The 288,358-nt window shown below is 42.9% G+C and overlaps 3 protein-coding genes across 7 annotated transcripts; 2 read left to right on the top strand and 1 right to left on the bottom strand.

The window, feature by feature from the left end:
- Positions 1-26,741: 26,741 nt before the first annotated feature.
- arl3b (ADP ribosylation factor like GTPase 3b) lies at positions 26,742-52,845 on the bottom strand. 2 transcript variants are annotated; one of them, XM_060842246.1, is made up of 7 exons: positions 52,784-52,845; positions 42,732-42,875; positions 38,835-38,951; positions 35,743-35,793; positions 34,516-34,701; positions 33,185-33,238; positions 26,742-30,880 (listed from the first exon to the last, which is right to left on the bottom strand). In XM_060842246.1, exons 1-6 carry the CDS (start codon positions 52,784-52,786, stop codon positions 33,203-33,205), a joined length of 537 nt encoding a protein of 178 aa, XP_060698229.1. In that variant the 5' UTR covers positions 52,787-52,845; the 3' UTR covers positions 26,742-30,880; positions 33,185-33,202. The 2 variants fall into 2 exon arrangements, with proteins under 2 accessions (XP_060698229.1, XP_060698228.1); XM_060842245.1 differs by lacking the exon at positions 33,185-33,238.
- A 232-nt stretch (positions 52,846-53,077) lies between these two features.
- On the top strand, positions 53,078-135,981 carry sfxn2 (sideroflexin 2). 2 transcript variants are annotated; one of them, XM_060842510.1, is made up of 12 exons: positions 53,078-53,172; positions 65,716-65,901; positions 69,144-69,314; positions 81,057-81,155; positions 85,837-85,912; positions 89,447-89,532; positions 93,036-93,096; positions 100,467-100,533; positions 117,300-117,349; positions 122,822-122,871; positions 134,312-134,359; positions 135,473-135,981. In XM_060842510.1, exons 2-12 carry the CDS (start codon positions 65,732-65,734, stop codon positions 135,570-135,572), a joined length of 978 nt encoding a protein of 325 aa, XP_060698493.1. In that variant the 5' UTR covers positions 53,078-53,172; positions 65,716-65,731; the 3' UTR covers positions 135,573-135,981. The 2 variants fall into 2 exon arrangements, with proteins under 2 accessions (XP_060698493.1, XP_060698494.1); XM_060842511.1 differs by having other exon boundaries at positions 122,815-122,871; positions 135,473-135,572.
- Positions 135,982-163,914: 27,933 nt separating this feature from the next.
- On the top strand, positions 163,915-282,420 carry wbp1la (WW domain binding protein 1-like a). Of its 3 annotated transcripts, none has more exons than XM_060842242.1 (4): positions 163,915-164,074; positions 257,102-257,210; positions 271,343-271,504; positions 278,324-282,420. In XM_060842242.1, exons 1-4 carry the CDS (start codon positions 163,997-163,999, stop codon positions 279,094-279,096), a joined length of 1,122 nt encoding a protein of 373 aa, XP_060698225.1. In that variant the 5' UTR covers positions 163,915-163,996; the 3' UTR covers positions 279,097-282,420. The 3 variants fall into 3 exon arrangements, with proteins under 3 accessions (XP_060698225.1, XP_060698226.1, XP_060698227.1); XM_060842243.1 differs by lacking the exon at positions 163,915-164,074 and adding an exon at positions 231,468-231,516; XM_060842244.1 differs by lacking the exon at positions 163,915-164,074 and adding an exon at positions 240,376-240,408.
- Positions 282,421-288,358: the final 5,938 nt, after the last annotated feature.

The following is a 288,358-nucleotide window of genomic DNA, read 5'->3' as shown; positions in this document are numbered from 1 at the left end:
GCTGCAGTGCAACATAGACCGGATGCAGAGCTGGGCTGAGAAATGGCAGATGGAACCTGGATAAATGCGAAGTTTTGCATTTTGGAAGGTCGAACTCGAATGCTGAATATAGGATTAAAGACAGGATTCTTGGCAGTGTGGAGGAACAGAGGGATCTGGGTATGCAAGTACATAGATCCCTCAAAGTTGCCACCCAAGTGGATAGGATTGTTAAGAAAGCATATGGTGTTTTGGCTTTCATCAACAGGGGGATAGAGTTTAAGAGCTGCGATGTCTTGCTACAGCTCTACAAGTCCCTGTTGAGACCACACTTGGAATATTGTGTCCAGTTCTGGTCACTCTACTATAGGAAAAATACAGAGGCTTTGGAGAGGGTGCAAAGAAGGTTTACCAGGATGCTGCCTGGGCTGGAGGGCTTGCCTTATGAAGAAAGATTGAATAAGCTCGGACTTTTCTCTCTAGAGAGAAGGAGGAAGAGAGGAGACCTGATTGAGGTATACAAAATAATGAGTGGAATAGATAGTTAATAGCCAGAGACTTTCCCCAGGGCAGGATTGACAGGTATGAGGGGTCATAGTTTGGAGGAGATGTCAGAGGTAGGTTCTTTACACAGAGAGTTGTGAATGCATGGAATGAGATGCCAGCTGTGGTGGTGGAAGCAGAGTCATTGGGGACATTTAAGTGACTGCTGGACATGCACGTGGATAGCAGTGAGTTGAGGGGTGTGTAGGTTAAGTTATTATATTTTACATTAGGATTAAACCTTGGCACAACATCGTGGGCCAAAGGGCCTGTTCTGTGCTGTACTTTTCTATGTTCTAGAGAAAGCAAGGGTTCAATGAGTTGAATGGCCTCCTCTTGCCCAATGTGATACTGAGGTTCAATGATGAAAGTGCTTTGGCTGATCTCTCTCTGTAAATAAATCACTTTCATGTTTTTTTGGATTTGCCTTTTGTATCTAGACCTCCAAATCTTTTCCCTCCTGCTCAGTATCGTATCAGCCTCTCAATTCCACTATGTGTTGATGTTCCTTTCTTTGTTATCTGTATGAGCCATACTCCAACATAGCTTTCACACTACCACTGGCCTTCGAACCCATTCTTTCTTGTGCATATCTAATATCCATTGAATGCATTTATACAATTCATCCCCAGTACTCCTGATGGTGGTGAGTTCCGCAGCCATTTGGTTTCTATGCAAAGATATTTGTCTCAAATTCCTTTTAAAGTTACCAGTGGCTACCTCGTACTCATGACCTCATATTCTGGTCTACCGCACAAATGGAAACTCATTTCCTCATGTCTACCTGATCAAAACCTTTCAGAATTGTAAAGGTTTCTGACAGGCCACCTTTCAACCTCTTTTCTAGAACAAAGAGCCCCCAGTCTGATCTATCTCTCCTGATTGCTACTGCATCTCACTTCTGGTATCTTTCAAATCAGAATAAACACCCACAGTGCCACATGGACTTCCATCTATCCAAGCTGTTCTGAGCTTAACTCTTCTGCCAAATCCTAACTCCCACACAAATCCTTTCCACAACGCAGCAAGGTTTTCTGAGGCTTCAACATGCCACGGTCAGTACTTCAACCGATGTATCAAGTGACTGGTTCAATCCTCAACTCCTTTGCCCAACAACAGGAAGAAGGGGTGGCACCATGGCACAGTGGCTCAGTGCTTAGCACTGGCTTTGATTCCAGCCTCGGGTGACTGTCTGTGTGGAGTTTGTACATTCTCCCCCTGTTTGTGTGGATTCCCTCTGCGTGCTCCGGTTTCCTCCCACACTCCAAAGATGTGCCAGTTAGATGAACTGGCTATGCTAAATTGCCCATAGTATTCAGGGATGTGTAAGTTAGGTGAATAATATAGAGGAATGAGTCTGGGTGGGTTGCTCTTCGGAGAGTCAGTGTGAACTTGTTGGGCCTGTTTCCACAGTGTAAGATTCTATGAAATCTATGATTTCATGAAATCCTATGGCCCAAGATTCATCAATTGGGATGAAAAGGGAAAAAGATACAGTATACGTTTTCTGGTAATCACGAGTAATTACTCACACTTAGGAGATGTGAACGTAAGGATATTATTGGTTAATGTAATCATGTGCATTATTTTGAATATGATTGGATAATATAGCCATGTGCATCAGCCTGAAATGTAGATGATATATCACTGTTGAACAGAGATATGGATGAGTAAACGTGTAACCTTCAGCTTGGAAATTATTATTTGTAGAAATAGCAGTTTGGAACCTTGTTATCAGTAGAAAATAGCTGTCTTAATAAAATAGCTGTCTTTGCAATATGGTTTGAGTTTGCATCATCGTTTGATGTGTACATCTCCTATGTAGGCATTAATAAATGTTTAACCATAGAAATCTGAATCTCATTCATTCAGACAAATGAATAGTGAGGTATTAAATTGTATAAACATTAACTTAATTGTTGGAAGAAACATGGATGGAACTAGGGGAGGCAAGAGTAAATTGAAAGGACACTGGTTATTCAGTCCCAATATACCCAGTGAGATGATGTAAGTTGATTGCTTAGGTTCATAGTGAATTTTTTTTGAGGGGAGATTAATTTCTTTTTCTATCTGTGTCTGCTGACATCTTCCACATTCGACAACAACTTTTATTTATATAGCCCCTCAAATGTAAATGCTTCAAGGAACCTTACAAAACAAAATATGATACCCCGAGGAAGATCGTATGAGGAAAGGCTGAGGCACTTGGGGCTGTTCTCATTGGAGAAAAGAAGGTTTAGGGGAGATTTGATAGAGGTGTACAAGATGATTAGGGGTTTAGATAGGGTTGACAGTGAGAACCTTTTTCCGCTAATGGAGTCAGCTGTTACTAGGGGACACAGCTTTAAATTAAGGGGTGGTAGGTATAGGACAGATGTTAGGGGTAGATTCTTTACTCAGCAGGTTGTGAGTTCATGGAATGCCCTGCCAGTAGCAGTGGTGGACTCTCCCTCTTTATGGTCATTTAAGCGGGCATTGGAGAAGCATATGGAGGTTATTGGGCTAGTGTAGGTTAGGTAGGCTTCGGTCGGCGCAACATCGAGGGCCGAAGGGCCTGTACTGCGCTGTATTTTTCTATGTTCTATGTTCTATGTTCTATGTTCTATGATCTATGTTCTATGTTCTATGTTCTATGATCTATGTTCTAAGTGCTGAGTCAAAGATGGAGCTTGAAGAAGGAGAAAGCGAGTTAGAGAGACAGAGAGATGTCAGGAGGTGTCTTGATACCAGTGGTGGAGTGGTTATATTCAAAGTACTCAAGGAGGAGCTCAGAGATCTCGGAGGGCCGGGAGCTGGGGAGATTACAGAGATATAAATACAAGCTTCACTTTTAAACATTGGGTTTATTGATGCTTTGTTCAATTTGTTCCAGGAACATGTAATATTTTGTACAGGTTAAAAGCAGGAAAGAAAGGTTCTTTAAATCAAGGTATAATTACAAAGACCATCATTAAACAGGCAAAGCAGAGACTACATATTCAATCATACACTGAATTGTTGAAACAAGCTAACAGTTGGATCACACTTAATTATTAGCAAGACATTTTCCCTCATCACAACAAAAGTCAGTTCTCTCGAGTTTAAGCAGCATGTAGTTAATCCACACTGACTAATTATTTATTAATTCATAATATGGGCACTGCTGGTTAGACCAGCATTTATTGCCCATTTGTAATTATCTTTAAGAAGGCTTTGGGAGAGCTATGAAGAGAGAGAATTACCTGTTGATTGTTGAAGACTGTGTATTGAGTGCAGTTATACCTTTACCTGTAATGGTTTGATTTACAATAGAGTGGCTAATTTAGTCTTGACACAGGGCAGTTAAAGATTAACCAGATTGCTGTTGCTCTGGAGTCACAGGTAGGGCAGGATCAGGTGGAAACAACAAATCTCCTTCCATGAAGAACGTCAGTGAACAATGCTGGTGACACCTTCTATCCCTGAATTTCTTCATTCACTGTATATAGTTGCTGCCATGGTGGGATGTGAACCCATGTCTCTGAATATTAGACCCAGGTTTGTGAGTTACTTGGCCAATTCTCTTTCACTCACATTTTCCTCCTCATTCTTGTTGCGATTGGTTCTCAAAATGTTGGAATCCTTCCCTCTGTCTGGCACAGTCTCAAGTGATGGTCGTTGGCTTATCCTTGATGCATTTCTTCGGTCCTCCTCTGGTGCCTCAGCCCTGACTGAGCTAGGAGAAGACAAATGGCCTTGACTGAAACAAAGAATACACAACCAGACATCCCACGTGGCAATAATGGGACATAAATGGATCTAGGCAAAAATGAGAACTGCAGATGCTGGAAACCAGAGTTTAGATCAGCGTGGTGCTGGAAAAGCACAGCAGGTCAGGCAGCATCTGAGGAGCAGGAAAATCGACGTTTTGGGCAAAGAATTCATACTCTCAACAAACAGTATTTCAATACCATCTCAAACATTAAAAATTGTAAGTACAACAAACTTTTATGCACCCACCTCCATAACCAGCACTCCTCAAACATTCCAGAAGATTCCCCAAGCCTCTGGAACTGCTCAGACGCCATTAGCCATGTGGCTGGTACAGCTATCAGCCCCACGGTGATCGATTACATCACTTTCACCCCTCACAATTCCTCATGCACCACATGTGACATCACTTCCGCCCCCCCACGTCATCGCTGATGTCACACGCTCAGTGACTTCTGCCCCCTCTACTGCTGTGTTCACCACCACTTCCGCCCCCACCAATGCCACTCACCTGCATTCTGCTGACACGCCCCCTCACTCCACCCCACCCCCACAGATTCCACTGTCACCATCCCTGCCCCCCAGAACCCTGAGGGGAACATCACCCCTGCTCATGACGCCACCTCCATTCCCACTACCACCACACCCACTCCAGTTACAGGCTCCGCCCCCAATCCCAGCTCCACACCTACACCAGACCCCAGCTCCCAGCCCTGCTGAGTTTTCACCATCCCCCCAGACCTCCCCCTCACTGAGACGAACGATCAGTCCTCTGCAAAGGACTCAGCTTTATCCCCCTTCGTCCAAGCATCAATGAATTTAATACACGCTGTGACGTCGAACACTTCGTCCGCCGCCTCCGAGCTTACTTTCACAATCAGGACTCCTGTCCACCTTCCGAGGACCCCTTCGCCCGCCTCCAACACACTCCATCCACCTGGACACCCCGCGCTGGCCTCTTACCCGCTCTCAACCTCTTCATTTCCACCTGCTGCTGGGACATTAACCGCCTCAACCTGTCTACACCCCTCCCCCACACTAACCTCTCATCCTCACAATGCACTGCTCCAATCCCAACCTCAACATCAAACAAGTAGATAAAGGGGGTGCAGTGGTAGTTTGGCGCACTGACCTCTACACCACTGAATCCAGATGCCAACTCGAAGACACCTCCTACCGCCCCCTCCACCATGACCCCACCCCCCCATCACCAAACCATCATCTCCCAGACCATTCAGAACCTCAGCACCTCAGGAGATCTCCCACCCACAGTTTCCAACCTCATAGTCCGGGAACCCTGCACTGCCCGGTTCTACCTCCTTCCCAAGATTCACAAGCCTGACCAATCCGGCCAACCCATTGTCTCAGCATGCTCCTGCCCCACCAAACTCATCTCCACCTACCTCGATACTGTCCTATCCCCCCTAGTCCAGGAAAGGTTCCTGAGGAAGGGCTTTTGCCCGAAACGTTGATTTTCCTGCCATAAATGGATCTGTTGATCCTAGATCAACTTTGTTAGCAGTCTTTGGATTCATGGAGGACTAGGAGTAGCTAATCATAATAATTAGTTAGCCAGCAGCAAAATCAACCTGATCCCAGTCAGAAGAAATAGCCAAAGTGTAATTCCACAATGTCTGATCGGAGCTATTGCATTCAAAAGGAGGAATAACTTATTTCAATGGCACTGGGTCACAATTGGCCAGGAATCCCCATTCTTAAGTGTAATTGAAGGAAGAGAATGTGTGAAAATTTGAGGTGAGAACAATAGCTGGGCCATACTCTACCACGTGAGCGATGGTCATGTGACTGAGGCACTGGGAAGCAACTTGCAAATGAGGCACGGTATCATGGTGAGACACAGGGGAGAAGGTTAAAAAAGAGACAATGAATGGGAGAAGCTTGGGGCTCAGCCTTGCCAGTCTGGGAGTGGTGGAGAACTCCATCAGCATACGTGGAGACCTAGCCGTGTTTGGCCTAAGTCCTGGTTTCTGTTGCTGCACAGGTGAGAAGCCACCGGTCTGAGTGCAGCAGGTCAATAATCAGACTGCTCTCCAGCAAGCTCGAGTGTGCTCCCATTGTCTGTGGATTGTTGCGGAGTTGGAGGCATTGTACTGTCAGCACATTGACCAGAATGCCAACTGAAGTATGGTCTTTTAATAGTAGGAATGCTGAGGCAGTGGGATATTTCATGGTGCCATGAACCTCAGGGTTCACCGACAACATTACCATGTGTCAAGGGCATCATGGAAAACCCTCAAATCCTCATGAATACATCTCCTGCTTCTCTCTTGAAAGAAAGAATGGGATGCATTCGGCTCTTTTGGAAAACAGAAGCTCAGTGCCATCCCTTATTCATTAGTGGATGGAAGGCTGGGGTTACTGCTCAAACAGGGTGCACCAATATCACCTGCACCCTGCTCTGAGGCTGGCGTCATGGCTGCAATAAGTGACAGAGATCAGTGAGGATGGCCTTCCTGAAACGCAGGTAGAGTTGATTTCTTATCACACTTAGTGGACTGAGTGATACTCATTCTTCTTCATCCTCCTCACTCTTCCAGCAGCTTGTCCCTGTTCTGTGCTGCCTTTGCCCATGTTGCCCTGATGAAGGGCTCTGGCCCGAAACGTCGAATTTCCTGTTCCTTGGATGCTGCCTAACCTGCTGTGCTTTAACCAGCAACACATTTTCAGCTTTGCCCATTTTATCCTATCGTGCTGTAGTCCATGGGGGATGCACCAACAACTGGGAGCAAGCAATTTGTGCAGGATTCTTGAACTGAGTAAAATATGATCTTCAGTCTGTGTTGCAACCCCCCCACTTTATGCAATTTTGAAGAACTCTAGAAGCTACAAAACACTTTAACAATTGTTGCCTGTAGAAAAGAATCAGGAACCTGAAAGTCTTTGATGAGCCGTTTAAATAAGAATGGTGGCGAGGCTGGGCAGGGGGAGTATCCTCACGCTGCTGAATATACGTTGAGCTCAGGTTGGTTTCTTTGGTGTGGAGAAGGTTGAGGGGGTGACCTGACGGAGGCATATAAAATTATAAGGGGCTTGGACAGGATGATTAAAACGCAGCCGTTCCCATTAGCTGAAGCATGGGGACATAATTTGAAAGACAGCAGATTGAGAGGGAATTTTAAGGAAAATCCTTTTCACTCAGGCCGTGGGCCAACCAGAATGCATTGCCTGGGAGGGGAGTTGAGGCTGGAAAGTGAGATGAGTGAAGGTATATTTTTGGGCAGTATAGACGGGTCGAAGGGCCTCTTCTGTATTTTATCATAGTTAAAAATCACACCACATCAGGTTATAATCAACTTGGAGAACGTGAGGACTGCAGATGCTGGAGAGTCAGAGTTGAGAATGTGGTGCTGGAAAAGTGCAGCAGGACAGGCAGCATCCGAGGAGCAGGAGAATTGACATAACAGGCATAAGCCCTTTCCTGGCGAAAGGTTTTTGCCCGAAACATCGATTCTCCTGCTCCTCAGATGCTGCGTTACCTGCTATGCTTTTCCAGCACCACACTCTCGACACCAGATTATAGTCCAACAGGTTTATTTGGTTCAAGATCACGCAGCATCAGGTTATAGTCCAATAGGTTTATTTGGAAGCACTAGCTTTCAGAGCACTGCTCTTCATCATAGTAGTGAACCACCTGATGAAGGAGTATCCCTTTGAAAGCTAGTGCTTCCAAATAAACTTGATGGACTATAAGCTGGTGCTGCGTGATTTTTAACTTTGTCCACCCCACCCCAACACAGGCACCTCCACATCAGTACTTTATCATGATACAATTCTCTGCTTGTTCAGGATAAATCAGTGCCACATACTGCTAATATTGCGTTCTGTTTATGCTGCATTCTTCTGATCATGTTCCCTGTGCTAACGTCCTCAGTAAAATGGTGCCTGGTGAGGCTTGCACAGGTCTGCTCATGTGCCACTTTGTGGGCACAAAGGCACTTAGAGCACTGAGAGACACTATGTGAGGGGCCAACTACTCCCAGCCAAAGAGCCTAGAACAAAGAACAAAGAAAGAAAAGTTACAGCCCAGGAACAGGCCCTTCGGCCCTCCAAGCCTGAGCCAGTCCAAATCTACTGTGTAAACCTGTCTCCCAATTCCTAAGCATCTGTATCCCTCTGCTCCCCACCTACCAATGCATCTGTCTAGATGCATCTTAAATTAATCTACCGTGCCTGCCTCTCCCACCTCTGCTGGCAACATGTTCCAGTCACCCACCACCCTCTGCGTAAAGTACTTGCTGTGTGTATCACCCGTAAACTTTCCACCTTTCAGCTTGAAAATGTGACCTCTCGTTATTGGATCCTTCATCTTGGGAAAAAGCTTATCTCTATCCACCCTGTCTAAATCCTTCATGATTTTGTAAACCTCAATCAGGTCCCCCCTCAAACTCCTTTTCCTGATGAAAACAATCCTAACCTACTCAACCTCTCTTCATAGCGAGCACCTTCCACACCAGGCAACATCCTCGTTAACCTTCTCTGCCCAAGCCGTGTCTAAGGTCTCCCTGTCTCACTAACACCTGACAAAGGAGCAGTGCTCTGAAAGCTAGTGTTTCCAAATAAACTGGTGTTGGACTATAATCTGGTGTTGGACTATAACCTGGTGTTGGACTATAACTGGGTGTTGGACTATAACCTGGTGTTGGACTGTAGCCTGGTGTTGGACTATAATCTGGTGTTGGACTATAATCTGGTGTTGGACTATAGCCTGGTGTTGGACTATAACCTAGTGTTGGACTATAACCTGGTGTTGGACTATAACCTAGTGTTGGACTATAACCTAGTGTTGGACTATAGCCTGGTGTTGGACTATAACCTGGTGTTGGACTATAACCTGGTGTTGGACTGTAGCCTGGTGTTCGACTATAATCTGGTGTTGGACTATAACCTGGTTTTGGACTGTAGCCTGGTGTTGGACTATAACCTGGTGTTGGACTGTAGCCTGGTGTTGGACTATAACCTGGTGTTGGACTGTAGCCTGGTGTTGGACTGTAGCCTGGTGTTGGACTATAATCTGGTGTTGGACTATAATCTGGTGTTGGACTATAATCTGGTGTGATGTGATTTTGGATTTATGGCATAGAAAGAGGTCATTCAGCCCAGCACAGCTCTGTGTTGGACAGAAACACCCAATCCTAGCTCTTAATTCCTTCCCTCCGGACCCCTGTACATCTTTTTGCTTTTCAAGTCTGTATCCAATTCCCTTCGGGAAGATAATTCTGAGTCTGCTTTTCTTTCAAGCAGTGCATTCCATTCTGTAGAGACGTCATCCGAGTGTTAAACAGAACTAACCTGTTTACGTTTGGAACCTGTCCATATTTCCATAAATTAAACATCAACACTTGGAATAGGGACAGAGTGGGGGGGGGGGGGGGGGATTTGCATTGGCATTGATCTGGGGGGAGTGGGGGAAAGGCACCTGCACAGACAGGATATGGTAAATATTTAAAACAGGCTGGCTTTACACCGACAGTGGTGGTACAGCTGTGCATAATCGCTGCAGACAGCTGAATGCATAAGTCAGAATGCAGGCCTTGAGTGATTTTTCCATAGTGTCATAATATGGAAAGGCTTGATATTGAGACAGATGCAAGAAGCATTCAAAACAAACAATCTCCCTCAGCTGTGGACTAGTTGACATCTTCACTTTTCAATCTTTACTAAGTACAGGGGTACACCAGCTCTTTCACTGATTTGGAAAGTGTCGGAATGAGACAAAACCAGAGTACCCTGCACATCATCTGCACACCTTCGATTTAATTGACAGATTGGTGTGAAGTCTGGACAGTCACTGCTCACAGCTGTAAGCTTTAAACAAACCCACACCTCCCTTGTTCACGGTGTCCGAGTCATAGGCAATCTTTGTCATCCCTTCAACTTCACTTACATCTCTTTCCCTCAAGGCAAAGTAAAATTCCGTTTTCTTTTTTTGTGTGTGTTTTTTTTTAAAAGAGTTTGATTTAAATATTGTTAAATGGCATAATGACAGCGTTCAGCTGGGGGCAGTGGGTAGGTATCTCGTGAATTTGAATCCATTAAGAGCACAAAAGGACAGGGCCCAGAGATTATGGCAATGACAAGATCGGAACTTTCCCTCAGTTTTCTGTAGCTTTCAACAAAGATTGTTAAAACAAAGACCGTGTGGAGTGAGTTTCACAGGCAGGAGAGACCATACATAAGTCAAATCTGGAGATGGTTAGACACGGAATTGATCTTGTTGATCTTGTTTATCTGAGGCATAACAATACACATAGCTTCATTTCCTAAGGGATTGATTGAGTCATCTGTCTTGTCTGGCTAGGGCAGTGAATGCTTCTCCGAGCCCACACACAGCCCATCCCCCCACTTTGGGTATTTTTGTTTCCACATAATTACCACAGCGTCAATTCTCATGGATTCTTGAATTAGCTTTGCTTTTGGTAACAAGAAATCCAAAGTCATGTCTCATAACCAGCAGTGGGCTAGTCTCCACTTCACTCAGGACAGTGCAGCATTACCCTTGGCGTTCTCTTGCCAGTTAATTGTTGCTGAAACCAATTGCAGATGGGAACTCTACGAGAATCCAAACAGAACCAAAAAGGTTGAGTAAAGAGAAATACAAAAAACATTTCTGGCATAAACTGGCAGTTGCAACAAATAATATTGGCTCATTACAGTTAAAAAAGTAAAAACAATGACTGCAGATGCTGGAAACCAGATTCTGGATCAGTGGTGCTGGAAGAGCACAGCAGTTCAGGCAGCATCCAACGAGCAGCGAAATCGACCTTTCAGGCAAAAGCCCTCTGAACGTCGATTTCGCTGCTCCTTGGATGCTGCCTGAACTGCTGTGCTCTTCCAGCACCACTAACCCAGAATCATTACAGTTAATGTCCTTTTGCCCTTTCCTGTAAGTTACCTTGAGGGTCAGTTATTTAGATGTATGTACCTAGCAGCAACTGATAACAAAGCACCTCATTTCTCAGTGGGACTCTATGATAGACCAAATCCTGTCCAATAGCCACCTGCAATTTACTGGACAGTGTTCAGGAGCTGGAAATCTTGCCACAGTTTCATAGTAGGAGACAGTAAGTATGGCAGATGCTGGAGATCAGAGTCAAGAGGTAGTGCTGGAAAAGCAAAGCAGTTCAGGCAGCATCCGAGGAGCAGGAGAATCGATGTTTCGGACATAAGCCCTTCATCAGGAATCTGTTGAAGGGCTTATGCCTGAAATGTCAATTCTCCTGCTCCTCAGATGCTGCCTGACCTGCTGTGTTTTTCCAGCACCACACTCTCGACAGTTTCATAGAATCCCTGCAGTATGGGAATAGGCCATTCAGCCCAACAGGTCCACACTGACATTCCAAAGAGCATCCCAGACTCACCCTCTGTCCTACCCCTGTAACCCTGCATTTCCCAAGGTTAACCCACCCTAACCTTCACATCCCTGGACACCATGGGAAATTTAACATGGCTAACCCACCCTAACTTTCACATCCCTGGACACCATGGGAAATTTAACATGGCTAACCCACCCTGACCTGCACACCTTTGGACTTTAACATGCCCCTGATGAAACGCAGTTGCTGAACATGCAAAATTTTAAAGACTACATTGGAACTTGGCCATTCATTTTCAAACATCTCATATCTCCAGTCGCTGACACCTTTCAATTCTCAGCCTATCACTGCAAAGAAAACAGTTTGTACTTTAAAGACTACAATATCCAAGTGGCCACTGATGACTGATGAGGTGATAGCGAAAGCGATGGGCTGGTCCACTATCAGGATTTCACAGCTCAGCCTAATGCTGACCTCAGGCAGTGCCCGCAACTAAACTGCACAGGACACAGCAGCAATGTTAGCTGTCGTTTCCTGAGTCAGGAACACAGTGGATTGTGAACTAGCAGGTGCTGTGGGAGTTCACACCCGCTGACCTGAACAAACAGCATCAGACTTTCAGCATGGCTAATCCCATATGGGATCATGTTTAGTCATTCTAACAGATGCTGGAAATTTTAGTTTAAGAAAGAAGAAAAATATGAACATTTTGGACCACTAGGAATATCTTTTACTTTTCCCACTGTGCACACGAGCAAACAGTGTCACAGAGAAAGTTAACTCCTCCCTCTGGCTGTTTTAAATTTCATGGTCACCATTCCTTTCGACACAAATTCCTCTCAGCTGTCATGAGCAAGTCATACCTGAGCAGACACCATTATCTTTAACACTACAAATGTTGGCTTTTCAGCTTCAGTTTCTGGGTGATGCCAAAGCGAACAATTTCCATTTATATGTCCTGGCTTCCTAATAGTGGAAGCACTCAGGGATATTTTCCACCTGTCTCCCATCCAGTTCCCTCCTGTGAAAGACAGGGTCGAGAGTGTGGTGCTGGAAAAGCACAACAGGTCAGGCAGCATCCAAGGTGCAGGAGAATCGACATTTCAGTCATAAGTTCTTCATTAGGAGGGCTTATGCTCGAAACATTGACTCTCCTGCTCCTTGGATGTTGCTTGGCCTGCTGTACTTTTCCAGCACCACACTCTCGACTCTGATCTCCAGCATCTGCAGTCCTCACTTTTTACAGGGACAGTTCCACTCTCTCTTGCTGGCCTCTCTTTTCTCACTAAGGGATTTATCTCATCCTGGGCTTTCCCTGGTTTCTGACTGTTCCCAGACCTCAGCTTCCCTGTGTTTATGGCTTTTAACACCCAGTTGGCAGTTAGATCTCTGTGATTCTCTGAATTGGAAAGAGTGTGGAGTATTTGAACTCCTTAAGGAGAGTTACTTCACAAAGGTTTTTGTCATGGCTTCAATTCAGAATATCCACCAGGCATGACTGAGCTCCTTAAGTTGTTCAAATTCCATGTATGTCTTGTCAGACTGTCTCTTGAGGCCATGGAATTGTTGCTTCTGTACCTCTTGGACCAGCTGGTACTCACTTAAAACACTCTCCTCTGGTAAGAAGTAATAAACTTCCCTACAAAAAGAGCAAAGACCTTTGGATGTTGGAACAGAAATTGCTGGAGAAACTCAGGAGGTCTGGCAGCATCTGTGGAGAGAGAAAGCAGAGTTAACGTTTCAGTCCAGAACTGAAGAAAGGTCACTGGAATTCCTTGGCAGCATGGTGGTTCAGTAGTTCTCACTGCTGCCTCGTGGCGCCAAGGACCCAAGTTCAATTCCAACCTCAGGGCTCTGTTTGTGTGGAGTCTGCATATTGTCTGTGTTGGTTTCCCCCAGATGCTCTGATTTCCTTGTACACTCCAAGGATATGCAGGTTAGGTGGATTGGCCATGCTAAATAGTCCATAGTGTCCAGAGATTTGCAGGTGGATTAGCCAGGGGAAATGCAGGGTTACAGGGATACAGTGGATCTGGGTGGAATGCAGTTTGGAGAGTAAGTGTAGACTTGATGGGCTGAATAGCCTGTTTCCACACTGTAGGGATTCTATGACCTGAAACATTTACTCTACTTTCTTAGTTTTTGCTTGTGGTCGTGGGAGGGGAAGGGAAAGGGAAAGCAACAGGGAGTATGGAGTCACATAGAAAGATAGAGGGTGGCACGGTGGCACAGTGGTTAGCACTGCTGCCTCACAGCGCCTGTAGACCCGGGTTCAATTCCCGACTCAGGCGACTGACTGTGTGGAGTTTGCACGTTCTCCCCGTGTCTGCGTGGGTTTCCTCCGGGTGCTCCGTTTTCCTCCCACAGTCACAAAGATGTGCGGGTTAGGTGAATTGGCCATGCTAAATTGCCCGTAGTGTTAGGTAAGGGGTAAATGTAGGGGTATGGGTGGGTTGCGCTTCGGCGGGTCGGTGTGGACTTGTTGGGCCGAAGGGCCTGTTTCCACACTGTAAGTCTAATCTAATCTAATCTAATAAGCAGCAGGTTAGCATGTATGCAGGGTTTAAGTTTGAGGCACACTAGGAATGAAGCAAAAAGGAAAGATAACTTAGGACATTTTACTCGAGGCGATGGAAATCGTGAGGGTAAGAAAATTAGCATTAAGGTGCTTTACATGAATGCTCATAGTGTTTGTAACAAAGCAGATGAATTAACAGCACAAATCATCGTGAATGATTATGATGTGGTTGGCATCACAGAGACGGGGTTGCAGGGGGTTCAGGACTGTCAGTTAAACATCCAAGGATTTACAACTTGTCGAAAAGACAGCGAGGTGGGCAGAGGGGGTGGGGGTTGCCTTGTTAGTTAAGAATGAAATTAAATCTATGGCACTGAATGACATAGCGTCAGATGATGTGGAGTCTGTGTGGGTGGAGTTGAGGAACCACAAAGGCAAAAAAAACGTAATGGGAGTTATGTACAGACCTCCCAGCAGTGGTCAGGATCAGGCACAAGATATACCAGGGAATAGACAGGGCATGTCAGAAAGGCAAGGTCACAATGATCACAGGGGGACTTCAATATGCAAGTAGACTGGGTAAATAATGTTGCTGGTGGATCCAAAGAAAGGGAATTCATGGAATGCTTACAGGATGGCTTTTTGGAACAGCTTGTGATGGAGCCCACAAGGGAGCAGGTATTCTGGACTTAGTGCGATGTAATGAGCCAGATTTTACAAAAGATCTTAAAGTAAGAGAACACTTAGGAGGCAGCGATCATAATAGGGTAGAGTTCAGACTGCAGTTTGAAAGAGAGAAGGCAAAATTGTATGTATTAGTGTTACAGTTAAATAAAGGTAACTACAGAGGCATGAGAGAGGAACTGACAAAAGTCAACTGGAAGCAGAGCCTAATGGGGAAGACAGTAGAGCAACAATAGCAGGAGTTTCTGGGTGTAATTGAGGACACAGTACAGAGGTATATCCCAAAGGACATAAAGATTGTCGGCAGCCGGGAGACATTTCTTCAGCCAGAAAGTGGTGGGCTGTGGGATGTATTGCCACATAACGCAGTGGAAGCCGGGATGTTAAATGTCTTCAAGGCAGAGATTGATAAATTCTTGATCTTGCAAGGAATTAAGAGCTATGGAGAGAGTGCGGGTAAGTGCCATTGAACTGCCCACCAGCCATGATTAAATGACGGAGTGGACTCGATGGGCCGAATGACCTTAATTCCACTGCTATATCTTATGGTCTAAATATCCTTGATAGCCTGCCCTGTAACAGTGTCCATTAAAGGCCTGGATACTCTAATTGCTGTGTTGACCTTTCAAAGAGATAAAGAAGATTTCCACTTCTTCCTCATCAAATTTAAGGATTAAATAGACAAAGATTAGAATGTAATTATGTACAAAATTGTCCCAAAAACATTCAATGAACTCATTTTCTAGGCTATCTTTGTCAATCCAATGTTCCCAATTTACATCTAGATTAAAGTCGCCCATGATGATTGCAGTTTGATTCGTATTTATTTCTTGCTATATCTCTGTTCTACAGTATAACTACTGTTAGAGAGCCATTAAAAAAAATTGACAAGTATCCTCTTACCTTCCCTACTTCTTATCTCTATCCAATCAAACTGATTCTACAGAGGTGTGCAGCATGGAAACAGACTCTTCAGTCCAACTTATCCAGGCCAACCAGGTATCCTAACCTAATCTAGTCCCATTTGCCAATATCCCTCTAAACCCTTCTTATTCATGTACCTATCCAGATGCCTTTTAAATGTAATTGTACCAGCCTTCACCACTTCCTCTGGCAGCTCATTCCATACACGTAGCACCCTCTGTTTGAAAAAGCTGCCCTTAGGTCTCTTTTATATCTTTCCCCTCTCACCCTAAACCTATGCCCTCTAGTTCTGGACTCCCTCACCCCAGGAAAAAGACCTTGTCTCTTTACCCTATCCATGCCATTTTGTAAACCTCTATAAGGTCACCTCTCAGTCTCCGACACTCCAGGGAAAACAACCCCAGCCTATTCAGCCTCTCCCTATAGCTCAAATCCTCCAACCCTGGCAACATCGTTTTCTGAACCCTTTCAAGTCTTGATCTATTGGACTATAACCTAGTGTTGTGTGATTTTTAATTTTCAAGTTAAAACCATTTTGCAGGATGGAACTAATATCATTCTGGTATGTCAAATACTCTCCACCTTCAGGTCCCAATCTTGGCAACCTTCCAACCATGTCTCTGTAATGTCAGGTCATATATTTTTTCATTTTTTAAGCATTGTGGGTCAACCTATACAATTGGACCAGAGTGACTCCACTTTCCCAAGGGAAAACAGGGATGAGCAATAAACAATGGCTAAGCCAGCAAAAACCCCATCTGATGAGTTAGTAAAATAAAAAAAAACCTCCATCTGAACTAAAAATTCACTCCTTTTGTTACAAATAATGCATTCAGAAACTGGATCACCATCTTTTAATTTGGTGCCTGTTTGTTAACAACTTCTGGCCTTATCTGTTGATGCACACGTATGTTGGCATGTTCTGACCTTTCCTGGAATATTCTGGTCTTTCTTCTGCTGAGGCAGTCCCTGAATTGTCTTCCACTGGATCCTGAGGTGCCTGAACAGTTCAATGCTGGGTCCACACAGTCTGCTGGGTGCTGCTTGAAGAGATTAGGCGGGACGCTCAGGTTTACACAAACCCCTTTCACGGTTTGTGCTTGACATGTTGGAGATGTGCTTGAGTCACAGAAGCTTCCTCTCCAATTGGGGTGTTCTTGGGCAAGAGATTCCCGACGTTGCTGGAGATAAAGCATTTTGTCAGAGAAGATTTGTGAGCATTCTTGAAGCATTTTCTCCAATGTCCTGGTAACCATTTGCCATGGTAGAGCTCGGAGTAGAGAGCTTGCTTCAGATATCGTGTTAGGCACGTGAACAATGGGGCTCACCCAACACAGCTGACTGACAGGAAGCAGTGCCTCCATCCTGTGGATGTTGTTTCACACTGTTTATCAAATTTGCTGCTTGCTCTCACTTAATTGCTTCCCTCCACTTTGAAATATATCTGCTCATGTGACTCCATCCCCCCAGTATGAGGTTTAAAGCCTTCTCTACAGTCCCAGTTATATGATCCACTGGAACCCTGGTCCCAGTAGGGATCGGGTGTAGAATCTTCTAACCGTACAGCTCCCACTTACCCCAACACTTGTGCCTGAGCTCCAGCAGCTAAATCCTGCTTTCACTGAAAAATCTTAGAGCTACACATTCATCATTCAAAACTTATTTACCTTTTGTTTATTTTGTTTGTGGCTCAGGTGAGGTTCTCTTTTTAAATTTAGTCCCTGGATGCTTGTACTCTTCTTAGCAGAACATCTTTCCTAATACGACCCATGTTCCTGGTCCCTCTGTGGACTATGGCCACATTAGAACCCTACTAGCCCTTTGCATGTACATCTCCAGAGCAGAGAAGGGACTCCCAGACTCTGATGCTGGGGAGGCAAGAGGGCCATTTAGACTCACTTTTTGGCTGCAGAGAACCAGGTTGTGCTGTCCTCCACTATGATTACGTACCGATTTTGTCCCCCGGGTTTGCGTGGCTTCCTGTGCCATAGTCAGTTAGCCCACCCACCTGCATCCATACAGGTTGCAGGAACTTCAAGCATATTGAACAGGTGGCAAAGTCTAGGACTTCCCCATCTCCTGGGTCCCTCCCTAACCCACAGTCACAACCTCCAATTGCTAACTACTGACCAAATCAGAAGACCCTGATCCTAAGGAGTATGACCGCATCCTGCACAGTTTGTCCAGGTAAATGTCCCCTTTCCTGATATATCGCAGAGCCTGAGTTCATCCTCCACCTCATTAGTTCTAAGCTGACGCTGATTGACCTGCAGATGTGCTTGCCCTGGCTCATACTGAAGTTCAGAAGATCCCACATCCTGTAGTCTCAAGATATTAACTTTCTAGCATTCGTTTGAGCCCTCATTCATTTTTAATCAATTAATTCATAAATCTAACCGCCCCCAATAACTTTACTTCCTCCAGTAAACTTTACTAATACTAATAATTCATAATTAATAATCAAATTCCTGGACTTGAAAAAGTGTAGCAAAACATTTGCCAATCACTTACTATTTCCCTGTGATGTTATTTTCATCATTAACAATTACTCACTAATGTATAAGATTGTCCAGTGAGGAAATTCCGTGTCACTGCTCCTGGGTTCTGTGGGTCTTTGTTTGGCTGATGAACTAAATTCTCGAGCTACAACTCCAAACACAGAGTCTGGGAAATGCCTCCAGGATGTGGAAGTGGTCCTTGCTCTTCAAATCACTGGCATTCCTTTCTCCAGTTCCTTTTCCATACTTCCTCTAGCTGCTGGGTTGCCTTATATTTTCTCCCAATCCAGTTTGGGAGGCAGAGGAGTTTGTGGAACTGAATCCCCGCTGGTCCTCTCTCCCCCTCATGCAGTTCTTCAAATCCCATTCTTCTGGAGGATGACAAAGTTATAAAAGGAGAAAGGAGCACCTCCCTTCCAAAACCCTAGGCTCACGCTGCCATAAGCTGTACTCTCTGACCTGGACTAGGGGGAAAATGGCCGAGAAGCTCATGACTGATAGTCAACCAATGAACTGGAAAATGTGTGTGAGGATGTTGGACAAGACCACAACTGGACTTGCGTTGCCTTTGCAGCAGATATAATGGCTTGTACATCCATGAATAACCACTCAAATCAGGAAATGATTCATACAATCCCTACAGTGTGGAGTAGGCTATTCAGCCCATCAAGCCAACACTCCAAAGGGCATCTCACCCTGATAGATTTTTCATCAAGGGAGTCAAGGACTATTGGGCTGACATTAAAATTGAGTTCAGGCTGCAATCAGATCAGCCTTGATTTTATTGAATGGGCAAGTGGTTGATTCTACTACTTGAGACCGAACTCTCAAGACAGAATAGGGAAACATTAAGAACACCACCTAATGAGATCCTTAAACCATTATTTGGCACCTTTATACTGTACTGAATCCCCCCCCTCCCTCCCCTTGACATTGCTCGTTAGTAACCTAGGACCTGTGCAGCATGGCACATCAGAGGGAGGGTAGAGAGAGATTTGGAGGCAGAATTCTGGAATGGGTGTGCCTCAAGAGAAACAAGGCTCAAGTTCAGAAAGAGTCAGATTGCACTTGAAACACTATCTCACTTTCTATCTCCAGGTGCTGCCAGACCTGCTGAGTTGCTCCAGCATTCTGTGTTTGTTTCAGATTTCCAGTATCCTCAATATTTTGCCCTTGCTCGTTATCCTTTCATTGCAAGTTCCTATTCACCTTGGCAATAAAAATCTTCTTCCCACAATTTTCATTAGAACCATCATCCAGATTTCTGCAAAAGGTGTCTAACTTGATTTAGGTGAAGCACTGTCTTCTAATACGTTTTACTAAAGGGTGACGTGGAGGTGCTGGTGTTGGACTGGGGTTGACAAAGTTAAAAATCACACAACACCAGGCCAGAGTCCAACAGGTTCATTTGGAAGTAGTAGCTTTCAGAGCACTGCTTCTTAATAAGGTAGCTGTGCAGCAGGATCATAAGAGACAGAATTTATAGCAAAAGATTATAGTGTCATGCATGCAACTGATACGAGACATTGCACAAACCTAGATTGCTGTTCAGTCTTTCATCTCTTAGAATGGGTTGCAGGATTCGGTTCATTAATATGTAAACCCCAGAACTTCCAAATAAACCTTTGGACTGCAACCTAGTGTTGTATGCTTTTTAACTTACTAAAGGCACTAGGGATGCAGTGCACCAATAAACACAGAGCCTGTGGCATGTCCAGAAGCAATGGGTAAGAGTACCTACACTTATTTTACAAGTGCCCCTTTTATAAATTTTGACAAGACGGTCCAGTGCCAGATGAGTCCAGTGCAGAATATTAAACTGCGTAGCACATGTCCTATTACAGATTGAAATCTTTTGAGTATTCTCCCATATATTCTCCTACGTTTCCGAAGAGATCTCCACTCTTAGCTCTTGCTCCCAGGCCTCTCATAACCGGTTAATATCCTGCCAGGCCCCGCCACCCAGCAGGTGATAGAGGGCACTAACCAAGAGGGTGCTTGTGGAACGAGTGAGAAGCGTAGTCTTCTTCTGGATGAAATCCCTAACCTGAAAAAACAGGAAACATCTCTGCTAGACAACCTGTACTTGCGGCTCAGTTGCTCAAAAGACATCATAACCTCCCCCTCAAACAAGTCTCCCAAACTAGAAACTCCTCTCGCTGCCCATAGTTTGAACCCTGAGTCTATCATCCCTGGTTGGAACCCTGGCATAGCAACTATGGCAGTGAGTGGCAAAGCAACCCTCACTCTGACGCATCGTCCTCCATGCCTTTACCGTACTAATAAAAATAGGGTTCCAGCAGTGGTCCATAACTGTCCTCATCTTATCCATGAACAACAGGTTAATAAGAGGGCACTTTGACTGAAAGGCCTCGATATCCAGCCATATTGAGCCCAGATCATTACCTGCCCAATCACACACAAAGGACAGCAGGGAACTCAATTGATACCTCCTGATGTCTGGGAAATCAACTCCTCCCCCTCCATGAGGCAACTGCATTTTAGTAAGTTTGATGAGGGGACTGCCCACGATGCCAGACAAAGGAACTAACCAAACTCATAAGTTTCCGCAACCTTGACCTGGGAAATATTACAGGGGGTATACGCATGGGATAAAGCAAATGAGAAAGGACATTCATCTTAATAAGAGCTATTCAGCACAGCCATGAAATTGGAAGAGCCTCCCATCTCTGGAGATCCCGCCTAATGTTGTCGAGCAGGTGAACAAAGCTAGTCCAAAATAACCAATCAAACATGGGGGTAATAAAAACATCTAGGTATTGGAAACCCACCCGTGACCACTTCAAAGGGAATCTAGAGCCATATTCAACCTCTAGTATTTCCTTAAGGTCCCCCAAAGGCACAGCCTCCGACTTTGCGAAGTTGATCTTGTACCCTGAAATAGCCCCAAAAGAATTAATACATTGTATCAGATCGGGTATGGAGGTCATCAGGTCCGATAAAAACAGAAGGACATCATCTGTCCACGGTGTAATCTTATGTACCCTCGGTCCGGTTTTGTGGACATTCTGACGAATGGCCTCTACCAGCAGCTCTATCACCAACATAAACAACAATGGTGAGAGAGGGCAGCCTTAACGACTACCCCTACCAATCCTATAGTTCCCAGAATTCACTCCGTTGGTGATGACCACCCTCCACCCACCTAGCAAGGACCCCACCCAACCCAAACCACTCTAAGACACAAAAGAAATACAGTCAATCCACACTGTCAAATGCTTTCTCTGCATCTAAGGAAATCACTAACCCCTGAACTGATTAGACTAAATTAGAGATTAGATTACTGACAGTGTGGAAACAGGCCCTTCGGCCCAACAAGTCCACACCGACCCTCCAAAAAGCAACCCACCCAGACCCATTCCCCTACATTTACCCCTTCACCTAACACTACGGGCAATTTAGCATGGCCAATTCACCTAACCTGCACATTTTTGGACTGTGGGAGAAAACTGGAGCACCCAGCGGAAACCTACGCAGACACGGGAAGAATGTGCAAACTCCACACAGACAGTTGCCCAAGGTGGGAATTGAACCCAGGTCTCTGGCGCTGTGAGGCAACAGTGCTAACCACTGTGCCACCGTGTCACCCACTGACATACTTGGACCATATTCAGCAACATACTAACATTATTAGATGATCTATGGCCCCTTATAAAACCTGGCTGGTTCTCTTTGACAATATGGGGCAATACCTTCTCCAATCTCAGCTCCAAGATCTTAGACAGAAACTTGAAATCTGAATTTAATAGAGAGATGGGCCTGTATGAGGCACAATCCTCAGGAACCTTCCCCTTCTTAAGAATGAGGGAAATATTAGCTTCTCTCAAAGATAGTGGTAGGCATTCATGCATATAAGAGCGATTGTACATTTCCAGCATTGGCCCTGACAGAATCTCTATAAACTCCTTGTAAAACTCACCTGGGAGACCATCAGGGACAGACGCTTCCTCACTCTGAAGTTGCCTAGCTATTTCCTGAATGGGCAAAGGGGCATTAAGGAGAGAGGCCTGTTCCAAGGTTACCCTTGAGAGGTCCAGGTTCTTAAAAAAGGCCTCCATTTTAGCCTTCCTCTCCTTTAGACCGATACAATTCAGAGTAAAAACCCTGAAAAGCCTCATTAATCATTTTGGCATCGTATGTAAAGATCCCGGCGGTGTCTCTAATTGCAGTAATAGGTTGGAGAGCACGTCTTTTCTTAATCAGGTACGCTAAATACTTCCCTGGCCTATCCACATACTCGAACAACCTTTGTCTAGCAAAAGCAAGTTTTTTCTTTCGGTTTGTGTAAGTACTGAATTCAAGGCAGCCAGGAGGGCTGTGATCCACTGTAGCTCAATCACCGAAGGACATGCAAAATGTGTCACCTTGGCGGCTTTCAACCGCATCTCAAATAGACACTGCTGTTCCTCCTTCTGTTGTTTCTGGCTAGCCTAATAGGAAATAGCTAATCCCCTAGCAAAGGCCTCAGTGGCCTCCCACACCATAGATGGACTACTAGCTGTGCCTGAGTTGATAGTCCAGAACTCCTGAAACTCCTTCAAAAAGTATTCCACAAATTTGGAATTCTTAAGGAAAAAAGGATCCAGACACCAGAGCCACAAACCTAGCCCCTCATTCTTGGCCTTAACCTCCAAATATACCACCGCGTGATCAGAGATAGCTATATTTCCAATTTTACACCTCATAATCAAATACAGAAGGATCAAGGGAGCCAGAAAGAGATCAATCCTCGTGTGACACTTATGTGGCTTTGAAAAAAAGGTGAAGTCTCTGGCAGTAAGGTGAAGACATCTCCAAATATCCACCAGCCCCAACTCCTCGCATAAGTCAGCCACCTGCTTAGTCTGCAAAGAGATAGTTGGGGTCCCACAAGACATCCTGTCCACTGTCAGATTCAAAAAGCAATTTAAATCCTCCCCTATAATAAAGTGCCATGGTCCAAAAGCACTCAACTCAGAAAAGGTACTAAACAAAAATTTGAGGGGATGCACTGGAGGACAGTGGACATTTAAAATACCATATTCCTCCCCATGTATCAGGGCCTTAAGTATCACAAATAGCCCTTGCTCATCTTTCACCTGCTCGAATAATGTGAACAGATTTTTCTGGATACGTACCGCCACTCCCTTACTTTTATTTGTAAAGGATGAAAAGAATACACGGTCATAACCCCCCTGTCGTCGCTTCAGATGTTCCCCATCATCAAGGTGGGTTTCCTGCAACAGAGCAATATCAACCCTTTCCCTCTTAAGGCTAGAAGGCATTTTTTTCCCCTTTTAACAGACGAATGACTTCCCTTGATGTTCCAGGTGCACTATTTAACAAGACACTTAGCCATATCCACTTCCAGAGACGCTAGAAGCCCCGGGAGGAAGAACCCTGCTTAAAATGCACCAAGCACAAGTAAATAAAGACTCAGAGTCACAGAATTGCATATACAAAAACTACTCTAATGTAACTACAACCAACTATTACTACCAAAAAACTACAAAGAAAACCAACTATAAAACCATGAACAGGAGACTCTTCCCCTGGCCCATAGGGGGCACTCACCCTACCCATTCCCCCTCTTCACAGCTCCTTAAAGCTTGGACTATGCCACAGTCTTAAGCAAACAAAGTACTAAACAAGGAGATGATCCTTAAGTCAACTAAAAAAAAAGTCAGAATAAGCATTCCACCCATTCCCAGATCCATGTCACCCCTACTTGTGACTAAATGAGAGAGCAAAAAAAGGAGAGACAAAGGACACCCACAAAATTTCCCACAATAAAATCCAGTTATAAAAATATAATAGGAACAACATACTCCAAGTTGGAATTTTAAAAATCAACTAGGGAAAGAGAAAGGAGAAAAAAAAGGGGGTGACATACAGGAAAACACAGGTAAAGAAGGAAAAGAGGACAAACGTTAACCATATTCTCCAGATCAGTCAGTCTACTTTAAAGTGTCTACAATGTTCTTGGTTTATACGTTTGACTCGGTGAATAAAGTGGAGTCCTTGTGGCTGGAACGGAGTACTGTGGGGTACCTCATGGAGGACTGGATACACAGATTCCTCAGCCTCTTTTTAACTTCAACAAAGGACTTTCTCTTTTAAATTACTGCTGCTGAAAAGTCCTGGAAAAACACGATTTTTGACCACTTGTGCAGCAGGGCCTGTGGGTTTTTTCCCCAGTGATCTGGAGGCTTCTATCACTTTTTGCTTGCCCCTGTTGTGTGGAAGTGCATTAGGACCAGGCAGGGGTGTGGTACCAGCTCTGCCCTGTGCACTTCAACCCGATAGGCCCTTTCAATATGTAGCCAGCTAGGCTCAATTTGAAGGCCCTGAAATTGCGGCAGCCAGTTTTCAAAGAAGCTGACTGGTTGCCTATCTTCTTCGTCCTCCGGAAGCCAGACGACCTGCAGATTTGTCCTCCAACCTCGATTTTTGAGGTCATCAACCTGGTCTCGTAAGGACCTCACCTGGATCTGACCGGATGAGGACTCTAGCACTGATTCAGAGGCCGTGATTCAACCCTCCAACTCCTCTGTGCACTCCCCGAGGAGTTCCCATTCATGCTTCTGCAGCATGGACGTGATGGGTTGGACCTGGACATGGATCTCCTCAATTGCAGCCTCCCCTTCAAGTCTCTCCATTGTCACTGCCAATTCCGAGTCTGTCAGGTCCCCAGGGGGTGGGGAGGATTGCTGTAGTCTGTGGTGTGCCTGGTGCTGCAGGGGAGTGTCCTTCCTGCTGCTGTTTGCTTGCTCTTTTTCCTTTTGGCACCCTTCCTACTCCAAATTATCAACAAATGTGTTCTTTAAGTTTTTAAACTAATAATTCCTTCACATAAGTTGGCCAGGGATGGCAAAAAGCACCAAAATGCCTTGGCTGTTAGGCAGAGCCGTCCACGGCGGTTCCACAAAGTCGTCACCATCTTGCCGAATCGCCGTGACTGGTATTTTAAGATATTTAAAAAACTATCCAGGAATAGTTATCCATTGGTACCATGCAGTATTGGCAAGAAATAAAAATTGATTAACTACTTAGAAAATCAATGACTGGTAATAGAGAATACTCCACTTCCCATTTCTAACCCACCTAGTCCAGTTTGAACAGAAAGTGGTAGCTTAAATCCAATTTATGTACAAGCTTAACAATAATAATGGCACATTCTACCTGTTGTCAAGAACAGTGAGATTGGTGGATTCCAGGACACTACACACCAGTTTGCCTCAATTGTATTGTCTTTATCTGTCAAGTCAAAGATTATGATTCCTGTCTCTGAGGACACAGCCATTGCTTATATTTGAAAACAGTACTGTGCAAAAATTGGAGGTTCCAATGGCAGATGAGTTGATGAAACGAGACCTGGACCGTCAGCCTGCACTGGTGCGGCCAGATAAAATAGATAAAATCTCAATGTGTTGAGCAAGGCAGACATTTGGATTCCTACGTCAATGTCTGTCACACAATTAAAATATTTAACTCCTCATTTATCTCACAGGTCATTAATCTGACCCAGTGGCGTTTAAACCAGTTGCTGAACTTATCTATGGAAGCGCAAATCAAAAATAACTCATCATCCAGAGAGCACGTGACAAGATACAACAATGTAACTATTTTTATTTAATGGAGCTAGGGAAATGAAGCAAGTTTCTTTTTACATTATGTGGAAAATATTCAACTGGAAAAGAACGGAGGAAGATGTTACGCTGAGATGCAGTGAGAAATACTAGGATGATCTCAAATGCAAGAGGCTACTGCAGTTAAATAACATTGTGAATAATGCAGTTATAATAACATATTGATTAAAAATACTGGGTATTGACAACAAGGAAGATGGTAGCTGAATATTTCAACCTATTTAATTTTTTCTTTGTTCATAATGAAAGATTTAAAAAATGACCATTGTCAACATTCTTATCCATTTATTAATGAGCCAATAAAGTAATTTTTTTCTTAAAATGAAGTTGCACCTTGAAGGAAATGTAAGGACCACTGCAGTAGTGGGTGCATCAAATGTGATGCATATACTCCCAACGACAAGGCTTAACCACGCATATCTTTTCTTAAAAAAACCATCCATTTCAACATTCCTAGTCGCCTCCAAGAAGCCAAGTCACAAGTTCTATCAATGATGTTTCACTTCAAACTCTAGAAATTCCCCTTATAAACCTTTCTACCTCTTCTTTCCTTTATAACAGCTATTAAAACATATCATTTTGATCAAGCTTATAGTAATCTGCTTTAAAATCTCATGTGGTTTAGTGTCGTACGTTATATAACGCTCCTGTGAAAAGCCTTGGGATGTTATAAAGTCCCGTATAAATACAAGTTTGGTAGCTCATCCCAAAGGAGCTGAATACAGCTCCTGTTTCTGAGAAGACAAGAAAAGTTTATTTTCAACCACTTTGAGCAATTATTTTCAACAATGGTGGTGAACTGCATATGTACTTCAGCACTTCACCTATTTCTTGATAAAAGGTGAAAGGAGATGGGAAAATAAGCCCATTCAATTTCCCTTAATTTCTATTAAATAGTCTTTATTCCATGAACAAGACATTTTTCATTTGAATTACATTGTGTACAGTATGGACTATGACAAAATACCAGTATCTTTATTTGCTTCTTGACTAATGAAAAAATATAAAAGCTGAAAACAGCTGATAACACCATAACAATGAACTTAATAACCACAGACAGAATATCTACATCCAAATAAAGAATGCAAGATGACTGCATATTAAAGGTTCACGATCATTTACACTTTACCAACACATGCACTCAGGGACTTAACTAGCAAGCGTATATTTTAAAAAATAATGTCATAGGAAATGGGAAGGAACTTCTTGATAAAAACCCATTCTATCCAAGTTACACTGGAATGTGATACTGTACTTAAACAAGATTGAAATACAATATTACTCAATGCATTGAGCAATACACAAAATTAAATGTTATATTATCCCTTTTGAAATTTTAACCCTTAAACTTCCCTTCACCCCACCTGTTCCTGTTCAGACATCTTTTCAAAATGAATGCGACAACATTTACAAGTGTAACTTAGATGGTTAACCTTAAGAGGTAAAAGATTACAACAGTGATATTGAATTTATAACAAAATCAGAGGAGGTCTACAACTATCTAACCCAATGAAGTGCATGTTACCTGCCAGAAGGGATCAACGATAAGAATTCAAATAAGTAACAGGGCAGAAAAGAAGCATTTAGCCAGTTTGAAATCTGAAACCAATAGACTGGCTATTGCCACATGACTGTCTGAGCTGTCTGCAATTAAGAAGCCACCGAATTAAAGTTGATCTAAACAATTAAGAAATTGAAGACTTCTTTTCTTCTCCAAATTGAGAGCGTATTTCATTTTCTGTCAGTGCATTAGTTTTGATCAGCATACTTAAAGAACAATCATTGCACTGTATCAGGACCTTAACTAACAGGTTACTGGAATGGATACTGATCAGACCAGGGCAATCTAATGTCCCCTTAGAATAAGCTTACCCATTCAGATCACATTAACTGGCTATAAAAATCAGTGAAGCCCTTATGTGAAGAGTTTGACTTATATTTCTGCAAGATGTAATAGATGTTTAACAAACCTAATTACTATTTTCAGACAATGTGAGTAAATTGTGTTCTCACTTATTGGTTGATGGTTTACTTTACAAACTCAAGGGACTTCAAGATCACACAAGTATTGACAAAAATAGAAATCTGTCCTTCATGGAACCATATGAATTTACAAGTGAGGTGTTTGTGGACAACTATCAGTCATGGATTAGTGTTACTGGTTCAAAAAAAATTTAAAAATTATACAACCATGCAGTTGATAAATATTTTTAAAAAATATCTCAACTAAATGCAACCTTTTTCTTTTATTTTGTTGTTGACTGGCCAGTTGTTAATTTCCAGTTTTTTGTTCTCTGATTTCCAACATTTATAGATTAAATCTTCATCCAAACAGCTCAGTTATCGATGGTTGCAACCTGTTATTGCTGGCAATAGAGTAAACTTGCGTGATTGATATACTTAATAACAGTACTGAGATACTAGCCCTCAAACTTTAAAAACCAAACAAGCTTGTCAGCAAACTACTGCCACCAGAATTCAGCCTAACATGTCAGGCACATGGATAGTTATTGGGATATTTTGAGAACCTTGACTCTTAACCAGCCAGCAGAGGCCATTAACAAGCATCTGCAGTGGTCCGGAACCTTTGAATAATCTTTACTACCACTTTACTACCAGTTTGATTTAAATGTGCACTAATAAATCACTTACTTGTACATAAATTAAATACCTTACAAAGTAATGAAAAAGCCTAGTCAATGGGATAGAATGATTTTATCCAAACTTTAAACATTTATGAGAAGCAACTGCGCAAAGAATAACAAAAAATCTTGATGCATTGTGCATAAAATATTCACTGGTGGTGAATGGTAATGAAGAACAAGATATAATTAAAAAGCAAGACCAAAAACTGTTGAGTTAAGGAGAGCACTTTAGCTTAATAAACAGTAAAGACTAGGGCAAAAAAACACACTAGAGACATGTAAAGCACTATCATGAGTAATATGGCTAAACAGGGATCAAACAAAGTGAAATCTACTTTACTTCATAAAGGAAATCATTGCTGCTTATTTTTCATCTACTATTTATGTTTATTACTTAAATAGGAATAATGTTATAATACTGAAAAAACAAAGACCAAGTTAGAGCTCAGTTTGGTCTGCTATAAAATTTGGGTCTACTGTCTCTCACACATACACATGTAACCGTTTAATATGTTTGATCACCTATTCAAGACTGAAAACAAATTGAGTCCACCATGCTTGCTATATCAGCTGCAGACTCTGGAGTTCTCTATATCAACTGCTTGTTTTCTCCATAGTTAAAGCTTGGACACACTCAGATTTCAACATCACAACACAATTTTATTAGGCAGAAAATCTAGGGGATTGTGTGCCAGTCTGGGTTCCTTCACAGGGACATTTCTGTAGAAATACACTTAAGTCAGAACACATCTGCACGACAGTGCCACAAAATGTTTGGTGAGTGCTTCACTAAGTTATGACAAACTAGGAACCATTTTCTAGATTGTTTCTTAGCTAGTGCTGTACAGCTCGATACAGTTTTTTTTAAGGATGTCTGCCTTCACTGTAATTGAGGTTTTGTGAACATACAGTAGTGTTATTTAGCATTTCGTGACAAAGGATATCCTTGCCAACAGGAAGAATGGGAAGCAAGCAAAGCTACACGTTGTCATGAAGATCCAAACACAATTTTAGAAGTTGTAGCAATCTCACGCACTTGGTAACTGCTGCAAATTGACCGTATATTTTATTCAATCCAACTGAAATTAGAGATTTGCCACTTCCTCTCAAGAATAAAGATACTGGTGTACCAATATCAACAATAACGAAAGGCCTGAATTGCAGTCAGGCCATTGTTGCGTGCAAAGACTTGCGTAGCTGAAAGGGTCCCTTGAGTTTTACTCTGATGTAAAACACCTTTGCACCCTCAACTACTGCCGTTTACAAGGTCCAACAATATTTAATGATTCAAATAAGCTAGTTACGGTTACTAAAATCTACATTTAAAAAGGTGGCTCCCTCTTATTGAAATCATGTAGGACAGTGGCTATTCACACTGAAAATCGTTCAAAGATCTGATCAGAATTATAGCAAATAAATAGTTAAGGAATCGGTCAAACATACAGATAATTTCACTAACAAAGTAATCACAGTATGGTCAGGGACTGAAATACAAGGGTCAAATTTAAGTTACTCCTTCCTCATGGAAACCTAGAGAAACCCTCAAGATCAGGATTTGCCCTCCTGAAATACCAATCGTAATTGTGGACCCACTACCTTTTGAGAAATTGCACTGCTACATTTTTGGGTTGAGTTTATTTGCAAGCACCTGTTGAGTTTATTTGCAAGAGTTATCCTGTGCCTCCACCGTTTTGAGCTAGTGACGGCTTCAACAGTTTGGAGAAATGATGCTCCAGGACTATGCACAACCATTAGGAGTAGAAAGGAAAATCAAATCATTCCCTTTGTACAATTCATTCCAGTTCAATTAAGAAAATATATATTTATTGGTACACACTAAACTGGATACAGTTCTCTGCGAAGGGGCACACAAACCAGAACAATTTTAAATAGAAGAGATTCTTTCAAACCACAAAAGGAAGGGATGGGAGATTAGTGTTTCCTATTATAAAACGTATCTTGATGATCAAAACATGTAACCGACTGTGACAATTATAATTTATTTTAAACCTTGCAGCAAAAAAAAGGCATGTTCCATAAGAGTTATTATTGCACATCAGTCCATGAAATTTTTAGCACACCACCATCTGAAGGATTGTACAAAAGATGCACAGACTGATGTATTGTAGCAACATTCATAGAACAGATACAGTATTTATAAAAGCGCTATGGAAATTCAGGTAGTGTATCGGAGCTATAGGACTTCCAGATTTCTTCTTGGTACATAGCTAAAACTGTGAATGGTAGTGAAGGTTTTGGTCAGGACGATTAGTGTCATCAAGCTAGGAACGGTCTCTTTTGGTTCCCCCCTTTGCGCTTAGTAGCAGTTTCATTTCTTCTTTGCATGGACATTTTTGCAGACCCAGTTCATTCCATCCTGAAAAATATTAAATTACACAGCAGGATTCAGTGCCTTTTAGCAAGTGTAGGTGAGTGCTAAACCAAAATTCAATTTCCTGAACAGGTGTTGCTGACAAACCCACTTGTGTACTCACTCAGCATTTTGAATAAAGGGTGAACAAATGAGAAGTCTTGGAGCTCCCCTACCTTGAAACACATCACCCCAGTGGACCACAATAGCTTTGTGCAGCCCAAGTGGGGATCTTGAAGGTACTGAATGGAAGATTCAGGAAATCTTTATTCCAGACAGAGATTTCTCTCAGCACTTGGGCAATGGCATAGGAATTCCAGACAATCCATTAGGACTGGAATGAGAGTTGGGTAATAGCAACTTGATCTACCTTTAATGACAGCAATATCCTATGAAATTAAGCTTCTGGTGTGTGAGACACATCCAAATAATTCACCTGCATGGTCTAGGAATTCTGTGAAGGTGAAAACAACAACAGATTCTTCTAACCTAATAACAACATGAATAATTAAGAGGTGGATTTGTGGCAAAGAGTAGAAATGATTAGAGAGAGAAAAGTCTTTGTTTACGCTGAACTGTGACTGAGTTCAGAGTCCTACATCCAACCACGTTCAGCTTCATGAATGATATTTCCTTTATAAGATGATCAGAAGTGGGGATGTTTCCTGATGATTCAGTTGCATTTTCATTCCCACTTACAATTTCTCAGATAATGATACAGACTTCGCCCACAAACAGCAAGATTTCGCTGCCAAGTGGGAAATAACATTTGCAGTAGGCAATAAGCATCTCAAAGCAGAAAATGTCTAACTTGACAACATTGACATTAACACTGTTGACTCCCTTACCGTGAACATCCTGTGGTCATCACTGATCTGAAGCTTAGATGAACAAGCCACAGAAGCTACAAAACAGATCAACAGGCTGGGTATTCTGTGATGAATATCTCATTTTCTTGCTGCCCAAAGCTTTACACCACAAGGTGTAAGTCAGGAGTTTGTTGGAATACTCCTCACTTGCCTGGATGATGCATTTCCAGTAACACTCCAGATGCTTCTCTGTCCAGGGCAAAGCAGACCACCTGGCTGCCACTACACCCATTATCTTAAATACGTACTCCCTGCATCACTGGCATATTGCACAATGCAGTTACAATCTACAAGGTGCAATGCAGCAACTCACCAAGGTTTCAACACTGCCCCCTAAATACATGGCTTTCACTGCAGCAGATGCACCACCTCCAAGTTACACATCATCCTGAGTTAGAACAATATCACTGTTCCTTCACTGTCATTAGTTCAACATTCTAACAGAATTAATGGAGCATCTTCAAAGCAGTGGAAGTAGATATCTCACCCCAACCTTCACATGGGAAAAATGTTTGCAAAACAAATGGTCATTTTGCCAACAATGTCCACATCCAAGTGAAATAAAAACCCTCAAAAGGAGGAAATTAGCATTTTACTTTATATGTTGCTTTACCAAAGTGCCTTATTAAGACTTTGATAAAGCCATCATGACTGGAGCTTGAAAATAATATAGATGGGAGGTCACATGGGAATTATACTCGAGGATACATTGAGAGTTTTTTAAAAATTAGATTCCCTACAGTGTGGAAACAGGCCCTTCGGCCCAACCAATCCACACCGACCCTCCAAAGAGTAACCCACCCAGATCTATTTCCCTCTGACTAATGCACCTAACACTATGGATAATTTAGCATAGCCAATCCACCTGACCTGCACATCTTTGGACTGTGGGAGGAAACCGGAGCACCCAGAGGAATCCCACGCAGACACAAGGAAAACATGCAAACTCCACACAGGCAGTCACCCGAGGCTGGAATCGAACCTGGGACCCTGGTGCTGAGGCAACAGTGCTAACCACTGAGCCACCATGCCACCTTCTGTATTTGGAAGCACTAGCCACCACATACACAATAGGTTTTCATGTGACTTGGCCAATGTTGTCCATCTCATACGCTTCAGGCAAGGATATCCAGAAGCACTGTATATTGGCAAGACCATGTAGACGCTACGACAACAGATGAATGGATATCGTGAAACAATCGAAAAACAGGAATATTCCCTCCCAGAAGGGAACACCTCAGCGGTCAAGGACATTCAGCTCGCAATCTTCAGTAAGCATCCTCCAAGGTGGCCTTCGAGTCTCGTAACAACGTAGAATCACCAAGCAGAAACTGATAGCCAAGTTCCGTACCCATGGAAGATGGCCTCAACTGTCATCTTGGGTTCATGTCACACTACATGTGACCCCAAAACACTTTTATATTTGTAAAATCTTCCTTACTGTCCTGTTTTGACATCATCATGTGGTGGGGGAGCTCTGCGGGTCTGGCAGCATCTGTGAAGAGAAATCAGAGTTAGTCTTTCGGGTCCAGTGACCCTTCCTCTGATTCTTCTTCACAGAAGCTGCCAGACCTGCTGAGCTTTTTCAGTAGCTTGTTTCTGTTCAGTGTTATTCTAGTCATTTGGTTTGTCTCCAGCAACACCTTATTTTTAAATTTTCTGTACTTTTCTCTCTGACTCATTTAATTGGATTATAGGTCATCCTTTCAATCGTTTCACAGCTATTGCCACTTTTACTTACACGCTGTAACACTGTCTTGGTCACTTGCAGAGACTTATGATTTGATACTGTACTTGCACATTTGATCTTTTAATCTCACTGTCCATAAATTCTGTGTGTTTCCCTTTCTCATTGCCTGATGAAGGGGCTATACTATGAAAGCTTGTTAATTCAAATACCATATATACTTGAGTTATAGTTTAATTTCTTTGACTACTGTTTAAAGGTTAAATTTATGGAGTTGACTTTCACATGGATACCACTTTTGAGGAGCTAAAATGCATGCCAATCAAAATTCATACTGTATCATTAGAAACCCAATTGATTTCTAAACGGAAGAAGAACAGTAATTCTGGAAACCTAGAGCACAGTGCGACAGCCAGTAAAGTGACAGACCTGGAGTGGAGTAGGACAACCAGCAGACTGGAAAGCTGGAGTTGGCACACTGACCCATTAATTTTGAACTGTTTCCTTTGAAGAACTAGGATCAAGTTTTACACAAGATATATGGAAAATTTCAGATCTTTTGGCCAACAATAGGGGGTTGACATTTGCATGAGATCAAATATTGCTCGAGTATATGTGGTAAACCTGTTAAGTCATAACCTGGTGTTATGTGATTATTAAATATATTCAAGAAAGATAGATATTTTTAAAAGATTTTAAAGGCATGAACAGGGTTTGGAGAGAGCAGGAATATGATATTGAGACAGAGGATGAGCTATGATCACAATGAACAGCAAAGCAGGCTCAAAGGCTGAATTGTCTACTCCTGCTCCTAGTTTCTATGTTAACTGGAGATTTCTAGGAAATAAACTAAAACATTTGATTAATATTTTGCCATTCTTTGGGATTAATATTCTGTAGGTAGAAATAATCTGAGTGTCTCTAGGACAACACAGTTCAATATTCTGCTCCCAAGCCATGCTCAGTATTTTCAAGAAATTGTCACACCCCTGTTAGTGTAATCTAAGAAGGATGACAATACACAATGTACACCATAATTATTGCATACTTTCTGGATATAAAAGAAAGGAATTGCAGCAGCATACCTGCACACCTTCTCCTGTCAGTGCAGAGCAAGACTGGATTTGCCAAACACGGTCACGAATTGTGTGCAGATTCAATCCCTCAGCTATTTCGGATGCTGGGGCAGCTGTAAGCAAGTCCTGTTTGTTGGCAAATACGAGAACAGGAACACCACTCAGCTTCTCTTCATCCAGAAGCTCAGCAAGTTCCTGAAAACATATTCAAATAAAAACGTTCTTTTTATTCATTCACAGGATATAGGCACCTCTAGCCAGGCTGGCATTTATTACCCATTCATGATTGCCCAGATGTCAGGGGTTTTCTGACAATTATTTAGTAAGTGCACCAATTGAACCTTGTTATCCCTACAACACTTTACAGTATCAGGACCATAACTAGCATTTTAAAGTGTAAGAATCCTATGCAAATAAGCACCCAATTTCAAAAGCGAATTCAGAGATAAAAATGAGTTGCTTGGTTTGCCTTCATGCTTGTTTTCTCTCATACACATCACCTCACCTCATTACTTTAGGTGCATATTTATCCTGGATGGCTTCACTGCATATTATTACAGTCAAGAATGCCTAAACCATTCAATTTACAAAGCAAGGTAAATTTACAAAGTTCTTTATCTTCTTATCGAAGGAAAATAATGCTAAATTGAAACAGCAATTATCTTCTTAGTTGGGTCATTTAATATTTTAAATATACATAAGGAACAATTGATTTTTTAGCCTCCAATGCAGTATCATTCCATTGTGATCTCTTATCTCCTGAAGATTTTCCTTTCGTTTTTTATTGAGTTCTAAATATGCTGTCTCCTCACACTAAAAAGTCAACTAAAGACTCAACCTTGAATTAACTGTACTCTTTCTACTAATCTTCACCCATTAAGCTTCACTAATTTAGAATCAGGCGTAAATCGATTTCAAGCCAAAGGAAGAAATGCTGGGAAAAGTGATAAATTGATTAGTCAATGTGCAGGTGGTTTAAAAAAAGGACATTTTGCAATATGTATGTCAGAACTCACTCACAGCTGGAAAAAATACAAATGCATATCAATAACAAAAAAAGAATAATTTCTTACTCCCTAATTATTGTACCCACTTTCATTTTTACTTACTATGTACTTTGTCGTGCTGGTCAGATAGAGTAAAATGAAAGGAGCACTGCAGAGTCATGCTGTACCATATCATGGATTGATACAGCTGTGCATATAAAATTTCGGGAGGAAAAATAATGCTATTCACCTGCCCCGTTTCTTCAAATCTTTTTCGGTCTGCACTGTCAATGACGTAGATCTGGAAGAAAATTGCAATTGGTTTAAAAGTCAGAGAAGATACATTGCAAAAACAGTAAGAAAAATCCTTGAATTTTACAACTTAAAGAAAAATGCAGCTATTTAAAATGGCTTACAAACAGGCAAAAACTAAATGCTTTATTACCCACTTTAGAATAGAGATAATTCTTGCCTTGATCACAATAACAGCAATGAAAACCGAGCAAGATATTTACAACATATTGTTAGCTTCCTAACAATAATAATCCCGTCTAAATATTTCCACATAATAAAGAATAGGAACAAAGCAATCCCAAAGAAGGGTCACAAGACCAGGAATGTTAACTCGGCTTTCTCTTCACAGATGCTGCCAGATCAACGGAGCTTTTCCAGCAACTTCTGTTTTTGTTTCCAATTTCCAGCACCCACAGTTTTTTGGCTTTTTGTTTGAACAAAGCAGTATAGTTTTATCCTGCAAAAAACATTGCAGGTGCTGCGAATCTGAATCAAAAATGAAAATGTTGCAAACAGTGAGCAAGTCAGGTACTCGTGGTAAGAATGGAAGGTTAATGTTTCACATGCTTCTGTCAATACAGAGCTAATTTTTTTTGCTCCATTGTCAGTATTTTTGAGATTAGAGATTTTGAAAACATATATGAAGTTTACATTAGCGTCAGTTCTACATGCAATCAATGTGTGTGGAAAAATCCAATTTTATACTGTATAATGCAGTATGACTTTGGATATGGGTGTCACTAGCTTTTACTGCCCACCATATAAGGGGGGCATAAAGATTCCTCTGATTTTGGGGTGAATGAACAATATACTGTGTGCTAACTCAGTTAATGGTACTACCTAATACAGCACAAGTATTGAGATTGCTTCAGGCTAACTGATCTTTACACTTTCCTAATTCCAGAACAAGAACATATATATCTTTGAAACTGGGATACTCTCCTATTACATTGATACACATCATTGGTGAGCAATGCTAACTGCATTAACTTGAACGCCTTAGGTGTTTTAAGCTGCAAGATGAGTTTGACGAAAGAAAGTTCTTAGATTAGTTTGATCATATCCAATCGGAAAACTAAAGCTGCTAGCTTTACATGATAATAGCCAATAGTTTATGAATGAAGTTGCATTCTGGCCTTAACACATCCCCTGACATGCCATTCTAGCTATAGGTCAGTCATCTGAGCAATAAACAACAGGACTAATTTGGATAAAAATGACATACCAGCCATGACCCATTTAGTTCTCAACTGTTGTACACAAGTAATTTAGAGCTGATCGTGTGTAGTATTATATATCTTTCAGTTGAATCCATATTTCACCGATGAACCAGTTAGAAATGCAGAAGGGTGTCAATATACTTGGTGGGAAATTAGACTGACCTCAAAAATTGAGTTGGACACAGGAAGTCTGTAAAGACAACTTTCACACTTTACCCTTTTCTAAAAGAAATCATTAGAGAGCATCATGGTTTTTAAAGAATTATTCAGGTTGTTTTAATCTGGCAGTTAATGTTGTGGTTGTTCTAACTCAAAAACTAGGGTCTGGCATAGCTAGCATCAATACCAGTTACACTGAAAATGCAGCCAAGGATCAGTGAATCAATGTTACAGTAAGATGGTTTGCAATTACCTTACAAACATCAAGTTATATATTTAGAACAGACAAAAGAAACAAATCTACAAACATTTTTAAAAAAATTAATTTAAGAATTGCCTTTCAGGTCCTTGTGACAGATCTGTGAAGAGAGAAGGGCATGTTAGTAGGATGGCGATGGAACACTTGCCTTTATCAATCAAGGCATAGATTACAAAAGCAGGGAAGTCATGCTGGAGGTATATAGAACTTATCCCTCTTTACCTAAAATTACTCCAGCCTATTGGCTCCACAGCTCATGCTGAGACTTAGGGTTACAGAGAGAAGCACTGTAACCAGTTCGTATTTTTTTCCCAAAAACTACAAGCTCAGGTGCTGTGGATTTAGGCTTGTTTGCTGAGTCAGAAGGTTAGTTTTCAGACACTTCGTCACCATACTAGGTAACATCTTCAATGAGCCTCCGAATGAAGTACTGGGGATGTTGCCCACTTTGTATTTATATGCTTCAGTTTCCTAGGGTTGGTGATGTCATTTCCTGTGGTGACATCATTTCCTATGGTGATACCATTTCCTGTTATTTTTCTCAGGGGGTGGTAAATGGGATCCAAGTCAATGTGTTTGTTAATAGAGTTCCAGTTGGAATGCCATGCTTCTAGGAATTCTCGTGCGTGTCTCTGTTTGGCTTGTCCTAGGATGGATGTGTTGTCCCGGTCGAAGTGGTGTCTTTCCTTATCTGTATGTAAGGATACTAGAGAGAGTGGGTCATGTCGTTTTGTGGCTGGTTGATGTTCATGTATCCTGGTGGCTAGTTTTCTGCCTGTTTGTCCAGTGTAGTGTTTGTTACAGTTCTTGCAAGGTATTTTGTAAATGACTGAAAAATGTGTTGCTGGAAAAGCGCAGCAGGTCAGGCAGCATCCAAGGAGCAGGAGAATCGACGTTTCGGGCATAAGCCCTTCTTCAGGAATTTTGTAAATGACATTAGTTTTGCTTATTGTCTATTTACGGTTCATCAAGTTCATTAGCTGCTGTTTTAGTGTGTTGGTGGGTTTGTGGGCTACCAATTGCTGTACTTGAAACTAGGGAGCATTGACATGACCAATCTATCCTCTGCATTAATGATAAGCCAACAACATTTGATACTAGGAGAAAGTGAGGACTGCAGATGCTGGAGATCAGAGCTGAAAATGTGTTGCTGGAAAAGCGCAGCAGGTCAGGCAGCATCCAAGGAGCAGGAGAATCGATGTTTCGGGAAACCTGCTGCGCTTTTCCAGCAACACATTTTCAACATTTGAGACTAATAAATTAAAATTCTATCAAATCTTGGTTACATTTTGTTTACATTAAAAGAGGAATTTTAATGACAGAGAGAACCAGTTTACCAATACTGGTAAAAGTCAACAGACAATAAGGTTGAATACAGAAGAGAACATGAGTAAACATGCAAATACTCACAAGCACATCAGTATTTTCAAAGTAGTTTCTCCAATACGGCCTTATCTTTCTCTGTCCTCCAATATCCCACACATTTAATTTGAAACCTTGAGATTGCACACTTTTAATATTAAATCCCTGGGAAGATAAGAAAGGAACTTATTTTATGAAGTTAGCGCCAGTGCAAGTTTACAATGAATCTAAATTAATTACAAACAAATCAACAGTCGATTAGTAACTGCAGTCATCATCACAAAGCTAAGTCCTACATCAGGCATTTTTGTTGAAATTCAAACCACCTCAAAAAAGAGAAAGTGCTCTGAAGGCCGGAGTGAGAGAAATTGTAGCACCGAAAGATATTGGATGTAGGACAGAACACGATTACAGAGGAATTTAAATAGCAGACAAGCAGTTAAAATTTACAGCATTAGGTGTGCCGGAGTCAATAAATGGGGTAAAAAAAAAGGATATGATGTAGAACAAGATACCCACTACAGAGTTTTGGGTTATCTAAAGTTTAAGGAGATGGAAGGTTAGCAGAGAATATGAACTGACATGTCCATCGATCTGGATAAGAATTTCAGCCATAAGTAGGAAGAAGAATGGATATAGGGGAATGGCGTTAGGGGGATGGAAATAATAGAAGAATACATTCAATTAAAACATCAGCTTTTGAAAGAAACATTCAGTATTCATAATTTATTTATTTTAAAAATCATATCAGAGCTCAAAAAACACTAGTAACTTTACTGACCTTCTTTTAGACAACATTTTTACGTTCCATGCCAATCCTGTCATAATCAAGAGCTGTCAACTCAGGGATTCAGTAATATGAGCGGAAATCCTCAAACTTGTCAACCGATGTAAAATTTATATTTAAATAATATTTAATATCTTTCTAAAGATTTAGCATAGACAGAGTGAAGAGGTTCAACATTCTATTTGTAGAATAAATCATAACGTACTCAAAGTTGAACACATCTTATTACAACATAAACTGATTCCATTGTTCTACATACATTCTCTTTATTCTAATCTCTGCAGTAAATAGTTGGGAATAATACAAATTATGAGGGACATTACTTACTCAGAAATTTAGGGCATAAACATGCTGTGCCACCTTAAATGAGGTCATTTTGTATGGCTTCTGTAGGATTAAGGGAGTTGAATACAATGCATAATTCATCTGAGGTTGGAGATTAATCATTGTTGTAGTGAAGGGCTAGGTAATTATCCACCTAATACAATGACTAAAGGATATTCCCCCAATTGGCTTGCAAACAATTTTCATTACACCAAAGAATCTCAGTACAATGTTCGTGTTTAAAACATACCAATCTTTCCACCATCTTCAATAGTGGAATAATTGCTACACAGATTATAGGCATGTTCCATTTTAAAATTGCAAAACTGATTACCAGAATGCATATTAATTGATAAGAATATACAATATGAAAACGTACGAATTCAGCCACTATTGGGAACCTATTAAAAAGGGCTTTCCAAATTACAACCCATGTTCTAGGTTCAGCCTGTGAAGAGGCTACGTGGTCCTATCCTCAACATGCATCCACACTCTTCTTATCACTGCTGTTAATTCCAGTACACGTTGTTCCTGCTCTTCCACTGCTGCACACTGTGGCAGGACTTCCCACATTAGGCATTTCTATTTATGCAATGTGCATTGATTCACTTGAAGCAGCAGCATGTGATGGCAGTGCTTAGAAGGGCCAGCTCGACCAAGATAAGAATTTGCCAACAGAATTGGGGAACAGCTGTAACATAAAGGGCTTGAACAAGAGTGGAAGGGGAGAGGATGACCAATTTGAACTGCCAGAAGATGGGGAAAGGAAAGTGTGTCCTGGTGAACTTGTGGGTACAAAGAAGGAATACAGCAAAAGGTCAAATGGCACCAAAGTAAAAAAAAAGGTCTGAGTAAAACCCAAACAGGTTTGGTATCACACAACTGTAAACAAAACCCAAAGACTTAAAGGTAAGCATTTAAATGATCACGATGAGAAAAAAAATTGAGCAATCCATCACTTAAAAGAATAACTATTTAATTCTTTTCTCCCATGATACACTTCTAGAGTTCACCACAGCAAACATATTTAAGGAATAGCACTGTAGGGTCTGTGAAAGCATCCTTCATTTCTGAGGACCATATAGGATCCACCTCATTTTACAAAAACCACCACAGTATGGATGCACATCTTAGAATTACAATAGGATTTGCAAAAGAAATGTTTATCACATGCAGTTGACATAATGTAGCATTTGGCTTAAAGACAACTTGTGGCTTTATGTGCAACTGAATTAAAATAAAATGGAGGTTTGGTTTAAAAAAAATTAAATTGTAAGCTTCTAAAATAATCAGATCTCCAAATCTAACTAAGTCATTGTGTGTAAAATACTGGTTTTAATTGCTAGTCATATCCTTTAAATAATCTGAGTGGTTACTAACTGCTTTAAAACAAAACAATAGTCAGCCAGGCTTGCTGCTTCAACTACAGATGAAACAAAAGGTCTTTTGAGTACACCTACAAATATCAGTGGGATCCATGGAGTAAATCACATCTCAACAGTGTCAGTCAATTATTTTCAGCTTCTTCAATGGTATCTAATATGAAACAGCAATATTGCTCAGCAGAAGCAGTGCGGACAGGGTACAAGGCAAACGGGTGAGCAAGGGAATATGCATTTCTCTTTATTCAAATGAGACAGCACCTTAATTGAAATACTGTGCAACACCAACTTTAATATTAAAATTTCATCTCAGAATTGACAAGCAGAAAGTCAAGATAAGTGGCAGTCAATCCAGGACAAATTAATCAACCATGTAGACACCTTTGTCAACATTCCTTGCGATTTTTTTTCCCCCACTGCTCAGACCTCTGAGGTCCATATGCAGATTGGCTTCCAGTAACGCTGATAAGTATGTGCAGCCTAGAGGAAACATTAACCATTATCTAATGATGCCCAGAGAATTGTTCTGGTGGTTCCAGGCACAGCCAACATCATAAACATGTCATAGGGGAAAACTTAAGAAGCAAACCAAATCCAATAATTTCTGCAGCCTCAGGTGTCTTTTTCTTGACCACAAAGGTGTCACATACTTTTGAATATTTAAGTACTGTATAGAGGTCAGTAGCACTTAAAGCTGCATTTACACGACAGATACATTCCCTTCAAATTACATATCTTGATATCTTTCTAAAAGATATCGCACACATTAAGGCTAAGGAAAACAATATTTTCTTTTTTGGAAACATTTGTCAATGTTTTCCATCCTAAGGATGAGTAAACATGGTTAGATCTCAACTAAAACTCTCTATATTCTGTATACGCCTAGACCACTTAGGCACTTCTGCAAATGTGTTGCTGGTCAAAGCACAGCAGGCCAGGCAGCATCTCAGGAATAGAGAATTCGACGTTTCGAGCATAAGCCCTTCATCAGGCCTTCCTGATGAAGGGCTTATGCTCGAAACGTCGAATTCTCTATTCCTGAGATGCTGCCTGGCCTGCTGTGCTTTGACCAGCAACACATTTGCAGCTGTGATCTCCAGCATCTGCAGACCTCACTTTTTACACTTAGGCACTTCCTCAGATTCAAATTATTAATTTCAACACCTGCCATCCATGGCCTCCCTAGTGGGATTGCCCCTAATTCAGTGGTAGAATGGCAATTTCCTGCTTTAAACCTATTCCTGTAGAAATTGATCGAGGTAGCCAAAACTGATTACACATATGACCGTTCCACCTAGCAGACAGATGGGATTTTCTTCTCATTAATTTGGGCTGAAATCTAATTCCAATCTCAGATGAAAATCAGAGTCTAACCCATCGCAACATGCAAATACACAGAACTATTTACAATTTTAAAAAAACCTTGAAATTACCACTTATGACAAATATTACCTGCGTGGGTGTGATGTGACTGATGTCTTCTGAAGCTAGCTGTTTAAGTAATGTCGTTTTCCCTGCATTGTCCAAACCCAAAAGGAGAATTCTAACCTCCTGATCAGGAGCACTCTTCAACTTACGCAAGATTGAGAGGAGACCCTAAGAAGAAGAAAAAGTCATCTTTAGCCACACATAAAAGACAGCTTTCTGGGTTTTACACTAGTGACCTACAAATCTAGGTGTTGAGAAGAATATAAACAAGATTCTCGATTTTAAAACTTGGTACACAGTGTGAAATTTATCAAACGCTAGTAGGAAAATTATCCAAATAACAGTGTGTCTATGTATGCATGCATGCTCCAACAGGGGATGGAATTATGCTAATTACTAAGCTGCCAAATGTCGCTGCACTTTCCCTTAAAAATTAAGATTAATTCCAGAGTCTCCTACTCTAACTCATTTTTCCACAGATACCTCATCTCCCCACTTTTTCCTGCCACTCAAATAGTCAAGTTTCTACAGCTAAAGTTCAGCATTGCTATTTTCTGATTTACATTATGTAATTAAGTTTAAAACTGTTGATAAAGGGTCGTGAGAACAATTACAGGGAGCAGTTGAGATGAATAGTATAGAAATGGTCAGTGAAAGCTAGTCAATCACAAGGGAGAATAGAGAATTATGAATGGTAGAGTTTGATGAGGAAATATGGAAGGCAGTTTGAGTGGAGCATAAACTGACACTGATTAGGCTTGATATGGAGGTGTTGGTACTGAACTGGGGTGAACAAAGTTATAAATCACACAACACTAGATTATAGTCCAACAGGTTTATTTGGAAGTAATAGCTTTTTAACTGATTAGGCTGAAGTATATTCCTGTCATGGTGAAAGGGAAGGCTGGTAGGTACAGGGAATGCTGGATAACTAAGGAAATTGAGGGTTTGGTTAAGAAAAAGAAGGAAGCATATGTCAGGTATAGACAGGATAAATCGAGTGAATCCTCAGAAGAGTATAAAGGAAGTAGGAGTATACTAAAAAGGGAAATCAGGACGACAAAAAGGGGACATGAGATAGAATTAAGGAGAATCCAATTTGCCAAAGCTAAGGGTTTTTACAAATATATTAAGGACAAAAGGGTAACTAGAGAGAGACTAGGGTCCCTCAAAGATCAACAAGGCGGCCTTTGTGTGAAGCCACAAAAAATGAGGGAGATACTAAATGAATATTTTGCATCAGTATTTTACTATGGAAAAGGATATGGAAGATATAGACTGTAGGAAAATAGGTGGTGACATCTTGCAAAATGTCCAGATCACAGAGGAGGAAGTGCTGGATGTCTTGAAACGGTTAAAGGTGGATAAATCCCCAGGACTTGATCAAGGGTACCCGAGAACTCTGTGGGAAGCTAGAGAAGTAATTGCTGGGCCTCTTGCTGAGATATTTGTGTCATCGATAGTCACAGATGAGGTGCCGGAAGACTGGAGGTTGGCAAACGTGGTGCCACTGTTTAAGAAGGGCGGTAAATACAAGCCAGGGAACTTTAGTGAGCCTGACCTCAGTGGTGGGTAAGTTGTTGGAGGGAATCCTGAGGGACAGGATGTACATGTATTTGGAAAGGCAAGGACTGATTAGGGAAAGTCAACATGGCTTTGTGCATGGGAAATCATGTCTCACAAACTTGATTGAGTTTGTTGAAGTAACAAAGAAGATTGATGAGGGCAGAGCAGTAGATGTGATCTATATGGACTTCAGTAAGGTGTTCGACAAGGTTCCCCACGGGAGACTGATTAGCAAGGTTAGATCTCACAGATTACAGGGAGAACTAGCCATTTAGATACAGAACTGGCTCAAAGGTAGAAGATAGAGGGTGGTGGTGGAGGGTTGTTTTTCAAACTGGAGGCCTGTGACCAATGGAGTGCCAAAAGGATTGGTGCTGTGTCCTCTACTTATTGTCATTTACGTAAATGATTTGGATGCGAGCATAAGAGTTAAAGTTAATAAATTTGCTGATGATACCAAAATTGGAGGTGTAGTGGACAGTGAAGAGAGTTACCTCAGATTACAACAGGATCTGGACCAGATGAGCCAATGGGCTGAGAAGTGGCAGATGGAGTTTAATTCAGGTAAATGCGAGGTGCTGCATTTTGGGAAAGCAAAACTTTGCAGGACTTATACACTTAATGGTAACGTCCTAGGGAGTGTTGCTGAACAAACAGACCTGGGAGTGCAGGTTCATAGCTCCTTGAAAGTGGAGTCGCAGGTAGATAGGATAGTGAAGACTGCGTTTGGTATGCTTTCCTTTATTGGTTAGAGTATTGAGTAGAGGAGTTGGGAGGTCATGTTGCGACTGTACAGGACATCGGTTAGGCCACTGTTGGAATATTGCATGCAATTCTGGTCTCCTTCCTATCGGAAAGATGTTGTGAAACTTGAAAGGGTTCAGAAAGGATTGACAAGGATGTTGGCAGGGTTGGAGGATTTGAGCTACAGGGAGAGGCTGTACAGGCTGAGGCTGTTTTCCCTGGAGCGTCAGAGGCTGAGGGGTGACCTTATAGAGGTTTACAAAATTATGAGGGGCATGGATAGGATAAGTAGACAAGTCTTTTCCCTGGGGTCGGGCAGTCCAGAACAAGAGGGCATAGGTTTAGGTTGAGGGGAAAGATATAAAAGAGACCTAAGGGGCAAATTTTTCACGCTGAGGGTGGTACGTGTATGGAATGACTGCCAGAAGATGTGGTAGAGGCTGGTGCAATTGCAACATTTCAGAGGCATCTGGATGGGTATATGAATAGGAAGGGTTTGGAGGGATATGGGCCGGGTGCTGGCAGGTGGGATTAGATTGGGTTGGGATAAATGGTCGGCATGGACAGGTTGGACCAAATGCTGTTTCCATGCTGTACATCTCTATGACTCTATGAATAGCCTGTGTGGTATATTTAACATAATCTTCCTACACACTATGACCAGGTCAGCTGATATCCATGGCTTTCTTAGTTTAAAAAATTTTGTTGGCACAACCAATTGTAAGCATTAAAATTAATTTTGGTGCATTCACATCTTTATGGGAAGGATCTTACATTTTCCCATTCTCGTTTTTTCAATCTATCCATTTCACAGGAGTAGCAGTTATGACTTGCCCTTCAAATTTTCACAGGAAAGCAGCAATTGGAAAAATTCAAAATATTCCTGTGCAGCACCACTCCCCAATTCCCATTATTCACTTTCTTGCATCTACAGTATATTACACAAAACACTAAGTGTGCCATACATCATTCAAGACACACTTCTTCAAAACACTTGGTCTCATGGTAACTACTTAACAACCAAAGGTAACTGGTAATCATTGCAAAAGTTTGGTTTCAAGATCTGCTGTCTCACCTAATTTCATTTGTAAAAGTGTCCCTCCTTCACTACCCAGAACAACAGAATTGATACCAGGATCCAGAGTAAAACTCTGCAACTCAGAGCCAGATTAACAAATCTATCATTTTGTGTTACGTATCTCAGGTACAGTATTGGGCAGACTGGCATAATGGCCAAATTACTATCCCAATTCTTTTAGTTGAGATGCCATTTATAAAAGATTTTTTTTATTTACCAGGAGCTTGTTCAACTGTCAGTTTGTTCCTATACTTAGCACCATTTTGCTGAAGGAATTTCAGCCAATTCTGATTTTATTATTTTATGGAATACCACACAGGAGAATAATTTGCTTTAAACTTATCAAATTCTTTCCAAATCTTAATCTGTCAACTTTTTCTTTTGTTCTCTCATAAAAGACAACTCAAAGGCCACTAAAGGCTTGTAACTTCTAATATTAAATGTGAGTCTATCAAGAATGTTATCCAATTACATCACTTTTGAAGTAGAGAACAGACCACAACCAAGCATGTGCCAGATGCTGTCAGTACCATAAGGACAGTGGACTGTTGGAATCAGTGACCTGAACACTAATAACCTGAAAGCGCTTGCCAGTTCCAATAACTTCAGCACATCCCTGGTAAGAACATCTTCCACATCTTTCCTTTAGTCAAACTGCATCACGCTACATTTATCTGAACTAAACTGTGCCTGACATTATTCCAGTGTCTCTGAATCCTTCAACATTGCAGCAAGCTATAAACAATCTTCAAGTTTAGACATCTAAATTGCTTTCTTTAAATTTATATAAACAAGCAATATTTCCTGCAATTCTCTGCAAACAATTGACCCTACAGAAAATAAGTAAACAGTAGATTCAACATTAGCGTTCATCCATCGCTCTACATTTCACTCGTGAGCTTAAATCTTTCTAGCATCACCAACATGAACTGTTCAGCTAAAGACAGCAACATGTTCTTGCAACAGGGAATCTAGTTTCAATCACTGTACCTTTGGCTCCATTGGTCAAACATTAAAATGTTTTATTGGAGCCAATTATTTTAAATAACATGCTCACTTAAATATAAATATGAAATTCAAATTGTACTATTAGTAACATTCCTAGTGATGTCTGCCTTATCAAAGGCACCTTTCTACCCATCCCTCTGGCATTCAGCTCCAGTGCTCAAGTCTGAATTAAGATTGTGCTGAAATCTGGAACCAAGCGGTTATTATAATGGAAATTATAAAAGAAGAATACCAATCCAGGACGCTATCAGATCTATCACCAGATAAATCTAAATCAATAGGATAGTGTCACACTGCTTCCCAGAAGCATGTCTGTGACATGTCGATTGGCGAGAACAAGGTCACTTTGATTATCTCATCACCTAACAAAAGGTTAGTCATCAGGTGGTACAGAACTTGGAAACTGATGTTAGTTTTGGTGGCTACTCTTGGTCTTGAGAAGTACCTAGTCTAGTTTAGACTACCTTGGATTGTCGTGGTGTTTATCACTAACACGTTGCTTTCAAAGACATTTTATTTCTCATTGAAGTGAGTAATATGGTGTATGAATTTGTGTCAGAGTGACATGAGATATTAGACCATATGTCCCTAAACCTCTCAAAAAGCAGATCACTTTGGTTATTCACAACAAGCAAAGTACTGAACATTTGCAACCAGCCTGCACTTACAAATCTTGCAACTCTAGATGTAATTTTGTAATTGGACAATGTTAGTTGGATAAGGCTAATGGATAATACAAGGAATTATACTGACAACCAATTTATAATTGTAGTTTGAGCTTCTAATGTGGCGCACTTATATGTACCTAAAACTGTATATATTAAATATATATTAATGCACAGTGCTCTGCTCTTTGCAAACAAAAAGAACATGTGCACACACTGTTTCAACTCAATAAACTAGGTCAAAGCCATTCTCTGGTTTATTTCTCAGGGCAATGCCCTCAATCAACCTGAGTGCAAGATGAAAAGCTTAGCGGCTGTAGCAGAATTGGGAGAGGTGATAGCGAGGTATTTTGCACACTGTCAGCAAACACATGGAACTTGGCAGTGTTTTAGATGATGTCACTGAACAGCAGCATGCAGATAAAATAGGAGGAACCAAAGATAGTCAGGAGATTCTGGAGACAGTTGTACAGAATTGGGAAAATAACCCATTTCAAATGAGCCTCTGACTATTGCTAGATGTTTGAAACTGAGAAATTGATAAGTGTGTCAATAAATGCAATCATGCCATAAGAACACCATCATATCACAAATCACCTTACAGGATTTACATTGCCAATCTTTTACCAGTGCTGGGACATAATCCTGGAAATCCAAATTAACCCCACTGAGAAAGCACCATGACATTGAATAATCGCAATGTGAAGCACCCCCACCATCATTCCACCCCGGCTGCAGGATAATGTATTGTGCAGAATACGGTGATATCCTAATCGTTTCATAACAGCTCATCTTTCAAATTCCTATCCTATAAAAGATACTTGCTGCAATTCCATATCTCTTCAACATTTTAAGGATGATCACTGTTAAAAATACTTCTCTACAGCAGGATGCTTGTTACCATACAGTCCAATTTCTCCCCCAGTGAAAACTAATTAATATAAAATTCAAATACAGCCACTACTACAATTGGCAGAGAAACAGAGAATGGGGATTAGGCCATTCAACCTTTTGAGTCTGCTCTCTGATTCAATGTGATCATAGCTGATCACCCAACCAGTATCTGCTCCCTATCTTTTCCCATACCAGTTGGTCCATTTAGCCCTAGAAATTACATCACAATGCTTCTTGAAACCATTTAATGTTTTTGCCTCTAACGTTTCTGTGGCATAGAATTCCACAGATCACCACTCTCTGGGTGAAAAAGTTTTTAATCTCACTTGTTTACATTTGTATCCTTAAACTTTAAATCACTGGTTCCAGTCATTAACATCCTTCCTATGCTTACCCTGAGTAATCCTGCTTAAATAAATCAGTCTACCCTTAGTGGCGGGGAAATTGCTGGAAGCTATTCTGAAGGACAGAATTAACCTAAGTTTAGAGAGGCGAGATTTAATCAGGAGCAATCAGCATGGTTTTGTTAAAGGGAGGTCTTGCATGACCAGCTTGAAGAATTTTTGACTTGGTGTCTAGTTGTGTACTTGAGGGCAACGTATTTGCTTTAGTTTACTTGGATTCAAGCAAGGCTTTTGGTAAGGTCCTGAATGGGAGACAGATAACAAAAAGAAATAGGCCAAGGGATCCAAGGAAATTTGGAAGTTGGATCCAGAATTAGTTGAGTGGCAGGTAGAGGGGTATTTATGTGACTGGAAGTAGATGTCCAGTGGAGTTCTGCAGTGATCAGTGCTTGGCCACTTGATGTTTGTCATACATATAAACGATCGAGGCTTGAATGCAAGAGGACTAATTAGCAAGCTTGCAGATTATATGAAAATTGGTGAGGTGATAAACATCGAGACAACCGGAGATCACAGAAGGACATAGACAGGCTGGTCAGATGGTCTGATCAATGGCAAATGGAATTTAATTTAGATGTGAGGTGATGTACTTGGGCAGGACTAACAATTTGTGGGATGAATTCCTGATGAAGGGCTTATGCTCGAAACGTCGAATTCTCTATTCCTGAGATGCTGCCTGGCCTGCTGTGCTTTGACCAGCAACACATTTGCAGCTGTGATCTCCAGCATCTGCAGACCTCATTTTTTACTTAACAATTTGTGGGAGTCCACAAAGAAAGCACAGTATCAGAGGGACCTTTCCATACATGTCCATGGGTTCCTTAAGGTATCAGAACAGGTGCATCAATAGTTGAGAAGGTATGTGGAACACTTGCCTTTATTAGCTGAATCATGGATTGTAAAAGCAGTGAGATTATGCTGGAAATATATAAAAAGTTGGTTAGACCAAAGTGAGCGTATTTTACACAGTTCTGGAATTCACATTGTAAGAGGGATGTGACAGCGCTAGGGAAGGTTTGGGGATGCGGGTGGGGGAAAAGAGATTTACCAGGACGATACCTGGGTTGGAGAGTTTTAGCTACGAAAAGGGATTGAATAAAGAAGGGTTGTTTTCCTTGGAACAGAGATGAGGAGAGGCAGCTGTGATTGAGATGTATAAAAATTGTTGGCATAAATATTTTTTACAGACAGAACTTTTTCCTTTGGTGGAGAGATTAATGACAGGGGGCAGAGATTAAAAGTAAGGAACAGGATATTTACAGGGGATGTGAGGAAACCTTCCTTGCCACTCGGAAGGAATCTGGAACTCTGTCCTTAGGGGAGATAGAGTCAGAAACCATCATAACATTTAAGCATTTGGATATGCGTTTGTGATGCTAAGTCTTTCAAGATCATTGATCAAGTGCCGGAAAATAAGATTGGAATAATTAGGTGTTTGTTTTTGACCAATGCAGATTTTAGGGGCCAAAAAGCCTTTTTTCCATACTGTAGACCTCAACAGCTAATTTTACACTATTTCAGAGGGAACAACTTATTTTCTTAATCAATTCACCACCAACAGGCAAAGAATTTGAGAATTCTAAATGCAAGCTTGATAATTATAAGCTGGAAATAAAGATAATATAGGAACAGAGAATTAATTAGCTACCACAGTTCAGCAACAACACTAAATTCAGTTTTAGGGATCCGAGGAGAAAAGACAAAGGCTAATTCTCAGGTAACAGTTACCTGAAAAGATTTCAGACCATACACACTTTTGGAATAGTTACAACATAGAAACGGTCAGGTGGTTCACCACATAGGTCTCTGGAAGTGCAACTCAGCTGGTCCCACTCCAGTGTCCTCTCCTTGTAGCCCAGCAATTATTTTCTGTACTCTTTGTTGAATCAGAATCAGAGTGCAGTGCTGGAAAAGCACAGCTGGTCAGGCAGCATCCAAGGAGCAGAAGAATTGATGTTTCATGCCTAAGCTCAGTCAGTTTACTTCTGAATAATACCATTGATTTAACAGCTGTCTTACTCAGTTTTTTAAAAAAAAATCACCATCCTACAGATTCTGAGGTGCCCTATTTCTTTGTGTCAATATGATACCACTGATTTAACAGCTGTCTTACTCCGTTTGTTTTCAACTACCATCCTGTTAATTCAGAGGTGCCGTATTTGGTTGTGTCATATTGAGAACTTTATAAGTAATTATTTTTAAAAACAACAACTTACAATCATTAGATCTCACTTTAAAATTGCACCGTGACTCTGTAAAGTTTACTTTAGAATAATCTAGGATACAAAGTAATTACAGTCCTTTTGATGAGTCATTAAACCTCCGACAGTGTCTCAGCTCCAAGAGTTGCAAATAAGTTATTCTAGTATTATGACCAAATATTCCCCCTCAAATCAAACCACCTAAAATTAAACAAAATCACCATGTTGATATTTGTGGGCACATTCTGTGAACAAACTAGATGTTTCATATGACTATATATTAAGACAAACACAAAAATAAGTAATTGTATAGCATATTAAAATGTAATAACCTAAAATATAACTGCAAATCTTTAATAATTAAAAGGAGAACATGACCAGAAAATTAATCAAATAAAAACAACAAACTCATTGAATCATGAGTGAGTTGAAAATGTGTTGCTGGTTAAAGCACAGCAGGTCAGGCAGCATCCAAGGAACAGGAAATTCGACGTTTCGGGCATAAGCCTTTCATCAGGAATGAAAAACTTTTTCATTCCTGATGAAAGGCTTATGCCCGAAACGTCGAATTTCCTGTTCCTTGGATGCTGCCTGACCTGCTGTGCTTTAACTAGCAACACATTTTCAACTGTGATCTCCAGCATCTGCAGACCTCATTTTTTACTCATTGAATCATGACCCTACCCATTTATTCAACCCAGGAAGAGCAATGAGGATCACATTAGGTTCGCATATCTTGAAGAAAATAAAAGATCATAGCTCTGAATGAGCTGATATGGAGAAAGTGAGGACTGCAGATCAGAATCAAAAAGTGTGGTGTGGCTGAAGCGCTTATACTTGAAACATCGACTCTCCTGCTCCTCGGATGCTGCCAGACCGTCTGTGCTTTACCAGCACCACACTTTTTGAAGTGGTTGACAAACCTAACTGGAGGAATTTAGTTGTAATTCACTATTCTAACTGGCGTGTGGAGACAAATGGGAAGAAAACAAGGCGGCGTTGCACGGTGGGGGAACACAGATGGAGCACACACAGCGGGGTCTGCAGGGTGGGGGGTGTTCAGGGGAGAACACTGAGTGCTGGTGGAGGGGGGTGTGAGTGAGCGATCATTCCCAGACTTTAAAAACTCCCCGCCCCCCCAACACTGGAGCTCGGGGCTCCCGCCACCAACACCGCTCCAGCAAAAAAACCAGAGGGGTGCAGGAGGGAGCGAGGCCTGTGGAGCGGGCGGTGTGGGATTACGAGGCCCCCTGTCTCTCTCTCTCCCTCGCCGCTAATCCCTGGGCCTGGGCCTAGCTCCACACACTCTCTCCCCCCGCAGCCTGAGCTCGGCCGGCCATGGCGTCACAGCAACCGCTCACTTCAGGGCCAGGAGCCAGGGCCCCAGGCCTCGGAGAGGGAGAGGGAGAGGGAGAGGGAGAGGGAGAGGGGCAACTAAACAAACACCCCGCTCCAACCCGGAGAGAAACGCGGCCGGCCTTTCACCCCCTCCCCGCCCGGTTCGCCCCTCACTCACCATCTTGTCCTCCTCAGAGCGACGGGGTAACTAGGGGCGGCGACGTCAGGACGCAATGACGCACGGGCTATGCGTCATCACGCTGTCCTCAAGACCATGTGACCATCACCAGCCCCGCCTCCTCGTCCACGTCCACATCCGTTCTTCGCCCGACCTCACAGCGGTCCGCCGAACCTGCGAGTTACGTCACAGAATGTTGCGCTGGTGCGTGACGTCACCAGTTTGCTGGGTGGGCAGGTTCAGAAAAGGAAGGGGGTGGAGACGTACAGGCCGTGCGCTGATTGGTCAGGAAGCTACCGCCGGAGGAGGGAAGCAGTCAAATTGATACTTTGTTTTGCAGCGCCCGATGGGCTTCAAAGTAACAAATAAAAGATACAGTAACTCTTCAGGTACGTGCGTAACTTTGTTGCAGTCTTTTCCTTTCTTTCCTCGCTGCTTTATTCCCCCCGCTAGTAATGCTTGGAGCCGCGTGGTGCTGTCACTCCCTGGCTGCCCTGCCTTGTACTCGTGTCACCCACCGCGAACACTCACTTGCTGCTCCTCAGTTCCCCTCCTCATTGCAACTTTCAGTCACTGAGTGATTGCAACTTTCTGTCACGATCGCTCGACCGACAGGCGGCAAATTAATGATTGCAGCTTTCTATACCGATGCATTCAGCGGGCCGCGTAAGCTCATTTCGATTCGTGCAACAATTGCTTGCCACTTGTCACATTGAAGACTTGCATTGCTATGGTGCCTTCCACGACCTCCGATGTGCCAAAGTGATTCAAAGCGAGTTAAAAATCACATAACAGCAGGTTATAGTCTAACAGGTTTGTTCAGAAGCACTAGTTTTCGGAGCGCTGCTCCTTCATCAGGCAGCTGTAGAGCAGGACCATAAGACACAGAATTTATAGCAAAAGATTACAGTGTCATGCAACTGACATGATGTCAGTGTAGAACAGTATGGTGCTGGAAAAGCACAGCCTGTCAGGCAGCATCCCAGGAGCAGGAGAATCAACATTTCGAGCATACGCTTTACAGGAATATGATATATTAAACAAACCTGGATTGCTATTGAGTCCTTCACCTTTTAAAATGGGTTGCAGGTCTCGGTTCATTAATATATATATCCCAGAACATTTTTTTAAGTCACATTCTGGAGATAACGTAAGGTTGTGTAATTTTTAACTTTGCCCACCCCAGTCCATCACCAGTTCCTCCACTTCAAAGTGAGTGTAGTACTTTGGGGGTGTGGTTATTGTTGGAATATAGGACATGCACCTGTCAATTTGCACGCCCATAAACAGCAATGTGATAATAATAATTTCAGTCATGTCATTAGAGTTAATTCCATGGGTCTTCTTGAAACGATGCTTTAAAAGGCCAAATAGTATCTTCGTTTAATGCCTTGTCTGAAAAAGGGTACCTCTGACAGAACAGTACTCTATTATTAATAAGGCATTTGAGCACTCGACTGAACTTTTTGGTCAAAGCTTTGACTTAAAGCCAAAATCATCCGAAACATATGTGAGAGTTTATATAATTTGAAGTGTTTACTTGTGTTTGAATATTCATGGAAAATAATTTTGAACTTAATGATTCAATTTCTTTCTGATAATTGCTTGATATGCAATCTCTGTCCTTTATTAATATATGAATGGTCAGCGTTTATTTTTTAAACTAACTAGTGTTTATCAATGATCACTAAATAGGTAGTAGTCTTTTTATGTTCAGTTTTTGTTTACATATTTATGGCCATTAGCACTCTCAAGAGTTTGATGGCAAAAGTCACATTTCTTTAACTTTATGGGAACATATTTAACTAGGGTAGCCTGGTGAGATATTGCATCACATTGCACTGGATACAATAGGTTTTGTTTTGTGCCCGTCTGTGGGATGCTGTGATCGTATAGTGGTTAGTACTCTGCATTGTGGCCGTAGCAACCTCGGTTCGAATCTGAGTCACGGCAGTAACTGCTCTATCTGCCCCAATTTTTGGTAGGCTTCTGCAAAAAATACGGAGGTATGGCATTGAGGGGGAGTTGGAGGTTTGGATTAGGAATTGGCTGGCTGGAAGAAGACAGAGGGTCGTAGTTGATGGTAAAGGTTCATCTTGGAGTGCAGTTACCAGCAGTGATCCGCAAGGATCTGTTTTGGGACCATTGCTGTTTGTCATTTTTATAAATGACCTGGAGGAGGGGCTAGAAGGTTGGGTGAGCAAGTTTTTGGATGATACAAAAGTCGGTGGAGTTGTTGACAGTGAGGAAGGACGTGGCAGGTTACAGCGGGATATAGATAAGCTGCAGAGCTGGGCAGAAAGGTGGCAAATGGAGTTCAATGTCGCTAAGTGTGAAGTGATTCACTTTGGTAAGAGTAACAAGAAGATGGAGTACTGGGCTAATGGTCGGATACTTGGTAGTGTGAATGAGCAGAGGGATCTTGGTGTCCATGTACACAGATCTCTGAAAGTTGCCACCCAGGTAAATAGGGCTATGAAGAAGGCATATGGTGTACTGGCTTTTATTGGTAGAGGAATTGAGTTCCAGAGTCCTGAGGTCATGTTGCAGTTGCATAAGACTCTGGTACGGCCGCATCTGGAGTATTGTGTGCAGTTTTGGTCGCCATACTATAGGAAGGATGTGGAGGCACTGGAACGGGTGCAGAGGAGGTTTACCAGGATGTTGCCTGGTATGGTAGGAAGATCGTATGAGGAAAGGCTGAGGCACATGGGGCTGTTTTCATTGGAGAAAAGAAGGTTTAGGGGTGACGTGATAGAGGTGTACAAGATGATTAGGGGTTTAGATAGGGTTGACCATGAGAACCTTTTTCCACGTATGGAGTCTGATATTACAAGGGGGCATAGTTTTAAATTAAGGGGTGGTAGGTATAGGACTAATGTTAGGGGTAGATTCTTTACTCAGCGAGTCGTGAGTTCATGGAATGCCCTGCCAGTAACAGTGGTGGACTCTCCCTCTTTATGGGCATTTAAACAGGCATTGGATAGGCATATGGAGGAAAGTGGGATAGTGTAGGTTAGGTGGGCTTGGATCAGCGCAACATCGAGGGCCGAAGGGCCTGTACTGCACTGTATTTTTCTATGTTCTATGTTCTATGTAATGAAACCAATGCACTTTCTGCTTTTGAACAAGTGCTAATTGTTCGCAGTGACATCTGGACTCTGCTGCGAAATGTCAAGAAACTTCATGTTCCATATGCAATACATCTTTCTCTAAACTCAGGTTACATGGCCACTGCTCGTCACTGTACAGTGTGTAAATACTTTTCTCCAAATGACCTTCTTAAAAGACATGAACTATAATTTGAAACTGCAGAGTACCCAATATACATGACATATAAAGAAATCCTCCCTTACGAACAAAAACTGTTCATTTGTTTTAATCTGTCCCATTTTATGTGTCTCAACACAGGAATATAATTCATAGTCTTTAAAGTGTTTGGATCTTTTATTGGTGTATATGCAAGTTGTATTGCCTGTGCTGCTGGCACCTGCTCTTTCTTAGATTCAGTGGCTTGAGAGAATGTAATTCAGTTTGCAGGAATGCCCTGAAGGCAAATGAAACAAGTTCTCCTCGTTACATGAGGATTTCTCCAAGCCCTGTCTCACTGGCATCACGCTGCAGGGTGACTTCATCACTGCCATTGTAGTAACTCAGCCCTTGCCGTGTCACTAGTTGTTTGATGCGAATCAAAGTGGCTTCTTGCCCTCTGCTCCAATGTCACTCCGTACCCTTTGCAGTGAAGCTTGTGGAGAGGTTCTCTAACCTTACTGAGGGTGCAAAGCAAAAATCCAACAAATTGTTGCACTGTTTTCACCTCTCTTAATTTCTGCAGAATAAAGAGTCAAGAGGAGCTAAGGGTCTGGATGGGTTGCTATTCAGAGGGTCGGTGTGGACTGGTTGGGCCGAAGGGCTTGTAGCCACACTGTAGGGAATCTAGTCTAATCTAATCTAATTTGTCATTTCTACTATATACAACTGATACAGTAAAAAGGAGACAGCGTTCCTCTAGGACCATGGTGCTACATGGACAATGACCCATTTCAGTCATTTTCAATTGCATTTCTTCCTCTTCAGCTTCAGGTTCATCTGACACGCTTTCACAGTCTCACTGCATTGGATGCCAATCGTGGCTTCTGATGGCTTCTTCCTTTGAATCTCCATAGGTAATCCACGATAGTGTCCACTGTGGGAAGATCACTGACTAACTTGTGCTTTCTTCATTGACACTGTCCCAGAGCAGTGTTTATATCAAAGGGCAAACCCAGCCAGTGTACCTCCCGACTGGCATTCAGAATGTCATCAGGAAATTGCTTCTTGCCTGTATTACCATCTCTAGGATGGTAAGGGCCTTCTGAGTTGAAAAATTGAAGCAAAAAATCTTCCATGTTTAGGATGAAGATTTGAGATTTATGTATCATTGATGTGCAGTCTTAGTTCATGCCCTAGCTTCCAGGATAATTAGTAGCGCAGTGAATGACAGGGCGAATATGGACAGATGAAAGAGAGAAGTGAATGGAGAAAAATCACAAATGTTGTCAAGCATGATAATGTATCTCCATGGTCTTACAGGAAGACATTGTATAGATGGTACTTACACTCCTGTCCATTCAATTTGTTTGAAACCTGTAGTTATAGAGTCATGGAATTATACAGCATAGAACCAGACCCTTCGGTCCAATTCGTCCGCATCCACCAGACATCCCAATCCAACCTCTCGTCCATTTGCCAGAATTTGGCTCACATCCCTCTTAAACCTTTCCTATTTATATATCCATCCAGATGCCTTTTAAATGTTGTAATTGTACTCACCTCCTCCACTTCCTCTGGCAGCTCGTTCATACACGTATGAGAAAGTTACCCCTCAGGTCCTTTTCAAAATCTTTCCCTTCTTGCCTTAAGTCTATGCCCTCTCATTTTGGACTCCCCTTCCCTGGGCAAGGATTTTTAGCTATTCACCCTCTCCATGCCCCTCATGATTTTATAAACTTGTATAAGGTCACCCTCTCGGCTTCCATCGTTCCAGGGCAAATAGCCCCACCCTATTCAGCCTCTCCCTATAATTCAAGCCCTCCAGTCCTGGCAACATCCTTGTAAATCTTTTCTGCACCCTCTCAAGTTTAACATAGCAAGATGACCAGAATTGTATGCAGAATTCTAAAAGTCACCAATGTCCTGTACACCAATGTCCCATTCTCTTAATGTTGGCAAAAGTGAGGACTGCAGATGCTAGAGAGTCAGTATCTTCACCTCTGAGGTAGAGGGAGACAGGATCTTCTCTCAAAGGGGGTGAGGAGCTTGATGTCAGGAAAGCCCCACACATGCAGGCCCTTTCCACTCTGTAGTGGGCTTTCCTCTCATTGAAAGCGGGAAAGGGAGAATTGAGTGAGAGGAAAATCGGCAATATAGCTGCTCACAGCCCTGCAGGGAATTGGAAGGTGATGGGTGTCATAGTTGGGGGAATGGAAAGCACAGAGGCCTTGCTGGGCTTGGGATATGGGAGGTTGTGGGGAAATGAGGTTATCTGTGTGGGGGGAGATGTTGAGGGCAATAGTGAGAGTGGCAAGCATGAGTCTCGATAGATGGTGGTTACATTAGTAGAGAGAGTAATTGTGAGGTTGCAGAGAGAAAGCTGTGGCATTTAACCTTATGGAGTGGATCGTTGATCTTTTATTGGATATTTCTTCCGGACCCACGGAGACCATATTGACCAGGATGGCAACCTCATACCAGGCTGTCCAGAGTTGGTGGCATGGCTTCCTCTGCCAGTCCTGCTGTGGACCACCCCAAGCATCAGGCCCTCCAGGTCCATGTCAGAGAATCACAGTGACATTTTCCTTTCATCTAACAGCTTACAAATGTACATCTATCTCTGAGCGGGGGAGCTTTGGGATACCAGTGATCTTTGGGGCACACAACAGCCTTTTAAAAGCGACAGGATGCCAGGGATCCTAGTCTTTTGGCAGACATCCAGTGATGAGTTCTCCTGGGATTGGCGAGTGGTGTGATGGGGTTAGAATTGGGTGAGAGGGCTGCCTTGGGGTCGATACTTAACGAGATAAGTTTCCAAAGATATGACGAGAGATCCAAGGAATTTCACGAGACTGACACTTAGCCAAAACAACTTGCGATTCAGCCCTGCATTTATCGTTGATATTTAAGTGATGAACATTGTCCAGGGCACTAAGTTAATTTCTACTTCTCTTCCCTAAATGTTGCCATGGGATCTTCCACAAGTAGATAAGGAATCAGTTTAAAGTCGCACTTGAAAGATGCGCAATACTGCAGCAAAGCTTCAGTCAGGATTATTTGATCAACTCTGCAAAGTGGGACCTGACACCACATCAGGACTTCTTAATAAGTGAGCTACAGTAGGCACTTTTAGACCAATAGATGTGGGAACAGAAACTAGACCATTCAACTTATTGAGTCTGCTCCACCATTCAATCATGGCTGATAGGTTTCTCAACTCCATTCTCCCACTTTCTCCCTGTAGCCCTTGATCCCCTTGGTAATGAAGAACTTATCTATCTCTGTTTTAAGTACAGTCAATGACCTGGCCTCCACAGCCTTCTGAGGCAATGAATTCCACAGATTCCCCAATCTGTGGCTGAAGAAGTTTCTCCTTATCTCGTTCTGAAAGGTCTTCTCTTTACTCTAAGGCTGTACCTTCGGGTCCTGGTCTCTCCTGCCACTGGTTCTGAAATTAACATATCCAACCAGAAAGAGAGTTCATGATATAACTACATTCATCAAACACTCAGGTTGAGCTCGGCATTTATTTGTTAAAAATGATTGCCTTTAACCGATGGCTTACGCAATGTAAACTATTTGCTACATAAATAATCAATTTTAAAAAGTCCAAAGTGGGTTATCCAAATGTACAAAGTCTATTAAATAGTTGTTAGCATCCCAATCTCAGACAAAACATTTTAATCTCCACTAACGTGCATAAGTGATTTGTCTGACAATCAGAACTGCTCAGTTGAGTTACTGTCTGTGCAACCTGATACCAACCATCTGTTGTGCTTTTAACAGCCGTGATTTATTTTGTGGAACTGATGGTATTTTTCAGAATTAAAGTTCTGCACCTTATTGACCCTGACCTACGTCATGCAAACATTCTACTGCAAGTTATACAAATACACCATGGCTTGCTTTTCTCTCTTTCACACACAAGCATTTATTGGCTGTCCTTAATTGCCCTCAAGAAGTGGTGGTGAGCTGCCCTGTAAAACCACTGCAGTCCATTTGGTCTACATAGACCCTCAATGCTGTTAGGAAGTGAGTTCCAGGGTTTTGACCCAGCGATACTGTAAGGATGGTGATATATTTCCAAGTCAGGTTGGGAAGTAGCTTGGAAGGGAACTTTCAGATGATGGTGTTCCCATCTATCTGCTACTCTTGTCCTTCTAGAAGACAGTATTCATGGGTTTGGAAGGTGCTGTCTAAGGAGCCATGGTAAATTGCTGCAGTGCAACTTGTAGCTGATGCTACTGAGCATCAGTGGTGGAGGGAGTGGATGATTGTGGATGTAGTCTGTCCTAAGCGGTGTCAAGCTTCTTGAGTGTTATTGGAGCCTCACCATTCCAGACACGCAGAGAGATTCCATCACATTCCTGACTTGTACCTTGCACATTGTGGAGATGTTTAAGGATAGAATTCCAGGCATAGGGCAACAGAGGCTCGATCATTGATACTGGGGAAATGGGAAATGGAATGCAACATTGCCTTGCTTGTAAGGAACAAATGAAGACAATGTTACTCAACACTTGACTGGAACTACAATCCTGTTAAAACCTTCCCTGAGCAGCCCTCTGTGGAGTGATTGGCCATCCCTAGAGAGCCTTGTACAACTGCTCATTTCAGTACAGCTAATGTTAAGAATTCTGAAGCTGCCCTACTCTGAGAATGCATTAGTATGGAAGCAATAGGGGAAGAAATATACAATTCTATAGTATCGGTAATTTTAATATTCCTTTATTTTACTGTAAGGATAAAGATAGAACTTTTTTCACACTGTATTGCTTTTCCTTGTCTGACAAGCTAGAAGCTGAAGGGATAGAAGCAGATTTAAACCTTTGATCTAAACTGCTCTACAATAATGGCCTGGCTTTTGCGGCAACGCTTGCTGTTCACTTCAGAGAAAACTACCTTCAAAGATCTCGACTTCCTTTTCCCAGCATCAGTTTGAATGTGCCATCAAGTCACGAGGATGTACAGGTGTGCAGCAAAAGTTATAGTCATCATGCAGGATAAGCAACCAATCACACTGAAGTATTCTCACAGACAGTATTGCAGCCAGTAAACCACACGTTCACATTTAATTTTAAATTTTACCGTTAGAAAAATAAATTATTTGACATTTCCACATCGGATTAATGTAAAAGATAAAATATCAGAAACTTCTTAAAATTGTGCAACTTTCTTAATGGAATAATGTGAGGTTCAATAATTATCAAATTTTCTTTCAGCCTCAGTGAATTGTTCGCAGTAATTATAAACTTAGCAAGCTCTTAAAATGCCAGTTATGCCTCATTTTAATAACAAGTAACTTTTTAAAGGTTTTTACAGTGAAATTACTGCCATTCAAGAGCATTTATCATCAATCCAGTGACTTCAATTAGATTGCAGTCTGAAGAAGCATCAACAGTTGAGTCATTCCTAATCTCATGCTATCAGTATAACCTGATGTTCCCTTCTCCCTCCCGTGTTTATGTCACCTCCCTTTAAATACATGTACGCTGTTTAATTTAACCACCCCAGTGGTAACAAGTTCCGCATTCTTTTGCTGCTGCCTTGGTAAAAGAATTTGCTGTTTTGCTTTTGCAGACTACCCTATATGAATGGGGGAATGGAGAATCACTGACAGCAGCATCTGGATTTCTGCATTTTAACTGCTCATGTGCAGGCTCCAGAAGTTGCTGTCAATTCCAGAGAAGTAATGATGGTGAATGCTGACAGTTTTGCCATTATTACTGCTGCTGAAACCAGATCATTAGATTTTAACGTTGAAAATCTATGCCGGTCTGTTTTAAGAATTCCACATTCACAGGCTAGGAAGTTTTAAATGATTTAGCACCGATCACTGATTATATGCCTCCTGTTTACAGCCGTAATAAAATGTCATGAGCTTGATCAGGTCAGTACATTTTGTGAAAATGAGGAAAGATTCCTCCTCGTCAATGTGAAGCAGAAATTATCTTCAACAGATAATGCTATCATGGAGTCAGTAAGACTTCGGTGAGGTAGAAATAACATTCGCATGTAGCTGGTTTGAAAGTCATTTGCGCAATCACTTATGGCTCAGGACTCCAAGAATTATATTGATAGTGCAGTGTTGAGTATCAGGGACAGAGACAATTCAACGTAAACTCCTTACAGGATCCTTATCCAATATGTAATGTGATTGAAGAGACTCAAGGGGCTGAATGGCTTACTCTTGTTCCTGTGTTCCTCTATGAACATATGAATGATGAGCAACAGTGGGTCTCTGGGCATCTTGAATTGCTGCACCATTCAGTGCAATCAAAGATGATCTGAGTGTGATCTCAACTCCACTTTCCCATCTGCCCCGATATCCATTGACTTGCCTGTCAATCCAGATTCTCTCAGCCTCTGTTTTAAACCTATTCAGTGAACCTGCCTCCACTACTGTGTGAAGTGGCGACTTCATCAGCTTTTCAATGCCCTGTAGGAAAAAATAATTCTGCCCATCTCTATCTTAAATGGGAGACCTTTTTATATTTAAACCAAGTTCTCTGCTTGTAGTGTCTCCAATTAGGGGTGTTCTAATCTCAACCATTAGGTGTAGCAGAGCTGGCCTTTATGCATAGGGGTTAAAATGTCATTCAGTTAGTGATTAATGGTCTTCCAATTGTTCCTGCTGAAAAGCCTGCTTGAGTTGACTGTGTAGGAGATCCAGCACAGAAATGAGCCAATGGTTCAAACAAACCATGTCAGCGTTTATGTTCCTTTCTTCTGTTTTTCCATCATCAGCATAGCCCTCTATTCCCTCCTCCTTCACATTCTTTGGCTACCTCCCCTTTAAATCAGGTGGACAATTGGCTAAATCACTCCTTGTGGCAGCAGGTTCCACGTTCTCACTATCCTCTCTGGGTAAGTACATTCCTTCTAAATGCCTTATTTTGTTACTTGCTGATGATCCTTAAATTGAAGGGCCCCTAGTTTTGTGCACCCACCAGTGACAATATTCATCCAGTATCTGCTCAGTTTAAATACCTCTTTTAGGTCACCCTGTCTGCCTTCTCTTTTCAAGAGAAAAGAGACAACCATTTTGTCCTTTCATATGGGCGAGGTGTGTCATAGTGGTAATGTCACTAGATTGCTCAGCCAGACACTCAAGCCAATGTTCTGGGAAGTTGGCTTTGAATCCCGCTATAGCAGATTGTGAAATATGAATTCATTAAATTGTGGAATTAAAATCTAGTCTAATGGCGACCGTGAAACTGTTGTCAACTATAGTAAACACCCAGCTGATTCCCTAATGTCCTGGCCTACACGTGACTTCTGTAGGTCCACAGATGATTCCTGACCCACAGAAATGTGGTTTATTTTTAACTGTCCTCTGAAATGGTTGAGCCAAGCCATTCATTTCAAGGGAAATCAGGGATTAGCAACAAATGCCGACCTTGCCTGTGATGGCTACATTCCATCAGAAAAGAAAGAAATTACACTGAAGAATCACAGGGGTTGAAACATCAAAATAGGCTCTTCGGCCCATCAAACCTGTGTCAGTTAAAACAACCACCTAACTATTCCACTCCAATCGTCCAGCACTTGGCCCATTGTCTTGTATCCTTTGGCATCGCATGTGCACATCTAAATACTTCTGAAATGTTATGAGGATTTCTACCCCAACCCACCCCCCCCCCCCCCCCCCCCCCGACAGGCAGTGAGTTTGAGATGCCTGCAGCCTTCTGATGGTTTTGTTAAAAAAATTGTATGCCCTGCATTTTGGGGCGGCGCAGTGGCTCAGTGGTTAGCATTGCTGCCTTACAGCACCAGGGAGCAGGGTTCGATTCCACCCTCGGGCGACTGTCTGTGTGGAGTTTGCATGTTCTCCCCGTGTCTGCGTGGTCTGGTTTCCTCCCACAGTCCAAACATGTGCAGGTCGGGTGAATTGGGCAATTTAGATTGCCCATAGTGTTAGATGCATTAGTCAGAGAGAAACGGGTCTGGGTGGGTTACTCTTCGGAGGGTTGGTGTGAACTTGTTGGGCTGAAGGGCCTATTTCCACATGTAGGGACTGTAATATTTCTGGTATCATCTAGTAAATGTTTCTTGTGTATTCTTGACGTCTTGGACATTAAGAGCTCTTTGAGGTTGGTTTCAGACAGAACTCAATTCCAATATGTCCTGTCTACTTGCCTATTCAGCATTGTAACTCTATCCTGGCAAAAGTCAGTGCTCTCAGGAAAAGTAAGGGCATGATTTGGAGGATCATATTGTCTACTCAATATATCATTGGGTCCTAAATGCTGCAATATTTTAGAAGTTAAATAGACCATTACTTTGACAGCATCTTACTTCTTTTTTGTGGGATTGTCTTTAATCACAATGTGTTAGTACACTCATCAAGACAAATACAGAGAGATTGACTGACCTTATTCTGTAATGTGGGACTGAAATTCAGTATGAACCCATGTGGATTTAAGATTTCAGTCAGGTGATGAATAATGGTAACCTTGTTTTTGTTGCACTGACTCCACAGCTAACATCTACAGCACTTTATTTTACCAGTAAAATTGGCAATTTCCTTGAGAGGATGAGGATCATTAGTACAAGAAAGCGATTGTAAGGGCTTTGCTGGGGATGGCGTGGGGGTGGGGGGGGGAGCAGAGATATTTAGTTGGAGCATTATCAGGATTCAGTTGAGGGAACCTTCATCCATCACAAACCCCAAACCCAAATGGAAATGGCAGATGCTGAAATTGAGCCTCTGAATTGACATTCGTGTCGCAAATAGAAATAATGATTAACAGGATTAAGTGTAAAAGCAGAACGGCTTTTCCCAGTGAATATAACGATTGACCATAATAATTGTTTCGTAGTGTAGAGTTGAATATTGCTGAAAAATACACAATTTTGCACAATTTTGCCTTGCAGTAAGGACAATCCACAAGAAAAAGCAACGTAAAGGGAAAATACCATTTAATCTGTATGAGAAGAGAATCCTGATTAGTTGGCAAGTGGATTCTGATTGATAGAAGTGTTGCGATGGATAGTGCACCAGTTAGGTGATGACTGACAATTAGGGTTAGGGTTAGGAGTCATTGAGTCATCCAGCGTGGAAACAGGCCCTTCGGCCCAACATGTCTATGTCGACCAAGTTTCCTAAACTGGACTAGTCCCATTTGCCTATGCCTTGCCCATGTCCCTGTAAACTTTTCTTGTGCATGTATTGTCTGAATGTTTTTTTAAATGTACTCGCCTCTGACAGCTCGTTCCATATCCACATCATACTCCATGTGAAAATGTTGCCATGCATCACCAAGCTCAATTCACCAGTGTCAGCATGATTTCATGAAGGGCAAGTCATCCAAAGATCCACAAGATGGATTAGCCATGGTTAAAGTAGGGTTATGGTTATGGGTGTGGGTCTGGGTGAATGTACTTCGGAGGGTCAGGGTAGATGCGATAAGCAGAATGGCTGCTATCTGTACTATAGGGATTCTCACTCCTTCCAATCGAAAATCTAAGGGGATTGAAAATTCATTGTAATAGTTAACCATGGTACAGACCTTATTCTACAAACATCTGTGATCCACCTGGTGCTTCATGAACATTCCTTCAGAACAGATCAACACTTTCTCACATCAACCTGATGAGAAATGTATCACACTTAACTAATGGATGTAGGGTACTATTAAGATGAAGCATTTTAGAACTAAACACATTTTATCTTCCAGGTTTGAAAGTGCCAAGATGTCAGGAAGTACAGTGGATCTCTCTAAATTTAACATTGATGCACCTCGTTGGGATCAGACAACTTTTGTGGGCAGGCTTAAGCACTTTTTCAACATCACAGATCCTCGCACGGTGTTAGTATCAAATGCAGCCCTCGATAAAGCCAAGGACCTGGTTGACAGTTTCAGGTATGCAATTGAAACATTTCATCAGGTTGTTCCAGTATGATAACATGGTCACCGTGGATCGATCACTGGTCAGCTCGTTAAAATCGGCAATTGGCCGAAAGAGGGACAAGAATGCAGAGGAGCTGACATTTTCTGATCTTCATGGTGAGATGATATATTTACTGATGGGATTTACAAAATATCTTCACTGCAACTGAATAAAGAAAAATAGATAGGGTGGTTTGTGTGTGGAATGAACTGCGTGAGAAGTGGATAGATGTGTAGATGCGAATACAGTTGCAACATTTAAAATCCATTTGCATAGGTACATGAACAGGAAAGGTTTAGAGGATATTGGCGAAATGCAGGCAAATAGAACCACTTTAGTTTGGGAAACTTGGTCAGCATGGACTGGATGGACCGAATGGCCTGTTTCCATGCTGTGTGACTCTATGTTTATATTGTACCCACCATGACACTAGGTCATCCCAAAGTGCTTAAAATCCAACTGAATACTCTGGAAGCATCCAGCAGGACAGTTGGCATCTGAGAAAGAGGAAGAGAGATGATATTTCAACAAAACTTGAAATAGTAATTTCCAACATTTCGTAAGCAAGTGCAGAGCAGGGATCAGAAGGGAAGCAGAAAGGGAGGGCTAGCTGGAGGAAAGAACAAAGGCAAATTATTAAACAATTCTTCAGAACTGACTCAGGTCTTTGGACTGGAAACATTAACTCTGCATTCTCTCCGCAGATGCTGCCAGACCCACTGAGTTTCTCTAGCAATTTCTGTCTTTGTTTCAGATTTCCAGCGTTCATAGTTCTATATTTTATTGCAATGTTTTGCTGTTCTTTTTATGAATTTGAAGTGTAACTGCTTGCCAGGAATCAGAAATGTGGCAACTAATTTAATGACAGCCAAGCCCCACAAACAACAATGGGGTAACTACCGAATAAAATGTCTTGGAGGAATTCAGCAGATTTGGCAGCATCTGTGCAGAGAGAAAAACAGGGTTTCAAGTCTGGAACAATTCAGTGACCAAAGCATTAACTCTGATTTCTCTCCACAGATGCTGCCAAAACTTGCTGAGCTTTTCCAGCAATTTCTGTTTTTGTCCTGTCATCTGTAATGCTACAGAATTATCACTTTCATTCCTGTTAAATGTGGTAATTCACAGGAAAACAGAATTATTACAGCACAGAAGAAGACCATTTGGCCCATCTCTTTTCCTATCCAAATAATCATTCAGAGCCCCTTTTGAATGTCTCAATTGAACCTGCCTCCACCATATTTCCAGTCAGTACAATTTAACTGATAGACTCCAGTATTTTTCAAACTATAAATGCTAAGCAAATAGGCTAATGCTTTCCCAGGATCATATTACAAACATTTCTTTCAGATTTGGAACAGCATTTATTGTTTTCCACAAACCTTGGAGAATCAAAACATTGTTGAATCACAAAGCTCTTTATTTGCAGTTGTCATCTTGACCTAGCCATCCTACCCATTCCTTCAGGGTAATTACTCTCTCTTTCCCACGCCACCCAGAAAATAAATGAAAAAATTGAAAGACTAAATTTTAATAACGCCAAACAGAATTGCAGGATATTAAATGCACCCAGAAGTACTTAGTGTTGATGCCAGCACATAGAAAACAGGTGTTAACACCAGCGAAAGCACATCCAAATCCATCCCAGTTAAGTGGCAGAGGCTAAAATGTGAAATAAAAGGCTCTAAAAGCAGATAATGACCGCTACTGAAATGTTCGAGACATGAAAGTGCAAAAGTACTCATTAAAATGTAAACCTGAAATTAAAACTACAGAACGCACAGTGGGTTAGTGAGCATCTGGAGTAGAAAAGACATGTTACTGCTTCAACTGGAACCTTTCAACTAACTGGGATTGACTTGGGAATGATGCTATTGGTTGTGCTCTGTGTGAGAAAGGTGACACCTGGTGTTGGGGTGTGAATCTACCACATACACCATTGTTGAATCATACTGAATGGTACTGCATTATGGGGCCCACCACCACCTTTTTAGTCCCATGTGTTAGCTGCGATTCTGCTGAGCTGATGAGGTCTCGCCTACTGTTCTGAAAACTGCAGGGCACAAAGTCCCATCAACAGATTGAGGATATCCTCCATCATGTCCTGTGGTACCACCTATGTGTTAGAGAGGACAGACTTCAAACAGATCTAGCAACTCAAAATTGGGCACAGATTTTGATCAACTATAATCTGTAACCTCCTAGATCAGCATATCCCCAACTCTACCATCAAACCAGAAGTTCAATATTGGCTCAATGAAGACTGAAGGAAGTCTTACACCAGGCATATCTAAAAATGAGGTGTCCACCTTCTAAAGCTACCATATATAACTACTTTGTGTCAGACAGAAGAAACAGTGTGTAGTAGGCAGGACTATACGACCCCAAAACTATCTGATTTAACCACTACAGTCCTGTCATGTCCCAGTCATGAATGGTAGTGGATGATTAAACAACTAACAAGAGGTGGAGGCTATACAGTATTCTCATCCTAAACAGTCCGTGGCAAAAGCCAAGAGTGAAGAATTTGCATTCTTCTTCAGCCAATTGATGTCTCATCTTGAAGTCCCTAGCATCACGGTCTTCAATTTGATTCACTCTATGTGATATCACAAAATTGGCTGAAGGCGCAGGATGTTGCAAAGTGGGAGAGGTATGTGGAATGTGGACTATTGATTCAGAGAACCCCAAGCTAAAACTCTCAGGATGTGGGTTCAAACCCCACCATGACAAATGGTGACATTGGAATCAATTAAAATCTGAAATAAAAAGCTGGACTAATGCTAACCATTATGATCATTTGTTGTGAAAATCCACCTGTTTCACTAATATCCTTTAAGGGAGGAAATCCGCCATCCTTATCTGGCCTGTCCTTTAGGTGACTCGAGACCCACAGCGATGTGACTGATGCTTTAACTGATTTCCTGATATGGCCTGACAAGCCAGTCAGTTCTAGGGGTATTTAGGAATGGGTAAAGAGTGTTGGCCTTGCCAGCACTGCCGAAAATCCAGGAATGAACAAAAAAAACTGCACGATGCTGACAGGAAACTGGATACTGATACTCCAACAGCTCACCCACATAACCCGTGTGGCTTAGCCAGCAGTGCCCACACCTTATGAATGAATAAACAACAAGGGCACCAGAAAAGAAACAGATCTGGAAGGAAGAGAATATTTGACCCTGTTCTTTGTTTGCATTGTTTTATTTTCCAGAGCGGGGTCTGTGCCTCCAGGTACGACAGAGGAGCAGTTACACTATGCGAAGAAACTGTACGACTCTGCATTTCACCCAGACAGTGGAGAAAGGATGAATTTAATTGGGCGAATGTCTTTTCAGGTCCCTGGTGGAATGGCTATCACCGGCTTCATGCTGCAGTTTTACAGGTACTGCAATAGGATTTGGTTAAAGGTTTATTGTGATCCAATGGGTCAGGGATTTATCCAACTGCTGCACAGACCAGGAACATCTCAAATCTGAATACCAGGAAAGAAAAATTCAACTTGAATTTATCTAACAACTTTCACACTCTCAGGACAGCCTGAACTAAGTGCATTGCAGGCAATGAAGTACACTTAATATGTAATCACTGTTGTTATGTGGGAAATATAGCAGCCAATCTACATGCAATGCTCTCTCATGAACAAAAATGTGATAATGCGCTGAAAATCTGCTTTTAGTAATGTTCATTGAGGGTAGAAATAAATCAAAAAGACTCTGTTTGAATCCCACCTTCCTGGGGTGTGCCCAGATGGGTGAAATTAAATGGTTACATTTTTACCATTAGGTCATCATTAAAAATATCAGATTCTTTAAGGATTTGTAGCTTTCCTAACCTTCCCCTATAACTTTTTATACCCCAGCTGATTAAGTATATGTCCATCTCAGCCTTAAATATACACAAGGACTCTGTCCCCATAACTGTTTGTGGCAAGGAGTTCCAAAGACTTTGAGGGGAAAAAAATCCTCCTCATCTCGGTCTTAAATTGGCAACCCCTTATTCTGAGGAGAAAGTGAGGTCTGCAGACGCTGGAGATCAGAGCTGAAAATGTGTTGCTGGAAAAGCGCAGCAGGTCAGGCAGCATCCAAGGAACAGGAAATTCGATGTTTCGGGCATAAGCCCTTCATCCCGAAACGTTGAATTTCCTGTTCCTTGGATGCTGCCTGACCTGCTGCGCTTTTCCAGCAACACATTTTCAATCCCTTATTCTGAGACTCTGTCCTCTGGTCTTAGAATCTCCCGTGGTGGTGGGGAAGCATCCTCTCAATATTTACCCTGAAAAGCCCTGTTATGGGAAGGAAATTTGACGTTCTTACATTGTCTGGACTGTATGTGATTCCCAGACCTACAGTAATGTAGGTGACTCCTGACCACCCTCTGAAATGAGCAAGACACTCCGCTCAAGGGGAAATTGGGGATGGGCAATGAATTATGGCTCAGATAAAGATCTCATGAATGAATTAAACAAAAATACTAATAAAAAAAACAAAGAATTGCAGAGAGAGTCAGGGAGCTGTGTAGTATGGAAACAGACCCTTTGGTCCAACTCGCCCATGCCGACCAGGTATCTTAAATTAATCCAGTCCCATGTGGCCTATATCCCTCTAAACCCTTTCAATTCATATACCCATCTACCAGCCTCCACCACTTCCTCCACATGCCACCTTCTGCAAGAAAAACTTGCTCCTTAGGTCCCTTTTATATCTTTCCTCCCCTTCACTGTAAAACAATGCTGTCCTACCCTGGGAAAAAGACCTTGGCTATTCACCTTATCTATGCCCCTCATGATTTTATAAACCTCTGTAAGATCACCCCTCAGCCTCTGATGCTCCAGGGAATAAACCCCCAGCCTATTCAGCCTCTCCCTATAGCTCAAAACCATCAATTCTGGCAACATCCTTATAAATCTTTTCTGAATCCAGCCAAGTTTAAACATTTTCCTATAGCAGGAAGACCAGAGTTGAATGCAATATTCCAAAAGTGGTCTAACCAATGTCCTGTACAACTGCAACATGACCTCCCAGCTCCTATACTCAATGCACTGACTAATAAAGGCAATAAAGACCAATAAAGATACTGGCAATTGGAAATAAAAGCAGTATTTTTTGGAAAAACTCTATAGGTCAGGCAGCAAAGAGAAATCCTTTGTTCTGAAGAAGGGTCACTGAACGCAAAATATTATCCCTGCTTTTTCTCCAGAAAATGGGGTGGCTTAGTGGTCAGCACTGCTGCCTCACAGCACCCGGGATCCAGGTTCAATTCCAGCCTCTGGTCACTGTCTGTGTGGAGGTTGCACGTTCTTCCCGTGTCTGCGTGGGTTTCCTCCGGGTGCTCCGGTTTCCATCCACGGTCCAAAAATGTGCAAGTTAGGTGAATTGGCCATGCTAAATTGCCCATAGTGTCCAGGGATGTGTAGGTTAGGTGCATTAGTCAGGGGTAAGTGTAGAGTAATGGGGAATGGGTTTGGGTGGGATAGTCTTTGGAGAGTGAGTCTGGACTTGTTGGGTCAAAAGCCTGTTTTCACACTGTAGGGATTCTAAGATTCTAAAAATGCTGGTTATCTGAAATGAGAAGAGAAAACATTGGAAATGTTCAGCAGGTCTGGTAGTGTTGGTGGAGAAAGGAATAGAGTTGCTGCTTCAGGACTGATGAAGGGTTCTGAGAGAAGGTTGCAAAGCTGAAACATTGAGTAGGTTTTTACCAAGGTCCTGAAGTTGGCTGGAAATGTGTGTTGTCAGCAGGTGCAGACAGAAGGTGTGATCCTTCCACAGGCAGCAGCTCCGTAAGTATCTGCCACCCTCCTCAGGAGAGCTACCCACTCCCCCAGGCCAGTTACAGGATCCGCAGCCTCAACAGTGACCACTCTGGCGCCACTCAAAACTGGAGATTATTTCAGAGGCTCCGAGGCAGATTGCTGGAGGAGAAACCCCTTTGATGAAACCAGTGTGGCTGTACCTTCTCAATGGTGCTGTTACCCCCTACACACTTCCTCCGTCACCCCCCCTCCACACATGCCTGCTGCTGGGTCAGGGAGGTGTGGGGATATCTACATTTCTCTGATGACTTCTTTGGGAAATATCATCAAACCCCCGTAAGCAAAACACCAATGGCCTGGTAAATAGTGCCTTGAGTCAAAAAGTGTGGCACTGGAAAAGCACAGCTGGTTAGGCAGCATCCGAGGAGCAGGAGAGTTGGCGTTTCAAGCATGAGCTCTTCATCAGGAATGTGGGAGAGCCCAAGGGGGTTGAGAGTGAAAACCTCACTTTCTCCCAATAGTGCCCTTGGTATTGAGCCACCTCACCCTTCCTCATTTTGGCCAGTCTGTCCAATCTAGTTCCTGCCATCGGTAACATTCCTGTATTATGTCAGGGAGCCAGTTTGCTGCAACACCCTGTCTTTTTACTGATCCCACCACCTTTTTCTTGCCTTGTGTGAACTGGTTAAAAAAGTCTGCTGAGTTTTTCTCTCTCCACAAATACAGCACTGCCGAACACTTGTCATATTTCCAACATTTAGCTGTTTTCATTTATAAAAGGTGGTCCTAATCTAGGGATATGGCTGGTTTTGTTCTGTATTAAGATCACTTAATAGTAGATTTACGGTTCAAACTATTAGGTCTGTATTAGTGATAGTGTCCCTAACTCTGAGCCAAGGGGCTCAAATTACAGAATTGTTATAGTGCAGAGGAGGCCATTTGGCCCATAGTGCAGGCACTGGTTTTGTTACCTCAGGCCAATCTCCTGTCCTTTCCCCACACCCTCACACATTCTATTTTTCCAACTAATCATCTAATGCCCCCATTTTAATGCCTCAATTGAACCTGTGTCCATCCAATGTCCAGGTACTGCATTGGAGCTGTGGCCTAACTACTCCCTGTATCAAAACGTTTCCTTACATCACCCTAGCTTATTGTACGCATCATTTTAAATCTGTGCCCTCATGTTCTTGTTTCTTGGACAAGTGGAGCAGTTTGTTGCAGTCTGCTCATGATTTTGAAAGCCTCTCTCAAATCTCCTTTCTTCCTGGAGAAGAACAGTCCCAGCTTCTTCCATCTGTTCTCATCACTGAGGTTTCTCACTCCTCAAACCATTGTAAATCACTTCGCTCCAATACACCTTTCCTATAATGCAGCACCCACACATAGACACAATACTCCACCTGATTGAATTGTCTTGATGATGACGTCAGCGTGTACGAGGGGGCATAGCTACAAATTGAGGGGTGATAGATTTAAGGCAGATGTCAGAGGCACGTTCTTTACTCAGAGAGTGGTAAGTGTGTGGAATGCCCTGCTTGCCAACGTAGTTAACTCAGCCACATTAGGGGCATTTAAACTTTCCTTGGATAAGGATATGGATAATGATGGGATAGTGTAGGTGGATGGGCTTAGATTAGTTCACACGTCGGCACAACATCAAGGGCCGAAGGGCCTGTTCAGCGCTGTATTGTTCTATGTTCTATGTTCTACTTGGATTCAAGTCCCACCTGCTCCAGACATGTGTAATCTCTGAACAGGTTAATAAGAACATAGTCTAGATTAGAGTGGTGCTGGAAAAGCACATCAGTTCAGGCAGCATCTGAGGACAGGAAAATCGATGTTTTGGGCAAAAGCCCTTCATCAGGCATAGAGGCAGAGTGCCTGCAGGGTGGAGAGATAAATGAGAGGAGGGTGGGGGTGGGGAGAAAGTAGCATAGAGTACAATAGGTGAATGGGGTTGGGAATGGAGGTGATAGGTCAGGAAGGAGGGTGGGGGAAGGTAGCAAAGAGTACAATGGGTGAATGGGGGTGGGGATGAAGGTAATAGGTCAGAGAGGTGGGTGGAATGGATAGGTGGAAAAGAAGATAGGCAGGTAGGACAAGTCATGGGGACAGTGCGGAGCTGGAAGTTTGGAACTGGGGTGAGATGGGGGAAGGGAAAATGAGGAAACTGGTGAAGTCCACATTGTTGCCCTGATTGAAGTGTTCTGAGGCGGAAAATGAGGCGTTCTTCCTCCAGGCGTCGGGTGGTGAGGGAGCGGCGGTGAAGGAGGCCCAGGTCCTCTATGTCCTCAGCAGAGTGGGAGGGGGAGTTGAAATGTTGGGCTGCAGGGTGGTGTGGTTGATTGGTTGAATCTATATTATGATCTGAGATTTTTCTGAAATCTTCATTCAATCTCCAACCGTCAATCAATTCTCAATCAATTAATTAACTGAGTGTCAGTTCCTATTGCAAAGGTGTTTGCTGTGCTTGTTCTGTGCATGCTCAGTTGTACGGTGACATCATACACATGCATAGGTACACAGTTGACTGACAAGAACTAGAGATGCGTGATATCAGAACACATCGGTCTGATTCATGTCTTCCTGCTCCCAGTCAGTCTACAACATTCACTATGTAAATTCACTTTAATGCTCACTGTCGCTTGCAAAGGTTGAGAACACAAATGTGCCATTCCTTTTTAGATTCACTTGTGATCTTCTAGCCCCATGTAACCGCTCTGTCTTACTGCCTGCTGCAAATCGCTGGCTATCCTTCTTCCTCAAAGATGTTGATTTCAGGACTTGCCTTTCAGCAATGGGAGTTGGTGTTGAGTGAACTTACACTGTCCAAGGACAGCTGGACATTAACTGAATTGCACAGAAGATACTGGAGAAATGCAGCAGATCTGGATGAATATAAGTGGGTTCAATGCAATGACATTTCCACATCACAGCATTCACATGTGTTTTCATTTCAATGCTCAAGCCAGCTCTGTCTCAACTTCAATGTCCACTCAACAGAATCTTGGATTCATATGGCATATTGAGGCTATGCAAGCCACCATATGGCCTGCTGGGTCTTGGAAAGAGTTATCCTTAGTTCTACTTTATGCTCTTGCCCCATTGCACTGCATTCTCCCCTTTATCATACACAAAAGGAGTACAGTGTATGTAGCCTGTGAAACCTATTCTGCTACTCCAATTACATCATGGTTGAGCCATGATCCAATTTCATACGTCCACATTTGCTCTGTATCCTTAATACTTCTACATAACAAAAAAAAACTTTTGGTCGGAGATTTACATTTACCTGTTAATCTAGCATCAATTGCCGTTTGTGGAACAGAGTCAAAATGTATGGCACTGGAAAAGCACAGCCGGTCTGGCAGCATCCAAGGGACAGGAGAGTGGATGAATCGAACACAAGCTCTTGCCATTCCCAATGAAGAGGTTATGCTCGAAACATCGACTCTCCAGCTCCTCGGATGCTGCCTGAGCGGCTGTGCTTTTTCAGAGCCACATGTTTTGACTCTGATTTCCGGCATCTGCAGTCCTCATTTTCTTCCAGTTTGTGGAACAGAGTCAACCAAACTTTGTATGAGGTGGTGTTTCTCAATCTTCTGGAGGACCTAGGTTGTAATTTTTGGGTGATGTCCCTTAGTCCTGCACTCCCTGCCCAGTGGAAGTAGTATCTTCTAGAGTTGATTCCGTTAATATCTTGAAAATTTCAATCAAATCACTCATTAATCCTCTAAATTTTGGGGAATATAGCAATCCGCGTTTGTTTCACCTCCCCTGGTAGTCTAATCCTTAAGGCATCATTGAAGTAAATCTGTACCACATTCACTCCAAGGCCAGTATGTCCTTCTGAAGATATGTACCTGCAAGGACAAGTGCAAGACAAACATGGAAAGCGAAAGAACTTTGAATCAGAAAATTTCTGGCACAGGACTGCGTTGATTTATAGCATGAGTCAATATCAGAGACAAGATTAGAAATAATGACCACAAGCAATGATATTTAGGGAGTCCAGGTATGCGCTTTGTAATGATGGTGTATGAAGCATTTCCAGTGTATGTTAAATTCCCTTTGAAAATTCCTGTTGAATCCAGACCCACTAGCCTCTTAGATTCGACATCCTAATAGTTGTGTGCAAAGAGGTTCTCTCCACTCCCCTCTAGCTCTGTTACCACAGAATGAATAAACAAATGTGAATTAATGAGGGTGTGATCCAAATTTGACAGGATACATACAAACATATAAATTAGGGACTAGGAGAGACCATTCAGCCCCTCAAGCCTCCTCCACCTTGTAATGAAGTCATAGCTAATCTGATTATTCTGCTTTCATGTTACTCCTCACTTATCAATGATTTATTTACCTCTGTGTGAGAAAGTTCCACAGTTTGTCAATCCTGTGAAAGAGAACATTTCTCCTCATCTCTGTCTTAAATGGGCAACCCCTTTTTTTTAAAACAGTGATCCCTAGTTCTAGGTTTTCTGCCAAGAGTAAACATCTTTTCCATGACCACCCTGTCAAAACCCCACAGGATAAATGTTTCAGTCAAGTTTTCTTCTTAGTCTTTGTAAACTCCAGTGTGGTTTATCAACTTTTAATAAACTCTCTCCGAGCTGTTTTCAATGACTTCACCTCCTTCTTTAAATAAGGTGACCAATACTGTCCACTGTACTCCAACCTATCACCATTAACCCCACCTCTGTCTACCTATCGTGCTCTCAGCTTCCTTCTCCCCCCCAGCCCCACACACCTTTCCATTTATCTCACCACTCTCTCAGCTCACAGCCTCGTTCCTGATGAAGGGCTCTTGCCTGAAACATCGACTCTCCTTCTCCTCAGATGCTGCTTGACCTGCTGCACTTTTCCAGCACCATACTCCTAACTCTGATCTCCAGCATCTCCAGTCCTCACTTTCACCATGGGAAATATATTTTTATTTTATGTTGTGAGCCATGCACTGGTAGGTTTAGTGCAATGGTGTGCTCCTCCATCCTTGGTCATAACAACAGATATTGGAGGTTGGTAAAGGTACCAGTGATGAGCAAGCAAAGCTCAGTGTGGGATAGCTGATGAGATCAATGTTTGGATGAGTTGGGAAGGGCATTAGAAAAATTGCTTCTGGAAAGAGCAAAGGTTTGGAGAAAAGCTTTGGAATCAATGAAAGGAAGATAATTGCACTATGACAGAAGGGATGGTGGCATGGCACTGATATCACTGGATTAGTAAACCAGAAGCCCAGACCCTGATGCTCTGGGGACACTGGTTCAAATCCCACCATCGTAGCTGATGGAATTTAAATTTAATTAATAATTCTGGAAATGTCTAAAACCCACCTGGTTCATTAATGGGAAGGAAATCTGCCACCTTTACCCAGTCTGGCCCATGTGTGATTCCAAACTCACAGATCTCTTAAAATTACTGGCTAAGCCGCTCAGTTCAAAGGTAACTCGGGATGGGCAATAAATGCAGGTCTTGCCAGTGACACCCACATTTCATGAAAGAATAGAAAAGAAAATTCTACAACATGTGGTTTTGGTGCTGTATTAAAATATATTGTCCTAAGCTTTAGAGCGGATATGACACATTTAAGACTCAGGCAATTTCATTGCAGATTCAGCGTTGAATTTGTGACCTTGTGACCTGTAAGGCCAATACAAATAAATAATTTACATCCTTCCATACTGACATTAGGGGAGCTTCAAAAATGCTTTTGCTCTTACCTGCCCTCCTCCCAATCCCCCACCTCATCCCCTAGTATTTCCTCATTGCACTGATACGAAACAATATTGATCAACTTGGTTGCCCTTTGCTCTCCCAGAGCTGAAAATGTGTTGCTGGTTAAAGCACAGCAGGTTAGGCAGCATCCAAGGAACAGGAAATTCGACATTTCGGGCCAGAGCCCTTCATCAGGAAAGGGCTGCCTACTTTGCTCTCCCATCCAAGACAAGCCAAGGTGGAGATGGAACAGTCCTTTCTGTACACCAATACCAACAGTAACACTTCAAAAATATATCGTTAGAAACCTGAAGTTGTGAATGGTTCTGCACAAAGGCAATCTTGTTCGTTTATTCTTTAGCCCAAACTCTATGTTTCAATCTATAAACTCCAGCTTTCTCACCACTGCTTTATACTGTGGTAACTGAATGGGGTTATTTCTCAGTCAAACCACAAGATCCTAATGCTGTGCTATTTCCTGTGGATTGTTCCTGTTTATTTTGTGCACTTTTAGAAAGAGGTGGGTTTGTAATAGATTGCATGGCACTGTAAGAACAGGGCATCCTCCCCACTGTTCTGGGCAACATTTGATGTTCAAACCATCACTAGGACAGATTGCCTGATCGTTTACTTCATTACTGCTTCTGGAACCTTACTATGTGTAAATTGATTCTTTCCAATAGCAGCAGTGACTACAATGGAAAATTAGCTGCAAAGTGCTTTGGAGTATCCTGACAATGTGAATGATGCTGAATAAATAAGTTTTATCATTCTTTCTCAGACTAACTTCACCAAAAAAAAATTAAGAGATTATTCATCTCATTGCAGGTTGTGTGAATGTTGTTTGCACAACTATTAATGTATTTAGATTACTAAGATTACTTACAGTGTGGAAACAGGCCCTTTGGCCCAACAAGTCCACACCGACCCACATGGCCAATTCACCTAACCTGTACATCGTTGGGAGGAAACCCACACAAACACAGGGAGAAGGTGCAAACTCCACAGTCAGTCGCCTGAGGCGGGAATTGAACCTGGGTCTCTGGTGCTGTGAGGCAGCATGCTAACCACTGAGCCACCGTGCCACCCACAAATTTGTCTACTGAGAAACAGCCACTCTATTTCATTCCACTTCAGAGTCCTTCATTGCACTTGAAGCATTTTACAGTAATAGGAAATAGCAGCTGGAGAAGGCTATATTGTTGCTTGATCAATAAGATCACGGCTCAACTTTGACCCCAACTCCATATTCCTGTTGTAATCCATTAATTGCCTTATTGCACAAAAATCTATCATTCTCAGTCTGGAATATACCTACCATCCACAGTCCCCGAAGTAGAGATTTCCTGAAATTCACAACCTCTGAGTGAAAAAATGTAGTCTCATCTCAATCCTAAACGGTGGATCCCTTATCCTGGTCTAGCCCCAGATCTACTCTCATCAGCCGGTCTGTCAGTATCTGCTCTCTGGCGTTCTGGAATATAAACACTCCAATGAGATCATTGCTTACTCCTCAAAATTCCAGAAAGGATGTGCCCATTATAGTCGATCTCTCTGAGATAACAGTGTCATCCCAGGAATCGATCTAGTGAAATGTTCTTGTATTTTATCTAAGGCAAGTATATCCTTCCTGAGATTAGGAGATAGGCGTTTCAGGTGTCATCTCACCCATATAATTGTAGCAAGTCTTCCTCAGTCTTCTACTGTGCCTTCCTAGTTGCTTGCTGTGATGTTAACTGTGATGTTTTCTGTGTATGTTAACTTGCTGTATGTTAACTTTCTGTGATGTTAACTTTCTGTGATTAGTTTAAAAGGGCATCAACATCCCTCTGAATTTCACTATTTACTCGGTTCTCATATTTGAAATAACGCCATGTGTTTCTGCTCTCCTTATAACACATGTGCCCATATTATGGATGGAATATTACAGAGGTGCCTCCACCTTTTTGGTGAAAGCCGACTGGGTTATGAATGGATTGGGAGGCTCAGGGACGGGTGTGAGGCACCCCTTGCCTCAGTGGAAGCTGTGGTCGCTGCAGGAAGTACACCCACTGGAGGTGAGGGGAGGGGGTGTCGAAGGGGTCAGACTGAATTAAGTAAATAATGACAGGAGAGGTCCAGTGGGGTGTGGTTTGCTGGGTAAATGGATATTTTTGGGAGGAGGGGACGGTCAGCAACAAGGGCAGGAAAGTGGTTTCATTGCGGCACCTTCCTGATGCAGCATCCCTTACTCAGGGCCTGCATAACTTCGATGAAGGAATCGTTAACACTGTCACAGACACATACACACACACTCTCTCTGTCTCTCACACACGTTCTCTCACACACACATAAACTCACACTTTCTCACATATGCGCGCGCAGAGATACACTCTCTCTCTCACATACACACACTTAACACACATTCTCTCTCTCTCTCTCTCACACAAACTCTCACACACACACAAACTCTCACACACATTCACACCTTCTCTCACATGCACACACAAACATATGCTCTTGCACATATACTTTCTCACTCTCTTACACACTCACACAAATTCTCTTTCTCTTTCTCTTTCTCACACACACACACCCCTTCTCACTCTCTGTTATACACGCACAAACTCTCTCTCTCACACATGCACACACACCCACACAAACATACATTCTCACAGGCACACACTTTCTGTCTGTCACTCTCTCACACACACACATAAACTCTCTCTCACACACACATACACATGCACACACACATGCATACTCTATCACACACACACACAAAACACACTCTGTCACTCTCTCACACAAACATACTCTCTCTCTCCCTCTCTCTTTCACTCTGTGTCATGCATGTGCGCGCACACACACTTACACTCTGAATGGATTATGCAAATTCACTCATCGTGCAATCCTCGTGATGCCTATGGCAGAGGGATGAGTCCTTACCTGATCATTACTTGGCCCCAAATGGTGGTGTGGCTGGACGGCTGACTGCAGGCTTCAGACCCTGGACTTAATCAGGATGAAAGCAGAAAGACGAGGTCTCACTGGCTACCCTCTAACCTGCCCACACCTTCCAGGTGCACCACTGAAGAAGGGAATCAATTCCATTCAATATTCCATCTGCTGCCTCCTTGCCTGGTCACCTGTACCAATCCACATCCCTACTTTACATTCATCTGACAGTTTACTTCAGCCTTGAATCATCACTAAATCTGTTACGCGTAGAGATTGTAAATGGCCTGATTCTTGCTGACCCTCACTAATTAGTCCATGCAGTCCCAAAAATGACCTGTTTATTCCTACTCTGTTTGCTAACCATTAACAAACCATAAATCAAAGCTAATGTGTTACCCTCTGTCCCATCAGACTTAATTTTGAACAAGAGCCTGTGTGGTGCCTTTCAGATATCGTGGGTATCTGTGTCCATCTCTTCAGCCCATAGACTTCTGATCCAAAAGTAAGAGGGTAGCCAGTACTGAGCCAAGCTGTCCAGTGGGTCAGCTGTCCTTCAGTATTGCACAAATCCCTGTGTTAAGATTTATCAATGTACTCTGTACGAAATCACATTGCAGAGATTGATGATGGATATGTGTGGGCTATTTACATGATATGTCTCTGATACAGTTGTGAGTACCGTGACCCAGTGTTGTTCCTCCTCATTCCTTTCAGAACAGTTCCAGCTGTGGTGTTTTGGCAGTGGGTGAACCAGTCATTTAATGCCTTGGTCAATTATACCAACAGGAATGCAGCCTCACCAATTACTACAAAGTAAGTGCTTTAGATCAAATATGTCACCAACTCTGCTTCCTTTGTCTTTTCCAGTTACCAACAACATCAGACAAATTAGTTGATTCGAATCAGGAAAATATGAATTTTTGTGCCAGTGTTACTGGAGCTATTTGGTGTTTATGATACAGCTCTGTGTGTTGGTGGGCGGCACGGTGGCACAGTGGTTAGCACTGCTGCCTCACAGCGCCTGAGACCCGGGTTCAATTCCCGACTCAGGCGACTGACTGTGTGGAGTTTGCACGTTCTCCCCGTGTCTGCGTGGGTTTCCTCCGGGTGCTCCGGTTTCCTCCCACAGTCCAAAGATGTGCGGGTCAGGTGAATTGGCCATGCTAAATTGCCCGTAGTGTTAGGTAAGGGGTAAATGTAGGGGTATGGGTGGGTTTCGCTTCGGCGGGTCGGTGTGGACCTGTTGGGCCGAAGGGCCTGTTTCCACACTGTAAGTAATCTAAAAAAAATGAAAAGGGCTTTCCAAACTTTGCTTCCCTTCCGTCTTTTTGACCTTGGCTGCTGTTGACATGAGGACATGCAGACACTAGGGGGATTGATGAATCAACTGGGGAGGAATGGGGAGGCCTGGGGAGGAATGGGGAGGTCAGTGGGTTCAGGGTGGCACAGTGGCTCAGTGGTTAGTACTGCTGCCTCACAGCACCAGGGATCTGGGTTCAATTCCCGCCTTGGGCAACTGTCTGTGTGGAGTTTGCACGTTCTCCCCGTGTCTGCATGGGTTTCCTCCAGTTTCCTCCCATAGTCCAAAGATGTGCAGGTTAGGGTGAATTGGCCATTCTAAATTGCCCGTAGTGTTAGGTGGATTAGTCAGGGGAATGGGTCTGGGTGGGTTGTTCTTCGGAGGGACAGTGTGGACTTGTTGGGATGAAGGGCCTGTTTCCACACGGTAGGGAATCTAACCTAATCTAATATGAAAATTGAATCCAGACAGTGTCTTAGCCGTCTGAATCCTCTGGAACACTTTGCTGATTTTAAGGTGTGCAGTCAGGGTTGGACTTGGGGAGGGATGGCGTTGTGCTGTTAGCTGATAAATTTCTCGCCTCTAATTAACTGTCTGTTAAGCTATTTGGTAAAAAGGTAAAATCACCACAGGCCCAGAGATCCATGAGGCTGCTCTGTCATTACCGAGAGACAACCAGAGGGTCACCACACATTGAACGAGGGGAGAGATGAGAAGGTGGGACCTTCATGATAACCTCAGCCGAGTTCAGAAATTGAACTCACGCTGTTGGTGTCACTGTGCATTGCAAATGAGCCATCCAGCCAGATGAGCTAACCAGCCTCTGCTGGGAATAACTGGTCTGCAGCCAAAACAACTGGGAAATCCAATCAGAAATCAGTCAGCCACCAATGTTGCCAGCTGACTTTGACTGTGACTGGTTATGATTTATTGGCAGCAGTCGAACAGTGAAGTGGGGATTAGCTGGCTGGCTGAAGACAAGACACTATTCCTCCTCTTCTGTGTCACGTATTAGATTGTATGCCACTTCTATGTGTCATTTCACACTGTACAGACTGGTCCTCATTCCTTTGTGGCAGTTATCAATGTTATGAAGGTGTTAGGGGTACTTTTAAGAAGCTAGCAGAACTATCTGATACAGCACCAAGTGTTCTGAATAAGATATAATGTAAACCTTTGGTCCAACAGCTAGTGTAGCTGGTTGCCTGGAGATGTCAAAACAAATTTGGATTCGGCCAATCAGTTTAAATTATATCCCAAAATGCCAACCTCCAATCGAGTTTGAATTTAGTATATTGACAATATTAAAACCCAATGAAGCAATCTGATGCTTTGGGGTATAAGACCAGGAAAAATTGAACAGCTAGGGGAGAACTGCCAAGCCACCAGCAATTACAGACTGCCCGAAAAATAGCTCTCTTAAAGCTACCGTTATAGATCAGTGACCAGTGAAACAGAAATCCCTAAGAAGAAGAAAAGAAGACAGAGGAAGATATAATAAAAAGATTTGACAGCTGGCTGGTTTTGAAATTTGAATGTTTGGTAAATCTTAATTGGGGAGTTTTATCAGACCAGTATTATAGAAGTAAAAAGTGAGGTCTGCAGATGCTGGAGATCAGAGCTGAAAATGTGTTGCTGGTTAAAGCACAGCAGGTCAGGCAGCATCCAAGGAACAGGAAATTCGATGTTTCGGGCCAGAGCCCTTCATCAGGAATGAGGAAAGTGTGTCCAGCAGGCTAAGATAAAAGGTAGGGAGGAGGGACTTGGGGGAGGGGCGATGGAGATGTGATAGGTGGAAGGAGGTCAAGGTGAGGGTGATAGGCCGGAATGGGGTGGGGGGCGGAGAGGTCAGGAAGAAAATTGCAGGTTAGGAGGGCGGTGCTGAGTTCGAGGGAATCGACTGAGACAAGGTGGGGGGGAGGGGAAATGAGGAAACTGGAGAAATCCGAGTTCATCTCTTGTGGTTGGAGGGTTCCCAGGCGGAAGATGAGGCGCTCTTCCTTCAACCGTCGTGTTGTTATGTTCTGGTGATGGAGGAGTCCAAGGACCTGCATGTCCTTGGTGGAGTGGGAGGGAGAGTTAAAGTGTTGAGCCACGGGGTGGTTGGGTTGGTTGGTCCGGGCGTCCCAGAGGTGTTCCCTGATGCATTCCGCAAGTAGGCGGCCCGTCTCCCCAATATAAAGGAGGCCACATCGGGTGCAGCGAATGCAATAGATGATGTGTGTGGAGGTGCAGGTGAATTTGTGGCGGATATGGAAAGATCCCTTGGGGCCTTGGAGAGAGGTAAGGGAGGAGGTGTGGGCTCAAGTTTTGCATTTCCTGCAGTTGCAGGGGAAGGTGCTGGGAGTGGAGGTTGGGTTGGTGGGGGTGTGGACCTGACGAGGGAGTCACGAAGGGAGTGGTCTTTGCGGAACGCTGATAGGGGAGGGGAGGGAAATATATCCCTGATGGTGGGGTCCGTTTGGAGGTGGCGGAAATGAGTATTATAGAAGAGAATGTAAAAGATAGGTTAGAGGAAGGAGTTGTAAATAGTTGTTCGTTAATTATTCTCTATTATACTTTAAGAAATAAAGTTGTTAACTTTTACTTTAAATACTTCTTGGTCACTTGAATTTTCACAGATTACTGCACGGGATAAATCTTTTCTGTGTTGCTGGTTTACATTAAGAAGGGGGGGTTTACCCATGTTGTCAGACTGGCAGAGTTTCTGTACATGAGCTCCACGGGCTGGTTTTGAAGTTTGATGGGTATTGTTATGCACCCGCTATCACATTGTACACATCTTTTCCTAAAACCAGTGAAGTTCCTGAAATGCCCGATGAATGAAGTCTGGTGATTGTGTGAGATGCAGCAGACCAATCTGAAGTGCTGATTGCAGTGCGTTCTCCTTCTGTGGCTATCCATTTCCAAAAGCTCCTTTAAAGAGAGCTGCATTTTAAAAATGGGGTCGGGACCCAGAAAAGACCCCAAACCGAAAATCAAGCCCTGGCTTCCTCTCTGTGACCCTTTCTCTGCTTGAGTCGAGACAGCTGATCGCACCTTGTTCTTTGGCTGTGTAAGGCTAGTCTAATCCACTGCAGCCCACGTTCAGCGTAAAGACGATCAAAAATAAGGAGGAGTTTTGAGAGTAAGTTCGGAAAATCTGTTCTACTGAGAGGATGACCACAGTAACCAGAGGAAGGTAATTGGTGAAAGAGCCAGAGGGAGATGATAAAAATGTGTTTACAGCAAATTGTTATGATCTGGAATACACTGCCTGAAAGGTGTTTCAATAGTAACTTCTCAAACAGAATGGGATCAAAGAAAGAAGCAGTTGCAGGCTACAGGGAAAGGCCAAGGGTTCAGACCTACTGAAAAGCTCTTACAAAGAGTTATCACAAACAAGATGGCTTGAATGGCCTCCTGTGTGGGCAAAGGGCAAGGGTTTGGACATACTGAAAATCTCTTGCAAAGAGTCATCACGGACAAGATGGGTTGAATGGCCTCCTGTGCTAGACATTTCTAGCACATGAAGTTTTTTTTGTGAACCTTATTGATCAAAGGTGAGAAACTCAGCTTTTTTTGTGATGCTTCCTCATAGTAAAGCGTTGTTCTGAGTAACTGTAGAACTCCCACTATCATGTACCCCTACTGTATCCAGCCATGGTACCAGATCAAGATAACAATATCAGCAGAAAATCAGAAATGACCAAAATTAAAGTACCAAGTGTTTTATTACTCAATCTACTTCTATGTAACAGGAGTTTCTTACTCCTTTCAGCTTGTGCAGGGGGAGTGTTGCTTTTGCTGTACACACAAGGAATGCTTGTTTTCCTGTGTCCGATGCAGAGTTGTGGTAACTATGCACTGTTTTGAAGGAGAGCCTGCAATGAAACCTTGGGTCTTCTTCATAACAGAGGGGCTGAGAAGGGTTTTGGGCTATCAGGCTGAAGGCCGTACTAGATACAGGCCTATGCCATGCAACTCTATTGCAATCAATTAATTCCAGAAATGCAGTTGTGGTCAGGAGATGTCCACTGGTGTGCATCTGGGCGGACTACAGCACATGGGAAAACATTCCTGAAGATTGCACATTAAATGGTTAATCAGTGAGAAAGAGAAACTACTCCAGCAAATGAAAATATCGAATATAGATCATAAAAAATTATGACAGTTTTTTTAAAAAGAAAACTTTCTCTTCCTTTCTTTGTTTAGACAAATAGGAGTAGCGTATTTGACGGCAACCAGCACTGCCCTAGCCACTGCAGTCGGATTGAATCTATACACAAAGGTACATCAGAGAACTCCTGTCTGTAGAGATTTCCTTGATGTTTTGAGTACTTGAGCTTATAGAATCGCAGAGTTGTACAGCACAGAAACAGACCCCTTGGTCCAACTCATCTTTGCCAACTAGATATCCTCAATTAATCTAGTCTCATTTCTTGTCTTCCTCCCCAGCTCTTGCCACACCTATTGTAGAAGTGATGCCAATTGTGGGCTACAGTAATGTAATGGAGTTGGATTCCTGCTGGGACCCCTGACATTGAGTCTAGTTTCTCTCACAATAGAGCACAGATAAACAAAGAACAAGGAAAATTTACAGCCCGGCAACAGGCCCTTTGGCCTTCCAAGCCTGAGCGGATCCAAGTCCACTGTCTAAACCTGTCACTCAATTCCTAAGCATCTGTATCGCTCTGCTCCCCATCTACTCATGCATCTGTCCAGATGCATCTTAAATGAATCTACCGTGCTGGCAATGCATTCCAGATGCCCACCATCCTCTGTGTAAAGTACTTGCCGCGTGTATCCCCCTTAAACTTTTCACCTTTCACCTTGAAAGCGTGACCTCTTGTTATTGAATCCTTCACCCTGGAAAAAAGTGTATCCCTATCTACTCTGTCTATACCCTTCATGATTTTGTAGACCTCGATCAGGTCCCTCTCAATCTCCTTGTTTCTAATGAAAACAATCCTAATCTACTCAACCTCTCTTCATAGCTAGCACCTTCTACACCAGGCAACATCCTCGTTAACCTTCTCTGCACGGTCTCCGAAGCGTCCACATCCTTTTAGGAATGTGGCGACCAGAACTGTACACAGTATTCTATTCACGTGGCCAAACCAATGTCTTGTACAATTTTAACATGACTTGCCAGCTCTTATACTCAATACCCTGTCCAATAAAGGCAAACATACTATATGACTTCTTGACCACTCTATCCACCTGTGCAGCAACCTTCAGTGTACAATGGACCTGAACTCCCAGATCTCTCTGCTCATCAACTTTTCCCAAGGCTCTTTCATTTACTGTATAATTCACTCTAGAATTAGATTTCCCAAAATGTATTGCCTCACATTTGCCTGGATTGAACTCCATCTGCCACTTCTCCTCCCAACTCTCCAGTCTATCTGTATTCTCTTGTATTCTTTGACAGTCCCTTGTGCATGCTGCTACTCCACCAATGTCATCTGCAAACTTGCTGATCATACCAACAGTGTCCTCTTCCAGATCATTTATGTATATCACAAACAACAGTGGCCCCAGCACTGACCCCTGTGGAACACCACTGGTTACCTTTCTCCATTTCGAGAAACTCTCATCAACTACTACTCTCTGTCTCCTATTACTCAACCAGTTCTTTATCCACCTAGCTAGAACACCCTGCACACCATGTGACTTTTGTAGACTGCAAAGCTCAGTAATTGCTCGATTTAATAGCTCTTTTATTTATTCCTGGCTTTTGGATGGAAAAATGGGAAATGAATGAGGATTCACCTTAGGTTACTGTTCCACTTCTCACTTCTGGTTCAAGAGCAACATTCAACAGAAGTCTGCCAACAGAATTTACTAAATTAAAACTACTTTTACTATTTTCTCATAGCTCTTCCTCTTCCCTGCTGCAGTGTTCCACAAGACCAAGTGGACAATGCAGCTAACTGGCTCTTGCATAGTTCACCTGCTAATTAATTGATCCGTCTTTCTTCGCTTTTCTCAACAACTAAGGTGGTCATTGAAGCCACAGCTGTCTGGTTGACTCTTAACTGCCCTCTGGGCAATTATGGATGGACAATAGATGGTGGCCTAACCAATGATGCCCATATTCCATGTACAAATACAACAAAAACCTCACAACTCCCTCCCTAATGTACTTACACCAAATGGACTGCAGTGGTTCACTAAGGCAGCTAACCATCAGCCCCTCCAGGGCAGTTACGGATGGACACTAGATGTTGGCGTAGCCATTAACACACACATGCCAGGAATAAATAAAAGAGCTATTAGATCTAGCAATTACTGAGCCTTGCAGTCTCCAAAGAAAGTTAAAACTTGTATCCTAACTGATTTGAATTCTTCTCAAAAGCAGAAAATAGAAAAATCTAAATGACAAAATACATTATTTACCTAGTAATGAAGAATACCCACAAAGGACTGGACTGTAATTGAATTCAACCTACACAAAAACCAAGCACTGAGAAATATAAAAGCAAAGCTTTTCTTTTTAAGATGAAAGGCTAACTTCAAGGCAACGGAGGCAGAACAGAGCGATGTTGATAGAGTGTGTGTGGTAATACTGGGGAAAATTTCAGCTGATAACAAATGGAATACATTCAAGGACATTGTACTCAGCATGCCAACTAAGTACAGAGCAAGGATTAGTCAGTACCAGGCAAAGATAAAGGGAAAATGACCTGAAAAAAAGAAACAAACAGGCAAAACAAACCCATTAAGAACAAAGTGAGGAAAACAAGTGGAAAGACTAAAGGAACTTCCAAACAAAATATAAAAAGAGGCAGTGAAGGAGCTTTGCAAATACCACAGTTTTAATAAAATTACAACGAACTGAAAGAAGGTGGCAAAGCACATTTTACAATGAGTCTGGCATTTTTTATCTAGAAGGCAGATGGAAACTGATTTCAGTGGTTAAAATTTTTAAAAATTGGAAAATTACTAGACTTACTGGACTAAAGGGGGGAAAGAGCAGGGATTGACATTATTTGGAGAGCTCGAACAAAGAACAGACAAAGAATGTTAACAGGATTGAAATTTATATTAAACTAAACCTGGTTGGCATATTAAATGGTGATATATTAAATGGTTTACTGGAGAACTCACAAGTAGTTTGCCAACAGTTGTAAGTGATCCTACAAATCTAATTAATGGCATTGACAACCAGTAAGCTGATGAAAACCAGTCTTGCATCAGTCATTGTCAAAATTGTAGAGGCACAGCTACAGAAAATGACCTGCTAAGTTAGTTCCATAATTTCCCTGGGTATTTTAACAACAGGATATTGTAGACCTCCAGCAAGTCTTTGCGTTCCACTCAAACAAGTTCAATAAACTTTAAGATGGATATGAAATTGGCTGAATAATATCAGAAATGCAGGTGCTGTTGAGCTGAGGTGATGTGTGTGGAGTATACCAGACCTCAGTGCTGTAACCTCGCAGTTAGAAACTGGGGCCAAGTAAAATAAAGTTGTGATTCTTTATTTTGAGAAGTGCCTTCTGGAAATTAGTGACAGAACAACAATATACAGAAGATTCCTCATACGTTGAGTGGTTCGCTAGCCCTTTCTTGGTGTAGACAACAAACCTTTTGTGCTCAAGCTGTGGTGGATTAAAATGTAAATAACTGTAGCTGCTGGAAATCTGAAATAAAAGCAGGAAATGCTGACAACTCTCAACAGGTGAGAGGTGGGGAAAGCGGCATTAACATTTCAGGTCAATGACATTTTCTTGTAACACAGAGAAATGAACTGAATGTTTTGTTAGACAACTGACTGATGAATTTTGTACACGTGTTTTATTTTGGTTTTCTTTCCCAGAAAGCTCCCCCTTTATTGGCACGCTGGGTTCCTTTTGTTGCTGTGGCAGCTGCTAACTGTGTGAACATTCCAATGATGAGACAACAGTAAGTCCTTATTTTGTATCAAGCTTGAATTTCCACTGTCAGTAAATGGCACCCTTTCTACTGTACTTGTGATGAGGTTCTTAGAATAGCTTCAGAGATGTGGGTGATAAATCAAAAGTTAACAGCTGAAGTTTGGAGTGACAAGGACTGGGTGTTCCCTGTGAAGAGACTTCCTTTTTCCCAAAGCTGGTTGGAAGCTGGTGTCAAAATGTAAAATATTTCCAGGCAGCTGCAACATAGTCAAGCAGGGAAAGTAGCCAATCATATCACAGAATTCTCACAGGCAGAAAAACAGGAAGTAAAGATAATGGAATCCATTCCCTTTTAATTTCAGACTTCAAAGATAAGTAACATACATGTTTAGGACGTATGATAGAAGTTAAAACAAATCATAAGGAATATTTGGTTTTAAGTGATGGAAATGCCTTTTCTCCCCAGTGTGGAATTTGTTCTCATTTTGGACACATTTGACAACAACTACAACTTTTTTTTTCGGTCCCAGTGAGCTGCTTTAGCAGCAACTCTGCCCTGACAAAAATATGTACACCTCATGCAACAGACTGTAACTTCTCCAACGGCACAGAAGTGCTTCACAGGAGGCTCCCAAGCACTGAGGATGTCACCTAGAAAGGGGACGAAACGTTTGCAACAAAAACTCCCAGTTCGGCGAACAGAACCACAACAACAAGCACCCGAGCTACAAACCTTCTCAGAAACTTCTTCAAATATTCTTATGTGGAGTCTAAAAACATAAGAATGGAAGTTTAAGACAGTTCAGTGATTTCTAATTGGTTTGCTTGGGAGAATTTCAGCAGTGCACCATGTAGGTAGCACAGAATCAGTGCTTTGGATTCCTGTGTTTAACTGTTCAAGAGCAAACCCCCGAAGTTGCTGTCAGTCTGAGTAACAGTGAACACTGACAATTTCACTGTCATTACTTTCCCTCTCTAAGGGCATTGTGGGTCTCCCTACAGCACATGGACTGCAGTGGTTCAAGAAGGCAGCTCACCCCCACCTTCTCAAGGGCACCTACAGATGGACAGTAAAAATGCTGACCCAGCTTACAGCATTTTGATGATACTTTGATCTTTGAAAGCCCAAGGGTTGTCTGAGCAATGCAAGACTGGGGAAGGCTTTAGTTTTTAAGCTTTTTTTTAGATTAGATTAGACTTTTTAGATTAGACTTACAGTGTGGAAACAGGCCCTTCGGCCCAACAAGTCCACACCGACCCGCCGAAGCGCAACCCACCCATACCCCTACATTTACCCCTTACCTACCACTACGGGCAGTTTAGCATGGCCAATTCACCTGACCCGCACATCTTTGTGACTGTGGGAGGAAACCGGAGCACCCGGAGGAAACCCACGCAGACACGGGGAGAACGTGCAAACTCCACACAGTCAGTCGCCTGAGTCGGGAATTGAACCCGGATCTACAGGCGCTGTGAGGCAGCAGTGCTAACCACTGTGCCACCGTGCGCGCTTCTGGGAAAGAAAGTAGAAAAGCAGATTCTATAACTTCATTCTTCACATCAGCATGCTAACCACTGAGGGAGGAAAAAGAGCATGTGGGACTTTGGTTGGAGTATGGGGTCAGTGTGAACCAGTCTGTGAAAATGTAGTCTTGACCTACACAGAACATTCAGAAACACGAATCTGAGATGGAGACCAAGGAGACTATCAACAACTCTGTACTAAAGTGTACTTAACTTATATAATGTGAGTAAAGAATACGGAATTACTGTATCATACTTACATCCAGGTTATTGGTGGATTAGAGCAAAAAAGGACAACCTACTGTTTCAACACTAAGGGACCTTGGAGAACCAAGCCTTAGAATAAAGGCTGACTGAACAACAGTGCAGACCTCCCTTCCACAGTTACCCCCAACACCATCAAAGGACCAAAGGAGGAAAATCTAAAGGAGAACACAAGAAGATGGAGCAGGAGGAGGCCATTCAGCCCCTCCAGACTGTTTCGCCATTTAATAAGATCATGGCTGATCTCCTCTCAGCCTCAACTCCATCTTCCTGTCCGCTCTCCCTAATCTTTTAATTAATTAAAAACCTGTCCATCTCCCCTTAAATTTACTCAGTGCCCCAGGATCCACCACATACTGTGACAGTGAATTCCACAAATTCATGAAACATCTTCCCTACATCTTATTTGTTAATCCCCTTTAGCATCTTATATATTGCAATGAAATCTCATCTCCTCCTTCTAAACTTCAGAGAGTATCGGCCTAAACTGCTCAACGTCTCACCATAAGACAAACCCCTCATCTCTGGGATCAATCTAGTGAACCTAAAGGAGAAATGACAACTGTAGCATAATCACACAAAGGTCAGGGCAAACTGTTGTGGAAAGAGAGAGTGGAGGATGGAAAAATCACCTCTCTGTCCCAGGTATCAGTTTATGAAGGTTATATTCCCTCATTGGCTGAGCAAGTTTAACTTGAGAGTTGATAAGCTGCACTAAGCAAAGAAAGATTAAGTTAAGGGCCTAGTCTGTTCTGATTGTAGCTGAGGTAATGATAGAAATTGATCTTAACGGTCCTATGTTAGGAAAGAAAAAGTTCCTGCTCCCAATCATGGATTAGTGACCTGTGGGTTTGATATGATGCATTCAGGTATATGCTGAAGGTAGGATTTCTTTGCTGAGATGCATTAAAAACAAGGCTGGACTCATGTGGCTGAGTTTATCGCTACTGACTTAGTTAATGATAATGAAGCATAGCTGCAAGAAGCCAACACTTCCAGCGGAGTATGAAAGGGCAATAGGGTTGTGAGGGGAGGGGATAAATAAACACTTAATTAGAGACAGAAAACATTGGGGTGAAGAAAGAAAGAGTTGAGATCATAACAGTGATTTACTTTCATACACTGACTTGGAGAAACAGCCTCGTTTCTGCACCATGACATGAGTGCTCAGTGAAAGATGGATTAATGAGCAATCCAAAGATCTTGCCTTTTGGAGAGCTTTAAAACACAAAAGCATTCAGAAAGGGAATTCCTGAGTATGGACCCTGGTGGCTGAATTCACAACCACTAATGATTGGGTAACGGGAATGCAGAGAACTGGGTGGAGTCTTAATTTTATCTTGGCTGCTGTGATTGCTACCAAGTTCCTGATCCCACCAGTCCTTCCTGGAAGGACATGTGGTATAACCACAGTTGTTTGGAAAGAGCAGAAACCAGCTACCTACAATGAAAAACAATCCAGTGAGGCTCCGTGCCTGAGCTTGTAAATAAGGAAACGATCCCATGTGCACATCTGACACCCATTAAATCGCTGTGTGATGTGGGTCAACACCCTTGGGTGAGAAAAGGCAGAATGCTGAGAGTTACTGCTTGAACAGCACTGTCTGTGTGTGGCTGTGCATTAGTGAAAGATTATTTATTGTTTTGCCAACCAGTAGAGGTCAGGGTAAGACTGGTGTGAAAACACTTCACACAACCACTGGTGTTTATGTCCTTCTGAATATCTCCACTTTTATATTTCAGGGAAATAATAAGTGGAATCGCTGTGACAGATGAAAATGACAATCAACTGGGAAAATCCAGGGTAAGTGCACACTGAAGGAAAATGACAATAAACTAGGAAAATGACAATAAAATGGGAGAATCCAAGGTAAGTGCCCACTGAAGCTAAAGGTGGTAGGAGAAGTTGGGAGAACAGGTGTGTGGCGATAATTTTTGAACCTTTCTGTATTGTGACATGAATATTGTAATTTACATCACTTTTATCTTAAGTGATTTAAGCTTTTAAATTGTACTGTGGGATCTTTAATATTCACCTTAATAGTCTTCTTCAAATAAATGTTGAATTTGATAGTCTACAAAATGTGCACAAGTATTGGAATGTGAACCCAATAATTCCCTGCTAGAAGGTAAGGTGGTTTACCAACTGAATGTAGCTGCAATCTGTACAGTCTATATTCACAAGAAAACACTCCTAGTAACACACAAGCATCGGACAGACATAAAATGGTCCATCTTTATCAACCGTTAGCCACTAATCTGTGTCTGTGGCAGGTGGTGAGGGAGATTTACCAAAGGTCCTCAGACAGCACCTTCCAAACCCACGACCACTTCCATCTAGAAAGACAGGTGGAGCAGATACATAGGAACACCACCCTGTGCAAGTTCCTCTCAAAACTACTTACCATCCTGATCTGGAAATGTATCACCGCCTTCCACTGTCGTTGGGTTAAAATCTTGAAACTCCCTCCCTAGTGGCTTTGCAGGTCAACCCAGAGTAGTTCGAGAAGGCAGCTCACCCCACCCTTCCAAGGGCAACTAGAGATGGGCAGTAAATGTTGCCCCAGTCAGTGATGCCCACATCCAAGGAGTGAATGAAAAAGCATTTTAAAGTGTTGAGGAAGGAAAAATTCAGACTTTGGTGGGTAAAGGATTTTGGGATGGATTTTGACTTTTGATTGCGTAAAGCAAGTGATACCAAGTATAAACAGCATCTCTCCTGATAACAATGGAAGTAAAAATCAGCCAAGATGTGTAATGGGCGATCGATACAAAGTATTGCACAAAGTCAGAATTGTCACTGTAATAATGTCAAAACTTGGCACATTTGTTTCATACATATAGAAACTCTTGATTTCAGAGGTAGCCCCCATAGGCACAATGCAGTCCTGCTCAGGTCTTTGAGAGATTCGGGGCTTTGAAAGACCATTGAAGATTCGAGGACAAAACAAACCATTAAGTGTTTTGTTTTTGTCCTTGACTCGGAAACCAACAGATGCCTTGGCAGCTGAGAAGCACAGAGTCTAAAGAAGCATAGGAGTTTGCTCAGTAATGCCTCAACTCATGAATTTTTCCTGTCAGTGGTCCCCAAACACAAAGTACTCGTGCTCGCTCACTATCCTTTCTTGGGGTGTGGGGGACAGAGAGCGTGCAAAGTACAAACCAGCGAGCGTGCAATGGAGGGGGTGGCTCTTGCCCACTGTTAAAGACCCAATGCTTCTCTTTAGGGAAGACCCGCTGAATTGAGTGCTATTCGGGAAATCATACCAGTTGCACAAATCTGCTGCGCGTAGAATCCCTATAGAGTGGAAACAAGCCGTTTGGCCCAACAAGTCCACATCTCCAAAGAATAGCCCACCCAGTTCTGCTCCCCTACCACTCTACATTTACCCCTGACCAATGTACCTAACCTCCACATCCCCAACCACTACAGGTTTTTTCTCGCATGGCCAATTCACCCTAATTTTGACTGTGGGAGGGAACCAGAGCACCCAGAGGAAACCCACGCAGACACAGGGAGAATGTGCAAACTCCACACAGGCAGTGACCCGAGGAGGGAATCGAACCCGGGTCCCTGAAGCTGCGAGGCGGCAGTGCTAACCACCCCGCCACTATACTGTCCAATCAGAGATACCAGCTTTACTGAAAAGCAGTGCCATTGGGGTGCATGGTTGGTGCTGGTATGAATATTCCAACACACCACCCCACCAAAATATTTGCAACATTACGCTCCCCACATCGCAACTATTGATGACAAGACCCTTTAGTGGGCATTTTGCCGAGAGGCAGGAAAGTTGTCTGTGGATCTAATCAGGAGATGGTGGTGGTTGCATCTCCAGCATCCACATTAACACCTGATGAACTACAACCCCCATCCTGCTCCTCATGTCACTGAATCCTCCAGAGGAGAGAGCATTACATTTCACCTAATGTCTGCAGGGCTGGGAGTTTTGATAAAGGCCTCATTGTTATAAACCAAATAACCACTAGGAGGTGCACCAGCTCATTCCTCCTCCTCCTCTCTCTCTCTCCCCCCACCCCAGTTGTCAAAGGCTGGGCAGAGTCTGGTGACTGATTGCTTTGGGCAATATCTGAATGTAAACATCATTTCCCAGGTACAAACTTAAATTGCTGGGATTGAATTTAACTGAGGAAATAATGTTGTCTGCGCTGGTGATTGTTTCCAGTACTTTCTGTTTAAGGTGCAGCATTAATGATACTTTAATGTGAGAACATAAGAAAAAGGAGTGGGAATAGGAGGCCATTCAGCCTTTTGAGACTCCCCCCAACAATAAATTAAATCTTGGCTGTTCTTCGACATGAACATCACCTTCCTGCACTATCCCCATACCCTTCAATGTTTTTCTTAATATCAAGGAATCAACCGATCTCTGTCTTGAATGTTTCCAATGATAAGCTATCACAGCCCCTTGGGTAGCCAGTTCTAAACATTCACCTCCCCCTGTGAAGAAATTCCTCCCGATCCTGAGATTCTAATCCCTTGGTTCTAGAACCCCCAGCCAGGATAGATATCTTCCTTGCACCTACCTTGATGAATCCTGTCAGAAATTTGTAAGTTTCCAAACTTCAGATTATATAGGCCCAATCTTCATATGACAGAGGATAAAAATAAAAGCAGGAGTAGTCCATTCAGCCCATCGAGCCTACTCCATCGTTCAATATGATCATGGTTGATCAATTCAGTCCTCTGTTCCCTCTTTCGTCCCATACCTTTGATTCCTTTAGTCCCGAGAACTATAATTTATTTTCTTCATGAAAGCATTTGATGTTTTGTCCTCAACCGCCTCAGCTTTCTGCGGAAGAGAATTCCACAGCCTCCGTATGCTCTGGGTGAAGAAATGTCTCCTCATTCTCAGTCCCAAATGACCTCCTTCATATCCTTAGACTGTGACCCCAGGTTCTGGATTCCCTGGTCATCAGGAACATCCTTCCTGCATTTACCGTGTCTAGTCCTAGTAGAATTCTACAGGTCCCCCTCCCCTTTCTTTTAAACCCCAGCGAGTTAGTCCTATCCAATCCAATCTCCACCTGTACGTCTCTTCCCACCATCTCAGGAATCAGTCTGGTAAAGCTGGAGAACCCCTCCATCACCAGGGGTTCATTGGTTGAACTTTTGGTGTGCTCCTGCTAGGGAAAATGTATCTTTGCTAAGGTACGGAGACCATACACTGCTCTAGACTTGTCACTTATCTCAAGAGGGTTGGAATATAAAAGCAGCGTTGTGCTACTGAGACTTTATAAAACTCTGGTTAGGCCCCATTTGGAGTACTGTGTCCAGTTTTGGTCCCCACACCTCAGGAAGGACATACTGGCACTGGAACGTGTCCAGCGGAGATTCACATGGATGATCCCTGGAATGGCAGGTCTAACATACGAGGAACGGCTGAGGATCCTGGGATTGTATTCATTGGAGTTTAGAAGATTAAGGGGAGACTTAATAGAAACTTACAAGATAATACATGGCTTGGAAAGGGTGGAAGCTAGGAAATTTTTTCCGTTAGGCGAGGAGACTAGGACCCGTGGACACAGCCTTAAAATTAGAGGGGGTCAATTCAGAACAGAAATGCGGAGACATTTCTTCAGCCAGAGAGTGGTGGGCCTGTGGAATTCATTGCCGCAGAGTGCAGTGGAGGCCGGGACGCTAAATGTCTTCAAGGCAGAGATTGATAGATTCTTGATGTCTCGAGGAATTAAGGGCTATGGGGAGAATGCGGGTAAGTGGAGTTGACATGTCCATCAGCCATGATTGAATGGTGGAGTGGACTCAAAGGATCAAATGGCCTTACTTCCACTCCTATGTCTTATGGTCTTATGGTCATATAGACGTGGTCGCCTCAACATTTAATGTATGATAATATTGGCTTCTTATTCCAATAACTAATTGTTCATTTAAAATTGGTTGCTCATGCCTCAAATCCATTTAGGGTTTAAATTAAATTTTACTAATTACATGTTCACAGCGCGGTGGCTCAGTGGTTAGCACTGCTGCCTCACGGCACCAGGAACCTGAGTTTGATTCCCGCCTTGGACGACTGTCTGTGTGGAGTTTGCACATTCTCCCTGTGTCTGCGTGGGTTTCCTCCAGGTGGTCTGGTTTCCTCCCACAGTCCAAAGATATGCAGGTCATGTGAATTGGCAATGCTAAATTGCCCATAGTGTTGGATCCATTAGTCAGGCGTAAATATAGGGTAGGGGAATGGGTCTGAGTGGGTTACTTTACGGAGGGGCGGTGTGGACTTGCTGGGCCGAAGGGCCTGTTTCCGTACTGTAGGTATCTAATCTAATCTAATTCTCTCCTACAGCTCTTTCTGACTGTTTTACTGGTAATGAGACGTCTGGTAGAGGTATCTCCATTCCCACTATGCCTTTTACTTCCTGCTGCCTTAGGTTCTAAAGTTCAGGGACAAGTATTCTATCAGTAAATGATAATCATGCCCACTTTTTATAAGTGGGAAGTATGTTACCAGCACTGTGGCTTGCAGCTTCCGTGTCCAGATTGCAGAATAATGAGATGGTTTGAGACAAGATGTTGGTCCACCAACTCATTCACTTCAACCTGTTTGAAGGGGGAGACTCTCAGTGGCTGTCAGTATGTCCCTGTAATGAGGAGCAATGAGGGGTCGCTGCAGGTGAGGCATCACAAGGCCATTCTTGTAGACCCCTGAGTAATTGTATCAAGAACAGCACTGGGGCGGTCCAGCCTCTGGGTCGGCTGAGAGCAGAACCGGAGAGTTCAATCTGAAGAATCAAAACACAGTATAGAAGTGTATAAGTTTGGTTAAAGCTGACAAGGAGGCTGTTGGGTGTGTCATGTCTATACTCACTCTTTGCAAGAGCAACTCGCGTTGTCCTACTCCCCTGTCATTTCTCTGGAACCCTACAAATATTCTCTCTTCTGACGATCCAATTTTCTTGGAAGATCTCAATTGAATCTGCTACCTGCCCTTTCACACATTCCAGAGACTCATTGCATATGAAAAATATTTCCTCATGTTGCTGTCGTTTCCTACATAAGTCACCTTACATCACCTTCCTCTAAATCCCAATCCTTCTGCCAATTGGCACCGTTTCTCTCTATCTCTGTTCACATTTCTTCATAACTTTGAACATCTCTATCAATTCTTCTCTTCATTCTCTCTTTGCCAAGGACAACACCCTCAGCTTCTCCGACCCTATTGATAAAAACCAAAACTAAACATTGAAAAAAGAAGATAAGAAGTTGCATATTGATCACCAGGTTCAACCAGTCAGCACCCTCTTCTCATGCTATTTAAAATGGCAGCCCTTTTTATTTCAAGTCCATTCTTGCATCCTGATGAGTTCTGACAAGTTCAAGAATCAAAGCTTTGAGTTTTTGTTTCCTTTTGGCAATGTTTAAGTTCTGTCATCCCAAGCAACTGAAATTCCTCATCCCTGGAATCATTCTTGTGAAGCTTTCCTAAAGTCTTCACGATTTTCCTTGTGTTTGGTGTGAGCTCCAGTTGAGGACAAAGCCGTGTTTTATAAATGTTCACTGTAACTTCTTTGTGTTTGAGCCTATTTCTAAGACACAGGACCACGTGTGTTTTCTTCATTGCTTTTTCAACCTGCCCTGCACCCTTCAACAATCCATGAACATGTACCCCCAAATCTCCTCCTCCTGTACCCACTTTGGAACTGTCTTCCTCTCCCTTGAATCACTCATACCTGGCTGGGATCATCCAACTCTTCAGGTACATGCATGGCAATAGAGTTCTGACAATGGTGCAGGCCACCTTTTTGACAGACAGAAGAAAAATTAGCATGGTAGTCCATTTCTGATCGTGGAGGAGGAAGGGGGGACTGCAGCGATCAGAGTCGAGAGTGTGTCACTGAAAAACACAGCAGCTCAGGCAGCATCCGAGGAGCAGGAGAATCGGCGTCTCGGGCATAAACCCTTCATCAGGAATCTGGATAATTCCTGATGAAGGGCTTAGGCCTGAAACGTCAATTTTCCTGCTCCTTGGACACTGCATGCCCTGCTGTGCTTTTCCAGCACCACACTCTCACCCCATGACATTTCTAATTGTGGCTGAGCATGAATAGATTAGTCTGTGATGCACATATGACTTGCTGGCTGTGTAATCACAAGTGTGAAGAATGTCCATGTAGGTGGGGTTAACAAAGGACATCTCACAGACATAGAACCCTATCCCAGTTTGAGCCCGCACCTTCAGGGCAAGGAGGCAGTCTTTTGAAGGAGGATTTTTTTTAAAAGCATTTGGTTTATCTGATATGGAAGAGCAAGGTGACCCACTCACCTCTACTATCTGGTTGCACACTAGGGACTTGGAAAAGAGGGGAATTCAGGCAGCTTGTGTATTCTCCTCTCTCAAACCCAGTTGGAGAGAGGGTCATAGACTCATAGAGATGTACAGCACGGAAACAGACCTTTCGGCCCATCTCATCCATGCCAACCAGATATCCTAAATTAATCTAGTCCCATTTGCCAGCACCTGTCCCATATCCCTCTAAACCCTTCCTATTCATATATCCATCCAGATGCCTTTTAAATGTTGTAATTGTACCAGCCTCCACCACTTCCTCTGGCAGCTGATTCCATACACACACAGTCCTCTGCATGATAAAGTTGCCCCTTTAGGTCCCTTTTAAGTGGGCATGGAAAATAGAGGTTAATTCTTGGGCTAATATTTTAGCTTTGCCCCTAGATTAACGAACTCAATATAGACCACAGATCAAACGCAAATCCTCCCAGATGTTTCCCGTTTGATGTTGGACAATGCACAACTGAGCATGTGCAAACTGAACTGTGCAGCATTTGTTGAGGACTTTGTTCTTTTTAACTTGACTGAATGTACAAACCTCTCCCAAAGGCGCAGCTTCGTTTTGTTAGTAGCTATTCAAATATGTGTTCACCACCTATAAATTGCTTTCTTAAGTTCAGTTCAGCAAGTAATCACCAGCATTCAAAGATGTTAGATGTATGTCGGATTACACCATTGTCATAAGCCTCCCATAGGGTTATCAATCTAGAATATTTATCCAGCAGGAAATAACCTTTATCCATGTATTTGTAAATGATCTTTATAGAGACTGCAAAGTAGGAGGCAGTTCTGCTGTTTGATTTCTCCCTTTCTGATGCATCTATGTCTTGTGTGTCCATTTGTGTTTTAGACTGCTGCTGTAAAGGGTATCACACAAGTAGTAATCTCTAGAGTTACCATGGCCGCTCCGGGAATGAGTAAGTATCTAAAAAAACACCATTTGTATCTGTAGATAGCTCAGGTCCATCTTTGGTTAAACAGAAGCGAGTCTTCTGATGAGGTAATGGGCCAGGATGGTAGATTGTATAGTTGTTTAGATAAAACTGTTCCTTTTGGCAGGTCACTGTTACTTAAGCCCTTACTTAATTCTCATTACTTTCTCGACATGTTTTCGGCTTCCTTTCACTGATTTTGGAATGTGCCCATTAGTTATTTGAATACTTAAACTAGTTTAGCATTCACTGTGCCTGTTCAGTGAACTAGTAAATATTATGAACCCTTAAATTATTATCGGGTCAGCATTGTCCATAACATGTCTCACCAATTTCTGTCAGGATTTTTCAACGCTGGAATCAAATGCACATCCTCTTTCATCTGTCCAGTTTAGATTTAGATCTTTGAAGCACATTGGTTTGTTGTAGTAACTTAAAGGTACTTTTAATTGTGTTACTTACTTGCAAGTCATTATTGTTGTCATTATATTTTTTGTTGCTGGCATAATGCCCTCCCCCATCTCTTTTTGCCTTAATTCTCTCTTCCCAGGTATAGGCTGGTTTCCAGTGGGTTCTTGCAGCAAACTGGTAGTATCCCCCTTTTGGGCTAAGAGGCCTGGGTTCAAATCCCACTTCTTCCAGTTGCAATTCATAACGTGCCTAGACAGACTGTTTTGAACCTACCTCCCTGAATTCCAGGGAGTAGGCGGTGTGTAACAGTGATATAACTAATAATTAATAAGCTGAAAATGTGTTGCTGGAAAACAGCAGCAGGTCAGACAGCATCCAAGGAGCAGGAGAGTCGACGTTTCGGGCATGAGCCTTTCTTCCTGAAGAAGGGCTCATGCCTGAAACGTCGACTCTCCTGCTCCTTGGATGCTGCCTGACCTGCTGCGCTTTTCCAGCAACACATTTTCAGCTCTGATCTCCAGCATCTGCAGTCCTCACTTTCTCCTAATAATTAATAACCCAGGGTTAATTTTCTGTGGTCTTAATGTCAAATCCCACCAAGGCAGATGCTGAAATTTGAATTCAGTAAAATGTCTGGGTTTCAAAGAAAGCTCTTCCGGCACATGTCCCTACTCTGAACCAGGAGGCCTGGATCAAGTCTCACTTGGCCCAGTTGATATCCGAACAGGTTAATTAAAATAATAAACACATTCAACCAATGAAAACCCTGGATTCCAGGATACCACTTACATTCCAGGACCTTGTATGAATTTCCAGTGTTCAACTATTCTATAGCTATGAGTCATTTGGTACTGGCTTCATTATAGTGGTATCAGTTATTCAAGCACAAACAGAAATTCTACAGTAAAATTGAATTTGATTAATCTGATCATTTAAAAACTGAAAGAACTGCAGATGCTGTGAAACAGAAACAAAAACAAAAGTTGCTGGAAAAGCTCAGCAGGTCTGGCAGTATCTGTGGAGAGAAATCAGAGTTATCATTTCAGGTCTGGCGACCCTTCCTCAGAACTGATGGTAGCTGGGAAAGTGTGGGTTATAAAACCAAAATTTTCATAGCTACATCAGTTCTGAGGAAAGGTCTCTGGACCCAAAACATCAACTCTGATTTCTTATCACAGATGCTGCCAGACCTGCTGAGCTTTTCCAGCAACTTCTGATTTAATCTGATTATTTGTTTACCGACACCCAAAATAAAATGATCACAAACGGTAACAAACTTTATTCCAGTTTTTTTTGTTGGCTTTCTTTAATTCATTCACCTCATGAGGGCACCTCAGGCTTGTCCAGCATTTATTGCCCATCCCAAAGAGAACAGCTTTAGAGTCAATCACGATGCTGTCACATGGAGGCCAGACCAGGTAAGGATTACAGTTTCTTTCCCTAAAAAAGGACATTAGTGAACCAGATGGGTTTTTCTGACAATCGACAATGGATTCATGGTCATCATTAGACCCTTAATTTCAGATTTTTAAGAAATTCAAAATGAATTCAATTCTACCATCTGCTGTAGTAGGATTTGAACCCAGGTCCCCAGGATGTTACCTGGGTCTCTGGATTCCCCCCACCCCGGCCTCATCCCAAATCCAATCTCCAACTCACACTGCCCTCTTGAACTGTCCCACCTATCCAACTTCCTTCCCACCATCCACTCCTACCTATCACCATCACCCCCCCACCTTCACCTACCTGTCACCTTCTCAGCTACCATCCCGCCCCCCAAGTCCCAACCCCCTTCATTTATCTCTTAGTCCCCTTCACACACACCTCCCCAAACCCCCTCCCCCAATTTCCTGATGAAGGGCTAAAGCCCGAAATGTCAACCCTCTAGCTCCTCCAATGCTGCCTGACCTGCTGTGCTTTTCCAGCACCACACTTTCAACTCTAACCTCCAGCATCCACAGTCTGCACTTTCTCCTAGTCTCTTGATTAATAGTCTAGCGATTACACCATTCGGCCATCATCTCCCCCCTCCTCCCCAAGTTGATAATAGCAATAACCTTCAGACATTTCGATAAAACCTTTGTTTTGGACATTTTCTTTACAGTTGCTGGCCAATTGGTATTTTTTTAAAAGCAGGTGAATCACTGCTTTTAGAAGAATTTCCTGCAAAGGCCTGACCACCTGGGGCTACAGATCTCCGGTATTTTTGGTCTTATTTTCCACTGCAGGAAGAAATGCGACTGGGTCAGTACATACAGATCTGGATCTGATTGACAAAAACATAGAAAATCCCCCATATCCTCCAGCCTGGCCCGAGGAAATATATTTTCCTTATTTGTTGAGGAAATCTTTCAGCAGGTGACAGTGATGATGGGAAATAAGTCAGAACTTGTCTCTTTTTGCATATTGTGAGGACATCTTTCACAGGGGAAGAGATCTGCTTGTTGAGTTTTAAAAAATCCTCATGCCAACAAACTAAAATGGGATCTCTCTTTAACATGAATGTAATAGGTAGGTTTCCTCCCAGCTATCACATTGATTAGCAATTCACACCAATCTGGCACATGTTACCGCGGCACAGAAAGTACCTCCTGGAAGATTAGAGGTTTGTTTTAAGCAGTCTTGCTGTTAAGTAGAGTGTTCAGTCTGCAGGGAGAGACACCAATGTTTTTTAAAGAGACTTGTTCAAACAAGTCACGGATCAAGCTGCACCCAGGTGTTACTGATCACTCTTTGGCTCTTGACAAGCCAGATCTAGTTTTGTTGCTATACGGATACCAGCTTCGCCTCCAAAAATAACTACTCAATCACTCCAGAGTTCATTGCCTTTATCACATTGGATTAAAAAAAATATTTTCACAGAAGTTGCCGTTCCTTCTCGTTGCTTTACAGGGATAGGGAAGTGTTGCTGATGTGTCCATACATTTTTCTGCTGTTTTCCCTGGAGCATCGGAGACTGAGGGGTGACCTCATAGAGGTTTATAAAACCACGAGGGGCACGGATAGGGTAAATAAACAAGGTAACTTTTTCCCGCGGTGGGGAAGTTCAGAACTAGAGGGCGTTAGTTTAGGGTGAAAGGAAAAAGATTTAAAAGGGACCTAAGGGGCAACTTTTTCACACAGAGGGTGGTACGTGTGTAGAATGAGCTGCCAGAGGAAGTAGTGGAGGCTGGTACAATTACAACATTTAAAAGACATCTGGATGGGTATATGAATAGGAAGGGTTTAGAGGGAAATGGGCCAAGTGCTGGCAAATGGGACTAGGTTAGGGACCAACATCTACAAGAAAGTTACACACACTGACCAGATACTCAACTACAGGAGCAATCATCCCCACACCCACAAACTGAGCTGCATCAGGACATTAATTAAATGAGTCACAACACACTGAGGTACCCAGGAGCAACAAGAAGCCAAGGAAAAACACCTGGACAATGGGTAGCTGATAAGCGCAGTCCGCTGATTCCTGCACAACAGACCTAAACAAGAAGAAACAACATGCCCAGAGACTCTACCCACCCTGCCATACCTTAAAGACATCTCGGAGATGACAACCAGACTACTCCGGCCCCTTGGCACAATGGTAGCCTACAAACCTACCATCATACTGAAACAGCTCCCGATGAATTTAAAGGACCCTGTAACAACAACCAGCAGAATTAACGTCATATACAAAATACTCTGCAAGAATTGAAACAAACATTACATTGGACAGATGGACAGGAAACTAGCCACCAGGATACATTAGCACCAACTAGCCACTAAAAGACACTAGCATCACTGGTATCCATACACACAGACAAAGAGGGACACCAGGTCGGCTGGGACAATATATCCATCCTGGGACAGGTTAACAAAGACACGCACAGGAACTCCTTGAGGCCTGGCATTCAAACCAGAACTCCATTAACAAATGTATTGGGGAGATTCAAGATGGTGGTGATCTAGTAGGTCTGCCCTGATAAGCTCTGCACAAACCCAGACAAAGTGCATTCACCCTCCCTTTCTTACCCATTGTGGTACAAATCACTGGTTTTAGACCCTCTGAACTGCTATATATATATTAGTTTCAGTGCTATTTTTAAAGAAATAAAAAAATGACTAAGGGACAAGGACCACGAGGTTCACAACAAGCAGTACCAGACATTCCTGTGAACATGGCATCAGCCTCTGTGAACGCTCCTGGGGACTTATCTGTGGAGCAGAGCCTAGTCTCGGAGTTTGGGAAACTCCAAGAGAAGATTGATTCAGCGATGGAGGAGACCCAGAAAAGGCAGGGCCCAATCTTGGCTATGCTGCCTGACCAGGAGATCCAGCATTTTGGGCGGCGGGCCGCGGTGTTGGAAACCGTGATGGAATCCTGGCCGGGTCGGGTCCAGGCCCTGGAACGGCAGGTACGGACCTTGGAGGAGCAGGTCGAAAAGGCCTCGAAGATTGAGGCCATAGGATGAACATCAGCCAGGTGTGGCTGCTGGAACGGGAAGAGGATGGCTAGCTCGTCAGCTTCTTGGAGCAATAGCTCCCGCAGTGTTTGAAGCTGGAAGTCGAGGCAGGCCGGGTGCGGGTCGAGCGGGCCCACCGGGTCGCTGTGCGCAGGCCCAGATCGGACCAGCATCCCTGCCCGGTCCTAGTGCGGCTCCAGCACTATAGAGACAGACAAATGACGCTGGAAGCTTCTAGAGCACTGGGCAAGGATCCACAGGCTCTGATATGTAAAGATTCAAGAATTATCTTTTTCCAAAACTTTTCTGTGGTCGTGATCCGTAAGAGAAAGGCCTTTGATGAGGTAAAAAATAAAGAGGCTGAGGGACTTGAATATTCAGTACTCGGTAAGATATCCGGCAATATTGCATTTCAGCCAAGGAGGGTTCATGTTTAATTTTGGCTCATCGGAAAAAGCAAAGGACTTCCTGGATAGCTTAAAATAGACTAGTTGGCTCAAATAATAAGGACAATAGTGTTTGCTTAATTTTCTCTGTAGTTTGCCTGATTTATCTGGTTTTGTCCTTTTAATACGTGGGGTCTCCCATTTTCTCTTTCTCTCTCTCTCTCTCTCTCTCTTTCTCCCTCCACTTCCTTCCTTCTCTTCTCATGTTATCCTTTATTTTTTTCTCTATCATTCACTTTCTGTTCTCTCTCTTAGTATGGGGGTAGCAAGGGATGATTTGGGGAGAGGGGGTTGGTATGGATGCGATGGGCTGAGTGCCCACTTTTAATTTTCTTATTGTAAGATGCATGTAACATTTTTTACATTGTTTTGTCTGGGTTTGGGGCATGGCTTCAGCTAGAAGGAGCCATAGAGGGGTTAATGGGTAGTATGAGTGCCTCCTGTGGGAAAGGGGGAAAGTCTCTTCTTATTTGTGTTATATGTTGGTTCATTATAGAAGAAGAAGTTTTGATTTGGTAGTTTTTGTAGTTGTATTTTCAAGGTTATACGAACTGTTTACTGTTTTTACTTGGCGTGCTAAAAATGGAGATCTTCCTCCCGGCTATGGGCTGTTTTGGACAGCAATGACTAATCATTCATTTAAATGGTGCACCTGGAACACTAAGAGGTGTCATTCACCGAGTAAGAGAAAAAAAGATACTTTCAAAGCCTTAGAAAAGAAAGGGTTTCTATAGCCTTGCTGCAAGAAACACATCTAACCAATAAGGAGCACTTAAAGTTACAGCAAGGAGGGTTTGGCCGGGTGTTCTTTTCATCCTTTAATTTGAAAAGTAGCGATACTCATTCAGAAGAATCCTCCATTTCAGTTGTTCAATCAAATTAGGGATGAATATGGGCAGTTGCTGATCCTTAAAGCTTTAATACACAGAGAGGAATATGGGATCTTGAATGTATAGTTTCCCCCCCCCCGGCACACCCCCTCAAATTTTTAACAGATGCGTTCTCCAGGCTGATGGCCCTTGGGGCACATCATACAATTAAAAGGGGGGGGGCCTTTAACCAGCTTATGGATCCCGAAGTGGACAGGAGACTGAGGGGTCTCGCAGGTATATCCCCTCAATCCAGGCAGCTGGTGGACCTGAACAAGGAGCTGGATTGGTGGGTGTGTGGAGATGTCTTCACCCTGAGGGTAGGGATTTCACCTTTTTCTCTAACCCACATAAGTACTGTACTAGCATTGACATGTTTTTGCCCCTTCGGCCTTTTTGAATTCAGTGCTGTCCTGCAGAATTGGGAACATAGCCATTTCTGATCATGATTTGGAGATACCGGTGTTGGGCTGGGGTGAATAAAGTTAAAAATCACACAACACCAGGTTATAGTCCAACAGGTTTATTTGGAAGCATTAGCTCTTTCATCAGGTGGTTGTGGAGAATAAGATCGTTAGACACAGAATTTATAGCAGAAATTTACAGTGTGATGTAACTGAAATTTTTCAATATATGATTTCAGTTACATCACACTGTCAACTTCTGCCATAAATTCTGTGTCTTACAATCTTATACTCCACATCCACCTGGTGAAGGAGCAGCGCTCCGAAAACTAGTGCTACCAAATAAACCTTTTGGCTTATAACCTGGTGTTGTGTGATTTTTAAATTTCTGATCCTGCAACAGTGTACATGGAGGTTAAGATCAGTGGCGATGGGACAGGCTCGCGGCATTGACGCATGGATTCTTTCCTCCTGAAGGATAGCACGTTTGTTAAGTATTTTTCACGGGAATTAAACGTTTTTTGGGACATTAATTCGGGTACAGCCAGCGATCCATTGGTGCTCTTGGAGGCTGCCAAGGCTTATGCAAGGGGTTTGATTATTTCCTAATCGGCAACTTGGAAGCGGCAGAGGGGACAGCAGCAGCATCTACTCGAGGCTTGGCTGAGGGCAGCCAAGACAGCATATTTTGACAGAACGCCTGTAAATAAGTTGCAGTGGATTACAGCCTTCAGGGCTGTTTTGAATGCTGCACTCACCTAGACAGCAACGAGGAAGATTTCCTTTGCAAAACAGAGGTTATTAGAATATGATGATAGACCGGGTAGGTGTCGGGCATACTTAGCCAGAAAGAAGAGTCCCCCCCCCCCCAATCTATCACATCCATTTGAGAGTTTGCTGGTTCTATCACCTCTGATCCCAGAAAGATTAATGCAGCATTCAGGAAGTTCTATTCTGAGTTGTACTAGTTGGAGGGCTGTGAGGACAGATTGGAGAAGGTGGAGTCCTCTTTTTAAGATCTTGGACCTCCCAGGTGTAACTTCAGAGCAGGGTCTCTTTTGAATGCCCCTCTGACAATCCAAGAGATACAGGAGGTGGCGAGGCTGCTCCAGGGTGGTAAAGTGCCAGCCCAGACGGATTTCAAAGGTGAGTTTTATAAGGAGTTTATAAATATACTGGCTGGATATGTACAATTATTCACAGTCAGGACTGTCTCCCATCCTCTCTGAGAGAAGCAAATATTTCTCTTACTCTCAAGCGAAGGAAAGCCCCAGCAGATTGTATTTCGTATCGGCCCATGTTGTTATTAAATATGGATTTTGAAATTTTATCGAAAATGCTGGTGTTGAGGCTGGAGAAGTTCTTGCCCTTTATCGTACGGGAGGACCAGACAGGTTTTACTAGGGGTCGCAGGTCCTCCAATTGTATTAGGAGTGTGCTAAATATGGTTCATGTATACCAGCAAGATTTGATTCAAGGCTTGGTAGTCTCCCAAGTTGCAGAGAAAGCGTTTGACAGGGTGGACTAGCCATACCTCTTTAATGTCCTGGAATGGTTTGGTCTTGGAGGGGTCTTTGCCAAGTGGATGGCAGTGTTATGTAGTGACCCAAAAGCAGCGGTGCTTGCTAATGGTATAAGGCCTGACAATTTTTAGTTTTAGCAGAGGCAGCAGACAGGGTGCCCCCTTTCACCGTCATTATTTGCATTGGTGCTTGAGCCGTTGGCAGAGGCCATCCGGAGGGACCCCAATATAACTGCCCCAGAGGTAGGGTCAGGAGGGCATAAGATCACCCTTTACACAGATGACGTTCTTCTCTTTCTAACTAACCCAACAACATCTGTGCCCCATTTAATACAAGTGATTAAGTTATTTGACTCTTTCTCAGGCAATAATATCAATTTTATGAAATTGGAGGCCATGCCTGTAGGGGGGTCTTATTAGCATACCCAATCTTTGGGGTGGAATCCGATTCCCTTTCAGATGGTCACAGGGAGGTCTTTGGTCAATTATATAAAGCTAACTTTGTGCAGTTGCTAGAGAAGATAAGACAGGACCTTCAGCACTGGGAGGATCTTCCGATATCCTGGTTGGGCAGAATGAATGTTCTTCCTCGTTTATTATGTCCTACGTGAATGCTTCCTTTGATGCTGCCCAGGCAGGCGCTAGGGAGGCTTAACAGTTGGCTTGAATCTTTTATCTGGCATCACCGGTGGCCTCTTGTTAAGCTTGCCAAATTGCAGCTTCTGCGGGGGATGGTGGAGTGGGGGGGGGGGGGGGGGTGCCGATTTTCTAGACTTTAAGAAATACCTACGAAGTTCTCTACTATCTTGTGTGCCTGATTGGACTGCCAGGACCTGGGGTCAAGGCTGGACATCAAGGCCTCTCAGGCAAAATGGCTCCTCATTAATCTGTTGTTCATGGACAAGATAAGGACTGTTATGGACCATTGCAGATATCTGATTGTCCTTGACACAGTTAAAGCAAGGGGAATGGTGCGGCAAGATGAACACAATTTACAAAAGCCACTTCCCCTTTTACTCCCACAGTAGGAGTGGTAGGATTCCAGCCAGGATCAATGGATTCTGGTTTTAGGCTCTGGGAGTCCAGAGGAGTTTCCTGTTTGGGAGATTTATTTGACAGGGAGGCCTTGATGTCTTTCAAGCAGCTGAGCCAGAAATATGAACTATCCAGGAGGGATCTCTTTCGTTACTTTCAGGTCAGGGACTTTATACAGAAAAAGACTACATTAATGGTTAGTCCCTGTAAGTTGGACATGGAGAGGAGAGTGCATTGGTCCATGGGTGCTCTCTCGGTCAACACCCGCTATCATTTATTAGGAGGTAATGTCTCGAAGGACATCGAGCGGCTGTGTGGAATCTGGGCTGAGGAATTAGAGGTGGAGATCTCACCAGAGGAGTGGGAGGATATTTGGGAGAATGTAAGGAAGATTTTGATTTGCAACAGGACGCAGGCTTTGCAATTGAAGGTAATCCACAGGGCTCATTTGGCACCGGAGCGGCTTGCGAAATTTAAGACAGGAGCGGGCCCAGTGTGTCCCAAATGTAAAACAGGTGTTGGCACTCTTACTCATTGCTTGTAGTCATGCCACAAGCTTGGTAGGTATTGGACGCTATCGCGAGTGTTTGGGAAGGGGTCTGGGAACTGAGCTCAAGGTAGATTCAGTGTCCCTCCTCTTCGATTTGCTGACTCTCCCCCTTTTGGACCAACATGAAAAGAAAGTATTTAGTATTCTTTCATTTTGTGTGAGGAAGAACATCCTGATGAGCTGAGTGTTGGAAAATCCCCCAGGACTCTTGGGGTGGCATAGGTTAGTTATGGACCGCATCCCCCTGGATTTCCTCACTAGTATGGTGCACCAGAAAAACGGAATCTTTTTATAGGACATGGCGGCCTTTTTTGAACCATATAGACACAGACATGTCAGCTATATTGGTTAGGGCCTTTGTATATCCATGAGGGCTGTGTCTGGTGGCCCAGGGGCCCCTGGGAGGAAGAATTCTGAACAATATGGGTATGCCCATTGATGCTCCTGATGGTGAGGAGCTTTGATGGGATTGCACTGAGTGTTGTAACTTAATTTAATTTGTCTTGATTCAACTCGGTTTAATTTAGTTTCTTTTTATTTTGATTTAGTTATATATTGAATTGTAGTTTGTGTAGAGTTTTGTTTTCTCCTAAGTTGTTTGTGGAACAGAATAGCAGTTTGTTTAGTGTTATTGTTGTTATATTGCAAGATTATTATATTATTTTGTAGCAATTTTACATTTTCATAAAAAATTCAAAATCACCTTCTCAATAACAATACTTAGTTAAAAAGCAAACATATTGATCTGGGCCCCTTTTACCAACCTCTCAGAAGAAGAACTGTAAGTGATATCACCCACCACAACAGACCAAGGCACATAAATAGAAAGCGGGACATAACAGCAGCGCTTCACCGGAGGCTCACTGATGATGTTACCCAGCATGGTGATGAAACTTCTGAGAACAAATTTACCAGCTCAGGGAGCAAACTTACAACCTGGGACTAGATTAGCTTAGGATATCTGGTCAGCATGGACATGCTGGACCGAAGGCTCTTCTTCCATGCTGTACACCTTAGACTTGACCCCACAGAGGACCGAAGGCTAGTATAAGAGTGATGTGACGAGGCATGGTAGACAAGTGAACAGCATTTGGTCTGGGTTTTCCATTGTATGGTGGGGGAGCTGGGAACAAAAGCTGTGCAGTGTGGTGGCTCCTGCCGTCTCTCGTGGTTGAATTGAGTGTCGGATTACCAATCAGTCTCTATTTGGTGGGGTTGGGAGAGGATGGGATGGGGGAGGGAGTGGAAATTTGTTCATGAGCAGAGTGAAAGTGGGGAATCATTAGGGGGCTTGGGCTCTATCAAAGTGGAATGCCATATCGCAGAGCTAGGGGTTATGCCCCCACCACAAAATCACTCACAGCTACAAATATAAAGGATCCCCACTCTGATTCCACCTTAACCTCTCCTGAAAGGCTTAAAAAAAGTCAATGAATAACCTCAAAATAAATACATTCAATAACCCGAAACCATTCTGCACAGATTCAGTGCTGAGGATGATTAGAATACCAGAATCTCTCTGAGGCAAGTCAGTAATCTGTCCTGGGTGAGATGACCTCTGTCTGCTTGTGGTGCTAAATTACAGCCTGCTCTGCCATTCAATATGACCATGGCTGATCATCCAACTCAGTACGTTGTTTCCATTCTCAGAGAATCCCTACAGTGTGAAAACAGGCCATTTGACCCATTGAGTCCACACTGACCCTCCAAAGAGCAACCCATTCAGACTCCCCAACCCCTACACTATCCCAGTAACCCTGTATCTCTCCTGGCTAACCCATCTAACCTACTCATCCCTGGACAATATAGGCAATTTAGCATGGCCAGTCCACCCTAACCTGCATATCTTTGCACTCTCTGAGGAGGCAATGGCCTAGTGGTATTATCGCTAGAATGTTAATCTAGGAACCTGGGTTCAAATCCCACTTTGGCAGATGATGGACTCAGAATTCGATAAAAATCTGGAATTAGGAGTCTAATGATGACCAAGAAATCACTGTTGATTGTTGGAAAAGCACATCTGATTGACTAAGTTGGAGAAGGATGGTAGATCCCTTCCCTGGTCTAGCCTACATGAACAGCAATGTGGTTGACTCTTCTCTGCTTCCTAAGCAGTTAGGGATGGGTTATAAATGATGTCCTAGCCTGTGATGTGCACATCTTGTGTATAAATAAACATAGCTGCAAATGTGTTGCTGGTCAAAGCACAGCAGGTTAGGCAGCATCTCAGGAATAGAGAATTCGACGTTTCGAGCATAAGCCCGGGCTTATGCTCGAAACGTCGAATTCTCTATTCCTGAGATGCTGCCTAACCTGCTGTGCTTTGACCAGCAACACATTTGCAGCTGTGATCTCCAGCATCTGCAGACCTCATTTTTTACTTATAAATAAACATATGAAAGCTAAACTTTACATTTGACTTGCTGAAAATCAATATGGTTATTGTCAACCACCCATGACTCCTTTCCCTCCACCCTCCTCATCCCTACTGCTGCACTTCTCTACGATGACATCCCTTCTTTTTCTGGACCATTTCATCACCCTTTCCCACCACTCCACCCACTCCAACTCCTTCCTGTTGCCTATAAGTAGAAGCTTTCATTTCAGTAAAATGAGCATTTGTTAAGGATTAAAGCCAAAATCCCATTCAGTTCCTCAACTGCGGTGGCATCACAATGTTCATCCATTCATACAGCTGACATCCCCCTCACTACCATGGCCCTCCACCCACTCCCCAGCTGACCTCGCCTGTACTGTACTCTGTTACCAAGTTAGCCCCTGTTCAGATGCTGAAAACAGGATTTAATCACTGTGTGTACAGCTCGTCATTAAAAAGCATAAACACACTGTGGATGAGTGGAGAACTAATTGTACAGTTATGAATGTGAGGAATTGTGGGTCATGAATACCTCAATTGTCGAACAATGCTGCTTCCTGTCCTCAGGTGTAGAAGCAGCAATTGGCCATTCAGACATTGAGTCTGCTTTGTCATTCAGTGAGACCATGACTGATCTGATAATTCTCAACTCCACTTTCCCAGCCTCATCCCTATAACTGATTAAAAGTCTGTCTATCTCAGCCTTAATGATCCAACCTGGTCAACCCTCTGTGGTTGGAAAGTTCCACAGATTTGTTCTCCTCTTGAGGGGAAAAAAAATTACTCCTCATCTCTCTCTTAAATAGGCAACCCCTTACATCATACTTTCTGATCTGAGATACTCCAACAAGGAGAAACAATGCATCCACAATTAATTGTGAAGCCTGCTATGAATCTGATACATTGCAATAACCATACACGAGGTTAGATTTTTTAAGAGCCAATTCAGAAAATTTGGTTCACATTTTAGATAACAATTACTTTCCTAGCATTGTATGTTTACCTGGGTATTAGAGAATTGAAACCAAGACACAAAGATAGTTTATCGAGGAGCAAAGATTGAATAAAACCTCTGACAAAATTTGTTTTAAGTACTATTTACTTGAATGGTATAAGAAACAGAGCCACAGAAACCTGCTATAGCATTCAACAAGACCATCTCTTAAAACTGCGGGATTAAGTGGCACAGGGACACAGTTTCTTTACACAGAGACTGACAGCCAGCTCAGAATGCCATCACTGGGGCGTAACCTGTTGAAGGGGTTCACATGACATCATAACCCATGACGGCTGAGCTCTGGAGGCTTGTAAAAGTTGTTTGAAACTTCACCCGCTTTGTGGCAACCTGCTCTCCCTGTGCATTCTCTTTCAATGTGTGAACATTTTTAAAAAATTTTGTTTGAGCGTTCCTGGCTGTTTCTCACTCCTCCATGTTAAGTTAATGCTCCCCATTTTTCTGTCACTGTGAAGTGCAAATTATATAAGGTTTTCCAGGCAGCTTGACATCTTGGTGTCTGCCTCATAAAAGAAAGCAAAAATTTTGCTGAAAGCCAGTGTTCCTTTTCACTGGGCTTGATTAATGGCGTTTGTGAGTATTTAATTCCATATAAAAATTGTTTTCATGAAATGAAAACCCATCGGGACCAAGCCGGTCTGGTTAGACTGAGTCATCTGCCCCTTGCTTTTCTTATGGGAGAGTCTTTGTCAGGGATTTCTGTATTAGCGCTGGTGAGAGCTTCTAATCATTGTCCCATCATCCCTGTGAGAAAACAGGAAGTTGTAATCGGGCTGCCTCACGGAATAGCAACCTATTCGCACAAGGTCTTGGAGAGTTATTGACCCCTGTGGAGTTGTAACCATATATATGATTCTGCATCTTCAGGAACTAGGAACACTACAAGTGCAAGATCTTATAACCTGCCAATGAAATGCTCATGCACCAGGGGTACATAAGGGAATAATAGACTTACCATTCAAACACCCTGAAGCATGATCCTAACACCAACACCTTGGAGAGTGCCCAGATGGTGTCTGATGACCCCCTTATCATTAGGAAAGAGAAAGGAATAATTGGAGATAAAGCCATGTCTCAGATATTGCTTCACTCCTCCCGGGGGACTAAGTGAAGATCTGTGAGTGATTTGCTAATACAATGTCAACCAGCAGAGCTGACAGAGGCTAAATAATTTGGAACCTTAATGGCAAAGCTAAAAGTGATGTACGTGGCTGTACAGTACAGAATCTAGTCTGTACCATTCGCACTTCCTCTCGAACTCCTGCACTTTACCCGGTCAGAATATCCTTCCATTCTTTTTCTCCCTCGTAATTGTCTGTACTCCCCTTAAATGAATCTAATGTTCACTTCAGCCACTCCCTGTCAGAGTTAGTTCCACACTCTAACCATCCTCTAACATACATGTCACTGTCTTATTTATTGTCCCTGGTTTTGGTTCTAATGAGCGGAAACATTACATGCGACAACAATAACCAATCAATATAAATTAATCAATCAATATAAATTAATCAATCAATATACATCTTCTGTATTTCTACCCTAACAAATTCCTCTATAATTTTAAAGATTCCTATCAGAGAGAGGGGATGACTGAGTGGTATTATCACTAGACTATTAATCCAGGTATTGTTGTGGAAACCAGGATTTGATTCCCATTATGGCAGATGGTGGAATTTGAGTTCAGTACTTAAATTAAGAGTCTAATGATGACCATTGTTGGTTGTTGGAAAAACCTATTGTTTAAGGAAGGAAACTGCCATCCTTACCTGGTCTGACCTGTATGTGACTCCAGACCCATAGCAATGTGATCAACTCATAACTACCCTCTGAGTAGTTATGGGTGGGTAATAAGTGCTGGCTTGAACAGTGAAGGCCACATCCTGTAAATTAATAAAAAGGCCACATGGAGTCACTGAAACATCATGGCACATTAGGTGGCCATTGGACCCATCAAGTCCATGTTGGCTATCTGTAATGCAAGCCAGTCAGCTCGCATTCATGTTCTTAATTCTTGAGAAAAGAACCCTGTTTGTCTGAACTTTCTTGAAAATCTGTCTCTCAATTCTGGCTTTGGACTTGCAGGGTTTTTTCCTTGCACCCTCTGCTGTGTTTCAGTATCCATGCTGTCATGTGTGTAAGAATTGTGCTCCATGTGTGCTTTGCCCAAAGTTCAATACAGCTGTAACATAACTCTTCCTGCTCTTTAACTCTCCATTCCAAGTAATTCTCCAGCTTGTACAATAGGTTTTGCAGCTAGCTATGCTAACTTAGTGCCTGTTTCCCAACGAGCAGCCCAGGCTAACGCCAATGTTGGCAGCAGGACAGTGACCTTTTGAAACAGGATGGGTGTTGTACTTGCCTCTTTACTGTTAAAATGCTCTGCAGTTCTTGGTGACGTCAACAGGCAAATCTAATCTTAGAATGGTGTATAATCAGGGTTCTGATCTATTGTAGCTGCTGGAATTTCTACTGTACTGACAGTAAACCCTCCATCCTATGTCACAAGACAGGGCTGCTCCCAGTGAATTGCAATCATAACCAGGCTTATTCAAGCAAAACTCTCCGCGGAGTTCAGCAAAGCAACACCGTGGTTATAATCCAGCTTCTAACTATAAACTGATAAGGAAGAGCTCTCAGTAATGAGAAGAAGGGATTTTCTTTACTCACACTTGAAAGGGCACACTTTAATTTGATGTCTCATTTGAAGTGCACGACTTTCTCAACAATACATTGGAGTGTCTGCCTATGTCCTGAAAGAGACATGAATCCACAACCATCCAGCTTATTGTGTGTCTCCCACTGAGCCACAGTTAACACCTTCAGTTGTTTACCTGCCATTCTATGTTTCCATCCTTTCCTTCCTACCTTTAAGTATTCCACTGATGTTAGTTATGATGGAGGTGCTGGTGTTGGACTGGGTTGGACAAGTCAGAAGTCACATGACTCCAGGTTATGGTCCAGCAAGTTTATTTTAAATCGCAAGCTTTCAGAGTGCTGCCCCTTTGTCAGCACACTTCCCCCCACTTCACCTGGGGAAGGGGCAGCATTCTGAAAGCTCGTGATTCCAAATAAACTTGTTGGACCATTACCTGATCTCATGTGACTTCTAACTTTGATATTAGTTACAAAGAGGATCAACCCTGAGGCCAAGCCATTCATTTCATGAGGGTCTTGGACTTTAGACCAACCAGGAAGTGTATCTGCCAGGTCAGACTGGCTCACATTGGCTGTCAGGGCTGATTTGAAATGGCAGATCTAACTGAGGTGATAGCAGACATCTCTAGCTTGCAAGAAGTCTTGGTTCTACAATTGGTGCCACTGGAGTGTTGTTGCAAGAGGACTCCAAAATTGATTTGACTTGCCGGGAGGTAACTGGGCAGCAATATGTCTAGCTTGTATCTTTCTTAGTTGTTGGTCATCTGCAAAATGGAACTAGAGCAAAGATTTTGAAAAGTCATTCCACAGAGTGGTTGGGTGAACAGATTAAAAGCCCTGCTTTCTACAAGCAAATAAAGATTTAATAAGATGCTGCTAATGCTGGAAAGCTGAAATAATAAAAGATTAGATGTGTCTGGGGAGAGAGAATCAGAATTTCAGATCACTGACCAAAGTAATCAAAGTTTCCAACAAAAGAAATTGCTGGATGTCGTTTTTTTAATTGATTTCCTTTTATTTTCTAGTTATTCTCCCAATCATGATGGAATATGTAGAGAGGTATCCATTCATGCAAGTAAGTGGAACTTGTTCCTAAAACTAAAATCCTAGTTTTATGATAAACATGTCCTGTGCTAAAGAGGACACCATTCTGAAGAAATATTCATTGCCATGGCAACTCCTTTGTTTCTTAATGGTGTAATGTGACCAATATTATAACCAAATATATTTAAGCACTAACATGGCACCAGTCCTGGAGCTGCTCAGCATGTCAACAGCTTTGTAAACACTGGGCTTGTTTCCCTAAGTAGACTCCCAGTGGTTAAATTAACCAGACAATGTCACCAGGCTTTTCAATAGTAACTAGGTGACGCAGGGTTGGAGCGACAGTGTAAAGAATAGAATCCGATTTTGTCTGGAAAGTAGTAACAAGATAGGTCAGAGTCAGCATGGATTTATGAAGGGGAAATCATGCTTGACTAATCTTGTGGAATTTTTTGAGGATGTAACTCTGAAGATGGACGAGGGAGATCCAATAGATGTAGTGTACCTGGACTTTCAGAAAGCTTTTGATAAAGTCCCAAATAGGAGGTTAGTGAGCAAAATTAGGGTGCATGGTATTGGGGGCAAAGTAATAACTTGGATTGAAAGTTGGTTGGCTGATAGGAAGCAAAGAGTAGTGATAAATGGCTCCATTTCGGAATGGCAGGCAGTGACCAGTGGGGTACTGCAGGGATCAGTGCTGGGACCGCAGCTTTTTACAATATATGTTAATGATATAGAAGATGGTATTAGCAATAACATTAGCAAATTTGCTGATGATACTAAGCTGGGTGGCAGGGTGAAATGTGATGAAGATGTTAGGAGATTACAGGGTGACTTGGACAAGTTAAGTGAGTGGGCAGGTGCATGGCAGATGCAGTTTAATGTGGATAAATGTATGGTTATCCACTTTGGTGGCAAGAACAGGAAGGCAGATTACTACCTAAATGGAATCAATTTAGGTAAAGGGACAGTACAGAGAGATCTGGGTGTTCTTGTACACCAGTCAATGAAGGCAAGCATGCAGGTACAGCAGGCAGTGAAGAAAGCTAATAGCATGCTGGTCTTCATAACAAAAGGGATTGAGTATAGAAGCAAAGAGGTTCTTCTGCAGCTGTACAGAGCCCTGGTGAGACCACACCTGCAGTACTGTGTGCAGTTCTGGTCGCCAAATTTGAGGAAAGACATTCTGGCTATTGAGGGAGTGCAACGTAAGTTCACGAGGTCAATTCCTGGAATGGCAGGATTACCTTACACTGAAAGACTGGAGTGACTAGGCTTGTATACCCTTGAGTTTAGAAGACTGAGAGGGGATCTGATTGAGACATATAGGATTATGAAAGGATTGGACACTCTGGCAGCAGGAAACATATTTCCGCTGATGGGTGAGTCCCGAACCAGAGGACACAGCTTAAAAATACGGGGTAGACCATTTAGGACAGAGATGAGGAGAAACGTCTTCACCCAGAGAGTGGTGGCTGTGTGGAATGCTCTGCCCCAGAGGGCAGTGGAGGCACCGTCTCTGGATTCATTTAAGAAAGAGTTGGATAGAGCTCTCAAGGATAGTGGAATCAAGGGTTATGGGGATAAGGCAGGAACAGGATACTGATTAAGGATGATCAGCCATGATCATATTGAATGGTGTGCAGGCTCGAAGGGCAGAATAGCCTACTCCTGCACCTATTGTCTATTGTCTTGCCCATCATTGACTTAAAGTCATAGGGATATACAGCACAGAAAAAGTCCCTTAGATCCAACTCATAGGTGCCAACCAGATGTCCAAAATTAATCGAGTCTCATTTGCCAGCACTTGGCCCATATCTCTCTAAACCCTTCTTATTCATATTTCCATCCAGATGCCTTTGTTATTGTTATCAACTTCCACCCTTTGCCCAGGCAGCTTGTTTCATACAAGCACCACCCTCTTTGCAAATTATCACCCTCTCCATGATAATTTGCCCCTTAGGTCCCTTTTAAATCTTTCCCCTCTCACATTAAACCTATGCCCTGTAGTTTTGGACACTTCTACCCTAGGAAAAAGATTGGCAATTCATCCTATCTGTGCCTCTCATGATTTTATAAACCTCTATAAAATCAGCCTCCGACGATTCAGGGAAAACAGTCCCAGCCTATTCAACTTCTCCCTGTAGCTCAAACCCTCCAACCCCGGCAACATCCTTGTAAATCTTTTCTGCACCTTTTCAAGTTTCACAAAGGCCTCCCGATAGCAGGGAGACCAGAATTGAATGCAGTATTCCAAAAATGGCCTAACCAATGTCCTCTACAGCTGCAACGTGACCTCCCAACTCCGATACTCAATTCTCTGACCAATAAAGGTAAACATGCCAAAAGCCTTCTTCACTATCCTATCTACCCGAGACTCTACCTTATTCATGTATCGTTACATATTGTTGCTTAGTCATCACGACAAGGATCTTTTTATATTTTACCTGCTTCCTCATCTCATCTATCTTTATAATCCAAACAATTTTAAAAGCTCTTTTGACATCCATTAACTGAAGCTATAGCATATACCCAATTTAAAATCCTCATCTCAAGATTACAAACTAGATTGAAGAATTGAGCTCCTTCAGTCCCATCTTAAAATATCCAGTGGTATTGGAGATTACTTCCCTGGCACTATTGTGGCATCCAGTCTTCTTTTAGGGGATTTTGAGAATTTTGCTTCCACTTTTCAATGTGAAAGTCTGTCCCCATCTTTTTATGCGAGGGAGTGGTTCCCGATCATCAATCTCTAGTTTGCCTTTTACCAGTTCAAGCTTGGTTTGTCTTCATCTGTTTAAATTAAAATGATATTCAGTTTACTCTCTTCTCCATTTCCTGGACAAACGCATATACGTTTGTATATTTTTTAACGAAGGCCTCCTTTTTAGCATGAGAAGCTAATGTTCCTTAAGTCTTTCCTCAAAATTCTTGGAAACTAAGGATCCTTACTTGTCACTGCACATTATCCAATGCTTGAATGCTTCCCTTACTTGCTGGTGCCATAAGCTAGATATTGTATTCACAATGAAGTTGTCCAAAGTTCAATAAAATGTCCTCACCCCTGTATCTAACTCCTAACCTACTGTTTTGGCAATGACACTCAGTTGGTTTTGTTGATTGTAGCTCTCTGTGGCTGGGGCATGTTTATCGGGAAACAATGTAATTTGGCTAGTACCCTCCCCTCTCAGGATGCCCTGTTTACTGCGACTGATCATAACTAATTTAAAAGTCCCCATTTTGTAGAAACGAGTAGCATTTTTCCTTTGTGAAAATGTTTGGAGAATTCTGAACACGTTGTTGAAATAGCTGATGACATATACTCCAGAATAATAGTGTTGAAAAGCTGGCCATTCCCAGTGCTATACCTGACCATTGTTGAATAAAAAGGTCTTTTTTAAAAAAGTTCTTAATCTCCATAAAGCTAAATGGAGATAGTGAAAACTACTGTGCTCTATTCAGGAGAGATTAGTTTGAGGAGTGTGCAAGATAAGGGCACTGAATGTTCAGTACTGCTTATATCAAAAGTAGTAAGTTGTGCAATAGAAAACAAGCCAAGCATTAGTTTGTGAATTTGTTCAATAGGTGACGTTCACCTCAAAAATCAGACAGCAAGAAGGACAAGGCCACCTCTTCAAACAGATTAGAAAGCAGAGTTTATTTCTGAAAAGTAAAATAAAGTTTTGAAATTTCTTTTCATCTCGTGTCCTTGGTTTAAACACACCAGACTGAAGGTGGATAAATTCTTTCATGATCTGTTCCCAAGCTGCTGTGTGAAGCTGCTTTTATTTTGTCCTTGGACCTAAGCCAAAAACATCATAGCAAACCTGGCGGATTCACTGAGGCTTTGGTCTGAAGTTAGACATGGCTGGAAAAGCAAAGAGGATGATAAATTTGTTGTACAATTCACTCCCTCCCCCAGTGATAATTTCCATTGACTTCATGTGTTCTGAATATTAGGGGGGCTGGGTAAAGGGTGCAAAGCATTTTGCCCCCTCACTTCAGAAGGACTTTGACTTTTTTTTTGTATTTTAGGTCTTGATGACTCCAGCTAGTTTAATTTAGTGTTGTTTCTGTCAGATATGTAAGAACCAGAAGTGGAATTTACTGTCGCAGGACTAAATAGTGTAGAACCTGTTTATCTGACGCAAGGAGGTATTAGGATATTTGTCCTGAGGAATTACTCTTCCTGACTTATTAACCATTTGGAATTGAGTCATTCCCTCTCCCTGTTTGCTGCTAAACACACTCCCTTCCTAGATTCCGACTGTTACCTCATTGAAGATGTATATAGACTTTCAAACATGACTAGGCAGGATAATTGCAGGAGGGATGTTCCCAATCCCTGGGAGCCAGGGGTCACTGTCTAAGCGTGCAGGGTTGGTCATTTAGGACTGAGATGAGGAGAAACCTCTTTACCCAGAGAGAGGGGAGCCTGTGGAACTCGCTGCCACAGAAAGTGGTTGAAGCCAAAACCTTGAATGTTTTCAAGAAGGAGTTATATGTAGGTCTTAGGGCAAAAGGGATCAAAGGGTATGGGGAGGTGGGTGAGGGGAAGCAGGAATAGGGGACTGAGTTGAGTTATGATCATATTGAATGGCGGAGCAGGGCTGAGTGGCCAATTTTGGCTCCTATTTCTTGTCTTGCTTGTCCATGGTTCACTACTACTACTGCATAGAAGGGTACTTACACAAGCTGATACACAGTACATTCACTGTGGGTCCACACTAGACCCCTCAATTGTTCAACACCTGGTTTTGTGTTTCTAGGTTAAAGTTTCAAAAGAATAGGGCAAACTCAAAATGCTTATGGTGATGGACAAGAGGCCTTAGATACATTAAAATAAGAGATTTTGAGCAGAGGACAGAACAGATTTCTTCAGAGAGAGTTGTAAGACAATCACTTCCAGGATTAGTGGTTGAGGCATTGACTATATCAATTTTTAAGATCACCTTGCCTTGGTGGAAAAATGAAGGATGTTTGAAGGGAAGGGGGTGGATAAATGTGATTAAAACTATTTGACTGTGTGGAGAGTAAATGTTGATGCAGACTGGTTGGACTAAATGACCTGTTCCCATGTTGTAACTCCTTGATTAATGGCACTCCTTGTTGCTGCTGGTGTGGAAGCAGGCTCCTCTGTTTGGATTCCTGTGGCTGAGTATTTATCAACTAAAGAACCTTCTGGTGAGGCATGGCATTAGAGTTTTAGGTGAGAGGGGAGATTGAGAAGGAGAATCCTACATGGTAACCTCAACCAGTGCAGGAATTGAACCCAAGCTGTTGGCATCATCATTCTACATCACTCTCCAGCCAACTGAGCTAACTAATGCGATCACACGCTAGACTGGGGACAATAATGCATTTTGTGTCTAATAACGTGTAAGTAGAGATGACCTGTGGATATCAATCCATTATCATTTCCTCATTTTTGATCCAGACCAATTTTGTAAGAATGTATATTTTTACTTTCTGTTTTACCTTGTTTATTTTCTGTTGTTTGTAGAGAATCAAGTTTCTCCACGCACCATTGCAAGTGATGCTGGTTGGATGCTTGTAAGTAGGAGCAGTTGTCTCCTGTAAAAAGTCTTGGCTTGTCTCTGTGTAATTTGTGTTCTCTGCGATTGAGTTTCCACTTTTGGCACAGCTGTTGACCCAAGGCACAAAATGCACTCGTCAGGGAAAGCACTTTTCATTTCTCCCGAGTTTCCACTCAAACTCATTTTTCATGGAAATCTGTCCTGAACCAGTGTTTTCATGTGTGATTTAAAAATAATCACTTGGCAATATTTGTTATTGTATTTATTTTGTGTTAACTTGGTGCATTTTGAATAATGCAGCTACAAATTTGTTCATCACAGAAAATAAGCATTTTAATCAGAGTCCTGTAATTGACCTGAATTTAATTTATTTAAATGGTTTCTAAAAGAAATGCAGAAACATTTGCCAGTTATTTTGGTTGGTCAGTTTATTAATACATTTTAAATAAATTATGTTCAAGAATGATTTAAAATAGGTCCATTGTGCCTTTTGTCCGACGAAACAACTCAATGATTGAAGCCTTCAGAAACACCTGGAACCAGGTGACATTAAAATAGCGATAGATAAGGATACATTTGTTACTCAGGTGAAAGTGCTAAATTGAGGAAAGATAATTACAACTGGAAAAATTAGACTGGAAAGGGGAAAGGCAGCCATTTGCGGGTCAATCCACATCTGACATGGAGTCTCTTAAAGGCCAGTTGGTTCGAGTTCAGAATCAGCATGTTCCTGTGAGGATGGAAGGTAAAATGGCAAGGTTAGACAAGTCCCTCAGGTCTGATGGGATCTGTCCCAGGATACTGAGGGAGGGCAAGGGAGCAGACTACTGGGGCCTTGACAGAGATCTCTCAATGGTGTTAGTGCTCCCTGTTGTATGTGGCCAATTTTATGGACGAGGTTGACTTGATCATGTTTTGTTTTTATAAAACTGGTACAAAGTATTGCTGTAACAGGATTTGTGCTTAAAATGTTCAAACTTTTGAGTGAATTACACCAGTTTTGATCAAATTGCAACAAGAAGACTAGTCCAATTGAACAGAAAACTCTTTTCCCCATTGATTACAAATAACACTCGTCTTCTAGTCACAGTTTACCGTTCTCACTCCTTGCAATGATATGTTGTTTCCTTCCTTTCCTGTACCTTGTCAAATTTCTAGTTTTACACTTTACAAATATTTACAACATATTCAACTGAAAAGGCGTCAGACCGGAACCCAGCCTTGTCCATACCCTTTTTCAGTGTTGGTCAGATCTTACATTATTGGCCTTGGCTTTTCACCCAGATTTACCACAAGAAAGCGACCATGCAATCTGCAGTTTCAATCCTATTAATCACCTAGTCTTCTACAAACCAGCCGTAAGGAAGTGGCAGCAATATGCTTGTTTGTTTTCAAAACAGTTCAACATTATCAACTGGGGAGCAAGGCAAGATAATCCCAGTTTTTGACTGCCTCCTGCTTTCAAGTCGTTCACATTCATCTTGGGATGAAAAGAGGAACAGGAAGTTAGGAACAGGAGTCAGTCAGCCATTCAGTCTGTTACACCATTCGATGAGATCATGCCTGACCTGTGCCTAACTCCATCCCTGGTCATTTGAAGTGTGCTCGTGTTTTGAGCAAAGACACCTTCTCCTCAGTTGTGAGTTATCTTCTATCTCTCCCTCCCTCCTTATTTTGGTCTTGTGTCTGAATAAAGCTCTTCTTTATCTGTTTCCCATATGACATTGTAAAGTAGGTTTCTGCTGCATCCCTCTACCCTGGTGAACATTTCTCATGTTTTTAAACGTTTAAGAATCAAATCAAACAATAGAAACGATGCACCGACTGAAGTGAGATACTCAGTATAACTGGGGATGATGATTTTGTGTGGTTGACTTGTTTCATTTTTCTGATCTTCGAATGTAAGTTGGCTTTGAGTTAGGAAAAATTCAGATAAAAGGACAGGAGTAAGAGAAGGCCATTCTGCCCCTTGAACTTGTTCTTTCATTAAATTAGGTGGTCAGTGTACCTGGAGTGGGGATGTGGTCAGTGTACCCGGAATGGGAATGGTCAGTGTACCTGGAGCAGGGATTGTCAATGTACCCGGAGTGGGCATGGTCAGTGTACGCGGGAGTGGGGATGGTCAGTGTACCCAGAGTGGGGATGGTCAGTGTATCCAGAGTGGGGATGGTCAGTGTACCCAGAACAGGGATGGTCAGTGTACGCGGAGTGGGGATGGTCAGTGTACGTGGAGTGGGGATGGTCAGTATATCCAGAGTGGGGATGGTCAGTGTACCCAGAACAGAGATGGTCAGTGTACGTGGAGTGGGGATGGTCAGTATATCCAGAGTGGGGATGGTCAGTGTACCCAGAACACAGATGGTCAGTGTACGTGGAGTGGGGATGGTCAGTGTACCTGGAGTGGGGATGGTCAGTGTACCTGGAGTGGGGATGGTCAGTGTACCCAGAACAGAGATGGTCAGTGTACGTGGAGTGGGGATGGTCAGTGTACCTGGAGTGGGGATGGTCAGTGTACCCAGAACAGAGATGGTCAGTGTACGCGGAGTGGGGATGGTCAGTGTACCTGGAGTGGGGATGGTCAGTGTATCCAGAGTGGGGATGGTCAGTGTACCCAGAACAGAGATGGTCAGTGTACCTGGAGTGGGGATGGTCAGTGTACCTGGAGTGGGGATGGTCAGTGTATCCAGAGTGGGGATGGTCAGTGTACCCAGAACAGAGATGGTCAGTGTACGCGGAGTGGGGATGGTCAGTGTACCTGGAGTGGGGATGGTCAATGTATCCAGAGTGGGGATGGTCAGTGTACCCAGAACAGGGATGGTCAGTGTACGCGGAGTGGGGATGGTCAGTGTATCCAGAGTGGGGATGGTCAGTATAACTGGAATGGGGATGGTCAGTGTATCCAGAGTGGGGATGATCAGTGTACCCTGAGCGTGGATGGTCAGTGTGTCTGGAGTGGGACGGTCAGTGTACCAGGAGTAGGGATGGTCAGTGTGTCCGGAGTGGGGACGGTCAGTGTACCCGGAATGGTGACGGTCAGTGTACCCGGAGTGGGGACGGTCAGTGTATCTGGAGTGGGGATGGTCAGTGTACCTGAAGTGGGGACGGTCAGTGTACCCGGAATGGGGATGGTCAGTGTATCCAGAGTGGGGATGGTCAGTGTACCTGGAGTGGGGATGGTCAGTGTACCTGGAGAGGGGATGGTAGGTGTGTCCAAAATGGAAATGGTCAGTGTAGCCGGAGCGGGTATGGCCAGTGTACCCGGATGGTCAGTGTACCTGGAGTGGGGATGGTAGGTGTGTCCAAAATGGAAATGGTCAGTGTACCCGGATTGGGGATGGTCAGTGTACCTGGAGTAGGGATGGTCAGTGTACCTGGAGTGTTGATGGTCAGTGTACCTGGAGTGGGGCTGGTAGGTGTGTCCAAAATGGAAATGGCCAGTGTACCCGGAGTGGGGACGGTCAGTGTACCTGGATTGGGGCTGATCAGTGTACGCAGAGTGAAGGTGGTCAGTGTACCCGGAGTGGGGATGGTCAGTGTGCCCGGAATGGGGATGGTCAGTGTACGTGGAGTGGGGATTGTCACTGTACCCAGAGTGGGGACGGTCAGTACCTGGAGTGGGGATGGTCAGTGTACCCGGAGTGGGAATGGTCAGTGTACCCAGAGTGGGGACGGTCAGTGTACCCGAAGTGGGGACGGTCAGTGTACCCAGAGTGCGGACGGTCAGTGTACGCGAAGTGGGGATGGTCAGTGTACCCGGAGTGGGGACGGGCAGTGTACCCAGAGTGGGGATGGTCAGTGTGCCCGGAATGGGGATGGTCAGTGTACCCGGAGTGGGGATGGTCAGTGTGCCTGGAATGGGGATGGTCAGTGTACCCGGAGTGGGGATGGTCAGTGTGCCTGGAATGGGGATGGTCAGTGTACCCGGAGTGGGGATGGTCAGTGTGCCTGGAATGGGGATGGTCAGTGTGCCCGGAGTGGGGATGGTCAGTGTGCCCGGAATGGGGATGGTCAGTGTGCCCGGAGTGGGGATGGTCAGTGTGCCCGGAATGGGGATGGTCAGTGTACCCGGAGTGGGGATGGTCAGTGTGCCCGGAATGGGGATGGTCAGTGTACCCGGAGTGGGGATGGTCAGTGTGCCCGGAATGGGGATGGTCAGTGTACCCGGAGTGGGGATGGTCAGTGTACCTAGAGTGGGGACAGTTGTTGGACTGGTGTCCAGTGTGGGTGGTCAGCAACTTGTGAGCCAGTTAGAGCCAAGTGTGTTAGCTCCCTGCACTCTCCCTTATGGAAAGACTGTCATGTTTACTTTTGTAACTTAGACTATGAATAACTGTCAGGTAATGTAGCCTGTTGTGTAACTGTCAGGTAATGTAGCCTGTAGTGTAACTGTAAGGTAATGTAGCTTGTTTCCTTGATTTCTCTATTTTATATCTATGATTTATATCTCAGTTCTTTGTCCCTGAGATGGCACTGTTTGGGAAACCATGGTACACTTTTCACTGTTCTCCTGTATACTTCTGCACTTGAGTATACATCACAAGAAAACAAATTCTAATTCTGCTGCATATAGCTCCGTCCTCCTTAATTAAGGTATGTATTTCTATTAGAAACAGCTTAGAGTTAAAAATCACACAACACCAGGTTATAGTCCAACAGGTTTATTTGGAAGCACTAGCTTTCAGAGCGCTGCTCCTTCATCAGGTAGCTGTCTGATGTTGTCACAACCACCTGATCAAAGCTGGTACTTTCAATTAAACCTGTTGGACTATAACCTGGTGTTGTGTGATTTTTAACTTGGTCCACCCCCCGTCCAACACCGGTATCTCTAAATCAAAACAGTTTAGAGAATGCTTACTTGACTGACTCTTTGAATGAAGAATTTAGTGTGTGAGGAACAAGTGAGCAGAATGGGCCATTAGAGTTTATATGTTGAAATATTTCAGGTCCAGAGGGGCTTTGATCGGGTAGATGCTGAGGATGGTTCCCCACATCAGGGGAGGCTAAAACGAGGGGGGTACTATTTAAAATTTCACATTGTCCCATTTTAAGACTGTGACAAACTAATTTGTGTTTCGCAGAGGGTCATAAATCTACAGAATTCAATCACCCAGAAAGTTGTAGATTGCGACATTAAATATGTTCAAGGAGGTTTAAGTAATTACATTTTGATCAGCATGGGAGTCAGGGCTAGGAAGGCAGGATATGTAGATGACATAAGTTGAGGCCATAATTGATCTTATTGAAGAATGAAGAAGGTTAATGGTGAATTCCTACTCTAATTCTTATATTTTTATATCAGTGGTAACTATACTGTACATACTGGTTGAGGCCAGAGGAAGACCGGGGAAAAACGTAAGGAGTCGCATGACACCAGGTTATGGTCCTGCAGGTTTATTTGAAATCACAGGCTTTCAGAGTGCTGCCCTTCACCAGGTGAAGTGAGACAGAACACAGAATGGAAAGACAGAGAGATCAAACGATCATACAAATGGTGCAAGTGGAGTGTTGAACAATAAGTCTCTGCAGGTGGCCCAAGCAGTTAGACTGTGTGAGTAAAGTGTCAGTCGCTGAAGAACAACCGAATGGGTGACCTATAATCTGATTAAATGAGGCAGAGAGATAATGATAAAAAAATTAAAATAAGCTGGTGACAAACCAAATGACTGAAATAACATGATAGCTATAAAGGTCGTATGCCAAGAGGTCATTGCCTTAGGATAAGGGATAGCAAATTTAAAACAGAGTTGAGCAGAAACTATTTCTCCCGTAGGGTTGGGAATCTGTGGAATTCAATACCTCAAACTTCGGTGGATGCTGAGACAGTAAGTCAAGTTATGGAGGAGTTAGACAGATATTTAATTGGTTATGGGTTGAAGGGATAAGGGGAGAAGGCAAGGAAATAGAGGTAAGGAGCATATTAGCCATGATCAAGTGGCAGAGCAGACTCAATGGGCTGAATGGCCTCATTCTCCTCCTTTACCTTATGAACCTATGTCGAAGGTCTAAACTCCAGCTCAGTCGACATCCTGGTGAATCTCGTCTGCACTCTCTCTAATGCACTCACAACCTTCCTTATAGTGTGGTGATCAGAACTAAACACACTGCTACAGCTGTAGCCTAACCTGCATTATATACAGTTCCAGCACAACCCCTTTGCTCTTTTAACAATGCTGCGACTAATGAAGCCAAGTATCCCGTATGTTTTCTTAACCAATTTACCCACTTGCCCTGTTGTCTTCAAGGATCTATGGACATGAATGCCAAGATCCCAGTGATCCTCTGTACTCCTTGGGTCCCACTATTCAATATTTACTCCCTTTCCCTGACTTCTATGCTGTACCAATTCAGGTTTTTTCAGAATGAATTCATTGGCGAGCAGACTCAGGACTCTCTTTTAGTTATTTTTTTTAATTATTCAAAATGGTGCTGGATTGTGGTGACTTTTCACTGTATTTTATTGTATTCATTGTAAAATGAATAAGTAAGTCATTCATATTAAATAAATTCCACTGTTCTGCCCCATCTGTCTAGCTCCTCTGTATTGTGCCGTAGTCTAAGGCTTTCCTCCTTCTTGTTCACCACACCATCAACTTTTATCACATCTGCAAATGTGCTGACCAAACCTCCCATATTCATGTCTACATCTTTAATGTACACAGCAAGGAACACAACACCAAACCCTACAATAGGCCATTGGCCATCACCGTCTGCCTCCTGCCACAAAGCCAATTTTGGATTCACTAACCCCTCCTCTTGCAAGGATGTTGGTCTCACTTCAGGTTCTGGTGCAACCCAGCAGACTGGTACAACTTCCTCCTCCCCCAGAAATGAAGCAAGTGATCTATGAATCTTGCGCACATATTCAGCCACACATTTACGTGCTGTGTCCACCTGTTCCTACATTCACCAGCAGGGAGCACCTGATGTAATCAGAGATTATTACCCCCCCAAGAGCCTGCCAGCTAGCTCCCTAACTTCTTGCTGCAGGACCCTATTCGCCTTTCTACCCATGCCGTTGGCACCAATGTAGGGGCTACATTAGCTCAGTTGGCTGGATGGCTGGTTTGTACTGCAGAGTGATGCCAACGGTGCGGTTCAATTCCTGCTCCAACTTAAGTTACCATGAAGTGCTCTCAATGTCTCCCCCTGTCTGAGCTGTGGTGACCCTTGGGTTCAACCACTACCAGTCCTCTCTCTCTTTCTCTCACATGAGAGCGCAGACTTATGGTCTGGTGGGATAATGGGGGTGGTGTGGTGGCTCAATGGTTAATACTGCTGCCTCACAATGTCAGGGACCCAGGTTCGATTCCAGCCTCAGACAATTGTTATGTGGAGTTTGCACATTCTCCCCGTGTCTGCATGGGTTTCCTCCGGTTTCCTATCACAATCCAAAGATGTGCAGGTTGGGTGAATTGGCCATGCTAAATTGCCATAGTGTTCAGGGATGTGTAGGTTAGGTGCTTTAGTCAGGGGGAAATATAGGGTAGGGGAATGGGTCTGGGTGGGTTACTCTTCGGAGGGTTGTTGTTGGGTTGAAGGGCCTGTTTCCATACTGTAGGGATTCTATGATTCGAATGGTGACTTTACCTTGCCAGTGTGAACCATGACCTCTGGCTGTTTGTCCTCCCTCTTCAGAATGCCCTGTAGCTGTTCAGTTAAATCCTTGCCCTAGGCAACACACCATCCCGGAGTGATATCTGTCTTTGCAGAAATGCTTGTTGCACCCTTCAGTACTGAGTCTCTTATCACTATTGTTCTTCCTTTCTTTCTCCTCTGTCTTTGTGCAGCTGAACACTGGCTCTGCTCCCCAGACGGGATTTCATTCATAGCATTTTCCAACTCTCTTGAGTGAGATACACTCTGGGGCTTTCCTGACTACCTACCTACCTGCCTGCCTCCCAACTTCTGATTGGTGGTCACCTGTTCCTTCCCTGACTGCACTTCCTGAAGCTGTGAGGGATGACCATGTCTAAAAACACGATTTTCGGATAACTCAAGCCTTTTGGATGCGTTGAAGTGTGTCCAGCTCATGCTCCAAGGCCGGGTGTTCAAGTGGTCAGATTAGTGGTGCTTCCTGCAGATGTGGTCATCCAGACTGTCTGGAGCATTCAAGACTTCCCACATTATGCAGGCTGTGGGACACATGGGACTGAACTCTTCTGCCATGTCTCAATTTATTCTTAAATAAAAATTTTCTTACTTGGCTTAAGTTCTGGTTCAGTTCCTTGTGCTATTAACTTTAAACTGTTGGCTAGTAAGAAGTGGAAATGCTTCACTCTTACGCCCTCTCCTGTGCCTATAAATTCTTACTTGGACTTTTAGAAAATTTTCACAATTGAAACACAGTCCCTAACAACAACAGCTAATCAACTCATGACTTTCCTCACTCTCACACTCATCTCAAACACAGCCGAGCGGCTAAGGATAGGGATGCCCCTCACCTCTCCAATTCCTCTCTCCCCTGGAAGGTAAGTGACTTCAAGTAAAATGCTAAATTGCAAGCAAGCAGCTCAAGATTGGTTCGTAAACTTTTTTTTAATTTCAAAAAAATACTTTATTCATAAGATTATTTTGATATCTATATAATTGGTAATGCCATACATACGTATATATTCCATCTCTTTACATACAGAGATCGGAATTAATCATTCGTACATACAAGTCTGTACATTGACTATCCAAAAATTCTGCTGAGGCGTCAGCAGAGCCCACTTACTGAGTGGGCTGCCTGTTCTTCTTAAGCAGGCAGTCTTTCCCCACCATGCCTTGGCAGCAGCTGCCCCAAGCTTCAGCGAGTCCCTCAACACGTAGTCCTGGACCTTGGAATGTACCAGTCCGCAACACTCAGTCGGGGTCAATTCCTTCAGCTGGAAGATCAACATGTTTCGGACAGACCAAAGAACGTCTTTGACCGAGTTGATGATCTTCCAGGCACAGTTGATGTTCGTCTCGGTGTGCGTCCCGGGGAACAAACCGTAGATCATGGAGTCCCGCGTCACAGCGCTGCACGGGACGAACCTCGACAGACTCCCTTTGCATAGGCACATTCCAGAAGGAGGTGTGTGACAGTCTCGTCCCCCCTGCAGCTGCTTCGAGGTCAGTGTGTGGTGCGATTGAGAGTCTGGGCATTCATAAAGGATCTCACAGGCAGAGCCCTTCTCACCACCAGCCAAGCCATGTCTTGGTGCTTGTTGGAAAGTTCTGGCGATGAGGCATTCTGCCAAATGGCTTTGACAGTCTGCCCTGGGAACTACTCGATAGGATCCGCCCTCTCCTTTTCCCGAAGGGTCTCAAGGACTCTATGTGCTGACCACTTCCTCTTGGGTCTTGTGGTCAAAGGTGTTTTTCTTCATAAATTTCTCCACAAAGGACAGGTGATATGGTACGGTCCAACTACTCGGAGCGTTCCGCGGCAGCGAGGCCAGGCCCATTCTTCGCAACACCGGGGACAGGTAGAACCTCAGTACGTAGTGACACTTGGTGTTTGCGTACCGGTGATCCACGCACAGGTGGCCATCAGGGTGCGGGTGGCATTGGGCATGTTTCTCCCTCGTTGCCTAGATCTTTATACATTGTGTCCCTTCGAACCTGGTCCATCTTTGATCTGCACATAAAGTGGAAAATGACCTGGGTGACTGTGGCGGCACAGGTTCTGGGAATAGGCCAGGTTTTTTTCCCATGATGGAGAGCGACCATAGCTTTCATCTGCCCAGTTTCTGCCTCGCTTTCCTGATCCGCTCCTCCCTACACTTGGCCCACGCCCCAGCCCCCCTGGACCAAATACCCAGCACTTTCAGGTGGTCAGTCCTGACGGTGAAGGGGATGGAGGATTGGTTGACCCAGTTCCCGAAGAGCATGGCCTCGCTCTTGCCTCGGTTTACCTTGGCCCCTAAGGCCCATTTGAACTGGTCACATACGCACATGAGTCTGTGCATGGACAGTGGATCCGAGCAGGAAACGGCGATGTCATCCATGTACAGGGAGGCCTTGACTCATAAACATTAGGTCTTTTCTCTTTCTTGCAGTGTTATCACTCTGCAGTTGGAAACTTCCTGTCCTCACCTCAACTACTCCTCTCAGTGACATTGACTGCCTCGATCACAGAGTCCTTACAACTCCTGCTCCCCTAGTGAGCACACACTGTTGAAGCTGTTAAAACAAGCTGGTTAATTATTTAAAGACAGTTCAGCAACTTTTATGTTAATTTTCTTGCCTTTTCTAAATATAATTCAGTAGCATTTCTTACACATCGAGATAGTGGTGATTCTTTCCAATGGCTTTATAAATGGTCGATATATTTTTCCAAACACTTCTTTTCTTTCTTCTTAGGACAATCCTGTTGTAAGTTTGCTGTGGTCTTTTTGGAGGACACTTCCACGCATGCACTTCTGCTATCCTGACCCAAATAATGTGGGATCCGAGAGATATCGAATGGGCATCAGCCAATCATCCTCTCAAAACTGTTTGCCATTCTGGCAGTTCCTTACTGCACTGTACCTGAACTCCTTGTGTCTCTCTCAATTCCATGTCCCCTGCCTAACAAAAAATCTACTGATTGTGAAATGAATGCTCTCCGTCCAGCCTCCCACCTGGGTGTGACATGTAGTTTAATGGTCATGATTTTTGTCATAAACACGCTACTGCAGATACTGGAAATCTGAACTAAACACAGAGAATGTTGGTGAAACTTAGCAGGTCTGGCAGCATCTGTGCAGAGAGAAACAGAGCTACTGTTTCGAGTCTGGTATGACTCTGTTTCGGATTCCTGGTGAAGGGCTTGTGCCCGAGGCTTGACTCTCCTCCTCCTTGGATGCTGCCCGACTGGCTGTGCTTTTCCAGCATCACACTATCAACTCTGACTCTGTTTCAGAACTTCCCTTTAAAAGAGAACTGTATCATAATATATTTGGAAGACACTGCACTGAGTTCCCAGTATCTGTACTCAAACTGCCTAACAAAATGCATTCTGCAGTGACTTGGCAAACCTCCTTTGACTACACCTTCCAAACCGGTGACCTCTACCACCCAGAGGGCCAAGGACAGCAGACTCATGGGATCACCGTCCCTGCAAGTCCTCCTCCAAGTCACACAATCTTCTGACTTTGAAGCATCTCACCGTTCCTTCGCTGTCGCTGGGTCAAAATCCTAGAAATCCCTTCTTAATAGCAGTTTTGGTGTTTCTACATCCCAAGGAATGTAGCTGTTCATTAAAGCAGCTCACCAACACTTGCTCGCGGGCAGTTAGGGGTGGGTTATAAATATCAGCCTATGTAAGAATTAAGAAAGTCACCTGAACCTTCAGAAAGTATTATGATGGCCTTGTGCATGTATACTTTTTATTGTACCGAATGTGTTTTACCATCATTTAAATTTTTTTTGCTTCATACCTTTTATGCTGAAACCTATGTTTTTAGAAAGATGAGAACAGAAATTGTTTTGTTTTGTTTTTCCCACAGCTTGATCTTTATGGTTCCTGCTGCGTGTTCTCTTTTTCCTCAGAGGTGGTGAGTGAACATTTAACATTCTGTATAGTTGGTGCTTGAGAGTTGTTTCAAACTCCCCAGTTTGTTAAAATTAATGTATAAAAGGAATCTGTTGTACTGAATTACTGGTATTAATACAACCTACTGAACAGGCCAGAAACAACACAAGAGCCTGGATTTAATTTGGCTTCCAAAAGTGCCTCTCTGCTTGAAATTAATACCAGACTGATTGGTGGAGGCGGGGACCATTGTGAAAAGAATTGGAGCTAGAGATGTGGGCAATAACATCTGTTTTTATAATGTGCTGGTTGCAGGTTCTCATCAGAATTTCATTTCCAGTGGCTGGAACCTGTAAAATGGATACTGATCAGATATTCATAAGTGGGCAGATATGTTCATTTCATAATATCAAATTTCTTTTAATAATTCAGTAATTTACACTTGCACTTAAAGCAGACCTTGCAGTAGGCTGGACTAAGTGAATGCCCTCTGTCTTGTAAGCCAGACAGGTCCAACTTGCAGTTTTACAGGATTCGAGTGACTGCAGGAACTGGTGTCTGAACAGTTTGTTGATCATGGAATGTAGCAGGAGGGGATGTGGAACCTGTCATGTGTTTGCCAGCACACATGTTTGTGTTTGTCCAATGGGAGGAAGACAGATAAGAAAGATTGGTTTGACAAATCCAGGCAAATCCTGTTCCAGTCAGAGTTTAATTTTGACTCGCACATCACAAACATCCAACAACCGTGATGACTTGCTCCCCCTAAAACACATGCCTTGTTCTCACCCATTATCCTTGAATTAACTTATAACCATCACCCATTCCTTAATTCCATTTGGTCCAGCATCCCTGCTAACCCTTGCTGTAAGAAATACAGCTGTGCATCCAACGCCTGGAAAGGGGGTGATACTGAGCTTTGTCTCCATCTCCTGTAGAAAGGGCAACCGAGAGGGTCACTTCCAGGCCAAGACTTATGTAGTCATTTCTGACTGCATCACAGATGATTATTTAGTGTAGTGCTAAATTGTTATCTAGACAGGGAAACTATTAATCCTAACTGTTGTCATAGATAAACTGCTGCATTCTGAAAAATTGTCTCTCTCTCTCTCTCTCTCTCTTTATTTTTCTACAGTTCTATGAAAGTTTCTAAATTGGAGCCAGAGCTAAGAGATTCAATAACCGCGAAATATGGAGACAAAGTGAAATACGTCTATTTCAACAAGGGGCTGTAGGCTTTAGGTGGCACTGTCCTGGGAAGAGCTAAAGACTGCTTTAGTTCTTGAACTTATTTTGACAGAACAAAGAGTACAGATAAGAAAAAGAAAGTTATGGTGTACAAAACTCTTAACACTATCAACTCCTGTTGATATCATATCACACTGAAGAGTCACTTTCGGGCAATTTGCTCCAATGTGTTTACCATCTGTTAATGTTTTTCAACATAGTGACTTGGCACAGGGAACAAAACTCATTTCACACGCACAGAAATCTGAGAGACAGCAGACTGAATTAAATCAGATCGTTGCATACATACATAGCCACACCATTTCTTGGAAGTCATGTCCAATGTGACCACTGGCATTTTCCCAGTTGGAAGTGAAAGGAATATGAGAGGACAGTAAACGTTTTACACTGCTGTGATTTATTGTCTTATCTTGCTTTTTACTGCCAGAAGGGGGCTGATTGGTCATCAAATTAAACACTGATATAAAAGCAATGGGTTGTGGATGCTGCAGATTTCAAAAGAAAGCAGAAACATTGATTTTGTTTCTTTCCCCCAATGAAACAATTTGGCACACTGAGTGTTTCCAGCATTTTCTGAAGTTGTGTCAAATTGTCCCAATTCAACCCTTTTATAATTTTAAAAACCTCAATCAGCTTATCTCTTTTATAGGTATATAGATTGTAGACCGCATGAGTACATACTATGTGACTCCTTTCCAAATCCTTGAAATGGTCACGTACACTGTTCTCTCACTCTTGCTTCTATATTGACTCGGTGCATCACTCTGATGTGGGATCTTCTCAGAGATCAGAGACCTGAGGCCAAAATCTTGATTGATGCTCCTCATGCAATACCAAGGGAGTGTTGCAGTCTTGGGATTGCTGTCTTTCAGATGAGGTGTTAAACCAGCACTATATCAGGTGAGTGTGGGAGATCACATGATACTATTTCAAAGAATCCCAGGGTAATTAGCCCTGGGATCCTGGACAACACCTATCCCTCAGTCAATATCACTTACGACAAGAGTGTATCTGATCATAAAGAACAAAAAACATTCCAGCAGAGGAACAGGCCCTTCAGCCCTCTAAGCCTGTGTCGATCTAGACCCTCTATCTAAACCTGTCGCCTATTTCACAAGGTTCTGTATCCCTCTTTTCCCTGCCCATTCATGTATCTGTCTAGGTACATCTTAAATGACGCTATTGTGCCTGTCTCTACCACCTCCGCTGGCAAAACATTCTGGGCACTCACCATTCTCTGCATATTTCCCATGTGTCACTTCTTCCATTGGTAGAGAGGTCAAGAACAAGTGAATACATGATTAAAGTAAGAGGTAAAAGTCTAAGAGGGGAATTCAGACAAAATGTTTTTGCCCTAGAGGATGGTGGGAATCTAGCACTTATTGGCTGAAAGCGTAGCTGAGTCAGAACCTTGCAGTATTTCATTATTTACTCAAGGGTTATGGCCGAAGAGCTGGAAGGGCCATTCAGTTCCTGACCACATTATGACCTTGGCTCAAACATGGCCAAAGAGCTGAATTTCAAATAGAAAGTGAGAGTGTCAGCCCTTGACATCAAGGCCACATTTGACCGAGTGTGCATCAAAGAGCCCTTGCAAAATTGGAATCAATGGGAATCAGGTGGCAAACTCTCAGCTGGTTGGAGTCATACCTGGCACATCCCAGCTCCAGGACATCTCCTCAGGACGGTGCCCTAAGCCCTACCATCTTCAGTCGCTTCATCAATGACCTTCCCTCCATCATAAGGAGTGGGCATATTCATCAATGATTGCACAATATTCAACAGCACTTGCAATTCCTCAGATACAGACACAGTCCATGTCCAAATGCAGCAAGACGTGGACAATATCGACGTATGGACCGAAAATTGGCAAATAAAATTCATGCCATACAAATACCAGGTATTGATTGTTATCAGTAAGAGACAATCTAACCACCGCCAACCCTCGATATTCAATGGTGTTACCATCACCAATCCCCCAATATCAATATCCTCAGGGTTACCGTTGACCAGAAATTGAACTGGACTCACCACATAAATACAGCGTCTACAGATGCAGGTTGGAGGCTAGGAATCCTGCAGCGACTACTGACTCCTGACTTCCCAAAGCCAGTCCACTTGCCTGGATGGGTGCAGCTCCAGTAACATTAAAGAAACTTGACAATATCCAGGACAAACTAACCCATTGGATAGGCACCATCCCCTATTCAAAACACCCAACTCCCTCCATCATCCAATGCTCAGCAGCAGGAGTGTGTACTATTTATAAGATGCACTATCTATAAGAAATTCACAAAAGTACCTTCTAAATCAATGACTGCTACCATCTAGAAGGTCAAGAGCAGCAGATACATGAGAACACCACACCCTGTAAATCATTTCCCATCCTTATTTGGAAATATATCATCGCTCTTTCAGTGTCACACGGTTAAACCTTTGGAAATCCATGCCTAACAGCATTGTGGATGTATCTACAGCAAATGGACCGCAGCAATTCAAGATGGCACCTCCCCCCCATCTTCTCAAGGGTAACTAAAGAGAAGCAGTAAATACTAGCCCAACCAGTGACGCCTACATCCCACACGTGAATAAAAAGTGACAAAAATTTCAAGTAAAGGTACATTCGGTGATTGAGAAGGCTAATGAATGTTTTCCTTTATTATGACAGGGATTGAACGTAAAAGCAAGAATGTTATGCTCTAGGAAATTGGTGTGACCACATGTCAAAATACTGTGTTGAGTTTAGGCCTCAGTTTGTAAGAGTGGCCGTAAGGGTATTGTAAGTTATACAGAGCAGGTTCACTGAAGGATACCAAGAATGAATGGATTGTCTTATGAGGAAAGATTGGGCTCATTTCCATTGGGGTTCAGAAGCCTGAGGGTTGAAGTAAACTGGTCCTGAACAGTCTTGACAAGGTGGCTGTGGAAAGACTGTTTCTTCTTGTGGTTGAGTCCAGATCTAGGAGGCGCTGTTAAAACATTAGGCTTCGTCCTTTTAAATTGGAGAGGAGGAGAACTCCTTTCCTCTCAGGAGTTGCGTGACTTGGGAACTCTACCTCGGCTGGCAATGTAGGCGCAGCCATTGCATATGTTTAACGTGAAATAAGTGCATTCCTGTTAAGCGGGGGAGCAGAGTTAGCGGAGGGAGAGGTGGATGGGAGCGTGGAAGTTGAATTGCAAAAAGATCAGCCATGCTTTTATTCAGTAGCAGAATAGACTTGAGGGGCCCAACAGCCTCCTCCTGTTCCTAATTTTAATATTTGTCAAAGGAGAGCTGGGAAAGTTGAATGGGAATGTAATACAGATACTCTTCCCAGTTCCAAGGTGAAATGCGCTGGCAAAAAGACAGGGAACACTTTGACATCCAATTCAAGAAAACCAGAAACGTTCAAAATTAAATACCACACAACACCAGGTTATAATCCAACAGGTTTATTTGGAAGCACTAGCTTTCAGAGCACTGCTCTTTCATCAGGTGGTTGTGGAGTATAAGATTGTAAGACACAGAATTTATAGCAAAAGTTTACAGTGTGATGTAACTGAAATTATAGATTGGAAAAGACATGGATTGTTTGTTAAGTCTCTCATCTTTTAAAATGAACACGGTTTCAATTCTTTCATATGTAAATCACAAAACGTTTTTAAATGTTACATTCTCAAAGTCAGAAACATTTCAAGATGGGGCACCAGGACAGTGAAAGCATACTTGGAGTAAAATTGATTTTAGCAGGGGATGGGGAGGGGGAGTGGCGGATGGGGAGGGGGAGAGGCGGTGTCATGAAACAGGGTAGTAATGTTCCTCTGCCAGTTGTACACCCATCAGTTTCATTAACTACGGAACCACTAAAGTATTACACAGAGACAGCAGCTGTGAAGCCACCTGTCTTTGTGACTTACCAAAGTTAAACATACATAGAGTGACATGGTATTTACAGCACACGAACAGGCCATTCAGTCCATGTTATGCCCATGTCTTAGGCTCCATGTTGACCTTCTTCCGAGTTATGTCATCTAGCTCTATCTGCATATCCCTCTGTCCTTTCCTCACTCATACATTTATCCAGCTTCTTCTTAAATGCAGCTGAGATCGTTTCCTGTTGTTTGTTAATCCACATTTTAGCTACAGTTTGGATGGAGATGTTTCTCCTGAATTGCCACAAGCCCCACTGCCGGGAATAAAAAAGACGGGCACGGCATGGGAATGCTATTGCCACTCCAATCTCACACCACGTGACTCAGTAATATCTCACTGCTCCTTCAGTGTCACTGTGTCGGAGTCCGGAACTCCCTCCCTAATAGCACTGTGTGGGGGACACCACACAGATTGCAGCGGTTCACCACCACATTCCGAGGGATGAGCCAGTGACGTTCACATTCTGGGAACAAGTTTTGTAAGACAAAAAAAATTACAATTTTTTTTTAAAGTTTGCTTTGCACCAACTGAGACTAGGTCAGACAAGTTCCTCACTGCTTATTAACATACCACCATCTGTGAGTAGTTGGACTGATTGTGCCTGAAAGTCAGTCACTGCAGCAATGTTTCAGTATAAAGCAACTGAGTGTAAGTGGAATGTGAAGGCAGTGAATGAAATACTTCAATGTTCTTTCCAGGAGCCACCTGCCATATGTTTAACCATATAAAGTTGGTTATGTGCCTTCCAGTAGTTTAGCCCAAATTGTGTTGTAAGAAACCGATAAAACTTTAATAAATAGGAACAGGAGAGGGCCATTCAGCCCCTCAAGCCTGCTCTGTCATTCAATAGGATCACCTACCACCCACCAGTCTCCACATCCAATGCATCATCCTTAAACACTTCCACCAACTCCACCATAAAGAACATCCTCCCCTCCCCATCCCTCTCTGCCTTCTGCAAGGACCTGCCCCCACCACCCACTTTATCTGCAGCTCCCCCTACACCCACCCCCAATCCTGAAGAAGGGTTACATCCAAAATGACAACTTCTCCACCTCCTTGTACTGCCTGGTTTGCTGTGTTCTTCCAGCATCCTGCTTGCAGAGTTTGGATTCCAGCATCTGCAGTTTTTTTGTCTCTATTGAAAGGATCATGGCTGATCTAACATTCCTCACATCCATTTTCCCGCCCTTTCCCCATAACTCTTGATGCCCTGACTGATCTACCTCATTTATCTACCTCAGCCTTAAATACACATAAGGACTCTGTCCCCACAGCTGAAATCTGACAGAAGACCTGTTCAAGAGGAATTTATCTTTAATGTACCAGTAACTGGTGAGTCACAGCTAGAAAAATGTTTGGTACCAAAATGCATAATTTCATGACAGCTTTGGTTCAGGTGGCCTCCCTTTAGCCTCTGGACATTGTGGACTGCAGTCCTATCCCAGGGATTGGAGTATGAACATTAACACCCATGCTGGGGTCCAACTGCTTCATTATTGGATGTCTTGTGCTTCCGATGTATTGTTAAACTCGGGACTTGTTGCAGGTACCAAGATCCTGCGGCATTTTTATGTAGAGGAACTAGGGAATTCTACTCAGTCTCTGAGCCCAATCATTATGCATTAACCAAATTAAAAATCGTGCAACACCAGGGTATACCAGGGTACAGGTTTATTTGGAAGCACTAGCTTCAGAGCACTGCTCCTTCATCAGGTTGCTGTCTGATGTCACAACAACCTGATGAAGGAGCTCATGCTTCCAAATAATCCTGTTCGACTATACCCTGGTGTTGTGTGATTTTTAACGTTGTCCACCCCAGTACAACACCAGCACCCCCACATCGTGGCTTCCACTCACCAAAATCACTCACAGCAGATCATCCAGTCATTTCACTTTTGAAGGCACTTGCTGTGCACTAAGTGGCTACTGTGTTTCCTGTAATGCAACTGTAGCTACATCTCAAAAGAACCCATCAGCTGTAAGCAGCTTTAAGACATCCCACGTTCACAATTGTTGCCATATAAATGCTTTGAATCTCGGTCTGCCATCTATCAAAACTGTAGAAGAGAACAGACTCCTTTTAAAGACTAGACGGAATTGGGTAATGCAGATGCTGGAGATTAGAGTCAAGATTAGATTACTTACAGTCCACACTGATGCACAACCCACCCATACCCCTAATCTAACACTACGGGCAATTTAGCATGGCCAATTCACCTGCACATCTTTGGACTGTGGAAGGAAACCCACACAGACACAGGGAGAATGTGCAAACTTCACACAGTCTTGTCGCCTGAGGCAGGAATTGAACCTGGGTCTCTGGCGCTGTGAGGCAGTAGTGCTAACCACTGTGCCACCGTGCCGCTCACTAGAGTGGTGCTGGAAAAGCCCGGCACTTCAGGCAGCAACCAAGGAGCAGGAGAATCGATGTTCCAGGCAAAAGCCCTGTTACTCTCCATCAAAACATTTCCTGGTGTCATTAATATTCACATTTTATTTTCAGTGATATCTTGAGTTCTTTTCAATTGCTGTGTGGAGGGTGCAGAGGCGATCTATAACGATGTTGCCTGGGCTGGAAGGTTTGAGCGATGGGAAAAGACTGGAGAGGCTGGAATTAGAGTGCAAAGGTTGAAGATTAATGAGGGGCATAGATATGGAGGATAGGAATGTGTTTTGTTTTTCATTAGTAGAGGGGTTAATAACCAGAATTAAGAGGAAGAGGGCTATGTGAGGAATTCAGTACAAATGTTTGAACCCAGAGGGTAGTGGAAGTCTGGAACTCATTACCTCCAGGTGGTTGATCTTAGATGCTCCCGCTGTGTGTATTTTCCGATGGGGCTCATGTAAAAGAGGGTGGGTGCACTCCTTCCTCCCACCACAAGCTCGCGTCCCCCACACTATAAACAGTGAATAAATTATTGAGTCAATCTGTCTTTGATTGATGCCAGACAATGGACAGGCAAGCTAAGGTTATCACTGAATAGGCCATTTGGCCCTGTGACCCTGCTACACTTTTCCATATGATATTAAACCTGCCCAGGCCATAAGACAGTGAGTATGAGGACAGCTAGTCAGCAACAGGCAACTCTTTCTTTACAAAGTTGGGAATGGGTGGGTGTGGAAAAGGTTTGCCCTTGGTCATTGGGTGCACAACCTCCAAAACAATCACCCCACTCCACAAGTCCCTTTCTACCTGCCCATACATCAAATCCCATCCTCCTCACCCATTCCCCAAAGTGGTCATATCTGTCCTTGCCCTGCCTCCGAATTAACACCTTTTGGGATCCATGCCCCTGGGCCTACCTGCAGTACTGGCAGTGTCCACTGGGGAGGTTAGGCGCTGTTGACAGTTCCAAAGAGTGGTATGCCTTTCCAAGTGAGGGGCAGAGTTCCTATATTCAGCCTGTTAGTGCTGCCTGCATTAATGTTCTTCACTGTTCGATCTCAGTGCAGCTTTTTACTCGAGAATGGACAGGAGGGGCTGAGCAGCACTCTGCCGCTTAATATTCAGTGCTATGTCTTAATAAATCATCATCAGCAGTTAATTGCTGATAAATAAGATTGTTCTCTGAGGAAATTCTGTGTCATTAGCCCTGGGTTCTGTGGGCCCTTGTGTTGCTAATAAACCTGATCTCAGAGCTACATCTCCAAGCACGCATTGAGCAGGTGTTTCCAGGAGGTGGAAGTATTTCTTTGCTTGAAATCACACTCCACAACCACCTGATGAAGGAGCGGCGCTCCGAAAGCTAGTGCTTCCAAATAAACCTGTTGGACTATAACATGGTGTTGTATGATTTTTAACTTTGACCATCCCAGTCCAACAGCGGCTCCTCAAAATCATTCCATTCACTGGCTCCTTTTCCATGCTCCCTCTTGACAACGGGTTTCCTCAAAGAACTGTGTCCCTTCATACAAGGGCTTTCTCCAAGCCGGTTTCTCCTAAACGAGGGTCTCTCTTACACTGGCTAAGAGCTGCAGAAAAGTATGATTTTAAAGTTGGCCAAACACTGGCGATGAACCTTTGGTGTGGGACAGAGGTTAATGAGCTTGATTTTAACACTGTGTAAGTGGACGGGTTTTGAATGAGTAAAATCTCACCCATGGGCTGGAAACAATAGTCCTTTTTATTTGTTTGCAATCATAACAATCCTACCATAACTCGCTGAATCTCCCAAAGAGGACATAGATCACTTATCCAGGGTAAAACTGGAATATTGCATGAAATTCTGGTCTCTTTCCTATCAGAAGGATGTTGCGAAACTTGAAAGACTTACAAGGATGTTGCCAGGGTTGGAGGATTTGAGTTACAGGGAGAGGCTGAACAGTCTGGGGCTGTTTTCCCTGGAGCATCGGAGGCTGAGGGGTGATCTTATAGAGGTTTATAAAATCATGAGGGGCATGGATAGTGTAAATAGACAAGGTATTTTCCCTGGGGTAGGGGAGTCCTAGACCTAGAGGGTGAGAGAGGAAAGATATAAAAGGGACCCAAGGGGCACCATTTTCACACAGAGGGTGGTGCGTGTATGGAATGAGCTGCCAGAGGAAGTGGTGGAGACTGATATAATTGCAATATTTAAAAGGCATCTGGATGGGTATATGAATAGGAAGGGTTTGGAGTGATATGGGTCGGGTGCCTGACTAGAAATGGACTAGATTAATTTAGGATATCTGGTCGTCGTGGATGAGTTGGACCAAAGGGTCTGTTTCCTTGCTGTACACCTCTATGACCCTATTAAAATATCTTTTTGCTCCCCCCTCAATATCACCTTGAATATCCACAATATATTCTGCAGCCATCTAATTTGCTTTTGGTTATATATAAAAAAAAATGTGAGAATAAAGATTGGGAGAACGGAGGACTGTATATCCATACTTTGAAATGGAACTGCATCCTGGAGAGTTGATGTGATGTTGATACACCATCTGAAACATCATTTTGTTTTGAAAAAGAAACATCTGTCCTTCTGGGATAATTAAATTATCATCATTGCCAGGCAGTTGAGTAAGGCCAAACAATAGAAAGAAACTAAATTATACAGATTCTTCAACATGTCCTAAAGTACTTCATATAACAAAATCTATTAGGAAGAGTATCTGTTGTTGTGGTTCTGCATCAAAGCAGCGCTTCACACGAGGCTCCAACAGCACTGATGATGTTCCCTAGCCAGGGAACAAAACGTTTGCAGCAAAAACTTCCAGCTCGGCGAGCAGAACCACAACAACGGATACCCGAGCTACAAATCTTCAATCAGATTTTAAAGAGTATCTGTATTGCAATGTTGTCAAACCCATCAACAATCTGTGCATAGCACAGTCTAGTAAACTGAATACAGATATTGAATTCACTGTGTAATATAGACTGCGTGATTTATATATACTTTTAATATCCTTTGGATTTTGATCTAGTGACATATGTGTCTGAGTGAGATAATAACATCTGATTATCTTAGAGTAGGGAGTTAGTGATAGTTCCAGACCAGAAATATTTAGATGCTACCCTGAAGTGGTTAATTATCCAGAGGATGTTTAAACCCAGATGTATGATAGCATCAAGAGGAAGCTATAAGATTTTGTAGAGTGTAAGTGTGTCAGTACTTAGTGCTCTTAGAAGGGTGGGGGGGGGGGGGGGAGGAATTGAAATGTGCAGACTGAAATATGGTCCACTGTTCTCCCAATCTTTATTTTTACCTTTTTTATATACATTAGCAAGAATTGAAGATTACTGAGAGGGCCAGCATTTACCACCTATTCCTATAATACTGAGCAGTTTGTTAGTCCACTTCAGAGGGATGGTAAGAGTTAACCATCTTGCTATTAGTCACATATGGGCTTTACCTAGTAAGAACAGCAGATTATCTTCCTTAAAAGATGTTTGTTTACCAGACTTTCTTTATGATAATCTGTGGGCTTATAGTCACCGTTACTAATAACTGTATATTTCCCAGATGCTTTAGTGAGAATTAAAATTGTGTTTTTGGACCACTAGTATTGGAACACTAGCCCAATAATATAACTGGGACCTTATAAATTGATTCTTGAATATTGATGCATTGTTTTTCTGTATTTATAAATGTTTCCACCAACATTGCAACAGTCTCAACCTTTCAAGTGTACTTCATTGTCTTAAGACACTTTGGGACGTTCTGTGGTCATGGGAGCCATTATATCAATGCACGTCTTCCTTTGTACTTGACTTCAATCCAAAGTAAATACCCTTTTATTTGAAGAAACTATGCCTTACATTATCCTAATGAATGGGATCATGTTCCTACTCACTTTCTTGTGTCAACAAAACAGAAACTGCTGGCAAAACCCAGCAGGTCTGGCAGTGCAGAGAAAGAGGATAATGAAGGGTCATTGGACTCGAAATGCTAACTCTGTTTCTTCGCACAGATGCTTCCAGACCTGCTGAGTTACTCCTGCAATTCCTGCAGCAACCAGAGTTTTTTGTTTTGTATTATTCACTTTCTTGTGAAAAGTGTGAAGCTTCTTTCAATTAACAGTATCAGTTTTTATGAAGACAGTGGAGCAATGTAGTGTTAGTTTCTGTATTGTTTGTGTACGATCCTGTCTGTTAGGCAATTGCAAGGAATGGTGCTCAATCTCCTGCGTGTTCATTTAATTTTTTTTTGCCTGATTGATAACGACAATGTTTGGGGAATTCCTTTGTGAAAGGAAAAGTGAATAGCAGCTGATGTCTTTGTTCGAAATGCAAACGAAAAGCCACATTCCCTAAACTCTACTTTTATGTTTTTCTGTTTTGGTCTCTTCAGATCACCCATCCCTGGGGGGGGTGGGGGAGTTAGTTTTTTTTCTGTCCTTTTCTGCTTTTGCAACTTTTGCACTGACTTGAACCTCACCTATCTGTCCAAACACGGGCTTATTATCAAGCTCTCCCAGTCTGGCTCTGTGCCCATCTTTGAGGGTGGAAACTCAAACCACAGTTCCAGGCCACAGACTCATGGTTGCTGGCTGCAGCCCTGTGCTGGCTAATCTCCAAAAAGTAGAAAAGAAAACCAAAGATTTTCTTGGAAGGAGCTGTACAATAAGGAACATTTTCATCTGGTGATTCCACAACCGCTCCCCACTCCCCCAGCCCAGAACCAGATTCTGTGATGTGAATGAATCTTGGCACAGCCCTCACAGCTTCACCTTCACCGGGTTTCTTACCACGTTGACTGTGGGACCTCACCTTGTGCAAACGAACAGTTGTGTTTGCCTACATTACGATAGCCACAGAACCTGAAAGATACAAGATTTCCTTTTGTGACTGTGGATCTGTTTCTTACTTTCAACTAGGATTGTTCTTTATTTCTGTGTTTTGTCCGCAGATCCAAGTGTTGGTCAGTGATGAGCTGGAAAACCACTTACAACTGTGAGAATCCAGATCAGTTCCAATAGCACCACAACCCAGTTTGTTCAAACACATTGGGATGAATAGTTTTAAAATGAGTGATCCCTATTGATTTAGTTTTGGGCGGTTGTACTTTAAACCCTAAGGTTAGCCAACCACAAAAATAAATTCCAGAAGAGTTTCTAATTTCTCATTGACCTTACGAAATGTACTTGTGATCTCAAACAGGGATGCTTAAGCATAAAGTAGCACTTTTAAAAAGGAGTTCCTACTGTCATTAAAATAACAGCTATAGTCCCAGAGGGCCATTCTTTCATTTGAGAGAGTGATGACTGGCGGTGGTTTAACCTGAGGGTTACCATGCCTCAGGCAAGATGAGAGGTTGAGACAGAGATGATAACCACAGTCAGTGCAGGAATTGAACCCACACTGTTGGTATCATATTGCATTGAAAAAAAAATCAGCCACCCAGTCAACTGAGCTAACTGACCACTAAGTAGCCCTTAGTTAAATGGGTCAAAGTCGAATCAAATAGTTTGGCGCATCCCACTTCCCCCAGTTGATAGGAAAGAAACAGCTTAAATTTATATCATGCCTTATTCTCAGGAAACTTCACAGAACAGTCATCATTGGTATGTAGGCAGTCATGACAGCCAAGTTGTACACAGCATGATCCCACACAGAGGTGGGTAAGTTTGTTTTTGACAGTGTTTGTTGAGGGAGGAATATACATGGACCCAACTGAAAAACAGCTATGGCCAAAATGAGTATTTTTACCCATGATGCCAATATATTATTGACCTCTTTCCTTTAGTAATGCCATTAAAGCCAAGGTTATTTGAAGGAACGAATCCCTGGTAGCTGATGTATGTTTAACAGATGCAGAAACAAAGTTGCTGTGTATGAGACCAGATTGTTTTATTTGTTGGTGGAATTTTGATCCATGGTTCGAGGACCCCTGACCTCCAGTGACCCCAGACCTCTGTCCCATTTAATTTATACCATTACACATTCCTGACACATTTCTGAATGTACATATCATTTAGGTTTAACATCATAGATTTAAAATGATTTGCAAAAGAAGCAAAGGTGAAGTGAAGATAAACTTTTTCACACCGCAAGTAGTTGGGGTCAGGAGTGAGTCCCCGGAAATGTGACAGAGGCAGGTTCAATTGAGGCATTTAGTAGGCTACCCAGCTAGTCTCACTCTCCGGCCTATCTCCACAACCCTCTCAATACATTCCTTTCAAAAAAAATCTAACTCTCTTTTGAAACCTCCTATGGATTCTGCCTCTCTCACTCTCCCAGGCAGCACATTCCAATCCCTAACAATTGTCTGAGTAAAGAAGTTTCTCCTCATCTCACTCCTAGCTTCCTCGCTGACAATCTTGAAATTGTGACCCCTGATTACTAACATACCAGCCAGTGGAAATAAAATATCCTTCTTTACTCTGTCAAAATTGTTCATGATTTTGAACACCTCAATAAGGTGAACCTTTTCATTATCTGTGCTCCAAGGAGAATGAGCCCAGTTTCTCTAATCTTTCCTTGTCTCTGAGATCCCTTATTCCTGGTATCATTCTGGCAAATCTACTTTGCACTGTCTCCAAGGCTTTTACATCCTTCCTTAAATAAGGTGTTCGGAACCAAACATAATACTGTAACGACTGCAAGTTTAGTACCTGTCGATTGTACTGTTCATTTATTTTTGACTGTCAAATGAGTATGTTTCACAGTTTAATCCCTAAACCACATGCTGACTGTGTTTAACTGACTGCTTTCTAAAGTCAGCAAGTTCATGTGGAGCCACTGGTTTGTTGAATATAGTGACAAATGTGTCTCTTCCAACCTGTGCTGCTATTTTGCTCATTATAGGTTTTGTAATACAAGCAGGAAAACATGAGTAAAATCTGTCTGCAACAGCTACCTCGGAGTTAAAGTCGCCATAGTCCCAGAATACGAGATGGCTGCTCTCTCATCAGATACAGATAGATAAAGAGAGAGGGATAAGGGGCACTGGTGGTGAGTTTAACTTGAGGGTGTCCACACCCCAGGCAAGGAGAGAGGTTATGAACATGGGACCTTCACAGTGACCTCAACCAATGTGGGAATTGAACCCTCACTGTTGGCATCACCCAGGAAGTATGTTTCTGCAAAGGTGAGATCTTTTGCAGCGACTAATTTAGCTGCCATAGGTTGACTCTGAGAATCTTATTTCTGTGATCCAAATGGAAATCTAATTTTCCTACAACAGCTCCCTCAGGCCACAGTGCAGCCACAACAATAGCAGTCTGATTGACACTTCATTACAGGATCAAGGCATGGTTGCAGGTACTGCTAAATAAGACATTAAACTGATGTCCTGTCTGCCCGATCAGATGGAGATAAAATGTGTAAAACTGTTTGATGGAGAGTAAGGGAATTTTCCAAGCGTTCTGACAAGATATTTGTCCTTTAATCAATGCCACCAAATCACATTAACTAGTTATTTATCTCAGTGTTAGTTATACTGTGCCTTACAAGTGTGATTTCATTATTTATAATTCACTGCAAAACATTATGCTATGTTCAAAACATCAAATAACATTATATAAATGTGTTCCTTTTTCCAATATCACTGAATCTAATGTTTACTTTAAGACAAACTATCTTGAAATTAAAGTAATTAGCTGATTGCTTCAGTCATTTTAATCAACCTGTTTTGACATGTTATGAGACAGCTCTGGGAGAGAAGGAATTTGAACCTTCTGACCCAGAGGGAGGGACACTACACTGCATCACAAGAGTCCCTTCAATTGCTATTTCAGTCTTGGAAAGAATAGAAAATGAAAGTGGACCATTATCTGATGTCCATGGGCCAATTGTATTTTCCTGATAGTATCCTCCAGACTGACACTAGTGGCACCTGTCTAGCAAACAGTTGCTGAATTAGATTAGATTACTTACAATGTGGAAACAGGCCCAACAAGTCCGCACCATCCTGCCGAAGCGCACCCATCCAGACCCATTCCCCTACACCTAACACTACAGGCAATTTAGCCTGGCCAATTCACCTAACCTGCACATTTTCTGACTGTGGGAGGAAACCGGAGCAAACCCACACAGTCAGTCGCCTGAGGCGGGAATTGAACCTGGGTCTCTGGCGCTGTGAGTTAGTGGGCCACCCAATTAAGATTCCTACTTGGAGAATAACTCTGGGGAATAGATTCACGTGTGGCATCAGCTTTATACATCTCCAATCCTCGAGGTAGACCCACGAGGCTTTGCTTAAATAAGCTGTTTGATGTTGTCGTGCTGAAAGTTGGGGTGTAGCCACTATTCCTAGAGTTGTATTTGTTTTTCTATTACCGCTTGCTATTTCCTTGCAAAATCTAAAACTGTAGAATTCTACACTTCCATCTCTGTACAGGAAGCTCTATCATTGGTAATCTTTCTGTTCCCTAAATACTGAGGCAACATTTTGTTTTGATCAGTCTCAACTAAAAGAATTCCCAAAACATTCCACAGCCTTTCTTTTAAACTATCTGACAAATCAATGTCTTTCAGTGTTAAATTCTCACAATAATGTACTACTTCCACTTATTACTTCAAATTGTTGCATAGTTATTTGTGCACAAAGAAGCTTTCAATAGCAGTATTACAGATAGACTACAGTCATTTATGAGTGAAGGTAAATGTTGAGAGAATGTTTCCCTCATGGGAGAGTCTAGGAGCCATGCGCATTGTCTCAAAATAAAGCAGCACTAATTTAAAACTTAGATTTTTTTAAAGATTCCCTTCGGCCCAACCAGTCCACACCGACCCTGCGCAGAGTAACCCATCCCCCTTGACTAATGCACTAACACTATACGCAATTTAGTATGGCCAATTCATCTGACCTGCAGGAGGAAACCAGAACACCTAGACACAGGGAGAATGTGCAAACTCCACACAGACAGTCACCCAAGGCTAGAATTGAACCTGAGACCCTGGTGCTGTGAGGCAGCAGTGCTAACCACTGAGCCACCATGCCAGAGATGTGGAGGAATTTTGTTACTCAGAAGTTTGCGAGGCTCTGTTCCTTGCCACAGAGAGCTGTGGGGGGGGGGGTGGCTGGGGAAGGGGGAAGAGTCCTTGTGTGCATTGAGGCTGAGATAGATTCCTGATCAGTCAGGGAATCAAGGGTTGCTGGGAAAAGACAGGAAAGTGGACATGAGGAAAGTCGGATCAGCCATGATCCTATTGAGGGAACAGGCTCATAGGGCCTAACAGTCCACTCCTGTTCCTATTTCTTATGTTCTTATGAGAATGATTCTGATAGTTGAGTTTTACAAAGAAGGCAGGAGTGAATAATCAAAATATGGGAATCAGTTGATAATCTGGAGTTGTCTTTCATTACACTATGAAAATATTTTATGCAAACTGCTCCTTTGTAATATTTTTATTATTCATTTTTAGCATATGGCTAGGGCAGCATTTACTGCCAACCTCTGATTATCCCAGAGGGCAGTTAAGAGCCAACCACATTGCTGTGGGCCTGGAGTCACATGTAGGCCAGACCAGGCAAATATCTCGAGTTTACAGCCCAGCAGTGTGTTCAACACGAGGCCTTTATTGAAGTGAAGCTCAGGGTGTCTGCCAGCAGGGTGTGTGCCTCATGGTAGAGGTCACATAGAGTCATAAAATCATAGAGATGTACAGCAGATCATCACTCGGAAACAAACCCTTCGGTCCAACCCACCCATGACAACCAGATATCTAGCCTAATAATGACAGAAGACTGTTTTTTTTGTTATTATTCGAGAGTAGCTGATGTGCAGCATGACATTAGTCTGTGCATTGGCCTTCAGCCATTATGTTTCTCAACTCGAGGATTGCCTGGTATGCATCTGCGTGGGAGTTCTTTGTGATTCATTTGGCTATATTTGTTGCCCGCTCAGCCTTTCACTTTGGCTGGGAATAGTGTGAACATGATGTGTGTGGTATCGAAATTCCCAAATTTTCATAAAGCAGCTGAATTCTTCACTCATTAATGGAGGGTCATTTTCATCAGTGACCCTGTCCGGAATGTCATGAGTGAAGTGTGCTCCTATGCATTCGGTAACCTCAGCAGCAGTCACTGAAATCAGTTGGTCCACCTTCCAGTCAACAGAATAGTCTTCTATTGCTGAAAGATAATTAGTTCCTGCAAGTGTGAAATCAGCTTCTTCAAAATTCATCCACACTCTGCCAGGGATGTAGTGTATCATCAGTGGCTCTCTCGCTTACTGAGCTTGGTACTCTATAGAAACACTGCACTGACTGATGTGGGCCTTGACTTTGTTGCTCATGTTTGGTCAGAGGAGCATGTCTCTTGCCTTCCTCAGACAATTCAATTCCTTGGTGGTTTGAACAGACTCACTTTAGCACTTCTCCATGGGATAATTACTTGATTTCCTTTGTGAGATACATTATCCTGGGCTGTCAATTTATCTCTGTACATCCAATATGCTCTTATAGTGAGCACTGTGCCCTTGAGGTTCTTTCTTCTCACTATGTTTTGCAACAGCTGGAGATTTGTATCACTTGATTCGAGCAAGTGTCTTTATATTCTCCTCTGTAATGGGGGTTAATAACTTCCTATTGATGATCAGCTGGTTCACATGGAATCTAGAAGATTTCACACTCCATTACAGCATCCTGTGCTTTCTTCATCAGGATCATGTGACTACAGCAGGATCATGTGACTACAGCAGGATCATGTGACTACAGCAGGCGAAGACAGACATTTGTGCACAATTGCGTTTCAATCCAGCAGCAGATTTCTCTCCATCATGGACATGATGAGTTTTTCATGACAACTGGATGGTCACCATTAGGCTAGATTTATATTTAAAAAATCACACAACATCAGGTTATAGTCCAACAGCATGATTTGGAAGCACTAGCTTTCGGAACGCTGCTCCTTCAACAGGTAGCTAGTGCTTCCAATTAAACCTGTTGGACTATAATCTGGTATTGTGTGATTTTTAACTTTGTCCACCCCAGTCCAACACTGGCATCTCCACATCATAGATTTATATTGAATTCAATTTTCACCATTTTCCATGGTGTGACTTGAATCCCAGAGCATTAGCCTGGGGATCTGGATTACTATTTCAGTGATATTATCACTACATCCCCACCTTCTTGATTAGTAAATCCATCATGTTGAGGAATGATACTGGCCATAGGGCAGGTATTGAATGAATAAGACATTTTCCTTTCCATGCTTCTTTACATGATACAGACCTTTTTCACACAGCAAGACATTTTGTTTTTTTTAAAATTCATGACAGGTGCATGTCACTGGCTAGGCCAGCGTTTATTGCTCAGAGGCACATTAAGAATCAGCCACATTGCTGTGGGTCTGGAGTCACTCATAGGCCAAACTGGGTAAGCACCATAAGACATAGGAGTGGAAGTAAGGCCATTCGGCCCATCGAGTCCACTCCGCCATTCAATCATGGCTGATGGGCATTTCAACTCCACTTACCCGCATTCTCCCCATAGCCCTTAATTCCTTGTGACATCAAGAATCTATCAATCTCTGCCTTGAAGACATTTAGCATCCTGGCCTCCACTGCACTCTGTGGCAATGAATTCCACAGGCCCACCACCCTCTGGCTGAAGAAATGTCTCCACATTTCTGTTCTGAATTGACCCCCTCTAATTCTAAGGCTGTGTCCACGGGTCCTAGTCTCCCCGCCTAACGGAAACAATTTCCTAGCGTCCACCCTTTCCAAGCCATGTATTATCTTGTAAGTTTCTATTAGATCTCCCCTTAATCTTCTAAACTCCAATGAGTACAATCCCAGGATCCTCAGCCATTCCTCGTATGTTAGACCTACCATTCCAGGGATCATCTGTGTGAATCTCCGATGGACACGCCCCAGTGCCAGTATGTCCTTCCTGAGGTGTGAGGACCAAAACTGGACACAGTACTCCAAATGGGGCCTAACCAGAGCTTTATAAAGTCTCAGTAGACTTTACAAAGTCTTTATAAAGACAGCAGTTTATGGGGCAGGACCAGGCAAATGGGACAAGTTTAGTTTGGGATTATGTTCAGAATGGACTGCTTGGATTATGGGACTGTTTCCATGCTGTATGACTCTATGACATTAGTGAATCAGATGGATTTTTCCACTGGAAATCATTTCATAGTCATCATTAGATTCTTAATTTTTAAACTGAATTCAAATTTGACTGTCTGCCGTTGTGGGATTCAAATCCAGTGACCAGAACATTACCTGAGTCTCTGCATTAATCATCTAGTGATAATACCACTAGCCATTGCCTCCACAGTTCTACACGGAATACATAGCCTGGAAACTTCTCAGACAGGCTACTGACAGGAGGGAAAGTTTCATTCAAACCTTTCACTTTATTGTTGTACGGTAGCTATTTCCAAAAGCATCTGACTAATTAATCAGTTACTATTCTACGTAGCACAGATGTGTATAGATGTGCAGTAAATATGTCCATAATTTTCCAGCTCAGGCAACATTAAATCATAGAATCCCTACAGTATGGAACAGACCATATGACCCCTCTGAAGAGCATCTCACCCAGACCCACCCTCCTACTTAACCGTACATTGTCCCATGGCTATTCCACCCAGCCTACACATCACCAGACACTATGGGCAATTTAGCATGGCTAATCCATCCTAACCTGTACACTTTTGGACTGTGGGAGGAAACCAGTGTACCCAGAGGAAACCCATGTAGACTCAGGGAGAATGTGCAAACTCCATACAGACAGTCACCTGAGGATGGAATCGAACCTGAGTCCCTGGCCCTGTGAGACAGCAGTGCCAACCACTGAGCCACCGTGCAGCTAAACTGAAACTCTGCCTATAACTCACTTAGTTCAGCAGCTAAAGGTTTGATAATCAACATCACATTTAGTTTAAATCTGTAAGTGATTTTAAACTTTAGATATGAATCAATAAATAGGATCTGTGAGATGATAGTACTAGTTTTGCACCCAAAAAATGGACACTCAATGCCAACTGGACTGTTCCACATCAAAAAGCAATGCTTTCAGCAGCAGAAAAGACAAAATTAGTGGGAAAACATTGTTAATTAAACTTTACTGTTGCATAGCTGTTTATAACAAAATAAGATTCTTCTGGGTGAAAGGTAAAATGGTACAAACAGACAAAACAAGTTTTTCTTGTTTATTTTTTATGTGTATAGTTAAGACTATGCCTGTGTCTCTTAAAACCAGATAATTATAAGTGGGTCTAATTCTGAGAATGGAAAAGTACAGTCTTTTGTCTCACTGGCCATGCCCTTGGGTTATTTTTCATGTAAAATAACCTTGTTCAGCAGCTGTCTGGCAGGCTGCTGGCAAGAGTATGGAGAAACTTTCAGAGAATTACAGTTCCCAAGTTGTTTCTTTGCCAGGCACATGTGCAGCCAAACGGAGCTTCAGCTCCCTGCTCAAGCTACCCAAGGCAAGACCAGAAAAGTCTCATTTTTCTTCATGGGGGGACAAGCTCCGAGCAATCCCCCCCCCCCCAAGTTTAGAAATTCACTCGGTACAGATCATCATGTTACCAGTGGCATTGGAAGTTATTCTACAGTCGGAGCCTCTGTTGTTTGAGAGCACACTATATCCTCACATTCAGCAGAAGTGAAGCAGTTCCCTGTTTTGTGAATTCAAATCACCACTAGCGTCTGATAGATTTGGAGAGATTAGCAACACAGAATTTCGGTCTGTATCGCTGGACGGGGAGACCTGGGTTTAAGTCCCACCCATTCCAGAAGTGTGTCATAACATTGCTGAACAGGTTGGTTTGGAAAGATAGGGTTAGATAAACAACAGAAAAAATACAAGTGATCTGACGTTGTACTGGGGTCTTCACCATTCTGATTAAGGCTCTCAATGTCACAAAGAGGTGACCATCTTCTCAGGTCATCTTTAGAAAGATGTCACCTTTGTGACGTGGTGTCCCTTGCTACTGGATAAATTATACAACTTGGTCATTTAGCAGCACTTGGGGAATGTGTCAGGTTTCTTTTAATAAAAAACAAGGCCGTAGTTCATTTGGCAACCCACTCTCACCTGGAATGAGAGTTTCTGCAGTCTGAGTTTTGTTCATCAGAATGGAGCTCACCATCGAGACTGACGCTCCAGCAGTGTAGGGTGCTGCACAGTCAGAGCTGCCATGCTTTGTACACCACAGGAAATGACATCACCAACCCAAAAAAACCTCAAACATATAAATAGAAAGCAGGAATTATCAGCAGTGCTTTGCCCTGAGGCCCACTGAACATGTTACCTAGCAGGGTGAAGAAATGTCTGAAAATGAACCTTCCAGCCTCAGAGAGCAAACCTACATCCAGAACCTCAACTTGAGCTACAAATCTTCCCAAAGCTAGCTATGTTTTGTACATCTTTCAAACCAATTCACCTGCTCATAAAAGGAACAAGAACGAGAGGGCATAGATTTGAAGTGATGTGCAAAAAAAAACCCAAAGGCTTAGCTGAGAAAACATGTTTCTCATAAAATGTGTGGTTAGGTTTTGGAATGCACTGCCTGGAAATGTGATGGAGGCAGGTTTAGTTGAAGCATTCAGAGGAACACTGGATGGTTATTTGGATAGAAACAGCATGCAGGGTCTGGGGAAATAGCAGGAGATTGGCACTGGGTTATGACACTCGTTTGAGGAGGCACAATGAGCCAAGCAGCTCTTGGTCACTCCCCGTCTGTGATCCTGTGAGGTTGCACCTGTTCTCACAGATGGATGTGAAAGGTCCCATTGCACATATTCACAGAAAAGCAAGAGAGGTCATTCCAGTGTCTGAGCCAATGTTTACCCCTCAAACATCATTGCTGAGAAATCAAGAAATTCTGGTTGCTAAGACATTGCTGTTTGTGGGTCCTAGCTGCATTTCCTCCATTTACCACAGTGACTACTGGAATAATGCTTCTGAATATGTCAGCAATCCCTCGCAACTATAACATTGTCAGGAAAGAACTCAAGACTTTCTTCTGCAGAACACACCTTATCCACCATGTCTGCCCGAAATGTGTGAGGCGATCCTCACCCATCGGTCTTACTTCATGAAGACAAGACTGAAAGTGAAAACCAGGATGAGCCTGGTCTGCACACTGCCAGGAACATTCTGGGGAAAGATCACTTCACAGTACACCACAACAATGGCCTCAGTGCACTCTGCTGCAGACAATTGCACTGACTCAGGGTTGTGTGGTTTGCACCCAATGACAGCCAATCTCAGCAGATGGCACGAATGTTTAAGTCCAGCGTAGCTGCAGGTTTTCAGGGTCCTCAGTCCACTCATTCTGATGCCACAGTGAGCGGCCTCTTCGTTCACAAAGTAGACAAACAGGAGGCTAGGGGAACACAGCGAGCCAGGCAGCTTCAGGAGGCTGGGGAACACAGTGAGCCAGGCAGCATCAGGAGATGGAGAGGTCAACATTTTGGGTTTAACCCTTCTTCAAGTCTTTCAGAAGGGTTATACCCGAAGAGTTGACTTCTCCACCTCCTCCTGATGCTGCTTGGCTTGCTGTGTTCTTCCAGCCTCCTGTTTGTCTCCTTTGGATTCCAGTATCTGCAGTTTTTTTTGTTTCTTCTCATACACAAAGACCTTGGAAAATCACCAAGGATGTGTCTGAAATTGTGTTGATTATTCTGGATATTCATGGGGCTGGTATTGTCTCACTATCCAGAGGGATAGTAGGATGCAAGTAATATAAGAAAAATCAATACATTGTCACAGGCCCAATCACAGAGGTTTCCTGGTTTTAGCCTTCTACTGGCATCTGGGGTCAAAAAGGTCGCAGAGCGAGTGGGATTGTGAGCTAGAGCAATAGTCCAGCTCACTATCACCAGGAGCCAATACATAGCGTAGCATCACAGTGAAGTAGATAGGTGTAAAATAAAACAAAGAATCGCAGATGCTGGAGATAGCATGGTAGTCATAGAGTCATACCGCATGCAAACAGACCGGACCAACCAGTCCACCTGAACGATAATCCCAGACAAAACTAGTCCCATCTGCCTCCGCTTGGCCTACATCCCACAAAACCTTTCGTATTTCACTCTCTGTCTAAAAAGGTTGCCCCTCATATCTTTTTAAAATCTTTCTCCTGTCATCTTAAAAATGTGACCTCAAGTTTTGAACTCCCCTTGGGGACCTTCGGGAAAAGGCCTTTGCTATTTATCTTATCTGTGTCCCTCATGACTTTATAAACCTCTATTAGGCCACACCTCAACCTCCAGTGCTCCAGTGAAAAACGTCCCAGCCTATCCAGTCTATTTTTGTAACTCAAACCCTCCATTCCTGGCAAATCTTTTCTCAAGCCTCTCTAGTTTAATAATATCCTTCCTATAAGTGGGCAGTCATAACTGGACAGAGTACTCTGAAAGAGGCACCACCAATGTCCTGTACAATCTCAACATGATGTCCCAACTCCTATACTCAATGGGCTAAGCAATGAGCGCACGTGTGCTAAATGCCTTCTTAACCACTTTGTCTACCTGTGACATAAATTTCAAAGAATTATGTACCTGAATCCTTCAGCCTCTCTGTTCTACAACACTGCCCGGGGCCCTACCATTAATTGTACAAGCCCTGCCCTTGTTTGTTTTACCAAAATGCAATTCTTCGCATTTATCCAAATTAAAATCAATCTGCCACTCCTCAGCCCATTAACTCAGTTGATTAAGATCTCTTTGTAATTTTAGATAACCTTCTTCACTGTCCACTTACCACTACTTTTAGTGTCATCCGCAAAATTACTAACCACGCTTTCCTTAATTCTCAGCCAAATCATTTATGTAAATGTCAAACAGAAGTAGATCCAGCACCAATCCTTGCAGAACACTGTTGGTAACAAGCCACCAGTCCAATAAACAACCCTCATGAATAAAGATTTGTGCACTTTGTGTCTCTCACTGTGTCTCACACCTGCGCGCACACACACTATGGGTGCTGGGGAAACAATAAGCACTACCGCAGTTAGGCGGTAGTGTGGGGTTATAAAAGAAGGAAAAAAAAAGAAAACAAAAACAAAAAAAAAGAACAGGAGTGTTAGGGCACTGCTAAGAAGGGAAAAAAAGGAAAAAAGAAAAAAAAGAGAAAAAAAAATAAACAACCCTCACCATCACTGACTGTTTCCCACTGTTAAGCCAATTTTGTATCCAAGCTTGCCCTGAATCCCATGTGATCTAAACTTTACAAATTAGTCTACCATGTGGAACCTTGTCAAGGGCTTTACTAAAGTCCAAGTAAACAACTTCTCCCGCTCTCTGAAACAAAAACAGAAATTCCTGAAGAAACTCAGCAGGTCAGCAGCATCTGTGGAGAGAGAAACAGGGTTAACATTTTAGGGCCAGTGACTCTTTCAGTTCTGTTCTGATGAAGGATTGCTGGACTTGAAACAGTAACTCTGCTTTCTCTCCACAGACGCTGCCAGACCTGCTGAGGTTTTCCAGCAATTTCTGTTTTTGTTTGAAGTTTTCAACATCTGCAGTTCTTTTGGGTATTTTTTTGTTTAATGGGTTGGTTTGACCATTCATAAAACAAACCCATCTCACGGAGCCCTCTGTGGGTTAAACAAACACCCGATGACCCTTGGGCTTATCCTAATGTAGAAGTGGTACACCACAGTCACCAATGTGTGTGTCCCAACCTCAGAAGCAACAGCTAAGACACAAGAGGAATTCTATTACATCCTTAACCAGTCACTGGCTCATGGACCAAAGGGAGATGAGCTGATTCTCCAGTGATTTCAATGCCAATGGACATGAAGGCGATAGGAATACAAACACCAATGGAATCCACCAATGACAATTTTGACCATCTTCTAGAAAAGAAACTAAACCAATTGCAGTACTTTCAGAAGGGTCACCCTGCTGTCCATGATAAGGAAGGACATTGCAATAATCCTCCTCAATCGCCTCCTCCCACTGGTTGAATAGCGCCTCCTGGAGCCTGAATGCTTTTCTGTACATTGAAGGGGACAGTGCACATTATCCTCATGTAAGGCCAGTCCAAGAGCGGTGCAGACAGCAGCAGCAACCTTTTATACATAACCTTCTCTGCTCTCACAAAGGCTTTTGCCTCTGTCCACTGGTCGGGATTATCTCCTCACATTTGGTTGGTGGCAGAAATTAGTCCCCACTCTGTGCTGGCTGTACAATGGCAGGGTCATTGCACCAACACTTTCTCAGCCTCCTCACTGCCACATTCCACACCACATTTCTTTAGAGGATGAGTGGGAAACTGCATCGCCTCTTCGATTCAGAACTAAGACCACCGATCACTGTCATCAAGTCGCAGTGTGTATCATGGGTGCGCACCGAAGAGAACACACTCCAAAGCATTATTGATGCACTCGATCATGGGAGAGTAGGCCTTAGGTTAAACATCCAGAAGACAGAATATCCTCTAGCCACCTCTTTCCACAACACAACACTCTCCCACAACAAACAGAGCAAATCACATGACAATACCCATACCTTGGGAATGTCAATTCAGCAAGGGCAGACATTAACCGTAGAGCTCAACATCACCTGCTCGTGCTTTTGATCGCCTGAGAAAGAGTGTTGGCTGACAACACCTCCAAACCCATCGAGAAGTTTGTTGAGAAGCGTGTTAGCCACTGTTCTGAATGCATCAAAGCTGTGCTAATGTGCAACAGACATCACAAACCCACGGAGAAATATCACCAATGATACCTCCGCAAACTCTTGCAAGCCCAATGGCAGAGTGTGCACCCAGTCTTGCTGTTCTCTCTCAGGCCAACATCACCTAGTGACAAGGCACTGGGTACATCACTTAGCTAGGTCTGACCACATTGTCTGCATGCCTGACATAAGACTCCCAAAGAGAGCTCTCTACTCTGAGCTAGTGGTTATCAGGAAGGCAGAAGAAATGCTTGAAGGATGTCATCAAGGTGTCACCGGAAAAAAATCAACATCTCCTCCAACTCATGGGAATCTCCATACTCAATAGTGTCCAAAGAAGAAACTAAAGCAGAAATTGCTGGAAATGCTCAGCAAGTCTGACAGCATCTGTGGAGAGAAATCAGAGTTAATGTTTCGGGTCGAGTGACCCTTCCTCAGAACAGTTTCTGATTTACAGCATCTGCGGTTCTTTCAGTTTTCATTTACTATCTAAAGAAGCAGCCACAAAGGTACCAACCATCTCTGACAGACTCAGGTGGAAGCTGATAGAAGGGGCATGTATAAAACCCAAAACATTCCACCCACCCTGCCTCTCTTCAAACACCACCTGCCCCACTTAGTCACCACAGGACCACAGAGGAAGAAGGTCATCCTCAATCTCAAGGGAATGCCAAAGAAAAAGAAGTGAACAACAAAAGGTGAACTGAAATGTAACTAATGCCATGATTCCCATGCCATGCCCTCCTACAAGTAATTATAAGGACCTCATTTCCCCATTGGGCATCTCAACAGTTCACTAAAGGGGTAGTCGAACTACAGCCCCCCCACCCCCATTATAGACCATTTCCATAATACAGAAGTAGGCATGTAACATTGCCTGTAAATGTTCTCCAAAACCATGTGTTACAGTCTAATGATACATGGGAGGCCATTTAGCGCTGACTCAAGGAAACATTCCTTCACCCAGAGAGTAGTGAGCCTGTGGAACTCTCTTCACAGAAAGTGGTTGAGACCAAAACATTGAATGTTTTCAGGAAAGAAAAAGATCTAATTCCTAGGGATAAAGATATTAAAGGATACAGGAGGAAATGGGAACAGGAGACTGAGTTGGAGGATCATATTGAATGGTGGGGCAGGCTCATAGGGCCGAATGGTTTACTCCTGCTCCTATTTTCTATGTTTCTATTTCATTAGCTGTAAGGCACTTTAGTGCATCATTGGCTTATGAAAGACAATGTACTTTTTTTTCCAGAGATTTATCTTTTTAACCCATTTACACTTTAACAATTCTGACCAGTTTACTTAATGTGACCCTCACTTGACTAACATCAGCAAAACCTCCTACCATCCCTTTAACAGTGACAATGAGAGAACCTTAAATGTCTGTTATTGGTGGTTTGAATTGGTTAATCGAAAGGTTCTATCTAAACATAGAGAAGTAGAAAGCTCTCCGAAAGTATTGGCAACGTTCTTCTCTCCATTAATATTCAATTGAAAGGTCATTTATCTAATGGTCTTGAGACATTGTTGACACAGAATTGTTGCTGCTTTCCCCAAACCAGCAACGGTTTTTATTTATGCAGTTACAGGATGTTAGGGTAAAGCTGTTTCCATACGTGAAAGGATCGAGAATGAGAGGGATTTAAACAGATTTAAAGCAACTGGCAAAACAAAGAGCAATGGTGACATGAGGAAAATCTTTTTCATACAGAGTGTGATTGGGATCTGTCATGTGCTGCTGGGAAATGTTGTGCTCAATTGAAAGAATTCAAACTTGAAGCAGATTCTTATCTATGAAGGAAACCACGCAGGGTCGAAGAGATGTGTTGGTATGGCAGTAAGTGAATTGCATGTTTGAAGGACTGTTGCAGATATGATGGGCTGAATGGCCTCCTTCTGCATTAGAATTATTCTGAGGCATGGATTTCATTTGCCAAGATGAGCATTTTATTGCCCGTCCTTAACTGAAGAAGCAGCACTTCATGAAGTAATTGATTTTCTGGCATATTTTCAGGTATTTTGAATTAGTCCAGAAATGGTCTGCTGCACTTTTCCAGCTCTGATCTCCAGCATCTGCAGTCCTCACTTTCTCCCAGAAATGGTTTTGACTAGATGACTTAAACAATTTTCAGGCCTACAGCAGAAGAGAAAGGAAACGAGATAATTGCTCTTTCAAACACCGAACCCAGACATGATGGATCAACAGCATAAAAATGTGTTGCTGGAAAAGCGCAGCAGGTCAGGCAGCATCAAAGGAGCAGGAGATTCGACGTTTCGGGCATAAGCCCTTCTTCAGGAATGAGCATCCATGATGGATCAACAGCCTCATTCTGTGCTCTATGAATCTATAGACGAACAAAAATATGTTGGGAATCTGTAATATAAACAAAAATTGCAGTTTGTAAACAAAAACATGAGCTTCTGAAAAATCTGAAAGCTGGGTCGATGTTAAAACGTTTCGCAGATAACGACTTGCATTCGTGTAGCAACTTTAACAACAATTTGTGTTTATATAGCACCTTTAATGCAATGAAACATTCCAGATGCAGCATTAAAATGAATTATGAAGCCACCCGTAGGAGTACCATGGATGACCAAGGAAGCCTGGTCAAACAGGTAGGTTTCAAGATAAGTCTTAAAAGCGGAGAACCATAGACAGGGTCTCAGCAGGTAATTGCATAGCCACATACGGCTCAGTGGATTGTCAGGGTGGGCACAGTCCTGGCAAGACCGTGCAATGGTAATTCAGCACCTGCACTTATCACTGAGGTAGCAACTGAAGAAATCTCCTACCTCCGGCACTGGATGATCTGCTAGACCCAACCTGCACCAGAGAGAACAAAAAATAGAGAAAGTTGGGAATTGAATGGGAAACCTGCTGGATTTTGTCGTCGGGAAATAACGTTATATGCATCGAGCATTGGCAGCGCTGCACGATATCGAAAGTGGAAATGACAGCAAGTCTTCATCTGTGCGTGGAGAAGGAACGTGCATGGTGGAGGAAGCGACAGAAAGAGCGATTAAATAATGCAGAGCTGTCCCGGGGATTGCAAAATGCAGAAGGGCAACGCGTTTCCCTGGTGCAATGGAAAGCAATAGCACGAATCGCCTCTGTCTTTCTTTCTAAAGCTGCTTTATTTTTGTAGAAAAACAAGGAACAAGCGTCCGCTCCCCACCCTGCGCGGGCGCGAGCATCCCCGTTGGCAGGCGCGTGCACCCACCTCCGGGGGCGGGGCGGGGATAGACTGACAGGTCTGGCTGACCAATCGTCAGGCGGGAAAGTTTTAAACAGGGAGGCGGGGTCATGGATCCAGCCAATGGAGGGTGGGGTAGGGGGCGGGACTCGGAGGGCTGGATACTGATGGTGTTGGGGGGGGGGGGGAGGACGGGTAGAGAGGGAGAGGGTGTCGGAACTCTCCCTGGAGCCGGGAGAGGCTGCTAGGACAGGACGGTTGTGAGGAGAGATACAGCGGGGAGGCGATGAGCCAGATCCCCCTCAGGATGGCTCTTCTGCTGCTTCAGGTCTTCCCTGTTAAATTGGCCGGCGTGGAAGCCCAGGTAAGCGAAAACAAAGCGCTGGCCTTTTAAATGTGTTTCCATTTAAAAAATAACACACACGAAAGAGAAACCCGTCGTTACATTGTAACCATTTCAGGCCTTGGCTACATCGCAATTTGTTACATTTGTATTCCTCACGGGCGTCAGTGCGGTCTTTCCAGTTGATATCTAATAGATTAATGAGATTTTTGTTTTGTTTTAACATGTATGATCTGAGTTTCCCTTCAGTACTTTTTAAATGGCCTGTCTGGTTAACATGTTTTAACTGAAGCTCGCATCATTTCAATTTTGAGCTGTCAATTGTTTCTCCCCTAACCTCCTCCTTGTTTTTCTTAAAATGTATATATCGTTCTTAAGTGTAGACTGGTCTTTTCAAGTTTGCTTTCGTTTTTAAAGGGATCTGTTTGGGCCATGGGGCAGGGAGGATGTCTAACTCTTAGGTTCTCAGATGAATCCAGGCTCTGCCCCCAGCCCTAGTCTCCAGGGTCTTACCGGTGGGATGTGACAGTACATCTCCAGCAGCAATGTGCGCTGGGCAGGGACTATGTTGAGTCTCCTGCCCGTTTTGGTGGAAGATCTGGGAAGTCCCCTAACTTCTCTCCTTCAGTGAACGTCCACACACCATTAAAGTTGTCTCGCTTGTGGGAGCTTACTGTATGTGGACTGAGTGCTGCATTTTTCTCAAGATGGGTTATTGTGCTTTAAAGAAATAAATCACCACATTGATATACTTGAACTGATTTTGAGAGGAGTCAGACCTATTCCACCATCTAATTAGATTGTGCAGAACAGATTGCAACCTTAACTCCACATTCCTTCCTGCCTTTGATGATCCTTGATGTGAGCTGGTGAGTAAGATTGTAGACAGTTGGCACAAACTCAATGGATTGAGTTGCCAGTTTCAGTAAAAATGTGAAGTGTCCTATTCTACCTACGGAGAGCACTGCGCCATAGAGATGTATGCACAGAAATAGACCTTTTAGTCCAACTTATCCATGCTGACCAGATATTCTACATTAATCTAGTCCCATTTGCCAGCACTTGGCCCATATCCCTGAAACCCTTCCTATTCATGTACCCATCTAGATGCCTTTTAAATGTTGTAATTGTACCAGCCTCCTCCACCTTTCTGACAGCTCATTCCATATATGCACCACAGGTCCCTTTTGAATACTTCCCCTCTCACCTTAAATGTGTGCCCTGTAGTTTTGAACTCCCCCATCCCAGGGAAAAGACCTTGGCTATTCACCCTACCCATGTCCCTCATGATTTTAGAAACCTCTATAAAGTCACCCCTTAGACTCTGACTTTCCACTTTATAATTTGAGAATTGCACTTGGAGGAATTTCTAAATCAACCATTTTAAGGCACATCCTAAACTGAGTCTTTTAAAAATGTTGACTATCAAAGACTATGTGAGAAGGGAAGATTTTAATGTGTCTTAACTTAGTTTTCCTTTCCTGGTGGGTGATATGGCAACTGTGAGCCAAAGATGCTTCATGCAGTTGTGCTAATTTGAATGGCTATAAGGATTAATGACTGATATTAGATGTCAATGGAGAATAATTTGTTACCTGCCTATAGTGGGGATCTGAATAATGATACCTGCCCTTTACTGGGTGGATTTCAGATGATTGCGAAGAATGACAGTAAGACTTTGGTGTTTTAATTATCATTTAAGCGACATGAAATGACAACCCTGCAATCCTTTGTGTCTTTTGTAATACTTATTTCATGCCTGAATGACAATATGATGTTTTTCCTTGTTTTGCTGGGGCCTTAAAGCTGTGTACAGTTGTTGAAATTGAATGTTCCTCCACAAAAATGTTAGATGACAATTCTCAATGATCTGAGGAACAGAGCATGGGATGGACAGTAAAGTGGAGAGCTCTAATTGGAAAGCTAGTACATGTAAGGGACTAAATGGCAGCTTTCTCTAAGATATTTTCCATGGCTGATAATGATATTGAAAGTTTTGAATTATGCAACAGTTGATTGAGATACTGTGCTTGGAGATCTCTCTTAGAAAATAATAGTTTTGGAAATATGAATATTTTGAGATATGTCAAGTTAAATGCATGGGAGGAACATGGGACTTTGGATTTATGATTCCAAAGGGAATATCCATCAAGGTTTTGTACCTATATATGAGACTGCCATTTGGGGTATTGTCAAACCGTGCCATTTTTCAGCAGACAATGGAGAACATTTTACAAGGTCTACCCCAGGTCGCCATTTATCTGGATGATATGCTAATAACAGGAAAAGCCAACAAAGAGCACTTAGAACTTGAACATAATCCTTAGCTGTTCCTCCAAAGCAAACATATGCCTTTTTAAAAGGGAAAAATGTGTGTTCCAGGCACTCTAAGTGACCTACATGGGCTACAGAGTCAACAAGAATGGATTACACCTGGTGGAAGATAAAGTGAGGGTGATCAAAGATGCCCTGGTTCCCATGCCTGTACCAGGGCTTAGGTCTTTCCTTGAATTAGTGAACTATTGCAGAAAGTTCATATGTAACCTGGTCTCCATCCTGGCGCCCCTTTTATATCTGTTTAAAAAAAAGGTCAGCCTTGGAAATGGTCTCATAGCCAAAATGTAACCTTAACAGAAGTGAAGAAGTAGCTGTCACCACTAAGGTATGATCCCAAGTGAGGTCTGGTGCTGACGCGTGATGCTTCCCCGTACAGTATCGGGACGGTGTTGGCTGACAGATGGCTCAATGGAGAGGAACACCCAATAGCATATGCTTCCTGGACTTGGCTGATGCAGAACACAGTTACGCCCAGATAGAGAAGGAAGATTTGGCAGTCACCTTTTGTGTGAGATAGTTCCATCAATACCTTTACAGATGAAAATTTATAATAATAACAAACCACAAACCTCTGCGGCTATTCAGAGGACAAGACAGCACAACCTATACCTTCAGGTCAAATTCAGCACTATTCTCTCATTCTCATTCTAATTCTTGAGTCACCTCCACCTCACAGATACACCACCAGTGGTGCTGTCGCTGGAAGATTCTGTTCTGATTTTCTGGACACCCCTCCAGTCACTGCTGACAATATCTGACTGTGGACACCACAAGATCCGATCCTGACAAAACTAAAACACCTGCTGGTGTTTGGGGTAACAAAAGGGCCATCACAACCAGGACTGAAACCTTTCTGCAGCTGGCGAGACAAGGTCACTGTAGAGGATGGTATACTAATGTGGGAAGCAAGAGTGATTGTCCTGAGGAAAGATCGCTGCCAGATATTGGCTGAACTCCAGGGGCTTCCAAAATGAAGATGTTGGTGAGAAGTTAAGTCTGGTGGCTAGGATTGGATGCAGTCTTAACTACATTGATGGGGCAGTGCCCAGAATGCCATCGAGGACAAAAATGACCATCAGCAGCTCCTGCACATTTGTCAGAATGGCTGGGTAAACTGTGGACTCAGTTACACATCAACTATGCAAGCTCTTTTATGGGCAAAAGTGGATGCTGGAGATCAGAGTCTAGATTAGAGTGGTGCTGGAAAAGCACAGCAGGTCAGGGTATCCACAATGAATATGGTTGGACATGCATGGAGTCCATTTGTCAAACACAGGGGCGATGATAGAAAAGCTGCACGCCTGTTTGCAACACACAGGCTCCCGGAAGTGTTGCTCATAGATAATGGGTCATCGTTTACCAGCAGGGAATCTCTATTTCCTAAAGCTGAATGTCATTTGGTATAAAAAGACAGCTCTGTACCATCCAAGATCCAATGATCTGGCAGAAAGAACAGTACAAACATGGAAGGCAGGCTTCAAGAAGTTCCCTACAGCTTCACTCAATCAAATAGAAACTTGGACAGTTTGATAATCCAGACCATGCCTCATGCAACTGCAGGGATAGCTCCAGCTAAGGTGCTATAATGGTGAGAAAACTCTACACCACATCAAATCTGATCTTCCTGGAACTAGAATAGTTGCCGGGTGAAATAGCATCAGGAACGGCAATGCTGGACACAAGATTCCACTAAGCAATAGAGAGAGTTTGCTTCAGGGAAAGAGGTTTGGTGTAGAAACCCTAGAAATGCCCTGCATGCGTACAATGGGAGGTTGACAAGAGCTCAGGTTCCATGGCGTACAAAATTCGGGTGGGTGAGGCGTCCTGAGTAAGCACGTGGACCATGTGAAACCTGAAAACTCTCAAATGGAACAGGAGCAAAACATACCCAGTCCCTCAGAATGGCTATTGGAGCCAGAGAGTCCTCCCCCTCCATCTAGCGTCAAAGAAACTGGAATCTGTGATAGACATCGTGAATGTCTCTGCCTTAACGCCGTTACTGCCTGAAGAAAAGGATGAGTTTCTTCAAGACACTCCAAGAATGAGAGACAAGCTAAGGTGTGGTACCCATCACCCATATCAGTGGCTGAGTCTGAGGAACTGGATCCAATGTGAAAAACACCCTAGGAGAGGCTACAAGAAAAAGAACAGGCTGACATCCCTGGATTTAGAGGGGCAGGGTAGTCATGATCGTAACAAGGTCAGTCATGTGGCCCTTGGGGCTGGTCCAATCAGGGAACTCAATCTACAATCGGGGATTCCAGGCTGACCAATTATAAACAGGAGTGTCTGAGGTTCTGTTCATTCAAGCTGGACCAGTGTCAAGTGCTATGTACATGTAAACAAAGGGTGCATAGGTGACGGGATACCAGCCTCTGTGGCATCTTTGACAAAGATGTATTTCTGCATGTGTTGCTGTTTATCAACATGTATTAATAACACTCTCCTATTAACTGATGGGAAGAGTAAAGCTGTTGACTTTGTCTGGCATGTTTCCTAGTCCCATCTCTACTTCTACTTCTCTTCCTGGTTCCTATCTGATGCTGAATCAGATTGCTTACAAACTTGATAATCAGTTGAGCTCCAGATATACAAGTATGCTTAATTAGATTTAGATTACTTACAGTGTGGAAACAGGCCCTTCGGCCCAACAAGTCCACACCGACCCGCTGATGCGCAACCCACCCAGACCCATTCCCCTACATTAACTCCTTCAGCTAACACTACGGGCAATTTAGCATGGCCAATTCACCTAACCTGCACATTTTTGGACTGTGGGAGGAAACCGGAGCACCCAGATGCTGTCATTAAGACCATCCTTTTTTCAACTCCATGATATTGTCTGACTCCACCCTTGCCTCTGCTCACATGTTGAAGCCTCCTGCATGTCTTTGTTACCTCTAGACTTGATTATTCAAATGCATTCCTTGATGGCTTTCCATGTTCTTGATTCCATTAACTTCTATTTGTCTAAAGGTCTGTCTCTGTCCCAATCTGCACCAAAACCTGATTTTCTTATGTCAACTTTGTGTTAATTTATGTACGCTGGCTCTTGGTTTTTCAAATTCCTTTTCTAGCCTCGCTTGTCCCCCCCTTTAGCTCTATAATGTACTTCAGCCCCACAGATGCTTGCAAAACCTGCTGTCTGCTAATTATGGCTTCTTGCAAGTTTCCATTTGTTGATAGCACACCTGCCAATTCTGGGCCTCAAACTCTGACATTTTTTCTTCTATTTCTTTCCAGCTTGTTTCTCCCTTTTCAAGGCCGGTCTCTTTTTGATCAAAGGTTTTGATCACCTGACCTAATAGCCCCTTACAAAAACTGAAATTGCTGGAGAAACTCGGCAAGTCGACAACATCCGTGGAGAGAAATTCCCCTCAGATGCTGTCAGACCTGCTGCATTTCTCCAGTATCAGTTTTTGGTTAGTTTCAGATCTCCGTCAACTGCGGATTTTTGTTTTATTTTGTTCCAATTTCTCCTTGTGTAGCACAATGTCATGCTTTTGGTTTAGAATGCTCCTGGAGATGTTTAACGACCTGAGTAGTACTTCATGAACAAAAACAGAAATTGCTGCGAAAACTCAGCAAGCAGGGCAGCATTTGTGGAGTGAAAACAGAGTTAATGTTTCGGATTCAGTGACTCTTTTTCAGAACCCTCCTTTCAGTATTTTATAAAGCATTTGTTAGCCAATAAAACATATGCAAAGCCATAGAATGTCTGGAAAATAGAACATAATTCATTTTCAGGAAGTAAAGCAAGAAAACTAGAATTTATATAGCACTTGCCATGAGTATCCATTCCCCAAAAGCGCTCTGCAGCTAATTTAATGCAGATATTGTCATAATGCACAGAGTATGTTCCTGCAAATAGTAATGATAGAACATAGAAAAAAAATGCAGCGCAGTACAGGTCCTTCGGCCCTCAATGTTGCACCAATCCAAGCTCACCTAACCTACACTAGCCCACTATCCTCCACATGCCTATCCAATGCCCGTTTAAATGCCCATAAAGAGGGAGAGTCCACCACTGTTACTGGCAGGGCATTCCATGAACTCATGACTCGCTGAGTAAAGAATCTACCCCTAACATCAGTCCTATACCTACCACCCCTTAATTTAAAGCTATGCCCCCTCGTAATATCTGATTCCATACGTGGAAAAAGGTTCTCATGGTCAACCCTATCTAAACCCCTAATCATCTTGTACACCTCTATCAAGTCACCCCTAAACCGTCTTTTCTCCAATGAGAACAGCCCCAAGTGCCTCAGCCTTTCCTCATACGATCTTCCTACCATACCAGGCAACATCCTGGTAAACCTCCTCTGCACCCGTTCCAGTGCCTCCACATCCTTCCTATAGTAAGGCGACCAAAACTGCACACAATACTCCAGATGCGGCCGCACCAGAGTCTTATACAACTGCAACATGACCTCAGGACTCCGGAACTGAATACCTCTACCAATAAAAGCCAGTACGCCATATGCCTTCTTCACAGCACTATTTACCTGGGTAGCAACTTTCAGAGATCTGTGTATTTGGACACCAAGATCCCTCTGCTCATCCACACTATCAAGTATCCGACCATTAGCCAAGTACCCCATCTTCTTATTACTCTTACCAAAGTGAATCACTTCACAATAATGATTATTATAATGACAATAACTAGGCATTCTGTTTCTGTAATGTTGAGTTGAGGGATAAATATTAATTGGAGAGAACTCCACGACCCGTCACAATGGTGGCATGGGACCTTGTGTCCAACCGTGAAGGCTAATGGTGCTTTGGTGGCAACACTTCAGTACTGCACATGCGTTTTGTGTTCACATCCTGGATTGAGACTAAAGGCCACAACTTTCTGACTGGAAGCAGGTATTGTCCCAACTGGGCCTTGTCAGCTACTTTGATCTGTTCTGTTACAGTATGCAAAATCTATAAAGCTATTTGATACAGCAGTGAAAATATTGGCACATGGTATTAAAATGAGCCAGGCATCTAATGGGAAGGCCATTGGGTAAACAACACAAGAAAGACAGCTTTTCACTTACTTTGCATCATTTACAATGTCAGGATATCTCTCAGATACTGATTATTTTCACATTATAAGGAATCACCAAAGGCCATTTTGCTTACAGTAAAAGCTTGTAGCCAGTGTTGAGAGATATGCTCAATGTAAGGTTGGCCAAAGGACCACTTTAGTACCTGAGTACATATACAACAATGTTCACCTGGGCCCAGGGTTTGACTTTTGATCTTCATATTACATTGGTGGCATGAGCTTAGACTTAATGGTGCAGTATCAAGGATCACAGAAGCAACAGGGAATCTGGTTTAACCTGGTAGAGAGAAGTAAGGATGTTTTTCTTCATGGGAGAGTCCAGGACCTGAGAGCATAGACATAGAATAAAAGCTGCAGATTTAAGACTGAGATGAGGTGCAATTTCTTCATAGAGTTGAGTGTCTATGGAATTCCTTGCCCCAGAGAGCTGTGGGGGTGGAGTCCATATGTATATTTTAATGCTGAAATATTTTTGACCAGTCGGGGAATTAGGTTATGGGGAAAAGGCAGGAACTGGGTGTGAGAAATGTCAGGTCAGCCATGATCATATTGAATGGCAGAGTAAGCTCAAGGGGCCAAATGGTCTACTCATGTTCCTATTTCTTATGGCCTTAAGTGATCATACAATCTCTGCAATGTGCAAGCTGGCCACTCGGCCCATCGTGTTCACATCGACCCTCCAAAGAGCATCCCACTGGGAACTTCTAGGGCCACAGCTGTCATTGTCAAAGCCCGGGAGTCTAGTATCAGCCGCAAATGACCAAAAAGTACAAAGTTCTGTCAATACAGTGTCTGTGTTCTGACTGCTCTCGTTTATAGTAACAAAGCATGGAGGACCCATGCAAGCCAGAAAAAAGATGATGAGCTTCCACCTCTGCTGCCTCAAGGGAATATTGAGCTTGTCTTGACAGGACAGAGCACTGAATATGCGGGTAGACCAACATGCAATGATTTTCAGTGTGTAAACCCTTAATTCAGTGGTGACACCACTGGTTGAGGAGACTAGACAGCTGCATTCTCAAAGACTTGCTATATTACAATAGATTTCTTGATAATGTGGGGTACATTAGGTACAATGTCGATACTGTACACACTATTGAAATTTAACCAGACAGTCCAGGGACTTTTAACTTCTCATCACATACCTAACATTGCTGTTGGATTGGTGTTCCAGTCATAAATACAAGCACATTAGGCTGGTTGAAACTCTTACATATTGATCGAAGTGCCTTCAGGGTTACAAGTGACATCTGGAGAATGGAAATTAATCTCCAGAGCTATAATTTGAATAAAATAAAACCTGCATGAGCTCAGCAATTTCTGATTGGAGAACTTTTTATTTAAGGTTTAGCCACTGTTTGGCTCCTATTTACTGGAGAACAAGGTATCCTTGTTTGCCGATCCTCTTCCTTTTTTGTCCACCTCCTGTCACCACTCAGAAATAGATCAATGAGATTATGTCTGTCCTGTTCTCCTGCTCCTAACCTTTCTCTCCTCTCTTGAATTTGCTGATTCATATTGGTGCAGAATTCTGTGGGCACTGGTAGCCCTCCAGAGTGTTGTTAACAAGGTGGGCGTTCTTCATACCTGGAGTGTCAATGAAAATACTTCAAACTGGGGCATACTGCTGAGCCTAATACTTAACTCCTGTTATTACACATTTCCTGGAGCAGGTGAAACTTGAACCCAGTTCTCCTGGCTCAGAGGTAGGGACAGTACGACTCACAAAAGCTCTAAGCTATTTTGTTTAAGTGCTCCTTCATGATTTGTTCTAATTGGCTTTTTAAAATACATGTATAATTCTGAAATTTTGAGACCGAGATGTGTTTTCTATCTATGATGGATACATTCCAAACCAATTTTGTTTGCAGAGATGAATGCTAAATCTCCACATTTCATTGAAAATTTTAAACCGTTTTCTTTCATAGAATGCTACCCTGGTCCTTCACAATGGTAGAGGTTCCAGGTTGAAAGGTGCTGTTGTGAATCATGTATATGACCTTGATGCTAGCTTGTGTTGGTATGGGGTGAGTTAAGATTTTAGCTGGTGGATGGAAATGGATTGCTTTATCCTGGATGGTGTTGAGATCCTTGAGTGTTTAGAACTTCATTCATCTGGGCATGTCTAGGGATTTGGGAAGTGAATTACGTGCTGCAGACTCCACAACCTCTCACCAGCGTTTTGTAGCCATAGTATATCCATGGCTGATTTCAGTTCAGTTTTTGGCCAATGGTAAGTTCTAGGATCTTCATAGTGGGAGATTCAATGATGGTGATATCATTGAATGCCAAGAAAAGATGGTTATATTTTTTCTTGTTGGAGATTGTCATTGCTTGACATTTGGGTGGTGCAGTCAAACATAAACATGATCCAGGCTACCTGAGAGCAATGCACTGAATTAGAATTAGAATCCCTACAGGCCATTTGGCCCAACAAGTCCACACCAACCCTTAGATTATCCCACCCAGACCCATTCCACTACACTATTTCCCCTAATTAATGCACCTAGCCTACACGTCCCTGAACACCGGGTAATTTAGCATGACCAATCCACCTAACCTGCACATCTTTGGACTGTGGGAGGAAACCCACACAGACACGGGGAGAATGTGCAAACACCACACAGTCACCCGAAGTTGGAATCAAACCCGGGTCCCTGGTGCTGTGAGGCAGCAGTGCTAACCAGTGAGCCACCATGCTGCCCCACTGATCTAAGATTATTGACCAATGCCTTCTATCCAATCCTATCTGTTTTTTAACTGCATCTTCTGCAATCAGGAGAGTGGAAATGTTGTGTAGGAATATGGCTTGTGAATCAGAGAGCAAAGCAAAGGGCCCGATCTGACTCCCACCATTATATGACACTGCACCTCCTTCCTTTTAACAAAAGGAAAGTATATGTATCGGCCACTTGTTTATAATGTGTTAATAAATCAAATTGTGTTTTTATTGCATGGGATTCTAGAACTCTCTGTTCCTGATGTCAGTATTCTGCAATTCCAGCTGTGTCTGTGTGTCCAAAAGAAACCAATTGCCTTTTCTAGTTTTGTTTCTGCATGGATATTTTACAAGAACTTTGAATTCATCTCCTGCGATTCCCACCTATCACCCCCTTTCCCACACATTTCAAACCACTACCCCAAGAAAACAAAATACCACAGGCTTTAGTCATGTGCAGTTGGAACACCCTTCAATTAAATGTTCTTGAAAGAGTGATTGGTTAGATATGAAATTATTCTGTTTGTAACACTTCAGGCTTGTTTTCTTGTATCCAGTGAATTTGGTGCGTGTTACATGTTATCTAAAGTTAAACTATTCAAGTCCAACAATGGAGACTTTGTGTACTGTACATCTCTTAGAGCCACTTATCAAGGAGCGGTCCATCTTTAAACGTCAGCTTGAAAATAAGATATTGAAACACTTAAAAAATACATTCACTGTAACAAACTGCTCTGTTGTTGTGATGAACTCATTTTGTTGCTGATGGAGGAATATTGGATAGAGATGTTAACTTGACCCTCCAGGTGTACGTCATTTTGTCAGGCACATTGTGCAGCAGGCAACCGGTCAACATACAAATGAGGGAGCCCATTATTTAATGTGTTGATACTTTTGGATTCTGTTTGGTGCTATTCATTCAGCTGTCCCTTCATATCATCTGTTCCTAACAACAGCTGTGTTCTTCTATCCCAATACTGGGAAATATATGCACAGCAGGGATGTGAACACCCAGTAATCAGATTTGCAGTATATATACCCTGACTGTAGTTTACTCCTCTACTAGTACTGTGGGGTCACTGACTAGTCACTGATGTGGATCAGATTTCATTACATGTTTCTTTAGCAGGATAACACTTGAGTTGGCTATAATTTCAAAAAGTCTATTTTTTCAAACATGAATTTCACAGAATCTCAATTTCTCCAGTACAAAGAAGGCCATGAAGCCCATTATGTCTGCGCTGCCTCTCCAAATGAGCATTTCAATTAATGCCATTCTCCTGCCTTCTCGCCATAACATTGTTCCTTTTTAAGTAAATAGCTAATTCCATTTCTGAATCCTATAAGGAACCTGACTCCATCCCCTTCTCCAGCGATGTATTTAAGACCCCAGCAGGAAAAAGTCTTGTTACAATCGTGTAGGACTTTGGTAGGACAGTACCTAAAAGTACACATTCTTGACATAGGGCTTATGCCTGAAATGTCAATTTTCCTGCTCCTCGGATGCTGCCTGACTGGCTGTGCTTTTCCACTGCCACACTCTTGACTCGTATCTCCAGCATTTGCAGTCCTCACTCTTTTTCTCCTAAAATACGGTAATCCATTTTGGTCTCTGCATCTAAGGAAGCATATACTTGCCTTGATGGTGGCACAGATTTTCATTAGATTGGTTCCTGGGATCAGAGGATTGCTTCAGTGAGTAACTTTCTGATCTGCATTCTCTGGAGTTTGGAAGGATGAGGAGCAATCTCATTGAAGTTCCTCAGTCATGTTAAACACAGAGATTGGAATACAGGGTCACTGATCGATTATTTAGGGCTGAGATGAGAACTTGTTTTTTTTTTGTTCACCTAAGGTTGTGACCATTTGGGTTTGTCTAATGCGAAGATTTGTGAATGCTACTTCATTGAAAGTATTGAAAAAATAAAATGCTAAATTTTTGGTATCTTTAGAGTTCAAAGGAAACGTGAAGCAGTCGTGAGGGAGACAATCAGTCAAAATCACATTGTAAATGGCAGAGCAAGCTGAAAGGGCCATGCCGTTTACTCTTATTGCTTATGTTTGGAGGATATGGGCCAGGTACTGGCAGGTGGGACTAGATTGGGTTGGGATATCTGGTCGGCATGGACAGGTTGGACTGAAGGGTCTGTTTCCATGCTGTACATCTCTATGACTCTATGTCCTTTATGATGTGTTCCTTTTAAACAAAGATATCAGTCCTTGATTTTAGACTTTCAGGGAATTAATGAACGCACTGTAACCTGAAAGTGTAGAAAGTTTTGTGGTTGCCTGAATCGAAGTCTGTAAAAAGACTCTCCTCGGGGAGTTGGAGTTTAGCTGAATCTTAGCTGCTCCTGTCATCCCATTCATGTCTCTTCCGAACAGAACCACTGGTACTCCCCTTACCCCTCACATTCTCCCCCGCAATTAATAATAGGTTCCAGTATGGTTTTAAAATATTTTGCATGTTTGCTGCTCCTCTGTACAGCCCCTTTGAGATCATGCCCTTCGTTTCCCTTTGTGGGAGAGTCTAGAACCAATATATCCACATCTACTCTGTCAAGCCCCCTAACAATCTTTGATTCAATAAGGTTACCTCCCATTCTTATCAATTCCAACAAATGCAGACCCAATCTACTCAATCTGTCCTCATAAGACAGTTCTTCCATACCTGATGGATCAGCCTAATAGATCTTCCCGAACTGTTTCCAATACTAGTATACCTCCCTTTAGAGCTGAAAATGTGTTGCTGGAAAAGCGCAGCAGGTCAAGCAGCATCCAAGGAGCAGGAGAACCGACGTTTCAGACATGAGCCCTTCTTCAGGAATGAAGAAGGACTCATGCCCGAAACGTCGATTCTCCTGCTCCTTGGATGCTGCCTGACCTGCTGCGCTTTTCCAGCAACACATTTTCAGCTCTGATCTCCAGCATCTGCAGTCCTCACTTTCTACCTCCCCTTAGATAAAGGGTCCAAAACTATTCACAGCTGTGGTCTGAGTAGTGCCCTATAAAGTTATGACAAAACTTCCCAGGATTTATACTCCATTCCTTTGAAATAAAGGTCAGCATTTGCCTTTCCTATTACCACTGAACTTGGATGCTAATTTTGAGATTCATGGAAGAGGACTCCCAAATGCTACTACATCATAGTTTTCTGCATTCATTCTCCATGTAAAGAATGTTAACTCATCATCTTCCTGCCAAAGTGCATCACCTCACATTTTAAACATTATGTTCTACCTGTCAAGTCCTTTCCATTTGCTTACTCTGTCTGTACAACTCTACGTACACTGTCATCCTCACCACTTGCCTTTCCATCTATTTTGTCATCTGCAAACTTGGCAACAGTACATTCACTTTCCTGATTCAAGTCATTTAATATATTGTAAGTAATTGTGACCTCACTATTGATCCCTGTGGGACACTACTAGTTACAGGTTGCCATCTTGAAAATGCGTGCCTTACCCCAACTCTGTCTTAGCCAATCCTGTGTCCATGCTAATGTACTACCTCTAACATCATAGGCTCTTATTTTATTTAGTAGTCAAATATGTGGTAACCCATCAAAGCCTTCTGAAAATCCAAATATATTCCTTTGTATGTCTTGTTATTTTTTTGAAGGAACTGTTTGACAATTTTTTTGTTTAAAGTTTTTTTCAATGCTGAAAATCTGAAATAAAAACAGAAATTGCTGGAGAAACTCAGGTCTGGCAGCACCTGTGGAGACAAAAACCGAGTCAATGTTTCAGGTGCAGTGACCCTTATCTGAACATGATGTCAATTCTAAACAAGGTTCTGAGATTTGTGATATCCAGCTGAGATGACGTCATGTCTGACAATGCAGCAGCACTGTTTCAGAATTGCACATCCAGATTATATCCCCAAATACCTAAAATGCGAGAGGATTTCTGTGCCATGAGTTGGAGAGAAATGTGACAGTTGTTCAGTTTAATTGCTTCAAAGCACACTTGAAGTACAAGTTTTTTTCACTTTCTTGTTCCTTCCTATGTGGCTTGCTTGATTTACATTTTAAGCATTTTTTATGGTGTACCAGAATGTTTCGTACAGGAAACCGTGAGGTACAAAATGTCTTGTTCTCAAAAGGCATTAACACAGTGAAACTGTAAGTCAGTTGTCTTCCCCAATGCGAGGCTCAGGTTTTGTTTTGTTGCTTAATGACAAAGTACCCACAGTCCTGGTGGTTCTGCATTTTCTCTGATATGTTTTGCTATCACCTTTTTTAATTGCCAATACCCCTGCCCCAACACACGCAAGTACGCACACCTTCCAAAATTATTAGGAAATGCCACAATCATTTTGAGTAGTTGACATTGTCAATTGTAAAGCTTACCAATAAACTAAAGATGAAAGTGAAATGACATTTGTAATGATGTTTATCAAAACCAGGCAATTGCAAAGATGGAAGTTACTGACAATGAGAAATATTTGAGGGAGAAATGCATAGATGGAAGTGGTAGAAGTAGTTTTTAAATATTACTGCAGGACCACCGTGGTGGGTGGGTGTATCTTACAGAGCAGATTTTCTTTAGTATTTGTACTTTACCATTATAGCCAAGAGAATGCTTCCTGATCATGCAACTCCCCTTTGAACCAAAACCTATAGACATTTTTTTTAATGATCCCTGCTAATAATAATATCACAACAAGTCAGATCGGGCTTGATTGGATGAGTTTTTTAACTGTTTAGATGATGCCCATCACTGAACATACTCACAAGAGTCTGTCAATATACTTTTTTATTAGAAGAACATCAGTGTTTATTACATGCAAAAGGGGGTGCATTCACATCCTGAAATACAGGAACTATTTGATATTTGTCATAAAATTGTTCCAGAAACCCTTTTTCTCCCAAAAGCTACATTTAAAGACACTGAAACCTCCGTGAAGCTCATTCCTGTCTCCTATTTAAAGCTCCTTGTTCAGATGGGCAAGTAACAGAATTAACTCAATGCTATTTTCTTTAATTCCCTTTTCCTTTCCTGTGACCATTAAATTGCTAATGCAGCTCACTTATTATTTAACCCTTGTTCTTTAAATTCACATCTTCTGCAGCCTTTTGCTCATGAGGTATTCTTCTAAGTAACTGGGAACAATTTCCCCTGCACTGACTGCTTTGGTGACTTGTATAACAGTATTCCTGTTGTTACTGACCCCCTCTTTGTGAATGCAGATACTGCTTATGGATTAATGTGACTTTTGTTTTACCAGACCACTAGGCAAGTTTTTTCGCTCTCTCTCTCTCCTACCTTTTGTTAATTAATGCAGTGAATTATTCACCTCCATAGGTTTTAAGGATCTAATTTAAATGCATGGAACTGAAATAAATCTCCAGACAACCCAACTCCACTCTTAGAATAAATCTTGAATTAAACTAAAACCCACGTGCTCTTCTTGTTAATACAGAAATACAAATCAAATCATCATTCCTATGTTTCAGAACTCGAGCTGTCAGCTAATAATGCATTCTGAAACTTCTTCACACTTTGCAAATGAGAAGACTAGGAATTATTCTTCAAAAATGTTTTATTGCACCAGATACCACATTCAGTGTTTACCATACAGTCCTGCTTATGCTTTACACGTAATCCAATCAGTTCTTCGTGCAGCCCTTCAAGGCCAGACTAAAATGGAGAAGGGGATTTATTTGTAAACAAGATAATTAGAGAAGTGATGCTCATAGTGAGCAACCGAAGAATTGTGCCATATTCAGAACTAGAAACATCTACAGTCTTTGCACTTCTTTTCAGCAGCTTTATCTGAGTTTATTCATTCACGGGACGAGGGCATCGCTGGCTGGGCCAGCACGTATTGCCCATCCCTAATTACCCAGAGGGCAGTTAAGAGTCAACCACATTGCTGTGGGTCTGGAGTCACATATAGGTCAGATCATGTCAGGTTAGCAATGTCCTTCTCTAAAGGACATTAGTGAACCAGACGGTTTTTTTCGGACAATTAACAATGGATTCATGGTCATTATTAAACTCTGAATTCCAGATTTTTATTGAATTCAAATTCCACCATTTTTCAATTGAGGGATTTGAATCCAGGCCCCCGGAATATACCTGTCTCTCAGTGATAATACCATTGGGTCTGCTTTTTGACTAGGCTTTAAAAGGATGTTGAATGGCGTCAATACCAAGTTGCTATTAGCTTCCTTTTTGAGGCTTGGGCTGTGTGAAGGAGGGGAATGAGGCTGTTCAATTTTGTTGCCTTTATTTTTGTACTAGAGTAGATTAATTTGATCTCACAAACACTTTGCAATAAAGCAATTGATATATGAACCATTTCTACCAGTAAATAATGTAACAATCTCTGCTCAACTGTTGGTTGATGAAAAGTCAGGTATCAGAAAACAGAGATTCATGTGATGGCACAATCATTCAAAATGAAATATTTAATTTGTTAACCTTGCACATTTTTGAAAGTGGCATGATTTGAGATTTGCAATTAAAATGGTCCATCTGATCATACAGGCTCTGCAATTGTGTTCAGACATTATGTTAATAGGGTGTCTTGAAATGCCAAATGATCTCCAAACTTCTGTTGCCAGCATCCTAACTTGCACTAAGTCCCATAACTGTGATTAAAAGCAAAGTTGCCATAGTCCTAGAGAGCTGCTCTCTCATTACAGAGAGAGAGGTGGTGGTTTAACCTGAGGGTCACCATGCTTCAGATGAGAGGTGAAATTGAGAAGGACCTTCATAGTGTCCTCTGCTGGAATGGGAATTTAACCCACGTTGTTGGTGTTGCTCTGCATTGCAAACCAACCATCTAGCCAATTGAGCTAACCAACACTGATTATACCTGTGCTCGTTGTGTACCAGTGTTGGTCAACCTGAGATGAACTGGATGGATTGGTGTGCGGATAGGACATCCTCTTTCCCCAGGACCAGCTGAAGAGACCACGACACCAGGGCATGTCCAGCTTGATCCAAGACTGGCAGCTAGGTCAGTGCACACTGTGCCATCTGGAGGAATGCACAGGCCTTTGGCGTAGAAGTTCAGTGTCCCACTCCATTCTGCCAGAGACAGAAAAAACTGCAGTCAGCAAGCCAGGCAGCATCAGGAGATGGAGAAGTTGACATTTCGGGTGTAATCCTTCTTCAGTAACTCCACTCTGCCATCATGAGTGCAGCCATCTTGACCAGATGGGCCAATGGGCTGAGAAGTGGCAGATGGAGTTTAATGTAGATAAATGCGAGGTGCTGCATTTTGGGAAAGCAAATCTTAGCAGGACTTTTACACTTAATGTTAAAGTCCTCTGGAGTGCTGCTGAACAAAGAGACCTTGGAGTGCAGGTTCTCTGGATTAATAGACCATCTCCCCCTCTGCAAAATGCAAGGAATGCAAGGCAAAGCAGGGATGTTATGAGCTTCCAGGTAGGCTTGGACTGAGTGCTATGGCAGCAAATAGAGAGACCAGCAAAAGAACCTGGTTGAGTCCACGAGTGTAGATTAGATTACTTAGTGTGGAAACAGGGCCTTCGGCCCAACAAGTCCACACCGACCCGCCGAAGCGCAACCCACCCATACCCCTACCCCTACATATACCCCTTACCTAACACTATGGGCAATTTAGCATGGCCAATTCACCTGACCCGCACATCTTTGGATTGTGGGAGGAAACCGGAGCACCCGGAGGAAACCCACGCAGACACGGGGAGAACGTGCAAACTCCACACAGTCAGTCGCCTGAGGTGGGAATTGAACCCAGGTCCTTGGCGCTGTGAGGCAGCAGTGCTAACCACTGTGCCACCGTGCCGCCGAAACCCCTTCACCTTTCCCCTTCACCTAACACTACAGGCAGTTTAGCATGGCCAATTCACCTAACCTGCACATTTTTTGGACTGTGGGAGGAAACTGGAGCACTCAGAGGAAACCCATGCAGACCCGGTGTCTCTGAGTATACAGTGTCCTTGCAGCAGCATTACAATGAGTGTCATCAGTGCAGCATTGAAGTGCAGAAGTGTACTGTAAATGGACCAGAAATGTACCATGAGGGTTCTTGGATATTGCCACATGTCAGATGCCAATGTACATGGAGATAGGTGTATTTGGCTGGTGCCCCTGTAGCATGTGCAGAGATTTTGGGATCCATTGTCCAACATGGAGGTGTTCGGAGCCAGCAGTGAGCTGAATCTGCCAGGTACTTGCTCTGACTTCTGTCTCAAGAATTCTGTATCTATCTTGGTGCATTTGGTAAGGAGGTAGACTGAATATTTAATCAGGCTAGTAGGCAAACTATGGCGTTTGACTAGGTACAATTCCCCCTTAATTGGCAACTCACTGTTACTGAGTCAGAATCTTGCTTTACTGATCGGCAGTTGCATAGAAGTTGTAGTAAGTTGTTCCTGACGTCGAATAAGTGTTGCTGGATTTTTCACATGATTATGCTACAAGTTTGGCCATAACTCTCATCGCTCAAATCCCTGTTTTTAAAAAAAAAACAATTGTGCTCTCTTTTTTTCTCTCTCTCCATCACTCCTCCAGCAAAACCCTCCTTCCCCCTCCCCAGGGTCCCACCCAAACTTGATTGTTGTTTGTACATTTCACCAGCTGACTCATTCACAAGTAATTATCCTAATCTTCCAGAACTTTGTTAAATTATTTTCTGGAAATTCAGGTCAATGATATTATCCTGGCTTGGTCTCAGGTGCTAATTTGACTGCAGTGAAATGTGGTTTTTGGCTGACTACGCACAAGATATTCACACGAACCAGGGATTGACCAAGGCTTAATAAAAAAGGACAACCCTGTGATTCCAAGTTCAGGAGTCAGGCTTTGGCAGGTATTTCATTGTTGCTCTAGAAGTTGCATCCTTGACGTTAATAAAATTATAGGCGAAAGTGGGTACTGCAGATGCTGGAGATTAGAGTCCAAATCAGAGCGGTGCTGGAAATGAACAGCAGGTCAGGCAGCATCCAAGGAGCAGGAAAATCGACGTTTCGGGCAAAAGCCCTTCATCAGGAATGAGGCTGGGAGCATCGGGGGTGGAGAGATAAATGGGAGGGGGTGGGGCTGTGGGAAGGCAGCTGGGAGTGCAGTAGCTGGATGGAAGAAGGGATAAAGGTGATAGGGTGGAGCGGATAGGTGGGAAGGAAGATTGGCAGGTGGGACAAGTCAGGAGGATGGTGCTGAGCTGGAAGTTTGGAACTGGGGTCAGGTGGGGGTGTGGGGAAGGGGAAATGAGGAAACTGGTGAAGTCCACATTGATGCCATGGGGTTGAAGGGTCCCGAGGCGGAAGATGAGGCGTTCTTCCTCCAGGCGCCGGATGGTGAGGGAGTGGCGATGGAGGAGGCCCAGGACCTGCATGTCCTTGGCAGAGTGGGAGGGAGAGCTGAAGCATTCGGCCACGGAGTGGTGGGGTTGTATCAGAACAGCTAAATAAGGAATGATAGACATTGCTACAATTTTTTAAATTTCGTAAGTCTTGCATTTATATAGCATCTTCCAGAAATTGTGGGTGCCTCCAAAACACGCAGCTGATGAAATACTTTTAAAGAATAAATAAAATGGGCTTGGCAGAGACAGAAGCAGAGTATTGTTTGAGGTTTCTTGTCACAGTTGAGAAACAGCATCCACAAATAATGGAATTTAATCAAGAGCTGGGGTGCAGTGGAAGAATAAACATGAAGGTTTTCAGTCGGTTGGAAGGCAATTAAATGAATGGCATTAACTCTATCATCACATGCCATCCAAAAAGGAGCAGATTGAATGGGCCAAATAACCTATTTCTGCCCCTCTCCCTTCTAAAAGGGAACAGTGGTTATGATTTGAAATTGAGTCCAGAAGGCTGTGAAGTCCCTAATCAAAAGTTATTTATAAAGTATGGTTCACTGTGCTGTTGTAATAAAGGAAACAAAGTAGACAATGTTTCATATGCTAAGCTTCCACAACCAGCAATATGCTGACCAGATAATCTGTTGTAGTGACGTTATTTGAGAGAGAAATGATGAGCAGGACAAAAGAAACTCTCGACTAAAAATGATTACAAAACAGAAGGTGGCCATTTGACCCGACTTGTTTTTTTTATATGCCAGCTGCTTTCTAAAGCAACCATTCCACATGACCTTCTGCTTTTCTTTTCATGTACTTGCCTGATTTTAGTGTTGGAGTTAGCAAAAAATTCTTAAGCATTCTATTTTCCATGATTCCTCATGCCCATCCTTCCCAAATGTGCCAACTTCTACTGAGAAGCATTCTCAAGTGGCATAAAATGGGGCCATAAATGCTGAGCTGCACCATTCGATCTTGGTTATTTGTTGGATAGCTGTTGATGCAGCGCTTCATTTTGGAGGTGATGAGTCTGAAGAAGAGTCACTCGTCCGACAACGTTAACTTTGAGTTCTCCCTACAGGTACTGCCAAACCTGGTGAGCCTTTACAACAATTTCTGTTTTTGTCCCTGTTTTACGGCATCTGCAGTTCTTTTGGTTTACATTTTGGAGAGTACGGTTGGATCTATGGCCACTACTGTCCAATATTTACACAAGTCGATTTCCCAAACAGGAACAGAGAAATGGCAATGAGTATTTTGTTTTTTCGGTGGTGGTGGTTTCCTTGTGCCTCACTCCCAATCCTTGATGTTAAATCTAATCATATTATTGCCTCAGCTTCTTGTTTGCAGAAAAAATGAGTGCAGATTGGGAATCATATCGATAATGCTTTATCAAGAAAAACCCAAAGAATGCAGATGCTAGAAATCAGAAACACAAATCGAAATTGTTGGGGAAACTCATCAGGTCTGGCAGCATCGGTGGAGAGAAAGCAGAGTTAATGTTTCAAATCCAGTGACCCTTCAGAACCGATTTCAGAGCAATGACCCTTTGACGTCTGGCTTGATCTAACCAAACATTACATTCTGCATATCATTTAAGCTTTTTACCCCTTTTTCATTAATTCATATTTGGATTCCTGTACTTGAATTTTTTTTTTAAATTTACAAATGTATCTAAAGAAGACCTTGAGCATGTTGGTATTTAATTGTATATCCTCCAGGTCAATATGAAGCAGATTTCTTTACGGTTGCATGAAAACAAAATTGTTCAATAAGTCAAAGAAATTTCAATTTTCCAATCAAATTATTGAAAATCATCATCTTGTTCCCTTTGCAGATTAGTGTGGAAGCCAAATGAGTATTCTGATTTCTTGCTGCCTCAGGAGGAAAATATTTGATTGCCGGCAGAAAATTTGAATGCAGCCCCTAAGTTGAGCAGATGTATTGTGACATATTGAGGTTACTTATATTGTTATGTTAGAAATGCTGTGTTTTTGTTTAATTTCTGAGAACCTTTCCTATGTTACCAGTAATCCAACTCTCGGGTCAAGGCTTTTGAAATAAGTGGAATGAAAAATAAACTGGGCACTGCCTCAAAAATGATTTGGCTCCAAGAAATTCACGATTTATGTTTCGAATCTAGATGATTTTTTTCACTAATCTCTACTCAAAATGTTTTATTTTTGCTTCCTTCAAAGCTGTTGCATATACAAACATAAGAACATGGAGCAAGTAGTCCATTTGAACTCCTGATCTAATTGTAATCTCATCTATGTTTCCAGCTAGCTTTGGGAACATTACTTCCCCCTTCCACACCAAGAATCTATCTATCTGTCTGCCTTTTTAAAAAAAATTTAGAAGTTTAGCTTCCATTGCCTTTTCATGGAAAGATTTTCAAAAACTTGCAACACTCTGAGAGAAGAAAAGAACCATCTCATCTCTGTTTTAAATGGACAAAGCCTTTTCATATTTTATGAATGGCCTCTCGCTCAGATCCTCTCCAAAAGGAACCAGTGGCTCAGCGGTTAGCACTGCTGCCTCATATTGCCAGGGACTCTGGTTTGATTCCAGTGTCAGGTCACTGTGCAAATTCCACACAGATATTCTCCCGATGACTGCGTGTAGTTTCCACCAGGTGCACTGGTTTCCTCCCACAGTCCAAAGATGTGTGGATTAGGTGGATTGGCCAGGCTAAATTGTCCTATCGTGTCCATGGAAATGCAAGCTAGGTGGGTTAGCCATGGTAAGTCAAGTAGGCGAAAGGTGAGGACTGAAGATTAGAGTCAAGATTAGAGTGGTGCTGGCAAAGCACAGCAAGTCAGGCAGCATCTGAGGAGCAGGAAAACTGATTTTTCGGGCAGGAGGCTGGAAGCTTCGGGGGGGTGGAGAGATAAATGGGAGGGAATGGGGCTGGGGAGAAGGGAGTTGAGTGCTATAGGTGGATGGAGGAATGGATAAAGGTGATGGGTCAGAGAGGAGGGTGGGGTGGATAGGTGGGAAGGAAGATTGACAGGTCATGAGGATGGTGCTGAGTTGGGGTTTAGAACTAGGGTAAGGTTGGGGGAGGGGAAATGAGGAAACTGGTGATGTCCACATTGATGCCCTGGAGTTGAAGGGCCCTGGAAGATGAGGTGTTCTTCCGGAGACCCCCTCCCACTCTGCTGAGGACATGCAGGTCCTGGGCCGCCTCCACCACCACTCCCTCACCACCTGATGCCTGGAGGAAGAATGCCTCATCTTCCGTCTCGGAACACTTCAACTCCAGAGCATCAATGTGGACATCACCAATTTCCTCATTTCTGCTCCCCCCCCATCTTACCTCTGTTCCAAATTTCAGTTCAGCACTGTCCTCGTGACATGTCCTACCTGCCAATCTCACCTTCCCACCTATCACCTTTTAACCCTTCCTCCATCCACCCCTCCCCTCTCATTTATCTCACCATCCCCGAGGCATCCAGCCTCATTCCTGATGAAGGGCTCTTGCCTGAAACGTTGATTTTCCTGCTCCTCAGATGCTGCCTGACCTGCTGTACTTTTCCAGCACCACTCTAATCTAGCCATGGTAAGCGTTGGGCTACAGAGAATAAGGTGGGAGTTGGGTCTGTGTGGAATGATGTTCGGAGGGTCAGTGCAGACTCTGTGGGCTAAGTGGCCTTTTTCCACATGTAGGGATTCTGTTTCTATCCAGGTCCCTTGGGTATATTTTAAAATAAATATTTCAGTATATCCACTGTTCTCTGCTGTGATTTAAAACTTTCGTTCCTTTTTAACATGTGCTTGCAATTTGAATTTTCCATTATATCCTTCTAACCTTCTACCTGTATTTTTTTTCTACCCCTTGTCAAATGAATTATCTCTTTTGTGGTATATAATTTCTGCTTCAAGATCTATCTTTAAGATTCCATTATTGGTCTGAATTAAACATGCATTCGTCATTTCATTCAATAAGAGAAAAATGAGATTGCATTTCAGTGGCACCTTTTGGAATTCTCATGCTGTCATTTAATGTTAAATACACTTGAAGTGCAATCAGTGATGCAGTGTAGACAAGAGCAAAGCAACTTTAAGTCTTGTTCCAGTCTCCTCCAGCAACTATGTGATAATAACCAGAAGGCCTGTTTTAAGGATGGTGGTTTAGTGATAACTATTGATCAGCGTGCCTGGAAAATTTCTGAGGTGATTTTGGAAGTCACTTTAACATTTTAATTGATGTTTACAACATTGATTTTTGTTCCATAAATTTTTAAAAACAGTTTTCAATGTTGTAGTCATCAGTTTCTTAGCAATGCTTTTATCCCAAATTTGCCATGAATCATTTTTAAAAATAATGATACCATTCTTTCTTTGACACTCTGGAGCCACTCCTTAAAGGTGTCTATGTAAAAATTATTATAAACAAGTGATCTCATTTAGGAGTCTCAGACACCTTTGCCACTACCTGCTTCTGTTATCCAGGTTAAATTGACACATTGCATTTTTAAACTCAAGTTTAAGTGCTAACCTGTACTTGTTTACGAAAATTGATGTAGACTCTTGGTTTACGTGTCATTGTTTAAACTTGTCTCCTGTGACATTGCTCACAGAGAAAGAGGAAGTGCTGTTAAAAATTTAAGAGTATTATGAGTAGAACACCACAAAACATTCTCTGTCAAACGTAGGATTTATTGATCTTTCATCTAGAATTTTAGCAGAATGAAATATCATTCTTAAAAATATCCTGATAAGCTGTCCATGTGTTTAAAAACTGGCTGGAGCGTAAATACAAATTTTGTCAAAATCTTGGCCTTTGTAGCATATAATATGAAAGCCTAATTGGGAACTGTTTCTACTGAATTTAAAAAGGCATACTTGCCACTATTTTATACTAATTGAGGAATGAGTATTCTTAATTCCTGGAAATCTGCCTGTTTAATTTCAGCATCTATCATTGGTAGTTTGTCATTGAACAAAATTGTAGGAAATAACTATGTACTTGTCCAGGATTCAGGTTAATTGTAACATTCTCCTGCAGACCTCCTGTAAACAATGGCTTGTCATTTGGGCTTGGGCAATTTAAAATTCTAAATTACTTAGATTATTATCATCATCTATAGAATTAATCCTGATGTATTCTATTTTGCGTGACAGCCTTTCTAAAGTATTTTTTCCTCTAAATCCAGAAATGCTTAATTTTTTTTGGCACAAGGAGTAGGTTTCCAATGATGTACGTCAAATAAATATCCATGATATTTTGCCTCATTCAATCGATTTCATCACTTCATTCCCTCCCTCGCAGGCCAATCATATCAACCTCATACCATTATTTTCATCCCTCCCCTCCTATTCTGTCAGCTAGGTTGCTTTGTTTTTTGGTTCTGGAATAGAGCGGTGCTGGAAAAGCACAGCAGTTCAGGCAGCATCCGAAGAGCAGGAAAATCGACGTTTCGGGCAAATGCCCTTCATCAGGAATAGAGGCAGAGTGCCTGCAGGGTGGAGAGATAAATGAGAGGAGGGTGGGGGTGGGGAGAAAGTAGCATAGAGTACTACAGGTGAATGAGTGTGTGGATGGAGGTGATAGGTCAGAGAGGAGGCTGGAGTGGATAGGTGGAAAGGAAGGTAGGCAGGTAGGACAGGTCATGGGGACAGTGATGAGCTGGAAGTTTGGAACTGGGGTGAGGTGGGGGAAGGGGAAATGAGGAAACTGGTGAAGTCCACTGCCAGTTTCCTCATTTCCCCTTTCCCCACCTCACCCCAGTTCCAAACTTCCAGCTCATCACTGTCCCCATGACTTGTCCTACCTGCCTACCTTCCTTTCCACCTATCCACTCCACCCTGCTCCCCCCGACCTATCACCTCCATCTCCTCCCCCATTCACCTATTGTACTCTGTGCTACCTTCCCCCACCCCCACCCTCCTCTCATTTATTTCTCGCCCTGCAGGCATTCTGCCTCTATTCCTGATGAAGGGCTTTTGCCCAAAACGTCGATTTACCTGCTCCTCGGATGCTGCCTGAACTGCTGTGCTTTTCCAGCACCACTCTAATCCACAGTCTGGTTTCCAGCATCTGCAGTCATTGTTTTTACCTTTTGTGTTTTTTGATCTCCCTTGCCTTTATACAGTGTGTGTTCTACACCAACAATTCTTTCCCTACCTGTCTCACCCCTGCTGTGCCAATATTAAGAATATATGCATCAGTGCTCCAGCATTTGACATGTCCCAGGCACCACCCACCAATGCAGATCATCAATAAACACACCCCTTTAACTATTCAGAACAAACCACAAACAAAAACTATTTAGCCTTATTAATGTATCAATTTATTTTAAGTTCCTCTCCCTACCATTATTTCATACAAAATTCTAGAGTCCCTATTATAGGAAGAATATTATGAAACTTGAAAAGATTTACAAAGATGTTGCCAGGGTTGGAGGGTTTGAGCTACTGGGAGAGGCTGAATAGGCTGGGGCTGTTTTCCCTGGAGTGTCAGAGGCTGAGGAGTGACTAGGGTGAAGAGCATGCATAGCGTGAATAGCCAAGGTCTTTTCCCCAGGATTGGAGAAACAGGGGCATAGGTTAAGGTGAGAGGGGAAAATTTTAAAAAAGACCTGAGGGATAACTTTTTCACAGAGTGGTGCGTGTACAGAGTGAGCTGCCAGAGGAAGTGGAGGCTGGTACAATTACTACTTTTAGAGTCATAGAGATGTACAGCATGGAAACAGACCCTTCAGTCCATCTTGTCCATGCCGACCAGATATCCCAACCCAATCTAGTCCCACCTGCCAGCAACCACCCCATATCCCTCCAAACCCTTCCTATTCATATACGCATCCAAATGCCTTTTAAAAGTTGCAGTTGTACTTCTTCTGGCAGCTCATTCCATACACGTACCACCCTCTGCATGAAAAAGTTGCCTCTTGGGTCTCTTTTTTTTCTTCCTCCACCCCCACCCGAAACCTATGCTCTCCAGTTCTGGACTCCCCCACCCTAGGGAAGAGACTTTGGATAAATAGGCAATCTATGTCCCTCATGATTTTATAAACCTCTTTAAGGTCACCCCTCAGCCTCTGACCCTCCAGGGAAAACAGCTCTAGCTTATTCAACTCTCCCTCTAGCTCAAATCCTACAACCCTGGCAACATCCTTGTAAATCTTTTCGGAAACCTTTTCCGATAGGAAGGAGACCAGAATTGCACACAATATTCCAACAGTGGCCTAACCAATGTCCTGTACAGCCGCAACATGACCTCCCAACTCCGCTACTTAGTACTGTGACCAATAAAGGAAAGCATACCAAACACCACCTTCACTATCCTATTTACCTACGATTCCACTTTCAAGGAGCTAGGAACCTGCACTCCAAGGTCTTTGTTCAGCAACACTCCCTAGGACCTTACCATTAAGTGTATAAGTCCTGCTAAGATTTGCTTTCCCAAAATGCAGCACTTCGCATTTATCTAAATTAAACTCCATCTGCCACTTCTCAGACCATTGGCCCATCTGATCAAGATCCCATTGTAATCTGAGGTAACCTTCTTTGGTGTCCATTACACCTCCAATGTTGGTGTCATCTGCAAACTTACTAACTATAACTCTCATGCCAGCATCCAAATCATTTATATAAATGTCTAACAGTAGTGGACCCAGCACCAATCCTTTTGGCACTCCACTGGTCATGGGCCTGCAGTCTGAAAAACAACCCTCCACCACCACCCTCTGTCTTCTAGCTTTGAGCCAGTTCTGTATCCAACTGGCTAGTTCTCCCTATATTCCATGAGATCTAACCTTGCTAACCAGTCGGAACCTTGTCGAACGCCTTACTGAAGTCCATATAGATCACGTTCACTGGTTTGCCCTCAACAATCGTCTTTGTTACTTCTTCAAAAAACTCAATCAAGTTTGTGAGACATGATTTCCCACGCTCATGTTGACTATCCATATTCAGTCCTTGCCTTTCCAAATGCATATACATCCTGTCCCTCAGGATTCCCTCCAACAACTTGCCCACCACCGACATCAGGCTCACTGGTCTATAGTTCCCTGGCTTGTCCTTCTCACCCTTATTAAACAATGGCACCATGTTAGCCAACCTCCAGTCTTCCGGCACCTCACCTGTGACTATCGACGATACAAATGTCTCAGCAAGTGGCCCAGCAATCACTTCTCTAGCTTCCCACAGAGTTCTAGGGTACACCTGATCAGGTCCTGGGGATTTGTCCACCTTTACCCGTTTCAAGACATCCAGCACTTCCTCCTCTGTAATCTGGACATTTTCCGAGATGTCACCATCTATTTCCCTGCATTCTGTATCTTCCATGACCTTATCCGCAGTAAATACTGATGCAAAATACTTGTTTAGTATCTCCTCCATCTCTTGCAGCTCCACACAAAGGCTGCCTTGCTAATCTTTGAGGGGCCCTATTCTCTCCCTCGTTACCCTTTTGTCCTTAATGTATTTGTAAAAATCCTTTGAATGCTCCTTTAATTCTATTTGCAAAAACTATCTCATGTCCCCTTTTTGCCCTCCTGATTTCCCTCTTGAGTATACTCCTACTGCCTTTGTACTCTTCTAAGGATTCACTCGATCTATCCTGTCTGTACCTGACATATGCTTCCTTCTTTTTCTCAACCAAACCCTCAATTTCTTTAATCATAATTGAGGAATATTAATTGAGGAATAATTATACCTACACCTACCAGCCTTTCCTTTCACCCTAACAGGAATATACTTTTTCTCTGGATTCTCGTTATCTCATTTCTGAAGGCTTCCCATTTTCCAGCTGTCCCTTTCACTGCAAACATCTACCCCCAATCAGATTTTGAAAGTTCTTGCCTCATACTGTCAAAATTAGCCTTCCTCCAATTTAGAACTTCAACTTTTAGATCATTTCTATCCTTTTCCATCACTATTTTAAATCTAATAGAATTATGGTAGCTGGCCCCAAAGTGCTCCCCCCACTGACACCTCAGTCACCTGCCCTGCCTTATTTCCTAAGAGTAGGTACATCCACATACTGAATCAGAAAATTTTCTTGTACACACTTAACAAATTCCTCTTCATCTAAAACCCTTAACACTATGGCAGTCCCAGCCCATGTTTGGAAAGTTAAAATCCCTTACCATAACTACCCTATTATTCTTGCAGATAACTGAGATCTCCTTACAAGTTTGCTTCTCAATTTCCCTCTGTTAGGGGGTTTGTCATACAATCCCAATAATTTTAAAAGGCATCTTGCTGGGTATATGAATACGAAGGGTTTAGAGGGATATGGGCCAAGTGCTGGCAAATAGGACTAGATAAATTTAGGCTATCTGATCAGCATGGATGATTTGGACTGAAGAGTCTGTTTCCACGCTGTATATCTCTGACTCTATGATTCTTAGTTCAGTAGTTCAAATTTGGCTCATTATAACATTAGCAGCAATCAACAAAGTATGATAGGAAATAAAATTCTAAGACATCTGAGCTTGAGATGCTTATTGAGCCTGTTCCATCATTGGAAAAGATCATAGGTGATCTGATAGTGGCCTTAACTTCACTTTTTATTATATGGAGGTGCTAGTGTTGGACTGGGGTGGACAAAGTTTAAAAATTGCACAATACCAGCTTATAGTCCAACAGGTTTATTTGAAAGTGCAAGCGTTCGGAGCGCTGCTACTTAGTCAATAGTTAGTGAGGCAGGATCATATAAATTTACTATAAATTCAGTGTCCTATGATCCTGTGCCTCTAGTTACTTGATGAAAGAGCAGCGCTGCAAAAGCTTGTACTTTCAAATAAACCTGTTGAACTACAACCTGGTGTTGTGTGATTTTTAACATTGTCTACTTTTTATTGCCAAGGCAATAATCTCTGGATTCTCAATATCCTTAATGTGAAGAAGTGTGTCCTGCCTTCACACCAAAATGACCCACCTCTAATTTCAAGATTTTGCTGTTTTGTTTTGAATTTACTACCAGAGTGTTGTTTGTTTTTCTCTCTGTCTACATTCTCAGAACCCTTTTTATGAATCTAAGTATTCAGTTAGACCTACCCATACTCTTCTAACCCCCATGCAAAATCAAGCTGTATGTGGAAACTTCCTTTTTGCCCAACAAAATGTATTATAACAACAAGGTCTTTTTTTGACAGTGAATCACAGGAGATGTAAAGGAGCTCAACCTTTCTAATCAAGTAGAACAGGCTTGTATTACTAGACTTACTAGAGAAGGGGAAAACTTGCTCATGATCTTCGAGGGGGTTTAAGTTAATTCAGCAGGGGGATGGGAACCCAGATTATGGTTTCATTATGCAGGAGGTAGAGAGTAGTGAATCTGAAATAAGGTTTCAATGTTGCAAGAGGGTGCTGGCAAGCTACAAGTTGGTTTGAAGTGTGTCTACTTCAAAGTCAGGAGCATCTGGAATAAGTTGAGTGAACTTGCAGCATGGGTTGGTACCTGGGGTTTCAATGTTGTGGCCATTTCGGAGACATGGCTAGAGGAGGGACAGGAATGGTCGTTGCAGTTCCGGGATTTAGACATTTCAGTAAGATCCGAGAAAATGGTAAAAAGGGGTTGGGGGTGTGGATTTGTTAGTCAAGGACAGTATTATGGTTGCAGAAAGGGCATTTGAGGATTCATCTGCTGAGGTTAGCAACAGGAAAATAGAGATCATCCTGTTGGGAGCTTTGTATAGGCTTCTGAAATGTTCCAGAGATGCAGAGGAAAGGAGAGCAAAGATCATTCTGGACAGGAGCGAGTGTAACAATAGTTGTTATGGTGGACTTTAACTTTCCAAATTTTGACTGGGAATACTATAGTTTAAGCTCTTTAGATGGGTCAATGTTTTGTCTAATATGTGCAGGAGGGTTTCCTGGCACAGTATGTAGACAGGCCAACAAGGGTGAGGCCACATTTGATTTGAAACTGGATAATGAACCTGGCCAGGTGTTAGGTTTGGACTTAGGTAAGCACTTTGGTGATAGTGACCACAATTTGGTTATGTTTAATTTAGTGAGGGAAGCGGATAGGTATATACGGTAGGGCAAGAGTTAAAGCTGGGGGAAAGGCAATTATCATATGATTAGGCAAGATATAGGATGTGGAAGGAAACTGCAAGGGATGGGCATAATAGAAATGTGGAGCTTATTCAAGGACTACTGCTTGTCCTTGATAAATATGTACCTGTCAGGCAGGGAGGAAATTGTCATGTGCGGGAGCCGTAGCTTACGAAGGAAGTTGAACTTCCTGTCAAGAGGAGGAAGAAAGTGGCTCACATTAGGATGAGATGTGAAGGCTCAGTTAGGGTGCTTGAAAGTTACAAGTTAGCTCTCTCTTTCGATCTTTCCTGGTTAAGAAGAGCCAGGAAGGAACATGAGAAGTCATTGATAGATAGGATCAAGGAAAACCCTAAGGCTTTCTATAAGTATATCAGGAATAAAAGAATGACTAGAGAAAGGTTAGGGCAATCAAAGATAGGAGTGGGAAGTTGTGCATAGAGTCAAAGGAGATGGGTTAGTGCTAAATGAAGATTTTTCATCAGTGTTCACACTAGAAAAAGACAGTGTTGTCGAGGAGAATACTGAAATACAGGAAACCAGACTAGATGGGATTGAGGTTCATTAGGAGGAGGTGTTAGCAATTCTGGAAAATGTGAAACTAGATAAGTCCCCTGGGCCAGATGGGATTTATCCTATGATTCTCTGGAAAGACAAGGAGGAGATGCCGAGTCTTTGGTTTTGATCTTTTATGTCGTCATTGCCTACAGGAATAGTGCCAGAAGACTGGAGGATAGCAAATGTTGCTTCCTTGTTCAAGAAGGGGAGTAGAGACAACCCTAGTAATTATAGACCCTAGTAATTTCGGTTATGGGTAAAGTGTTGGAAAAGGTTCAAAGAGAGAGGATTTATAATCATCTAGAAAGGAATAAGTTGATTAGGGATAAGCAGCACTGTTTTGTGAAGGGTAGGTCATGCCTCACAAACCTTATTGAGTTCTTTGAGAAGGTGACCAAACAGTTGGATGAGAGTAAAGCAGTTGAGGTGGTGTATATGGATTTCAGTAAAGTACTTGATAAGGTTCCCATGGTAGGCTATTGCAGAAAATATGGAGACATGGGATTGAGGGCGCTTTAGCGGTTTAGCTAGCTGAAAGCAGACACAGGGTGGTGGTTGATGGGAAATTTCATCCTGGAGCTCAGTTACTTGTGGTGTACTGCAAGGATCTGTTTTGGGACCACTGCTGTTTGTCATTTTTATAAACGACCTGGATGAGGGCCTAGAAGGATGGGTTAGTAAACTTGTGGATGACACTAAAGTTGGTGGTGTTGTGGATAGTGACAAAGGATATTATAGGTTACAGAGGGCAACATGACAGCTCAGTGGTTAGCACTGCTGCCTCACAGCACCAGGGACCCAGGTTTGATCACGCCCTCTGGTGAGTGTGCAAACTCCACACAGACATTCTCCCCGTGACTGCATGGGTTTCCTCTGGATGCTCCAGTTTCCTCCCACAGTCCAAAGATGTGCAACTTAAGTAAACTGGCCATGCTAAACTGCCCGTAGTGTTCAGGGATGTGTAGGTTAGGTGCACTAATCAGGGGCAAATATAGAGTAACGGGTTTAGGTGGGAAACTCTCCGGAGGGTAGGAGTGGACTTGTTGGGCTGAAGGGTTTGTTTTCACACTGTAGGTGATTCTAGATGAGCTGCAGAGCTGTGCTGAGAGGTGGCAAATAGAGTTTAATGTGGAAAAGTATGAGGTGATTCACTTTGGAAAGAGTAACAAGAATACAGAGTACTGGGCTAATGGTAAGATTTTCGGTGGTGTAAATGAGCAGAGAGCTCTCGGTGTCCAGGTATATAGATTCCTGAAAGTTGCCACCCAGGTTGATAGGCTATTAAGAAGACATATGGTGTGTTAGGTTTTATTAGTAGAGAGATTGAGATTGGAACCATAAGGTTATGCTGCAGCTGTACAAAACTCTGGTGCGGCCGCACTTGGAATATTGCGTACGATTGTGATTATCGCATTATAGGAAGAATATGGAAGCTTTGAAAAGGGTAGAGAGGAGATTTACAAGGATGTTACCCATTATGGAAGGTTGGCCTTATGAAGAAAGGCTGAGGGATTTCAGGCTGTTTTCCTTGGAGTAAAAATTGTTAAGGGGGTGACATATAAGGTAATCAGAGAATCAGATAAGGTGGACAGTGAGAGTCTTTTTCCTCAGATGGTGATGGCTAGCACAAGGGGACATAGCTTTAAATTGGTGATAGATATAGGACAGATGTCCGAGGAGTTTCTTTATTTGGAGAGTAGTAGGGGCATGGAGCACACTGCCTGCAACAGTAGTAGACTCGCCAACTTTTAAGGGCATTTAAATGGTCATTGGATAGTCATATGGATGATAATGCAATAGTGTAGGTTAGATGGGCTTCAGATTGGTTCCACAAGTTGGCGCAACATCGAGGGCCGAAGGGCCTGTACTTTACTGTGCTGTTATGTTCTGTGTTGTGTGTTCTAGAAGGGTATTAATGTGGATTGTTTTAGTGGGCTGAAGGTGACCAGAGGCTAAATAGATCCAGATGAATTCAATCAAAAAGGTACAAATTTCTTAGATCAGTGGTGATTTCCAGTTCCTAAAACTTTGATTTAAGTGGGCTAGATTTTGCATGTACAAGTCCAAAATGGTAAGAGTGCACTGCAGGTTTCCATTTCTGTATAAACACTCACTGTTTTTATGTGTATTTGATCAGACACTTGAACTTGGGTGAATCTAATCACCAAGTCTCCTGTGTGAAATGGTTAAGGCAAGCATGCTGCAGCCAGGCAGAAATACAGTATCTTCCAGCTGTACCATGGGTATACATTTCTCCCAGTCAGTAATGTTAGATTCCTATGGGCTGCCTGAACAGGGAGTTCTTTCAGATCTGATAACAAATTATCTTAATTATGTATCTGGTGAAGATGCTTGCCTCTTTTTGCTGGTCTTTTTCCATTTAGCATTTCTCGATGGTTTTAACATGTGTTTACCTGTATGACAGGAATTTACCATGGTCTATTTGAACAGCACCATCAACAACTTAAAAAACTTTGCCTGCACATACCATGCCTGTACTTGGTGAAATTATGTTAGTTAATAAGTTTCACTTTGGAAAACTTCTGAATCTCATTGTCTAGGATGCCAATTGGAGATTTATTTTGTTTCAAATTTGTGTACAGATTTTTGAGAGCCCAGACAAAATACTAACCTTGGAATAATTAAGCTAATTAGCATCTTTATTTAACAAATATTCAGCAGATGGGTGTTATGTCATTGAATGCATAAAGAAACAAGTTCATTATTTTTATTCAGAATTGCCCAAATAATGGAGAAGTCCTTATAAACATTCGTGACTGAGAATGCTGTTTGCCACAAATACTTAGTTTCACTTAAGTACATATACTATAACATTTAATAATGTGCAGTTATGCTGCAGTGGCAGTGTCCATATCCCTGGAATGGGAGGCCTGAGTTCAAGATATACATGCTCCAGAGGTGTGTAATAACATTTCTGAACAGGTTGTTTAGAAAAATAGGTTAAACCAATAAAAAAAACAAAAACATATATAAGGGTAAGATGACCAAAGTGAACTATGTTATAAAGATTATCTGAATGAAAGAAAACAATTGGGGAGGGGTATAGGGAAAGGATTTCAAAGAGCTGAAGGCCAGGGCACCAAAGTTTCAGTGATTGAAATTGGGATGTTCAAGAGGTCAGAATGAGAGAAACTCGGACATCTGAGACTTGTGAAGGTTATGGAAATGGGGAAGGACAAAGCCTTAGAGGAATGAGAATTCTAAAATGAAAATTTTGTTTGACCAGAGCCAGAATGAATAGGACCTGGTATGTGTTAACGCTCAAACAGGTGAGATTTGGGTGACCTTAACATGATAGAATGTGAACGAGTACTGTAAAGACCATTTCTTTTTATTTTTCTTGAATTTTGACTGTGGACTGAACTGGGGGGAAAAAGTACTTCTAAACAAAGGGTGGTGTGATGGCACAGTGGATAGCACCGCTGCCTCACAGCACCAGGTTCGATTCCGGCCTCAGGTGACTGTCTGTCTGTGTGGGGTTTGCACATTCTCTTCGTGTCTGCGTGGGTTTCCTCCAGGAGCTCCAGTTTCCTCCCACAGTCCAAGGATGTGCAGGTCAGGTGAATTGGCCATGTTAATTTACCCATCGTGTTAGGTGCATTAGTCAGAGGAAAATGGGTCTGGGTGGGTTACTCTTTGGAGGGTTGGTGTGGACTGCTTGGGCTGAAGGGCCTGTTTCCACACTGTATGGAATCTTAAAAAAAGTGTATGGAAGAGATTGCTGTATATTTTAATCTCAAATTACCACCACTTCTGTTTTCACTGCAGTCTGTTCAGCCAGTGGGAAAAGGTTAATTCCAGATGAACGAGTGGCAGTGGGGGCAGGGTTTGTTTGTATCTGTGTGAGATTCAGCCATCAACAAGTACCTGATTGGTCTGTGGAGTGGGGAATAGTTGATAAAAGGTCTTCTACCTGCAAGCAACTGTGTGAGTTGCTTCCAAGTAGTTTAGCAACTTGAGTGTGAATGATATGGTCAGAAGCTTTCGGACCTCAGGGAGGGGATGTGTGTTTTTCCTTTGCAGCAAAAAAAACCTAAAGCTTGAACAATGATTTTATGTTCCCTCACCGGTTGCTTTTTTAATCAGTGAGCCAGAGACTATAAGTTTTGAACCACTCACAAATGAAACTACCTGGAGTACAGAAGTTGCAGAGCATAAAGACATGTTAAGTCAATCTGAGCAAACCCTATGGATGGGAACCAATGAAATGGCTCTCAGTTTTATCATCCACCCTTACCACCAACGTTTTCTGTCTGTTTATCTCTGTACATCTGTTTGTAGCCTACGGCCATACTAGTCTGAAAGTGTCTGACCTTGGAAGCTAAGCAGATGTAGGCCTGGTTAATACTTGGATGGGAGACTGCCTGGGAATACTAGGCACATGTGTTTGTAGCGGGGTTAGAGTTTAAACCTCCAATTAAGTATCAACAGTTCATAGTTTTTTTAAACCTGAGCCTAGTATTTGCTTATTTATTCAATTATTCTTGTCATGTGCGGGAACCTGATCCATGTTTTTTTTAATCTGGGCCTAAAAACGGGGCACATCGATTGGAGAGTATTGGACTTGAAAAGTTAACTCTCACTCTTCTCCAGAACTTAGTCACTCAGGACTTGAAGTGTTAACTCTGTTTCTGTCCCTGCACATGCTGCTGGACCTGTTTTTCCAACAGTCTTGGTTTGTTTATAACTAGCCCAGGACCTCAACTGCCAAAGCTTTAAGCTTAGTGATAAGAGACAAGAGTGTGGAATCATAGAATCCCTACAGTGTGGAAAAATGCTATTTGGCCCACACGGACCCTCCAAGGAGTAACCCACCCCAGACCCTTTCCCCTACCCTATTGCCCTATATTTCCCTAACCTACACATCCCTGGACACTATGGGCAATTTCCCATGGCCAATTCACCTGACCTGCACATCTTTGGACTGTGGGAGGAAACTGGAGCACCCGGAGGAAACCCACGCAGACACGGGGAGAATGTGCAAACTCCACACAGTCAGTCGCCCGAATCGATCCCAGGACCTTGGCACTGTGAGGCAGTAATGCTAACCACTGAGGCACCATGCCACCCCGTGGGGCTTGAGGACAGCTGGTGGTGGTAGAAGGTTGTTTGTATGACAGGGGTCTGTCGTAGAATGATGTACCACAGGGTCCTTTTTTTGAATGCCACATTCAATAACGAATGTGGAAGGGATGATGAGTAAACCTGAGGACGATGTGAAGATTGGCCAGTTGGCTAACAGTGAGGAGGAAGGTGTTACCTTACTGGAGGATATGAACGGGTTGGTCAGACTGGCAGATGGAATTTAACAGTGGTAACTGTGAAGTGATGCAGGAAGGAACAAGAAACTAGGAAGCTCAGAGGAATGGAGGGATCTCGTGTGCTTATCCACAGACCCCTTAGGTGACAGGAAGCTTGCTTTTATCATTTGTGACATAGATTGTAAGAGCAGGGAGTTCATGGAGTCATCGAGATGTACAGCATGAAAACAGACCCTTCAGTCCAGCTCGTCCATGCTGACCAGATATCCTAAGCAAATGTAGTCTGTTTTGCTAGTACTTGGCCCATATCCTTTCAAAACCCTTCCTATTCATATCCCCATCCAGATGCCTTTTAAATGTTGCGATTGTACCAGCCTCCACCACTTCCTCTGGAAGCTCATTCCATACACACACCACCCTCTGTGTGGAAAAGTTGCCCCTCAGGTCCCTTTTAAAACATTCCTCTCTCACCCTAAACCTATGCTGTCTAGCTCTGGACTCCCCCACCTCTGGGAAAAGACCTTTGTCTATTTACCCTATCCATGTGCCTCGTGATTTTATAAACCTCTATAAGGTCACCTCTCAGCCTCCTATGCTCAAGGGAAAACAGCCCCAGCCTGTTGAGGAGATGTTTGTTTACACCACAGCTGAAGGTCTGCGTACAGTTCTGATCATTGCCAAACAGTAGGATGTGGTTGTCTTGGAAGGGGTGGGAAGGGCGTCCACCGGGGTATTGCCAAGGTGGAGTTTTGCAGCTATGGAGGAAGCCTGACTAAACTCAGGTTGTTCTCTTTTGGAGCACAGAAGGTTGAGGGTGAAACCGGAGATTTTGAGAGGCACTGTCGTGGTGAATGAAAAGCAGCTGCTCCCCTTAGTTGAAAGGTTAGTAACAAGGGGGCATAATTTTAAAGTGAAAGGCAGTAGGTTTGGAGGAGATTTGAGGGAAAACCTTTTCATACAGAGGGTGGTAGGAGTCTGGAATGTGCTGTCTAAGAGGTTATTGAGGCATCACACCTCAACCCTTTTAAGAATTACTTGGATAAGCACTTGAAATGTCTTAACATTAAGGCTGTGGGCCTAATGCGGTGAATGTAAGACTAGTGTAGATAAAAGTATATTTTTGGCAGTCCAAACATGATGGGCAGAAGGGCCTGTTCTGTGTTATATGATTTTTTGCAGTTCATTCATTAAAGCTATCACCTTATTCTTTAACATTCTCCATAAGACTGACCTCTTTAACCAAAAGCTTCAGTCACTTGTAATTTTGTAATCTGTTTATGGCATGGTGTCCGATTTCTGTCAGAAGATACTCCTGTGAAATGCCTTGATGTTTTATTTAATTAAAGCCACTATATGTAAATACAAATTGCTGTAGAATTATTTACACACTCCAGTTTCATTACCCCTCTGAATGCTTATATCATATATGTTATTTCTATATTTCAGTTAGAATTCATTTGGTCAGTAGGTTGCACAATCAGTTGCAGTCAGTGAGATTTTTAATGGTTTCCTGTAAGTTGTCATGCTTATCTGCACGTTCCTTTTAAATTTATCATTCAGCTGAGCCCTTCCTCCTACCCAGTTTTGAGTTTTGTTTTTCTGGCTGCAGAATTGCAGTACATTGTGACTGATATGGCTGATTAACCCTGTGCAGTGTTATTCATTGGGATACAAGGATTGAGTTTCATTTGTATTTGTACCTACACTCTCTGATGGGGATGTATTTCCTACCTTATTGTGATAAAGCACTGGAAGAAATGTGGGCCTGACTCCCCCCACAAAAAAGGCGAAGTTCGTCCTGTTGCTTTCACTTGTTTTGATATAACTTCCAAATGCAGTACTGCAGCACACTGCAAAATCACATTAGCTCTCTACAGCTGGAGAACTGACTGAAGGAACCACATAGCGATTTGGTATCGAAGTGGGTTATGGTACTGAGCAACTATTCTGATGGCATGGGCTGATGACCCAGGTTGATGAGTTCAAATCCTACCTTCGCAGCTGTGGAATTTAAATTCAGTTACCAAAATAAATCTTGTCAATTACAATTGGGAATGAGCATTTTATATTTTTAATAAAAAGCCTACCTTGCCAGTAATGCCCATGTCCTGCGAATAAAGGAAAAAAAAAGTTATTTTGAAATATATTCTTGGCCAAGCTTTCTATTCTACCTTTTCCTCAAATTTCTGTCACCATGCACTCTACCCATTCCTCCTTCCAGTGCTGGATACTGCTTATCCCATGTTTCATAGAACTTAGAACATTATAGTCCAGTACAGGCTCTTTGGCCCTCAATGTTGTGCCGACCTTTTTATCCTACTCTTAAGATCAAACTAACCTACATATCCTTCATTTTACTAACCTCCATGTGCCTATCTAAAAGTCTCTTAAATGGCCCTAATGTATCTGACTCAACTACCATCACTGGCAGTGCATTCCATGCACCCACCACTCTGAGTAAAGAACCTCCCTCTGACATAGAGTCATAGAGATGTACAGCATGGAAACAGACCCTTCGGTTCAACCCATCCATGCCGACCAGATATCCCAACCCAAACTCGTCCCACCTGGCAGCACCCAGCCCATATCCCTCCAAACCCTTCCTATTCATATACTCTTCCAGATGCCTCTGAAATATTGCAATTGTACCATCCTCCACCACATCCTCTAGCAGCTCATTCCATACATGTACCACCCTCTGTGTGAAAAAGTTGCCTCTTAGGTCTCTTTTATATCTTTCCCCTCTCACCCTAAACCTATGCCCTCTAGTTCTGGACTCCCCAACCCTAAGGAAAAGACTTTGTCTGTTTATCCTATGCATACCCCTCCATAATTTTGTAAACCTCTGTAAGGTCATCCCTCAGCATCCATGCTCTAGGGAAAACAGCCCCACCCTGTTCAGCCTCTCCCTGTAGCTCAGATCCTCCAACCCTGGCAACATCCTTGTAAATCTTTTCTGAACCCTTTCAAGTTTCACAACATCCTTCTGATAGGAAGGAGACCAGAATTGCACGCAATATTCCAACAGTGGCCTAACCAATGTCCTCTACAACCGCAACATGACCTCCCAACTCCTGTACTCAATACTCTGACCAATTAACGGAAAGCATACCAAACGTCTTCTTCATTATCCTATCTACCTGCAACTCCACTTTCGAGGAGCTATGAACCTGTACTCCAAGGTCTCTTTGTTCAGCAACACTTCTAGGACCTTACCATTAAGTGTATACGTCTTGCTAAGATTTGCTTCCCAAAATGCAGCACCTCTCATTTATCTGAATTAAACTCCATCTGCCAATTCTCAGCCCATTGGCCCATCTGGTCCAGATCCTGTTGTAATCTGAGGTAACCCTCTTTGCTGTCCACTACACCACCTCCAATTTTGGTGTCATCTGCAAACTTACTAGCTGTACCTCTTATGCTCGCATCCAAATCGTTTATGTAAATGACAAAAAGTAGAAGGCATCTCCCCTAAACCTTCCTCCAGTCACCTTTAAAATCATGCCCCTTCGTGATAGACATTTCTGCCCTGGGAAAAAGTCTCTGACTATTCACTCTATCTAGGCCTGTCATCATCTTGTACACCTCTATCAAGTCACCTCTCATCCTCCTTCACTCCAATGAGAAAAGCCTTACCTCCCTCAGCCTTTTTTTAATGATGTGTCCTCCCAATTCAGGCAGCATCCTGATAAATCTCCTGTGCACCCTCAGTAAAGCTTCCATATCCTTCCTATAATGAGGAGACCAGAACTGAACATGATATTCCAAATGTGGACTAACTAGGGCTCTATAGAGGTGTAACATAACTTTGTGGCTCTTAAACTCAATCCCCCTGCTAATGAAAGGTAACACATCATATGTTCTCTTGCCAGCGTGGGTGGCAACTTTGAGGGATCTGTGGACATGGACCCCAAGATCCCTCTGTTCCTCCACACTGCCAAGAATCCTGCATTTAGCCCTGTATTCTATATTCAAATTCAACCCTCCAAAATGAGTCACTTCATACTTTTCAGGTTGAACTCCATCTCCACTTATCAGCCCAGTTCTGCAGTCCTCACGTTTTCCCAGTTCTGCATCCTGTCAATGTCCCATTACTACCCATAACAGCCCTCTAATCTATCCACCACTCTACCAACTTTTGTGTCTTTAGCAAACTTACTAAAGCACCCTTCCAATTCCTCATCCAAGTCTTTTATAAAAATTGCAAAAGGCAGAGGTCCCAGAACAGATCCCTGTGGAGCACCACTGGTCACTAAGCTTCAGGCTGAATACTTTCCATCTACCACCGCCCTCAGTCTTCAATGGATCAGCCAATTCTGTATCCAAGAAAGCCAAATTTCCTTGTATCCCATGCTTGCTTGCTTTCTAAATGAGCCTACCATGGGGAACCTTATCAAATGCCTTGCTGAAATCCATGTATACCACGTCCAACGCTCTACCTTCATCAATGTGTTTTGTCACATCCTCAAAAAATTCAGTGAAGTTTGTGAGACACGGCCTGCCCCTCACCAGCTATGCTGACTATTTCTAATCAAACTGTGGTTTTCCAAGTAATCATAAATCTTATCTCTCTGAATCCTGTCCAATAATTTGCACACCAAAGATGTACGACTGACTGACTGGTCTGTAATTCCAAGGATTATCCCTACTCTCTTTCTTGAGCAAGGTAATAACACTTGGCACTACTCCAGTGGATAGTGAAGACACAAAGATCATCCCCAAAGGCGCAGCAATATCTTCCCTCACTTCCTGTAGTAACCTTGGGTACATCCTTCTGGCCCAGGGGACTTATCTATCCTTATGTTTTTCAAACTTTTCAGCACATCCTCCTCCTTAACATCAATCTGTTTGAGTATACCAGTCTGTTTCATACTATTCTCAGAAACATCCCTCTCAATAGTGAATACTGAAGCAAAGTATTCATTAACGACCTCCCCTACCTCCAGGCACAAGTTCCCTCCATTATCCCTGATCAGCCCTACCCTCACTCTGGCCATCCTCTTGTTCCTCACATAAGTGTAGAATGTCTTGGTGTTTTCCTTAATCCTGCCAATTTAAACATTTTCATGCCCCCTTCTAGCTCTCCTAAGTCTGTTTGACAGTTCCTTCCTGGCTACCTTGTAATCCTCCAGAACCCTGTCTGATCCTTGTCTCCTTAAGTAAGCTTCCTTCTTCCTCTTGACTAGATGTTCCACATCCCTGTCAGTCACGGTTCCTTCGCCCTACCATCCCTTCCCTGCCTCAGTGGGACAAACCTTTCCAGCACTATCAGCTCCTGAAACAACCTCCACATTTCTGCCTAGCATTTCCTTGAGAACATCTGTTCTCAATTTAGGTGCCTGCCCAACAGTATTGTAATCCCCCCTCCCCCAATTAAATACTTTACCAAACTGTCTGCTCCTATCCCTCTCCATGACCACAGTAAAGGTCAGGGATTTCTCACTATCACTGAAATGCTCTCTCACCAAGAGTTCTCACACTTGGCCTGGTTCATTGCCAAGCACCAAATCTAATGTGGCCCACCCTGTGGTCAGCCTATCCACATACTGAGTCAGGAATTCTTCCTGGTCACATCTGACAAAGATTGCTCTCAGTAGGATCCAATCAATATTAGAGAAGTTAAAATCTCCCATGACGACAACCCTGTTACTTTTGCACATTTCCAAAATCTGTCTGCCAATCTGCTCCTCCTTGTCTCTGTTGTTCCTGGTGGCCTGCAGAAAACTCCCAATAAAGTGACTGCTCCTTTCCTGTTTCTGACATCCGCCCATACTGACTCTGTAGACAAACCCCCCTCGACAACCTCCCTTTCTGCAGCTATGATACTCTCTCTGACTAACAATGCCGCTCCTCCAACTCTTTTACCACCCCCATCTAAACCTTGGAACATCCAACAACCATTCCAAGTACTGAACCATGCTGTAAGTTCATCACCCTCATTCCTGATACTTCTTGAATTAAAGTAGTCACACCTCAACCCATTGCAGTGATTGTAACTTTGCCCTTTCAACCATCTATCTCTCCTCACAGACTCTCTGACGTTGTATTTGGCTGTTCACTAGCTACACCAGCCTTAGATCTGTAGCTCCGGTTCCCCCCCTCTGCCTACCAAAGAGCTCTAGCAAACCTACCGCCCAGGATATTGGTGCCCCTTCAGTTCTGGTGCAATTCATCCTCCTTGTACAGTCCCACCCTCCCCAGAAGGTATCCCAATGATCCATATATCTGAAGCCCTCCCTTCTCCACCAGCCCTGCAGCCCTGTGTTCAGCTGCACTCGCTCTGTGTTCCTAGCCTCACTAATCCATGGCACCCAGTAGCAATCCTAAGATTACTACTCTGCTGGTCCTGCCTTTTAGCTTCCAATCAATTCCCTATATTCACATTTCAGTCCTCCTCCCTTTCCCTACCTAGGTCATTGGTACCAATGTGTACCACGACTTCTGGCTGCTCTCCCTCCCCTTTTTAAGAATCCTGTAGACTCGATCTGAGGCATTCATGGGTCTCGTGAGTGACCACAGAATCTCCTGTCTGTTCCTCTCACCCCTGTTGCTATCGCTCTCCCATTCTCCCCCGTTCCCTTCTGAGCCACAGAGCTCAGTGGCTTTGTGCTAGAGACCTTCATGCTGAGGTATTCCCCTGGTCGTACTCCCCTGCAGTATCCAAAGCATTGTACTTTAGTCAACTTTTCTTTCTATTTGGAATTATTGCAACAAGCCAGCGTGGTTGTGTATTCCAAACTCTCCGATGGGCAATTCTCTTTCTTATATTGTCCCATATTAGATGTCCTTCTGAATGAATGACCTCCTAGTAAACTGAACCAATTGTAACCTACAGATATTTTTAAGGATGCATAACAACAGGGTCAGATGCATTTGTAGCTCTCTTGTCCTTTCTACCTCACCTCTGCCCTCAGATTCTACAACGTCTTTGTGGTTGCATTCAAAGAGAATAAGATGGGGAGGGAAAATGAAAAGCAGAGAAATTTTTCCCCCAATCTGTTTGAACCCTGGCTGTAATAAATGCCGCAGTTTGCTGACTAGCTGCCAAATGGTTTAACACAATTGCTTGTTATTTTCATAAATTCCACACTATATTGTCCCTCTGATCTTACCCCAAAGGCAGTTTGGTATGTGCCAGTCTTAGAGGAATACCTTTTAAGCTGCTTGTGTTGCTGTTTCACTGGCTCCCTGTCATTTGATATCAGGGATTACTGTTGCTGGGAAATATCGACACAGCCTTGCTACATTTTGTCTGAGTAATCCTTTCACAGATTCACATCAAGAGTAGTGACATTTTTATCAGTGCCTTTAATGTTGAAAAATATCCCATGGCGACTATCAAGTGCATTATCAAGCAGAATTTAACACTAGATCCACATAAGGGCAAATAATATCAAAATTGTGGTCAAAGAGGTCTGTTTTTAGAGGGTCTTAAGGGAGGATAGAGAGATAGAAAGTCAGGTGCGTCAGTGAGGAAATTCCAGAGTTTAATATCTTGGCAACTGTACCTGGTAGTGATGAAAACATGATATAATCAGAATTAAAGGAATGTGATAGCTTGAAAAATTGTAGGACTGGAGGAGAACAGAGAAAAGAAGTGATAAAGAAATGGATGGGAGGGTTTTGAGAGCAGGAGAAATTTAAAGATAAACACACATTGGGTGAGAAAGAGTAATGGTTTAATAGGTATTTTTCTATTCCCAATAGCAGAACACTATCTTTTTGTCAAAATAGCTTTTAGTCACTAATTCCTTGCATTCTAGAATTCTCTCCCAATTTTTTCTTTGGTATTTCCTCCCTTGTTCACAAATCCTCCTCCATTGCAAAGTCCTTGTTCCTGCCGTCCTTCCTGTCACCCCTCTTATTTTCATTCTTTCTCTTCTGCTCCACGTCTTTTTATTTTGGCACTTCTGCTTCCAGAGAAGAGAGAAACTGTGAGGCGCTTAAATCCTTTTGTTACTCAGTAAGGCTTACATTTTCTTTTTAAGGGTTTTCAACCAATAGGGGAAGTCAGTCTCGTGATTGCTTATCATTGAGGTGGATCATCTAGGAAGCACTGACGAAGGGCTTTTTGCCCGAAATGTCGATTTTCCTGCTCCTCGGATGCTGCCTGACCGGCTGTGCTTTTCCAGCACCACTCTAATCCAGACTAGGAAGTACTTCTGCCTGACAGTTGTTGCCAGTGCTTCCTTCTATCTTGTCTGTTCTACCGGATATGGTGAGCCCTCCATGGTTAAGGATGGAAGTTTGTGGAGCTACCTCTTCTCATTAATTGTTCAACTGTCGATCACAATTTGTGACTTGGAATGAAGAATTTACATCTGATCCATTGGATATGGGATCCCTTATCAATTTATCACATTTTGTGGTTCACCATGTATGTAGTTCTGTGTTGCAGCGTCTTCTGGTAGACCCCTCCTTTTTAGGTACACCTAATGCTGCTTCTGACATGGCCTCCTGCACTCTACATTTGAATCAGGGTTGACCATCTGGCTTGATGGTAATGGTAGAGTGGGGTAATGATGGGCCATGAGCTTACAGGTTGTGTTGGAGTACGTTTCTGCTAATGGCCCATGGCATCTTATCAGCGTCCGGTTTTGAATTAGACCTAGTTAAAGTCTGTGCCATTCAGTAGTGTGATAGAGCCACATAACACAATGGAGGGTTTTCTCGATGTGAAAATGAGACTCCAAGAGGACTCTGCTGTGGTCAGTCCTATAGACATTGTCATGGAGTGGATGCGTCTGTTTCAGGTAGATTAAGGATATGGTCGAGGAGATTCTTTCCTTTGGTTCTGTGACCACGCCACAGATCCACTCCGTGTTTCTTAGGACTCAGGTCAGTAGTCCTGCTACCCAACCACTGTTGATGGTGGCCATTGAAGTTCCTTGTTCAGTTCTGTTCCCTTGCCATCCTCAGTGCTTCCTTCAAATACTGTTCAACAAAGGAGTACTGATCCATTAGCCATGGGAGAGCAATAGGTGGTAATCAACAGGAGACTTCTTTGCCTGTGTTTCTCCTGATATCAGGAGACTTCATAGAGTTGGAAGTAATTGTTGAGCTCTCTCAGGGCAGAGGTCTCCTGATTGTATAACACCTCTGCTTATCTCCTCCTGTGGTGTGTAGTCAATGATATGCTGTGGTGTGAAATGCTTTGACATACTGTGTTAAAGTTCCTATATAAAGGCAAGCCATTGTTGTGGTATGGTATCCGATCATTACTTTTCTTTTTTTTAAATTTTCTTTCATTCTTGAGATATTGGTATTGCTGGAATGATTAGCGTTGATTGCTTATTCACAGTTGCCTGCTGAAGGCAGTGTTTAGTTATCATCTTGGACTGTTACATCATTAGCTCTGTCTGTCTGTCTGGGCTAACCTCAGCGTTGAGTTCAGGGTTTGGTGTAGGTAACAGCAATCAGTCTCCTTTTCTATTTTTAAATAAAAATTGTGAACCAGTCGGCTTTGTTTGATAACCTGACAAAATTGTCATGGCTTTTTATTCGTCTCAGTTTTGTTTCCAGGTTTGTATAAACTGCAACAAATTTCTCAAATTGCCATAAGTATGATCTGAGCTTGTGTTCCCTGGATTATTTATCAGTGCTTTTGTACCTGGTCATTGCACTGCCCTCAACCTCCCACTGGCCTGGGAGTTTCAATTGAATTAACGTCCACAACCTTAATGGGAGAATGAGTTCTAGTTTTCACTACCCTTTCTATTGTAGATGTGTTTCCTAACTTCATTTGTAAATGGCCTAGATCTAACCAAAGTTGTTTTCCCTTTTCATGAATTCCCACTGTCTAAGGAAATCATTTCCCTGCATGTCGGGCAGCACGGTGGCACAGTGGTTAGCACTGCTGCCTCACAGCGCCAGAGACCCGGGTTCAATTCCCACCTCAGATGACTGACTGACTGTGTGTGGAGTTTGCACATTCGTGTCTGTGTGGGATTCCTCCAGGTGTTCCAGTTTCTTCCCACAGTCCAAAAATGTGCAGGTTAGGTGAATTGGCCAGGCTAAATTGCCCCCTAGTATTAGGGGCAGGGGTAAATATAGGGGAATGGGTTTGGGTGTGTTGCGTTTCGGCAGGTCGGTGTGGACTTGTTGGGCTGAAGGGCCTGTTTCTACACTAAGTAATCTAATCTAATGCTGCTCTTTGCAAGGTCCTCAGACATCTCTTGCTTAGCTGCTGATGCTGAATAATTGTTCAAACATGATTCCTGATTCCAAATTTGGGGGCACTGAGCTCAATTGCAGTGCCTCCTAATATTTTCTCTGGTGACAATCAGTTCATCATAGGGGCTGGCGTGATGCAAGACCATAAGATATAGGAGCAGAAATAGACCATTTGATTAATAGTCTGTTCTGCAATTCAATCATGGCTGGAAGGGATGTGATTTATACGTAATCTTTTTTTTATTTTGGATTTTAAACATATGGGTGTTAGTCTATTTTTGCAAAGGGATTTAAAATTAATTCAGTTAGTCTTTTCTAGAGCCATGCTTTTAAATCAGTAAGTGTTAGAGCAATGGACTGCTAGAATCCCTGGGGTGTTGATGGTAATTTATTTGTACTTTCAAAAGAGAGCAAAAACCATTAAACCATTAGCCAAAACAGTGTCTAAGATGTGCAAGGTTTTTAAAAAACAAAAATTGAAAACCATTTTGGTGTCATTCAAAAAGGATTAGGTTGCCAGATGTGCTAAGCTTTTCTAGCAAATTCTGTTTTTGTTTCTGATTTTCAGCATCCATAGTTCTTTTGGTCTTTATACTTGATTAGGGTCAGATGCAAGCATAGCCTTTCCTTGAAAAGGCATTTGTTCAGAGCTGGTAGGTTAAGAAGGTAAGTTACCTCCGTGTAGGGTTTCAGTCTGTGAAAATGTCCAGACCAAGAGTGTTTAGTGAGAAACCTGTCTTGGTTATTTTAAGCTAAGAAGGTCTAAGATCTCAGTTGTCTGAATATTAAAGGCAAAGGCTTTACAGTTCAAAATCAGAAATGAGAAGCCAAACTGCAATTTGGGCAGGGTCAGAAAAAGTATCTTCTTGTGAGAGTTTATTTTACTGTGTCTTTTATAATTTTTCAAATTGTTATAGTATGGTTTGATTTTTAAATAATATTTCTTTGTTGCAAACTTGTGTTTAATTTCAAAGCTAAATCTGCAGCCTTTTGAGATTATTCTTCAGTGAAAGATCATATGAAGCAAAAAAACCCCTATCCAGTCAGATTTGATTCAGAAATCTGACTTGTTTAGTAGTAACACCACCTGGGTTCGTAAATGGGAACTGAGCATGGGCTCTTGAAGGTGTTTAGCCCAGTGGATTTATTCTGCATATCATGGGGGTAACAATTGAAAAAAACCCATGTAGCTTTTACCCCTCCTGAGCTATGTCTGCCTTTTCATTCCTCTTTCATGTGATGAGAATCCAAAACAAGGAGCACACTATCCTAAGTTTAGAGCTAAGCTGTTCAGCAGTAAAGTGAGGAAACACTTTTTCCATGCAAAGTTTAAAATTCATTCTCCCATAAAGTTGCGGATGCTGGGTCAATAGACCTGTTGAATGAGCCAAAGATGAGGGATGACAAGTGTATGACACAATTGGTTAGTGATGCTGGCCCATCGTGTGGCTGTTTTCTGGCCAAAACTGAGACCTTTGCCTCTTTGAAGTAACCTAATGGGGTAACATTATATCTGGCAACTGTACATCAACAGAAACACATTTGTGTATAATTCATTATCCATATATTATATAAATCAGGATATATTTAACAGCAGAATGTCATAATACCACCACATATTAGACGACTGAGATGGCAAGAATTCTTTTTTTGCTCAGAGGGTTTTGAATATTTGGAACTCGAGGTCCCAGTGAGCACTCAGTTGCTGAGTAGAAGTGAAAAGTAAAAGTAAAGTTGTCAACTGTAGGACTGCGCTCTCATGAGAGAGATATGAGTCGTGTTGGTTTACCTGAGGGGGGCGGTCACATCCCAGGTGAGAGGAAAGGTTATGAAGGAGAGTCCTTCATGGTAACCTCAGCTGGTGCGGGAATTGAATCCACATTGTCAGCGTCACACTGCATCGCAAACCAGCCATCCAGCCAACTGAGCTACAGCGTTTCAAATCGTAGAGGTGTATGGCACAAAATAGGGCCCTTGGGCCTAGCAAGTCTATGCCACTTAAAAGGTTTCATAAACGCCATGCATCAATTTTGATTTGTCATTGAGTAAGGTAACTTACTGAGAGCAATTTGACCAGAGATACCTTTGGCTAAGTGCCCACCAGGCTTTTTGACAGCTTTCATCACCAATTGTTTCCTATGGTGGGAGTGGTCTGAGAAACTTTTTGAGCCTGCCTCCCCTAACTTGGCCAGGTCCAGAGCCCAGGCCAGGAGATCCACTCCATGCACTGTGCTTGAAACTCTTAATAAAAATACCTGATCTGTGGAAACAACCTAAAGGACCTGAGAGTTTATGGTAGCTTCCCCTTACTTCGAACCCAACACAGCCTGTGAATCAGCTGAATCTTATTCCTCGATCTATTTTTAAATATTGCTGTGTTTAGGTTCTTTTTTTGCCCTGAATTTCATACCCACTTGACGCAACTGCAACATGCCAATTTCTGTGAACAACCCTTACATTTTATTAAGCACAGTACAGTACAAGATTTCTGGAGAAACCCTTTAGCACACTTTGCAATGCTTGCGAAGCCATGCCAAGGGATCTCCCTGAACAAAGGGAACCGTCCTTCCTTTATACAAAATCTTTACATCACAGTCAGTAATGCCCACAAGATAAACCCCCAGACACTCCCCCACAGTCACATGCTACCCAAGACACAATGTAGTGACCATATCATCTCCAGAAACAGTATAATGTAAATCATCCCTTTAATGGTCAAATCTGTTGTGAATCATTTTGTTTAACTACAGGGAGTTGTCAAAATTCCAACTGTAATGTTCTTATTGATTTTGAATAGGATGATGATGTAATTCTTTTACTCTGAATAACTCGGGAATGGCCATGCAAATGGCTCTGAATGGTAAAGGGTGGGAATGTAAATTCCTTACATTCTACCTGTAAGACAGAGACATCCCACCCTAGCCTCGGTACATCCAATTTCCTGCTTGTCAGCAGAGTAAATTAACCCTTTAATATCTCAGCTGCTTAACCACTGTGCAGTCAACCTTTCAAACTTTAATCAAAATCAAGTAAATGTTCTTTCACATACCTCCCCATTTATTGATCTAAGGTTCTCTCTCTTTACTTTGGAGAATCAGCAAAGTCCCATTGTGGAAAGACTTTTGGTCTTGACTCTGCATGCAATGTGATCGAACATTAGCCAAACTGGTGTTCAAGAAGTGAGGCAAATTCAGCAATGCTGGAAATGTTAAAGAATTGCTAACGTAAATGTGTCTCGGACAACTGTGTCAGCTACCAGTGGCTATCATCAGTATCAGGCACAGTCCATCAATCTTGGATTGGTAACTATAGATGCTCTCGATGTCTCCCCGGCTTAAGGCCTGGTAACCCTCTGGTTAAACCACCGCTAGATTAGATTAGGTTCCCTACAGTGTGGAAACGGGCCCTTCGGCCCAACCAGTCCACATCGACCCTCTGGAGAGTAACACAGCCAGACCCACTTCCCTCTGACGAATGCACCTAACACTATTGGCAATTTAGCACGGCCAATTCACCTGGCCTGCACAGCTTTGGACTGTGGGAGGAAACTGGAGGAAACCCACGCAGACACAAGGAGAATGTGCAAACTCCACACAGACAATCGCCCGAGGCTGGAATCGAACCTTGCACCCTGGTGCTATGAGGCAGCAGTGCTAACCACTGACTACCGTGCCACCCCTAGTTAGCACTCTCTAATGATACAGCAGCCCTATGGATCTCTGGGCTATGTTGACCTTATAGTACGACCAATCTAATATAATACTTGTCAAAAACAGAAATTGCTGTCGAACCTCAGCAGGACTGGCAGCGTCTGAGGTGAGAAAGCAGAGTCAATGGTTTGAGTCCAGTGACCCGCTACCAGATAGTGTTTTGTCAGCCCTGCCAAATCTTTTGCAGTTGTTACGTGAACTTCAACCTTTTTTCGGGTGAATTGTTATTGTCTTTGAAACTCCATTCCTGACTCTGAGCTTGCCTGTTTAAACACCTGATTTCTAGCCATTCCAGAATAAAATTTACATTGATATGTATTACTCACATAGAGCTTAACAGTAAGCATTTGCATTTCGTCACTGTTGACCTGTTGTGCTGAAATTTGTTATCGAAAAATCGAGTCATAGCATGCCTGTGTATAAAATACAAATAGCTTGTATTGGGATGTGCAAGTTAGGTAGATTGGCAATACTAAATTACCCGTAGTGTCCAGTGATGTGCAGGCTGGGTGGGTTGTATTAGAAATGCTGTTTGTTACCATGTTAGTAATCTGGAATGTTTGGTAAGGTTCTGGTGAGGTGACAGCAAAGTTTGCTCTGTGCCCAGAATGTTCTTTCCAGCCCCTACAGGCTGCTGATTTTTAGACTTGGTTGCTGGTTTAGGATCCCCTCCCAACATTTTCCATGTTTTTTCTCTCTTAAATGTTTGCTTTTGAAGGAGATTGCACTGTTTTTTTTAAAATTTGGTCATGCCTGATGCAGCGATCCTGTCTTGGGATCTGGGTCAGTGTCAGAACTTCTCAGCAAAGCCTTCAGAATGTCCTTGTAGAACTTTGTTTGACCATCTAGAGAGTACACCCTTACTCTCTCTCAAAGATTTGTTTTAGTAAGACAGTAATGAGCATTCTGGCTTTAGGAAGAAGCCAGAGGGTGGTGGGCCTGTGGAATTCATTGCCACGGAGTGCAGTGGAGGCCGGGACGCTAAATGTCTTCAAGGCTGAGATTGATAGATTCTTGTTGTCTCGAGGAATTAAGGGTTACGGGGAGAACGCTGGTAAGTGGAGTTGAAATGCCCATCAGCCATGATTGAATGGCGGAGTGGACTCGATGGGCCGAATGGCCTTACTTCCACTCCTATGTCTTATGGTCTTAGGAGCAGCCCAGATCAGTTATGGCTGTCTCTATTTGGGGTGGCATGGCAGCTCAGTGGTTAGCACTGATGTCTCACCTGGATCCAAGTTCGATTCCAGCCCTGGATGGCTGTCGGTATGGAGTTTGCATGGGTTCCTTCTGGGTACTCCAGTTACCCCAAATCCTGTCACCTCTCCAGTGCAAGCGTTTGCCCTATCTCAGTCACATAGATGTGCAAGTTAGGTGGATTGGCAACACTGAATTATCATTGTGTCCAGTGATGTGCAGGCTGGGTGGGTGAGCCACAGGGAATGCAGGATTACAGGGATAGGGTAAGGGGATGGGTTTGGGTCTGGGTGGGATGCTTTTCAGAGGGTCAGTGTGGACTCGATGGGCCAAATGGCCTGCTTCCACACTGTAGGGATTCTATGATTCTGTGATCTCAATACAGTACTTTGTTGGTGGGCACCTCAGTGTCTTCAGAAGCTTCCAAAGGAAGCCCAAGTGAAAGTGTGTTGTGTCTTGGCATGACACTGGTACATAGTCTAAACATGCGTAGAGCAGGGTAGGTAGGGCAACAGCTCCAGAGGTTTCTGTTTGATGGACAAATATGCTTCCCTTCACTCCCAGACTCTCACTCCAGAAGTTACTGTATATCTTGTCTTGTCATCGATCTCGGCAGACTGAACGCAAATGAAACTGCAATAACGTTCCAGTGTGCTCCAGGAAAGCCCTATCACAAACCTAATGTTTCAATCCATGATCCGAACCCATCAGCAGTGGATAAGCTCGCTTATCTTGGCAACACACATTCGATTCATCTCGATCGATGAGACAATAGACAATAGGTGCAGGAGTAGGCCATTCTGCCCTTCGAGCCTGCACCACCATTCAATATGATCATGGCTGATTATCCTTAATCAGTATCCTGTTCCTGCCTTATCTCCATAACCCTTGATTCCACTATCCTTAAGAACTCTATCCAACTCTTTCTTAAATGAATCCAGAGATTGGGCCTCCACTGCCCTCTGGGGCAGAGCATTCCACACAGCCACCATCCTCTGGGTGAAGAAGTTTCTCCTCATCTCTGTCCGAAATGGTCTACACCGTATGTTTAAGCTGTGTCCACTGGTTCGGCACTCGCCCATCAGCGGAAACATATTTCCTGCCGCCAGAGTGTCCAATCCTTTAATAATCTTATGTCTCAATCAGATCCCCTCTTAGTCTTCTAAACTCAAGGGTATGCAAGCCCATTCGCTTCAGTCTTTCAGTGTAAGGTAATCTTGCCGTTCCAGGAATTGACCTCATGAACCTATGCTGCACTCCCTCAATAGCCATAATGTCTTTCCTCAAATTTGGAGACCAGAACTGCACACAATACTCCAGGTATGGTCTCACCAGGGCCCTGTACAGCTGCAGAAGAACCTCTTTGCTTCTATACTCCATCCCTCTTGTTATGAAGGCCAGCATGCTATTAGCCTTATTCACTACCTGCTGTACCTGCATGCTTGCCTTCATTGACTGATGTACAAGCTGCCCCTTTATCTAAATTGATTCCATTTAGGTAGTAATCTGCCTTCCTGTTCTTGCCACCAAAGTGGATAACCATACATTTATTCACATTAAACTGCATCTGCCATGCATCTGACCACTCATCTAACCTGTCTAGGTCACCCTGTAATTTCCTAACATCCTCCTCACATTTCACCCTGCCACCCAGCTTTGTATCATCAGCAAATTTGCTAATGTTATTACTAATACCGTCTTCTATCTCATTAATATATATTGTAAAAAGCTGCGGTCCCAGCACGGATCCCTGTGATACCCTACTGGTCACTGCCTGCCATTCCGAAATGGAGCCGTTTATCACTACTCTTTGTTTCCTGTCAGCCAACCAACTTTCAATCCAAGTTAGTACTTTGCCCCCAGTACCATGCGCCCTAATTTTGCTCACTAACCTCCTATGTGGGACTTTATCAAAAGCTTTCTGAAAGTCCAGGTACACTGCATCTATTGGATCTCCCTCGTCCATCTTCAGAGTTACATCCTCAAAAAATTCCAGAAGATTAGTCAAGCATGATTTCCCCTTCATAAATCCATGCTGACTCTGACCTATCCTGTTACTACTATCCAGATGTGTCGTAATTTCATCCTTTATAATAGACTCCAGCATCTTTCCCACCACTGAGGTCAGACTAACTGGTCTATAATTTCCTGCTTTTCTCTCCCACCTTTCTTAAAACGTGGGACAACATTAGCCATCCTCCAATCTGCAGGAACTGATCCCAAATCTATTGAACTCTGGAAAATAATCAACAACGCATCCATGATTCCTCGAGCCACCTCCTTAAGTACCCTGGGATGTAGACCATCAGGCACTGGGGACTTATCAACCTTCAGACCTAACAGTCTCTCCAACACCAATTCCTGGCAAATATAAATTCCCTTGAGTTCAGGTCCTTCAGCCACTGTTACCTCAGGGAGATTGTTTGTGTCTTCCCCAGTGAACACTGATCTGAAGTAACAATTCAATTCTTCTGCCATTTCTTTGTTCCCCGTAATATATTACCCTGTTTCTGTCTTCAAGGGTCCAATTTACAATAATTTAATTCAATAGTGCCTTTCAACTTTGGTAAAACATGTTTCACGGGAGCTCCATAAGACATGGTTTGATGTGGAATTATTTAAGTTCATTGTAGGACAGAAAGCCAAAGCTTGCTTAAAGAATTTTAATAAGTATCTTGAAGGAGAAAATGGGGGTAGAAGTAGAATCGTCTCGAGAGCAACTTCCAGATGTTCAGGTCAAGAGGAATGCTCAAGGGGCCAAGATTACAGGAGATTGAAGAGCTGGGGAGGGACAGAGGCAAAGTAATATTCCAAAATAGAAAATTACACTATTTCTCAATGCTGTCCCAGTGCTGAAAACTTCCCTTTTTCTCACACTGGACATGGTGCCCTCAACCACATTTAGGGGCCATCCTTTATAATTTTACAGTAATTTTATATAGTTTCAGCAGGAACAAGAAGGATTACTCATAGCTTGCCAGCTAAGCACCATTCCTGTTTGAATGTATGTCATGTGGTGGAATTGTATCAAACACAACATGGTACAGCTCATACCTTAATAACTGAATAACAAAGTGTTTGACAAATGTGCAATCTCTGTGGTAGCACCATCGTAATTAATCATATTCTGGAGTTTTGGAATGTGTTTTGAGAGAAAAATATTTACATTTACAATATTTTCTGATCCACCTGTTCAGGGACGTTAGTACTGTCCTCTGGAGCAGGTGGGACTCAGGACATTAGTCAGGCCACTGTTGGAATATTGCGTGCAATTCTGGTCTCCTTCCTATCAGAAAGATGTTGTGAAACTTGAAAGGGTTCAGAAAGATTTACAAGGATGTTGCCAGGGTTGGAGGATTTGAGCTATAGGGAGAGGCTGAACCGGCTGGGACTGTTATTCCCTGGAGCGTCAGAGGCTGAGAGGTGACCTTTATAGAGGTTTACAAAATTTGAGGGGCATGGATAGGATAAATAGACAGTTTTTTTCCCTGGGGTCAGGGAGTCCAGAACTAGAGGGCATAGGTTTAGGGTGAGAGGGGAAAGATATAAAGGAGACTTACGGGGCAACTTTTTTACGCAGAGGGTGGTACGTGTATGGAATGAGCTGACAGAGGAAGTGGTGGAGGCTGGTACAATTGCAACATGTAAGAGGCATTTGGATGGGTATATGAATAGGAAGGGTTTGGAGGGATATGGGCCAGGTGCTGGCAGATGGGATTAGATTGAGTTGGGATATCTGGTCAGCATGGACAGGTTGGACCGAAGGGTCTATTTCTGTGCTATACATCTCTCTGACTCTGACTCCTGGCTCAGATTGGGCATTATCACCAGACCATAAAACATTTGTTTTTTTTTCTTTTTTCTCCTCTTTCTATCCAGAAATGCTCTGACACAACTGAACACTTTTAGTTTCCCATCATCAATTTCCTGGCCATTGTTTTTCCAATTAACAGCCACCACCTGGAAATCACCCGTGGTTTCCAATTGATTAATTTATCTGCAGAGCCAGGTAAGGGTGATGCAGTCACACCGAAAGTAAAGGGAGGAGGCTGAACAAAAGAGGAGTTGGAACGAAACGAAACATGTATGTTTCATGCTAAATTCACACACTGCCCTGAGGTACTCAGGCCTGTTGCACCTATGGTAGCCATTTGAAAGAGACGTTGTGCTTAATCCTACATTTTTTGTTTTAAACTTTTAACTCTAACTTCCTGCCTGATTCTCTTTCAGAACTAATTTTAGGAATCACCCACCAACACCGTTTTTTTTCAGAAGGCAGGACATTCCTAACCCTGTCCCCTCTCTAGTGAAAACATTTGCCCTTATCTCTACATTTTTTGCCAATGATTTTAAATCTTTGACCCCTGGTCACTGACCTCAGCAGAGCATCTTTGCTCAGTCAAAGTTTCTCATACAGTAACCCCTTAATAGGTTAGTTCTGAACTTTCCAAGGAGAACAGTTTTGAGTTTAACAACTTCCCCTGAAACCGAGTTCCTTCAACCCTGGTAAATCCCCTCTGAACCATTCTAGAACCCAAAAACCGTTTGTGACTTAAATACTGGAAATCTGAAAATAATTCTGTGGAGGGAGTAACAGAGTCAACACGTCAAATCTAATTTGATTCTTCAGAGCTGAAAGGGGCTGGAAGATCTTGTTGCCAGAGATGGGAGGTAGAGCGGGTAAAACAGATGGTGAGGGTGCACAGAGAAACAGCAAAACACAAACGTGCTAATGGTAGTAATTGATGTGAGAATACTTGTGTAAAGGAGAAAAATGAGTCTGAGAGCAAAGTCAGTAGCCACAAACAAGACACTGGTTTGGTGGAGTGGGGATGGGAAAGAAAAGATGTAGGATTTGTAATAAAAATGGAGAAATGTTCTGAGGTTGTGGAACTTCATATAGATTTAGGTTAGATTCCCTACAGTGTGGAAACAGGCCCTTCAGCCCAACCAGTCCACACCAACCCTCGGAAGATTAACCCACTCAGACTCATTGCCCTCAGACTAATGCACCTAAATGGGCAATGGGCAATTTTTAGTGTGGCCAAATCACCTGACCTGCACAGCTTTTGCACTGTGGGAGGAAACCCACGCAGACACAGGGCGAATGTGCAAACTCCACACAGACAGTTGCCCGAGCCTGGAATCGAGCCTGGGTCCCTGCCTAACCACTGAGCCACTGTGCCGCCCCTAATCAGAGTTAATGTTTCAGGTTGAATAACCCTTCCCCAGAACTGGGGATCCTCAGAAGGATAACTTGACTGGAAACATTAACTCTGATTTCTCTCCACAGGTGCTGCTGGATCTGCTGAGCTTTTCCAGCAACTTCTGATTTTGTTTCTGATCTACAGCATCTGCAGTTCTTTCGGTTTTTATTTGATAAACAAAGTGGTCTCTTTAGCATTTGTTTTCTCTGGCCCTCTCTGTAATTCCAAGTAATGCAAATGCCTTTGTAGCCATCCTTTCAACTTACCCTGCAACCTTTTTAAGGATTTGTATGTACTGACAATAGAAACTCTTTGCTCATGTGCAGTTTTCAAAACTCTGCCATTTATAATATACACTGTTACCATTATTAGCTCCCCCTAAAATATGTTTAATAATTTTCATGTGACCTGGTCCTATGGTAAAGTAAACAAGGTGCCATTTGACGTCAGCATATAAGAAAGAGGCACTGAGATTGATGACCACTTGAATGGTTTTTTTGGAAAAAGTGATTGATGGAGAAGTGCACAATGGAGACATTGTGTTTTTCCTCTTCAAGAGGACATTAACATTCATTTTAAACAGGCAATGTGGGTTTAAATTAATATCTAATCCAAAGGACAATATCTCTTTAGTAGTGTTGCATTGAAGTGTTGACTTAGAATGCTCAACAGTGATCGATACCCAACTTGTTTCCCTAGCGTATATGCATCCCTTTTGACATTTCGACTGTAAGAGTTTGGAGCTGGAGTTGGTCATTTGAGTTGGCCATTCTATAGGATTGTGGCTGAACTCCCCAACGCCTGGTCTGCTCTGCCATACTAGCTCCCAATATTTCAAATATCAGTGTACCTTCTCTTGACAGTTGAAGAGTGTGTTAGAAAGAGGCAGTGTGTTTGAAGGAGGGAGGAAATTGATGCGTAGCGGCTTTTGAAAATAGTGCCTGCATTTTCTTCCGTAAGGGCAGCAGAGCAGTGTGTGGTACAGTGAAACATCCAGCAGTCAGAGTGGTATTCGGTGATTTTGATCAGAGTGCAATGAAACTTATAATGCAGTACACCAGTTCAAATTTAACAACAAATTTATATAGCACCATGGACATTGTACTCTGTTTTGACTTTCCCCCATGATCTTTCCCTTCCCATTTCTAGAAAGCTACTTCAATCCCATGGCACTCCAAGGTCTCTCTCACCAAGATTGCCTGACACATTGAGATTGGGTGGAACGTTTGATGCAGTCCCCAGCATTAACCCTTTCAGAACTATTACATTACACAACACATTCAGTTCCAGGATCTTGTTTCTCATGTGCTTGGAACTGGTCTTGCAGTTTATTCAGCTATATTGTCTTCAGGTGACCACCCGAGAGTGGTTATTGCTGCCCACTCCAGCCACAAATGCATCTTCATTTATCTATCCCTAAGGATGAACATTGCAGTGATATTCATGTGGAACATTTCACCTCTGGTGCCATTCTTCTTTTGGTCAATACTACTTTGCTGTTCGATCACTACACCAGAGCATAGAGGCTGTTGTCTCATGGCTAGACTGTTTTGTTTTAATGCCTTTAATGTCCAGATTCTTGTTCAGGTAGTGGAGTTTTGTCCATATTGCCTTTTTCCACATTTAAAACATGTATTTATCCCATTTTGAGAATCATAAAATTCAGTTATCCTTTCATTGTTTCTGTCTGGCATCTTCTGACGAGTCTTAGTTCTAGTATGTATGCAATCCGTTCCTCTTCATAAAACCAAATATTGTCCTGCATTGTAATTTTACTTTTCTTGTGGGTTCACACCCAAGCATTGGATGGATACAGAAATTCCACTTTGTTTCTGTGGCCTAGTATCCATTCTCTCACTTCTTCTTTTGAGTTGTGGCTATTTTGGAACATGAGTATGTGCTGTTACTTCTCTCTCTCTATAATCATCCTTTCAACTGCAGCAAGGTGAAAGTATTTACCAGTCACTAACTCCATGCTGCTTGGCATTAAATCTAGGGAAGCAATGGCTTTGTGGTATTATTGATAGACTATTAAACCAGAAACTCAACTCACATTCTGGGGAGCTGGGTTCAAATCCTGCTGTGGCAGATGGTGGAATTTGAATTCAATAAAAACTCTGGAATTAAAAGTCTAATGATGACTGAATCCATTGTTGATTATCGGACAAACCTGCTGCAAATGTGTTGCTGGTCAAAGCAGAGCAGGCCAGGCAGCATCTCAGGAATAGAGAATTCGACGTTTCGAGCATAAGCCCTTCATCAGGAACGAAGGGCTTATGCTCGAAACGTCGAATTCTCTATTCCTGAGATGCTGCCTGGCCTGCTCTGCTTTGACCAGCAACACATTTGCAGCTGTGATCTCCAGCATCTGCAGACCTCATTTTTTACTCGAAGTTTTTATCGGACAAACCTGTCTGGTTCACTATCATCCTTCAGGACAAAGCTATCCTTGCCCTCGTCTGGTCTACATGTGACTCTGGACCCACAACAATTTTTTTTAGAGTTAACTCTTTACAGCCCTCTGGGCAATTAGGGATGGCTAATAAATGTTGGCCAAGCCAGCAACACCTCATCCCATGAATTAACAAAATAAAAGAAAGTCTCCATTTCGCTTTAACTCTATTAGATTGGTACTGATTACTGGTGCAAGCCTGAAACACGTGCCCGTGACCTGTGTGATGCTCCTACATTCTGATTATAAGGTGCACAGCAATTTTTCTGGAAAGGACGTGGCTGACGGTTTGGCCAATATGGCAGCTAAAGACTGATTTGGCTCTTTGTAGCAGTTCCTTGACCAATTGTTTTGTCCTGGAGTATCCTTTTTTTTAGAAAAAGACTTCCCCACCACAGAGGCTAAACTGATTTACCAAATCAACAAAAGTTGATGCTTAAGGTCGATCATTTACGTAACACCTTTCTTAATCCTTGTACATCCCAAAGTGTTTGACAGCCAATAAAGTGCTTCCTCGACCTGCATTTGCTGTAATAATGTGGGATGTACAAGAGCCGGATTGCTGTTTGTGGGTGATTGCAATATTCAGTGTTAGAATGACCAGATAATCCGTGTTATGATGATGACTAAAGAATGAATACTGTTAATATTTGTAAAAATTAATTCTGAAGTTTTCAGGCTCTGAAAGCAAACACGTTAAAAAAAAAAGACTGTTGCTTGATTTTTAATTGTCTGAATGCATTTCAAATAAGTGAAAGTAAGACGGTATGCTCAGGATTTAGAGAGCAGCTCGTGTGACCAGTGTTGACAAAACAGGTGTGACCGAGAAAAGAGGTTGGCAGCTGAAGGTCAGAGAAGGATTTCCCATCGGTGAAGCTGCTCCTTTTATTTTTATCCAGGGACATGGCGGAAAAATACTTTGCAAAATATTTCCCAATACTGCGATGGTTTTCAAATCTTGACCTTGGAATTTTATTTTTTTGCTGGGGATAGTTGTTGCAAGAGTAAAAAATATTTTCAAAACTCCGTCTTCACTTAGTCCTCTATATATGTCACTGTGCAGCAAATTAATGTTCAAGAAAAATGCTCTGAATGTTTTTGATTTTTTTTTTAAACCAGACTATCAAGTGCCTCAGCTTAAGAGTTATTTTAAAAAAGAACAAAAGATGAGGAAAGATATTAACAGAGGAAGGAGAACTGCAGTGAGGAAGGATGCATCTTTTAAGATAAGTCTAGCTAAGAAAGTTGTTGTCTGGTGTGTTTTTCATCTTTTTATTAATGTTATTAAAAGTTTAATAATAACATTTGTGACTGACCCTGTTGATGTCAGGAACCTACCCCTGTCTAGAAAACAAGGCTGCCACTGTTTCAAAGCACTGCTTCATGGTCTGATAGTAAAGATGCAGGTGCAAATACCTCTGATAATACTTCATTTGAGGAAATATGAAAATAGCATGAATAGATTGGGGGTGGCACAGCTTAAAAGGTTAAAGTTTGACAATTCACATAAACCTGACTTGTGTTGACTGCAGAGGGATGATCAAACTCGATTGTTCTCAAATATCTTTTAGTTTAAAACTGAAAGAACTGCAGATGATGGAAATCTAAACCAAAAACAAGTTGCTGGAAAAGCTCAGCAGGTCTGGCAGCGTTTGTGGAGAGAAATCCCAGTTAATATTTTGGATTCTGAGGAAGGGTCACTCAGCCTGAAGCAGTAGTAGATGCTGCCAGTCCTGCTGAGCTTTTCCAGCAACTTTTTGTTTTTGTATCTTTTAGTTGAATCATTTTCAAATAGATTAGTAACCACAGACTCCGCATCTGCACTATGCAGCTATATAATCAAGAATGTAAATGTTCTATATTGTACCACCCAGAAGTCAGGCAAGGTTCCCCAGCCTGTTAGATATTTGCTGGGATACCCCAAATCATTACGCTTCTGGGTGAAAAAGGATGAACTGACTCTCCTGATTCACACAGCTCCTTTGTTCATCACAAGAAGATTAATTCAAAAACCGATTTCTTCCCTTGTGGAAACTTTATTTCCTAGATCCAAAAGAACTTCCTTTTTAAAATGATCCAATTTAACCTGGCTTTCTTGAGTTAATTAATAAATCCACTCTTTGTTATCAAATGCTAGAAGAAGCAGGTCCACTGGAGCAGCATGGTGGCTCAGTGGTTAGCACTGCTGCCTCACAGCACCAAGGTCCCAGGTTCGATTCCAGCCTTGCAACTGTCTGTGTGGAGTTTGCACATTCTCCCCGTGTCTGTGTGGGTTTCCTCTGGGTGCTCCAGTTTCCTCCCACAGTCCAAAGATGTGCAGGTTGGGTGAATTGGCCATGCTAAATTGCCCATAGTGCTAGGTGCATCAGTCAGAGGGATATGGGTCTGGTGGGTTACTTTCAGAGGGTCGGTGTGGACTGGTTGGGCCAAAGGGCCTGTTTCCACACTGTAGGGAATCTAACCTAAAATGTAAAATGTTCTATAAAGTGATATTTAGATCTGTCTCTGAATTAGTCACTGGACAGATAGTTACATGTGGCCATTGCATTGGGGGTTACTGATAGTGTTCCATTGGTCATTGAGTAATTGATCTCTGGATTCAGTTTTGCTGTTTGGTTGAGATTCTGTTCTGATTCCTTTTGACCGACTAAATTCCAGCTTTTGGGGAAAGAGAGCTATTTGCTTCTGTACCCCTTTGTCTTGTTAATTGTCTTCTAGCACTCAGTGAGAGAATCCTTCCTAATTGCAACATGGATGACTAGGAGATAGTTATTCGACTGTGACCTTCACAAGTATGCTAATACTTGCACCAAGGTTAGTACAACCTTTCAAAAAGGGGGAAGAGGCAAGTCAAAACAGATTGGACTGTGTTTCTTTAGTCGTGAGAAATCGGAGAAGGGCTGACAATTTTCTGCTCATCGGACTTGCCCCCCCCCCCCGTTGATTATGTCTGAAAACTGCATACATTTTGTGTATTTTTTTTTTAAAAGGGAAAAGTACACAGAGGTATCTTAGCCTGCTCAGTTCCACCAGCACACTCCAGTAGAGTTGCAACAGCGTTTTTAACCCCTGTCCTTCTGCTTTTCCCTTTTAAAAGATACATACACAAAATGTGTGCATTTTGGGGATATTATCTACAGGGGTTGGCTCGCTGTTGAGCAAGAGATTGTCAGCCTCTCATTATTTTTGTAATCACAAGAAATCACAGTCCAATCTGTTTCGACTTGCCTCTTCTCGTTTTATGAAGGCTTGTTGTTTCAAGCTCCATCACATCCGTAGACATGACATGCTGTGGGTGTTCTCTCCATGCAGCCACTTACTTTGTATCCACAGCCATTTCTGGCTGTGTCAACCCTTTTTTTTAGAAAACCACCATTATGAAGTTACACATTTAAAAAGTCCACAGCACTTAAGGATTCTGACCCGTGGTTGTGACAATATGAAAAATGTTTGATAATATAAGGAAATGCATGTTTACTTATCAGCGAGGTAAGTTTACGTCTTTGTTGCTGTACTGTATGTCGTACTGAAAATAACTCTTTCTTGAACAGCTTTGGTAGCTGTGAATCTGCCTGGTGATTGTACTGCTACTCTCATTGTTCCACCACACACATACCCCTCCCAGGTGAGAGACAGCCATCTACTCTGTGCTGCAGATTTGTGACGCTTCAGCCTCCGAATTTGCGTCAAGGCAGTCTCCTGCTGCAAGGCAATTAGTTAGTGCTGCACACACTGAGACACAGACAGACAGATGCACACACTGAGACACAGACAAACAGAGAGACAGAGGCGCACACTGACAGGTGCATGCGCGCACACATATACGTGTGCACACACAAGACACACACAGATATATACACAGAGACATACACCGAAACACAGGCTGACATTCACATACATGCACACACCACAAAACACAGGCTTACGGACATACACCGAGACACAGGCTGACGGACATAAACACATGGACATGCATGCATGCACACACACACACTCTGACTGCACGCACATGCGTGCGTACACACCCTGAGAGATGGACAGACACTGACAAGCACGCAGGTGTGCACACACACTCAAACACACACACAGACCTCCTGCACCAAACAAAAGACACGCCAGACATCAGTGGGCAGCTGTTTAGAAGCCAACAGTCCAATCCAGGAGCGTAATGATGGGGGTTTGATACGACAGATGCAGAAAAGCTACTTTTTCTGGTGAGGTAATCCTGAATAGGAAGAACACAAAACGAAAGCTGGGTCAGTCAGAGGAGGCAGCAGGGAACATCTTTTGTCAAAAAGGCCAACCTGTCCATTCCCCCAAACAGTTGTGAATGTTGGGTCAAATAGAAACATAGGAACCAAAATGAAATCTCTGTAAATCTGAAGAGTTTTATATAAAACAAATAACTGTGGATGCTCGGGATCTGCAACAAAAAAAAAGTTGCTGGAGAAATTCAGCCGGTCTGACAGCACCTGAAAAGAGAGAGAAAAAAAGAGTTAACATTTTGAAGAAGGGTCACTGAACTCAACGTTAATCTTTTTGAGTAAGTTGCTATCTGGCGCTGACTGTTTTATAAAGGTAATGAAGTGGTTTCTTCCCAAGGAAAAAAACATCCCCCTATTTTCTCGAATTGAAAGCATGTCTTGGAATTACTTGTACTCTCCAGCCCTGAAGAAGGCTGTTTGGCCCATTGTATCTGTACCAGCACCCTGAAAAAGCTGCCATTGCCCTCTAACCCTGCAAGTACTTCCTTTTGACTTTTAATTGTAATGCATTTAGCGTGTGCATGGCATTCACAAGAAGCTGAGAATAGTGTGTTGGGGGAAGTCTGATTACAGCCTTTGTGGTGATGTTCGATTAAACCCTGCAATAGATGGGCATGTTTTTGTGGTTTGTGGGGTTAGCTGGCATTGCTCCTGGAAGGAAGGGAGGCATGCCTACTGGATTTAGACAAAAAGAAACTGAAGCAATTATAATCCAAGTAAGTAATCAATGTCTGCTGTTAAGCTTGTTGAGGGTTGAGGTTTGAAACTTGAAACACCTACAGTTCACTAGTATTTCTTGAATACATTTCTTGTATTCTTTGGAGAAAGCTGCACCACTTAGGGTCCTTCCCTTTAAAAACAAGGTTCAAACAACTGCAGCATTTGATTGTGTGCCATCTTGCTTTGCCAATTCATTTTTGCCAGTTTGTCAGTCCTCATGTGAGGAAGTTAAGTTTTTACATGGTTCTGTTCAGTGAATGAAAGAAAAATACAACATTGAGAGAGGCTATTTGGCCAATCACATCTGTACTGGAACCTCTATAGAGACATCTAATTAGTTCCACTACCTGAGTGTTGCCTCATTTCTCCAAGTAATCATCCAGTTCTTTTTTTAAAAGCTGCAATTCAATCTGTTTCCACCACCAACCAATAATCCATTCCAAATCTAACCACAATTCTTTCCAGAAAACAAGCTTTTTTTTTTCTAATTGCCTTTCGTTCTTTTGTGAATGACACTGATTACCAGGGACAGAAATTCCCTTTATTTTGTTATAGCGCAAACTCTCAAGATTTTAAACATCTCTGTCAAATCTTCTCTTGGTCATCTCTGGTGTAAGGAGAACAGCCCAATTCTCTGCAGAACTGCAATCCTGCATCATCTGAATCACTTCAGTAAATCTCATCTGCGCCATCTGTAGATTTATTTTCCGCATTCTTTATTCATTCATCAAATGTGTTTCTCTTTGCACTGTAATCATTTGTTATCCATTCCTTAAATTTCCCTCAAACTGTGAGTGCCTTGCTAAGGCCATTTCAGAGGGCGGTTGAGTCAACCACATCACTTAAGGTCTGGAGTCACATATGATTAGATTAGATTACTTACAATGTGGAAACAGGCCCTTCGGCCCAACAAATCAACACCAACCCTCCGAAGAGCAACCCTCTCAGACCCATTTCCCTAATTTACCCTTTCACCTAACACTACGGGCAATTTAGCATGGTCAATTCACCTAACCTGCGCATTTACCATGGCTAACCGACTTGCCTGCATATTCCTAGACGCTATGGGGCAGTTTACCAATTCATCTAACCTGCATATCTTTGGACTGTGGGGAGAAAACTGGAATACTTGGCAAGAGCCCACATAAACACAGGAGAACATGCAAACTGCACTTGCAAACAGTCATCCAGGCCTTTAATTGAACCCGGGTCCCCGGCACAGTGAGGCAGCAGTGCTAGCCAGTGAGCCACCGTGCTGCCCTGCTGCAGTGCATCTTGTAGATGGAAAACACTGGATATTAATTGGTGGTCTTATTTATTAAACCTCTGGTTCTCAGGTTATGATCTCCATTACCACTTTAATACTTCCATGAAATTGCCTTGGAATTTCCAAAGTTGATATACATCTATAATGTAAATTTACCTTGGCCAATTTAGTTTTTTGTTTCAAATGTGTAGGTATTAATAATACCTTTGACATTGCTGCTTAAACTGTGCAAGGATACACACCAGCTCTGAAGCTAACCTCCAAAGTTAGTTGTTGGATGGTCTCTGACCAAAATGGTGATGCTTCCAAAGACTCAATCCTCAGAGCCACCTGGTGGCTGAAACTGGAACTCCAGCATAATCATTGGATCTGGCAGAATTTAATATAAAGGGAGTACAGTAAATTCAGACATAATCTGCAGGAAAGGAAATAATTTTTCTAATCGACAGGACATACATGGATTTTCTAAAATAAAGTGTTAGTATCCTCTTTACAAATTTTTGGTGAAACTTATTATTTTTAAGGTATGTGGTAACATTGCTTCCCCCCACTCCAATTTTCTATTCTATTTCAGCAAAAGGTTTTGTTGCTAATAGTAAACATTTATTGTATAGCTATGCTTGCTGTCAGAACATCCATGTTTTTCATTGTTCCTTCACCGCTTAGGTCTCCTGCTTCTCTGTCTCTTTCCTCTTTTTTTTCTTCTGTCTCTCTCTCACACTCACTCACTCACTCACTCACTCACACTCTCTCTCTCTCTCTTTTTTCCTCTGCTCCTTTAATACTCTAAAAGCTACCTTAATGAAACTTTAGATTAGATTACTTAGTGTGGAAACAGGCCCTTCGGCCCAACAAGTCCATACCAACCCGCCGAAGTGCAGCCCACCCAGACCCACTCTCCTACATTTACCCCTTCATCTAACACTACGGGCAATTTAGCATGGCCAATTCACCTAACCCGCACATTTTTTGGACTGTGGGAAGAAACTGGAGCACCCGGAAGAAACTCACACAGATACTGGGAGAACATGCAAACTCCACACAGTTAGTTGCCTGAGGTGGGAATTGAACCCGGGTCTCTGTCGCTGTGAGGCAACAGTGCTAACCACTGTGCCACTGTGCTTTTATCATCTGTCCTAATGTCGATTTATGAATTTGATATCAAATTTGTTTGACTTCATTTAAGCGATTTTGAATCTTTTATTTTATTGAACGAGGTACACGGTACACATTGATTTTGAATAATCTTTTTAGTACTTTTTGGAAAGATTAAAATCCATGCAGTTTTTGCTTTGTGTTTAAAACCATGAACGCACTGTTAAAGGCTGGTATTTATTGACAAACCCTAATTGCACTTGAGATGGCTTAGGACAACCAGTCTCTCCTTTTAAAGGAGCTACTGAAGCAGCACCTAGTGTGGAAAGAGGCCGTTCGGCCCATTGAGTCTGCACTGAACCTCCAAAGAACATCCTACCCTTTAAGCTACTCTATCATGTGGCCCTTGCAGTGCTTTTGGCTGAAGAATTCCATGATTTTGATCCATATCTTTGTAAGTTTAACACAAAGTCATCAGCTATCTCTCAGCTGAAGTTTCTCACAGTTCATTTTACAGTGTATATAGCACTGACAGTCTCTGTATTTACAGTTTGATGGAGGATGAGATGTCTAGCCTTCACAATTGGAGTGAGAGGCACTGGCAGGGAGGAAAGCAAGAGCTGATAGCTGAGAGGGTGACTAATAGAACTGGTTAGGTCTGTTTATGGCTGTAACATTTAGAGGAGTGAGATATTTTAGCTTTTGGTCATAAATAGCCCTCAGACATTAAAGATGTTTGCTTGTTTATGCCCTTGGGTATTAGACGGTAATTACAGAGTGGTGTCTGCAAAACAAATTCCGGTCATGTTTTTTGTACTGCTGCCCCTCGATAGTGAAACAGCTGACTTGTGGTTGTGATGATGGTGTACAGTGATGTCATTCATTCTTGGCTGTTGCCAGTGTTACCAATCCCCAGCAGGGTCCTACGCGATTCCTGTCTGAGACTATTGGCTGACGTTTTTCTGGCTCTTTTACAAACTGTTGAAAAATAACATGCAGTGAGCCGAGGGCTGCAGATGCTGGGAAGTGGTTACTGCATAAAGGTGACTGAAGTTCAGTTTTCTCATTCTTTATCCAGGTTTGAGTTCAATATGCCTTTCCTTCTGAGTTTGAAACAGGTAATTTTGCTGATGTTATGCTTTTCACCCGGAATTTGCAATCCAACCCGATCCAAATCCTAGCCTGTTATACCCCCTCCTTCCCCACCCCCCCTTGTGTGTGTGACTTGATTATATTTCATGCTTGATCTGCATAGTTTTATCATTTGTCAGCATCACCCTGCCCTGTCGAAATAAAACATTTGTTTGGTATGCATGACTTTGGAACTTCAAACCATAACACTGCATTGTTAGATTTTAAATAAATCAAGAAGAGACATTATTAAAATTTGTATGGTGCCAAGATTGATGATGTAAGCATGTGAGAGTAATTTGTTTGACCAAATTGGAGAGACTGCGCACAATGTAGAGGATGACTTGGACTCTGCACGGGCTTGTTTTTGTTGAATTTGTTATGTTTGCTCCTCCTGAGGTATCTGTCTTTTTCTCGCTGCTCTTGGTAATAGCATTTTAATTCCTTCCTTCCTCCCCAATTTCCATAATAATTACTTCCCATATCGCGCACACTGTTTCATTCCCTGCTTAAGGCAATGCTGTTACCTAAACTGAATCCCCACTGTTAGCATCCTGGGGTCACCAGAAAACTGCACTGGTTCTGCCAAATAAATACAATGGTTACAAGAGTAGGTCAAAAGTTAGGAATCCTGCAATGAGTAACTCCTGACTCCAAAGCCTGTCCACCGTCTAAAAAGTGTAAATCAAGAATGTGAGGGAATACTCCCCACTTACTTGGATGGGTGCAGCTCCAACAACGCTCAAGAAGCTTGACACTATCCTGCTTGATTGGCTCCACATTCACACACATCCATTCCCTCCCCTACCAATGCTCAGTAGCATCAGAATGAGCCATCCACAAGATGCACTGCATTCACCAAAGATCCTCAGACAGCACCTTCCAAATCCAAGACTACTTCCATGTAGGAAGGACAAGGACTGCAGATAGATGGGATCACCACCGCTTGCAAATTCCTCTCCAAGCCACTCATCATCCTGACTTGGAAATATGTTGCCATTCCTTCACAGTTGCTGGGACAAAATCTTGGAATTGCCTCCCTAAGGGCATTGTGGATCTAACACAGCACTTGGACTACAGTGGTTCAAGAAGGCAGCTCACCCCCACCTTCTCAAGTGACAATTAGGGACAGGCAATAAATGTTGGGCTAAACATAGCCACATCCTGCAAGCGAATTTTTAATAACCAGTGCAGACTCAATGGGCCGAATGGCCTCGAGTAGTTATTTTCATCTTCTGCAGTTTGAAAGAAAAAAAAGTTACATTTATAGAAATCCTTTCCACATCTTTAAGACACCCCAAAGCATTCCATGTTTAATTTCTAGAACATAGTGCAACTGGTTGTTGTGTTTGCCTAACAGCAAGGTTCCCAAAGTAATAATGAGTTAAATAACCAGCCTCACTCTCTTTCATGGCACCTGGTGTAGAAATAAGGTAAATTCATTAATGATCTAGTATTGGAATGTGTAGGAATCACAAGGTATCAGAACAGTGCAGGGAGGTAATGCAAATTAGAAGAACTCTTTCAAAGAGCAAGTACAGGGGTGATGGATGGAATGGTCACCTTGTTCTCTTCTACGGTTTAGAGACTGACCAAGGTGCTAGGGGAAAGCTCCTCTCTCTCAAGGTGGTACCACAGGATCAGTTCCATCCACCTAAAGGAACAGATGAAGCTGTAGTTTAAATGTCTCACATGACAGACAGCATCTGACAGTGCAGTGCTCCCACAGATGTGTGCCCATTTTACTGGAGCAAGTCCTTAAACCCATAATCACTTGGATTCTGAGGTGAGAGTGTTACCACTAGGTCCAGGGTTGAAAGGTTAGGAAGGAAATTGGCAAACTTTGATGCAGGTAAATTGTGTTCCGTGTGGAACGATCAAATCTGGGAGACAGGTTTTACAAGGCAGGAATCGATAAGGAGTGAAACAAAGAGCGAAAACAAAAAGCAATCGGTAAACAAGATTTGAAATAAATTGTTGGGAAGAACATTGACGTGGCTCCTAAAAAAAAAATGGGTTCAAGCGGCAGTTAGATACGCTCCTGGAAGGAAAAGGAATTAAAAAGTATGGTGAGCAGATGGAATTGATTTTCTTTTTAAATTAAAGGTGAGGCTTAATGGATCTAAGTGACAGAGCACTTCATCTTTCTGTAGGTACATGCAAGTCAAAATTGCAAAAGTTCCTGTTGCCCCCGGAGTTTAAAAATCATGACCATGGCTTGTTCCTGCCGTCCTTCCTGCCACCTCACCCCTTCACACTGTCCTGTTCTCATTGCACATAACAACACACTGTGACCACTTCTCGATGCTCAGTGCTTATGTCCCTTTGTCACAGTTAGCCCACTGGAGTAACTCCTCTCATGACGAAAACTCAAAGTCTGATTCTCTTTGTTATTCATTGCTCTCAGTTTTGAGCCAGATCAAGGGACAGTATTTGCATGTTCTGCATGTCTACAGATGTTATCTATAGTATTATGAAACTTGATACATTTTGTTTCTCGTCCAGGCTAAAAACAAAAATCAGTGTGGGGATTTTTCTCATCTCATAGTGGCTATTTTCACTCATTACATTAGTTTTCATTTAAGACACTGACAGCAGATGATATACTGTTGTGATATCATTAGAATGCTGCTTGTTTATCATCAAACTGTCATGTAAAGTGGTGAATTTCAGGCCAGCCTATTGCATTGTCCCTGATCATTATTACCCCCAGTCATTCTTCTCTTAATATCCAATGGGAGAGAAAATACATGCCACCCAGTTTATGATAATAATAAACAAGCAATCTTAGAATGTCCTCAAGGTTACCATTGAATAGGAGTTGATCTGGACCAGCCTTGTGAATGCTGTGGTGACAAGAGCAGATGAGAGGTTGAGAATTCTGCAGCAGGTGGTTCAGCCCCAAAGCCTGTCCATCATCTGTAAAGCCCAGTCAGGAGTGGGAAGGAGTTCTCCCTACTTGCCTGGATGGGTGCAACTCCAACGACACAAGTTTCACACATCCAGCATGCTTACTTGGCACCACAGGCACTGCATTTCCAATAGTTTATGTCATCGAGTAATTCACTAAGCCACCTTCAACAACAACCTCCAAACCTGTGACATCTACCATCCAGAAGAACTAGGACAGCAGCTGTATGGGGCACCTCCATAAGACCATAAGACATAGGAGTGGAAGTAAGGCCATTCGGCCCATCGGGTCCACTCCGCCATTCAATCATGGCTGATGGGCATTTCAACTCCACTTACCCGCATTCTCCCCATAGCCCTTAATTCCTCGAGACATCAAGAATCTATCAATCTCTGCCTTGAAGGCATTTAGCGTCCCGGCCTCCACTGCACTCTGTGGCAATGAATTCCACAGGCTCACCACTCTCTGGCTGAAGAAATGTCTCCGCATTTCTGTTCTGAATTGACCCCCTCTAATTTTAAGGCTGTATCCACGGGTCCTAGTCTCCTCGCTTAACGGAAAAAATTTCCTAGTGTCCACCCTTTCCAAGACATGTATTATCTTGTAAGTTTCTATTAAGTCTCCCCTTAATCTTCTAAACTCCATATGAATACAATCCCAGGATCCTTAGCCGTTCCTCATATGTTAAATCAACCATTCCAGGGATCATCCGTGTGAATCTCCGCTGGACACGTTCCAGTGCCAGTATGTCCTTCCTGAGGTGTGGGGACCAAAAATGGACACAGTACTCTAAATGGGGCCTAACCAGAGCTTTATAAAGTCTCAGTAGCACAATGGTGCTTTTATATTCCAACCCTCTTGAGATAAATGACAACATTGCATTCGCTTTCTTAATCACCGACTCAACCTGCATGTTTACCTTTAGAGAATCCTCGACTAGCACTCCCAGATCCCTTTGTATGTTGGCTTTATGGATATTCTCACTGTTTAGAAAGTAGTCTATGCTTTTATTCTTTTTTCCAAAGTGCAAGACCTCGCATTTGCTCATGTTGAATTCCATCAGCCATTTCCTGGACCACTCTCCCAAACTGTCTAGATGCATCTGCAGCCTCCCCACTTCCTCAGTACTACCTGCCTGTCCACCTAACTTTGTATCATCGGCAAACTTCGCTAGAATGCCCCCAGTGCCTTCATCCAGATCATTAATATATAATGCGAACAGCTGCGGCCCCAACACTGAACCCTGCGGGATACCGCTTGTCACCGGCTGCCATTCCGAAAAAGAACCTTTTATCCCAACTCTCTGCCTTCTGTCAGACAGCCAATCCTCAATCCATACCAGTAGCTCACCTCGAACACCTTGGGCCCTCACCTTGCTCAGCAGCCTCCCGTGTGGCACCTTATCAAAGGCCTTTTGGAAGTCTAGATAGACCACATCCACTGGGTTTTTTCCCTGGTCTCATCTACTTGTCACCTCTTCAAAGAATTCCAACAGGTTTGTCAGGCACGACCTCCCCTTACTAAATCCATGTTGACTTGTTCTAATCAGACTCTGCTCTTCCAAAAATTTGGAAACCTCATCCTTAATGATGAATTCTAGAATTTTACCAACAACCGAGGTTAGGCTAATTGGCCTATAATTTTCCATCTTTTGTCTTGATCCTTTCTTGAAGAAGGGGGTTACAACAGCGATCTTCCAATCATCAGGGACTTTTCCTGACTCCAGTGACTCTTGAAAGATCTCAACCAATGCCTCCACTATTTCCTCAGCCATCTCTCTCAGAACTCTAGGATGTATCCCATCAGGGCCAGGGGATTTATCAATTTTAAGACCTTTTAGCTTTTATAGCACTATCTCTTTTGTAATGGCAACCATACTCAACTCAGCCCCCTGACTCCCTTTAATTGTTGGGCTATTACTCATGTCTTCCACTGTGAAAACTGACGCAAAGTACTTGTTAAGTTCTCCTGCTATTTCCTTATCTCCCATCACTAGGCTTCCAGCATCTGTTTGAAGTGGCCGAATGTCTACTTTTGCCTGTCGTTTGTTTCTTAAGTATTGAAAGAAACTTTTACTATCATTTCTAATATTACTGGCTAGCCTACCTTCATATTTGATCCTCTCCTTCCTTATTTCTCTCTTTGTTATCCTCTGTTTGTTTTTGTAGCCTTCTCAATCTTCTGATTTCCCACTGCTCTTGGCCACTTTATAGGATCTCTCTTTTTCTTTAATACATTTCCTGACTTCCTTTATCAGCCATGGCTGTCTAATCCCTCCCCGGATAATCTTTCTTTTCTTGGGGATGAACTTCTGTACAGTGTCCTCAATTATACCTACAAACTCCTGCCATTTTTGCTCTACTGTCTTCCCCGGTAGGCTCTGCTTCCAGTCGATTTTTGTCAGTTCCTCTCTCATGCCCTCATAATTACCTTTATTTAACTGTAACACCATTACATCCGATTTTGCCTTCTCTCTTTCAAACTGCAGACTGAACTCTACCATATTATGATCGCTGCTTCCTAAGGGTTCCCTTACTTTAAGATCTTTTATAAAGTCTGGTTCATTACATAGCACTAGGTCCAGAATAGCCTGCTCCCTTGTGGGCTCCATGACAAGCTGTTTCAAAAAGCCATCCTGTAAGCATTCCATGAATTCCCTTTCTTTGGATCCACTGGCAACATTATTTACCCAGTCCACCTACATATTGAAGTCTCCCATGATCACCGTGACCTTGCCTTTCTGACATGCCTTCTCTATTTCCCGGTACATGTTATGTCCCTGGTCCTGACCACTGTTAGGAGGTCTATACACCACTCCCATTATGGCTTTTTTGCCTTTGTGGTTCCTCAATTCCACCCACACAGACTCCACATCATCCGACGCTATCTGCATGATTCCCTCCGAGCCTGTCACCATTCTCATTTTGAGCTACATCAACGTTGCTTCACTCTTGTTGGGTCAAAGTCTGGCAACTCCCACTCCAGATGGTACTGTGGGTGTACCTAGATCTAATGAAACACAGCGATTGCAGTTAGTAGTTTGTTATCACTATCTCCAAGGGAAATGTGAACATACGTAAAATGCTGGCCTAGCCAGTGATTACCATGTCCCATCAACAAATTGTTTTTTTAAAAAACTAATGTGACTGCTCAGAGGCAAGCCTTTAGAATCCTGGAATCCCCACAGTGTGGAAACAGGCCCTTCAGCCTAACAAGTCCACACCGACCCTCTGTAGAGTATCCCATCCAGACCCATTCCCCGACATTTACCCCTGACTAATGCACTTAACCTACACATTCTTGAAAACTATGGGCCAATTCACCTGACCTGCACATCTTTGGATTATGGGAGGAAACTGGAGCACCTGGAGGAAACCCATGCAGACACGGGGAGAATGTGCAAACTTCACACAGTCACCCAAGGCTGGAATTGAACTCGGGTCCTTAGCACTTTGAGGCAGGAGTGCTAACCACTGAGCCCCCATTGCCATCCATTCACCTCATTGTCTGTGCTGACTTATTAATAAAGCTCTCCATTTAATTCCACTCCTCTGCATTTATTCCAAATAGTCAATGGTTTCAAGGACTTATCCTATTCCATTCTGAATCTTTAGAATTGAATTGTTTTCCACCAGTCCTGTAGAATTCCAGATCATAAAAGCCACTTAAGAGTTTCCTCATCCACCTCTGGTTCTTCACCCCATTATCATAAAAATGTGAACAATGATTACTCAAATCTGACTAGTCATCGCAACTCCACTTTGCTCAGGTTATCAAACCCTTCCAAGCTCCGTTTTAAATTCTCCGTATTCTAATGAGAACAATTCTGTAGTCCCTCCCAGATAAAATGAAGTCTCTCATTCTGATAAATCTTCTCCAAAGCAATCTGGCACCAAAATCTGTTTCTCGAACAAACTGCAGTTGTCAACTGTATCTGTTTGAGATTCCAGCCTCACCCTCAGCTGCTGAAACTCTCGTGCTTTTGTCATCTTCTGATGCAACATTCCTGATGCTCATTTGCCATACTTCAATTCCTAAATCACAATGACTGTGTTAGGACACACATTAAATCTCACACAACTTCAAGGACAATTAGGGATGAGAAACAGCAATCACTATTAAATGGTATATTTGAAGATGCTAAATCCCATTTGTTGCAAACTATATGAATAATGAGTTCATACTATTGAACTGTTCAACAATAAAGAGAAATTGCCTATCTCTGTGTTTGGCGATTCTGTGGAGAGAGAAGAAAACAATTGTTAATGTTTTGAATGCAAAGACTCTTGTTTGGAATTGGATTTTTCAGTTCACTTTGGTTAACGTAATCATGCTTGATTGTTTATGAGACTCTGGCAGCTCATTTTGTGAATAGGATGCAGCTGTTGAGTGAATGTGTCTTTTGGCCTTCGTATCTTCTTGTTCTCTAATTAGCCAGTGGGAGTAGACTTGACAGGAGACTCCCACAGAATTTTCCTGTTCTTCCTGCACAACAAGTTTTGTTTTATTTTCATGGAATGTCAGTGATCCTGGTAATACTAGCAATTATTGTCCTTCCCTATTTGCCCTTGACTAGGTGTCAGTGTGCTGAATACTTGGAATAGCTTGCTAGGCCATTTCAGAGTAACTACCAGTCAATGTCATTGCTATGGGTCTCGCAATAAAGGCATGGATACCATGTGCTGCCTTAACCACCTTCTATAGCTATCCTGCTCCATTTCGGCCAGACCAGGTAAGAATGGTACATTTCCTTCCAGTGAAAACAGTTATGACCCTACTGGAAGGAAGTCTACAATTGATAGTAATTTTGAATACCATTGATTGAGATTAGAGTTTATTCCAAGCTTTATTAATAGAATTTAAAAGCACCCAGCTACCTTGGTGGGTGTGAATTTGTTTCCCAATCATAAGCCCAGACCTCTGGGTCACTATTCCTGCCACATAACAACTGTTACCATGCCTCTACTTGGCCTACTGCCATACAACCAGGTGAGACAATTCTCAAGGATTCTATGGTTGACTCATTGTCAACATAGAAGGAGGCCATTTGGCCCACTGTGTCCATGCTGGTCAGCAAGGATCTGACTATCAATCTCATCTTCCAGATCTTGGAGGCTATGGTAATGCAAGTGAATGTCTAAATACTGCTTACATGCGATGACAGTTTCTGGCTCAACCACTCTCTGTGACATAGTGCTCCGAATTCTCAGCACCCTCAGGGTGAAAGTATTTCTCCTCAAATCTCTCTTGATCTTTGTCCTCTTAAATGGAGGATGGAGGATAGTGGGCTAGTGTAGGTTAGGTGGGCTTGGATCGGCGCAACATCGAGGGCCAAAGGGCTTGTACTGCGCTGTATTTTTCTATGTTTTATTTTCTATGTTCTAAATTCATTCAGTGTCCCCTAGTTATTGACCCCTCCATTTGGAATAGAAGTGTCTCCTTATCCTCCCCTTCATAATCTCATACACCTCCTCCAAGGAACTCATCCCCAGCCTACCCAGTCTTTCCTCACAGACTGAAACCCTCTAGCCCAGGCAGTATCCTAGTAAATCTCCTCTGCATCCTATCTCTGCTATAATATAATGACTAGAACTGCATCCAGTACTCCAGTTGTAGCCTAAATCAGCATTTTTTTTTTTAATACAGTTCCAGCATAACCTCTCTACTCTTGTATTCTCTCCCAATAAAGGCATGCATCCCATATGCTGCCTTAACTACCTTGTAACATAACCTTCTCCTTCCTGGGGTCTGTGGGCATGCATACCAAGGTTCCCTGATCTTCAATCTTTCTAATCTTCTTTTCATTCATTGTGTAATCCCTGGCCTTGTTAGCCTTCCCCAAATGCATCACCTTTATTTTCCAGGCTGAACTCCATTTTCCACTACTATCCCCTGCTGACCAGTCTTGTTAGCCTCCTACAATTCCTGGACATCCTCCTCTCTCTTTGCCATGAAAACTGATAGGATGGTAAGCGTGCCTTTCTTCATTAATGTTCACAACAAATAACAACGGTCCCAACCAGTATTTGTTTCTTATCCCTAATTATCCGTGAGATTTAATGTGTGTCCTAACACAGTCATTGTGATTTTGGAATTGAAGTATGGCAAATGAGCATCAGGAATGTTGCATCAGAAGATGACAAAAGCACAAGGGTTTCAGAAGCAGCTGAGGGTGAGGCTGGAATCTCAAACAGATACAGTTGACAACTGCAGTTTGTTTGAGAAACAGCTTTAAACAGGAATGTGCTGCAATAATTTCAGTCACTAGTTCTGCTTGCTTTCCAGTTTTAAAATAAGATCCAATAAAACCTGCTGCAGTTCATGAAATAGACTTTATCAAGTACTGTTTGCTTAAAATAGATTTATAGTTATTGCATGAACAGAATCCAGTAATCCTTCCTTGGATTATTTTAACTTAACAATTTTAACCAGGTTTTTGGATTTAAAATTTTACTCAACTCTTCTTCAAATCTTCCTTTCTGTAAGTTCAAAATTGCACTTCTTCAGTTTTTCTCCTCCCCTAACTTCAACATGCTTGTTCTTGTGTACCCTGTCATGTTTATGTGCAGGTCACAGTCCCTCATTTACAGACCGATTATGTAACATTCATCATTGTCTGACTGTAATTCCTATGATAGCCCTCACCACTCCCACTGAAAGTGCCAAATGTCCCTCTGGTCTCAAATTCTCTCCACTTGCTTGGATGGATAAGACTCCAATAGCCCTTATATTTAACTCTGTGCTGGACAGAGTAGTAGTCTGCTTCATTTGCACCTCATCCCCCACCTTCAATAGTCCCTTCTTTCACCATTAATGCACAGTTGCAGTGGTCAAAGGCATCAAATGTTCAAGAACATTGCCACCCGCAAGTTCTCCAAGTTGCACACTTTGTCTTGGAAATATAATGCCTTATCATCCCTGTTTCTGGGAGTCTATCTGCCCCAAGGACTGCAGCAGTTCAAGAAGGCAGCTCAGCACCATCATTTCCAGGGTACTTACCTGAGCAAGGATCAAGAGAAGGCCGTTCGGCCCCTCTTGCCTGCTCCATCATTCAATAAGATCATGATTTTAACCCCAGCTCTACATTCCTATATACTCCTTATTCACAGTGAAGAATATATTTACCTCTGCCTCGCAAATATTGAAAGATTCTGCATCCCACTGCTTTTTAGAGGAAAGGAATTCCAAATATACTCAAACCCTTGAGATATGCTTCTCATCTCTGTCCTAAATACTTACCGCCTTAAAGTATCAGATGGGTTGCTGGTGTTAGCCAGGAAGCAAACAACATTACAGTAAGTGTCTCGGGCCCCTTTCCAATTCTAGGAAGCACAGAACAGGATCAGTGCATGCAACCAACCCTGATGATCATTCTTCCACACTAACCTCCTCTTCTAAGACCAGAGGAGCAGAATTAGGCCATTCAGCCCATCGAGTTTGCTCCACCATTCGATCATGATGGAAATGTTTCTCAACCCCATTCTCCAGCCTTCTTCCTGTAACCTTTTGATCCTCTTACTCATCAAGAAACTGTCCATCTCTGTCTTAAAGATACTCGATGACTTACCCTCCACAATCTTCTGTGTCAATAAGTTCCACAGAATTGTCGCCCTCTGGCTGAAGAATTTCCTCCTCGTCTCAGTTCTAAAGGGTTGTCGCTTCACTCTGAGGCTGTGCCCTCAGTTTTCGTGGTCTCTCCTATTCGTCGAAACTCCTTCTCCACGTCCACTCTATCCAGGCCTCTCCGTATTCTGTAAGCTTTAATGAGATTCCTTCTAAACGTTGAGTACAGACCCAGAGTTCTCAACCACTCTTCATATGACCAGCCCTTCATCCCCAGAATCATTCCTGTAGACCTCTTCTGGACCCTCTTTCAGTGGCAGCACACCCTTCCTTCAATATGGAACCCGAATATGGTCTGACCAGAGCCTAAACCCTATCAGTGTCATCTTCTCTCCTCCGTGCCTATCTAGCCTTAACTTGAAAGCATCAATACTGTTCTCTCAGTCAATCTGAATTAATTTGATAAAATTGTTGATACTTTAAATTGGGAACTGAGAACAGGTGAAAATGTTAACCTAGGCAAATGTTCCTATACCGTGCTGGAGTGCTGCATTGCCATGCACAGTGTCACCTAGCTGAAATGACAATCCAAGCAATTGTCAGTCCCATTCTCTTCCCACAGCACCCAGTAGGGTCTCCTTGGTCCCCAATTCCCATCAGCATCATTTAGCTGCCATTTTACACCACCTCTTGTGGGATGCCACCCCCAGACACACATTCCCTTCCCCTTCCACAGGGACTGATCCACACCCCCTCCACTCCCACGCCTTTCCCTGTGACATGCTGAAGGTTTAACACCTGCCCATTTACTTCCTCCTCAATATCCAAGGCCCCAGACACACCTTCCAGGTGAAGCAGAGATTTACCTGTCTTTCATTCAATCCAGTCGACTGTATTTGCTGTTCTCAATGTGTGTCCTTTTGCTCTGAGGGAGATGAAATACGGGCTGGGTGACTGCTTTGCCAGCACCTACATTCTGCCCACAAAAAGGACCCTGAACTTCTGGTTGTCTGCCAATTCAACACGCCACTGTGTTCCCACCAACATTTCTGCCTCGGGCTTGCTGCAGTGCTCTAGCAAAGCTCCGAGCAAGCTGGAGAAACTGCACCTCATTTTCCGCTTAGGAACTCTGTAGCCTTCTGGACTTAATATTGAGTTCAGTAATTTTTAGGGCCTGACCACCACTTCCCATGTCCTTTTCCCACCTCCATACCCCAGGCCTAGTCGATGCCAATCCATTTTCACCACCTTTATGAGCTTTTTTCCTACCCTGGTTCACAATTATCCATTCCTTTATTTGCCTGACTCTGTCTGTCTGTCTGTCTGTCTGTCTTTCTCTCCCTATGGTTTCCATCTTTACCTATCCACTCACTCCTTTCACCTCCCCCACCAGCCCAAGTCTTCAGCATATATCCCACCTTTTCCGAGCTACAATCAGTCTTGAAGGGTCACTGGACCTGAAATGTTGACACTGCTTTCTCTCCACTGCCAGACCTGCTGAGTTTCTCCAGCAATTTCCATTTTAATGTCTGTCCTATTCTGTTGGTTCAGATAACTATTAAATATCTCCTAGCTCTATTTCAAAAGGAATGGAGTATTCACAGAGAGCCTCAAGATGCTGTACAAAGGAAACTATTTCAGGAAGTAATCAAAGTAAAGTCTCTTCGTTTTGAGTAACTCCAGCATTTAAGAGCTTGGAGGAATTTCTCAGGGATGGGAAATGTCATACCAGTAACTTTCATTTCACCCTTTTAACATTTTTTTAAGTGAAATTTGTCTGGAAATGTTGAAGTTGTTTTATTTTGTGCAATTTGTCATCCTCAAAATTACTTTTGCATCAGGATTTTCCTGCTGAAAACATTGTTTCTCTGCTTGGGTGCATGCCTGTTTGAAAAACATAAGCATTGTTGAGCTTGGTGAGGCTTCATCATGTAACAACCAACAAAACATTTATGATAATTGATCAGAGTTTGAAGTAATTGATCTAGTCATAGAATCTGGAGGTTTGGGGGAAGTGACAGAATCTACTTGAAGTAAAACGTTGGGTACAATTCGGTCAGCTCCTAAAACAGTAGTCACTATTGTTAATAATAGCTATTAATTAATGATTCAAAATCCTACATTACAGTAAATAGCTAAGTTGAAGTTTACAGTGATATTTACTTACTTCTAACAAATCTGTTTACACTGGATTAATGGAAAACTAGACTTGAAGTGTTCCATGGAAATCTTTTATATAAATCAGTATCTGGCACAATTGCCCATTCTTTTCAGCTCACAGTAGAGGTGACTTTGCAGATTGCTAATGACAGTGATTTTTATAAACTAACTTACTTTGTGTTGCCAGATGGACGTCAGTCGCACAGAGTTTTTGGATCCACCTTAGGTAATCTAGTGAGAACATGTAAAGTTTTGGATAGTCTTTGTTGACACTGGGAAGTGAACAGGTTCCTGGCTTGAAGGCATAAATATACAGAAAGTAAATGCAGTTAATGTGAAATACAGGGATTTTAAAACCAGGTTTTGCCATGATTCTGTTTCAGCATTTAATAACTAAGGTAAGAGCCATGACTGTAATGCAGTGTTGGATAAGGAAGTTGGCTTAAACAACATTATTGAGGGAACAAAGAAACTGCAAATTTCAGAGATTTTGATTTTATAAAAGAATATGCATGTATGAGCTTTCGGTGTACAATCATTTCTCATTACAAAAGGTTTGACCATCTGTTTAGGTGCAGAGAAATAGACTTCCCTACGAACATAAAAAATGCAAAAGATTTAAACACTAAAGCTTGAATTATGTAAAATTGATGTTGTACTGCATCCAAGGTAACTTTAAAATCAGATTTGTACTGTCTTAAAGCTGTTTACTAGTCTTATTTGGGATTTGTTCCTCCTTGACCTGATCTAATTTTGAGAGATTTCTGTTTTATGACTTAGCAATGGAGTTACAAGAGTTTAAACTTGATCTAGTTCATTCTTTAGTTTTTATTGCATTGTGTACTGCTATTTCTTTCAGGATCATTGCATAATAAATTATGAAATTTGAATTTGTGTTTATTTGTGAAAGGTCTGTATTCCCCATAATCACCATGTGAGACCTAGGAGCAACTTGGGTTAACACCAGCTCTGATCCTGCAGGTAGCTTAGCATGAAATATGATTGTAAGTGATTGGGTCAAAATTTTGAAATGCTGTACATTAAAGTTCGTTCATTTTCTTTTTTCTAATCAACCTGTTCAGAGACTTTATTACACACTTCTGGACCAGGTGGGACTTGAGCCCTTACCTCCTGACTCAAAGATAGGGCCATTACCACTGCAACATAAGTCTCCTAGGTTTATTTTAGCTTGTCTTAAAATCTTTGTTGAGCAACTTACCTTGTCGAAACTGTGGATGGATGGAGGTGGAGCAAAGTAGTCATGTTATTCCGGGGAACCTGTTCCCCAAGGATGTATTCTGCATCAACTGTGTTGGTTTAGTTTTGTGCTAGTCTCAGTGAGATCATTTAATTTATGATGTGGTCCCACATGGTATGCTTCAAGCTATTTGTCAGTCCAATGGAGTTGAAGTCTCCCACCTTCATGCTCGCTGACTCTCTTGGTGCTTGGTCCAGGCACATCTTTGTTAAATCCCAACAAGACCTTATTACTGCCTAGCTCTTAACTTCCTCCACTCCAAAGACCCTCCTATGTTCCTCTGTTCTTTCACTTCCCACCTCTTGAAGTATCTGTAAGGGATCCTCTAAAAACATCTGCGTGTTTTAGCATACATCCCCTAACGTTCTAGAATTCCCCTCTAAACCTCTCTACTGCTTTGCACCTCTCTTCTCCTTTTACATTATGGCAACATTATCTATATTTTAAATTATGTTTTGGATGATCAGGTCCAATAATTCCTAATGGGGTTTGGTATCAGATTCTGTTTGATTAATTTCCTAAGGTTAGATCTCATGGAATACAGGGAGAACTAGCCATTTGGATACCGAACTGGCTTGTAGGTAGAAGACAGAGGGTGGTGGTGGACGGTTGCTTTTCAGACTAGAGGCCTGTGACCAGTGAAATGCCACAAGGATCGGTGCTGGTCTACTACAGGTACACAATTCTTCATCTGAAATCCGAAAAGCTCCAAAATCTGAAGTTTTTCTTGTGAAGTTTTTTTTCTGCATAACAAGGTTGTTTGGCGTGTGAACAGGTGACCCATCTCCACACCCACTCGACCCATGTCACTCAGATGTGACGTGGCAGTGTGGCCCAGCACTGGTAGATATCGATTGTGTCTCAGCACTTGTACTACTCACATTTGGGTCTGCTGTTAGGTAAGATTCTCTTATTTCAATGTGGAAATGACATTTATTCCAAAATCCTAGAAAAACTACCCCAAAGGATTTTGGATAAATGATTGTGTACCTGTACTTTTCATCATTGATCTAAATGATTTGATATGAATACAGGAGGTATAGTTAGTAAGTTTGCAGATGACCCCAAAGTTGATGGGGTACTGGACAGTGAAGAAGGTTATCTCAGAGTACAACAGGATCTTGATCAGATGGGCCAATGGGCTGAGGAGTGGCAGATGAAGTTTAATTTAGATAAATGTGAGGTGCTACAGTTGAAAAGGCAAATCACGGCTGGACTTATACACTTCATGGTAAGGTCCTGGGGAGTGTTGCTGAACAAAGAGACCTTGGAGTGCAAGTTCATAGCTCCTTGAAAATTGATACATAGGTGAGTAGGATCATGAAGAAGGCGTTTGGTATGTTTTCCTTTATTGGTCAGAGCATTGACTATAGGAGTTGGGAGATCATGTTGTGGTTGTACAGGACATTGGTTAGGCCACTTTTGGAATATTGCACGCAGTTCTGGTCTCCTTCCTATCGGAAGGATGTTGTGAAACTTGAAAGGGTTCAGAAAAGATTTACAAGGATGTTGCCAGGTTGGAGGGCTTGAGATATAGGGAGAGGCTGAACAGGCTGGGGCTGTTTTTTCCTGGAGCATCGGAGGCTGAGGGGTGACCTTCTAGAGGTTTACAAAATTATGAGGGGCATGGATAGGATAAACAGACAAGATCTTTTCCCTGGGGTGGAGAGTCCAGAGCTAGAGGGCATAGGTTTAGGGTGAGAGGTGAAGGATCTAGAAGGCACCTAATGGGCAACTTTTTCACCCAGAGGGTGGTACGTGTATGGAATAAGCTGCCAGAGGAAGTGGTGGAGACTGGTACAATTGCAACATTTAAAAGGCATCTGGATGGGTAAATGAATAGGAAGGGTTTAGAGGGATATGGGCCAAGTGCTGGTAGGTGGGACTAGACTAATTTTGGATATCTGGCCAGTGTGGATGAGTTGGGTCAAAGAGTCTGTTTCCCTGCTGTATATCTCTATGACTCTGACATTCTATTCTGTTTAAAAAGAGCTATAAATGAGTTGTTGCTTTGTCAGCCATGGCTTGCATGGTGGTGCTTATACCTCTGAACCACACAGTCTTGTGTTCAAATCCCCATCTAGGACATGAATCAAGGTTGAAATTCCAGTGCAGAACATTGGGAAGGTTGCACTGTCACAGCAGCTTTCTCTCAATGGGAAATTAAACAGTGATCTCGTCTTCCCCTTTGGAGGTAAAAGATCCAATTATTATGCTGAAGATTCAGGGAGGTATCTTTTGTGTCCAGGTTGTATTTCAATCAACATCACAGAGGACTTTATCTGGTAATCTTGCCCTCCCTCTATCTTGGAATGGTCTGTGTGCAAATTCAGTGCTGTGCTTCCTACATTACAACAGACCAATAGTTTGTTCAAAAATGCTTAATTTTCTGTAAAGTGGTTTTGATGTGAAAAGTATCACATCATGTATATGTATATACAGTTCTATCTTGCTTTATAGAAAATGCAGCAATAATTACGTTACGCCCATTTTAAATTGAGGTCTGAGCTGATTTCCCTGTATGTTAGTTGGATACAAGTTTATTGAGCCCTCCTTCAGGCTCATGCCTGAAACGTCGATTCTCCTGCTCTTTGGATGCTGCCTGACCTGCTGCGCTTTTCCAGCAACACATTTTCAGCTCTGATCTCCAACATCTGCAGACCTCACAAATTTATTGACTCAGTGGTGCTTATGGTCTTTTTACCTGCTATCCAGATTCTGTCTTGGATAGCACAGACTGCATGGCTGTTTTAGGAAATCATAAAATGTGGTTTCTCTCCTTATTCAACATATTTTTGAAATATGATCACTTTTGTGTTCAGGCAGCCAGTTTTGCATAAGCTTTTCGTGATTCGATATGTCTCAGTAGCCGGCTGTCTGATGTTTTTTGGCTGGGTTGTGGAGGTCCCTTCACTCAGCATTTATTACCCATCCCTAGTTGCCCTTGAGAAGGTGGGGGTGAGCTGCTTTCTTGACCCGCTGCAGTCCATGTGCTGTAGGTAGACCCACAATGCCCTTAGGGAAGGATTGACCCAACAACAATGAAAGAACTTTGATATATTTCCAAGTCAGGCTGGTGAGTGTCTTGAAGGGGAACTTGCAGGGGGTGGTGTCCCCATGTATCTGTTACCATTATCCTTCAAGATGGAGGTGCTTGTAGGTTTGGAAGGTGCTGTCTAAGGTGCCTCGGTGAATTTCTATAGTGCATCTTATAGATAGTACATACTGCTGCTACTGGACATTGGTAGTGGAGAGAGTGAATGTTTGTAGATGCAGTGTCAATCAAGTGGGTTGCTTTGCTCTGGATGGCATCAATCATCTTGAGTGTCATTGGAACAGCAGTCATTAAGAGCTCTTGTGGTACAGTGGGGTGTCCTTCCATTTAAACTAGGAGATCCAGGCTCAAGTCCCACCTACTCCGGGGATGTATTATAACATCTTTGAGCAGGTAGTTTGGGAAATACCTTGGGACAGTCATCCAGGTAAGTGGGGAGTGTTCCATCACACTCCTGATTCATGCGTTGTTGGTGGTGGACAGGTTTTGGGGAGTCAGAAGGTGACAGTTACTTGCTGCAGAATTCCTAGCCTCTTCCCTGCAGTTGTATCCACTGCTAGTCCAGTTTCTGGTCAATGGTAACCCATAGGATGTTCATAGTGAGGTAATTGGTGATGGCAATGAGAGATAATTTGTTCAGTCGCACTGGCAATTGTTATTGCTTCGTACTTATGTAGTACAAATGTACGTTGCCATATGTCACCTCCTCCCCCACCTCCGTCTAAGGCCCCAAAAGAGCTTTCCTCATCCATCAAGGTTCCCCCTGCACTTTCACACACATCATTTACTGTATCCATTGCTCCCGATGCGGTCTCCTCTACACTGGGGAGACTGGACGCCTACTTGCAGAGCGCTTCAGAGAAAAACTCTGAGACACCCGCAATAATAAACTACACTGCCCTGTGGCTGAACACTTCAACTCCTCCCGCCCTCCACTCCACTCTGCCGAGGACATGCAGATCCTGTGCCTCCTCCATCGCCACTCCCTCACCACCCGATGCCTGGAGGAAGAACGCCTCATCTTCTGCCTCAGGACTCTTTACCCCCCCCCCGGCATCAATGTGGATTCACCAGTTTCCTTATTTCCCTTCCCCCACCTTATCCCAGTTCCAACCTTCCAGCTCAGCACCGCCCTCATGATCTGTCCCACCTATCAGTCTTCCTTACCACCCATCTGCTCCACCCTCCTCTCTGACATAACACCTTTACCCCCACCTCCATCCACCTATTTCACTCTCAGCTACCTTCTCCTCAGCCCCACCTCCCCCCACCATTTAGCTCTCTACCCCTGAGGTTCCCAGCCTCATTTCTGATGAAGGGCTTTTGTCCAAAATGTCGATTTTCCTGCTACTCGGATGCTGCCTGACCTGCTGTGCCTTTCCAGCACAGCCCTGGATCTTAACCAGGTCTTGCTTCATTTGACCATGGATTGTTTCAGTATCGGAAGAATTGTGAATGCTGCTGAACATTGTGCAATCATCAGCAAATATCTGACCTTTAAAGATAAAGGAAAAGTCCTGATGAAGCAGTGGATGATAGTTGGGCCTAGGACACTCTCCTGAGGAACTCCTGCATGTGTCCTGGAGCTGAGATGATTGACCTCCAACAACCACAACTATCTTCCTATGTGCCATTTATGACTCCAACAGTAGAGTATTTCCTCAATTTCCACTGATTCCTGTTTGCAAGGGCTTCCTGATGTCAAGGGCAGTTATTCTCCCCTTACCTTTGGAATTCAGCTGTTTATTTTTTTTGTCCATGTTTGAACCAAGGTTGTGATGAGGTCAGGAGCTGAGTTGCTCTAATAGAACCCAAACTGGTCTGCGCTGAGCAGGTGCTGCTTAATAGCACTGTTAATGACAGCATGTAACATTTGACTGACAATTAAGTGTGGATTGATGAGGTGGTAATTGGCAGATTTAGATTTTTTTAGAATCCCTACAGTATGGAAGCAGGGCCTTTGGCCCAATCAGTGCACACCAACCCTCCAAACAGTATCCCACCCAAACCCATGCCCCATTACTCTACGTTTACCCCTAACCTACACATCACTAAACACAATTTAGCATGGCCAATTCACCTAACCTGCCCAGAGGAAACCCACACAGACACTGAGAGAATGTACAAACTGCACACAGGCAGTCACCCAAGGCTGGAATCGAACCCGGGTCCCTGACGCTATGAGGCAGCATTGCTAACCACCATGCCACCCTGCCTATTTTCCAGGATTGCATGTCCCATGCACACCTTTGTCCATGGCTGCAGTATTCTTGGACTTTTTTTTAAGTAGAGGCGAAAGGTTTCAAAGTTGTGTAGTGTTCAACTTCTACAGTTTAATAAAATTTAGATCTGTCTATTATTTAAGGCTTGTATATGATGAACATGATTTGTCCATAACCTTCATTATCAGATGGCCAAATTTTGAGTAACACTTTTGTCTGCATTGAATTATCCTTCTGTCTGTGAACATTGTAATCATGAGAATTTCCATGTTAGCACATGTCTGTCACAATGTATTTGAAATACTCAGTCATTGGTGATGCTAAAATATTTCCTAATTCACGACCCCACTTTCCCACTTCCCAAAAAGCTGTACACTTTGTTTCAAAGCCACCTCTGCTTTCAACTCCATCTTCCTCTGCCTTGCTGGGTGCTGAGGCATCCTGATCTGCAAAATCAAATTGCCGGGGAAAACTCAGCAGGTCTGGCAGCATCTATGGTGAGAAAGCAGAGTCAACATTTCTGGTCCAGTGACCCTCCTTCAGAACTGATAAAGTTGTTCAGTTCTGAAAAAGGGTTACTGGACCCAAAGCATTCACTCTGCTTTCTCTCTACAAATGCTGCCAGATCTGAGTTTTTTTTCTAGCAATTTCTCATTTTGTTTCTGATTTCCAGTACCTGTAGTTCTTATGATTTTTAACGCTGTCTTTTTGCCATTTTACTATTAGCCTGCATCCTGTGCTCCCTGTCACCCTGCATAGATGACTCTGAAGATAGTAATGAAACCTTGACGCTGTAGTTCTTTCTGAAATGTTTAGTACAAAGTGGGACTATTCTGACATGGTTGGTAACTTTAATTGGGTCCATCCAATTCTTTGCAATCTCCTTTTTCTTTTTCTATCACCACTGAGTCAATGTTTGTTGTTCATCACTAATTGTCCTTGAAGGTGGTAGTGAACCACTAAGTAGTGAACCATAGAATCCCTACCGTGTGGAAGCAGACCATTCGGCCAATCGAATCCAGCCTGATCCTCCAAGGAGCATGCCGGCCAGACCTAATCCATCCCTGTAATCTGAAGTTTACCATGGCTAATCCACCTAGTTTACACATCCCTGAACACAATGGGTAATGTCTCATGACCAATCTGCCTAACCTGCACATCTTTGGATTGTGGGAGGAACCAGAGCATCTGGAGGAAACCCAGACAGACGCCAGGAGAATGTGCAAAGTCTACACAGACAGTCACCTGAGGCTAGAATTGAGCCCAGGTCCCTTGTGCTGTGAGGCAGCAATGTTAACCACTGAGCCACCATGGCATTGCAATCCATGCTGTGTATGGACACCCACAATGCTGTCAGGGAGGGAGTTCCGTGGTTTGATCCAGTGATATTGGAGGAACGGACATATTCCAAGTTAGGATGGTATGTGGCTTGAAGGAGAACTTGCAAGAGATGGTATTGCCTAGCATCTGCTGTCTTTGTCTTTCTAAGTGGGAGAAGTTGCAAGTTTGTAAGATGCTACTGATGGAACCTTTATCAATTGTTGCTGTGCATCTCTTGGATGGTAACTCAATGCAGTTAAGAGGAGCTGGAAATGCCTCCAAATTGGGGGCTGTCTTCAATGATAGGTGCATTCAATTGTTTTGTCCCACATCCATTTTATTATTATGATCATTTATTACTGCAAGTACAAGGAATTAAGATATGGGAGAATTAACCAGATGTAATAGTAATATAGATCTCTGATAAGGAGAGGTAAGTGTAATGAGTAATTTATTAGTGCTTGATTGTCATTATTTTAACAACAAATTAATGCAAGGATGAAGCACAGTTATATCATTTCAAGAAAACTTAGAGCTGGGATACAGATCAAGATTGATGAAATTGATGTGCTAGAAATTTTGGAAAACATTAAGATTGATAAGTCTGGTCTGACCCTGGAGACTTATCCTAGGCTGCTCCGGGAAGCGAGAAAGGAGGTTACTAAGCCGCTGGTGAGGATATTTGCCTCCGCACTCTCCATGGGAGTCATACCAGGGGATTGGAAGGAAGTGAATGTTGTTCCCCTTTTCAAGAAGGGTAATAGGGAAATTCCTGAAGAAGGGCTTATGCCCGAAACGTCGAATCTCCTGTTCCTTGGTTGCTGCCTGTCCTGCTGCGCTTTTCCAGCAACACATTTTCAGCTCTGATCTCCAGCATCTGCAGACCTCACTTTCTCCTCCTAATAGGGAAATCCCTGGCAATTATAGACCAGTCAGTCTTACGTCTGTGATCAGCAAAGTTTTGGAAAGAATTGTGAGGGATAGGATTTATGACTATTTGGCAAAATATAGCGTGATTAAAGGCAGTCAGCATGGCTTTGTGAGTGGCAGGTCATGCTTCACAAATATTATTGAGTTCTTTGAGGAGGTATCAAGACAGGTCATCGATGGTTGAGCAGTGGATGTGGTGTATATGGACTTCAGCAAAGCATTTGATAGGATTCCCCACAGTAGGCTCATTCATAAAGTCAGGAAGAATGGGATACAGGGAGATTTGGCTATCTGGATTCAGAATTGGCTGGCTGACAGAAGGCAGAGAGTGGTTGTTGATGAAAATTATTCAGCCTGGAGGTCAGTGTTGAGTAGGGTCCCACAGGGTTCTGTTCTTGTACCTCTGCTCTTTGTAGTTTTTATAAATGACTTGGATGAGGAGCTTCAGGGGTGAGTTAATAAACTTGCAGATGACACAAAGGTTGGAGGTGTCGTCGATAGTATCAAGGGCTACTGCAGGCTGCAGCGTGACATAGACAGGATGCAGAGCTGGGCTAAGAAATGGCAGATGGAGTTCAACCTGGATAAATGCGAAGTGATGCATTTTGGAAGGTCGAACTCGAATGCTGAATATAAGATTAAAGACAGGATTCTTGGCAATGTGGAGGAACAGAGGGATCTGGGTGTGCAAGTTCATAGATCCCTCAAAGTTGCCACCCAAGTGGATAGGGTTGTTCAGAAACCATTTGGTATTTTGGCTTTCATTAACAGGGAGATCGGGTTTAAGAGCCATGAGGCTTAGCTGCAGCTCTACAAGTCCCTGGTGAGACCACACTTGGAATATTGTGTCCAGTTCTGGTCACCCTTCTATAGAAAAGATACAGAGGCTTTGGAGAGGGTGCAAAGAAGGTTTACCAGGATTCTGCCAGAACTGGAGGACTTGCCTTATGATGAAAGGTTGAATAACCTCGGACTTTTCTCTCTGGAGAGAAGAAGGAAGAGAGGAAACCTGATCAAGGTGTACAAAATAATGAGAGGGATATATAGAGTCAATAGCCAGAGATTTTTCCCCAGGACAGGATTGACTGGTCTGAGAAGTCATAGTTTGAAGATAATAGGAGGAAGGTATGAAGGAGATGTCAGAGGTAGGTTCTTTACGCAGAGAGTTGTGAATGCATGGAATGTGTTGCCAGCTGTGGTGGTGGAAGCAGAGTCATTGGGGACATTTAAGCGACTGGTGGGCATGCACATTGATAGCAGTGAGTTGAGGGGTGCATAGGTTAAGTTACTATATTTTACATTAGGATTAAACCTCAGCACAACATTGTGGGCCAAAGGATCTGTTCTGTTCTGTACGTTTCTATGTTCTATGTTGCAGCATTCAAAAACTGTCCAGGATATGTTGATATATTGTGCAATAATGGTTTCTTATCGTCATAACTTGCATATATAAAGCTGTTTCATATAGAAACATATGCAGCGATCCTCCAAGGCATAATTAGAAATAAACAGTAAGGGGAGGCATTAAAATGCTTGAACTAAGGGGTGTGTTTAGAGGATGAGAATTAGATGGAGAGGTGGAGAAATTTAGAGACCATTCCAGAGTGTTGTTCCAAGTAAGGCAGCTGAGGATAGGATGACTGAGTTAGAACAAATGAGGTGGGGGGGGTCAGGGGTTACTGAAACGTTGGGTTTTCAGGGCGATAGCAGGATGAAAGAGGTAGAGTTGGTGAGTGTTACTGCCATTAAGGGATTTGAACAAGAAGATGGAAATTTCAAATTGGAGACATTAGGAAACCAAGCCCAGTGTTTATGAAGGAAAGACGGAGTGCACCTGAGTTTAGATGAAATTTATGGAGGGTGAAGATTAGCACATTAAACAGGGGAATACTTGACTTTCAGAGGCATTAATGAGGATTTCAGCAGCAGATGAGCTAAAGTCAGGTCAGTGAGACATACAAGTTTCAGAGAAAAGGGTAGAGGTGGAGGGTTACTCTTCAGACTGGAGGCCTGTGACCAACCGTGTGCTACAAGGATTGGCACTGGGTCTACTGTTTTTTGTCATTTAAATAAATGATTTGGATGTGAACATAAGAGATATGGTTAGTAGGTTTGCAGTTGACCCCAAGATTGGAGGTTCAGTGGACAGTGAATAAGGTTACCTCAGCGTACAATGGGATCTTGATCGGATGGGCCAATGGACAGAGGAGTGGCAATTGAAGTTTAATTTGGATAAATATGAGGTGCTGCATTTAGGGAAAGCAAATCTTAGCAGGGATTATACACTTCATGCTAAGGTTCTAGGGAGTGTTGCTGAACAAAGAGACCGTGGAGTGCAGGTGCATAGCTCCTTAAAAAGTGGAGTTGCAGGTAGATAGGATAGTGAAGAAGATGTTTAGTATGCTTTCCTTTTATTTGTCAGTGCATTGAGTATCAGAGTTGGGAGTCTTGCCAGTGTCTAACTGAAGGAAATTGCAGCTGTCTGATATTGGATTCTGACAGTTAACGTAAGTACACTGTACAGTTGCGGCTATACAGGTCATTGGTTAGGGCATTTTTACATTACTGAGCGCAATTCTGGTCTCCCTGTTATAGGAAGGATTTTGTGAAACTTGAAATGGTTCAGAAAAGACTTACAAGGTTGTTGCCAGGTTTGGAGGATTTGAGCTACAGGGAGAGGCTGAACAGGCTGGGGCTGTGTTCCCTGGAGCATCGGAGGCTGAGGGGTGACCTTTATAGAGGTTTATAAAATCATGAGAGGCATGGATAGGATAAATAGACAATGTCTTTACCCCAGGGTTGGGGAGTCCAACACTAAAGGACATACGTTTAAGGTGAGAGGAGAAAGATTTAAAAGGGACCTAAGGGGCAACATCTTCACACAGAGGGTGGTGTGAGTATGGAATGAGGTGCCAGAGGAAGTGGTGGAGGCTGGTACAATTACAACATTTAAAAGTCATCTGGATGGGTGTATGAATAGGAAGGGTTTAGAGGAATATGAGCCAAATTCTGGCAAATGGGACTAGATTAATTTAGCACTGGGGTGAGGAACTGACTCAATTTTAGAATTTGGGGTTCGGACATAGTGGCTTTGATCTTCCCAGTGTTTAACTGAAGGAAATTGCAACTGTCTGATATTGGATTCTGACAGTTAGCGTAAGTACATGGGCAGGAGAGGAATTGAAAGTAGTGGTGAGGGGGGAAATACTGGATATTGTCAGCAGACATGAGCTTCACCTTGGGAGCAGAGTTCTCCGACTCCATTCACCAATGGAGGAGAGATTCTCTTGACTGTTGATGCCAAAAGCAGTGGAGAGGTTCAAGAGGGAAAGTGCCCATTGCTCCATTTTCTCCGAGGGATTGATGTCGTTTGTGACTAATCGGGTATTATTGCAGGGATCGGAATGGGGAGATTGAAGGATACACTCATGGGGAGTAATGGGCTTTGAATTGTAATCATCATATAAATTCTTTCTGATTTGGGTTAGGATACTAAATGTTATATTTTTAATGCTGTCACTTTTTTATTTTAAACTGAAGCTGTTTGGCAGTCATTGTGCATTAGTTCTAGGTGGAAAGCTAATGTGATATTTTTACTCACCAGCTGTAGATTTTCCTGATGATAATGGGCAGACTATTTATTTTGATCAGGATTCAATGATCCATTAAGTCTTCAGTGTAAACCCTTATGTGTAACATTACTCTGAATGAACCAGTGTTACAACCACACCTGCTAGGTCCCTGCATTAAGTTTACGTAAGGTCCTGAGGCCAACATTGCAGGCCACCACCAGGGATACAGGAGAAAAACATAATAAGGGCTCTCAATGACCCCTTGTGACAATTGCTGTTTACTTCAGAAAGGTAAAACACAAATACCAAAGAACAGTTTATCTTCCTCATTGGATAGAATTGGGTAGATTGGGTGAAATTAATTTTTGATTTTCAAATTAAGGATAATCCAAACCAATTCTATCCCTTTCCCATGAATGAACCACATTACTATAGAATAATAAGTTCCAGCCAGTGATGATGGGTGAAGTGGGTATTAGTGAAGTTTAGTCTTTTGGTTACATAGCAATCATTGGCATCAGTAATTTTCTTTCTCTGTCTCATCACCACCATAATTCTTTTTCCTTCTCTTCTTTTTGAAGTCTCAAGAAAGAGAGGTGTGCATCGGAGTGAACAACCAGAGTTACTTCTGTGAAACAGGACACTGTTGTGGAGAGTCACAATGCTGTAACTACTATTATGAGCTTTGGTGTAAGTACTGACACACACAATTCTTACTGATTTTAGTATTGTCTGTCACCAGTTTTTGATGTGAATCACAAGTTTTATTTTACCAAATTGTATGGCTTCTTTTTTCTAATGTGCAGAAAAGCCATTGCATTTAGCCATTCTCTTCATTTACCTTGAAAGCAGTGGGTCACAGTGGTACATGTTCCATTGCCAGGAGTCTCTCACCGTGTAACGTCATTGCTGTGCCTTTATGGATGGCTGATCATCAAGACATGGTTATCTGGTTATTTGTTAGTGGGATGTTGCTGAGCCAGATTTCCCACATTTCATTGTGCCTAAAGAAAGAAGATGTTTCTTGCACCAGGATTACAGTTTTGTTGATTATTTGTTCACTGAATATGGTCCTCATTCACAAGGATTGGCATTTATTGTCTATCTCTTGTTGCCCTGAGTGCTCTATTGCTCACTCAGTCCCTCCGAGAGTTTGGGATTAATGTTACATGTCAGTCAGACAGAGTAAGAATTGCAGATTCCCATCCCTGATGAACATTTTGAACTGGTTGGATTTTTTTTAATGGATAGCAGTTTCGTATTAATTCATTGATATCAGAGGAACCTTGATTATCTGAATATTGGATTATCCGGATTTTGGATTATCCAAGCACGACCGCGATGTCCCGATGCTTGGCTAAACTGTGGTATCCAGCATTCGATTATCCGAACAAAATACTGCCTGCCCATGTCATTCGGATAATTGAGGTTCCTCTGTATCTAATAAAATAAGAACTACCTGATAACACCATATAAGGTTCACATAGCAAGTTTCAAGCTAGTGGGTTGCAGCTGAAAGATCTGCCTTCAAGTTGATGTCATTTAACTTTAGAATAATTGAACATTTTACAACATTATTCACTTAGTTTAACGGAAACATCAAAAAGTATCCGCTTAGTAGAAAAAGCAGAGTGTGGATTGAATTAGTTCAAAAATTTGCCTTAATGTTGCCAGGGTTAGAGGGTTTGAGCTAAAGGGAGAGGCTGAATAGGCCGGGGCTGTTTTCCCTGGAGCATCAGAGGCTGAGGGGTGACCTTATAGAGGTTTATAAAGTCATAAGGGGCATGGATAGGATAAACAGACAAGATCTTTTCCCTGGGGTGGGGGAATCCAGAACTAGAGGGCTTAGATTTAGGATGACGGGGGAAAGATTTAAAAGGGACGTAAAGGGCAACTTTTTCATGCAGAGTGTGGAACGTGTATGGAATGATCTGCCAGAGGAAGTGGTGGAGGCTGGTACAATTGCAACACTTAAAAGGCATCTGGATGGGTATATGAATAGGGAACAGTTTGAGAGATATGGACCAACTGCTGGAAAATGGGACTGGATTGATTTTGGATATCAGGTCAGCATGGCCAAGTTGGACCGAAGGGTCTGTTTCCATGCTGTACATCTTTGAACCAGTGTTACAACCTGCTAGGTCCCTGCATTAAGTTTATGTGAGGTCCTGAGGCCAGCAATTGTCTCAATCCCATCTCAAAATTCCTCTGTCCAATGAGCCCCATTTGACCTGTGGATTTGTTTTTCCTTCCGTTTGGCTTGTGAAGTGGTCTGAGTGGTTTTTCCTGGGTGGGGGATGTTATAACTTTATACTGAGTGTCACATACTAGCGTAGACTTGGCTTTAATCTAAGCACAGTATTGGGGCACTACCGTTGGTGCAGAACTACTTGTACAAAATATAAAAGTCTTGGTCCAGATAGCGAATCAGGATCCACATTTGACTTCAGTGCTGAAGTCCCAAAATGCAAAGTCCAGTCCTTAGTCAGTATCAATACCAGAAATTATCAAAAGCAAGTCTTCAGATCCGTCCTGCATGTTGGTCTTTGCCTTGTTGTACCTGATATTGTGCTCCAACCTACGCTGGAAGAAATATTTTGAATAGAGATCACTGCTAGAGTGGTGAGACTGGGGTCTCCTGGCTCAAAGCAGGGCACTACCACTTCAACACAAGACCCTTAATTTTAGTTGAACTATTTACAGGTTGCTGTTACTGATATTTTCTAATCAGCCTGTTTTGACACACCTCTGCAATAGGTGGGGTCTTGGGGCTTAAAGCCAGGTCTCCTGACTCCAAATTATTAAAATTTAAGATTCTAAGATTTCAAGACTAGGGAACGTACGTTTATGGTGAGAGGAGAAAGATTTTTAAAAAAAGACATCGGGACAATTCTTTTACATGGAGTGGTACATGTGTGGAATGAACTACCAGAAGAAGTGGTGGATGTGGGTATATTTAAAATCATTTAGATAAACAAATAAAAAATAAATGTTTGGAGGGAGATGAGCCAACCACGGGCAGGTGGCACTAGTTTAGTTTAGGATTATGGTCAGTATGGATGGGATGGAGTGAAGGGTCTGTTTCCGGGTTGTGTAACTATAGATGAACACTGCTACCATAGCACAACAGCCTTCCTAAAGTAGAGTTGCTACTTTATTGTTAAACATCAATTTGTTCAGATATGTTGTGATGCTCGCAACAACATTAGGTCAAGGCATGTTTTCCTAATCCACTGCTGCACCACAATAATCCTTAAAGTCCAAAGTTAAAAATCACACAACACCAGGTTATAGTCCAACAGGTTTAATTGGAAGCACACTAGCTTTCGGAGCGGCGCTCCTTCATCGGGTGATAGTGGAGGGCTCAATCCTAATACACAGAATTTATAGCAAAAATTTACAGTGTGATGTAACTGAAATTATACATTGAAATATTCTGTTAGAATACAGTGATAGTTTCACTTTCATGTGTAAATCACAAAACCATTTTTTTAAAAAGTTGCATTCTCGGGTTAGCTGTTAACAATGGTGATTGCTAGACAACATGTTGAAGTCCTTAAAGTCTAGGTAGTGTTGCTTTCTTTTTTCTTTAAGAGGCAAGTATTTTCATTGTGGAGAAGGGTCATTGATGTCTTCGGATCTCGCAGCTCACATACACACTCAGTGCCACAACTGTTTCCTATTTATGTTTGGATATTTTGAATCAACCTCTTCAGGGTTGTTATGGAGCAGGTGAGACTTGAACCTTGGCCTCCTGACTCTGAAGTGGGGACATTACCACTCTGCCATAAACACTCCCCTCCCTCCAACTCCAGTGGTGTTGCTTTTTTTTTTAAGAATTTGACCTGTTTTTCTAATCAAACTGTTCAAAGATATTATTCTACACTTCTGGAGCAGGTTGGACTTGAATCCAGGTCCAGGGGTAGGAATGTTGCCAGTGTTCCACAGGATGGCTCCTACGCTGACCACCATTTTTTAAAAAAAATCTAATTAACCTGTTCAGAGGTGACCTTGTACATCTTTGGAGCAGGTGGGTCTCTCCACTCAGGGATGGGACAATACCAGTGCACCCCCAACCTCTCCCAAACTTGACAGCATTGTTCTGCTTAGCTGCTAATAGAAAACCACCTGCAGTAAGATGTAGAATCATCAGACATTTAGGAAGAAGATAAACTACTTCCTGCTTTGTAATGGGCAGCCTGTATGTCAGTCAGGGTGATACGGTAACGCATTTATTACAATGCAAATTAGGAAAATAAATACATTTTGAAGGATGAGGGGAAAGTCTGTTGTGTCCAAAAGGCCATTTCCCTCGTGATTAATACAAATTGTAAATTTGTTTACCTGTGAACTGTGCCATTATTAATCCATCTCCTGAATTGCCACATTCTCTGTAGCTCCTGTGGGTGGTTCACAGATTTGTACATGATTTGTAGTGGCTCCTCTCTTAAATCGCTTTCTGTGCAAGGATCTTTATACATAAAATCTAAAAATAGAAGACCATCATGACATTTAAAAATAGATTCAAGCTATATTTCTCCTTTAATATTTCCAGTAGCTGTCTTGTGCTGTCTAACTTAAAGCTGTCCTTTAATGAAAGCATTTCAATTTTACTGATTGTGGGAAATGTTTTATAGTGTTCATGCTTGTGAAATAGTTCTTTGGATAGATCTCCTTGCTCTCTTGACCATCTGAGTTGGGCAATATCCAGTCAGAGACCTTCAGAATCCCTTTGTAGTGTGGAAGCAGGCCATTTGGCCTCTAGAATTTATACCGACCTTCCAAAGAGTATCCCATCCAGATCCATCCCCATAACCCTGCAACTCCCATGGCTTCATATCCTTGGACAATAGAGAAAATTTAACATGGCCAGTGCACCTAACCTGCACATCTTTAGACTATGGAAGGAAACTGGAGACGAGAAGGAAAGCAGTGTAGACATGGAGAGAATGTATACAAGCTCCATTCCATTCTGATGGTGGAGTTGAACCTGGGTCCTTGGTGCTGTGAGGCAGCATTGCTAATGTTTTTGTGACTGTTCCCTGTCATAAAAACGCTGCTATCCCTGTTTGTCCAATGTAGTGTTTGTTACAGCTCTTGAAAGGTATTTTGTAAATGTCGTCCATTTTGCAAAAAGGCAGAAAACTAGCCACCAGGATACATGAACATCAACTAGCCAAAAAAAGGCATGACCCACTCTCACTAGTATCCTCATGTACAGATGAGGAAGGACACCACTTTGGAACAACACATCCATCTTTGGACAAACCAACCAGACATTCACGAGAATTCCTAGAGGCATGGCATTCCAATTTGAACTCTGTCAACAAACACATCGACTTGAACTCCAACTACCACCCTCTGAGAAAAAGAACAGCAAATGACATCACCAACCCAAGGAAACCTAACCACACAAATAGAAAGCAGGACATAACACCAGCACTTCACCGGTGGCTCACTGAAGATGTTGTCTAGTGTGGTGACAAAACATCTGAAAACAAATCTTCCAACTCAGCGAGCAAACCTACATCCAGAACCTCAACCCAAGCTGCAAATCTTCTCAAAACTCCCTAGTTGGAGTTTTAATGGTGAGGTCAATAGGTTGTGATTAGGCAAAGTTTTTAAGTGCTGGAAATAGAGTTGTGATACACATTAGCTATGATCGAATTGAATGAAGGGACTGAGTGGCCTTCTGCTTGCACTTTCTAATAAACCTGCTCAGAGATGAGGAGGAACTTGATCTCGGACCTCCTGGTTCTGGGGTATAGATGCTACCACTGCACCACACAAGCCCCATTCCTCTTGTTTATATACTCCTTGAACCTTGTTGATTACTTTTATTTGTACACATCAGATTGGAACTGAGGAATTGATTGCCCTGACCTTGTGAGCTGTTTGATCTGCAACGTGGTTATGCTATGACACAGAACGTATGTCACATGTTCAATCCAATCCACTGCATCTCCTGTAGGCAAAGGGTCATTAGCAGCCTGCTGTTATCGATTAGTCTTTGTGGTCAGAGACCTACTGTAAGAGCATGTAGACCCAACAGACACTGAAATTACATAAGGTATGGAAATAGAGCAGAGTAATGATTGCAGTACCGGGGGTGGGGGATGTTGTTGGAATCACTCATTTCTGCTTTATTTAATCCCACTACAGAACTTGGTGCAATTTGGTCAGATCTGCCGATGATACCACTAGGAGGCACTAGAATGAAGTGCGGGAATGATTTATTGTTACATGTATTTTACCGTAAGAAAAACGGTAAAATATAGTGAAAAGCTTTTCCATTGCCACAGTGATCTGCAGCCATTTTGAATAGTTTAACAATAAGGACAAAAAAAAATGTAGTGTATGGAGAGTCCATCAGTCCTGAGCCAGCCCATCAAGGACACCTGCACTGCTGTCCCTCTGCCACCACTCCGTCAATGTCCACATCGGAGTGGCCAATCCTCAGATGCCATCTTACACCATTGAGCCAACTCTCCTCTGCCAATGCTTCGCTACCACTTGCACCAGGCCCACCAACATCAGAGTGGCATTGTTCACCCGTGGGTCAATTCTGCCCTGCCATTGCCTGCACTGCACCCAGCAACGTCACAGTACCATCTCTTGCTGCTTGTCCATGTCACTCTGATGCCCTTCCGCTGCCACCGGTGCCAGACCCAACGATAAAGTTTCCGATCCTCAGGTGCCATCTTTCAACCAAAGTTGTCTCCGTCAACGTAGCAGCTGCCAATGCCAGGTCCTGTGCTCACACTGAAAAATAAGATGGAGCTCATTGGCTACTGCCAGGAGGTGCACACTGGGCCAGTGCCATCTAAACCTGAGGACAGGAGGTATGCAAACATAGAACATAACAGCACAGTACAGGCCCTTCGGCCCTCTATGTTGCATCGACCTGAGAAACCAATCTAAAGCCCATCTAGCCTACACTATTCCATTACATCCATATTTGCTGGTGCTATTTGGGTGGATTTAAACTAGCTCAGCAGGGGAATGGGAACCGGAGGTGTAGTTGAAGTTGCAGTGCACAGGAGGATGAGAGTAGAAAGGACAAGGACGGGATTTCAGGGTCACAGGAATGTGCTGGCAGACAGCAAGCTGGTTTGAAGTGTGTCTATTTCAACGCCAGAAGTATCCGAAATAAGGTGGATGAGCTTGCAGCATGGATAGGTGCCTGGGATTTCGATGTTGTGGCCATTTCAGAGACATGGATAGAGTAGGGAGAGGAATGGATGTTGCAGTTTCCAGGGTTTAGATCTTTCATTAAGAACAGGCAAGGTGGTAAAAGAGGGGGAGGTGTGGCCTTGTTAGTCAAGGATAGTATAACGGTGGCTGAGAGAACTTTTGATGAGGACTCGTCTACTGAGGTAGTGTGGGCTGAAGTTAGAAATAGGAGAGGAGAGGTCACACTGCTTGGAGTTTTTTATAGGCCTCCGCAGAGTTCCAGTGTGGTGGAAGAGAGGATTGGCAAAATTATTCTGTGTAGGAGTGAAAGGAATAGGGTGGTCATTATGGGGGACTTTAACTTCCCCAAAATTGACTGGAAATGCTATAACTCTAGTACTTCGGATGGATCAGTTTTTGTCCAATATGTACAGGCGGGTTTCCTGACACAGTATGTCGAGGGGCTGATAAGAGGGGAGGCCACACTGGGTCTGGTACTTGATAATGAACCAGGCCAGGTGTTTGATTTAGTGGTAATTGAGCACTTTGGAGAGAGTGACCATAATTCAATTATGTTTAGTTTAGCGATGGAAAGGGATAGGTACAGGCCACAGGCTAAGAGTTCTAGATGGGGGGGAAGGGCAATTATAATGCAATTAGGATGTATAGAATGGGATAGCAAAATGCACGGGATGCAGACAATGGAAATGTGGAGCTGGTTTAAGGAACAGATATTGCGTGCCCTTGATAGGTATGTCCCTGTCAGGCAGGGAGGAAGTGATAAGGTAAGGGAACCGTGGTTTACAACAGAAATGGCATCTCTTGTTACAAAGAAGAAGGAGGCATGTGTGTTGATGAGGCAAGATGGTTCAGATGAGGCGATGGAGAGTTACAGATCAGCTAGGAAGGATTCAAAGAGAGAGTTAAGAAGAGCAAAGAGAGGACACGAGCAGTCTTTAGCAAATAGAATAAAGGAGAACCCTAAAGCTTTCTATAGGTATGTGAGGAATAAAAGGATGATTAGGGTAGGAATAGGGTCAATCAAAGACAGAAGTGGGAAGTTGAGTGTGGACCCTGAGGAGATCGGAGAGGTGCTGAATGAATATTTCTCATTGGTTTTCACCAGGAAAACGAGAATGTTGTAGAGGAGAAGAATGACGTACAAGATATTAGACTAGAGAGGATCGAGGTTAGTTATGAACAGGTGTTATCAATTCTAGAAAGAGTGAAAGTAGACAAGTCCCCTGGGCCGGATGGGATTTATCCGAGGAGTCTCTGGGAAGCTAGGGAGGAGATAGCAGAGCCTTTGGCTTTGATATTTGAGTCGTCATTGTCTACAGGCTTGGTACCAGAGGACTGGGGGATTGCAAATGTTGTACCCTTGTTCAAGAAGGGCAGTAGAGATGACCCAGGTAATTATAGACCAGTGAGCCTTATTTCTGTTGTCGGAAAGGTTTTGGAAAGGATTATAAGAGATAAGATTTATAATTATCTAGCAAACAACAATTTGATTTCAGATAGTCAACATGGTTTCATCATGGACAGGTCTTGTCTCACAAACTTCATTGAGTTTTTTGAGAAGGTGACCAAGCATGTGGATGAGGGTAAAGCACCTGACATGGTGTACATGGACTTCTGTAAAGCCTTTGATAAGATTCCACATGGTAGGCTTTTGAAGAAAATGCAGAGGCATGGGCAGTTTGAATTAGAAACTGGTCTTTCTGAAAGAAGGCAGTGAGTGGTAGTTGATGGAAAATATTCAGCCTGGAGTCCAGTTACTAGTGGTGTGCTACAAGGATCTGTTTTGGAACCACTGCTGTTTGTCACTTTTATAAATGACTTCGACTCAGGCATAGGTAGATGGGTTAGTAAATTTGCAGACGACACTACAGTCGGTGGAGTAGTGGACAGTGTGCAAGAATATTACAGGTTGCAGGGGAACTTGGATAAACTGCAGAATTGGGCTGAGAGGTGGCAAATGGAGTTCAATGCAGATAAATGTGAGATGATGTACTTTGGGAAGAATAACAGGAAGGCAGAGTACTGGGTCAATGGAAAGATTCTTGGTAGTGTGGATGTGCAGGGGGATCTTGGAGTCCACGTGCTTAGATCCCTGAAAGTTGCCACCCAGGTGGATAGCGTTGTTGAGAAGGCATACGGTGTGTTAGGTTTCATTGGTTGAGGGATTGAGTTCCGGAGCCGTGATATCATGCTGCAACTGTACAAAATGCTTGTGTAGCCACACTTGGAATATTGTGTACAATCCTGGTCTCCATATTTCAGGAAGGATGTGGAAGCATTGGAAAAGGTGCAAAGGAGATTTACCAGGATGTTGCCTGGTCTGGAGGGAAGGTCTTATAAGGAAAGGCTGAGAGACTTGAACCTGTACTCATTGGCAAAAAGAAGGCTAAGAGGGGATTTGCTAGAGACATACAAGATGGTCAGAGGATTAGATAGGGTAGACAGTGAAAGTCTTTTTTCCTAGGATGATGATATCAGCACGTACGAGGGGTCATAACTACAAATTGAGGGGTGATAGATTTAAGACAGATGTCAGAAGCAAGTTCTTTATGCAGAGAGTGGTAAGGGGGTGGAATGCACTACCTGCTAATGTAGTCAACTCAGCCACATTAGGGAGATTTAAACAATCCTTAGATAAGCACATGGATCATGATGGGACAATGTAGGGGGACGAGCTGAGAATAGTTCACAGGTCAGTGCAACATCGAGGGCCGAAGGGCCTGTTCTGCGCTGAATTGTTCGATGTTTCAAATGACCATTTAAGTGCCCTTAATGTTAATGAGACCACTACTGTAAAGGAAAAGAGAAGAAAAAAAGACCAGAAAAGAGAAGGAAACGCATTCAGAGTGGACAAACCCCAGCTCAAAAGCATTACCCTGCTGCCGTCTAGAATGAGACAGATATGTGTGCAGGAAAATGGCGGATGACATTTAACCCACAGCAAGGTGCAGTTCTGTATGGGGAGCAAGCAAAGGAAAGCAACCTAGGTGTAGGAATCATACACCCTTACACATACCATTCAACCCATTATACTTGTGCTAGCTCTTTGGAAGAGCTGCTAATTACAGGTTCAAAAGAGTGACAGTGATGTAATAATGTAACTGAAGTTTCTCAAGTCTACAGCCGCAGGAGTCAGAGATCATAGACCGCAGGATGATCTGGTCTTTGGGCGAGTAGGTGGGAATGCGATAGGTGGATGTAGGTAGGTGGTAAATGTGGTGGGGGGGGGGTGGAGTGGATTGGTGAGAAGCAAGATGGACAGGTCAAGAGGGTGGTACTGAGTTGGTGGATTGGATTTGGGATGAGGGGAGAGGAAATTTGGAAACTATTGAAGTTGAAGTTGATGCCTTGTGTTTGAAGGGTCCCAGAGTAGAAGATGAAGCGTTCTTCCTCCAGTTGGCAGGTGACTTGGATTTGGTGGTGGAGGAGGACCAGAACTTGCATATTTTTGAGGGAGTGTGTGTGGGAGAGGGCTGAATGGCCTATTTCTGTGCATTTCAATATAATGTTGGTGAATATCTGGAAATGTAAAAGTTACCCTCTGGCAAAACATTAACCAAAACAGGTAGGTTTTATTGGCAAGCCCTTTGACATTGATATCCTCAGCTATTTAGATGACATTGTTGAGTGTCCTTGTGCCCAAAAAGGGGGAAATGGAAAGCAGTGATCAGAGGAAGTGAGAGTGAGCTGTTTTTCCGATTTAAAGCACAAAAGAGAGAATTTGGACTGTCTGTCTCATCCTGTGCTGAGGTGGTTTTGCTGAGTCAGAGCGTTTGTTTGCTTATGTGTTCTGTGTGAGACAACTGGTCCAAACAGGGCAATGTGTTTCCTGCAGTGAGAGCTGGAACTGTAGCTGCTCTGCGTGCCAGTAAACACAGTTCTTGGGCCTATTTCAGAGGAAGCTGAAGCATCTGAGGGTTCCAAAAGGCTATAATGTGGGCTTAGTGGAGCGGAGGAAGGGAAACTTAATTAGTCAGGCCCAGTAGTGTTTAAATGTCATAGAGCTAAACATTCTTGCCAGTTTGCTGACCTTGCACAGGACTTTTTTTTAATGCAAACTGCATGCACATAACGAGGAGTAGAAAATAACTAGTACATAGAATTGTGATTGTCCCACCTCGCTTATAACATAAGCGGGGCCCTGGAGAAAAGGAGATTGCTTTTGTTCACAGCTTGTTCACAGAATCTTCTTCCAGTCAAACAGCAGCCCTCCAAATCCTGGTTGCTGTCCAGATTCTGAGTGAGTGAGATCCACATGTAAACTGATCATCCCAATTTTCCTCACCAGTATCTATTTTGGCTCCTAATTAAGGACCTAATTTTGTTTCTTTCAGTACAAGGGATTTGTTTGTGAGCCTGCTTTCCCCCCCTCCCCTCTTTGAGTGAAGTTGCTGGTTCCTGGACAACATGAGTCTGCAGCTCCCTGGTGATCCCCCTACTTGGTCATTTGGGTGGCTTAAAGTTTAGGGAGTTGGACCGACTGATGCTCTAACATGGAAACAGAACAAATCGGAATGGGAGTAGGCCATTCTGCCATTTGAGCCTACACCATAATCCAACACGATCATGGCTGATCATGCGATTTTAGCATCCCACGCCTGATTTCTCTCCATACCCTTTGTCCTTTAGCTGCAAGGGCTATGTCCATCTCCCTCTTGAGTGTATCTAACAAACTGGCCCCAGCAGTTTCCTGTGGGAGAGAACTCCACAGGTTCACAACTGAGGGAAGAAATTCTTCCTCCTCTCAGTCCTGAATGGTCTCTCCCTTATTCTTATACTGTGTTCATGTTTTCACCAGAGGTAAGTATCCAGCACAGGGACGCTAATGCTGTAAAAAGACCCAAAGTATTTTGCGAGAGTGTTGTCAAGGCGATACTGAACTGCCCAAGGGAATATTAGGACAGGTGACCTTCAGCTTGTTCTGACAGATGGGGTTTGAAGAATATCTTTAAAGGCTGAGAGAGAGGGAATTCCAGCGATTGAGGCCTTCTCAAAATCCTCTGCCCCTATATTGGCAGCCCTGTCTTCAGAGCAGGTGATGGTGTTTGGGAATTGTTGTACCTTAAGATAAAAATGGCAAAGTTTTGGACAAATTGAAATTTACAGAATTTTTATTTTGCTCCTTTTCACTTCCCCCTAGCCCATGGGGATTGCAGTTTTAAAACATGAGTTTGTCAATAGTGAATCATTCTACCAGCAGACAAAGGCAGAATGACGGTCATCCTGGACAAAGCAGACTACATCCATAAAGCTCAACAACTACTTGTAGATACCAACACCTACCAAAAGAGGGAGTTTGACCCCACTCGACAGCTCACCAATAGGATAAACAACACCCTGAGGAACCGACAAAAAAAAGGAAAGATAACCAGGTTTGACCGACAGAGAATGAAACCGAAAAGCAACAACACCCCCAGATTCTATGGGCTACCTAAAGTGCACAAACCAGAAATCCCACTTAGACCCATAGTATCACTACCAGGGACACCATCACACAAACTGGCTAAAGAACTACAGCAGAAACTGAAACACCTGATCAGCGGATCCAGACACTCTATACAGTCAACACAGGAATTCTTGGACATCATCAGAAATATACACATAGATAAGGAAGAAACTATGGTCTCATTCGATGTAACGGCACTGTTCACCTCTATCGACAAAACCCTAGCCAGAGAAACAATAGCCAATCTGCTGGACATACAGAACAGACAACAGGACATTGAACCTATCAACAAAGACTGCATACTCAAACTACTGGACCTGTGCCTCACAACACACTTCACATTCAACAACCAGATATATGAACAAATCAACGGCACACCCATGGGCTCACCCATCTCTGGACTCATAGCAGAAGCGGTAATGCAAAGGTTAGAACAAACAGTCTTACTGCAAATTTAACCCAAACTCTGGGTCAGATATGTAGGTGACACCTTTGTAATCATTAAAAACACAGAAATAGAGAACACACACCGGATCATCAACGCCACACTCACAGGAATCCGATTCACGAGAGAGGAAGAAAAGGACAACTAACTTCCATTCCTAGACGTGATGGTACAGAGAACACCGAACGGAGAATTCACCACAAAGGTATAGAGGAAAGCCACACACACAGACCAGGTCCTGAACTACAAAAGCGACCACCCCAACACACACAAAAGAAGTTGCATCAAAACACTATTCAAAAGGGCCACAACACACTGCAGTACACCAAAACTGCAAAAAGAGGAAGAAGAACACCTATACAATGTATTCGCCAAAAACAGATACCCGCACAAATTTCATCAACAGATGCCTAAGGGAAAGACAACGGAACGAGGACATGCCGCAACCCAAAGGACTAGCCACACTACTATACATCAGGAGCATTTCCGAACTGACAGCCAGACTACTGTGACCACTAGGACTCATAACAGCACACAAACCAACAGCCACTCTCAGACAACAACTCACCAGGACGAAGGACCCGATACCCAGCATGAGCAAAACCAATGTAGTGCACAAAATCCCATGCAAGGACTGCACAAAACACTACATAGGACAAACAGGAAGACAGCTAATGATCCGCATCCATGAACACCAACTAGCCACGAAACGACATGACCAGCTATCCTTAGTAGCCACACACACAGACAACAAACAACATGAATTCGACTGGGACAACACTAGTATTATAGGACCAGCCAAACAGAGAACAGCCAGGGAATTCCTAGAGGCATGGCACTCATCCACAGATTCAATCAATAAGCACATCGACTTGGACCCAATATACCGGTACTGCAGCGGACAGCTGGTACTGACAACTGGAAGCGGCAGATACAAATCACTATAAATTCCATCAGAAAGATCACAGAAGTGTTTCACAGGAGGCCCCCAAGCACTGGAGATGTCACCTAGACAGGGGACAAAACGTCTGCAACACAAATTCCCAGCTCGGACAGCTGGAACAGAACCACAACATAGTCAATGAATTCAAAGCATTGGAGATTATTTATTCTTGCAAATTGCCTCCCAACTAGGACAATTGAAAATGAGTGTTGCTGCTGGCAGTTTTAACCAGTCTGTAACCGTTCTGCTGATCTCCCAGAGATGGATATGTTGTGACTATTTACTTTAACTAAACATCACAAGAATTCTTTGATTCTTTTGGAAAGTCTTGTGCAATTTCCATTTTAATTTAGCATCCATTTTGTGAACTTTTTTTAGGTTTAGTGGTATCAATGGCTAACGAGCAAAATCAAGGATGGTGTTCGATCCAAAGCAGAGTCCATATAAAGTGGCTAGAGAAAGAAGGCAAACTGGAGGATTGGTGACAACTTAGAATTCAGCAAAGGAGACCAACCAATTGATTAAGTGGAAGAAAATAGAGTATGAGAATAAATTAGTTTGGAACATAAAAGCAGACTGTAAAAGCTTCTGTAAGAATGTCAACATAAAAAGGTTAGTATAGGCAAATGTAGATCCTTACAATGCACTACGGTCGAATTGGTAATGGAGAACACCCTTGCTCTTATTTTCTAGGTTTGTGTTTGTACAGACATGCAGTTTCTGCTATCCAGTTGGCTGGAGTCACTACAATGTAACTCAGTGGTGTGATATTTTGCTTGTCTTTCTGTCCACAGGGTTCTGGCTGGTTTGGACCATCATCATCATCCTGAGCTGTTGCTGTGTCTGTCACCATCGGCGAGCCAAGCTCCGTCTGCAACAGCAGCAACGGCAGCGGGAGATAAACCTCATCGCCTACCAAGGAGCCCGGAACTACTCCTTACTCCCACTCTACCTGAGTATGTGTCTTTACTGCAGCTCGTCATCCCTGAGCCATGGTGCATTACCATTAGCCCTTTGAGACTTACAGGGAGAAACTGATGGTTGTATTGCTGTCAATGTTTTGCTTCTTTGACTATTTACATTTCTGATTTTACATTTGGCAGTTCAGCCATTTTTCTTCCAGTTTTGGTGCAAACGTAATGCACAATTATATGAAATTTAACAAGATAGAAACAGACCATCGCTCTGTGTGAATGGCCTCCCACTCTACATCAGCTGATCATCATCTCTCTCCTCCCTCATTTATCCACCTTCCTCTCCAACGTGTTTCTGCTCTTCATGTCAACTGTAGTTTCTGTAGTAGTAAGTTCTGGCTCATCTCTGGATTAAAACAGAAAAAGAAGAAATCTTTTATTTGTTTTTGTTAACCAAGTACTGGCCACACCTGAGTTTTTGATATAGGCATGGGGCTGAAGGTTACCCTCTAAGTGGTGGGAGGTGACGATGTCTCACTTGTAGTAGAAAGGTGCAATTTGTTGGGCTGGTCATGTGTTTATTTTTCTGTCTAATTGCTCCGAGTCCACCACATCGCTGTGGGTCTGAGATAGTTTGTGGCTCAGACTGGGAAACAATGGCAGATGTCCTTCCCTAAACGATATTAGTGGATCAGATGGGTTTTTATGATAATCAGCGCTAATTTCATGGTTTCAATTAGTGAACTTTACATTCCTGTTTTTATTTATTAAATTCAAATTGTGTGCTGCACATCCTGGAATCAGCAGGAGAGACCAGTTCTAGTGGATTGATGCTTGCTGAGTTAGGTGTAGGCAGAGAGATTAATACCAGGGTTTCAGGACTTGCAACAGAGGGCTGGTCCTTGTAGCAATTTATTTGATTCCTACTTCTGTCTTCAAATGGATGGATATCAGTTAAATACAGGAAGGGAACAGTGATAATTCTGTTCATGACCAGATGCATTCAGTACTTGAGATCTCGGTTTACACTTTAGTACAGTGCTGCAGGGTCTTTCACTTCCACAAGCCCAGGAAAAGGGAATTTTGTTTTTAAAAAAACCTGGAAGGACGTGCTATTCATTTGGGCTGTTTTTATTTAAATTATATAAATTTAATGCCATCTTTTCAAATATGTATTCTGTGAAGATTTCTTATTCTGTGACATTAAGATAGCAAGGTCAGCAAGGAGTTTGTCCCCCTTTTACCCAATTTCCACTGGTTCCAAAGTTGGGTCTCTCCGTGGGGAGAGACTGATGTTAAAATTACAACCAAACTTCAATACAAACATTACAAAAGGACAGTAGAAATCTGGAACTCGTAGAAATGACCATTAATATTGGGCCAATTATTTATTTCTAAATATGAGATTGGTGAATCTGTTTGTGTCTCTTTTTTTTTCCTCCCAGCCCCCCCCCCACTTATCTATCTTTCCTTTGACCTCCTTCTCTCATCTTTCACCCTCACCTCTTCTGTTTCAGTGTCTGTGGTGCATGCCAATCTTTATGTTTATACATCTGTGTGTCTGTCTCCTTGTCTATGTCTGTCTTTCTTTCTGCATATGTGTTCACTTGGAATCTATCACTGTCCATCCGTTGGTGAGGTATGTGCTAATGTTTGAATGTACGTGTGCATATCTGTGTGTGTATATTTGTGTGTGAGTGCACGCAAGCACATACACATCTATTTGTGCCATTCTCTCTCTCTCTCTTTCTTTCCCTCGCCCCACCCCCCCACTTACTCACACTCACACACTTTGGGTCTCACTTGCTCGCTTTTGGAGTCACTCATGCATGCTCTTTCTCACACTGTCTCTCGCTGTCTCTCATTCCTTCCTCCGGCTCTTTTAAGTCAGGCAAAAATTGAATAAAGGAAAATTCTCCCTTGTTGTTAACGTGTGCACTGCCTGCTGATGGTGGGCATCCCTCTTTGTGTCGTCTAGAGAGCAGCCCATTGCCAGAATGGAATATTACTCACAAAGCTGCAAACTAGAGTGAAATCATCTCGCTCTCTATCCTGGTTTCTCATGTGTACGGAATAATGCCAGAGTCTTTCATTCATTCAGAATGGCATTGGCATCAGAAATCTACAGTGGGTCAATTCACCTTCCTATCCACAATCTTACTCATGTAACCAATAACATTCAGGTTAAAAACCCTCGAGAACAAAAGTGGAAATTGCGGGAGAAACTCAGCATCTGTGGAGAGAAAGCAGAGTTAATGTTTTGGATCCAGTGACCGTTCTTCAGACTAAAAGAAGGCCCATTAGTTCTGCTTCACCTTGTACATATACTTTCCATTCAACCCAAAACAATGTGGGCTTTTGGGAGTGTGAAAGAAAAGGCTGATTTGTTTTGGGGCAGTGAGGGGTATTTAGGATCACTCAGGAGATCACTGAATGTAAATTTTCTGTAGTAACTAACTTCAATGAACAGATCTTCACCCCAGCCAGGAATAGATCCCACTCTTGTTTCATGGCATTCAGTGACTTAGCTCCAGTCCATGAGACAGCAGCTTGTCTCACTGTTCCCCTCCTGACATCGAGGCTAGGCTGGGCTTTTAAAACTAAGATACCAGAGCATTCCCTCATCTATTTAATTAGAATGAATGATCAACTGAACTACTGCCTAATACCTTCTTCATAAACTTTAGGAAGGAAGGTAGGGACAGGAGGTCACTCAGCCTGTCAATGCAGCCCTACCATTCAGTACACTCAAGGCTGATTTGAACATTTCTGTGTGTTTTGCCCACTCCACCCCATAATGCTGTAATCTATTGACTATCCTTATTCAGTGGTTCATTGCCTTTTGCAAATTGGAAACCAGCCATTGCCATACAGAGCGATGTCAGCAACCTGCGTTCAATGTGTGCACTGGCTGAGGTTACCATGATGGGGTCTCTTTCTCTTTTCTCTTTTCTCTTTTCTCTTTTTCTCTCTTTCTCTTTCTCTCTCTCTCTTTTCCTCTCTCTCTCTTTCCATACCTCTCTATCAGTCCCCTTCACCTGAGGCATGGTGATTGTCAGGTTACTGTCATGAGACAGCTGCCCAATTGGCTGGTAGGACAATGATGACTTTTAGGAGAGGAGCATGCTGACTCTGCCCTCTGGTGGCAGGTAACAGAACTGCTTGGACTGTGACTTTCAAGAAATTACATCCATTTGCACTCTCTGGCAAAAACAATTTCAGGAGCATCTTGTGAGGGCAGAGGCAGAAAAGCAGATACTTGCCTCTTAAAGAATTCTGCATCAAAAAGAACAATCTTTGTTTCTGTCTCCATAAATGTTGATGTAATCTGCAACCCAACAACATTTTACTATCCTTGTATTCATATTTGTACCGATCTATCAAAATTTTCACACTGCCATACTTTCACAGATTTCCTAAGCTCAAAGTTGCGAGTGTGTTTTGCACGCAGTTTCAGAGTGAGGACCGTAGAAAGCTCAAAGTCGGTGATGATTTCTTCATGAAAGGTGTTCCTGCTAACTTCACAACTGAAATATCTGACCTATCACCACTTTGCTTTTTCATTGTTCTTTTCTTTACTGAGACTTTTTTTTCCCCGGTGTTTAGTTTTCTTTGAGACAGACGGTCTAGAATTCAGAAGTTGTAACTGAGGACTTAGCCAGTTTAATATTCATGGATAAAATCAGAAGTCACATGATGCCAGTTTCTAGTCGAACAGGTTTGTGAATTCACAAGCTTTCAGAGCTCTGCTTCTTCATCAGGTGAAATCTTGACTAGGGGGCTACACTCCGAAAGCTTGTGATTTCAAATAAATTATTGGACTTGTCATGTGACTTCTGACTTTGCCCACCCGAGGTCCAACACTGGCATCTCCACATCATAGCTACAATATTCATCGAGTCATAGAGATGTGCAGCATGGAAACAGACCCTTCGGTCTAACCCGTCCATGCCGACCAGATATCCCAACCAATCTAGTTCCACCTGCCAGCACCTGGCCCATATCCCTCCAAACCCTTCCTATTCATATATCCATCCAAATGCCTCTTAAATGTTGTAATTGTACCAGCCTCCACCACTTCCTCTGGCAGCTCATTCCATACACGTAGCACCCTCTGCGTGAAAAAGTTGCCCCTTAGGTCTCTTTTATATCTTTCCCCTCTCACCGTAAACCTATGCCCTCTAGTTCTGGACTCCTTCACCCCAGGGAAAAGACTTTGTCTATTTATCCTATCCACGCACTACATAATTTTGTAAACCTCTATAAGGTCACCCCTCAGCCTCCGACGCTCCAGGGAAAACAGCCCCAGCCTGTTCAGCCTCTCCCTGTAACTCAAATCCTCCAACCCTGGCAACATCCTTGTAAATCTTTTCTGAACCCTTTCAAGTTTCACAACATCTTTCCGATAGGAAGGAGACCAGAATTGCACGCAACATTCCAACAGTGGCCTAACCAATGTCCTCGAGTAAAAAGTGAGGTCTGCAGATGCTGGAGATCAGAGCTGAAAATGTGTAGCTGGTTAAAGCGCAGCAGGTCAGGCAGCATCCAAGGAATAGGAAATTCGACGTTTTGGGCATAAGCCCTTCATCAGGCTTATGCCCGAAACGTCGAATTTCCTGTTCCTTGGATGCTGCCTGACCTGCTGCGCTTTAACCAGCAACACATTTTCAGCCCTAACCAATGTCCTGTACAGCCGTAACATGACCTCCCAACTCCTGTACTCAATACTCTGATCCTTGGAGACAATGGTGAAAAAAAATCCATCAGCGTCATTATTCCTGTGACAATTTTGAAACTTAAGGTTTATACTCTTGTTTTCAAATCTCTGTATGACCCCCACCACTTTTCTATCTCTGTAATCTCCTCAGGCCAACCATCCTCTGAAATATCTGCACACATTTAATACCAGAATCTTAAGCTGATTTCAATTGATATCGACACAAGGACAGTAAGCTATAACTGGGTTGCAGATTGTGTCAAAATATAATGGTACAGAGCAGAGAGATTACTATTGTCCAATCATTGGTTGTCATCTCTTTGGTTGTATGAACCCTACAACTCCTTCCCTCAGATCCTCATCGTTTACATCTCTCTCTGTTTAAAACCTTGCCCTTTGTCATTCTTCCTGGTATCTCCTTCTGATGCTCAGTGTGTGATGTCTACAATTAGCTCCCATAAAGCACCTGGGAGTGTTGTATTATGTTCAAGGTTCTATATCAAAGTAAGTTGGTGCAAAGAGTTAAATGATATTTACTCATTTGCCTTTGAGTTTTTCACCTGGGCCTTGAATCATTCATGCGATAAAGTGCAATATCCTGAAGGACTATTGGTCTTGTCTAATAAAAGCAAGATACTGTGGATGCTGGAAATCTGAAACAAACACAAAATGCTGGAGAAACTCAGTAGGTCTGGCAGCATCTGTCGAGAGAAATAGTTAACATTTTGAGTCCATTAGGACTCCTCTGTAAAACTAAAAGGGATTGGAGAATGTACACAGTACTCCAGTGCAATCCCATCCTTCCTGTAGAGTGTGGATCAGACCTGCACACACTACTCCAGCCATGGCCTACTGCTGTTATAACCTGTACCAGACTGATAAAGGCAAATTTCCATATGCTGCCTTAACTACCCTAGTGACCTGTCCTGCCACACCTTTTGGCAGAACTTGGGGGGTTGTGGGGAATGGAAACATGTTGTTAGGTCCAGTGCAGAATGTTATGACATTTCAAGTCTCAGCCAAGTTCTTTATAAAGGTTGAAGTTTCCTGCATCAGCTGCCCACCCAGGCAGTGCATTCCAGACCCCCACCACCTGGGTGAAAAGGTTTTGCCTCAAATCCCCTATAAATGTGCCTCTCACTTTTAAAGTTATGCTCCCTTGTTTCTGACCCTTCAATTGAAGGTAACAGCTGTTTCCTACCCACCCTCACAATTTTATATCCACTTCAATCTTCCGTGCTCCAAAGAAAATAACCCAAGCCCCTCTCCATCACTGAGTTGCTCCACCCCAGGTAACATTCTGGAGAATCTCCTCTGCACCCCGTTCAGTGCAATCCCATCCTTCCTGTAGAGTACGGGCCAGACCTGCACACAGTACTCCAGCTGTGGTCTCACCAAAGTCCTGTACAGCCCCAACATAACCTTCCTGCTGTTATAACCTGTCAGGCCACCTTCGGGGATCTTCGGACAAGCAGCCCAAGATTCCTTCCTGAGTTGCTCGTGCCTGGCCATTTAGATTTGATTTTTTTTATCGTACCTAGATACACGTGACAGTAATAAATCAGTGAAGAGTTTTGTGTTCAGTACAGGCAGATCATACTGTACAAAGATCTAAGGGTAATAGAACAGAGTGAGGAATACACTGTCACAGCTACAGAGAGGGCGCCCAAAGAGCGAGATCGACGTTAAATTTGAGACGTCCGTCCATTCAGCAGTTTAATAACAGCGGGGAGGAAGCTGTCTTCCCATCTGATGGTCCTCATGTTTAAGCTTTTGTATTTTCTGCCTGACAGAAGAGGTTGGAAGAGATCATAACCGGGGTGGGAGGGGTCTTTGATGTTGACTGTCTTAGGAAAAGACATCATCGAGATGTCTAGATGAGTCAGTGGATGGGAGTCGAGAGAGTGGTGCTGGAAAAGCACAACAGGTCAGGCAGCATCCGAGGAGCAGGAGAGTCGACGTTTCGGGCAAAAGCCCTTCATCAGGAGGTTGGCTTGCGTGATGAACCGGGCTGTGTTCACGATTCTATGTAGAGAGAGTAATTAGTTCCAATAAGGTGATTAAATATGTTTGCATTATGAATGTTAATATATTTTTCTTTCTTCGTTTCTGCCCTCCCAATCCCTTCCGGAAACAACGACCAGGATTTTTACCAAGTTATTTACTCCCTCCTTATGAAGAAGTGGTGAACAGACCAGTGACCCCTCCACCTCCCTACAGTGCCTTTCTTCATCAGCAGTGTGTCACAGACTGTAATAGCTCCTCAAACCCCGAACCAGCCAGGTCCCCCAACACCCCGAGTAACTCTGTGCCGACAGTCTGCGAGGTGGTGCCCGGTCAGGGCAGCACTCTAGACCTGGACTCATCCCTGGTGTACTCCGAGAGTGGCTCGAACAAATCTGTGACGGTGAACCAGGCGGACGATCTGGGTCCTGCCTCCCAGCTCGAGCCCGTCCACGCGTGCTGCCTAGAGCTGGAGGAGGAGCTGAGCTGCCCCGAGAAAGAGCAACTCACTGACTATTACCCCAGCTCTTCCTCGAAGATTGAAAACTGGCACCACCAGGCGTGCTTGGAAATCAAGGATGTGGACAAGACGCCAGGGAGACACCGTAGGTTCACCGGCGATTCCGGCATCGAGGTCTGTGTTTGCAACAGAGACGATGACCCCAAGGAGCTGGATGGTCTGATTGACGGTTTGGGGGGTGCGATGGAGTTCTGTGACAGCTGTAACTTGTGTGAATCATGTCCCCGAGCGGACATGAGGGAGGAAGGCCTTGCTGAAGCGCACGAGCAACAGGATTGCAAGGAGCAGCACGTTCCAGACATGGTCGCAGAGGAACCGGTCTGTCTTCTGCTGGACACCATCAATGAGAACGAGTTGCTCCAAGCTCATCAGCACCACGACTCCCAAACCTAACGGCAGCTTGCCCCATCAGCTGCACGATTCGATATCTGTGCTCAAGGACTCCTCGGACTCCCTTCTCATTGAGCTTCGAAGCCATCCTGGTATCAGCATGTACCTGGGAGAGGTGGGGGGAGAGAGAGAGAGAGACAACAATAGACAGTTGATGCCAGACTGGGTGGTGGTATGAAGCAGAGACTGTGCTGGCAACATTGCACAAAGAGCAATTGGTCAGGCTAGCTCCACGGCTAGCATTCTGTGGTGGTTAACGTTGACCTGTCATATTGTAGTATAGATGCAATTTTGGCGTCAACTGGAATTTTGTATTCAAAATTTAATTTTTAATCAAAACCTATTTGCATGGGATCATGGCCCTACATTCATCTTATCAGGTGGGAAGACCACTTTATTTTTCTTTACCTGTGTCCATTAAGAGAGACCACTATTTGGGATTGAAATTTGGGATAGAATAAAACTGAAGACTTTAGTCCTGGCACATGGGTGTGCTTTTGAATAGCAGGAGTAAGGGGGTGGGGGGGTGGCTTCTCTCTTATGGGACTGTGAATACTGGCTTTAAAATGTCTACAGGGCACCTTTCCGCATTGTTTATCTCTGTCTCGACAAAAGCACAAGTTGCATTGTTTTGGTTACTAAGGCTTTGACTTTTTTTGACATTTGCAATGCGTATGAAGATTCAGGATGTGCGGCGAGATACGATGATCAAATCACCTGCAGAGGCCGACACCGTGACAAACCACAACAAAAAGCCATAACTGGGTTGGATATGCAGTCTTTCCTTGCCCTGATTCTGTAATGGTGAATTTAATGTGCACAGTAAAAACTGAAAGAGCTGCGGATGCTGTGAATCAGAAACAAAAACAAAAGTTGCTGGAAAAGCTCAGCAGGTCTGGCAGCATCTGTGCAGAGAAATCAGAGTTAACATTTCAGGTCCAGTGACCCTTCCTCAGAACTGATGGTAGCTGGGAAAATCTGGATAGTGTCTGACTGGTGTGGTTGCTGTTGCTGGCAATGACTTTTCCCAAGTGAAACAAAGTTAGTTCTGATTAGTTATGCGCTGTTTAATTTGGTGTGCGTTAACATTTGTGATAGACTCGGATCTGCTGTGCAAGTCAGAATAGTCACTCTCTCTCGCTCACCAGAGCTTCTCCTCCACCAGTGCTATGTCTCCAATTCATATAATAGCACAAATGAATTTCCTTTCTGTGTGTTCTGTGCAGCAAGTTCACAAATTTGTATATCTGAAGCCTTTGTATCTTCTACATAGTGCACAGATTAAGACCACTGCGTGTGTGTGTTTGTGTGTATCTGTGAAAACAAATCGAGATTTATATGTGTGTGTGTGTGTATGTATTGCCTTCCATGACCTCAGGGTATTCCAAAGCGCTTTACAACCAATGAATTACTTTTGAAGTGTAGTCACTGTACTGTTAGGAATTGAGGCAACCAAATTTGCCCAATCAGCAATCTTTTAACAAGCAGCAATAAGGTAAAAGAAGTGTTTTAGATGTTGGTTGAGGGAAAAACTTTTTGGCCAGTAACTGGACCGACTGTTGCTTTTTGAATGGCAAAGTGGAACATTTCGTGCCCAACAGCATGGGCGGACATGACCTCAGTTTAATGTCTGAATGACCACAGCGCTGGGCTACACTGAAGTATAAGTAGAACAATGTTAGGTGAGTTACAGATTGATTGATTGTGTGTGCATACACGCACACCCTGTGTTGGCTGTGCACAGCAAAATGCCAAACCTGTTACCAGGGCCCAAGCCCAACTCTGATTCATCCCTAGCCATCTCCCTACGTCACTGTAAGATACAAGCCAGGTTTCCTCCCTCCCTTCCATTTCTTTGTCCCCACCACACCCTGGTACTTATGTGGGTTTGAATCTGGTATTAGATCATGGTGAGCTGTAGATTTGTGGATGGTGAACGAGTCATTTATTCAGGGTGTTGCCTCAACACCTCTGGAATGACTGCCTCATCTGTTGTTAAATACTGGAACAGTCCAACATACCAGGCAGTTCTTGACTGATTCAGAACTGGGTGCAGGCAGTAAATAACCCCAGTGAGGTCACTGTTGGACAGGAGGTAGCCATTTATAATGGGCAACATGAGTTGTGTAACATGAAAGTGGAAGATGGAAAGGTAGTCTTACTATAAGCAAGTAAAGTTTTAGAAATGAACCAAGGAACATGCAGCACATGAGTTCGATCAAGCTCACATTAGCTCCGCACTTGCAGGGCTGCCTATGAGGCCTGGACCTAGATGGGTTTCAATATTGGCAGCAGGCTCTGCTCAAGTGAAACTCGATTTTGTTTGGGTTGGGGGAGGGGGTGGCATTGTTTGTTTAGGGGTGTGGGTAGATGCAGACAAACTGCACTACGTTCGGTTCCACACCGACAGGGTCAGGGAAACTGTCGGAGAAGGACTGTGGGATTTCCAGATCCATTCGCACGATTAGTTTAGGTTTTTTTAAATGGAGTAAGGAAGGGGAAATCTCTGTGACACATTAACTGGGAAAGCATGGACTTAAAATTAGATCTGTTTTGATTTGGCGACTCTTTTTAAATTTAAATACAAAAGTGGCAATACCTTGATATACAGACTTCTGAAAGAAAACAAAAGTCATTTCTTATGAACTGCAGGGAATTTTATGCAGTTGTATATTACGCTGGGCTGGCCTGGTCTGGTCTTAAAGCGATCCATTGAAGACCTGCTCCATGAAGTACCAACTGCATTAACTTGGTTTTACCATTCAATGTAATTTTTCCAGTAGATATTTTAATGGTTTATTTTTTTTTTTAAAAAGCCATAGTGTCTTCTGATCTCATGCTCATTGTTTTCCTTTCAAGAATGTTGCCAAATTACTGTGAGGACTTAATTTGTTATCACTCCACACCCCCTCAAACTAGAACTCTTGCAGTAAGAATCTGTCAGCTGTGTGCAGTTCACCATGGGCTGGCGTGGAATGGAGAGAGAGAGAGACCGGAATTAGCTAAGTTGCTCTTGAGAGAACCTCCAGGACACGATGGGCTGAATACCCTCTTTATGTAGCCGCTCTGTTTCTACAAAATGTCGCATCTCAACAACTCACCCGATCACCCTGAGTTGCAGCAAGGCATCATCCAACAGAGATGGACCACAGACAGCAAACGATGATCCTTGTGTGTCCGGGCAGTGTTCACAGCACGCGTTATCACTCTAGCGAGAAGCAGCAGCTCATCATCCCTGTGAAGTCAATACCACTCGGTCTGTCGGTGACTTTACCAAGGTGATAATTATTCAAACAGTTTCAAATAAAAATAAAAGATATATAATAATATTGCTCTCCCTTGTGTTTCTCTGGCAATCCTGTCTAGTCTCCCCTACAATTGGAAATGTGTGTTTCTAACCTATTAGCTGTTTGTCATTGAAATCTCACACCCACACCCCCACACACACCTCACACCCACACCCCCACCCACACACACACACCCCCACCCACACACACACCCACACACACACCCACCCACACACCCACACCCACACACACCCCCCACACACACCCCCCACACACACACACACCCACCCCCACCCACACACACCCACCCCCACCCACACACACCCACCCACACACACACACACCCACACACACACACTATCGCAATCTAGAGTCATAGAGATGTACAGCATGGAAACAGACCCTTCAATCTGACTTATTCACGCTGACCAGATATTCTAACTTTAATCTAGTCCCGTTTGCCAGCATTTGGCCCACATCCTTCCAAACCCTTCCTATGCACATGCCCATCATAAATGCCTTTTTAATGTTGTAGTTGTACCAGCCTCCACAACTTCCTCTGGCAGCTTGTTCCAGACACTCACCACCCTCTGGGTGAAGACGTTGCTCCATAGGTCCCTTTTTAAATGGGGTGGCGTGGTGGCTCAGTGGTTAGCACAGGGAGTCTGGTTCAATCCCAGCCTCTGGCAACTACCTGTGAGCAGTTTGCACATTCTCCCCATGTGTGCATGCATTTCTTCTAGATGCTCTGGTTTCCTCCCACAGGCCAGATATGTGCAGGGGAGGTGGATTGGCCATGCTAAATTGTCCCATAGTGCCCAGGGATGTGCAGGTGAGGTGGATTGGCCATGCTAAATTGTCCCATAGTGCCCAGGGATGTGCAGGTGAGGTGGATTGGCCATGCTAAATTGCCATTAGTGTTCAGGGGTGTGTAGGTTGGGTCCATTAGTCAGGTAAATGTAGAGTAATAGGGTAGAGGATTGGATCTGGGTGGGTTACTCTTCGGAGGATCGGCGTGGGCTTGTTGGGCCAAATGGCCTGATTCCACATTGTAGGGATTCCATCATGATTCTATGCTATATATTTCCTCTTTCACCTTAACCCTATGCCCTCTAGTTTTGGATTTGCTCCACCCCAGGGAAAAGACCTTGGCTATTCAACCTACCAGTGCCTGTCATGATTTTGTTTTTAAACCTTTCTCCCACACCACTGCCCCACAACAGCAGTGCATATTGCTCCTCAGCATCCACATCGTTCAGGACACAGTGAAGAAACATCGAGGGCACAAACCTTTATTCATATTTCAGCACCAGGAAGGGAAAACAAATCCCCGAGTGGGGGCCAGTGACCAGCTGTGCCCTTCTCTTCCAGGGCAACGTCTACGTGATGGATAAAGTGAAGTGGAGGAGGAGAAGGGGTTAAATCAAAATAGAATCAGAGGGGAAAATAAAACACTCCATGCACTGCAGTGCCTCCCTCTCCCTGAAAACCTCGAGGCTATTGATGGACACACTGTGCTCCTCCAAGGACACCTGGGCCTGAGCATAACCGCGGAAGAGGGGCCCTAACAACCCCCTCCACGGCCCTGGTCTTGATTTTATAAATCTCTATACAGTCACCCCTCTAGCTCAGGCACTCCAACCCCAGCAATATCCTTGTAAATCTTTAAAGTAACCTTCACGTTTAACAGCATTTTCCCCATCACAGGGAGACTAGAATTGAACATTAAATGGAACACAGCAAGTTGAAGGGGGACCTGATTGAGACGGAGAAGATTATGAAGAGCATGGATAGGGTTAATAGCCACTATTCCCCTTAGTTGAGGGGAGCAACATCAAGGGGACATCATTTTAAAAGTGAAAGGGATGGGATTTGAGGAAATCCTTTTCCATCCAGAGGGTTGTGAGGTTCTGGGAGGGGAGTTGAGGCAGGATATCTAATGACTTTTAAAAAGTACTTGGATGAGCCACTTGAAATGTCATAACCTTCAGGGCTATGGGCCAAGTGCAGGAATGGTTTATATAAGAATGGACTCGATGGGCCAAAGGGTCTCTTCTATATGGTATGATTGTTTGAGATAGAAGACCTTGGTATATATGACCAGGCAGACCAGGAGCAAAAGTAGATTATTCAGCCTCAAACTCTTGCCACCATTCAGTGAGATTACAGCTGGACCCCACCGTCTCATTGACCCACTCGATGATTTTAGATTCTCTTCCTAAACCAGGATCTATAAACCTCTATTTTAATATCCGATGACCCCTGAATTGACCACCTTCCGAGGCAGAGTTCCAAAGTCTCTCAACTCTCTGAGGAGTATGAATTCTCCTAATCCCTGTGCTAAAAAGTTAAAGCCTGAAAGTTATTAGTCGGTTCACTGAGCTGGTTGATTTTCTTGCAAATATTTTGTCTCCCACCTAAATGACATTTTCACTGCTGTGTAGTCTCTGGGTGAAGTGCTGTCATTGTGATCCACCCCAAATTTATAGGGTTCTGTCAGTCATGGCGCGTGGTTCTACCTCTGGTTTTGTGCCGTGGTAGACGGGGTCCATTTCAACGTGTTTGTTTATGGAGCCAGAGGATGAATATCAGGCCTCCAGGAATTCCGCTGAGCCTGCCTTTGTTTAGCTTGCCTCAGTATCGTAACGTTGCATGTTCACCGGGTTCAAGTTCACCAGAGAAAAAGAGAAAGATGACCGACTCGCGTTCTTTGACGTACTGATCGAACGAGCAAACAACAGAGTTCCTCAGCAGAGTATACAGAAAGACTACACAGTCTGACTAGATCCCCAGTTACAACAGGAACCACCCCAATGTCCACAAACAGAGCTGTGCTGAGACCCTGCTTGTATGAGCGATAACACCCTGCAACACCACAGAACTCTGTAAACACAAAGAAGAACACCCTGACAAAGTCTTTGCCAATAGTGGGTACCTTAACAGCTTCATCAGCCAATGCTTGACATACAAACAACACCAAGAAGACACTGTGACCACCCTCTCCCACTCTGCCCAATACACTGACCTCCCCACCCAATGTCAGAAGCAATTCAGAACTAACAACAAGACTCCTACATCCTCTGGGAATAATGACAGCACACAAACCCAACAGCCACACATCGTCAGCTATTATCCAGGACAAAAGACCCCATACTCTCACCATGCAGGATGAATGTGATGTACAAAGTACATGCAGCAAATGTGAAAATCATTACATAGGACAAGCAGGCAAGAAACTGGCCACCAAAACACAAGCATCAGCTTGCAACATTAACGACACACACAGCTCTCCCTCATATCAATACATACTGGCAATGAAGGACACCAAGTCAACTGGGACAACGTTACGATACTGGGGCAGGTTAAACAAATGACTCTGGGGAATTCCTGGAGGCCTGGTATTTATCCTCTGGTTCCATAAAACCAACACGTTGAAATAGACCTGTCCACTACAGCACACCGTGACAGACAGAATCCTATAAATTCGGGAGAGATCACAACAACAGCATCTCACCCAGAGGCTGCACACCGCTGAAGATACCACCCAGGAGGGACACAAAACAGTTGCAAGAAAATCAACCAACTCAGTGAACCAACCAACCAACATCAGCCACAACCTGAGCTACAGATCTTCACTAAAAGGGGAAACCCCAATTTTAAAAATGTCCCCTGGTTCTGGACTCACTCACAAGGAATAACCATCTTTGGGGAGGTGCTGGCCTAATAGTATTATCACTGGGCTGTTAATCCAGAGACCCAGGTATATTCTGGGGGGCTGGATTCAATTCCAACCATTGGAAAATGGCGGAATTTGAATTCAATAAAAATCTGGAATTAAGAGTTTAATAATGCCCATGAATCTATTGTTAATTGTCAGACAAAACCCATCTGGTTCACTAATGTCCTTTAGAGAAGGAAATTGCCAACCTGACATGATCTGACCTATACGTGACTCTAGACCCCCAGCACTGTGGCTGACTCTTAACTGCCCTCTGGGTAATTAGGGATGGACAATATGTGCTGTCTAGCCAGTGACGTCCTCATCCTGTCAATGAATAAGTTCATAAAAAGGTGAAATGAAGTGCAAAGATTGTAGATGCTTCTAGTTCTGAATATAGCAGTACAATTCTTGGGTGGCACGGTGGCTCAGTGGTTAGCACTGTTGCCTCACAGTGCCAGGGACCTGGGTTTGATTCTAGCCTCAGGTGTCTGTGTGTGTGGAGTTTGCATGATCCAAAGATGTTCGCATTAGATGAATTGGCCATGCTGAATTGCCCATAGTGTTCGGGGGTGTGTAGGCTAGTTGCATTAGTCAGGGGTAAATATAGGATAGGGGAATGGGTCTGGGTGGGTTGCTCTTCAGAGGGTCGGTGTTGGGCCGAAGGGCCTGTGTCCACACTTAGGGAGTCCTCTAAATCCCAGTGAAAATGGGTCCAACCTGCTCAACCTACCATCATAAGCCTGTCAATGGGCTAGATGAAAGATTTGGTGGGCTGAATGGCCTCTTACTACTAAAATGTGTTCTCCAATGTTACCTGGTGCGTGGTTCTCACAAATGCATCTATTTAGAAATGGAATTGGGTTATGGTTATGTCGACATGCTTAGTCACATAACGTTGTGGATACAACGCTGACAAGGAACAGCAACTTTGATTATTTAATGCTTTTAACACAAAGTGCATTCCAGTGAAGGAGAGCTTCAGTGCATCTCTTCAAAAGCAATGGGACCTTGAAGAGAAAGTGAAATGGAGAAGGTTGTGGAGCTTATAGACTCCCAGTACCTCGGAGCTGAAGGTGCTGCTGTTGCAGGTGGAGCAAGGCCAGGGCAGAATATACAGTCAGATTTGGAAAAGCTGTTTCCCCTTGTGGGAGAGATACTACCATAGGGTAAAATTTCAAACAAAGAAAGTCGCCCTTTTCAAAGAGATGGGAAGAATATTTCTTGCTCTGAGGGAGTGACTCTGTGGAATTCTTTATCAGAGAGGGCTGTCACAGCTGCATCTTTAAGTATAGCCAAGGCTGAGTGAGACAGATGTTTTAATCAGTCAGGAGACCGTGGGTTGTGAGGAGAAGGTAGGAAAGTGTGGATTACTAGACCAGCCCCATGATCTCATTGAATGGGAGAGCAGACTTGATGGGGTGTAGCAAAAGGTAACTTGGAAATGGGTTCCTGCATGTATTATATAGAGGCAGACAGCACAGAGACAGACCCTTCAGTCCATCTCATCCACGCCCACTAGGTTTCCCAAACTAAATTATCCCATTTGCCAGCATTTGGCCCATATCCTTCTAAACCATTCCTTGTCATATTCCGGTCCAAATGTCTTTTAAATGTTGTAACTGTACCCGCAGCCAATGTTTCCACCTTATGTGTGAAAAAATTGCCCCTCAGATCCCTTTTCTTTTCGGCCTGGACCAAGCACTGAGATTTCCTGTTCTGGGTGTCACTTTTCAGAGTTCTTTTCACTCGTTCGTTTGTGGAATGGGATTTTAGGCGTGCCATTTACTGTCCACTCATTTCCATTTTCTTGCACACGTCTTAATTTATTGTCCAGGTTTCTGAGACAGCAAGGTTGTGGAACGAATGGAGCTTTCTCTGTGTTCACGTGGCTCCTTAAAAGGTATCGCTTTCCTGTTCTGCTATTCAGCATTGACGGGTTAGACCAAAGCAACTGTTTCTGTGCTCTACGACACTACACCTTGTGTTCACTGTCAAGTATTGCTGGAAAGCACCTTGGGAAATTTTACAAAGTTACAGAAGCTGCTAAGCAATTAATAGAACCACCTGGGGAGGTTATACACAGGATGGAAAAGGGCAAACTGTGGATGTGATATATTTGGATTTTCAGAAGGTGCTTGATAAGATGCTGCACATTCGGTCACTGAGAGTCCATTTGGGTGATAGTATATGAGCATGGATAGAGGATAAAAGACTGCCAGCTGGAATAAGGAGGGCATTTTAAGATGACAGCCAAGAT

This window comes from Hemiscyllium ocellatum, chromosome 22 (genome assembly GCF_020745735.1).
Source record: "Hemiscyllium ocellatum isolate sHemOce1 chromosome 22, sHemOce1.pat.X.cur, whole genome shotgun sequence".
Classification (NCBI taxonomy): domain Eukaryota; kingdom Metazoa; phylum Chordata; class Chondrichthyes; order Orectolobiformes; family Hemiscylliidae; genus Hemiscyllium; species Hemiscyllium ocellatum.
The sequence above is the reverse complement of the archived record's forward strand: the minus strand, read 5'-3'. Positions and strand labels throughout refer to the sequence as shown.

Excerpts from the sequence above, each read along its gene's own strand:
- arl3b (XM_060842245.1), bottom strand. Across the intron at positions 34,702-35,742 it reads GATTTGAAGAAACGGGGCAG|GAACTTGCTGAGCTTCTGGA; the intron begins GTGAATAGCATT and ends ATATGTTTTCAG. Across the intron at positions 30,881-34,515 it reads TGACAGGAGAAGGTGTGCAG|GATGGAATGAACTGGGTCTG; the intron begins GTATGCTGCTGC and ends AATATTTTTCAG.
- sfxn2 (XM_060842510.1), top strand. The coding sequence starts at position 65,732 with ATGTCAGGAAGTACAGTGGATCTCTCTAAATTTAACATTGATGCACCT. Across the intron at positions 85,913-89,446 it reads GATTGAATCTATACACAAAG|AAAGCTCCCCCTTTATTGGC; the intron begins GTACATCAGAGA and ends TTTCTTTCCCAG. Across the intron at positions 117,350-122,821 it reads AGAGGTATCCATTCATGCAA|AGAATCAAGTTTCTCCACGC; the intron begins GTAAGTGGAACT and ends TGTTGTTTGTAG.
- wbp1la (XM_060842242.1), top strand. The coding sequence starts at position 163,997 with ATGAGCCAGATCCCCCTCAGGATGGCTCTTCTGCTGCTTCAGGTCTTC. Across the intron at positions 164,075-257,101 it reads TGGCCGGCGTGGAAGCCCAG|TCTCAAGAAAGAGAGGTGTG; the intron begins GTAAGCGAAAAC and ends TTCTTTTTGAAG. Across the intron at positions 271,505-278,323 it reads CTTACTCCCACTCTACCTGA|GATTTTTACCAAGTTATTTA; the intron begins GTATGTGTCTTT and ends AACAACGACCAG.